The 243,793-nt window shown below is 41.8% G+C and overlaps 1 protein-coding gene across 4 annotated transcripts; it reads right to left on the bottom strand.

The window, feature by feature from the left end:
• Window positions 1–1,891: 1,891 nt before the first annotated feature.
• On the bottom strand, window positions 1,892–194,945 carry LOC126418623 (protein angel homolog 2-like). 4 transcript variants are annotated; one of them, XM_050085467.1, is made up of 10 exons: window positions 194,760–194,945; window positions 194,053–194,139; window positions 167,565–167,636; window positions 121,686–121,846; window positions 102,182–102,251; window positions 89,564–89,879; window positions 73,920–74,154; window positions 50,798–50,919; window positions 38,931–39,062; window positions 1,892–3,100 (listed from the first exon to the last, which is right to left on the bottom strand). In XM_050085467.1, exons 1-10 carry the CDS (start codon window positions 194,815–194,817, stop codon window positions 2,944–2,946), a joined length of 1,410 nt encoding a protein of 469 aa, XP_049941424.1. In that variant the 5' UTR covers window positions 194,818–194,945; the 3' UTR covers window positions 1,892–2,943. The 4 variants fall into 4 exon arrangements, with proteins under 4 accessions (XP_049941424.1, XP_049941425.1, XP_049941426.1 ...); XM_050085468.1 differs by lacking the exon at window positions 194,053–194,139 and having other exon boundaries at window positions 194,760–194,944; XM_050085469.1 differs by lacking the exon at window positions 121,686–121,846 and having other exon boundaries at window positions 194,760–194,913.
• Between the last annotated feature and the right edge of the window lie 48,848 nt (window positions 194,946–243,793).

Genomic DNA, 243,793 nt, shown 5'->3' with positions numbered 1-243,793 from the left:
ATGGCGGTGTGCCAGACAATAAAATAAAAAATACGTGCTTCTCGCACCACTTCTACCAGAGCTCCCCTTCTTAATCAAACATAAGAGTAACGTAATTGTGCTTTTGTTTTATCAGCGACACAGCGCTGCAGTTGTGTGCCATAGGCTTTATTTATTTGTCACTGATCATTTATTTAATTAGTATTTCGCGTTTCCGCGGAAACTCACGCTCGGCATGCAAATGTGCCTTTATAGAGAGATGCACTGAACATCGACGCTACACTCGTCTGGAGCAAACAGAAAAGTCTGCAGTGGCCGAGCATTGTCTCAGTACAGGACATTCTATGAATTACCTACATACAAAAATTCTCTCATCGGCGAGTTCGTACTGGGACAGTGTTATTAAGGAAGCAGTGGAAATACGTAGCTCGACAAATCTTGTAAACAGAGACAAGGGCTTTCAGCTTAGTTCAGCATGGGATCCAGCACTGGCCATATTGAAGTCGCTTCGAGCAGAGAGGAATACTTTTGGTCATAAGACGGACGACGATTCGCCAGCAACATAAATATTCTGTTGACAACGGGAGGATAATCAAGGCGCCTACGTAGACGCGCTGTACTGCTTGTGGCTTCCGACAGAGGTCGCTGGGGCTGCCGATGACAGCGCAGAGCAGCGGCAGCAGCCTCCGCGCGTGCACCGAAGTATTTGGTTCTTCATCCTGTAGGTAGCGTTACTGTCCTTCCAGCTATCAGTTGATATCGTCGCTATTGGCCATCGAATTTGGCGCCTCCACACATGCGCACTTCCTGCCTAAAACTGGCATAAATGGGGAGCCCTGGTCCTGCCTTAGCAGTGTGTTCGTCGCACCTGAAGATGTCGGCCAGTTGCGCTGACGAAATATTGTGGAGTTTTCACTATGACATCCGACTTCTAGCCCGAGAACCATATATACATATTCTAGGGATGTTTATGTTTACATGGTTCATTTGCAGTAACACATGCGTATGGGACAGCTACAATGTGACAGCTGCTATGTCAGTGATTAAATCAGCAGCGGAAATCAACATTTTGTAGTAACAAAGTCTGTAAATAATGTTGTCTTTGGTATTGTTATTTTGCTTCCTTTCCTGGAAGAGGAATTTTGTGGTCATTTGCCACTGTTACCGGAAAATTTGGAGTATGTTCCTAATTTTTAATGTCTTCATTTTGAATAATGACTACTTCCAACGTCCCTTATTATGTGGAAGCTATATTTGTTTTATAGACACTATTTTTGTATAGAGAAAGTAAGAGGAATGTGGACATTCATAATGATAATGTGACTTAAGGAAATTCCACATAATTTTGACTGTTACAGTTGCAGTTTGATGAATTTACTGTGCAGTTTTTGTAATGCAGATCATTTCACATCAGAGATTAATGCATGTGATACAACGGCAGTGATATTGTGTTGTCATAAGGGAAAAGGTAATTTACCAGTGTTAACACAAAATTTAATTTTCAGTGCAGTCTAACAAGGACACACTTCAAATGATCCAAGAATTTAAGTGAAATCAAAGAATTATTTCAATAATATTCATAGCTACAATGCAGCATCTGCTATGGTCAGTTCTGATACTGAAATTTCACACAGTTTTACATGAAATAAAGATACGACATTTTTTTATCACGCGCCTCATCCAATGAAATCTATTTATAGCCGTTCACCATGTTATATGCAGTTATATTTTTGTGACATCAACACAGTTGGTCAAATTTCGACCACAGGCAATACCAGTTAACTTTAATATCTCACGGGATGTGTTAACTGCATTGAGCAACAACAAACAAAATGGCTTCCTTAATATCATAAAAACTTGATTCTGTTACAGTTGGTCACCAGTCATTTATGTATCACAAGAATTACAGGAGTAACAGCATCAACAAAAAACACAAATAATTTATTTTTTATGTACATATACTACAATGGTAGAAATCGTCAACACTTACATGAAAATATACATGTTATTAGAAGGCACATACTCAGTGCACACAAGCAAATTACTTTAAATTCATAAAGAAAATGTGGGAAATAGAGAGCCACCATGGAAAAAGTACATTCACAGGAAAAAATTCCCACAAGAGAATTACGCACATAAGATACCCATGCATAAAACAAATGAGAATTACCTCCAAATGTTACACTGTGGTAATTCTCCTTGTTAATACAATTACAACATTACATCCACTCATCTAAATCTCATTAGGTAAAATCAAAGCCACAATGTCCGAATATCACTAGCTTTCGACACCAACGGTAGTGGGCAACAAATGCTGTTCGGACATTATTCTATTCCCACAAAGTCATTTAAGAAAAGTTGTCCTTTGGTGTAAATATCTTCTTTTAAACATCTGTGCAAGCTGATTAAAACTAAAGTAGTATAGAGTAACAAAAATTTAGTGTGACAATGATATTTTTTTCATGATATATGCACTAATCAAAACTCAAGATACTGATGTTTACTGGCACAGTCTGCCTCTTCCTGAGACAATAAAACAAAGAAACAATACGAAAGAGGGTGCAAAGAAGACAAATTCCACAGATTTTTTATTTTGTAAGTGCTTAACTTAGACATATCTGTAATAAAATACACAGTGTTTCTTTTACAGCTACATTCATGTTTCTTATTTCACATCTTACTGTTACTTAGAACACTCAACTTGATACATAACCATGATGTCACTCTGTTCTTTACATTAATGTTTACAAATATGCTGTACTTAATAACAAACACATGAGAGATGTATGCATGAAAGTTCTGAATTAATCTCTTCCATCAACCACATCTTCACTTTTAGATTAATAAAAATGCTGCTATAATTCCTACACAGATGTGTGTGTGTGTGTGTGTGTGTGTGTGTGTGTGTGTGTGTGTGTGTCACAAGAATTACCTTCACAGCTCTCAGGCAATATTTGATAATCATCATGGAACAAGAATGAAATGTACCATCAATGGATAATGATCGGATGGATGTTCATCATTTGGAATTGGACCAACAGTTTTTGCTTCACCACGTGTAAATAGTTTGTACCTTGCTGTCATCTTCAGATTGCCTTCAGTTTTTAAACCATGAGGAACACTGTAACACAGATATTTCATATACTTGCATAATTTCATTCATAACTGTTTAAAATTGTAATTAAATAATCTCAATCCATGTTTGAATAAAGTAAGCACCAGCACTGCACCAAACAAATTTGCTACGTAAAGAAAATTTGTATGAATAAAAACAGACAAAAAAATGGCAGCTGTAAGACAGAAAGAGTGTATGTCTGCGATACGAAAATCTATGATCACTAAATCTTGAGACAGCAAGAACAGTAGACATCTTCTCCAGAACCTGCATGCAGTGGGCATTTCATACAGAATTCATAAAGATAGTAAGAAAATTGTGCACAGTTCTTAGAGACTAAAAAAGAAGCTGACATCAAAATAGGAGATAGTAATACAGTTGTTAACACAGAAATGAAGCACAGATGCTTAATTTTTGAAAAGCAGTAAGGATGCTTGCCTTCTGACTTCTCATGTGACAGTACTATAATCTCACTTATTCATGCAGCCAACACACAATTTTCTTGAGAGGCTTGAATGTTTGATATTTCTTGTCATAATATTATTTCTAGCCCCCCCTCCCCCCTTCCCCCTGCACTCCTCCTCCCGTAAGTTACCATGAGAATGAATGACCATTAACCAAAAGCCCAGCCTGCACATTACGTTCATTTTATTTCAGCCAAATATTTTGAGGGGTAAAAATTTGTTTACAAGGTGGTATCAAAGAGAAAAACATAGTAAAACTAGCTTCCAACTCAAGACCTTTTCTCATTGGAAAATGACTGGAGAAAAGATACAATTCTGGGATGAAGCATAAAGACAGCCAGGGTCTCTGGTCAAAAAAGACACAGTAGGACTGGAATAAGAAGGAAATCAATAAACGAAATGGTTTCCAAGCTTGAAGTTCGTAATGGCAGCAAAGGCAGATAACAAGTGTATGATAAGAAACAGGGAGTCCAAAAACTGAAGGGCATGAGATAGAAGTGAGAAGAAAAAAAGGAGGCAAAAGCAAAGCAGTAACGTTCAGAAAATAAGAGACAAGGAAACCTAACAATGTAAAAGAATGATTAAAAAGAGAGACAAATAATTGTAAAATGGTGGCAGAAATAAGGAGGACAGAAGATGAGAAATGATAAACAAGTGAGGGTCAATAAGAGCTAGTTCACATGTGGGGAGTTGTGCGACCCAAGATAATTCTCTAGAATAAGCTTTCGCTTCCACAGATCTAATAAAATGAAGTTAGGAGGAAGAATCTAACTCACTCACCTTGTAAAAACATAAAAGGGCATATACATTGTATTTCAAAAGTGACATGTTATTTTATTACAATTTGCATTCATTTATCCTCATTGATAGTTTAGTGGCCCTATTATATCCAAGACCTCTTTGATGAAATATGTTTGCCGAGTTACAGGGCTGTAGCAAGCAATAAGAGGACTGCCATTACGATGAGTTTCATGATAACACAAATACAAGGCCATCACCCATGTGGCATGGAACTGGTTTGAAGTGTACAAAGAGTCTAGCTAGGATGCTGCACAGTTATAGCCAGCATGAAAAATAGCTCTGGATAGCATGAGTAGGATACTACGCAGAGTGGACTATTTTGGGGTCAGACTTGAAAGAATCTTATTCTTGGTGGAAAAGTGGCCATCTTTTAGACGCCAGTACAGTACTGTGTAGTGTTTGAAGATTGGCTTCACAGGTTTCTTAACTGTTTTTGTAAGCTCTGTTTGTGGACAACTGCAGTTGGCGAGAAATTTAAGCTGTTGGGTATGGAAAGTAAAATGTCAAAGTCAACAGTGTCAATGGCTTTGCTGAAGTCTAAGTGGCACATGACTGTCACCTCTTGTGCATCCATGGCAAGCTTCAGGTCACCTGTTAACTTCATGAAGGATACAGGGTACTTATAAATGGTGGAAAAATTAAATTTATGACTTTATTAAATTATATAGTCTTTCCTGATTACACTATATACATTATAGTTCCAAATGAAAAATGACCTATATATACCAAATTTGAAAGTTACGGTCACGTATGCCACCACGCCCCATTTATTTCTGTTACAGAAACTAGTTTTTTTTTTTTTAAAAGAATTGTGGACTTTCTGTTTCCAGCAATTATACGTATGATACGTAGTATATGTTGATAACAGTGCAGGTTTCTAGTGTCTGTAAATGATTATCTTTGCTAGTATTTACTTTTGTTTCGCTGAAGCAGTTCGTTCACGTGTTACTGAAAGTTTGTTGCCCAAGAGCTACATTTATTTGTGGAAGTACATATCCTTTAGTGTGCAATAAATACGAACTGTGCCACGCATCAAGAAATTCAATAAAAGGAAATTCCATGGTAGCCAGTTCACAAACAAAGCAACCCACACTGCTGAAAGTAACCAATGTATCAGTTAGTCAGGGAAGAAACTTATACATGGCACGCCTCCTGGTGATTCAAATCTTTGTGTTAACAATGACGCTGTTTGTAGTGCATTTGTTGTTGTTGATGTGGGCATCTTACCTTCTTTTATAAAGGAAATGGTGAAATGTAAACAACGTGATGGTGTAGGCTGTGTGGAAATAACTGAACTACAAATTAGCAGAAAGGGATTAGTGTCAAAATTAGTTGTTCTGTGTAGATCCTGCAATAAATCTACCTCAAAAATGACTTCGAACATTGTGCATAGTTCATGTGATGTGAATTTGAAGTTAGTGTGCATGCAATGTGTGCAATAGGAAAAGGAAAAAAGGCTGCTCAAACATTTTCTGGTTTGATCGACCTTCCTCCTCATCCCAGTAGGTTCAGCAAGTATATAAAAATACTTTTAGGGTGCCTCGACGGTTGTGTCTAAAGCAACTACGAAATGTGCAGTAGAAGAAACTGTAAATATTAGTGGAACCAGGGACATTGCTGTTGCACTTGATGGGACATGGCAACTTCGAGGACATCGTTCTTTGACTGGTGGTGTAAGTCTACTTCTCTGGAGAATGGGAAAGTTGTTGATGTTGAGTGCTTATCTAAGTATTGCCACACCTACCATGGCAACACTGAAGGACATATTGAACATCACTGTTCTAAGAATTATGATCATTACAGTGGAGGTATGCAGTGTGATGGAGCTCTAAAAATATTTCAGAGGTCGTTGCCTGTTTATAATGTTAGACATACGAAGTACCTAGGTGATGGGGACTCTGAAGCTTTCAATAAAATTAATGAGTTCCATGTTTATGGTGATACCTTGGTAGCAAAACTGGAGTTTTGTGGACATGTCCAAAAGAGGGTGGATGCTGGATTGAGGAAGCTACGAAGAGAAATGAAAGGAAAGTTGCTATCTGATGGAAAATCTCTGTCTGGCCGAGGCAGATTGACAGAAACTGAAATAGACCTTCAGAGTTATTATGGACTGGCCATTAGATGAAATGCACCTCTGAATGATGTTACAGCAATGAGAAAAGCTGTAAGGGTCACCTACTTTCATAAGTTGTCCACGGATGACCACCCTGTTCATGGACTTTGCCCTAGCAGATTCTTGGTGTGGTTACCAAAAAGCAAAAGAAAGTGGTCAAATATACCATCATAAGCATTCTCTTCCTGAGCCTGTTATGAATGAAATAAAACCAATTTTTAGAGACCTGAGTGACGCTGTTTTGCTTGTTAAATGTCTTCATGGGGGCACTCAGAATACAAATGGAAGTTTCAACCATTGCATATGAGAAATATTACCCAAGAATGTTTTTGTAGGACTAAATACATTAAAAGTTGGTTTACTAGATGCACTGATATGTTTCAATGATTGAGTGATAGGAAGGTTGGAAGTGCTGAGAAATTTAAGCATAAAAAGTGCTCTAATATGGAATATCAATTGCTTGTGTGTGACAGGCAACAGGTGCATGAAGCCAAAATATTCGCTCTTCAAGTTACCAAAGAAGCAAGAAGTGATAAAAGGAATGCCAAGAGGAAGATTGTAGATGAAGAAATGCTTTAGGAATGTTTTGAGGCATAGTTTAATTGGACTCATATCTTCAGTCACAATTTCCCGCAAGTTGTGTTTTTCAGAATTCAGGAACAAATATTTCCTAAAGTTTATAAAGCATTGCTCTATTTTTTTTTGTGTAACTTGCAATAGTCCATACTTACGTAGTAGACCTAAGCTTTATCGCAGAATCAACTAAAATTACAGAAAAAATAACATTTTTGTTGGGAAAAAATTATAAAATTAAAATGTAAGAGGTGATATTTTTTTAATCCCTGTACTACATATAATAGGTGGAATTAAATAGATCTAGTACCTCAGTCATCATGTCATGCATATCTGGTAAAATTTTTGGTCTCCTTCACAAGTATAACATTGGATTAAACGGTACCTCAATTTGAGAAAGCATTTTGGAAAAAAACTGCATCAATTTCTTTGTAATTTTTTAATAACCCTAAGCAGGTTCAATAATATTCAAAATACTTTTAATTTGTTTAGAAAGTGCACTGCATTACCCAATATCAACAAACATCTGTAAAACAAATACATTATAAACAGTGCCTGGAAGGAATAGGTACTGATTTTTACATAATATTGAACCAGAAAAGTACCCTGTATCCCTAGAAGTTGTGCTCTGATGTTTACGGAAATCCGATTGGTATACGTTTTGTAGGCTGTACAGTGGAGGAAGTTGTTTAGATGTGTACAGTGAAACTAATGATAATAATAATAATAATAATAATAATAATAATAATAATAATATCTGTTAGGTACTGGTCATAAAGACACAATTAATCTGATAAAAATAGTATTACATTGTGGCAGTGCACAGTTTTCTTCTCTTGTGGAAGTGACATCTTTCAACTTTATTAGCAAACAAATGAAAGAATGAATTACCTTTCTGCATTGCACATTAATGGGAAAGGACTGATTTAAATGCAATAAATCACCTCACTGGCAAAGAAGAAAGTTAGACGAGTTATGAAAAAATTTTCTTTTTGTGTGGCTGATAAAAAAACAATACATGAAAATGTACAGAAACATCAATTCATTTTTCCCCCCTTTACTTGATTGTGACTTATTACACATTGGCCTGCAGTTGAGCCAAAATATGTGAAATAATAGTCTGGTCTCACAATGTTATCGAATGTATGTAGCAATATGAGAGCCATCCAGTAAGTGAAGAACGTTCACCATATCAAGATATTCTTTACTACTACTACTACTACTACTAATAATAATAATAATAATAATACAGGAACTCAATATATAGGTTTTGGCATATACTTTGTCTACTTTTCCATATAGTCACCTTTCACATTAGGGGACTTGTAGGATGTTGGTCCCAGTTTGTGTATATCCTCACCATACCATGTGCCAGCCCGTCTATTCAACTAGGTCACGACAGCATCCTTCACATCTTCATTACTTGCAAAGTGTTTACTAACAAGGTGATTTTCAGTTTTGGAAACAAGAGAATGTCCAACAGTGTCATGTCCAGATTGTAGGGCGGATGCTCTATGAGGTCCCACTGGAATTTCTCACACAGCAAGGTTTGTGTCTGCCGGACAGTATACGGATATGTATTTTCATGGAAAAAGAACAACTCCACACGAGAGCTTGCCTCTTCGGTGATACTGGATAGCCCAATGAAGGCGTTTAAGGGTACCACAGTACGTGTCACTATTGGTTGTTGTGTTATGGCGCATGATATCGACTTGTAGGACCCCTTCATTGTCCCACAATACAGAAATCTTGCGTGGCTCCTGAGACGATTGTAGATGATCTCTCTCCATAAACAGTCAGTTCAATGTGGGGTTGTTATGAGAAACCTGTCTTTTGCCTCCTGTAACAATCTGATCAATAGATTTGTTGCCATTCCTTTTGTATCACTTCGACAATGCTAATGCCGCACCCATTCCTGCAGCTTTCTGGTGTCGGTGAACATGCATGACACTCATCATGCACAGATTTTGTTGTACCCTAAGTGCAGGGTGATAATTTCACCCACAATTGAATGAGACACTTCCTGACATTGTTCATGCATCTCACTAATTATGAATCACTCATTCTCGTGAATGATGCGATCCACATTTTGTTTCAGTGAACCTACGACCATGAGAGTCACCCTGATCTGTCTTCATTATGAACATTTGTTCTCCCAGTCTTAAATCCTGCAGAGAATGAACAACATTTAAGACTTGGTATGATTCGCAATCAGCACAGCTATGGGCACAGTGATCTCTGCACTTACCACATGACAAGGTCAGACTTACAATTGCGTGTGACAACCGTCCGCATTAACACCAAATGCCTGAACCAATGAGCAGCTGAAATAAGACGTGCACAGACCACATGCAAACAAACATTCTTTACTTTCTGGATGGCCCTCATACAAACATGGTTGCTTCAGTGAAGGAAAAGGAGGAGCCACTGAAATAACACAGCTTTATCAAAATAAGTGTTAGTACTATCATTATAAATTTTTGTTCTCTTTTCAATTTGACTGTCACTGAGTACAATGTAAGGGGGCCACTCTTTAACTCTGCAGTTGGTTGTCCTGACAATGAGATACAGAACATTAAATTTATGCATAGGCAGTCAGTTTCTCAAGGAGCTCATGAGTCGAAAAAAAAGGGAGGGAGACTGGCAGGAATTTGGTACTTAAAAGAAATGGCTGAAAATTAGGTAAGGATAAGACAGAGATGGAAAATAACCTACATGCCCGATTAAGGTATCTAACATTCCATGCTCCGATCCATAGAATACCAGTTTTATTTCTACTGATGATGACATCCTCCTGAGTAGTCCCCACCCAGAGATCTGAATGGGAGACTATTTTACCTCTGGAATATTTAAAACAAGATGACATCATCATCATTTAACTTTACAGTAGAGCTGAATGTCTTCAGGAAGAATTACCTGGTGATTCCTGAAGAGGGGCAGCAGTCTTTTAAGTAGTTGCAGGGGCAACAGTCTAGATGATTGACTGATCCAGCAGGGTAACAGCAACCAAAACAGCCTTGCTGTGCTGGCAATGCAAATGGCTGAAAGCGGGGGGAAACTACAGCCGTATTTTTTCCCAACAACATGCAGCTCTACTGTATAGCTGAAAGATGATGGCATCATCTTGGGTAAAATATTCCAGATTGATAGAAAGTGCAAAATTGCTAAGCAGGAATGACCAGATGAGAAATTAAAGGATTTAGAAGCATATTTCACAAGGGAAATATAGATACTGCCTACAAGTAAATTAAAAAAGTCTTTGGGGAAGAGAGACACAGCTGTATGAATATCACGAGCTCAGATAGTAAACCTGTCCTAAACTAAGAAGGGAAAGCTGAAAGGTGGAAGGAGTACAGAGAGGGCCTATATATGGGAGATAAACTTGGAAGAAATATTGTAGAAGGGGAAGTGGACATGATGAAGATGAGATAAGAGATACAATACTGTGAGAAGAATTTGACAAAGCTGTGAAAGACCTAAGTTGAAACAAGGCCCCAGGAGTACACAACACTCCGTTAGAACCACTGACAGAATCGGGAGAGTAAGCCAAGACACAACTCTTCCATTTGGTGCGTATTATGTAAGAGGCAGGCAGAATACCCTCAGACTTCAAGAAGAATGTGGTAATTCCAACTCCAAAGAAAGCAATTGCTGAAAGGTGTGAAAATTACTGAAATATCAGTTTAATAAGTCATGGCTGCAAGATGCTAACATGAATTCTTTACACAAGAATGGAAAAACTGGTAGAGATCATGGGCGAGATCAGTTTGGATTCTGGAGAAATGTAGGAAGACAAGAGGCAATAATGGCACTATGACTTAAATCAGAAGATAGGTTAAGGAAAGACAAAACAATGTTGCTAGCATTTGTAGACTTGAGAAAGCTTTTGACAATGTTGACTGGAATAATCTCTTTCAAATTCTGAAGGTGGCAGGGGTAAAATACAGGGAGAGAAAGGCTATTTACAACTTGTACAGAAACCAAATGGCAGTAACAAGAGTTTAAAGACCTGAAGGGGCCGCAGTGGTTGAGACGAGAGTGAGAAAGGGTTGTAGCCTATCCCCAATGTTCTTCAATCTGTATACTGAACAAGCCGTAAAGGAAACCAAAGAAAAATTTGGAGTAGGAATCATAGTTCAGGGAAAAAGAAATAAAAACTTAGAGGTTTGCTAATGACCTGGAAGAGCAGTTGAATGGAATGGACAGTGTTTTGAAAAGATGGTATGATGGACATCAACAAAAGTGAAACAAGGATAATGGAAAGTAGTCGAATTAAACTAAGTGATGCTAAGGGCATTAGAATAGGGAACGAGAGACTAGAAGTTTTATATGAGTTTTGCTATTTGTGCAGCAAAATAACTGATTACAGCTGAAGTACACATGATATAAAATGTAGACTAGCGATGGCAAGAGAAGCATTTCTGAAGAAGAGAAATTAGTTAACATCAAATATCGATTTCAGGGTTAGGTAGTCTTCTGAAGGTATTTCTCTGGAGTGCAGCCATTTATGGAAGTGAAACACGGACAAACAATTTAGATAAAAAGATAATTGAAGCTTTCACAATGTGGTGCTACAGAAGAATGCTGAAGATTAGATGGGCTGATCACATAACTAATGAGGAAGTACTGAATAAAATTGGGGAAACACGAGATTTTTGGCTCAACTTGACCAAAAGAACTGACTAATTGATAGGACTTATTCTGAGACATTACGGGATCACCAACTTAGTACCTGAGGGAAGTGTGAGAGGTACAAATCATAGAGGGAGACAAGAGATGAATACAGTAAGCAGATTCAGAAATATATAGGTTGCAGTAGGTAGCTTGGAGAGCTGCATCAAACCAGTCTTCAGACTGAAGACCTTATCAACAACACGGACCTTAACAGACATGCCTGAAATAGTGATATCCTCTGGCAGAAGCACTTTCAGTGACAGTTTTTAAGTCAGTCAAAGTAAGACAATTATGTTAGTTCGATGATATAATTGTTTTTTTGGAATAGGTTTACTGTGAGTATCTGATATCTTTGTGCTGGGTTTAGGAAATTTCTACTGTTTCAAATTTCTGTTAAGACTTCTCAAACGTATATCCCTCTGACGTCGCTAACTTTGCAGTTGTAGCAAACTCAGCACACTATTGCCAGGTTACATTCTTTTATAGATAACACATCTCAGAATATTCTTCTTTTGCTTCAGATATATTATTTTACTATGAGTGGAAACCATGGGAGTTGTGGAGCTGTAGCAAATTGTTTCACCTGTGGGGAATGTATGGAGAGAACTCTGGGCTGATCACTGGGGGGGCCCCTCTTGGAACTTAAAAATATGCAGCAGGAATAGAGTAAGAAAGGAGCAGAAAAGAAGATCTGTGCCCTTCATGCATGTTTGGAAGAAGCCAGGAGAGAGACAGTGAGGACGAAGCAAGGCGGTGGTGTTGGGGGTGGCTGAGAACTGGCGGTCTGTAGGAAGGCTAGCTGGAGGATGTGGTCTGACGGATCTGTTGTGTCAAACATAAAGGGCAATTCTCAGTGGCTATCATATTACAGCACATCAATACATTTCGCAATGCATTTCAAATGGTTACATTGACACTTGTCATCATGTCACACCAAAGCACCATCAACGTTTCTCAGGAACACAGTTTTGATGACTGATGTCATTGTCCATTGTTGATCACATGACGCCCAAGCTCATTTCTTCTCAATACACAACCATGCTCTCAGCCACAAACATTGTGCTTTTGTCAGACTTCGGCTGACATCAGTTGTTATTCTACATCTTTCTTACTTGTTAGCGATCTGCAGCATCGTCGACAGGACTGACTGCGGACCTTTGGTACAGAGCCGAGTGGAGGGTCTGAATCAGAGGCTGAGACGGTTCTGCGACCGTGTGGGCTGCAGATTCCTCGACTTGCGCCATAGGGTGGTGGGGTTTCGGGTTCCGCTGGATAGGTCAGGAGTCCACTACACGCAACAAGCGGCTACATGGGTAGCAGGGGTTGTGTGGCGTGGGCTGGGCGGTTTTTTAGGTTAGATGGCCTTGGGCAAGTACAAAAAGGGCAACAGCCTCAACGGGTGCGGGGCAAAGTCAGGACATGCGGGGACCAAGCAGCAATCGGTATTGTAATTGTCAACTGTCGAAGCTGCGTTGGTAAAGTACCGGAACTTCAAGCGCTGATAGAAAGCACCGAAGCTGAAATCGTTATAGGTACAGAAAGCTGGCTTAAGCCAGAGATAAATTCTGCCGAAATTTTTACAAAGGTACAGACGGTGTTTAGAAAGGATAGATTGCATGCAACCGGTGGTGGAGTGTTCGTCGCTGTTAGTAGTAGTTTATCCTGTAGTGAAGTAGAAGTGGATAGTTCCTGTGAATTATTATGGGTGGAGGTTACACTAAACAACCGAACTAGGTTAATAATTGGCTCCTTTTACCGACCTCCCGACTCAGCAGCATTAGTGGCAGAACAACTGAGAGAAAATTTGGAATACATTTCACATAAATTTTCTCAGCATGTTATAGTCTTAGGTGGAGATTTCAATTTACCAGATATAGACTGGGACACTCAGATGTTTAGGACGGGTGGTAGGGACAGAGCATCGAGTGACATTATACTGAGTGCACTATCCGAAAATTACCTCCAGCAATTAAACAGAGAACCGACTCGTGGAGATAACATCTTGGACCTACTGATAACAAACAGACCCGAACTTTTCGACTCTGTATGTACAGAACAGGGAATCAGTGATCATAAGGCTGTTACAGCATCCCTGAATATGGAAGTTAATAGGAATATAAAAAAAGGGAGGAAGGTTTATCTGTTTAGCAAGAGTAATAGAACGCAGATTTCAGACTACCTAACAGATCAAAACGAAAATTTCTGTTCCGACACTGACAATGTTGAGTGTTTATGGAAAAAGTTCAAGGCAATCGTAAAATGCGTTTTAGACAGGTACGTGCCGAGTAAAACTGTGAGGGACGGGAAAAACCCGCCGTGGTACAACAACAAAGTTAGGAAACTACTGCGAAAGCAAAGAGAGCTCCACTCCAAGTTTAAACGCAGCCAAAACCTCTCAGACAAACAGAAGCTAAACGATGTCAAAGTTAGCGTCAGGAGGGCTATGCGTGAAGCGTTCATTGAATTCGAAAGTAAAATTCTATGTACCGACTTGACAGAAAATCCTAGGAAGTTCTGGTCTTACGTTAAATCAGTAAGTGGCTCGAAACAGCATATCCAGACACTACGGGATGATGATGGCATTGAAACAGAGGATGACACGCGTAAAGCTGAAATACTAAACACCTTTTTCCAAAGCTGTTTCACAGAGAAAGACCGCACTGCAGTTCCTTCTCTAAATCCTCGCACAAACGAAAAAATGGATGACATCGAAATAAGTGTCCAAGGAATAGAAAAGCAACTGGAATCACTCAATAGAGGAAAGTCCACTGGACCTGACGGGATACCAATTCGATACTACACAGAGTACGCGAAAGAACTTGCCCCCCTTCTAACAGCCGTGTACCGCAAGTCTCTAGAGGAACGGAGGGTTCCAAATGATTGGAAAAGAGCACAGATAGTCCCAGTCTTCAAGAAGGGTCGTCGAGCAGATGCGCAAAACTATAGACCTATATCTCTTACGTCGATCTCTTGTAGAATTTTAGAACATGTTTTTTGCTCGCGTATCATGTCATTTCTGGAAACCCAGAATCTACTATGTAGGAATCAACATGGATTCCGGAAACAGCGATCGTGTGAGACCCAACTCGCCTTATTCGTTCATGAGACCCAGAAAATATTAGATACAGGCTCCCAGGTAGATGCTATTTTTCTTGACTTCCGGAAGGCGTTCGATACAGTTCCGCACTGTCGCCTGATAAACAAAGTAAGAGCCTACGGAATATCAGACCAGCTGTGTGGCTGGATTGAAGAGTTTTTAGCAAACAGAACACAGCATGTTGTTATCAATGGAGAGACGTCTACGGACGTTAAAGTAACCTCTGGCGTGCCACAGGGGAGTGTTATGGGACCATTGCTTTTCACAATATATATAAATGACTTAGTAGATAGTGTCGGAAGTTCCATGCGGCTTTTCGCGGATGATGCTGTAGTATACAGAGAAGTTGCTGCATTAGAAAATTGTAGCGAAATACAGGAAGATCTGCAGCGGATAGGCACTTGGTGCAGGGAGTGGCAACTGACCCTTAACATAGACAAATGTAATGTATTGCGAATACATAGAAAGAAGGATCCTTTATTGTATGATTATATGATAGCGGAACAAACACTGGTAGCAGTTACTTCTGTAAAATATCTGGGAGTATGCGTACGGAACGATTTGAAGTGGCATGATCATATAAAATTAATTTTTGGTAAGGCGGGTACCAGGTTGAGATTCATTGGGAGAGTGCTTAGAAAATGTAGTCCATCAACAAAGGAGGTGGCTTACAAAACACTCGTTCGACCTATACTTGAGTATTGCTCATCAGTGTGGGATCCGTACCAGGTCGGGTTGACGGAGGAGATAGAAAAGATCCAAAGAAGAGCGGCGCATTTCGTCACCGGGTTATTTGGTAACCGTGATAGCGTTACGGAGATGTTTAATAAACTCAAGTGGCAGACTCTGCAAGAGAGGCACTCTGCATCGCGGTGTAGCTTGCTCGCCCGGTTTCGAGAGGGTGCGTTTCTGGATGAGGTATCGAATATATTGCTTCCCCCTACTTATACCTCCCGAGGAGATCACGAATGTAAAATTAGAGAGATTAGAGTGCGCACGGAGGCTTTCAGACAGTCGTTCTTCCCGCGAACCATACGCGACTGGAACAGGAAAGAGAGGTAATGACAGTGGCACGTAAAGTGCCCTCCGCCACACACCGTTGGGTGGCTTGCGGAGTATCAATGTAGATGTAGATGTAGAATGACAGTTGCAAGTTGAGCTCATGTGACTTGAACTGAGATGACATGATGTGGTGTGGTGTGGTGTGAAGGACAGTGTAAAACAGTGATGTGACTGTGCCATGAAGTGACGGTACATAATGTGATGGAGCCATGATGGCCAGTGTGAATTGGCGTTAAAAATTTTCAGGTGCCAGAGTTGAGGGGAGAGGAACCTTGAGTAGGAAACATGCTACAGACTGTGCACACCAGTAGAAAGGCTAAGAGTAACACTAATGTCATGCAGAAGAGAGTACAGATGTCAGATAGCAGTCCTGGCAAACATGTAGACCTTAGTTACAGGAGAAGTTTGATTAGTATCACATCACCAGCATTTTTAAGCTCAGTGTTTTTCTGAATGAAGCAATTTGTGGGTTTAAGGCCTATGTGTAATGATTTCATGAAAGGTGATCAGATAGTGATGATGGGGCAGGGAACAGCTGGGGTAGGGTAAGGTGTACAGCATATGTGGTGCCCCCATGGAAGATAGCTGCCATAACTGGTAACATAAATACGAGCATGGGTGTCCTATTCCAGTGGCATGATCAGCCGTCTTTACAGTTCTGTAAGACGATTCCATTTGGAGTTGGGGATGGTACTGACTGACTGGGCGCGCATTGTGCTAGTGTCGGTGGGATTTATCAGGAGATGGGAACTAGACAAACATGGCCTGCTCCTCAACAGGACTGGAAAAGGAGATCGGTGGAGTTAATTATTAATATAGCAGCTGGGTGTGAGGCCACACAATGTCAAATACCTACTGTTATGGGTAGGAAGACTATGCATTTATTGGGATATATCATGACAAAAGGATCCCCTCCCTTAAAAGTGCAGCAACCAGTTAAGAGATTTCTAAAACGTACACATGACAGATAGAATTCACCACACTGGTGTGCACAAACACCACAGAAATTTTCTCAGCATTATCTAAGCAGTCTAATAAAAACAAAGAACGCCAGATTGAAGTTGAATTCCAATTTTTGAGCAGCATGGTGGTATGCACCCCCCCATGAACCATGGACCTTGCCGTTGGTGGGGAGGCTTGCGTGCCTCAGCGATACAGATAGCCGTACCGTAGGTACAACCACAACGGAGGGGTATCTGTTGAGAGGCCAGACAAACGTGTGGTTCCTGAAGAGTGGCAGCAGCCTTTTCAGTAGTTGCAAGGGCAACAGTCTGGATGATTGACTGATCTGGCCTTGTAACAATAACCAAAACGGCCTTGCTGTGCTGGTACTGCGAACGGCTGAAAGCAAGGGGAAACTACAGCCGTAATTTTTCCCGAGGGCATGCAGCTTTACTGTATGATTACATGATGATGGTGTCCTCTTGGGTAAAATATTCCGGAGGTAAAATAGTCCCCCATTCGGATCTCCGGGCGGGGACTACTCAAGAGGATGTCGTTATCAGGAGAAAGAAAACTGGCGTTCTACGGATCGGAGCGTGGAATGTCAGATCCCTTAATCGGGCAGGTAGGTTAGAAAATTTAAAAAGGGAAATGGATAGGTTGAAGTTAGATATAGTGGGAATTAGTGAAGTTCGGTGGCAGGAGGAACAAGACTTCTGGTCAGGTGACTACAGGGTTATAAACACAAAATCAAATAGGGGTAATGCAGGAGTAGGTTTAATAATGAATAGGAAAATAGGAATGCGGGTAAGCTACTACAAACAGCATAGTGAACGCATTATTGTGGCCAAGATAGATACAAAGCCCACACCTACTACAGTAGTACAAGTTTATATGCCAACTAGCTCTGCAGATGACGAAGAAATTGAAGAAATGTATGATGAAATAAAAGAAATCATTCAGATTGTGAAGGGAGACGAAAATTTAATAGTCATGGGTGACTGGAATTCGAGTGTAGGAAAAGGGAGAGAAGGAAACATAGTAGGTGAATATGGATTGGGGGACAGAAATGAAAGAGGAAGCCGCCTGGTAGAATTTTGCACAGAGCACAACATAATCATAACTAACACTTGGTTTAAGAATCATGAAAGAAGGTTGTATACATGGAAGAACCCTGGAGATACTAAAAGGTATCAGATAGATTATATAATGGTAAGACAGAGATTTAGGAACCAGGTTTTAAATTGTAAGACATTTCCAGGGGCAGATGTGGACTCTGACCACAATCTATTGGTTATGACCTGTAGATTAAAACTGAAGAAACTGCAAAAAGGTGGGAATTTAAGGAGATGGGACCTGGATAAACTAAAAGAACCAGAGGTTGTACAGAGATTCAGGGAGAGCATAAGGGAGCAATTGACAGGAATGGGGGAAATAAATACAGTAGAAGAAGAATGGGTAGCTTTGAGGGATGAAGTAGTGAAGGCAGCAGAGAATCAAGTAGGTAAAAAGACGAGGGCTAGTAGAAATCCTTGGGTAACAGAAGAAATATTGAATTTAATTGATGAAAGGAGGAAATATATAAATGCAGTAAGTGAAACAGGCAAAAAGGAATACAAACGTCTCAAAAATGAGATCGACAGGAAGTGCAAAATGGCTAAGCAGGGATGGCTAGAGGACAAATGTAAGGATGTAGAGGCCTATCTGACTAGGGGTAAGATAGATACCGCCTACAGGAAAATTAAAGAGACCTTTGGAGATAAGAGAATGACTTGTATGAATATCAAGAGCTCAGATGGAAACCCAGTTCTAAGCAAAGAAGGGAAAGCAGAAAGGTGGAAGGAGTATATAGAGGGTCTATACAAGGGCGATGTACTTGAGGACAATATTATGGAAATGGAAGAGGATGTAGATGAAGATGAAATGGGAGATGCGATACTGCGTGAAGAGTTTGACAGAGCACTGAAAGACCTGAGTCGAAACAAGGCCCCCGGAGTAGACAATATTCCATTGGAACTACTGACGGCCGTGGGAGAGCCAGTCCTGACAAAACTCTACCACCTGGTGAGCAAGATGTATGAAACAGGTGAAATACCCTCAGACTTCAAGAAGAATATAATAATTCCAATCCCAAAGAAAGCAGGTGTTGACAGATGTGAAAATTACCGAACTATCAGCTTAATAAGTCACAGCTGCAAAATACTAACACGAATTCTTTACAGACGAATGGAAAAACTAGTAGAAGCCAACCTCGGGGAAGATCAGTTTGGATTCCGTAGAAACACTGGAACACGTGAGGCAATACTCACCTTACGACTTATCTTAGAAGAAAGATTAAGAAAAGGCAAACCTACGTTTCTAGCATTTGTAGACTTAGAGAAAGCTTTTGACAATGTTGACTGGAATACTCTCTTTCAAATTCTAAAGGTGGCAGGGGTAAAATACAGGGAGCGAAAGGCTATTTACAATTTGTACAGAAACCAGATGGCAGTTATAAGAGTCGAGGGACATGAAAGGGAAGCAGTGGTTGGGAAGGGCGTAAGACAGGGTTGTAGCCTCTCCCCGATGTTGTTCAATCTGTATATTGAGCAAGCAGTAAAGGAAACAAAAGAAAAATTCAGAGTAGGTATTAAAATTCATGGAGAAGAAATAAAAACTTTGAGGTTCGCCGATGACATTGTAATTCTGTCAGAGACAGCAAAGGACTTGGAAGAGCAGTTGAATGGAAAGGACAGTGTCTTGAAAGGAGGATATAAGATGAACATCAACAAAAGCAAAACAAGGATAATGGAATGTAGTCTAATTAAGTCGGGTGATGCTGAGGGAATTAGATTAGGAAATGAGGCACTTAAAGTAGTAAAGGAGTTTTGCTATTTGGGGAGCAAAATAACTGATGACGGTCGAAGTAGAGAGGATATAAAATGTAGGCTGGCAATGGCAAGGAAAGCGTTTCCGAAGAAGAGAAATTTGTTAACATCCAGTATTGATTTAAGTGTCAGGAAGTCATTTCTGAAAGTATTTGTATGGAGTGTAGCCATGTATGGAAGTGAAACATGGACGATAAATAGTTTGGACAAGAAGAGAATAGAAGCTTTCGAAATGTGGTGCTACAGAAGAATGCTGAAGATTAGATGGGTAGATCACATAACTAATGAGGAAGTATTGAATAGGATTGGGGAGAAGAGAAGTTTGTGGCACAACTTGACCAGAAGAAGGGATCGGTTGGTAGGACATGTTCTGAGGCATCAAGGGATCACCAATTTAGTATTGGAGGGCAGCGTGGAGGGTAAAAATCGTAGAGGGAGACCAAGAGATGAATACACTAAGCAGATTCAGAAGGATGTAGGTTGCAGTAGGTACTGGGAGATGAAAAAGCTTGCACAGGATAGAGTAGCATGGAGAGCTGCATCAAATCAGTCTCAGGACTGAAGACCACAACAACAACAACGGTGGTATGCACTACAGTGCCTTGGTGTAGGCCTTGATAACAGGGTGTCCAGCGATTTTTTTTTTTTTAAGTACCAGGATCTGACAACAGAATTAGATGTAACATGTAATTTGAACAATAAACACAGGAAAATTACACAGTTCATGTCACCAACACATATGTTTGACATCAACCGCAATAACTATTCAGACAGACAGATCGTAGCTGCACTAGTTTTGGACGGTACACAAAGCAAGTTGGGGGCACAGAAAACAGTGCAGTCATTGTTGTAATGCAGAACTGGAGCGATTTATCTGACGTCCAGAAGGGCATGATCATTGGCTTTCGGGCCAAGAGTGGAAGCACTTCCGATATGGCTAAGTTTGTAGACTACTCCCTTGCTGCTGCCGTGGTTAAAGAATACCATGCATGGCAAAATGGCGCTGTCCAAACTGGAGTTGAGGTGACAGTGGTGCACGAAAGGCCATAGATGACATGGCTGAGTGATGGCTGTGGAAACGTGTAAGGGCGAACAGACATGCGACAGTTTAGCAACTTGACCTCTTAGATGAACCATGGGCCTACCAACAGTGTCTCCTCAACAATCACTCAGTGGATGTTGTTGTGTATGGGCCTCTGCAGCAGAACCCTATTTCATACAACTATGCATACTGCTGTTCACTGGTGACGAAGGCTGGAATTTGCATGCCATTACAGCAATTGGATGTCAACTGTGTGGTGACACACGGCCTTTTAAGATGAATCTAGTTTTATGCTCCAATGGATAGATCGCTGTTGCTGGGTACAGGGTGAGCAAGTGTTATCGAATGTCAGAATGTTTTTGTTGCTCTTCTTGGGTCATCTCATCGTTATAGAGGGCACAATGGATCAACACAAGTGTGTGTCTATTCTTGGAGACCATATTCAAGCTTTTGACAGGTGGTCCATTAATGTGACTGGACAGTGCAGAATGAGACTAGGTCACAAAGAAAATAAAACAGTTGTTGGAGCACACATATATAAAACAAAGAACACTATCTTTGTAAAAAAATTACACTGTTTACATAGAGATTTCAGAATAAAATCTGAAGACCATTTGAACAAAACTATTATGGAAGAAACAGTAATAGTTGACATCTTGGGTTGTCGGGTGTTCTGCCGGATATCAGCGTCGTACTTGCACAATATTTCGGTCACGTAGCTCGTAACCTTCATCAGGTGCGACCTGAGACTGCTCCTCAAGTGGACCTAGTCCAGTATTTATGCCTATGGCCTTCCCCCTCCACCAACGGCTGCAGGCGCTTCCTCTGTGGTCCGCGCCCATTCCCTGCGACCTGCTGGAGCGTTGCTGCTCCGTTTTCCGTCCGCTTCGGTTCTAGGTGTTCCCTCTGCGGTCCGCGCCCACCAACCCCGCTCCTGGGGGTTTCATCTACGGTCTGGGGTACCAAGCGTTCCCCCTGCGGTCCGCGCCCGCTCACTATGACCTGTTGGAGCGTTGCCGCTCCGTTTTTCGTCCACCGCGGCTCTGGATGTTCCCTCTGCGATCCGCGCCCACCAGTCCCACTTCTGGGTGTTCCATCTTCGGTCTGGTGCTCCTGGCAGTCCGTCAGGGGCTCATTTTCCATCTCCATGTCTCTGGTTCTTCTGTTTGTGCAGTGTTGCAGCTGGCCCCGTTGCTCCTTTAACAATTCCAGAGCCGGTACCCTGTGTCACGGTTCATAAGATTGTCAGCCATTTTAATTTCTATCGATTCTCTTATAACACTGTCCCAAAATCTGGGTGTTTGTGCTAGAATCCTGGTATCCTCATACTTCATGGTATGATCTAGTTCTAGACAGTGTTCAGCAATGGCTGACTTAGTCACCTGTCTTAATCTAGTGTGCCTCTGATGTTCTTTGCACCTGATCTCCACAGTTCTTGTCGTCTGGCCAATGTAGGACCTGCCACATTGACAAGGTATATTGTAAATCCCTGGTTTTCGTAACCCCAGGTCGTCTTTGACACTCCCCAGCAGTCCACCAATCTTGTTGGATGGACAGAAAACACACTTGATATTGTGTTTACGGAGGATCCTACTGATTCTGGCAGAAATAGAGCCAGCGTAGGGCAGATATGCCACCATCTTTGTTTCATCTTGGTCTTCTTCAGGAACCTGTGGTATGGTGGCTGGTTGGAGTGCCCTCTCAATTTGTCTGTCCGTGTATCCATTCTTGGAGAAAACTGTTATGAGACATTCTATCTCTATAGGTAGATTCTCTTGGTCTGACAGGGCATGTGCTCTGTGGACCAAAGTCTTCAGAACCCCATTCTTCTGTGCAGGGTGGTGACAGCTGCTGGCCTGCAGATATAAATCAGTGTGTGTTGGTTTTCGGTACACACTGTGGCCAATTGATCCATCTGCTTTCCTCTGGACTAGTACATCCAGAAATGGCAGCTGGCCCTTCTTCTCCAGTTCCATGGTGAACTTGATATTAGGGTGGCATGAGTTAAGATGTTCAAGAAACTCATTGAGCCTGTCCATCCCATGTGGCCAGATCACGAAGGTGTCATCCACATACCTAAAGAAGCATGTGGGTTTAAATGTGGCTGTCTCCAATGCCCTCTCCTCAAAACTCTCCATAAACATGTTGGCAACCACAGGGGACAGTGGGCTGCCCAAAGCTACACCTTCAGTTTGCTTGTAATATTGGTTTCGGTACAGGAAATACGGGGATGTCAGTGTATGACTGAACAGGTCCAACAGAGCACCGTCAAATTTCTCTGCAATCAGTTCTAGTGAGTCCTTCAGTGGGACCCTGGTGAACAGCGATACCACATCAGACGACAAGAACTGTGGAGATCAGGTGCAAAGAACATCAGAGGCACACTAGATTAAGACAGGTGACTAAGTCAGCCATTGCTGAACACTGTCTAGAACTAGATCATGCCATGAAGTATGAGGATACCAGGATTCTAGCACAAACACCCAGATTTTGGGACAGTGTTATAAGAGAATCGATAGAAATTAAAATGGCTGACAATCTTATGAACCGTGACACAGGGTACCAGCTAAGCAGAGCCTGGGATCCGGCTCTGGAATTGTTAAAGGAGCAACGGGGCCAGCTGCAACACTGCACAAACAGAAGAACCAGAGACATGGAGATGGAAAACGAGCCCCTGACGGACTGCCAGGAGCACCAGACCGAAGATGGAACACCCAGAAGTGGGACTGGTGGGCGCGGATCGCAGAGGGAACATCCAGAGCCGCGGTGGACGAAAAACGGAGCGGCAACGCTCCAACAGGTCATAGTGAGCGGGCGCGGACCGCAGGGGGAACGCTTGGTACCCCAGACCGTAGATGAAACCCCCAGGAGCGGGGTTGGTGGGCGTGGACCACAGAGGGAACACCTAGAACCGCAGCGGACGGAAAACAGAGCAGCAACGCTCCAGCAGGTCGCAGGGAATGTGCGCGGACCACAGAGGAAGCGCCTGCAGCCGTTGGTGGAGGGGGAAGGCCATAGGCATAAATACTGGACCAGGTCCACTCGACGAGCAGTCTCAGGTCGCACCTGATGAAGGTTACGAGCTACGTGACCGAAATATCGTGCAAGTACGACGCTGATATCCGGCAGAACACCCGACAATCCAAGATGTCATTATATTGCCGGGAAAGCCTGAAGAGTTACAGTAATAGACTTGTCTGATATGGGCATTTATTTGTTTCTCAAGTAAAGATCTGCTGTGTTTTTATATAGCACATTGTACATTGTGTGATTTTACAAGTTATATCATACAAATTCCATTTTATTACTAGTTCATTTTTTTGTTGGAATTTTTTCAAAAGGGAAACATAAAACAATAGACACACGCATATGCACAGTTTTGTTTAAACTTGTTGCTAACTTAGATAATGATAATAAATAAGATACATAATAGGCTGTGATGTATTTTAAATTAAAATTAAAAGTGTATTTGATGGAAGAAACACGAGACGGAAATTTGATTTAGATATGATGTGACAGTTCTTCTCTTTATACCTTCTGCGTGTATGGTTACGTCTGTACCATATGTTGTCTTGGTAGTGGTAATACTTAATGTATTGATTAGTTCAGTTACAATATATTTTCAAACTTAAGATAACAGTGGAGATTGAGAGTTGATTTAAAATGTCATAGTCAGCTGCATCAGGTGCGACGGCTCAGTAAAACTTTGATCTAGACACACCTGATGCAGTGAAAGAAGAAGAAATGTCAGATCTTCAGATACTGTTACATACTATGAAATGGTATAACAAACAGATACATACACAGTTTTCTTTTCAGACTGATTCAATTTAGTATTGTGGAGACTTCGCTTACTTTTGCTATGTTTGTATGTTTATCTTGTCTTCACTTCCTGTGTGTGATATAGCATACGAATTCGTGTCTGTGCTTGTGTCTGTGTTGTTTACTATGTACTGCTGATCAGTCTGACGTAGAGCCTGTCTTATTCTAGTGTACGGTTTCTCCTGTTTGTATGCCGCATGTAGTGCTCACAATACTGTATCTCCAGACATCTTGTCCAAATATATGGACATTAAGTGACATCACAAGCAGGTAGTTTTTAGTGACAGAACTACTACTTCAGCACGAGAAACCTCTCTCACAGTGCTGTATCCTGCAAAAAGTGCACGTAAGTCTGAGTTCGCCGAGTGCAGTGTCACGACACGTGTGTACTTTAATCAGCCACCCACTCTATCTGTGCGGGCCAGCTACTAGAGACCGCCTATAGGAAGCACGCACATGACATGGTCCCCGCTATTCTGTCTACTGGCAACTTGTGCCTATGTATATGTGGAGCACTCCCATGCCTCACACTCACTAAGTTCTTTTTGTTTGTACAGCTCACATCAGTTGTTCTGTGTGTCACTTATGTTGCACCTTATGTACGATTCTTTTATCTTGATACATATGGAGTCACAAGAGGCTTATTTCTATTGTTCAGAGGTTTATGAATAAAGCCATATTTGTGTTACTTGGACCAGTTTCATGTATTACTTGGTTAATACACTCAGCACTTTCCATGAGTTTGTCTTTATAGTTTGTAGTGCTCTTAGCTTTTCTCTACTCATTTTATTCTTCCTCTCAGTTTCATTTGAGGACTTCCGAGCTGTCCTATTCTCTGCTACTGTTCAATGTATCTATCATGTGCATTTCAGAAGTCGTGTGTTACCTGCTGTGTGACAGTTACAGATCAGCAGCTCCAGCGACACCAACCACATTGCCAACACCATGAACGGCTATGAGAAACACTTCAGTCAAATTTCTGACCAGACTTGAGTTGTCAGAGAAACCTCTTTCATGGTTAGCATCACCAGGGAACAGAATGCATGCAACCTTGATAAATCTCTTCTCATTTACAAGTCCAATCTCGCCACTAATGGCCATCATACAGAACTGATTTATGCAAACCCGATCTTCATCAAATTCTTTAAGGATTTCCTTCACTGACATCTCTACTATACTCTGGAGTTCATGGGCAATGGCGTCGGCCTAATGACCACCAAAGCAATTTAAGGTAGTTAGCTGTGCTGATGCTATGCCTGTCTCTTCTTATGGTCGGTGTTAATTTCCACTTCTGGGATTGAACATGGTATGCCCTTCATAAGAAAATAATCCAGGGGTGATTTACCCATAACTTTATATACCATACTCTTCAATAATGTAAGGCATTCATTCCAAAATGCCAAGATATCTTTCTTTGATATGTCACATTGACCCAGAGCTTTCTTGACTTTTACCTGATGTCCACTTTCTGAGGTTACAATTGATTTTGTTATTGTTCAGATGTAGCATGGAGAGCTGTATCAAACGAGTCTCAGCAACATTGTTCAGATATGTTTTGAAGCTGGTCTTGTGACGAAGCAAGCTGGGATAATTTTAATTCCCCTCTTGTTTTGTCATCTGCCTCCTTAAAATTCATTTCTTCATTTTGATTTAATTAACATTGACATACATGAGTATAATCTGTATTTTCATAAAAGAGAAAGATTGGTCCTCAGTTTTGAAGGATAGAATACCAGATCCAATTTTGTGTTTAGTTTTATGTATGTAATTGATTTTTCTAATTCCTTTTGACTATTCCTGGTTAGTATCGTTTGTTATAGGGTGAAATCAGTGATTGTTTCTTAACTTAAATTCTATTGTTGACGCATAAACAAGTACAAATTCTGTAATAATTGTAAACATTTGGAAGATGAAGTACTAGTAATCATAAAGTATCTATTTAGCTCTATTGAAAAACATGTTAGCAAAATCAGCCCTTCATTAATTCCAAGGTAATTGACAGTTTTGTCTAAAGTATTGTTTGTGTAACTACATTTGTTAATTTCATGATTCAAACAAATAATTCGGCCTAAACTTCATAGTAGAAGAAACTGTTAAAAAGACACAATTTTTCGATGTAATCAGTTAATTGAGTGAGTTAAGTTTTAATTGTAATTTCTGTAAATTTTACTTCGAACAATGTGTAGTTTCAGTAACGATTATTGTGATGATATATAAGGACGTGATTTTTGGTCACACGACAGTCAGTTCACGGCCGAGTTTGTGATGAGTAACCTATGCTGGTTAGAACAACAACAATGCTTCAAATTAACTGTGGAATAAGTGTTAAACAATTAGGCCATGTGTAAAAATAGTGACAGTGTCTGCTCCATTCGTACCCGATTATTCTTAAAGAACTGTGAACTTTGTGGTTATGTTTGACTGCTCACAGCTGTTCAACAGTAAACTATCATAGCAGTATGTGGAGTTTCGCCTGCTAACTGTTAATGAGGCTTATCGAAGGTTAAATAATAGTGCACTGGTCATATAACTGTGTATTATTAGTGGGTTGTGAAGGTTGTGAACAGTGAAATTAAAGTACTGTGACACACAACAGTGCACCTGTTGGCTCAATCATTTAAAGTAGTCAGTGTCGGAATCCACACAACCCATTTTTCAGCCAGTACATCGACACCAAGGTCAACAATCAACAAACGGAGAAATAAAAGCAGGTGGGACTACCACTGTCTGTTTCTACAAACTTCTGGCTGGACAATTTTTCTCACTAATTCTCTGACTATGGATTGGAGATAATTATTGAGGAATGGAGTGAAGGGAGCATCTGATTTAAATGAAGTCATAAACAACTCAATCTGAGCAGCCAGTCTCAAAAAAGGTGAGATGAACTATCAGCATCCTTCCCCTCAAGGACTTAGCCCAGGGGCAGGAAGGAATCCTGCACGTGTGTGGTGCACTTGCTCGTGTGCAGTTAACAGGTGTTCTGCGTGCACCGAGGGGCAAGCTGGCCACCCACTTCTCTCCCCTACCCACCATTCCGTCTCTCTGCTCCATCCTCCGAAATGCGTTTTGTTTCCTAGCTTGCTTTATTGAATGAAGGAATAAGGTTAGTAGGAGTGCTTGAAAGAAATTGTGGTTTGAAGAGTACCTATTACCTATGATACGTTTTATTTAATAATCATAGGTAGAGTTTACAATTTGTTTAATGTCTGGAACAAAATTTTTGTATACAGACAAACGCAAACAGTTACGTAAATTTTCATCACTGATGTTCGCTCTTAACCGAGACTTATTAATTTTCATAACAGAAAAAATCTCTCACAAACGTATGTCGAGCCAAACATTGACTATATCTTCGCGGCTTCATAATGGAGACGAGAAAACTCTTGCTGTGGAAAGTCATGATAAAAGTCTATTACATGTCTTGCCAAAAGGAACTTGTCTCTCAGATGAGAATTACACTATAGATCTATTAATTCCATTTGCAAACTGGGATGAATATCATCTACAGATCTACAGAAACAGCAAATGGTCTCGAGAACCATTCAAAAGCTTGGGATAAATATGATATATCCCCAAATCGCTTGAGAAATTCCTCTTTTATTGCACTAAGTACAGAAACATATTCTTTGCAATTCTGTTCTCGCACCATAGACAGAGTAGGGAAATGCACTGCATTCTCTGACGAGAGCTTTAGTTCCCTCAGCTCAAGCTTGCTAGTGAAAGCTTGCACCTTTTCAGCCATTTCAAAAATTAGCTGATTTTCTCTTTGCAAACTTGTGTTCAATGCATTGTGTCCGGTAATGTCCACTAAAAATGCAAGGTCGGCAACCCACTCTGGATCTTCTAACTTGGGATTGTACCTTCCTCTGTCCTTTAAAAACTGATTTATTGGTATTCTCAGCTCAAAAAATCTTTTGAGTACGTTACCGCAGCTAAGCCAGCGGCCTTCGCTGTGGTATGGTATGTCATCGTACTCTTCCCCAATTTCAGCTAAATATGTGTGAAACTGTCTATGTGTAAGCCCGTGGTATCTCAAATAATTAACTGCCCGAATAACCACTTGCACGACGTCCCCCAGTTTTGCTGCTTTTACACAGAGTACTTCTTGGTGCAAAATGCAGTGGATGCAGTACAATGATTCTTCTGTATGCTGTAGCTTTTTTCTTAGTAATCCAACAAATCCCATTTGTTTCCCTTTCATTGCAGGTGTTCTGTCTGTTGTCACTGACACCAAACGTTCCCAGTTTAAGCCGGCTGAATCTACAGCTTCTTCAACGGCTTTTAGTATGTGGCGGTCGTGCCTTTTAAAGATATCATATCTAAAAAATCCTCTGTTATGTGCAGAGCAGTGTCCACGCCTTGGACATAAACCACTAACTGCGCGGTGTCTGAAATATCTGTGGACTCATGAAGTGCGATGGAAAATTCAATAAACTCCTGCACCGCACTCCTTAATTGACGGTGAACATCACCTGTCATGGCACTTATACAACGGCTTACAGTCCGCGGAGAAAGAGTGATAGCTCGAAACTGATTTGCATTCAGTGGGCAAAGTAAATCAGCAGCGTTGTTGATGCACTCCTTTATAAACTCATCTTCAGCAAATGGTTTTCCAGCTCTTGCTATATTAATCGCAATCTTATAACTTGCATATACTGCTGGGCTATCATTGTTGTCGTCCTGAAAAATTGAAAACAGTGCTCCATAAAATGTTAAATCAGTTAGATGAGAGACATGACAAAAGAAAGCCACAGATCTCTCATGACAACAGCAACTTACATCAGATTCATCTCGTATCGTCAGATCGCTTTTCTTAAGCTCAGTCAATTTCCCCACCAGCTCAGAATCCGACAATAAATTGTACTCGCCCTTGTAAAATTTATTATAATGGCGTTCAATACTAAACTTCCGCTGACCAGTGAGAATACTGCTACATATTAAACATTTTGAATTTTCCTTTTTAAAAGATAGCAAATCTCCACGTCTCTGTTTCCTTGATTCACTCTGCATTTTCCAGTTCTTGAAATACAACGTTCACTATGTAGAGGTCGCTTTGCATCAACATCCACAGCGTAGCCTGGTATTACACTGCCGCAACCTGCCAGCTGTCGCCACTGCCCCAGTCGACGATTGCACGGGATCAGCACACATGCAGTGCTGTGCGCTCATGAGCCGCGTGCAACGTTTGCTCACCCCTGACTTAGCCTATACAATCCAGTAGCTATGGCTCATAGTAATTCCAGCAGTGCCTTCGATTTTGCTTTTACCTACTTCGGTTCCTTCTTTACTCTTTCTACTTCCTTTAAACAATTTTAAACACTCATTAATATGTGCTGAATTCAAACTGATACCATTTCATTTTACAACCACCAAACAGCTCAAAACTTCTGTGGGAAAACAGAGGAGCTAGTAATTTTGCTGAAATCAGCTTGTCACGAGGAAATATTTTAAATCAGATTATAAGGCTTTTAGTAGCTCAACAATATTCTGACCAACTTCGGTACAACCTGTCTTAAAGTCACCAAATGTCTGAAAGTACAAAACCATGGGACCATAAGGATTATCCTCAACATTGAGCTGGCTTTCCAGCTCTCTTAGGAACACCTTATTAACATTAGGGCCATCCATGGGCACATGAATAGCCTGCCTTTTCAAGATTTTCTCACAGTGGATGCACCTGCCTCAAATTCATCAACCATATCTTTTGCAGCACTTTAAATCAAAATAAGTGAAATGTGGTACCTGTCCAAAACATGGCCCAACAAACTATTCTCAAAATGTACAAACAGATCAAACTCGATCACGACCATGAAATACACTGAGTGAGGTGGCGCACTGGACTCCCATTCGGGAGGACGATGGTTGAAACCTGCATCTGGCCAACCTGATTCAGGTTTTCAATGATTTCCCTAAATAGCTTGAGGCAAATGCCGAGATGGTTCCTTTGAAAGGGCACAGTCAACTTCCTTCCCCATCCTTTCCTAATCAGAATCAGATGACCTCACTGTTTGGTCCCCTACCCCAAATCAACCATGTAATTACCGTAGCACAGCAGCAACAATTTCCTGTAGGTGTTTAGTGAAAAATGGCTCCAGTCTGAACATAATTTTCTGTTTACTTTTGAAGCTGCATTTTGGAGTCAATATTACTGTCTGGGAACACATCTGGAAAGCTGCAAATGTCCTGAGAAGATTGGTCTCTCACAGCAGCCAACAGATCAAATGGATCTCTACCTTCACCATGGCATCCCTCTGCACATAATGTAACATCGTCAGATCTCATCCAGAAGATTTTATAGTAGGTGCTTCATGCAATTGCCTCAGGGTAACACCTGGTTGCTGTGACACACCACAACTCCCTGCCTGTGCTGCAGTAAACTAAAAATACACTGAAACTAGTAAGTACTACTTTTCTTCACAGAAAATGATAGTTTTTGTCGAATCAAAGGCACTGTCAAGATTGTCCTTTCCATTGTTGGAACTGACGATCAGCTGAGTGTAACTAGAGATGGCAGGCAGCACCACAGGGGCTAGGTCTGGTGCAGCAGCATTGGAGCCTGGCTATTTGCTTTGATTAACTTAGATAAAGATGATGTGACCTTCTTAGTTATCTCAAGCCCAGCATGCTTCTTTTCCTTGCATATCTGGACAAGGTCTGCTTGCTTATATGGCTAAGTGACAAATTGGTTTTACAGCACGTATGTCCCCATGAATAGCATGGTTTTAGAAAGCATTGTTCATGCGAAACTCAGCTTGCCCTTTTCTCATGTGATATATTGTGAACAATGGGTGAAGGCCAACACGCAGAGTCCGTATTTATAGATTTCCAGAAAGCATTTGACATGGTGCCCCATTGCAGGATGTTAATGAAGGTACAAGCATATGGAATAAGTTCACAGATATATAAGTGACCCAAAGGTTTCTTAAATAATAGAACCCAGTACGTTGACCTCAATGGTGAGTTTTCATCAGAGACAAGTGTATCATCAGGAGAGCCCCAGGGAAGTGAGGTAGGACCGCCGCTGTTCTCTATATACACAGTTGATTTGGTGGACAGGGTGGATGCAATCTGTGGTTGTTTGCTGATGATGCTGTGACGTATGGTAAGGTGTCATAGTTGAGTGACTGTAGGAAGATACAAGACAACTTTGACAAAATTTCCAGTTGGTGTGAATGGCAGCTAGCCCTAAACGTGGAAAAATGTAAGTTAATGCAGATGGTTAGAAAGATCAAACCTGTAATGTTTGGATATAGTATTACTTAAGTCCTGCTTGACACAGTCAAGTTGTTTAAATGTCTGGCCATAATGTTGCAAAACAATATGAAGGAGAACGAGCATGTGAGAACTGTGGTAGGGAAGGCGAATGGTCGACTTCGGTTTATTGGGAGAATTTTAGGAAAGAGTGGTTCACCTGTAAAGCAGACCTCATATAGGACGCTGGTGTGACCTATTCTTGACTACTGCTCAGACTGAAGGGAGACATCGAAGCAATTCATAGGCGGGCTGCTACATTTGTTACCGGCAGGTTTGAACAACACAAGTGTTACGGACATGCTTTGGAAACTCAAATTGGAATCCCTGGAGAGATGGCGATGTTTTTCAAGAAACACTGTTGAGAAAATTTAGAGAAATGGCATTAAAAGCTGACTCTCAAATGATTCTACTGCTGTCAACATACATTGCACGTAAGGACCACAAGGATAAGAAACAAAATATTATCGCTCATGTGGAGGCATATGGACAGTTGTTTCTCCCTCGTTCTGTTTGCGAGTGGAACAGGAAAGGAAATGTCAAGTAGTGGTGCAGGGTACACTCCAACATGCTCCATATGGTGACTTGCAGAGTATCTATGCAGATGTAGATGTAGCACGAACCAAACACTGAGTTTTTAAGACACGTGTTCTGCAATACACCAAAATTTCAGGATCCTCAGTCTACCATCCGTCCCACTCTCAGCCCAGCCTCTTCCTCATCCCCACCAGGTTGCCTCTCCCATCATGTACTGCTGTTCATAGTCTGGCTTCAGTTGTCAGAAGAGACTGTGGTCGTGTGTGTGTGTGTGTGTGTGTGTGTGTGTGTGTGTGTGTGTGTGTGTGTGTTGTGGGGGTATTTTTGGCCAAGGCCTTGTTGGCCGAACACTTCTTGTGTGACGGCCTTTTGTTGTGCCTATCTGCGACTCAGTATCTCCGCTATATGGTAACTGGCAGCTACTCTTTTCATAATATTGTTACATTCCCTCTTGGATTTTCCATTGTTTAATGTATATTTTGAGCTATTTATTTTCTTTGTATTATGATGACACCTCCTACATCATTGTGAGAAGATCCCTGGATGAATGAATCAAAGCTGGACAATGGTGTGTTCTCAGGATCAAGTACTGTCTAATAATGGATGAAGTCTCAGGAATTACTGTTTTTCAGCCATTGTCATGGCAACATGCTATGTAGACAGGCTTCAAGGACAACAAGACTTCGAACAAGTGAACATATTAGAGAGAGAGAGAGGGAGGGGGAGAGAGAGAGAGAGAGAGAGAGAGAGAGAGAGAGAGAGAGAGAGAGAGAGAGAGAGAGCACTTCTGTCATTACCAAAAAGAAACTGGTTGTTCACAGATTCCCAAATCAGATATCCCTCTTAGCTCTCCTCGTGCTACCAGTATTTCCCCTTTCCTAAAGTTTTTACCTCATACCCATATGATTTCTCATAGTATCCTAAAATTTATGCTTTATAGCCTCAATTTAAGACTAAGTCTTTCTGCAGTCTGTTCATTCAGTCACATTACTTTTCAAACTATCTTTCACCAAACATTTCTGACATTAACACTGTAAAAGGAACACACTATTTTCAATAGTTTTCTTAAAATGAGAGGAAAACTTCTTCACATCTGGATGCACAGATGATTAAGGTCTTATTAAAGAGCTTAATTTATCATAGTCTAAAACTGTGAGTCCCAATCACAACAGATAATTTCTACTATGATTTCAAGTGACATACTGTTACATACAAAAGTTCAATTCATTGATTCAGAATATATACCCTGCTCAAAAGAATTAGGAGAACATGACTTTGGGGTCTACCATACTCCACTGGGCAATAATTGAGCACCGCGTATTTCATCAACTTTCTCCCGGGTGAAAATACACTTTTTCCATGTTAAGTGATAGTATACCTTTCCTCAGAAGTGTAAAACTTGTCAATCCTGTGCAGCAATAGGTACATTGCATATCTTCGTATTACAAAAGTATAAATTCAAATTCCACCAAACACTGCATGATACTTTCCGAAACATTAAAATCGAGATGGCGATGTACTATTGTAAGTCAGTCATCGCTCATGTCACATGATCTCACCAGCTGAGGACGGCGGATATTCAGACCATAGGACAAGTGATGTAGTCAGCCAATAGCAATATCACTGCTAAGTAGCGCAAACACACAGATAGGAAAAGTAATGGTTTAAATTAATATACATAGTGTTGCTACAAGAAAAGGAAAGCTTACACATATAATATTGGTCTCTAAGCTTAATAAGCTGCAAGAGATGCTAAGCTTTTACATATAATGTTTATCGTTTTTGCATGAGTTAAATTTTAAGATACATCACACAAATGTGCCAGTAAAATTTGTAATAACGGCTAAGATGTCTGATCTGGGCTCAAAATTCTTCTAAATGGTTGTCCTCAAAGAGTTGATTTTTTAATGACAGCAAAATGCTCTGTGATTTAAGAAATTCATCGTACATTCTTGCACATAGTTCAACTTGTGTAAAAGGAAATTTACTTTGAAAGTAATGCTTTTCAAACAACCATTCGCAATATTTTCCTGTGACCTGTTAGAAACAGGTTTGTTTCAGCAGTTGCCAGAGAGTGCCCTGTAACACGTGGCAATGCACTTGCGCAGTTATGATGACGCAGGAAGCCCATATAAATATCTTACATAATGTCACAAAAGAAGCAAGACATCAGACATTACTCCAAGAGCATCAGAATTTTGTGAACAATACTAAAATGCATAATTCGGCTTAAAGTGCACATTTGTATGTCCAAATTTGGATGTAAACTTTCTTGGAGTACCAGTACTGTATTATCCCATGTTTGGTTCTTTATTATGGCTTAATGCCACACGTGCTAGAAGATGAAAATGTTCACTTGAAATGCAACGAACAGTTGAAACTAGCCATTAGTGGGGAATTAAACACTTCGTTTCAAGTAAACTGACTGCCTTAGCAGCATAGATTAATAAAAGCCAAATTTCTTACGCAAACCAACAAAAATAACTTCATTGTTCTGCAAGGCGATTAATGCTCGACTGTCAGAAAGGTGGAAATAAAATAAAATCTGAAACTAAAAACATATTCTGACTTCCGTAATTATGTGAATGTATTTTAATTCACTTGATTGCTCCCAGCCACAGAAATCCGTTTTGTTTTCATTTGATGTGAGAGCAGTAAACAAAGAGGAAACAGGAAAAATCACTAAATGTAAACACTGGTCACATGGAGACTACCCACCTCCCTACTACAACTCAGACTGCTCTCTGCATCAGCTCCGGATCAACGATATTGTCGAACTGTGGCAATACTAGATAGTGGCAGCCCCACCACCTTCCATCGAGCGTTTGAGGTAGTAGGGGAAAAAAAAAAAAGGCAATACTAGATAGTGGCAGCCCCACCACCTTCCCCTCGAGCGTTTGAGGTAGTAGGGAAAAAACAAAAAGCTAATAATAATAATAATTGACTTTTCGAAAATATGTCAATTTTGTAGTGAATATCTTTCTGAAGAGTCTGGTACATAAAACATGTGCGTTCGATGAAATTTCAGACATGTTACTTTGTCTTAAGCGTGCCAAAGTGCAGTGCCACGCCTCTTCACACAGCATTCTTCTACCGCACGTCACTGTATTTCGCTCTGTGGAATTCAAACGTGTAATATTTTGTAATGGCTGCCATCAAACTACGTTTAGGACAGTGGAAATTAAAATGTCCTGTAGTGCTTCTCCTGCTTCCAGTTGGCTGGTCTGACATCCTGCCCCCCCCCCCCTCTTTTTTTAAAAAAGAAAAGCACTCACAATTACTGGATGGGATTATTTGTAACTGGGAGAACAAGAACGCTTCAGAAAATTTGCACTTTTTATTAGCTAATAACATATGTTTTGTATGACATAAAATTAAATATAGGATACATAAAACCAGTAAAGACAAGAGACAAGCAAGCAGTACACATTTCTTCAATCCTCAAGACCTAGAATTTTCTCTCTCTAATTTTGCTTCAGCTTTACATGGCATGCTTTTCTTTCTGGGGAAGAATCTATTACCTGATCAAAGTTCGTCAAACGTTTTGCTGCATGAAAAAAAGGAAATGTCCTTGTCCAATACCGAAAAAGCTTTTAATACAAATAGTACCCCAGACTGGTTTGGTTTCTCGATCTGATTACATATAATTTGTCACCCTGCTAGAAAACTAAATTAGCCTGTCTAATATTGTGGCAACTGTAACACACACCAAATAAATGAGACTGTTTTGGCACAAATGGTCATTTTTATAACACCACAGAATATAATTCACAAAGTACCAATGTCAAGTGCCTATTAGGCCTACTACAAGCAAAAAGCTTTATGTTAGGAAGCAGTTTCACAATTCATTCATATGCTCCAGATTCTCAAGCATGAGATTGAAAAGTAGTAGTACGAAATTTTTATATGAATTTGGAATCGTCATACTCTTCTATAATTTGTGTGATGTCCCTGTTTCGCTCATTCTATCAATCAATCTTGTCATCACTAATTCTGTAACTATACCTGACAGTGTGAAAACTTATTCTTTGATTAACTTTACTAACCCTGCCACAGTCACCTGTTTAGTTATCCCGTGTTTATTCTCTGGTTAGGCGTTATTACAAGTTCGTACAATGAGTTTTCCATGCTACTCCCAGAATAGAACTTAGGCGGCTGCTAGCCAGGGACTGTACAACTGGTCTTTACTAGTGTAGCAGTCTGGCAGGAAATTTTCTGTCATTTTGTTCGATATACCGAAAAGATAATATGTAATCTTTTTAACCTGTTATTCCTGTTAGTTGTTTATTTCCACTCTGGTAGTCTAAATCCATGGATTTTGCTAGTAATTATAACAACACTGATCATCCGCAAATCCAGAAAACCAAATAAACAAACAGCGATTGGCATTCACCCGTTCGGCTTTATTCCACTCAGGTCATATGGCCTTGTCCCCTTTTGTCTGCAGGAAAGTTTATTTCTAGATGCAACATGGATTCCCCTGGCATAGACATAACGTATACTACGCATGCATTAAAAAATGTTCAAAAACCAACAGGGACGCGTTTCAAAATAAAATGAATAATCGATAACCAACGTACGCTTGTTGCTAGGCGCTTTGTGAAATAATGTTTTTTTCCCTCAAAAATATGAATTTGGCACCCCTACCCCCACCACCTCCTACACCAGGGCCTATTGCACATGCATGAATCTGGCAGCTTGCGCGCGCCAGTAAAGTTTTTCCAGGCAGCATCTGGCTGCTTGCTGCTACTGCTTATTCAGCTAACAGCAACACTTCTGTGGCCAAAAGCAGGAGAAGGTACTACTCATAAGCAACTCAGCTGCACATGTGCAAGGGCCCACCTGCAACTGCTCAAATGAATCTAATGTAAACAATTGTGTCGTCACACTCATCGGAGGCAATTTGGTGTTCTGAAGCATTGCACTGTCTTTATAAAGCCTTTGACACATTTTGTTGTTGTCAGACACTTATATGAACGCTGTGTTTTATTGCTGTATATGGCGCATTTCCTTGTCAACTTGAGTTTTATTTTTGTTTTTTTTTTTTTCTCTCTCGTTCATGTTTTATTGCTGCAGTATTATTCTGCAGTAGCGGACTACAGTAATAACCTCTGTTAGAGTATTGGTTCTTACCAGGCAAAATTACAAAAATTTAACTGAAAACTAAAACAATGAAAAATTCTTGGACTTCTAAAAAATTCGCGGGTTTTTCCCGGTTTTCTCCCGGATGAAAAAATTTCCGGGTTTTTCCCGGATCTCCTGGTTCGTATACACCCTGTCATTACATCCTTGATCATTTACATAAAAAGAACTCAAATGTCCACAGGTGTCTAAAACGAAGTGGAAATAATCATTCATACCGTCTTCCGTACACTTTTCATTGGACTTTGAGAGCTTCAGTAACATGTATAACATTTGTCAGAGTGTATCACTGTCTGAAACATAAGTGGCATGTTCTGTATAAATCTACAAATGTCACCCTCTGGTATCCATTTTAATTCTTCAATGAGGTCCATGAGAATTCTTGGAGAGTCTGTGGTGGGACAAGATGACCACGAACATGTCTGTTCGGGGTCACCATTGTAGGCAGCAGCCATCACATGGTCCAACAGGATCTGTTTAACATACTGCCTAGTTGTAAGCCAACCATGAACAATGACAAGATCGGCATGACTGTCAACACTGAAGCCTCCCCACAACATCACAGAACGTGGAAATTTGTTGATTTCTTGGACGACATTTGGCAGGTAATGCTCACCATGCGGTTTCTGTACACTAACATGGCCATCACCTTGCATCAGAGGATATCTAAACTTGCCTGTGGATAACACGTTTTGTCAGTGATGAAGTTGCCAGTTGACATGGGAATCGCAGAACTGAAGGTGAACTGTGAGATGATGATGTGTCAAGTAGTATAATCTTGCAGGACATTTGGATCGCAAAGTCCTTTCTTGTAATCTTTTCATCACAGTCTGATCAGACTCATTGGCTCCAGTGGCCTTTTGAAACTTTCTTCTGGAATTTTCTTCCAGTGTTCTGATGGTATCTGTACGATGCCGAAAAGCAGACACAGTCAGGTATCAGTCTTCACATGGGGTTTTAATGCGCTAGAAACCTTGTCCAACTTGTCTTGCATATTGACCTTTCTCCCTGTAGCGTTTCCACAACCTATGGATGATACATGGTTAGGCGTTGGCCTTTGCAGTAACATGACCAAAGGTCCATCCTTTTTGGATCAAACAGACCACCCTTGCAACCTGTACTGCATTAAGATGTTGCATTGCATGTGCTTGGTTGAATACAATGTCCACAAGTGACAACTGTCATCAGTGTACCTCACTAGAAAACACTGAGACATGAGTAATTGCTTCATTCTTTTGGGTCACCTACCACTGTAATGCATAACACAGCCAATATACACTGTTGGCCACACTGAAAGCAGAGATCTCAAGTCATTCAATAAGACCACAGGTAGCACCTGTATAAAAATAGATTTGACTTACTGGGTGTTGATAAAAGTGTTTCCCTAATTCTTTTGAACAGCTTATTTGGCATTAAGGAGGAGGAAATTTGAGAAAATGTATTACCAACCTGTAAAATATATAGTCCACAGAGCACCAACCATTTTGATATGTTGTTGCCTCTGCCATATCAGAGTTGAGTTTCCCATGTGAATATACTGAGCGTAGCTTGAAAGGATGAGAGAGAGTTCCTGTTCCAAATCTGTGAATGGAATACAAAGAACAAAAGTAAAGAAATAATTTTACTGTAATGGACATATGTTAAACTGTTTCAAAAACAGCACACACACTGCTGCAGAATAAAAGATCCATTCTGAAAGTATGTGAACTTATGAACTACTTTGTTTGGCTCAATCCATATCCGTCCAGTTTTTGCCTACAGTTTTACTTCCTTCATGTGCACGACTGCTTATCATGAATCAAATATTTGCAAAGAAACAACTACTGATTGATTTTTCCATCTCTTCTTGGTAGCCAAAGAAAAACAAAAAAATCTAGCGGGCATGACTGATGAAGCTTTTAGTTTTTAATATCTAATAATGGAACTGACAGTGTCTTGTTCATGACAAGCGTCATAGTAATGTTTCTGGCAACAGATTCCATCTACATTAACATTTTTTTTTTAATTAGGTGTTTCAGACATTCAACAGTGGAAAAATACTGATATTGGAGCACAAAAATGATGACTATGTTACTATTTAAAAGACTCTGACAAAACTGGGAAACCAGCTTCCACAATGCTCATTCAACCTTCCTCACCAAATTTTTGGCATGTGAACATATTGGCATTCTTTCAACATAGAAATAGAACATTCTAAATCCTTTTACCCAGTCCTTCTGCACAGTTCATACTAAGCAACCCACTCTCACTGCCACTGTCTATATGTCCCCCCCCCCCCCCCCCAAATGCCTCCTTTTTCTCCCACTGATTTACAGTATAACCCTATGCCATCACCTCCTCTCTCACTTACACTGTCTCCTTTTGTCTTTATTCCCCACTGCCACTGTCTCTACCGCACATCAACAGCTGAAAAATTCTGGGAGAGTCCACATGTGTTTTTTCCCCATATACCAGGGGTGGCCCTGAATTCAGCTCATAGGCCATGCCCCAGCACGAGTGCCAAAGCGCTCAACATGGCCAGCAGACACCCCCCCCCCCCCCCCCCCCCGCCGCCAGGTCAAACCACACTGTCTGAGCGTGAGGAGTGGGAAAAAGAGAAACTGTGAACACACCATATTTAAATGGCACTGCAATAGCACTGCAATAAAACTTAAAAACTTTGTTTTATATTTCGCAACAACATAGATCACGAACAAACAAAAATTATCAGTATTATTTAGTTATCTTCGGTGCGATGAAGACATAATATAATCTAATATTTATCTGATACAAACTGTCAGCATACCAACAGACACAATCAGTTTCACGAATGTTCAAATATGGGTTGCCAGTTTATCGTGACTTATTTAGTTTCATAACAGAAAAAAAAAAACATCTTTCACATATATATGTTGGTTGAAATATTCTTTTGCAGCCTCCAGCCTCATCATGGAAACTTTACCTGGACGCCCTGGACACTTTTAGTGTTAAAAGGATTCGTCCTTAAAATGAGAATTACCTTGATCAATCGGTTAAATCTGCACAAGCATAGGGGTGCTTTGAATTGAAATGGCAAACAGTCTCAAAAAAAAAAAAAAAAAAATTGACAGTGCCCTCAAAATGTTTAGGAAACTATCCCTTTAATTCTGTCAAGGTTCCAATGAATCCTTCAAATCTCACACCAATCAGTGTACAGAACCGGAATGTGTCCCTTTGACTACGCAATTTTCTACTAAATGCTACCCTATCAAATCAGAAAGAAGTTGTTTCTCACTGTGCAATGTCCTACTGTACGCAGTGAAGTCCACCAAAAATGAGAGGTTTGCAATCTATTCCAGATATTCTAATTTTCATTTCTACACTTTTTTCCTCTCCATAACTTCAACTCTGCAGTAATATATAAAATTTTCATATTGTTCATTCAGTTCCATCAAAAACTGTTGCAACTGACAGTGGAATCATATGTATGACTACAGAAGTTTTACTTTTTTCTGTGCTGTCACTATTTGACTGTAATTATATTTGTTTTTTTGTTATAGAATCCACATTTCAGCCTTAGGCCATTTTCAAGTACAAAACTGCAATAAATGACGGAAGTATACATCAAAAACAAAGCAAACATGAAAAATATTGTATAAATACCATGATTCTTTACCTTATTATATGTCAAAAGACATCAGACAAATGTGAAATACAAGCCATGCTCAGGAAAGCTTATGTGGTCATAAAGGCCAGATATGTCATTAGTAAAAGTGAGAACATCTCTAAAATCACTAAATATGTTGCAGACTTTCATTTCTGAAGCCTACAGCACAGCTATTATATGGAACTGCTACCCAACAAATAGGTATGCGTCACATTATTGTGTCTGAACAACAACTGACATGGATATAGATGAAACAATCTTCCAAAGCTCACCTCAGAGACATCACAGTCCGCACAATGCAATCTGTGGTGTGTTAGGGAACAAGGTAGCTGAACTGTTTATTTTGAGTGATAAATAGATTATCTTTGCATACATTGGCACATACAGTGTTCATAGAATATGTCATAGAGGCCCACTATTAAAATTCACATGTAAACATTGTGAAGTTTCTTCTTGTACTATATTTGCAACAAATAATTGAGTTTTTACCTTGTAGTACAGCTAATTATGTAAAACATGGTGCACTACATAGGCAAGTAGTAATACGTAATGTTACAAATAGCAACAGCAGTATGGAAATGTTCCCAGAAGTCCCTCACACCAGCAAAATCAACCAAGAAAGCCACAATGCAATGGCTACGAAATGGTGGGGAGGGGGAAGGAATATGGACACAGCTGTGGTGTCAACAGAACATCAGACATTATTCAGACTGGATGGGGGTTGCAGTGGTATGGGTGGCAAGGAAGGGGAGAAACTGAGGGAGAGGGGTTAGTCTGAAGAAGTGGGAGCCCAAATGGGTGAGGGGACCAAAATTCATTAGGTTACTGGACTCACATCCACACTACTGACAATTATAAATAAACCATCTCTGGAGTCCATGTTATAAAACTTATTGAGGTACTAATAAAATATGTATACCCTCTTTCTTTTGGCATATATGTAAGGTAAAGATTCATGGTACCTGTACACTATTTTCTATGGCCGCCCTTTTCTTGCTTTTGTGAGATATACTCCTGTTGTTTATTCCACTTTTTGTATTTGAAAATGGCCTTAGGGTGAAATGTGGATCTTATAAGAATAAAACAAAACTTATTACAGTCAAATAGTGGCAGTATCATTCAAAAAATTTACTGTGACTATGGCTCTGGCTTAAATAAAAACTGTCAAGAAATTTTACTATTCATTACCATTTTCTTCACACGCTCCATATCTGTAAATCTAGCACAAAGTGCTTCTTGATGTCTGTTGATTGTGTAATTTTTTGCTCTTTCATTATCAACTAAATCTTTAAATTCTTTCTGCATGATACTGTAATATCTTTTAACAGCACCTTTGCAGTACACATTGCTTATGCGATTGCATAATATATACTGGGAATTCTCATCTCTCTCTTCTGTTGTTCCCATTCATTTTTAAAGTCTTCTGACAGTAGATCACTAGAATGTCTCTTTATTTTGCAGACATACACTGGACCTGTGAACATCCTTCATACCATGAACAAATAGTGAATGATTCTGCCAAACTGGTCAGTTATGTCGACCAAAAAATGCCACACCACAAAACTCAATGAAACGTCATGCTTCCCAGTTCTTCTGAGAAGGACTGGCAAAGCCATGGCTGGCCAGGTATTGGCTCACATACCTCGGACATATGAAGTTTGGCACGTCATGGCTGGCCCTGCTCTATATGTACAGTCTCCACTGATCTGTATTTTTCATTTCCACTGTCTTCTCTCTCTTTCACTCCCATGGCTTCTGTCTCCATCCCTCTCTCTTTCTCTTTTACTGCCAGTATTTCTCACTCACCAACACTACCTCCTCTCTCTTTGACTCCCACTGATACTGTCCTATCTCTCTCTCTCTCTCTCTCTCTCTCTCTCTCTCTCTCTCTCTCTCTCTCCACCCCCCCCCCCCCTCCCAGCCACCTTGCCCCCGCTCTCCCCCCCCCCCCCCCCTCACGCACTCACTTTTTCACTGCCCCTTTTTTCCTCCCACCATCACTGTATCCCTCCACTTTCTCTCCCATTGGCTTCCTTTCAGCACAAAAAAAGCATGAATATGTTTGTTCGCCAACATTTTCAGTGAGGAAGGTGGGATGAGGATTGACGCAGCTAATTCACCACTTCTCTGTCAGACTCTTTTAAAGAATAACATATTCACCTTATTTGTGCTCTGGCAGGAGCATTTTTCTGCTGTTTCCCTTCTTTTCCCAGCTTCAGCAGGGTAAGCTGCTTATATAGACCAAATTCTATAGCTCAATAAAGTTTCAACAGTTTATTTATCTACTTCAACACATTTATACAGGGTGAGTCATGATGGGAGGTATTCCTTAGGTTATTTGGAACAAAAAACGTAAATAAAGTAATGGGATCAGATCTGTAATTAAGGAGCTACAGTAATTGAAAAACTCAGGAAAATGGCAGAAAAAAACTTTTATTGTAGGATTTCACTATCAAAAATGCACGTAATAATTACTTTAAACAATTTTGTAGCAGTCTCTTGCATTCAGAGTGGATTTAAAGCAGGTGTTCAAAATTTTGTCCCTGGATTTGAAGACAAAGATTCGCATGGGAATAAACCGCTCATTCCTTATTGACTTTGTGGCATCGAAAATGCATTGTATCAATTATTCTCGTGTTTCCACGCTAACTTGGTACTTGATGTCTTTCATCCACCCCCAGATGCAGTAATCTAGGGGTGTTAAATCTGTGGATCTGGCACGCCAGTTGATAGGGCCCCCACGACCTATCCAGCGACGTGGGAATCGCTGATTAAGATAAGCTGTTACCACAAGGTGGAAGTGTGCAGGTGCCCCATCATGTTGGATGTACATGTGGCATCTTGTTTCCAGAGGAACATCTTCAAGAAGCTGCGGTAAGTCTTCTCGTAAAATATTACCGTACATCTGACCATTTAAATTTCCCATGAGAATAAACGGCCCCAGTAATTGGTCATACACAACACCACACTAGACATTGATACTGAATCTGCATTGAAATCGAGATACTAATGTGGCATGGAGATTTTCGTCTGCCCAGACATGCATGTCATGCATGCTGTTGATGCAATCTATTGTAGAGGTTGCCTCATCACTGAACATTATGAAGTGATAGCACTGCCGATTTCTTTTTAACCAGTTACAAAAGTGCAAACGGTTGGCACAATCAAATGTGGCTCTAAATGGAGAACATTCTGCACATGAAAAGGATACAGTCCTTTCTCATGAAGAATCCTACATACCTTAGATTGTGAAAAGTTCAATCGGGTAGCTAGGAGTCTTGTACTTTAACGAGGACTGCACTCTACTGAATTAAGAATGTTTTCCTCTTCTTGAGTGTCATAATGTATTTTGGAGAGAATACGAATACTGGGAAGAGTACCATTTTCTAGCAATGTTTTGGCACTTGAAATTCTACAATCAGGATTACCGTCACAGAAGCTGGTACTGCGAACGGCTGAAAGCAAGGGGAAACTACAGCCGTAATTTTTCCCGAGGGCATGCAGCTTTACTGTATGATTACATGATGATGGCGTCCTCTTGGGTAAAATATTCCGGAGGTAAAATAGTCCCCCATTCGGATCTCCGGGCGGGGACTACTCAAGAGGATGTCGTTATCAGGAGAAAGAAAACTGGCGTTCTACGGATCGGAGCATGGAATGTCAGATCCCTTAATCGGGCAGGTAGGTTAGAAAATTTAAAAAGGGAAATGGATAGGTTGAAGTTAGATATAGTGGGAATTAGTGAAGTTCGGTGGCAGGAGGAACAAGACTTCTGGTCAGGTGACTACAGGGTTATAAACAAAAAATCAAATAGGGGGAATGCAGGAGTAGGTTTAATAATGAATAGGAAAATAGGAATGCGGGTAAGCTACTACAAACAGCATAGTGAACGCATTATTGTGGCCAAGATAGATATGAAGCCCACACCTACTACAGTAGTACAAGTTTATATGCCAACTAGCTCTGCAGATGACAAAGAAATTGAAGAAATGTATGATGAAATAAAAGAAATTATTCAGATTGTGAAGGGAGACGAAAATTTAATAGTCATGGGTGACTGGAATTCGAGTGTAGGAAAAGGGAGAGGAGGAAACATAGTAGGTGAATATGGATTGGGGGACAGAAATGAAAGAGGAAGCCGCCTGGTAGAATTTTGCACAGAGCACAACATAATCATAACTAACACTTGGTTTAAGAATCATGAAAGAAGGTTGTATACATGGAAGAACCCTGGAGATACTAAAAGGTATCAGATAGATTATATAATGGTAAGACAGAGATTTAGGAACCAGGTTTTAAATTGTAAGACATTTCCAGGGGCAGATGTGGACTCTGACCACAATCTATAGGTTATGACCTGTAGATTAAAACTGAAGAAACTGCAAAGAGGTGGGAATTTAAGGAGATGGGACCTGGATAAACTGAAAGAACCAGAGGTTGTACAGAGATTCAGGGAGAGCATAAGGGAGCAATTGATAGGAATGGGGGAAATAAATACAGTAGAAGAAGAATGGGTAGCTTTGAGGGATGAAGTAGTGAAGGCAGCAGAGGATCAAGTAGGTAAAAAGACGAGGGCTAGTAGAAATCCTTGGGTAACAGAAGAAATATTGAATTTAATTGATGAAAGGAGAAAATATAAAAATGCAGTAAGTGAAACAGGCAAAAAGGAATACAAACGTCTCAAAAATGAGATCGACAGGAAGTGCAAAATGGCTAAGCAGGGATGGCTAGAGGACAAATGTAAGGATGTAGAGGCCTATCTGACTAGGGGTAAGATAGATACCGCCTACAGGAAAATTAAAGAGACCTTTGGAGATAAGAGAACGACTAGTATGAATATCAAGAGCTCAGATGGAAACCCAGTTCTAAGCAAAGAAGGGAAAGCAGAAAGGTGGAAGGAGTATATAGAGGGTCTATACAAGGGCGATGTACTTGAGGACAATGTTATGGAAATGGAAAAGGATGTAGATGAAGATGAAATTGGAGATACGATACTGCGTGAAGAGTTTGACAGAGCACTGAAAGACCTGAGTCGAAAAAGGCCCCCGGAGTAGACAATATTCCATTGGAACTACTGACGGCCGTGGGAGAGCCAGTCCTGACAAAACTCTACCATCTGGTGAGCAAGATGTATGAAACAGGCGAAATACCCTCAGACTTCAAGAAGAATATAATAATTCCAATCCCAAAGAAAGCAGGTGTTGACAGATGTGAAAATTACCGAACTATCAGCTCAATAAGTCACAGCTGCAAAATACTAACACGAATTCTTTACAGACGAATGGAAAAACTAGTAGAAGCCAACCTCGGGGAAGATCAGTTTGGATTCCGTAGAAACACTGGAACACGTGAGGCAATACTCACCTTACGACTTATCTTAGAAGAAAGATTAAGGAAAGGCAAACCTACGTTTCTAGCATTTGTAGACTTAGAGAAAGCTTTTGACAATGTTGACTGGAATACTCTCTTTCAAATTCTGAAGGTGGCAGGGGTAAAATACAGGGAGCGAAAGGCTATTTACAATTTGTACAGAAACCAGATGGCAGTTATAAGAGTCGAGGGACATGAAAGGGAAGCAGTGGTTGGGAAGGGAGTAAGACAGGGTTGTAGCCTCTCCCCGATGTTGTTCAATCTGTATATTGAGCAAGAAGTAAAGGAAACAAAAGAAAAATTCGGGGTAGGTATTAAAATTCATGGAGAAGAAATAAAAACTTTGAGGTTCGCCGATGACATTGTAATTCTGTCAGAGACAGCAAAGGACTTGGAAGAGCAGTTGAATGGAAAGGACAGTGTCTTGAAAGGAGGATATAAGATGAACATCAACAAAAGCAAAACAAGGATAATGGAATGTAGTCTAATTAAGTCGGGTGATGCTGAGGGAATTAGATTAGGAAATGAGGCACTTAAAGTAGTAAAGGAGTTTTGCTATTTGGGGAGCAAAATAACTGATGATGGTCGAAGTAGAGAGGATATAAAATGTAGACTGGCAATGGCAAGGAAAGTGTTTCTGAAGAAGAGAAATTTGTCAACATCGAGTTTAGATTTAAGTGTCAGGAAGTCGTTTCTGAAAGTATTTGTATGGAATGTAGCCACGTATGGAAGTGAAACATGGACAATAAATAGTTTGGACAAGAAGAGAATAGAAGCTTTCGAAATGTGGTGCTACAGAAGAATGCTGAAGATTAGATGGGTAGATCACATAACTAATGAGGAAGTATTGAATAGGATTGGGGAGAAGAGAAGTTTGTGGCACAACTTGACCAGAAGAAGGGATCGGTTGGTAGGACATGTTCTGAGGCATCAAGGGATCACCAATTTAGTATTGGAGGGCAGTGTGGAGGGTAAAAATCGTAGAGGGAGACCAAGAGATGAATACACTAAGCAGATTCAGAAGGATGTAGGTTGCAGTAGGTACTGGGAGATGAAAAAGCTTGCACAGGATAGAGTGGCATGGAGAGCTGCATCAAACCAGTCTCAGGACTGAAGACCACAACAACAACAACAACAACAACAAGCCCAAAATGTACACCATCTCTCCATACTCCTGTGATGAAAACTTGTACGGCATTGCAAAGTGTACTGTACACAAGAGACAATAACAGTAAACAGTGACTGCAGTATCAGCAAAGTGGTTGTTATGCAAATGTACCACTCACTGCACATGTCGACCTAAGACTGATCGTGTGTCCTGTGAACACAAGTGTAGCGCTCCATACACCGTGACATGTTTCAGAACTCTGTTGTAGCTCCTTAATTATGAACCTGATCACATTACCCTAGTTACATTTTTTGTTCCAAATAACCTTAGGAATAACCTCCAGCAACTGAGGGAAAACCTCGTGACTCACCCTGTATAGTTTGAAACATTTGAACAACAAGTGAGTACACATAATATAAGATCAACACAAAATTGTTTGCTTTACATTTTTTCCAGGTACTTTGCTCATTGATTACAATAATTCACGGAAAATGCCTGGCTTATGATTGTTATCTCGAAAGAGTAAAAATGGTTTCTTGAGATTTCTCAGGAGTTAGGCAGAAAAAATGGTACTTTTATACACAGCCTATGAGTTTTCACTGCCAAAGACCACACCTAATGCAAAAGAAGCAACCAATTTGCTCAATTTGCTTGGGCTGGAGGAAGTGTATAAGGTTTAAAATTTTGACACTACACTTAGGGTAGCTACAGTAAGCCTGTTCTTCCAATAGGTATGCTAATGGTCGCAAGATCAATAGCTATCCAAAACACTTGACTCTTTACCTCTGTGATCAATAGAAACTGAGATATGACGCCTGAAAAATCTCACTTTCATGCATGGCTTATTGGAATATGGTTCTACAAGTGTCACATGTGTTACTCTTGCTGTTTCTGATTATGTTATCCACTGATAATGGCCACAAGCACCGGCAAAACATTGTGAGATACTGCAAGTGTTGGCCTAAACATGTGAAAAGTCCTCATAGTTAATAAGTTAATCTTCTTTATAAATATTCAAGCTTAGTTTGATTACCTTTCTTAAGGGGAGATTGTGGCAGAAATCATAAAAAATATGAAAAACTTTTTTATTTGCTCATTTGAAAAGTAAATGTAACTGAGATTATTATCCCAAATTTTTTGTTTGGAATTCAAACCACAAATGGTATAAAAAAAAATTAAAACCATAAGCAGTGTAATGCTTTTCACGGTACCCAGTAGAGGAAAAATTTCCTTGCTCAGTTTTGCCTGTGAATATGGAAAATATAGCTTTAGAAGGGTGTAATTTTTGTATACAACATAGCAGTGTTGTATAGAAAGCTGTGGAGCCACTTTGTGGTTCAAGCAGTGTGGTATAGTAGGCTGTGGAGCTCTGTAAACAAGTTTTGTGCTGTTTAGTGGGATCTGAGTGAAGTTGGATTTATTGTGTCATTCTTTGTGCTTGGTTGAATATATTGATCGTTTTTACATGCCTATGCCCAGTAAAGTATTTAAAAACTATGGCCAGTCCCATATTTCCAATATAAAGTGTAAAACTGATGTTGAGTTTAGAGGCGGACCTGCAGATGCAAACATCAGCTTGTCTCCAAGTTCATCTGTTCCAGTGATGGGACGGAAGGTCTTTGCGGAAGTATGGAGTAAGATAAACACAGATGGAGACTCAAGTGCTTTCAAGAATGTAATTGAGAGTCAGCCCTATGGAGAAGACTGCACTATTGAAAAACTGGAGTGCTTAGGCTCCATTCAGAAGAGGATGGGTGGACAACTCAGAAGACTTGTTAAAGACAATAAAGGCAAGCTACTAGAGGATGGGAAACCACTTGGCGTGGGGGTGATGGAGGGGGGGGGGACAGACTAACAAAGAAGCGAACTGACAGCCTGCAAGTCTACTATGGTGCCGCAATTAGAAATAACCTCACAGATTTGGATAGTATGAGGAAGGCAGTATGGGCCATTTGGTTTCATTACTTGTCAGCAGACACTAAACATCAATATGGAATACATTCTAACAAATGGTGCAAATTTCTGAAAAGCAACGAACATGCAAATGGTTACAGCCATAAAAATAACCTTCCTTAAGGGGTTGCAAAAGCCATTAAACCAACTTTTCAAGCACTGGCTTCACCAGAACAAAACATGTCTGCATGGCAAAAAGTAGAACCCAAATGAAAGTTTCAATGCTCTTTTTTTTTTTTTTTTTTTTTTTTTTTTTTTTTTTTTTTTTTTTTTTTTGGAAGAGATCAAAGACTGTGTTTGTTTCCAGTTTGGCAGTGAGAATTTCTGCTTTGGAAGCTGCAGCAGTGTTTAATGATAGGAATGTGGCAATAACTCACAGCCTTCGCAAGTTGGGCTTTATACCTGATGTCTTCACTGAGCAGATACTGTGGATCATCAATGAGCCACGAATCGTGAAGGTGGAGACCTCAGTACAGAACATAGAAAAAATGGCTACGCAAAGGAGCAGAGGAGCTAAAAGAGATGCAGAGAATGATGAGGAAGAACTGGAATATTGTTATGGCCAAAGGTATGATTAAGAAATTTTTGAAACATTTCATCCAAACTTTAAAATGATTTTTCTGCAACTTAAGATTTTCTCCTTTCAGGAAAAGATATATCAGAAACTACTGGAACGATTTTGATTAAATTTGGCACACCTATTCTTTTACACAGAAGCAATATCTGAGTGGAACAAAATTTTAATCTAGACATTACAAACAGTTTTATGGTTGATAACATATGGAAAATTTGTCCGTAAAAAATGTTCAAATCCAAGATATCATAGAAAATGATACAAATAATTTACGAAAAAGTTACTGCACTTAATTGTATATTTATTAGTGTAGATATGTGATATGTTTACTTTACCATAGAAAAAATGGTCAAATTTGTCTGTAAATAATGAAAAAGAGTACCTTAAAATAACAATGTAACAAAAAATTCGAAATTCTCTCACAGCATTAACATTTTATTAAAAGTTCTGTAAAAATTATTTGAAGTTTATTGCATCCGTAAACGTAAGTATGCTCAATTTCAGTGAGATTGAACAGAAAATGAGAGAGAGAGAGATTTACAAGGATATCAGTGCAAGACTGCCACCATCTCTCCTTAAACACTCATGTCAACCTGCATACCAAAATGAGCATTGTTGAATATTGGTCAAATGATAGGAACAAAACGTCAGTTATATACTAACAAGAGTATAATGGTGATACTAACTTGAGATCTGCGAAGCAATGATGTTTTGCCACAGCAGGTTGCTTAGAGATGATGTTCTGCAGTGTAGTGTCTAGAGTTGGTGCCAAACATTCTTGCACTGGAGCTCCAGCCTCCACTTCAAGCTGTAGAGACAAACATGTGAATGGATTAAAGTGATCTAAAAAAATATTACAGCAAAAATTATACTTTCAGTTTAAACAGAGTATGGAAAATACCCCAATAGCAACATTCATGTTGAGAGTGTCTTCATTTGGAGAACAGCCTCCATTCAAGCAGCACAAAATGAAATTTTTGTTCCTATAGGTTTAATGAATACATTTATCCATGACTTAATATAGCAAAATAAAATAAATGCAATTTAAAAATGGAATGATATAAAAACAACAGGTTGGACAGCAATGTCTATCCAAGCAAAGGAACAATAATCGTGCAGAGAACATGGCTTTTAATTTCACACATTATCATTAGAAGTTGTGGCCACTGGAACTGTTGACAGACAATACACAGTTTATTCTGCTGATTCTATATTCTCTTGAATGAGATGATCCTAGGTGTTAATGGGCTCAGTCAGAGTCTTTCTTTGCAATTATTTTTGTTTCAAAATTTTAAACATGGCTGAAGCAGCAACTGTTAAATCTTCACGGTAAATGATAACAGCCAAACAGTTGCAGGATAAAGATTTATTGAAATTCTTGACCACGGTTTCTGTATATCTAAATATACCTTCATCAGAAGGTCTGTCTGCAACTCAATGCCTCCTGATGTGTACCAATCTATCCATTCCATATTGTGAAACAATGAAAAATTCACGATGGAATGTAACAATATTATGAAAAAGAAGTTGCTACTCACCATATAGCAGAGATGCTAAGTCACAGATAGGCACAACAAAAAGACTGTCACAAATAAATAAAGCTTTCGGCCATTAAGGCCTTAATCAACAATACACACACACACACACACACACACACACACACACACACACACACACACACACACAACTGCAGTCTCAGGCAACTGAAAAAATACTGAGCAGCAACACCAGTGCATCATAGGAGTGGCGACTGGGTGGGGGTAAGGAGGAGGCTGGGGAGGGGAGGGGGAGGGATAGTATTGTGGGATGGTGGACAGTGAAGTGCTGCAGGTTAGGCGGAGGGCTGTGGAGGAGTGATGAGTGGGGAGGGGGGGGGGGGGGGGGAACTAGTGGAAAAAGAGAGAAGTAAAAAGACTGGGTGTGATTGTGGAATGACGGCTGTGTAGTGCTGGAATGAGAACAGGAAAGTATAACTAGTGGATATTTTGTGATATTGTTCAATAATACACTGTATGTAATTATTTTGTATGGAGATTTTTGTATGGTCAGTTCACCTAAGTATAAATTTGAAGAGGGGGGAAAATGTGTACTGCAGTTTTAATAAGTTTTTTTTTTTTGCCTGTGTATATTTTACACCCAATTTCTGGTGTCACTTGTGGTCATTGAATTGCCTCATTTAGCTATTTCTAATATCCATATGGTCAATACAACGAGAGGGTGATGTGACAAAGCAAGCTGGGATAATTTTTACTTCCTTCTTGCTTTGCCATCTGCCTCCTTAAATTCGTTTTTTTCACTTGTAACTAATTACAATTAGCACACGAGTATAATCTGCATTTTCATAAAAGAGAAAGGTTGGCCCTACGTTTTAAGGAATATAACACCAGATCTAATGTTGTGCTTAGTTTTATGTACGTAATTGATTTTCTAATTTATTTTGACTATTCCTAGTTAATACTTTCATTATAGGGTGATATCAGTAATTGTTTCATAACTTAAACTCTATTGTTGACATTGTTGTTGTTGTTGTGGTCTTCAGTCCAGAGACTGGTTTGATTCAGCTCTTCAAGCTACTCTATCCTGTGCTAGCTTCTTTATCTCCCAGTACCTACTGCAACCTACATCCTTCTGAATCTGCTTAGTGTATTCATCTCTTGGTCTCTCTCTACTATTTTTACCCTCCACACTGCCCTCCAATACTAAATTGGTGATTTCTTGATGCCTCAGAACATGTCCTACAAACTGACCCCTTCTTCTGGTCAAGTTGTGCCACAAGTTTCTCTCCTCCCCAATTCTATTCAGTACCTCCTCATTACTTATGTGATCTATCCATCTAATCTTCAGCATTCTTCTGTAGCACCACATTTTGAAAGCATCTATTCTCTTCTTGTCTAAACTATTTATCGTCCATATTTCACTTCCATACATGGCTACACTCCACACAAATACTTTCGGAAATGATTTCCTGACACTTAAATCTCTACTCGATGTTAACAAATTTCTCTTCTTTAGAAACGCTTTCCTTGCCATTGCCAGTCTACATTTTATATCCTCTCTACTTTGACAATCATCAGTTACTTTGCTCTCCAAATACCAAAACCAGTCTACTACTTTAAGTGTCTCATTTCCTAATCTAATTTCCTCAACATCACCCGATTTAATTCTACTACATTCCACTATCCTCATTTCGCTTTTGTTGATATTCATCTGTATATCTTCCTTTCAAGACACTGTCCATTCCGTTCAACTGCTCTTCCGATGTACAACAAATATAAATTCTGTATTAATTGTAAACATTTGGACGAACAACTAACAGTATTCTTAAAGGATCTATTTGGCTCTATTCAAAAACATGTTAGCAAAACCGGCTCTCAATTAATTCCCAAGCAATTTTCAGTTTTGTCAAAAGTGTTGGAGACATGGCTTCATCACATCAGTCAAAAAATTTTACCTAAGGCTGTTTTAAGTTTCATAGATTTTGATGAAGTACTGATGACTTTCCTATATTTTGCTGTGTATTCATCCATTGTTTCTTGAATGATCGGTCCAAAAGAGCCAGTAGTCTCTTGCAAGCATACATACACTGTTGGCAACAACTTTCCAGAAAGGGTTATAGTGCTCTGCACTGTGTACGAGTGGATTACTTTGTTCATATTCTGTTGTTTCACAAGAACTGCTTTTTCCTCTAAGTGGTCCAGTGTTTTATCAGTGTTTATGACAAAATCCTTGTCATAACTTGTGATAAGAGCTGAACCAGGACTCAGAACTTGTCTGCTGCAGCAAGTGTTTCTTTAGTAGTGGCAGTTTCACTGTATGATATAAATTTTGTAATTTTCATCTGACAAAAACTTACACTTTCATTTGAACACTCTAACCTACATTTCCAAGGCTTTGAATTCCAAATTTGGCATTTGACTCATAGTAGCAAGAGGCCACTGTTGTAAGTTCCTTGTGGCTACTTGTTGGTTGTAACTCAGCACTTCTATGAAGAAATCATATGTCAAGATATTAATTGTGTTATATTTTCCCTTTCTGGATACCATTGTTTTCGATGAGTTGTTTTCAAATTTCTTTACATCTTATTTCATCTTCAATTAGCGTGCTCCTTTTGTTTGCAGACTCTTCAAACTCTACTTTGGACCTGTTTTTTCAGAATTAACCTTCAGTACCATGTAATCGAGTGGAACAAAATCTGGATCTTGTTTCATTTGCTTTCAAATGGTTTGTAGCCATGACCTGATGAAGAGTCACCCTTCACTTCTTCATATCGAATCAACTCCTCATCACACCCAAAAGTGTTCTCAGATAAAACTTCCGCTACTTTCTTGTGTATTTAGCTTCCAGTGTGAATGTATTCTTTGGTTATTACTGCACAACTTCCTGACGTGATTAGATTATTTTTGGCCAAAAGATTTAAGTTAAGCTGTTTCCAGTCATTGCTTCTGTGCTTTGCTGTGGATGCTAGCATCATGTAGCTTCTGTTCTTCTACCAGTGTTCCTGGGACTTTAATATTTTCACTTATACTATCTGACAATTTTGGTCAGTTCAATATTTTTCACAGTATTCTCACAGCATTCTCAAAAAAATTGATGTCACTTGGTTGAGAGCTAACAGGTGAATGAATGGGCTCTGTAGCCATAGCTAGCATTGTCCCCAATGGCTGATGGGCCAGTTTTACCTGCACTGAGAACCTATTTCTTGCATGGAGCCACAGAATCTGCTCAAAAGTCAAAATTAAGCTAACAGAATACAGAGACAAGTGCACCTTAATTATGATCCCTTCTAGGAAAGTGTTTTCAATCCCAAATTTTCCTTCACCTTTCCTCTTCACATCTTTCATGAAAATATTAATAAATACAATATATTGAGCATTATTTCAGTTTATTTTGGTGTAAGTAATATTAAAGTTGAAAGTAAAGAAAAAAGATAAAAATATCCGCATAGGGACTCGACCCCACAACCCTCAGATTACAGTTCTGTACTCTTTCTGTTGCACTAACCATAGCATGGAAACTACACTAACATAAATTGCTCATGCTCATCCATCCCATGTGAAATTGCGTTTTCTAAACTCTTGGCCATCTGCAGCTTCCACTTCTGTTATTTCCATTTCTGGTCACGCCCTTCATATATCATAAGTCTGGACAAAATCGGTGATAACAAGTAGGTGTAGTCCCCTTATAAGTTATAAACAGTTCCCGGAAGTGTACACATTATAAATCAGTAAAATAGGCAGGCAAAAGACATTGTAAATAGATAAAAAAGAGGCAATAGAGGCCAAGAAGGAAAACTTTAAAGTGTGCTTATTTATTTACTGCTCTGCACTGTTTAGACAATCACACAATCGTATTGTGTATGTTAACATCTTGTAACTTCACAGTTTCAAACAAAATAGTAATTGTACTTGACAAACAATGAAAAGTTTCTTGAAAGCCTGTGTGTTACAACCATCCCTGTAGTATCCATTTGCTGCACACATGTATCACAGCCCTAACAATGTGTCCAGTGTGAATCAAAACCTCATATGAAAGCCCCAATTGCTAAAGACCAGTACTTCTGCTACCTAAATACTCACTGACATGCTAATGTCCTTAGTAGCAATAAAGTGAATTTGTGTAGTAGCTTTCACATTGATTTTGTCAGGTGTTTCAACTAAGCTCGCTGTTAAAGACTGCTGATCAAGCAATTGAAGGTGTAGTTGTGCCTATATGTGCATTGCCTTTCCACTGTCTTAATCGCTTGTCCTGGTACACTGTGCTAACCAATTAAGATTTATTTGAGTGACTCTTACTGGCTGTTGTAATTTTTATGAACACTTGGATATGTGAAACAACAATATGGAAAGAATATTATGAAAAGGAAAGTTGCTACTCACCTTATAGCGGAGATGCTAAGTTGCAGATAGGCACAACAAAAAGACTGTAACAAATAAATAAAGCTTTTGGCCATTAAGACCTTCATCAACAATACACACACACACACACACACACACACACACACACACACACACACACACACCAGTGCGCGGGACCAGTCTCAGGCTACTGAAACCACACTGCGAGCAGCAGCACCAGTGCATTATGGGAATGGCGAGTGGGTGGGGATAAGGAGAAGGCTGGGGTGGGGAAGGGGGGTGGTATGGTGGGGGTGGCAGACAGTGAAGTGCTCCAGGTTAGATAGAGGGCTGGGGAGATGTGGGAGGGGGGGGGGGGGAGTAGCAGAAAAGGAGAGAAGTAAAAAGACTGAGTGTGATGGTGGAATGATGGCTGTGTTGTGCTGGAATGGGACCGGGAAGGGGTTGGATGGGTGAGGACAGTGACTAACGAATGTTGAGGCCAGGAGGGTTACGGGAACGTAGGATGTATTGCAGGGAGAGTTCCCACTTCTGCAGTTCGGAAAAGCTGGTGTTGGTGGGAAGGCTCCATATGGCACAGGCTGTGAAGCAGCCATTGAAGTGAAGAATGTCGTGTTTTTTCCAGCGTGTTCAGAAACAGGGTTGCCCACTTGTTTCTTGGCCTCAGTTTGTTGGTGGCCATTCAAGTGGACAGACAGCTTGTTGGTTGTCAAGATCACATAGAATGCAGCACAGTGGTTGCAGCTTAGCTTCTAGATACATTCCATTGTACATCATCAACTATCCTTGCCAATACTTGGTGAAATGACGCGTCACACTTGATTTACTGTCAATCTGTGCAATGAGAGAATCTTTTATGAATGTAAACCAAGTGCATTGTCCTGTAGGAACTTTAAAACAACCATGAGATCACAAAAATGTGGCATTTGTAATGTGTGCAGGATGTTGATAAAATTACTGCTTTGTCTTTATGATTAATATCACCCCAGCGTGTGTAAATCACCAACTGTAAAATAAAGAAAGTATATAGTCAATCAACCACTTGTGGCAATGAGTATACTACAGCGCCCTTTGATATTATTCCTGTACTAGTTGTTTCTGTTTACATGTTAGCACCAAAATTGCATGTATTCAGAGTGTTGTCTGTCACACAGCTTGGTGTCCATATCTAAAGTGCTAAGGATGATATAAATTGATATCAATGGGACACTGCAAAAAGGAAGGGGCTGTCACTATCAATTTGTTGTGTCTTCACAAGATACAGAACACTGTATGTTGCCTAGTCCACTACTGTCTGTTTACAGTGTGGTTGAGAGAGACCATTCTTACAAACAGTAAGGGTATGGTAACATTAAGGAACTAGCTATGATAGCAAGTTCATAAATAGCTAAAACAAAATTTATAGTGTATGTTCTAGACAAAGGCCATATGTTAAATTCTTCACGCAGCTAAGAACTGAAAGAATACGTAAAAGAGACTTCTCAAAACATCAACATTTTTTTGATCAAGGAAATATATACATACATAAACACGAACAATATTTAGAAGGCAGTACATAATGACGTTTTACTGCATCTTTTAAATCCCGTTTTTCTTCCAAGTGCCAAATAGCACACCAGACTATTTTTCTCCTTAAATACAGCTGACTTTACTGTTGATACAATTTTCACTAAAAATCACACAATCTAAATAATCTTTCTGCTAAAAGGTATTTACCTTCCCCAATGAACCATGGACCTTGCCGTTGGTGGGGAGGCTTGCGTGCCTCAACGATACAGATAGCCGTACCGTAGGTGCAACCACAACGGAGGGGTATCTGTTGAGAGGGCAAACAAACGTGTGGTTCCTGAAGAGGGGCAGCAGCCTTTTCAGTAGTTGCAGGAGCAACAGTCTGAACAGCTGAAAGCAACGGGAAACTACAGGCGCAATTTTTCCCAAGGGCATGCAGCTTTACTGTATGGTTAAATGATGATGGCGTCCTCTTGGGTAAAATATTCCGGAGTTTAAATAGTCCCCCATTCGGATCTTCGGGTGGAGAGTACTCAAGAGGACGTCGTTATCAGGAGAAAGAAAACCGGCTTTCTACGGATCGGAGCGTGGAATGTCAGATCCCTTAATCGGGCAGGTAGGTTAGAAAATTTAAAAAGGGAAATGGATAGGTTAAAGTTAGATATAGTGGGAATTAGTGAAGTTCGGTGGCAGGAGGAACAAGACTTCTGGTCAGGTGAATACAGGGTTGTTGTTGTTGTTGTTGTTGTGGTCTTCAGTCCTGAGACTGGTTTGATGCAGCTCTCCATGCTACTCTATCCTGTGCAAGCTTTTTCATCTCCCAGTACCTACTGCAACCTACATCCTTCTGAATCTGCTTAGTGTATTCATCTCTTGGTCTCCCTCTGCGATTTTTACCCTCCACACTGCCCTCCAATACTAAATTGGTGATCCCTTGATGCCTCAGAACATGTTCTACCAACCGATCCCTTCTTCTGGTCAAGTTGTGCCACAAACTTCTCTTCTCCCCAATCCTATTCAATACTTCCTCATTAGTTATGTGATCTACCCATCTAATCTTCAGCATTCTTCTGTAGCACCACATTTCGAAAGCTTCTATTCTCTTCTTGTCCAAACTATTTATCGTCCATGTTTCACTTCCATACATGGCTACACTCCATACAAATACTTTCAGAAATGACTTCCTGACACTTAAATCAATACTGGATGTTAACAAATTTCTCTTCTTCAGAAACGCTTTCCTTGCCATTGCCAGCCTACATTTTATATCCTCTCTACTTCGACCGTCATCAGTCATTTTGCTCCCCAAATAGCAAAACTCCTTTACTACTTTAAGTGCCTCATTTCCTAATCTAATTCCCTCAGCATCACCCGACTTAATTAGACTACATTCCATTATCCTTGTTTTGCTTTTGTTGATGTTCATCTTATATCCTCCTTTCAAGGTTATAAATACAAAATCAAATAGGGGTAATGCAGGAGTAGGTTTAATAATGAATAAAAAAAAATAGGAGTGCGGGTAAGCTACTACAAACAGCATAGTGAACGTATTATTGTGGCCAAGATAGACACGAAGCCCAAGCCTACTACAGTAGTACAAGTTTATATGCCAACTAACTCTGCAGATGATGAAGAAATTGAAGAAATGTATGATGATATAAAAGAAATTATCCAGGTAGTGAAGGGAGACAAAAATTTAATAGTCATGGGTGACTGGAATTCGACAGTAGGAAAAGGGAGAGAAGGAAATGTAGTAGGTGAATATGGATTGGGGCTAAGAAATGAAAGAGGAAGCCATCTGTTAGAATTTTGCACAGAGCATAACTTAATCATAGCTAACACTTGGTTCAAGAATCATAAAAGAAGGTTGTATACATGGAAGAATCCTGGAGATACTAAAAGGTATCAGATAGATTATATAATGGTAAGACAGAGATTTAGGAACCAGGTTTTAAATTGTAGGACATTTCCAGGGGCAGATGTGGACTCTGACCACAATCTATTGGTTATTAACTGTAGATTAAAACTGAAGAAATTGCAAAAAGGTGGGAATTTAAGGAGATGGGACCTGGATAAACTGACTAAACCAGAGATTGTACAGAGTTTCAGGGAGAGCAAAAGGGAACAATTGACAGGAATGGGGGAAAGAAATACAGTAGAAGACGAATGGGTAGCTTTGAGGGATGAAGTAGTGAAGGCAGCAGAGGATCAAGTAGGTAAAAAGACGAGGGCTAGTAGAAATCCTTGGGTAAAAAGAAGAAATATTGAATTTAATTGATGAAAGGAGAAAATATAAAAATGCAGTAAATGAAGCAGGCAAAAAGGAATACAAACGTCTCAAAAATGAGATCGACAGGAAGTGCAAAATGCCTAAGCAGGCATGGCTAGAGGACATATGCAAGGATGTGGAGGCTTATCTCACTAGGGGTAAGACAAATACAGCCTACAGGAAAAATAAAGAGACCTTTGGAGAGAAGAGAGCCACTTGAATGAATCTCAAGAGCTCAGATGGAAACCCGGTTCTAAGCAAAGAGGAAAAAGCAGAAAGGTGGAAGGAGTATATAGAGGGTCTATACAAGGGCGATGTACTTGAGGACAATATTATGGAAATGGAAGAGGATGTAGATGAAAATGAAATGGGAGATACGATACTGCGTGAAGAGTTTGACAGAGCACTGAAAGACCCGAGTCGAAACAAGGCCCCAGGAGTAGACAACATTCCATTAGAACTACTGACGGCCTTGGGAGAGCTAGTCCTGACAAAACTCTTCCATCTGGTGAGCAAGATGTACAAGACAGGCGAAATATCCTCAGACGTCAAGAAGAATATAATAATTCCAATCCCAAAGAAAGCAGGTGTTTACAGATGTGAAAATTACTGAACTATCAGATTAATAAGTCACAGCTGCAAAATAGTAACACGAATTCTTTACAGACGAATGGAAAAGCTGATAGCAGCTGACCTCGGGGAAGATCAGTTTGGATTTCATAGAAATGTTGGAACACGCGAGGCAATACTGACCTTACGACTTATCTTAGAAGAAAGATTAAGGAAAGGCAAACCTACGTTTCTAGCATTTGTAGACTTAGAGAAAGCTTTTGACAATGTTGACTGGAATACTCTCTTTCAAATTCTAAAGGTGGCAGGGGTAAAATACAGGGAGTGAAAGGCTATTTACAATTTGTACAGAAACCAGATGGCAGTTATAAGAGTCGAGGGGCATGAAAGGGAAGCAGTGGTTGGGAAGGGAGTGAGACAGGGTTGTAGCCTCTCCCTGATGTTATTCAATCTGTATATTGAGCAAGTAGTAAAGGAAACAAAAGAAAAATTCAGAGTAGGTATTAAAATTCAGGGAGAAGAAATAAAAACTTTGAGGTTCGCCGATAACATTGTAATTGGAGGATATAAGATGAACATCAACAAAAGCAAAACAAGAATAATGGAATGTAGTCTAATTAAGTCGGGTGATGCTGAGGGAATTAGATTAGGAAATGAGACACTTAAAGTAGTAAAGGAGTTCTGCTATTTGGGGAGCAAAATAACTGATGATGGTCAAAGTAGAGAGGATATAAAATGTAGACTGGCAATGGCAAGGAAAGTGTTTCTGAAGAAGAGAAATTTGTCAACATCGAGTTTAGATTTAAGTGTCAGGAAGTCGTTTCTGAAAGTATTTGTATGGAGTGTAGCCACGTATGGAAGTGAAACATGGACAATAAATAGTTTGGACAAGAAGAGAATAGAAGCTTTCGAAATGTGGTGCTACAGAACAATGTTGAAGATTAGGTGGGTAGATCACGTAACTAATGAGGAGGTATTGAATAGGATTGGAGAGAAGAGAAGTTTGTGGCACAACTTGACTAGAAGAAGGGATCAGCTGGTAGGACATGTCCTGAGGCATCAAGGGATCACAAATTTAGCATTGGAGGGCAGCGTGGAGGGTAAAAATTGTAGAGGGAGACCAAGAGATGAATACACTAAGCAGATTCAGAAGGATGTAGGTTGCAGTAGGTACTGGGAGATGATGAAGCTTGCACAGGATAGATTACCATGGAGAGCTGCATCCAACCAGTCTCAGGACTGAAGACAACAACAACAACAACAACAACAACAACAACAACAACAAAAGGTATTTGGTCTCTCGTGTGAGAACACTAATACAAAAAAATATAAAGCCCTCATGCAAGCTTCACAATGTGTAACAGAAACAAAGCAATCTATAAAATGAAGATTAAGGAATATAAAACCTGTTACAGTAGCACATTTGGGCAGAATAACAATTGGTTAACAACGCCACGATCTCCCATTTCTGCACAAGAACGGTCTTCAGCACCCAGGATTTCAGGATTCTGCAATCAGCACAATCAATTGGTCACTGAGATTGTTGACCCAACTGTAATGTGGTCGGTGATTGATTCGCACACCAGTATGTGACACGCAACCACCATGAACAGTCAAGATGGTCTTTATCTGTTAGGAATGATCACATAAAAACATGATGATGATGATGATGATGATGAAGACAGAATTTCGATTCAAGCAACTGACAGATAATGCTGAGTCTGCTGGTAGCATTACATGATGTTTTAATATTTTAAAAAATTACCAGATGCCGCTTTTCTAGGAATACGTCCTTTATCCTCTAATCCCACAATGAAAGTGACTTATGGAAGATCCGAACTATAAAATCTAAACAAGATTGGAGATCGTCATCTGCTCTAGCATATTTTCTACACAATTGGCAATAAAAACTAGGGACTAGCATGGTCCTCCCGTGGCTTAAGAAGTGGAGTCATTATTAATTCCACCCTAGGTCAGAATATTGAACCTTTCTGTAGTTAATTAAAGAGAAACAGAAGGGGGATTACTTTGGAGTTTTTGGTTGCAGCATGTCATACTGGCTAAACACTACCTCAACAGCAGCATGGTGAGCTACAATTATCATGGTAAGGTGATTATAGACTTCTTCAGTCTTGGAATGAGTATTAATTCTCCTGCATTCTTTATAGGTCTGAAGTGTACAACAAAACTCATGGATTATTTGTTGGGTTGTTTGTGGGATGAGACCAAACTGTGAGGTCATCGGTCTCGTCGGATCAGGGAAGGAAGTCGGCCGTGCCCTTTCAAAGAAACCATCCCAGCATCTGCCTGGAGCGATTTAGGGAAATCGCAGAAAACCTAAATCAGGATGACTGGACATGGGATTGAACCGTCGTCCTCCTGAATGCGAGTCCAGTGTGCTAACCACTGCACCACCTCGCTCGGTGGATTATTTGTCATGGAATTATAACACCATAGTGTGCATTATTTCATTTGGTGTGACTGAGAATCCTGTTGTTCCAAACGACAGCTAATGAATGTTGTGTATTATTTATCAACAGCTTGTAAGGTGGCAGATTGAATGAATGTCAATTTCGCACCTTACATGAGAGATTTTTTGTGTCGTAATAAGTAGAGGAATATATCACCTGACATACTTCGGTGATAATGAGCAGATTTGCTTATCAAAATGTACAGTATGTAACGCAAAGGGATGATACTCAATTTGACAGTATTAACACACTGAACCGAAATCCTGCTTGTCAATGAGCAAAAGGTGAAAAAAGCTGCTGGAGAAAACGTTTTAGTTAGGGGGCAGACGAGAGTTGGGCCGTCACGGCCCGAGTACGACGGCATGGTTCTAAAAGGGGGTTGGTGAACCGTGGCGAGAGGGACAACGAATGCACCAGGTGATACATTGAGGAGAAGAAGTAGCGGGCCGGCACTGCTTGCGATGGAGAAATTCTTTAGAAAAACGCGTTGGGGAATTTCCAGATGGGTTCAAACAGACCAGTGAAGCTGAACATGTGAAATGCTCGTGGTACACTCGTGATGTATGAGTGTACCTTAGGTGTCAGGAGCAGGCACAAAGTGTCCGATTGGCTGAAATAAACTCTGAAGGAGTAGAAAGGGGCGATATTTCGACGTAGTTTAAAGGTAGGCCCTTTGCGATTGGCAGAGGTAGTTTCCACAAGATGAAAGGAACGATCCCATTGGTTTGAAAAAGCTGTGACGTGAAGCATGAAAGGACACAGGTGGGGGACAGTTTGCTACGAAAGACACAAGACCGAAAACTTCGAGGACTCTCCTATGAACCAGCACCAAGTGTAAAACAGGGTGCATCACATTCTGTATGACGCCAAAAGAGGAATTTTATGTGAACACTGCATTCATTTTGGCTGACATTTAGCTAGAAATTAGCTTAAGACTCGTTGAGCTCCGATAATGGAGAAACGAAACAGCCACGTAGTTAATTGTTCTTACGAGAACTGAGAGGGCATTGAAGTACACACACTACACAATCTATGCACATGTATATCATTATATTTTCCAAACTAGGGATGAGAGCATGTTTTCTCGCCTAATGAGAAATATAGGACAGTCACAGCTGATAAATTCAGCAAAGATTTTGATAGCTTTTTATAGGATTTTCAGAGGGTGAGAGCAGCCATGCAGCCGACAGCACATCGCAGCTAGAAGGTAATTGCCACTGGCAGAGGCTTAAACTTGTTGGTTCACCAGCTTGTATCTACTGTGAACTCGAACAACCTTGAGTAATCTTTTGCTCATCTTGCCACAAAAACTAACCATCATCCGTAGACTTGATTGTCTTCCTACATAGTAGCAAATTTAGAACTGGATTTGTTGTAATATTGGCCAAATTCAGAGTAGTAGTAACAGTAGTAGTAGTAGTAGTAGTAGTAAGAATAATCTTGTAGACAACCCTCTATTTAAATTTGATATTGTTGTGTTCAGGGTTATTTCTGCTAAACAGGACGTGATGTGTTACCTTGACAACTGTCCTGACATTGTCATGTTGCAATCTAATCTATGCAAATTCGTGTACTTCTTTGAAAATAATTCTGAAATTAAATTGTGTACAGCTAAACACCAATGTGCTCTGTCCTAGAATAAGGGTCCACTCCTCACCCCAGTCACTGGTTCTAGCGACACTAACGCACCCACAGGGTGTTTTTGCTGATGTCTGACAAATGTGACAAGGAGTGGAGTGTCAGAAGCTTTCTTGCCAATTCAAATACTATAACACTAGATACTGGACAACTGATAAAAGCCAGAAATTATCATTTCTTACTCTAATGTTTGATCAAGGTTTTTGTCATATAAAGTCCAAAAGTTGCAAATTTTCTGCAGGTGGCTGCTCTGAAATTTTCTTAGCACCACGCATTTGTTTCTTATACCTGAGTCACACTGTATGTTTCACTGAAAAGACAAGCAGTGTTATTGGTGACCTGAAGATATCAGTATGGATCCATTAGTAGTGGTGTGCATAGCTATATGTTCTCTCCATGCTCTAATACACTTAACTGGTTACACAATGGCCCATTTGCATCCGTTTTAGCAGTTTCCATCATGGTTCTATATTTTGCATAAAATAAAAAAATAATAGAAATTGTCCACTGAAACGAAGGTCTACTTCCATTTCTCACCAAGCAAAATCAGTGAGTTCAGTGATGGAGGTTGACCTTGTTGCAGTGTTCCTGTATTAAGGAGGCACATTTAGTGAGTAGATGCTACCGTCAACTGCTCAACCCATGCTCAAGTGAATCAACAGACATGCAGAGCACTAAATGAATTGGAAGGCCCCTAAAAATTGTGTGGAGCTGGTAGATCAACGCTGAGAATGCTTCATTGACCAGTGGCTTTTATGACAGCAAATAACTAGAGACTACTGTTACCTGGAATGGTCTAGTGGTTCTTATTATAGCAAATAACTGGACAATACCTGTACCTGGAATTACATGTGGACTGACATGGAGAGGACCCATAGAATGGGATGAGGTTTTTTAAACTATCTATACTGTGATGTAAGTTAGGGTCCCAGGTATTACACTCTGCAGCCATTCGCCGCGGAGGGGAGTGGGGGGAGGGGGGGGGGGAGGGGCGGGAGGGGGACACAGAGGGGGGTGCCTTCGTTTGCGAGTAATCGACAATTTCAGAATTTTGTGTTATGTTCTAGAGCCTTAAAACTGACAACAGTTCATATAACAACACTGCTCCATAGTGGTTGGGATAAGGGCCTTATTGCTGAAGGTTGCAAGTTCAAATATCTTCAGGTGCTTCGAAGTTGCTTTCATTTTTAAATAGTTGCCAAAATGACTCCGATCATTATTTTTATTCAATTAATTGGTTTAAAAGAATTTTTTTTGAAAATGTTAATCCTTTATCATCATTTTAATCACAACATTAAATTTTACATTTACACTTTTTTTTTCCTGTCATTTTTTTTAATCTGGGATCTTTGTGCATGTGATTTTAAATATCTTTTTGTATTGATTTAGATATAATTTCTTTCCTTTGATCATCTTATATTTCTGACCACTTTACTGCATTCATTATTTGTATCCCTCATTTTGAGCATTTATTTATACTCCCTTCTTTCGTTTGAATCTTCATTTGTGTTATTTATCCATAGTGCAAAGCAATTTACATTTTAAATGTCTGTATGAGGATTACCATCCAAAAATTTGCATCTTGTCAACCAATATAAACATATTATTTTGCCATTTGTTTTTTAACCAACAGATCAGCACTCTTCAAACATTTAAATATAGTGATAGATACATAAAAACAATTAAAATCACTTGCATGATTCCAAATCAGATAAGAATGATAGGAAGAAGAAATAAAATCAAATGACAAAGTTAACATAAGGTGATTGAATAGATAAAAAATTTACTCACCAAGTGGAGGCAGGGAAACAACGATATAAAGGTATTACAGTTTACTAGCTTTCAGAGCCAGTGGCCCCATCATCTGCCAAAAGAGTCGATGAGGAAGGTAGAGGAGTGAAGGAAGGGAAAGGACTGGTGTGGTTTACGAGACTTTGATAGGATGAGACAGAAAAACTGATCATCCTTTCCTTCTCATCCTGTTTAGTAAGTCCGCCCTGACACAGGGTTCTGGGTGACATTTCCAAACTCTACCGCTTTTCCTAAACCTCACCAATCCTTTTCCTTCACCCCTCTTTCTTCCCCTTCGAACCTTCTGTCAGAATAAGGAGCCACTGGCTCCAAAAGCTAGTAAACTGTAATACCTTTATGTGTGTTCTCCTGCTGCCAGTGGTGAGTAGTTTTTTTATTTATCCAATTACTTATATTTTAAATGATTTAAATTGAATATAATGATTAAACTGATATGACAAAGGATTAGAAATTTAAAAAAAAAATACATTTAATCTAAATAATTGGACAAAATGATTAAAGTCACTTTGGTTACTAAATAACAACAATAACAATAATAATTAATATTACTATTATTTAAGCACCTAATGAGATTCGAATCCACTGTGAAACAATGCCATTAGATGCAATAATGTCAATTTCAAGACTAATTTATGAAATTTTTTTTCCATCACTTACACAGAAATGAGGATCCACCTGGGTAAATGGCTGCAGGGTGGGATACCTGGGACACTAACCTACATCACTGTACAGATTGTTTCCAGAAGTTGATCCCATCCCTGGGGACATCTCCTTCTGAGAGGGGAAAATAGCATGTAATGTGGTGGTAAAGGCGACAAGATGAACTGATGTGTGTCACTGAATAACATCTACATACATCACAGCTAAGACCCACAGCACAAGGGTTTCAAAACCTGTCTCTCGGAGATGGACAAAGATCTTCCTTGAGCTAGGAGTTTCAGCTTCTCCAAATGAGCTCTGAACCCTTTAAGTTCTACATTACATCTACATGCATAGACCGCAAGCTACCATATGGTGTGTCACAGAGGGGTACCTTGTACCAACACTAGTCATTTCCTTTCCTGTTCCACTTAACTGCAGCAAGGAAAAAAATGACTGTCTACATGTCTCTGTATGAGCCGTTGTGATAGTTTATCACAAAAATTTAAAGATAGGTAGAAGAATTTGTTAATTACTAGTGTTTGTAAGTGTGGACTATGAGCAGAAGCCACAGTGATATACAATGAAAGTGCATCCTTTGTGATGGTTATGCAAAACGTATGCAGGTGGCAGTAGAACTGTTCAGTAGTCAGCTTCAAATGCCGTTTCTCTAAATTTTCTAAATGGTGTTCCTTGAATAGAAGTTTGCCTTTCCTCCAGGGATTCCCACTTGAGTTCCTGAAGCATTTATGTAACACTTGCATGTTGTTTGAACCTACTGGTATCAAATCTAGCAGCCCGCCTTTGAACTGCTTTAATACCTTCCCTTGATTCAAAGTGGTACCGATCCCAGACACTCGAGCAGTACTCGAGAATATTTTGCAATAGTGTCCTGTATGTGTTTCCCTTTAGAGCTGAACCACACTCTCCAAAAATTTCCCCAAGGAACCAAAGTCTATGTGACTACGTCAAGCAGGACACTACTAATGCTGTATCTGAACATTATGGGTTAGTTTTTCCTACTCATCCACATTAACTTACATTTTTCGACATTTAGAGCGAGCTGCATCATCTTGTATCCTCCTACAGTCACTCAACTCCCGACACATTACTGAACACCATAATATCATGAGCAAACATTGAGACTGCTGCCCACTCTGCCTGCCAGGTCCTTTATGTATATAGTGAATAATAGCAGTCCTATCACACTTCCTGGGGCACTCCTGACAATACCCTTGTCTCTGATGAACAGTCACCGTTGAGGACAACACACTAGGTTCTATTACTTAAGAAGTCTGAGTCACTCGTATATCTGGGAACCTATTCCATATGCTCGTACTTCTGTTAGCAGTCTGCAATGTTGCACGATGTCAAATGCTTTCTGGAAATCTAGAAATAAGGAACCTGTCAGTTGCCCTACATTCCATAGTTTGCAGCATACCATAAGAGAAAAGAGCAAGCTGAGTTTCGCACAAGCCACGCTTTCTAAAAACAGGCCGATTCATGGACATAGGTTACTTGGTCTTAAGAAAATTTATTGTGTCTGTAATGAGAATATGTTCAAGGATCCTGCAGCAAAGCAATGTTAGGTGTATTGATCTGTAATTTTTGTTCTTCTTACAACTACAAACAGGAGTCACCTGCAGTTTTCTGCAATCACTTTGGACTTTGCACTGGGCGAGAGCTTTTTGACAAATGCAAGCTAGGTATGGGCCAATACCGAAGAGTACTCTCTGTAAAAACAAACTGGAATTCCATCTGGACCTGGTGACTTATTTGTTTTCAGCTCTTTCAGTTGTTTCTCTACACCAAGAATGTTTATTACTATGTCGTCCATACAGGAGGCTGTTTGTTGGCCAAGTGACAGTATGTCTGTATGGTTTTCCTGAATGAACGATTTCTTAAATGTGATATTTAAAACTTTGGCTTTTGTTTTACTAACTTCTACTATCACAGCAGATTGGTCAACAAGTGATTGGATGGAAGCCTCTGGCACACTTATCAATTTTACACAGGTCCTGAATTTTCTCGGCCTCTCAGCTGGCTCCTCTGTTAAGATATGATGGTGGTGGTAGTTGTATGCTTCACGCACAGGTATTTTCACTTCTATTAACCTTAATTTGTCACTTGTGCGTCCTCTTCTGAACCGAGGGTGCAACAGCTTCTGCTTCCTCAGCATTTTCCAAATTTCATTGTTAAGCCATGCTGGGTCTTTTCTGTCCTTAACCAATTAACCAGGTGCATAATTCTCCAGCTCATGATTTACAATCTCTAACTTTGGCTGTAATTCCTCTACATCCATCTTACTGGAACAAAGTGATGTCAGTTCACTCTCTCATGTGAGGTGCTAACAACTGCTTATCTGCTCTTTCTAGCAGAAACACTCTCCTAAGCTTCTATACTGATTTATTAACTTTTGTAACCAAAAGTTGCTATAATGACATCACGATCACTAATCCCTGTTTCTACACTAACGTTGTCGATAAGGTCCAGCTATTTGTTCACCTTTGCTTTGCAACTCGGTGATATCTCCAGAGTCACTGGAGGCATGCGAAATTAACTTGGTGGCTTTTTTTAGGTTGATGGCTTCCATTTCCAAGCCTTCAGTTTCGACATTTAAGTTTTAGTCTCCGACACATTCCCTTATGATTTCTGGCCTTTTATTCTGTTCTTTCCCTTTTTGTGGAGATGCAGATAAGTTTAAAAAACAAACCAATGCTACAGAGGTTTTTGTTTATCTGGGACAGGCATCACAATATTAAACTTAGAAGCTGTCCTGATGATTTCACTGACAACTGTATGCTAATTGGAGTGTGCCACTTGGTACATACAATTGTAAGAGCAAGTGTTAGTTTATGCATTTGCTGCACTCATCTGTGTTGATATACTAACATTGGATGGTTGGTTGGTTAGTTTGGGGGGAGGTGAACCAAACAGAGAGGTCGTCGGTCCCACTGGATTAGGAAAGGAGTGGGAAGGAAATCGGCTGTGCCCTTTAACAGGAACCATTCCAGCATTTGCCTGGAGCAATTTAGGGAAATCACAGAAATCCTAAATCAGGATGGGTGTCCTCCCAAAAGCGAGTCCAGTTTAGTAACCACTGCGCCACCTCACTCTGAACACTAACATTAAATACCTCACAAATACAAGAGGCTTTACATAATTTTTTTTGCCTCCATCAAAAGTACACATTTTTCTCGATTTTTCTTAGCATAGATGCGACAATCTTGGTCCCATGGTGGTTGTTTCCTTAGAGACTTTAGTCCATTTATAAAATATACTTTAACTCACCATGTTAACATGCTACAGTTACAAGTGCATTAGGTGTTAGATTGTGTACTTCTAAAAACTGTATATTTAAGAGAAACTTTCATAAATACACTGACTTCATAATGAACATTATTTATCTAATAAGTATGTGATGCATGAGCAGGAATCAGATCACAAAGCAAAAATTATAATGGATGGTGTGTCTTGTAACAGCCTTCATGTCACTATGTGGCATCTTTCACCAATTAAGTAAGTGGCCTCTGTAAATATAAATGAAGCAGGAACAACATATGTTTCAGTTGCTGATATGATGGAAACAGTATTACATGTATTTCTGTGGAGAAGAAAGCTATACAAGTCTGCATATTAAGCTGTCACAGATATCAGCAATGCATGCACTGTCTCCAGGACATTGTGCATTGAAGTCAATATAGGCACTGCCTGGGGAGGAGCGTGGGTCAAAAGGAGGTGGAGGTGGAAGGAAGTGTATGAGAGAGAAGTAGAGAGAGAGGAGGACTGTGTAGGTGTGCTGGCAGACTAGAAGTGTCGAGTTTGGTACTGGAGTGGGAGCAGTGAAGGGGATAAGCAGGTGGGGGACACTGTCTAGTGAAGGTTGAGTCCAGGAAGCTTACAGGAATGGAGGATATGTTTTAGGGAGAGTTCCCACTGGCAAAATTCAAAAAAGCTTGTGCTGATAGGAAGAAATCCAGGTGGCACAGGCTGTGAAGCAGTCATTAAAGTGAAGCACACTGTGTTTTGCAGCATTTTTAGTAACTGGGTGGTTCAGCTGTCTCTTGGCCACAGTCTGGAAATGCCCGTTCATGTGGATAGACAGCTAGTTAGTTGTCATGCCTTTGTAGAATGCGGCACAGTGGTTGCAGCTAGGTTTGTAGAATGCATGGCTGCTATCAAAGGTGATCCTGCCTTTGATGGGGTAGTAGATGCCTGAGACTGGACTGGAGTACATGGTAATGGGAGGATATATGGGACAGGTTTTGCAGCTAGGTCTGTTGCCAGGATATGACCCACAAGGCATAGGGTTGAAGGCAAGGTTGAGTAGGGACCGACAAGGATATTGCATAGGTTAGGTATTTGGCTGAATACCATTGTGGGAGGGTTGGGGAGGATATGTATCATTTCAGGACATGATGAGAGGTAGTCTACACTCTGGTGGAAAATGTGATTCAGTTGCTCCAGTCCTGGGAGGTGCTGAGTCACAAGAGGAGTGCTATGAGGGGGATGGTCGGTGACTGGTGAGACAAGGCACTGGGATCTGTTTCTGGATAAGGCTGGGAGTGTAAATTAGGTCTGTGAAGACCTGATTGAGACATTTCGCATATTTTGAGAGGGACTGCTCACTGTTACACATGTGATGACCATGGGAGGCTTGTATGGAAGGGACTTTTTGGTGTGGAGTGGTTGGCAGTTGTCAAAGAGGAGGCACTGTAGATGATTGGTACATTTGACATGGATGTAGGTACTGAGGAAGCCATCCTTGAAGTTGAGGTCAACAGCGAGGAATGGCTGAGGAGGACCAGGTGAAGCAAATGGGGGGAAAGGTGTTATGGTTCTGAAGGAATATGGGCAGAATATCCACATCCTCAGTCCAGATCATGAAGATGTCATTGATTTATCTGAACAAGATGAGTTTGGGATTCTTGTTGGTTAGAAAGATTTCCATTAGAATGCCCATGAATAGGTACACATAAGATAGTGCCATGTGGGTGCCCATTGCCATATCACAGATTTTTTTGTGAGTGATACCTTCAGAGGAGACATAGCAATGGGTGACGATGTAATTGGTCACGGTGAGCAGGATGGAGGTGTTTTGTCTGGAGTAGGTCGAGGACTCGGAAAATGTAGTGTCCAACAGTGGCAGACCATTGGCATTGAGGATGTTAATGTAGATAACTATGGCATTGACAGTGACAAGCTGTGCACTGGGTGGAGAAGGAACAGGAACTGTGAAGGGTCGGTGGAGGGAATATTGGTGTTCCGCCTGGAGGCAGGTTATGGGTAATAAGCTGAAGGTGTTGTTGGTCCACAATTCTCTCTCTCTCTCTCTCTCTCTCTCTCTCTCTCTCTCTCTCTCTCTCTCTGTGTGTGTGTGTGTGTGTGTGTGTGTGTGTGTGTGTGTGTGTGTGTGTGTTTGAACAGTAACCATCCACAATGAGGCATCCTGGGTGGTGGGGAATGGTGGGGTTGAGGAGAGAGAGAGAGATACTCTGGGGAGATGTTCTGGGTTGTACTTCCAGTTTTGAGGATGGACTGCTCGACATACTGGATTTCTGGAATGGGGTCACTATGGCAGGTTTTGTAAGTGGCCATATCGGACAGCTGGCAGAGTCCTTCAGCCATGTAATCCCTGCAGTTCATAGACACATCACTAGAGTCTGTTGTCAGGTAGGATTATAAGACTGAAATCAGTTTTTAGGTGGTGTACTGCAGTTCTTCCTGCAAAGGTGAGATTTTTTACATGTTGAGGGAGTTGGAGAATGACAGTGAGGCAAGGTTTAAGCTTAAGAAATTCTGGAAAGCTAACATGGGGTAATTTGGGAGCAGTGAGGATGGATCACAATTGGCTGGAGGAGTCAGGTAGAATTTTGGATTGAGTCTGATTGGTAGGGTTAGTGGTGCATAAGTATTTCCACTGTAGGGATTAGGAGAAGAAGAGACGGGCTTTAACAAGATCAGCATGATTGAATTTGGGAGAGTGGGAGAAAGGTAAGGCCTATGGAAAGGACTGACACTTCTGCGGGACTGAGGGTTTTGAAGGACAGATTTATGACTGTTACTGGTCTGAGTCCTTTAGGGTGGTGGCAGGGAATTTCTGTGTGTGTGTGTGTGTGTGTGTGTGTGTGTGTGTGTGTGTGTGTGGAGGAGGGGGGCAGTTTCAATAAGGGAGATGATTTCTGTGTGTGTGTGTGTGTGTGTGTGTGTGTGGAGGAGGGGGGCAGTTTCAATAAGGGAGATGGTGTTCTCTATCTGCAGGTCTGCACAAACAGTGGTCAAGAGACAGCTGGACCATCCAGTAGCTGAATACACTGCCAACATAATGTGCTTCACTTTAATGAGTGCTTCACCACCTGTACTATCTGGATTCTTCCAACCGACACTATGTTTTCTGAAATGAGCAAGCGGCAAGTCTCCCTACAATATATCCTTCATTCCTGCAACACCCCTCCCAGTCTAAATCTTCACTAGTCCTACTACACACATTTTCTATCTTGCCGATGCACCAACACAGATCGATCCCCCCCCCCCCCCCCCCCCCCCCGCACTTGGCAGCCCCATCCTCTTCCCAACACTACCCTGCTGCTCCCACAGGTAGCACTGTCCTCTCATCACCCCCACTCTCTTACTCTGCAATCCCTCCCCCTTCCCAAACACACATCCATTCTTTAGCTGCATTACCCACCCCCAACCAGACTGATGCTCACTTCTGATGCCGACGCAGTCAGGCTGTGTGCGTGTGCGTGTAGGATGTGCTTGTGCGAATGTGTGCGGGTGTCCACTTCGGAAGAAGTCCATCCAAAAGCTGAACTATTTCTAGCATTCTTTTTCATTTTGACTGTCTGCAACTTGTTATGTGGTGAGTAGCCCTCTATCATTTTCATACTGTAGTTGTTCTGACATTCTTGTTCAGTACACATGTGGGCTCAACATGTCATTTTCACGTTTGCTTCAATGTATTTCAGTTCTGACAAGTAGTGGTGTATTAACAAAAGTTTCCTAGAGAAGACCTACAAAACTGTCAATGATAAGTTCAACCTACCCTGTTTAGGATGTCATAGACATACTGACAATTGTCAGTTATGTTACGTTCTGGAGAGATTAACTTCTTTCCAAGTCTTTTCCCATCTTCTCCTGGAGGCATCAGTGTCAAAGTCTTGGCACATAAGCCTTCATACTCCAGTCTCCCTTTTGTGAGCAATTTATACACTCCTGAATATGGGAGTAGATTAAAGTCTCCTGTGATTATCAATGGCCAATACTGTGGACCACCAAATCTGGAACACAAAAGAACTAGATGATGTCAAGGGAAACTCCTGTTTACTTACCTGCTTCTCTTAGGAGTTGACACTTTTGTTTCAGAGGCTGATACTGACCCTCTAACTAGCGACTGAATATTATATTCAAGCTTGAAGTTTCAAGCCTGAAACACAAACAACACTTGTTAGACTATTTCAGTTCTAGTGAACTACTGAGCAAAAATAATGACCGCAACCACATAAAACACTAACTTACAAATGAAGAATTTGAGAAGCTTAATGCAAGATGAAAATTTAATACTGCAAAAAATTACATATTTTTCATTATATTTTATTTACTTGTGATATCTTTTCATCACAAATATTTATTCAAGAACTGCTGGCATAGCACTGATTCAATATCTTGTTTATCAACAACTGCTAGCACAGATTTTGCCAAAAATGAGTCAAAAACGTTCTTAATGTCTACGAATTTCAGACAATGTAGTAACTCGTAGACTATGATTTTGTTCACATCAAGCCGAGCTATACCAACCTTTACAGTCAACTTTTCACCTCACTCTAATTCAAATCTAATGTTTTTCCCTATACAGTTAGGGAAAAACATTACAGAGAGAAGGCTGACATGTCTCAAGTTTGTTCTCTTTAGGTATAACAACAGCACTGGCTCAGTATTGAGTAGAACATTGTGTTGCACAATTTGCAAATTTCGAGATAGCAGAGATAGAGGAGCAACGCTTCTGGATTAAGTTTTGCATGAAACTCAAGAAAAGCTTTACGTACACACACTGAATGATGCAGATAACCTACACTGACAAGTGCTTAAGCCATGCTAGGTGTTATGAATGGTTTACACAGTTTAAAAATAGCCACACGGTAGTTAACAATGACCCTTATTCAGGAAGCCCATTGACGCCTATCGACAACGCCCATGTCAGGGATGTCAACAAATCTGTGCCTGCCAATCGAAGATTGACTGTTCAAAGGATTGCAAAAGAATGTAACATTTCAGCTGGATCATGTCATGAAATCCTGACACAGCATCTTGGAATTCATATGTTGCCACCAGTTTGTCCAAAGCCTCATGAGTCAGGACCAGAAATTCCTTTGCCTTACAATCTGTGAAGAGCTTTTGGATCACACAAATGAGAACGAGACGTTCCTTGAGAGAATAACAACTGGTGAGATGTGGTTCGGTTATGACGTTCAAGCCAAGGTTCAATCTCCAAAATGAGCCAGGAAAGGTTCTCAAAGACCAAAAAAAGTTTGTCAGCTCAGCACAAATGTCAAAGCCATGCTGATAGTTTTCACCGACTTTGAAAGAGAGTATTTCGAAGGAGACTATGCACAATAAGTAAAAGATAAACATAGAAAAATTTTGTGGACAAAGTTCCAGAATTTTCTGAACAGACCTCATATTTCACAGAGTACTGTTTAAATAATTTTGTAACTACCTTTTGTATTACTCCTGGGTTTAATTCTTATCGCTTCTTCTAGTAGCACCTCACTGGCCTCACAAAGCAGAGCATATTCTGTCCCAAATCCTGCGATTAGCGACAAATGTGAAAGGGCTACCAGAAATTTAACTTGGACCTTTCGCCTCAGTAGCCAACAATGTTACCCAACAGACCACAGGAGCAGCCTACAAATTAACAAAATTCACATTATTGATTGTATAATGATTATTTATTATGTCAAATTACCCTTACAATTAGTGTTCACATTATCAGTCTTGGCCAACCATTTCCATCTCCATATGTGATTAATCCACTAACAGCTTCGACACGCCATATGCACTCAAATGATGCACTCTGAACATCATGAAGTGATACAAAATATGTCAGTGATTATACCTGATGTCGTTACATTGTAAAAAAAAGATTGAAATTAAAATACTGCTGTGTACTATTTGTAAAGGGCTTATGGAAGAAAGGACTACAGGAAATGGAGGGAGGGACAAAAACCATGCCCACAGGTTTGTTTGATATACGCAATTTTTAAAGGCAGTGCCTTAAAAACACATGCAAGAGTAGAAATAATGAAAGTTATAAGAAGATATAAAAATTTTAAAAATAAATATTCATATCTCAAAAAAATATGCATGCACCAGTGGCTGTCGTATCTTAAGCTCATAAAACATACAGACTTTTGTGTTTAAGCTAACAATAAAATTTAAATTCTATGTGGTCTACCACACAAACAAGATATACATGCTCATATTAAACACACTTATATGAAAGTAAATAATAAAGGAGACCACTCACCAAAAAACAGAAGCACCGAGTTGTCAAACGACATTCACATAAAGAAAGAAAACTTGCTAGCTTTCACAGTAATCCTTTTTCGAGTTAGGGTACGCGTGTGCCTGCCTGCACATGCAAGCACAAGCATGCACACACTTATGACCCAACATGTTTTAATGTTACGTTGGACACACAAAGTCTATACGTTTTGTTAGCTTGAGATATGACAATCATCAGCATACACTTAGTTTTTTGAGATTACTTTATCTCAATATTTTTTAAATTTTGAAGTAAATCTTACGACTTTAATTATTTTTACTTTTAAAAATTGCATACAGTAAACATAAGGGGATATAGTGTGCCCTGTTACCCAACTTGCTCTGCCTATGGCCTTAGTTTTGCCGGCTCCCTTATTTCCCCTTTCTCTTTTCTTCCATAAACATTATGTAAATAGTAAATGCACACAGCAATATTTTAATTTCAGTCTCTTATTATGTGACAGCATCATGTTATTCTCAACATGTTTTGTACTTCTTCATAATGTTCAGAGTGCTTAACTTGATTGTATATAGGGTGGTCAGAAACAGTCCGAAAAGCTTGCAAGATGTTGCAGGGGAGGTTGTGCTGAGAAATAATTGCTAAGAAAAAAAATTCACCACTATGTTGACTTAAAGTTATTTAGCATTGAAGTTAGCCAATCAGATTGTTGCACACACAAAATCAAGCACTTGCACACACTAAAATGCGGTAATGTGTGTCCATGAGTAACAACTTGTTGAAATGCTCATTACCAGGTAAAATGTGCCATTTTCAGAGGCGAAAGTTTTACGCTAGGTGAGCAAAAGCTACAATTATTCAATTTGAGGAAACCAAAAGAAGAAAACAATTGATGACCCCTCGTGTGATGATGTGATTGGCTAACTTCAATGCTAAACATCTTAGAAACGGTGCAACATGTAATTTTTTTTCCTTAACAATTATTTTTCAGCAACCCCCCCCCCCCCCCCCTCCTCCCCTTAGAAGCTTTTCAGACTGTTTCTGCCTACCCTGTACAGCATGACGAAAGTGTTAGTGGATTAATCATTTCTGAAGATGGCAGTAAATTGCTGAGACCAGTAATGTGAACACTGTAATTGTACGGTGTTCTTGGCATAATAAACAATTTTCTATGTTGCATTGTATGCATGACAACCAACAAGCTGTCTGTCCACATGAATGGCCACTGACAAACTGTGGCTAAGAAACAACTTGACCACAATGTTGTTGAGCAATCTGCCCAACATGACATTCTTCACTTCAATGACTGCTTCACAACCTGTGCCATATGGATCCTTACCACCAACACCAGCTTTTCTGAAATGCACAGGTGGAACTCTCCATACAATATGTCCTACATTCTTGTAACACTCCTGCCCTCACCCATCTAGCCTCTCCCCTGTTCCAATTTGAGCACTACACAGCCCTCTGTTGCACCAATGCACCCAGTCTTTTTACTTCTCTCCTTTTCTGCTAACACCCCCGCGCCAATTTTCCCCCGCCCTGCATCTAACTACCCTACCCTCTCTCCACCTCGTCCCTGCATGCTCTCCAGCAGCACTTAACTGTCTCCCACCCCTACCTTGCTATTCCTCCCCCTCCACACAACAGCCTCCTCCTTACCCCCACTCAGTTGCCTATCCCATCATGCAGTGCTGCTGCTGCTCATAGTGTGTGTGTGTGTGTGTGTCAGTCATCTATTTCTGACAAAGGCCTTGTTGGCCGAAAACTTATTTTGTGACAATCCTTCTGTTGTGCGCATTTGTGACTCAGCATCTCTGCTGTATGGTGAGAAGCTACTATCACTTTCATAATATTGTTACATTTCATCCCGGATTTTCCATTGTTTGTTTAATTGTCATGTAAACATTTAGTAGGTTACATAAGTCTGTCAATGTTAAAAAGAAAAAAACAATGTTACTGCTAGTGTTTCAGAAAATTCTGATTTCTTCCCTGTAAGAGCTATGGGAGAGAACATAATAATAATTAGTTTAATGTGAAGCAATTGTTTGATTTCATTATACTATAAATTAAAACCTCTTTTTCATACTTATTGGTTTCTCTAGTCAGGAAAACCTCTCTAACTTAATCTGTAATATGGAGGAAAAAAGCATGAACAATCTTAACTGAAGCTAGGTGGTGAGAAAATAAGAGAATGGGGTCAGAGAGACGTAGGGAGAGAGACAGTTGGAGACAGTGGTTTCGAAAATGTATGGACTGTGCTTCATGTATGTAAACTGCAGAGTTTCATTTGCTGGCAGAAGCATGGAGCAAATGCTAATATTTGGGGACACTTAAACAGTAACGGTGACTGCCTCAAAGTTAGCATGTAGGGAGATGACTCAGCTGTAATGACGAAACTTGGCAAATGCAGCCATTCTACTTCCGCAGAGGGGATGGTCTTAGCAGAGAACTACAAAATGTTTTGAAATGGAGCTCCTGAGATATTAATACTGAGGCCCTTGCTGTACCAGAACTTGTAGCTCTTCAAAGTACATCTTGAATCCCTTCCAAGTTCCACTGAAGTAAGGGAGCCATTACTGATGATAATTTTTCATCTCTGTGACTTGTCTTAGGTAATGTAATTTTTTTTCTCTTTTTTGGTAGATAGGATATGCATAGTGAACATATTAATGTGGCCAAGACAGACACGAAGCCCATGCCTACTACAGTAGTACAAGTTTATATGCCAACTAGCTCTGCAGATGATGAAAAGACTGATGAAATGAATGATGAGATAAAAGAAATTATTCAGATAGTGAAGGGAGAAGAAAATTTAATAGTCATGGGTGACTGGAATTCGATAGTAGGAAAAGGAAGAGAAGGAAACTTAGTAGGTGAATATGGAATGCGGGAAAGGAATGAAAGAGGACACTGCCTGGTAGAATTATGCACAAAGCATAACTTAATCATAGCTAACACTTGGTTCAAGAATCATGAAAGAAGGTGGCATACATGGAAGAGGCCTGGAGATACTGGAAGGTTTCAGATAGATTATGTAATGGTAACACAGAGATTTAGGAAACAGGTTTTAAATTGTAAGACATTTCCAGGGGCAGATGCAGACTCTGACCATGATCTATTGGTTATGAACTGTAGATTAAAACTGAAGGAACTGCAAAAAAAAAAAAAACGTAGGAATTTGAAGATATGGGACCTGGATAAACTGACAGAACCAGAGGTTGTAGAGAGTTTCAGGGAGACCATTAGGGAACGATTGACAGGAACAGGGAAAAGAAATACAGTAGAAGAAGAATGGGTAGCTTTGAGAGATGAAATAGTGATGGCAGCAGAGGATCAAGTAGGTAAGGAAATGAGTGTTAGTAGTAATCATTGTGTACCAGAAGAAATATAGAATGTAATTGATGAAAGGAGAAAATATATAAATGCAGTAACTGAAGCAGGCAAAGATGAATACAAACATCTCAAAAATGAGATCAACAGGAAGTGCAAAATGGCTAAGCAGGAATGGCTAGAGGACAAATGTAAGGATGTAGAGGCATATATCACTAGGGGTAAGATAGATACTGCCTAAAGGAAAATTAAAGAGGTCTTTGGAGAAAAAAGAACCACTTGTATGAATACCAAGAACTCAGATGGAAACCCAATTCTAAGCAAAGAAGGGAAAGCATAAAAGTGGAAGGAGTATACAGAGGTTCTATATAAGGGCAATGTACTTGAGGGCAGTATTACGGAAATGGAAGAGCATGTAGATGAAGATGAAATGGGAGATACGACACTGCGTGAAGAGTCTGACAGAGCACTGAAAGACCTGAGTCGAAACAAGGCCCCGGGAGTAGACAACATTCCATTAGAACTACTGACGGCCTTGGGAGAGCCAGTACTGATAAAACTCTACCATCTGGTGAGCAAGATGTACGAGACAGGCGAAATACCCTCAGACTTCAAGAAGAATATAATAATTCCAATCCCAAAGAAAGCAGGTGTTGACAGATGTGAAAATTACCGAACTATCAGTTTAATAAGTCATGGCTGAAAAATACTAACACGAATACTTTACAGACAAATGAGAAAACTGATAGAAGCCGACCTCTGGGACGATCAGTTTGGATTCTGTAGAAATGTTGGGACACGCGAGGCAATACTGGCCCTACGATATATCTTAGACGACAGATTAAGGAAAGGCAAACCTACGTTTCTAGCATTTGTAGACTTAGAGAAAGCTATTGACAATGTTGACTGGAATAATCTCCTTCAAATTGTGAAGGTGGCAGGTTAAAATTACAGGGAGCGAAAGGCTATATACAATTTGTACAGAAACCAGATGGCAGTCATAACAGTCAAGGGGAATGAAAGGGAAGCCTTGGGTGGGAAGGGAGTGATATAGGGTTGTAGCCTCTCCCTGATGTTATTCAATCTGTATATTGAGCAAGCAGTGAAGGAAACAAAAGAAAAGTTCAGAGTCGGTATTAAAATCCATGGAGAAGAAATAAGAACTTTGGGGTTCGCCAGTGACAATTTAATTCTGTCAGAGGCAGCAAAGGACCTGGAATAATAGTTGAATGCAATGGACAGTGTCTTGAAAGGAGGATATAAGATGAACATCAACAAAAGCAAAACAAGGATAATGGAATGTAGTCAAATCAGGTGATGCTGAGGGAGTAGATTAGGAAATGAGACACTTAAAGTAGTAAATGAGTTTTGATATTTGGGGAGCAAAATAACTGATGATGGTCGAAGTAGAGGGGATATATAAAATGTAGACTGGCAATGGCAAGGAAAGTGTTTCTGAAGAAGAGAAATTTGTTAACATCAAGTATAGATTTAAATGTCAGGAAGTTATTTCTGAAAGGATTTGTGTGGAGTGTAGCCATGTATGGAATTGAAACATGGACAATAAACAGTTTAGACAAGAAGAGAACAGAAGCTTTCGAAATTTGGTGCTACAGAAGAATGCTGAAGATTAGATGTGTAGACCACATAACTAATGATGAGGTATTGAATAGAATTGGGCTGAAGAAAAATTTGTGGCAGAACTTGACTAAAAGAAGGGATCAGTTGATATGACAAGTTCTGAGGCATCAAGGGATCACCAATTTAGTAATGGGGGGCAGTGTGGAGGGTAAAAATCTTAGAGGGAGACCAAGAGGTGAATACTCTAAGCAGATTCAGAAGGATGTAGGTTGTAGTACGTACTGTGACATGAAGAAGCTTGCTCAGGATAGAGTAGCATGGAGAGCTGCATCAAATCAGTCTTTGCATTGAAGACCACAACAACACAACAACAGGATGTGGATGGATACAAATGTGAACATTATATTCCCTTCATCAGATAATACTGAGAGCGTGTGATCTAATGTGTTTCTTTGCACTCTTTTCTTATATGCCTGAGCTGAACAGATGAATATTTCTTTTGGTTTTGCAAACTATAGAATTATTTGATTATTTTTTAAATGTTATCACTACTCTTTAAGGAGCACCACTTTTTGTAGCCAGTACAGGTGTGGTTTACATTAGTATCTGCAAGAGCACATGTTCTTAGAAGCATCCATTATTGGTGTCCATGAGAAACCACTAATTTTACTATTAGTTTTTCAAGGCTGACACAAATGTCATAATGAACACGGGGAGGTGAACAGACTTTAACTGTTTCTTAACTCTCTATACAATACATGGTCCGTCTCTCTGATTTCTTGGATTTTCTTCTTCGTCTCATAAACATGACAATCTCTGCTCCCAAGATGGATGCTGTCCTGACAAATTAACATATTCTGAAACCCTTCATGTCTGTTTAGTGTGCTTGCCAGCCACATTTCCCTCAAGTATCATATTTCTGCACAAGTGTAGTGTGACTATTTCTGGCATGTTGAATAGTTTTGTATGTGTGGGTCGATATAGCTTGAAACAAATTATCTCTGTCTTTGTACCATCAGGCAGAACGGAGGAGGCAAATGTTAAAATACAGGGACATTTACGTGGATTCCATTTACTCTTTCCAAATATATTTTGCCTGGGTTATACCATAATCAGTTGAGTTTTACTGTAAGTTGACAGATCCATGTGTGTTCCCTCTCTCAAGGTGTTACTTCATGGCCAGAATAATCATCTACAGTGCAGCAGTAATTTGAGCTAGTCGGGTGCCATTTCATAATCTCTGTCCACATGAGACTGTGGAGAAGCAAGTAAGGCTTTCTCCCAGCTGCCACCAGTTTTAGACACAAAACCGACTGCTCTGCCAGCCACCTGCACTGACAGTGCCACAGTAATGCCACAGCCTGTTGTGCACTCATTTTAGACTAACATATGTTTTGAAAAGTTTGTCCAAAATTAAACATATACTTTTGGAGATATTAGTGTTTTTTGGTGTTTCAGGCCACTAGAAAATGGTGTTAAGAGACCTGTAATTCAACAGTACTGTGCACTTACTATACAGCAAGAACTCACAGAGCCCATTTATAAATATCTTTCAATTTGATTCAGATATTCTGAAATAAATGATTTCACTAAATACAGCAAAACTTGTTTGGATTAACTAATCTTCATTCTAAGCCTTTAGTATCAATATTTTGATAAGTTGTAGGTTATAGAAATTTGTAGGAATATGGGGTTTTGGAGCATTGTTAAGTTATTACTCCATCTGAAATGAAGTGTTTTATAAAATCGTTTAGCGCCTACAGCTGACTGAGCCATGTTGTTAATCTGTGCCTTTATTTTGCAGACTAGGGTGAGACTTTTCTCTGAGCTCCACACACAAAAACATCCCCAAATGTTAAGCAGTTATAAAGCCATAGCAGAAATGCAAATAGGAAAGCTACAAGTGATTTAGTTGGTCAGATGTATCTTATTTCACTTGGGGCGAAAGCAGTCACTAGTGAGTTGAGAGGGATGTTCCATCTCCCATCCTCTTCCACCCGACGAAAACTGTACCTTTGTTAGCGAGAACTGAGTGGTGGTGGGACAAGGGAACCACCACTGTGCTAGTCTGCCCTCTGCCTCGAAAAGAGTGTCAACTTAGAACATTTTTCATCAGGCTAGATTTTGGTCTTACAAAAGGGTCTACTCACTTGATTTCTAGTTGCTGGAGCACATTAAATGTTATAAACTGTTCTTGTGTAATGTCAATGTGGCAAGTGGATTCTTTCCACATTACGGAACTGTAAATTGAAATCTATATTTACAAGATTCTACCGTATGTCAAGGTATTACATGAGGTTTTCTGACATACAAGCAACTTCTCTTTAAGTCTACACAGCTATGGCAACATGGGCTCTGAATGTCATCTGTGAGGACATAAACAACTGCTGTGAAGGACTTGATAAAGATACTTGTTTTTGAAAAGTTTGTTCCAAAATATATACAGGATGGTCCACTGATAGTGACCAGGCCAAATATCTCACAAAATTAGCATCAAATGAAAAAGTAAGAAGAACAAATCTGTTCGAGCGTGATGGGGTAAAACAGATGGTGCTATGGATGGCCCACTAGATGGTGCTGCTGCAGGTCAAATTGACAGAAACTGCACTTTTTAAAAATAGGTACCCCCATTTCTTGTTACATATTTGTATAGTACATAAATAAATAGGAATGTTTGATTTGGAACATTTGCTTCACTGTGTGATGGATGGCGCTATAGTATTCTCACAAATATAGCAACGCACCCCATAGCATTGTGTGCAATTCGTTACTTAAATTAGGTATGATAATACGTTTATCCAGTCATAATAATTACGCGGAAGACATAATCTTGTTAAAATGGAATGGTTAACAGTCACAGAAAAGGTAGATATGGTGTTTATTTATGACTATTTTGACCAAAATGCCCAACAAGCTTGTGCTGTGTATTGTTATCCTGATAGACAGCGTCCAAGTGTCCAGACCTTTCTTGGATAGTTAATGTATTTAGAGAAACCAGAAAGTTCAGCCAAAGAAGACACAACCAAGAACTGTAACAAATGGAAGATGCCCAAATAAGTGTTTTAGCTGCAGTTGAGGCTAATCTACACATCAGTAACAGACAAATTAAGCAGGAATCAGATATTCCAAAAACATCAGTTTTGTGAATTCTACATCCTTACCATATTTCTATGCACCAGGAATTGCATGGCGATGATTTTGAACGCTGTGTAAATTTTTGCCACTGCGCACCAGATAAATTACGAGACGATAACAGGCTTTTTTTCAAGAGTTTTATTTTGTGACGAAGCATCATTCACAAACAGAGGTAACATAAACCAGCACAGTATGCACTGCTGGGCAACGGTAAATCCATGATGGCTGTGGCAAGTGGAACACTAGTGACCCTGGCAGGTTAATGTATGGTGTGGAATTATGGGAGGACATCTAACTGGACCTTATTTTATCGATGCAATGTATGCTGATTTCTTAATTAATATTTTACCGATTCTAGTAAAAGATGTTTCACTTAGTGACAGAACGGTGATGTACTTTCAATATAATGGATGCCTGGCACATAGCATGTGTGCAATTGAAGTGGTATTAAATAGAATATGTTATGACAAGTGGACTTGTCGTAGAAGCACCATACCAAGGCTTGCATGTTCACCACACCTTACACCTCCGACTTCTTTCTTTGGTAAAATTGAAAGATATTTGTTATTGTGATCCACCAACAATGCCTGAAAACATGTGTAAGCGCATTGTCAATGCATGTGCGATCTACTCGCTGTTGAGAGGAATTTTGTTACGTGTATTGCCAAATGCACTGAAGCTGAAGGACATAATTTTGAGCATTTATTACACTAATGATTTTATTACAGTTGCTACTTTTTGTGTTTTAATTTACAAAACCACACTGTTACCAACTGTTCATCTAAATGGGTGGGGCGTATTACACGTGTTGGAATTTTACAGCGCCATCTACCACAAAACAAAACAAATGTTCCAAATCAAACATTCATATTTGTTTACGTACTAAACGAATAATAAAATTTGGGGGTAGTAATTTTAAAAAAATGCAGTTTCTATCAATTTGACTTAAGGCAGCGTCATCTAGTGGGCCATCCATAGTGCCATCTGCTTCCCACCCCCCCAATCACGCTCGAACAGATCTGTTGTACTTATTTTTTCTTTTGATGCTAATCTCATGAGATATCTGGCCCAGTCACAGTGTATTTCTCTTCTATGTAGACAGCTGCCACCACATTAAATCTATTTCCCAAAAGCAATCGATGGATAGTTTTTCAGGGTAAACACCGAGATGAGGCTCCAGGTAGAGCTATTTTCCCAGTAATTTTCATGTGTCAGTATCATCCACCTGCAAACAACAGAGAAAGAATCTCAGCATCCCTGGGAGATAACTCGCTATCCCATTCAAAGCTTTTTGGGTATATAAGGGGGACAACTTCTCTTAGCCATCCACCCCCCCCCCCCCCCCCTTTCTTCATCATATCAAATACATTTCTGACACAACTATGTCATGTTACTTACAATCATTCTGTCTTTGATAGAGGAGGACTGTCTTTTCAATCTCATTTGATTTGATGAGTGTTAATTTTTGCCAGCAGTACACTCTTTTTACTGAAAATGTTTTTGAAGAAAAGTTTCATATTTGATCCCACAAGCCCCTGAAGAAAGGAATGCCCATCCAAAAAGAGCACCATCTGTCTTGATGTGCCTAACATGATTGTGGTGTGGCAGATGCTCCAGACAATGCACACTATCAATTATTTTGCCTCAACAAGCAACCCACCCTCCTCCTCTCTCTCTGAAGGGATTGTAACATCATTGTGACCCATGTAAGTAATCAAGGATTTCTGCTCTCTAACAAATATAAAATTTTAGTCAACTTTATCAGGGCTTGCTGGGTTATGTCCAAAGTTTATGTGACAGAAATCTGGCAGCACTGGCCAGCAACCAGCTTTGGTCTTTCAGGTTTTCTATTTACTTGTCGGGCCTTTGGGGGTCACAGTTCACAAGGAAAGGGATAGTCAAAGACAACGAAAATGGATTAAATTTTATTTCCTTGTATGATGTGACATCATAAAAGTTTTAAAATGATTCTGAAAGTATGTAATGTTTCTGTGTGTTTGCAGTAACTGCTTTATCTGTGGTGTGGAGCAATTTACATAAACTAAGCAGCCTTTAATAAAAACTAGAATGAAAAATTACACACATTCAGTGACACTTCTTACTACATCAAGTTAGTAGGCAGCCAATATAAAAAGAGGCAAATATTTCTTTCAAAAGTTATTTTTCCTGGATAATTTTCTGAGAACCTAATGTAAATGTAGTCATTTTCATGATGCGATGACAGGTCACTGCTTAAAATTTTCTTAATTCATCTACAGTTAGTCTTTGCAAATTATGAAATCGCTTACTGCAACTTACATTGGATTTGGTTTAACTAGTTTTATATTGCAGTAGCAAGTAATGACAAATTTGGAATTATTCTAGTAACCATATACATTTTTGAGTCTTACTTCTCAAAGACACTCTTAGTACACATACACTGACAAGTCAAAACTTTATGTCACTGCATGTGACACGGTAAGTAAAGTATGTAAGTGGAGCAGACACAGACAGGGAGCACCCTAGAGAAGATACGGGCTGCAAATCCACTGAGATAAGCGACTCTGACTAAGGGCAGATTATTATTATGCAGAGCCTGTGAACGAGTACCTTGAAAACAGCGAAGTTGATCGAATTTTCACATGCTACTGTTGTCAGCATCTACGGACAGAGGTAGGGGGTCAGTGAAACTACCACTAAGTGCCAAATGGTTGGACTCTTTACAGAATGTGAGGTTCAGAGGCTTGTGTGGTCTGTGAAATTTGATGATGATTTGTGGCATCTATGCTGAAAGAGCACAATGCTGGTGTAAGCACAAGTGTTTTGGAACACACCATTCATCTTACACTGTTGAACATGGAGCTCTGCAGCAGACCATCTCTACTTGTCCACATGCTGACCCAACGACATCATCAATGATGACTGCAGTGAGCAAAGGACCAAAAGGCTTCGACCATTGATCAATGGATACGTGTCGGCCCTTCGGTGAATCACATTTTTGCTACACAGGGTTGATGGTGACCTCGACAAACACCATCATCGAGGTGAATAGCGGCTCAAAACGTGCAGTGTGCCATGAAGCAGTATTATGCTATGGATTCTCCTCCACTTCCATGGGACCTGTGGTAGTAAACCGGGACACACTGACAGCTGCAAACCACCTGAATTGTTTCATCCTTGGTGTCTTCCTTAATGGTGATGTCATCTTTCAACAGTATAACTGTCCATGTCTCGGAGTCAAAACTGTGCTCCAGTGGTTTGAGGAGCATTATGGTGAACTCATGTTGATGTCTTGGTGAGCAAAATTCGCCTGATGTACATCCTATGGAAACCCATGTGGCTCACCATCAAGCACCATTACCCTGCATACAAATCAGCAACCCATTATTTACATGAATTACGTGGCCTGTCCACAGACATCTAATCCCACGTACCTCCACAAGCCTACCAACAATTTGTCGGATTCCCGATATGCAGAATCAGTGAAGTATTTTATTCCAAAGATGGATAAACAAGCTAGTAAGTAGGTGTCATAATGTTTTGGCCCATCAGTGTATGCGAGTGTTGCATATTGTACGAGGTGGAATCCAAAATTTTCGGGACTGGTGCTGCCATCTGGAGAGTGGGAGTAGTAGATCTTTGCACTGCTAGGTGACGAGAGCTCCATATCTGATGAGTCAGTGTGAGGACTGGCATTCAGCTGGGAGAATGTGTTGCGTATCCACAGTGATTTCTGTAATACTCTGTGTTTGGTGTGTGGCAATTTTACGAAGGATCCGCGAACAGAACAGTGCATGTGTATCAAATTCTGTGCACATCTGGGGAAAAGTGCTACGGACACCCTTGCAATGATTCAAGTGTTTGGGGGACAGAGCATGAGCCGTATGCGTGTGTTTGAGTGGAAGAGCCCGGGCTCTCCAATACCCAAAAAAGTGAGACAGGTGAAGAGAAAAGTGAAGAGCATGATCATGGTTTTCTTTGATACCAAGGGAATTGTGCACAAAGAACTTGTCCCACCCAACCAAACAGTGAATTCCGCATACTACTGTGACGTTTTGCGACAGCTCCGTGAAAACGTGCGGCGGCGACGGCCCAAACTTTGGCGTCAAGGAAACTGACTGCTACATCATGACAAACCCTGTCACGCGTCCTAGCTCACCAGGAACTTTTCGGGAAAAAACAACATGTCGGTTGTACCCCACCCACCGTACTCGCCAGGTTTGGCACCTTGCGACTTTGTGTTATTCGAAAAACTGTAACTCAAGTTGAAAGGTCGTCGTTCGACATTCTAGAGAGGATTCAAGAAGCATCGCTGGCAGTGATAAAACACCCTCAAAGAACAGCACTTCCAGAAAACGTTTGGCCAGTGGCAGAAGTGCTGGGATCAGTGTGTACGTGCGGATGGGAACTACTTCGAGGATGATGGTGAGCGTTAGTCCAAAGATAAGGTTTTCAACAAATGGCAGCAACAGTCCCAAAAATTTTGGATAGCACCTGGTATCTTGCATTTATTTCCTACTTCCACTGATATCAATTGTATAGTGTTTCCACTGCCAAAGAGACCTGCGATGCTGTTTGCACAATTTAAAAACCTTCCCCTATTCTCTGCCTGGTAGGGTTCTTGCGAGTTCATACGTTCATAAATGAGCACCTTAGGACAACATATGTTTCAAGTATCTTTAGTAACATTAAAATGTCTGTTGGCATAAATGATTCATATGCCCGTTCACTGATGCAAGTTAAGCAGCCCTCCTATGCACCATACATCTTTTTTATTCACCTCAATAACTGTGCAGTGTAGATATTGATTACTTTTAGCAATAATCCCAGCATTTTGAACCTTTAGCAGCAAAGGAGAAAGGAACCTACAATTTACATACAAAAAAGGAATTCTGTATTATGACAATGGGGAAAATGTTTATGACATGGCTTCTCAAATGATCGGAATGAGAAGTAAGTACTGGACATGAGATAATGAAATATTAAAATACGAACTTATAGCAGTTCAGAGCTGCATGTATTTTTTACCCCAAACTGCTTCAATTATATTTGTACAGCAATATTGGTTTGCTAGGAACAGATCTGTCTCATAACCTACAGACTAAATTACAAAAGCTGCAAAGAACTCTAGAGAGAAACCAATACCCACAGCCTCTCACCTGGCGGCATCTGAGCGATACGCCAGCGACTCACACTCTGTTAACAGCAACTGGGTCTGAGCCAGTTTTATGTCATGGCGGCGAGTGTTGTACAGCAAGTGAGTGGTGGCTACTACGACTGCCAAATGCTGCCAACCAGGTATCGTAGGAACCAATCTGGCTACTATAGCAACATTGTCACGATCCAGGTAAGGTTCCCCGGGAATGTTGAACTCAACAGCACTCCAAATGTCCACACGAAAAAGCGATGAGCGGTACCACAGGGCAACACCATCCACTCGGGCCCCTGTTCGTTTCTTGTACAGACCCTTATAACCTGGTAATGGAAATTATTACTTTGCTAGTGCCACTATTGCAACTTTCTGAAAGGCTGTGAAAGTGGATTACAAGTTAATTCAGTAGCCAGCATGAATTCTATGAGCAAATTTATTGTTTCTTAGGAGAAGTATACCCCATGAAAAGCTGTAATTTGCCTTTACAATGCACCGAGATATTATTAAGACAGTTTGCAATTCAGAAAACAAAATTTCATTTCCCACAGTATAGTTACTTTCCATCTACATTTCCTATTATACAGTGTCTTCCATTTATCTGATGGCCGCCTGTGTGGCACAGTAGATGCCGGGCAGTGAGCGCTCCATTGCCCGCCGATCAGATGCCGTGTCACCCATCTACTGCTGCGGTACGACATGACCACATAAAACGTAAGCAAATAAATTTTGTACTCAGCTGTGTCACGGAAGGTGATGCTGGAACCGCCTTCCATTATTTTCCCCGCATTTCTGACATCTACTCAAGAAATTATTAATCACATGATGCAGTTCTCTACGAGATATTGAATTAATTGATTCACGGATCTTATCCTTGATTTCCTCTATCATGTGAGTATATGTGGTGTGCACTTCGTCCTTAAGAGAACCTCACAAATAAAAATCACAGGGAGGTAAATCAGGACTTCTAGTGGGCCACATATTGTTACTAATCACTCTTTCATCGGCCACATCATGAACTGCCTGCAAAGAAACAATGGCCATATGAGCCCTTGCCGAATCCTGTTAAAAAAATGTGAAACTTCGTTTTCTTTCACTCAGTTCATTAAAAAATAGTCACAAAATGTTTTGCACCTGTGTCATTAAAAAAAAGACTATTATTCTATCACCACTAACTGCGCAACATACCCCTATCTTCTGATCATGAATAAGTTCCTCATGAAGCACGTCAGGTCTCTCCGCTCTCCTGTGTCGATAGTTTTGTGATACTTTACAGGGCCTTGGCCCAAGGAGCTTAGGACCTCTTTGTACAGAAGTGAACGATATTTGTGTTTGTTGTGAAAGACAGCTAAGAGACTTTTTAGGGGAATTTTATAGTTGGTAAGCAATGTCTTCGAGACGAGCTTCTGTGAGCACTGTACATCGTCATTTACGGTTCTTGTTTGAACACTTCTCATTTCATGAAATTTATCTGCATCAAGACTCTGAACATGAACACCTGGAAACTTCTGTTCAAACAACCTCTGAGCAGTACGAGCGGACTCTGTAAGCACATACGAATTGTAAATAAACACTCGTTGTGGAATTGAATAATTCGCTCGTCACTGTTGCGCTTACAAACTTCACTATTACACTTGTGATGCCTGTTTCACTGCTCGGATGACACTTGCCAGCAAGGTGCGTATGTCTGTGCAGCCTTCAGGCTATATAAAAAAGGGCGGGGGCATAGTGTGGTCTCGTGAGACCCATTCGGCTGGCAGGCATTGCTTTTGTGGCCGGCCTGCAACACCCTGGGCAGGAGGTCATCAGATAAATGGAACACGCTGTACTTGTCATTTATGTAACTGAAAGACTGTGGAAGGTTTCCATAAAATGTGCTAATTATGTTCTCTCTGCACACACAAAACATTTGGTCTATACTACATTTCACGAAACTAAAGAATTTCTGCAAAACTTAATCTATGACCTCCCTAAGACAAGCAAATCAATAATAATAATAATAATAATAATAATAATAATAATAATAATAAATAATAATAATAATAAATAAATAATAATAATAATAAATAATAATAATTACAACAGATATAAGCAAAGGCATGGAAATGGGTTATACATGCGAGCTACTTACAAAACGCTATGGTTTAATCAAGTATATAACAAGAAAGTAAAAAATTATCAGGCATGATCCAGTCAAAACATGTGGAATCCCTTTCACAAGGTGAGTTTTCTTCCCTGAAAAATTAATTTTCTATTTAATGTTAACCACTACAGATGTGAGGTTATGGTTGTTATATTTTTACGGTAATAACTGGGGCATTCACTCAAATTTCTGTTCTACATACAGCTCAACAACGCATTTTGAAAGAGAATGTTCTCAGAAACTTAACTCCTGAAATTAACACAAAAAGTCTACCAACACAACAGTGGTGTTCAGTAAACAAAATAAAAATACTTTGACTGTGAGTCCTCATCTTACATTACAAGTATTGTCTTCTGTCAGCAGCCATTCCATCCCAAACTGCATATATTGCCAGGACACGTTCTGCTGATCTGCTATGAGCTCCAAGAGTGTCAATTTGACACTTCTGCAGACATCCAGGAGTGGCTGTGTACTGAGACGTCCAAGGTATTTCTGCACAAGTGCATCTGTTGTGTTCTATTGGTCGTCTACTTCTCATTTCGTAAGTCTATGATCATCAACTTCTAGATATTTCATCAAACAGGTATCGCACATTTATAATTAAAATACTTCTACCTGTTGTCTTTCACTTGCAATTTCAGCGTATAGTGATGGTTCTCTTCATGAATAGCAATCTAGTTCTTCCAGTGAGTCTTGCTTCACCCCTTTCTTTTCTACATTCAAGATTTCAATGTCGTGTTCTACTCCCTTAAGGGAGCAGCCTGTTTTGTTTACATGATTTGCAAAAGCTGATTTGTCATAATTACTTAACATGAATGCATCTTTATGTTCCTTGTATCTAGCCAAAAATGTTCTTCCTGTCTGTCCTGTATACACGGTGGTTACAGTCAAACTTTTGCTACTGGAGAGGGGATCCGCGACAAATGAATGACCATGGGAGAATAAAACTTGGTGAAAACATTTATAAGACATGCAGAAGAGAAATAGCAAATAAACCACTGAAAGGAAAACCATTTTAATTTTCTCATGAGAGGGTAACATTTGTTAATTGCTTACCATGTTTATATTCCAAGCTACAAACGCTGCTCAATGTAACGAATATGTGCATTCGCAACAGCCTGGAACTGTACTAGAGTGTGCCCAAAGCACTTTCTAAATGGTGGTAAATGGAATTATTCAGCTGTTGTGACACAGCTTATGCACTGCTTGAAGACCGTACATCACATTCAGTATTATCAGCTACGGCAACAATAATTTCTTAAAGAACGTTTGGACCAACCTGTCCACCTTTCCCAGGCCCAATTCCTAAATCACCTTGCGATTAACACTTCTCAATCACTTTCTTCAACCCTCATACGGAAGGAGGACCTCTCTCTATTGCTTTAATGCATCGATACTTGTGAAGAGCAGCAACACTCTTGCTGTTGTCTTGATTAAACAGCTTTATAAGTAAAGTCCTGCTCTCCTCGTCGAGACCAATGTTGACTGACTGCAACTGTAATGCATGCTGATGCCTGTATTTAAACCCTATGTCAGTGTACCAGTATTGGCATCTAACAGCAAGTCACAACACTAACACTACTAACAATGCTTTCATATAAATTTGGGTACTCATATGGTAAATAGTTTCCCGTCTACAATGTCTCGAGTACCAAAAGTTTAATGATAACCATCCTGTACTTTGCATCACAGGATGCAAGTCTAATTTTAAGAACTCTCAACCTTTGAACTTCTCTATCTTTTCACCTACAAGAAGTAATTAAGAAGTTTCAAGACTGATTCATTTCTGAGTAGGGGAGCGTGCGGACTGGTTCCACCGAGTGGGGGAAGTAGTGGGGGGTCTCAGGGAATGAGCTGATGCTGCGGCAGTTACCTCTGGAACTCTGGAGAGTACGCATCGCTCGCAGCGTGAGTGCGTGTCATTGACGTCGGTCAAAAAGTGGGAGAGGCGAAAATGGAGCAGCGATTAAGTTTTGCATGCGACTGAACCAAACTGCCACAGAGACTCTCAGTATGATTCAAGAGGCCTTTAAGGAAGAAGCCATGTCCCTTGCAATAGTTTTCATGTGGCACAATCGTTTCAAAGATGGCCGCGGGAATGTTGAAGGCGATGACCACTCTGGGAGGCAATCATCAAGCTGAACGGATCAAAATGTGGAGAGACTGTCGCAGGTGACTTTTACACTGGAGTGCTCCGCTGCTTGAGGAATTGAGTTCGCTGCGTCTGCCTGGCGATCAAGGGCAATTGGGTTCTCCGCCGAAGTTTTGGTCAAGTTCAATGTGACAACACTGCCACAGCCACCCTAAAGCCTCGGCTTGGATCCAAGTGATTTTTTCCTCTTCCCCTGAATCAAAACAGGCCTAAAAGGGAAGCGATTCAACTACATTGACGCCATCCAGCAGGCTTCGAAGAGAGCCATCGACAGCATGACGCCCGAGGCCTTCCAGAAGGACTACAAACAGTGGAAGATGCGCTGGCAGCACTGTGTTGATGCTGAAGGATCATATTTTGAAGAATTTTAGCCCGCTGTACTTAAATATCCAATAAATTTCTAGTTCTGAGTTAAGTATTGAAACTTTTGACTCACACCCTGTACATCATGCTTTCGGTTATACATCACTAAATTATTTGTTTGCAACAATATTTTAGTACCATGCGGTTGGAAAAGGTTTACGATCTGTTCCAAACTCTTGCATAATATTTCTTCTTCATTAAGCTGATTCATTCTGTAATTATTATCTCTGCATAGCAACTTATTAGCAATATTTATTTTACACCCACTTTTAATCACACTCTTGCGATAATTAGTTCTGTCTCTCTATTCTTCCTGCTAATCGGCATATTGACTGCTCTGTGCACTAATCAGCAGAACGCTGCTCCTTCATAATCCTGTGGACGGCATGAATCCTTAGGAATCACAGCGTTAGTTGTTGTTGGTTTTGTATAAATAGTAAATGTGTGCTTATTGCCTACCTTTTAATGTTCGAATTGAGGAACTAAAAACTGCTGTTAATTTCATGCTCCACAGTAAACTCATACTATACGCATGTTGAACATTTTTATTAACTCTTCAATATCTTTCTCAGAACTGTCAAAGGCAACAAGGTATTGGCTATGTAATGTTTATAATGGCCAATTTTATCTATAATGGCACAGTTGGACTTTAAAACTTCTTGATCATTCATGAAAATGTGTCCACACTTCCTGAAATGCTGGACTCTATGGCTAAATCATTGTTTTGAACATAAAAACTTATGACTAAAAGTGAAATAGTTGAAACTTGTAATCAGCTGTAAATGTTCAATGAATTTGATGGTTTCTTGTCTTGAAATTTTACTATATTTTGGAAATTTCTTCCAATTATATCAATATTTTCTTTAACAAAAATGTTACAAAATAGATTCTTAACACTCTGCCGTCCAGCGACACCACAGTGGTATCGTGTGTGAAATAGCGGTCAATGGCCAGCGACACTACAGTGGTGTGCATAGTATCGTGCAGCGGCAGGCGACAGCACTTTAGTATCTTTTGCGTTCTGTGGGTGTTTGGTTTAGGTTACAATAAGTTACACAGGTCACCATGATTTTTGGTTTTACTAATACTTGTGCCCTTTCATTGTTACAGATGAAAGAGACAATATGATTATTTACGACGAATGCGCGGAGAAAAACTTGGAAGTTGACACTACATTGCGTACGTCTCATGATCCGGTTGACAGACTTTCCAGTCACTTAAAGCAACACCAACTAATAGGCCTACGTATTTCCAAAATGATAAACGAAACTGAAGAAACTGCCATGTATGCAAAAAAACCACACAAACTTAATGTGCAAGCCTTGTGGAGTTGCGTTACATCTTGGAGACTGTTTTGCTGCATATCATATGAAAGAGAAATACTAAGTACGAAACCCAATGCAAATAAACAAATATATGAAACAAATTTTGTATTTGTTTACGTATGTATATCTTCGAAATTTCATGGAAGTAGGGGAACAGAGTTGAGAACTTATGAGAACTAAGGATGACATTAGTAAATCGTAAAAATTTATAATCTCTTTATAATGTCAAGAACGGCCGGCGACAAGCTAAGTAATCCGAATTAGCGCTACCGGTGCCAAGTGAATAAATTTGTACGAGACGTGTGGACGGCAAAGTGTCAATATTCAGTGAAATCAAATGGCAAAAATGACTGACTGGTTTCTCCTCAATTTTGTTAACAAAGCCATACTACTATGCACTGAATAGTGTATTTTAAGACTGTTGTTGAGCAAGATAGTTATGTTATAGGCTGGGCTGTTTCTACAGTTCACTACTGCACGAGTTGGACGGTGAGCCTAACGTATTTTTGTGGTGTCACCGCCAGACACCACACTTGCTAGGTGGTAGCTTAAATCGGCCGCGGTCCATGTAGTACATGTCGGACCCGCGTGTCGCCACTGTGATCGCAGACCTAGCGCCACCACCAAGGCGGGTCTCGTGATACGAGAGTGGACTCGCCCCAGTTGTACGAGAACCTAGCTACCGCCCAGTTGTACGAGAACCTAGCTACCGCCCAGTTGTACGAGAACCTAGCTACCGACCAGATGTACGAAGCCTTTCTCTCTCATTAGCCGAGAGACAGAATAGCCATCAGCTAAGTTAAGGGCTACGAACTAGCAAGGCGCCATTTGTATCAGTGCCTATAGCTTACGAGTATTCAAGAGAGATGTATTCCAAGGACTAATAAAAAGATAAGTAATAAGCATCTACATACTTTTCTTCTTATTCATTTATAAGTTCTCATGTTCCAGACTTCACGCCCGTCTGCTTTAGCCGTGCGTGCCCTATCGGCTACAGCGTTAGTCTAGAGTTCATTTTCAGCCATCTCCACTTCACGGTGTCGGCCCAGCTACCGACACAACATTTATTGGCGACGAGCAAAAGAGTTTGTATTAATTCGTTTGCAACATTGGCGACGATTTAAAGTGTTCTGATTGCTTACATTTAATTGTGTCATGGCTTCGCCACATTCTCCAGATGTACTGTCCGAATTTTATCGCTTGCAGAATCAGCAGACGCAGGCGTTACTGGATGCCCTTGGACAGCTCGTCCAGGGTCAACGTACCATTCAAACCGATGCGGCCGCCGCCGCTTCTTCGCTACCGCTGCCACTAAACGCTGTTGCACCTCCCTTTCGACCATACGTGGCAGCCGATGAGACGTGGCAAGAGTGGTCTCGCCAGTTCAACTTCCACCTCGCTGCCTACAGAATTCAAGGTAATGAGCGGCAGCCGTTTTTGCTTTCTTGTGTCGGTGTGTCCACATACCGTGTGATAGTGAAATTGTTTCCCCGACGAGACGTAGCAACTCTGTCCTACGAGGAAATTTTGTCTGCATTAGATGCCTATTTCAAAGAAACAGTTAATGTGGTTGCAAAACGGTATACGTTCTTTCGTACACAACGTACGGCCGGTCAAACTAATAGGGAGTGGGTAGCAACATTGCAAGGACTTACTAGGGACTGTGCCTTTGAATGTGACTGTGGTCTTTCTTATTCAGATACAATGGTGCGTGATGCAATTGCACAGAACGTTTCTGATGTTCGCATACGGGAGCAAATTTTGAAACTAGTTAATCCCTCCCTTCAACAAGTGATAGACATATTGGATAGACAGGACACACTTGACTGTGCTCAGGAATCTTTTGAAACTTCGCCAGCCGTGTGTAACATTAACCGGCCCGCTGGACGCGCTGCGCGGCCCGGTAACCGGGCCTTGCGCACGTCGACACAGCGACTGCCGCGTGCTAAGCCACGTGTGCCGCGCCAGCACACAAATGCAGTGAAATCATGCCCGCAGTGTGCTACTAGACATTCGCGTGAACATTGCCCGTCACGCCAAGCTATTTGCTTTTTCTGCAATAAGAAAGGACATGTTCAAAGTGTTTGCCAGACAAAGCTCAGATCCGACAATCACAATCATTCCAGGCCCTTTGCTTCGCGCCGGAATCGAACCAAGGACACTCAGGCTCGTGGACCTTCGCCTATGGACATTCATGTCGTTAATTCCGCTTCGTCCAGTGACACTTTCTCTAACAGTGACTGTGATCGTCCCACAAAAACTGTGCGTCGACGTCGCCGGAAATCACGTCAATTCGCACGTGATTCTGTACCAGTGTCTGTTCCAATTGCACAAAACAGTCGCTATTGTCGTCAGCAGAACAACAAACTTTTTGTGGACTTAGACTTTGAAGGCAAAGTGATACCATTCCAGCTCGATACCGGAGCTGCAGTTTCATTGCTCAATCACGACACGTACAAACAACTGGGCAAACCTCCGTTGCATTCCGCAAATGTTAAGCTCACTACATATTCCGGACAGACAATTCCTGTGTTAGGACAGTGCAGCCTTCTTGCAACATACAAGGGACAAACAAAACTTGTGTCATTTTACGTTCTTCGTTCTTCTTCTGCAGTGAATTTGTTTGGTCTAGATTTGTTTCAGTTGTTTAACATGTCTATTGTAAATCAGGTCCTATCAGTGAATCAGACTGTGCCTACAGACAGTGTTTCTCGGCTGTGTGACGAATTTGCAGACATTTTTGCACCGGGCTTAGGTTGCGCTAAAAACTATGAAGCACATTTAGAACTGAAGGTAAACGCGCAACCGAAATTTTTCCGAGCGCGCCATGTTCCCCACGCATTGCGTCAGGAGGTCGCAAGAACATTGCACAATGTAGAATCACAAGGTGTGAGTGAATGTGCGCAATGCCTCTTCTCTTTCAGCTCCGCTTCATCGCTTAGGCCGCGCGATGTATTGGGTTTTGGGGGCCTCTGGTGAGGTGCGTCGGCATCTCAATCAGCTGCGCCTCTGTCGTCGCTCGGGTTCTGCCGCTCCCCGTCTGCTTTCAGCGACGGTGCCGTCCGGTCAGCGCCCTGGGGACCCATCTACTGGCTCGCCTCATCCCCAGGTGTTACCGACGATGCCTTCCATTTTGCCCCATGGCGACGCGCCGCCGCCGCCGCCGCTTGTTCTCCCGCCGGCGCCGCCCGCATTCGACGCTTCGTTGCAGCCGCCAAGCGCCTCCCAGGGTCACGCGCCGCCGATCGCTTCCCGTGACCAGCTGTCCTCCGCCATGGAACTCCCGCCCGCTCCGGACCACGTGACGTCATCGCGCGTCGGCTACCCCGACGCAATGGAGGTTGATCCTTCGGTCACTCCTGTCTCTTTACGGGCGCATACACCGCATGTTGACGTGCACCCTGGACTAGTTTTTCAGGCGTTTCCTAGCTCCCCTCGGACCGTATGGCCGGGTGCGGGTGGCACAGCCTCGCCTGTTGTTAGGCTCCCCACCTCATCGCATACGTCAACATGTGGTCCTCCCCACGGCGGGCGGGCGGAAGCCTTATCACACGACCGTTCGCCGATTTGCGGGGGAGGAATGTGGTGTCACCGCCAGACACCACACTTGCTAGGTGGTAGCTTAAATCGGCCGCGGTCCATGTAGTACATGTCGGACCCGCGTGTCGCCACTGTGATCGCAGACCTAGCGCCACCACCAAGGCGGGTCTCGTGATACGAGAGTGGACTCGCCCCAGTTGTACGAGAACCTAGCTACCGCCCAGTTGTACGAGAACCTAGCTACCGCCCAGTTGTACGAGAACCTAGCTACCGCCCAGTTGTACGAGAACCTAGCTACCGACCAGATGTACGAAGCCTTTCTCTCTCATTAGCCGAGAGACAGAATAGCCATCAGCTAAGTTAAGGGCTACGAACTAGCAAGGCGCCATTTGTATCAGTGCCTATAGCTTACGAGTATTCAAGAGAGATGTATTCCAAGGACTAATAAAAAGATAAGTAATAAGCATCTACATACTTTTCTTCTTATTCATTTATAAGTTCTCATGTTCCAGACTTCACGCCCGTCTGCTTTAGCCGTGCGTGCCCTATCGGCTACAGCGTTAGTCTAGAGTTCATTTTCAGCCATCTCCACTTCACGGTGTCGGCCCAGCTACCGACACAACAATTTTCAGTTGTGTTCTTAATTTAGGCACAGTTGGGTTTATAACTAAGCATCCTTTTTTCAGCATCTGTTAGAGGAAATTAATATGTTTATTTTTTTCTTCAGAAAATGCATTTTAATTTTAGAAAATTCATGTTAACTTTGCATTTTCTAAAATATATTCATGCTGTAAATTATTGCCTAAACAAAAGAAGTTTGAATATTTTTTAGTTTGGGTTAAGTCTGCTGTTAAATGCTTTGGGATTTCAAAAATGTTTTCACAATGTACTCCTCCACCTTTAATATTACGAATGGATCCCTCTTATCTGCTATACGTTTTTTATTTATGGATTTTATGATTATCAGGCTGGCTTTAGCCTTATGCTTGTCATTGGTTCACTTATCCCTTTTAGCAACTTATGGCTGACAGGATCGATTTCATTATAATTTACTTTAGCAACTTCAGTCGTCATTTTAGTGAGCGCAATCATTTCCTTCACAATTTCTTTGTTAAATGGTCAGCTTGATATTAATTATTCATACCATCCATTGCCTTCTGCAGTTTGGTGCACCAGGCAGCCAATATGCCAATGAGCGCGAAGGAAGGGAGACAGAATAACATTAAAAACAAATAGCCTAGTGAGTTACAGCCCGAAGCATGATGTCTATGACAGTTTGAACAGGAGTTCATAAAACTCAATGCACATCCTGTGATGCAAAGATAGACAGGAAGAATATTTTCAGTCAGAAACAAGGAACACAAAGATGCATTCTGATTAAGTTACTATGACAGATCAGCTGCTGTGAATCATGCATATGAAACAGGCCATCCTCTTAAGGGAATAGAGGATGACTGGAAATCTTGACACAGAAAAGAAAAGGAGGAAACTCTACTTGCTGGAAGATCTGGTGAGTGCTAGTCATGAATTGAACCACTGCAATATTCTAAAGTCACATATGAAAGACAAAAGAATGAGACTTCTTAATGGGTTCGTAGAATTTTTTTATTATAAATCTGCAACGTATATTTCACGACACGGCTAGAGGCTGATGATCACAAAACTTAGGAAACGAGGAAAAGTAGGCGACCAATCGAACAGCATTGTGGTTCAGAAAACAGCTGCACTTATGTGGTAATAGCGTGGAAATATCTGTACACAACCACCCCTATACTTCTGCAGAAGTGTCCACTTGACACACTAGGAGCCCATAGTAGATCAGCGGGACATTGCCTGGTGTAGTGTGCAACGTGAGATGGGATGGCTACTGAGAGAAGTCAACAATTTTAATGTATGACAAGGACCCGCACTCCAATGTGTTTTAATTCCATTTTATTTTATGAAGGCCACAATTGTGTTTGTAAGCTTCTTAGTGTTTTAACATCATGAGTTAAGTTTTTACAACCTGACGATGACAGCATTGTTTCCCGAAATACGTTGCTGAGATATGTCGTTGTTGTTGTTGTTGTTGTTGTTGTTATGGTCTTCAGTCCTGAGACTGGTTTGATGCAGCTCTCCACGCTACTCTATCCTGTGCAAGCTTCTTCATCTCCCAGTACCCGAGATCGGCTTCTACTAGTTTTTCCATTCGTCTGTACAGAATTCGCGTTAGTATTTTGCAGCCGTGACTTATTAAACTGATAGTTCGGTAATTTTCGCATTTGTCAACACCCGCTTTCTTTGGGATTGGAATTATTATATTCTTCTTGAAGTCTGAGGGTATTTCGCCTGTCTCATACATCTTGCGCACCAGATGGTAGAGTTTTGTCAGGACTGGCTCTCCCAAGGCTGTCCGTAGTTCTAATGGAATGTTGTCTACTCCTGGAGCTTTGTTTCGACTCACGTCTTTCAGTGCTCCATCAAACTCTTCACGCAGTATTATCATATCTCCCATTTCATCTTCATCTACACCCTCTTCCATTTCCATAATATTGTCCTCAAGTACATCACCCTTGTATAGACCCTCTATATACTCCTTCCACCTTTCTGCTTTTCCTTCTTTGCTTAGAACTGGGTTTCCATCTGAGCTCCTGATATTCATACGAGTGGTTCTCTTTTCTCCAAAGGTCTCTCTAATTTTCCTGTAGGCAGTATCTATCTTACCCCTAGTGAGATAAGCCTCTACATCCTTACATTTGTCCTCTAGCCACCTCTGCTTAGCCATTTTGCACTTCCTGTCGATCTCATTTTTGAGACGTTTGTATTCCTTTTTGCCTGCTTCATTTACTGCATTTTTATATTTTCTCCTTTCATCAATTAAATTCAATATTTCTTCTGTTACCCAAAGATTTCTACTAGCCTTTGCTGAGATATGTAGGACAGAAATACAGGTGAATGCTATCAATTATTACTGTACTACTACTGTGATTTTCTATTATTTAGAGATTGTGACAACCTCATAAAAGCTTCACCTGCTTGTAAATAATGCTCACTACCACTTATTATTATTCCTGAACTATGAAAACTAAATAGAAAGAGTAGTAATAATGGAAAGCGTGTTTATACCTAGTTTTGAGAGTTCATTTACATAAAATGGATCCCAGTGATCCTCCTGAACTTCCTGAAGACAAATTACCTGAAAGAAGAATAACGTTATTAGCTGAAAGTAGAATAGAAGTAAGATGACACAGTTAATACAAGGAGGAGAAAAAAATCACATCTAAAATTAAAGGGAGCACAGAGAAAAGCAAAACAATAGTGATGACAGAGTGGAAGGAGAAAGGAAGGGATGGTACGAAACTGAATGGAAAATTTTTGGAAGTGGTCAAAAGTATAAGTTCTTCGGACGAGTGGTCACAAATGATGGCAAGATGGCTGAAGAAAATGAGAAAGTAATACAACAAGTAAAGATCTTATACCAAAGGGTAAGGGGGTATATTTCAAAATTAAGCAAAAACGTTCTATATTCAACTTACTATGAACCCTTTGTACCACATGCCGCTGGTGTATGAACCAAAACGAAAAGGAAGAGATCAGAATGCAAGTAAAAGTGAAAGTTAAGAAATATCAAAGCCAAAGGAGTGAATGACAAAATAATACACAATGTGGAAAGTAAAAGTAAAGTAGTTTGGGATGTCATACACATTGCATCCTGCTACTAGGGTGTGTGGCGCATGTGTGTGTGTGTGAATTAGCCACCAGCTGTATCAGTGCAGGCTGGCTGCTGGAGACCATCTGTGGGAGCTGTGTGCATGGTGCAGTCTCCACTGCGCTGTCTGTTGGTGACACACACACACACACACACACACACACACACACACACACACACACACACACACATATATGCGTGAGGCACCACTGACTAACTCACTCTGTGTTCATCAAGTTGACCATTCACACCAGTTGTTCTGTCTGTGGATTCACAAGAGGATTATTTCTGCTATTGTTCAGATGTTTCTGAAGAAAGCCATATTTGTGTTACTTGGATTGGTTTTGTATATTACTTGGTTACTATATGATTGGCGATGAGTAGGAATGGTTTGCTCAAGTGCAGTCTCCAAGTGTGATTTCATCAAGTTAATCATTATGGACACCCTGTTACCAGCCCTGACTGAACAGCTTACTTTGGCACTGACTACTTTGCCATTTTCTTCTAACAGATATGGTACCATTCCCTCAGTCCAATACCCCACTTTCCCTCCTATGATGAATAAGCTGAGGATTGGGAGGCTTACGAAAAAGAAAGACTAGGACAGCAATTTTTGGATTTCAGTGTGACAGACTCAAATTTGTGCAAAGCTTTCTTCCTCTTGCGGATTCTTCCTAAAATACGTCAATTACTGTGTGAGCTTGCCCCTTTAAAGGACCGGCAGCTCTTACTTTTGATCACATATGTAGTTTATTGTCCTACTACCATCACAAATGAATGCATGTAATCGTGGCGCGAGTTGAATTCTACCAATGCCACAAGAAACCAAACTAGTCATTCAGGGCAGGGGCAGCTGAACTTCACAGCCTTAGCTGTAAGTGTCAATTCGTTACTGATGCCTATAACAAACTCTTACGCAGACTCTTTGTTTCACGACTAAATTATCTTTTTTGCTGTGGATAAGTAAGTGCGCCAGACGGCTTTACTCTGCACAAAAAAGATGATGAAGAAGAAGAAGAAAGAAAGAAAGAAAGAAAGAAAGAAAGAAAGAAATGTCCCATTCACAGAAGTTTTTGCAAACAGCACAATCTTCTGAAGTTTCTTGGGCAGCAAGTGATCAAACTGAAGCACGGGGCAATGTGGTAGCGGTGACACAAGACGTGCGCACTACGACGACAGATAGCTTGCATGAGGAAGTGACAGTGGTGGCGGTAAACATGTGGGCCCAGCTCTGAGCAGACCAAGGCTGGCCCAAGCAGCTGCAACTGTCACAGCATCAGCATTAGCATTCTGTTTCCATCTAGTCCTTTCTGTTTTGTCTAATGAGAACATCTGGCATGTCGTAAGTGCTGAGCTACTTGTACTGCCTGCCAGAAGAAAGGCCACATCACCCTCATGTGTTGTTTGCCTTAGTTTGCTCAGGATATGGACATAAAAAGTGACTCCAACACCTGTGACTTCTTCCAAGCTGATTATTGAGTTAAGTGTTTTTCAACACGTGCTCCAGCTACAGGTCGACACTGGAGCTGCAAGGACACTACCAAATTCTGAAACCTATGGGAGTTTAGGCTCACCACTGTTGACACCTGTCATGTGGAAGTTGGTCATTTATAACAAACAGAACATTGTACTGTTGGGAAAATTTATGGCATCAGCCTCTTACAAGTCTGTGGTTTGTTCCATTACATTTTTGGTGGCTGCTGATGCCAGCATTCAGAACTAGTTTCAGATTAATGCATTTCAGGCATTTGGATTTTCTATAACCGACACATTTCACCTTGCATCCGATCACATACTGTATTCTCAACTGCATACACTGTCTGAGGTGATTTCAGAAGATGAGTAAAAATTTTTTCTGCTCATATTTCTTTTAAATCCATAGCTCAGCCTCATTTTTGTCGTGCACATCCTATTCCTGTTGCCAAGAAGATCAAGTGAAAGCAGAATTGGGCTGACTTCAATCTCAAGGGGTGGTGCAACCTGTTATAACTAGTGACTAGTCGTCTCCACTGGTTATGGTTTGGATGCCTTCTGCGAAACTTCAGTAACATTGTCAATGCGGAGTCGATTGTGGATACATGTCCTCTCTCATGTCAGGAGGAACTGTTGGCGAAAATATCAGGTTCTCTCGAGTGCAGCTGCAGGTTGTTGTGGGCAACGAGTCTCAGCGAGTTATGATTTTGAATACTCCACATTTGTACCTTCCTTTTGGTGAGACAAGTGCCCCTGTTATTTTCCAATGATTTTTAGAGCATCTGACTACGCCTGTCCCAGGTTGCATAAATTATCTGGATGATACTGTTGTCACGGCCTCCTCTATGGCCAATCACTTGAAAAATTTGTGTTCAAGGTCTCATGGCATGGTGTTTGCCCTCTGCCAGACCTCATCTCCACAGTTACATCTGTGCCTTGCCCCCTCTTCCAGTCTCCTACCATATATTCCTGCCGGGGTTGGCCACATTGGCCCACCCCTGATTGTGAACGTACTTTTCAGATGTTGAAATAAACTACTCTCGCCACTTTGTTTAGCTACATTCTCTCCAGACCAGCACAGTTTTGGTGACTGATGCCTCATGGTACGACCTCTGTGGGGTCCTTGCACACCGATATACCAATGATTCTGAATGACCTGTTGCCTTTTTTTATGAGGCCAAGTTTCTCCTTCTTACTGAACATAAGCCCTTTGTTTTCGTGTTTAAAACTTGCACATCATTGTCTGACAAAGCAGCACACCACATACAATGCTGAGCACTGTTCTGGTCTATAATTATGAAACCCATTTTCAACCTACCTCTGAACATGCCAGTGTGGATGCCTTATCTTGCCTTAATGTAGGTCTTGATTCCGGCTGATTGTGAAGAATTGCTGTTCTTCCATCTCGATACTGAAGCGGAGGCCACTGTCGACTGTTTCCCAACTACAAGATCGCACATAGCAGCTGCCTTTGCCACTGACCCGTTTATCTGCCCGGTGGTTCAGTTTGTTTAACAGGCCTGGCCAGATAAACCTCCAAGTCATGCTTCAGACCCCCTGCACAACTATTTTTTCTTATGGTATCACCTCTCTCTTTCTGACTGTGTTTTGATGTTGTCCACAGAAGACCTCCCTCCCAGAGTAGACATTCTAGCCAAATTACAATGTGTGATTCTGGGTCTTCTCCACCAGCACCATTGGAGAGTTTTATGCACTAAACGGTTAGCTAGGTGACATGTTTTTTGGCCAAGAACTGATGGCAAAATATCCTTTTTGTCACAGCTTTTGAGCATTGTGCCCAACAACAGGCAGCTCCCAGAGTGTCCTTGTCCCCCGTTCCTCCACCTTCTGTGTCCTGCGCCGCACCTGCTGTGCTTGAGTTCGTCCAGCCACTTCACAATGGGATCAATGGAGTGGGCAGAAGGGTTTGGTTGCTGGCCTAAAGTGGATACTTGCCACTGTTGTCCATCACCGCAGATGCCATCTTTGTGGTGTCTGTACAGCTGTTGGGGTGGTGGTGCACAACTTTGATCAGCTGTGCCCCTGCTCACTGCCGGAAGCTAGCAGTTCACAGATGCAACCCCCATCGCTGTAGCTCGCCTCTCTGCCTTGAGCCCACCATCAACTGCTGCGGAGGCGCCCCTCGTCCCACTAACTGCCTCCACCACATGTGGCGCCCTGGAGTTCAAACTTCCCAGTGCCGGGCTCTGGTCCATCTCCAGCCTCGGGTCCATTGCCGCAATCTGCTGTTCCAGTCAATTCCTTCCACCTGCCTTCTCACCATAACTGCCTCACCCAATGTCGTCGGTGGGTCCAGCTTCATTTCCTTTGGGACCTGCCTGCTGATGACGACACAGATGGCGATGCCATCCTCCTCTCCGGTACTGTCATTGTATGGGCCCACCGCCCTCGGACATGCCCACGATCATGCACGTTCTGCCCCTAAGCTCCGGTGCCTGCCCGGCACATCATCTTGCTCCCTCTGCCGGCACTGGCTGCCACCTCTCTCAAGCCAATAGTTATGTCTCTCGTTGGACCACCTGCATCTCCCCACTGCCAGGGTGCCCACTTCGCACAAGGGAGAGGTATGCTGCAACCAGCTATTAGTGCATGTGAGGGTGAGTTCATCAAGTGTGGTGTCACTGTGCTTTGTGTTTGGATCGGCTGCCAGCTGTATCAGCGTGTGCTGGCCAAGGGAGGCCGTATGTGGCGTAGGCTCCACCTCACCAACTGTTGGTGACTCGGATATATATATGCGTGCAGAGCAGCACTGACTGACACACTCTACGTTCATCTAGCTATACCATTCACACCAAACGACCCATGCCTCTTAATGTGTGGATTCACGATAGGCTTATTTCTGTTATTTCTCTGAGGTTTATGAATAAAGCCATATTTGTGATACTTGGATCGGTTTTGTGTGTTTTATTTCGTTGCTACAACATAACATGAAACTAGAAAAGGCAGATAAGTATAACAACATACAAATCAAAGATGGGGATAGATACAAAGTCCTCCTGAATTAGCAAATTTTGTGAATTACTATTTATCTGGGATTGCGGACAATCTGTAGCAAAATCCTCCTGAAACACATGTAGCACCCAAAATGACTTACACAGCAAGCAAAATGATGCTTGCCCACTACCGAGCCTTAAGTCAAGAAGACAATACAACAATTTAAAAAAATAATGTCAGCAGGCATAATGAAGTTCCTGCCTCTGGCCTAAAGGCATGCATAGATAGCTTACAAGCCCCATTAACAAACATAATAAATGAGTCCTTTAGTTACGTATTTTTTCAGATTACTAGAAGAAACGCATGACTTGTGTATTTACTAAAGAAAGGTAATGCAGCAAACACTGAAAACTACAGTGCAGCTTCACTACTGTCTTCATTCTTAAAAATAATTGAATTAATCATGAAAGAGAGACCACCGAGTTATATGAATAAATACAACCTTCGTAAAGTCACATTAAGCCTATATATATCTACACAATTACTCAGCAATTCACAATGACATGCCTGGAAGAGGGTTTATCGAACCACCTTCACACTATTTCTCTACTGTTTCAGTCTCAAACACTGTATGGGAAAAACGAGCAGTAAACTCCTTCTGTGCGAGCACTGATTTATCCTATTTTGTCATGATCACTTCTCCCTATGTAGGTTGGTGTCAACAGAATATTTCACCAATCAAAGGAGAAAGCTGGTGATTGAAATTTCATGAGAAGATCCTGCCACAATGAGAAATGACTGTTTTAATGATTGCCACCCCCAATTCACAAATCATGTCTGTGGCACTCTACCCCCTATTTCATGATAATACTAAATGAGCTGGCCTTCTTTGAACTTTCTCGATTTGCTCTGTCAGTCCCACCTGATGCACATCCCACACCACATAGTCTATACTCCAGAAGAGAGCAGACAAATTTGCTGTAAGTAGTCTCTTCAGTTGTCCTGTTGCACTTTCTTAGTGTTTTGCCAACAAATCTCAGTATTTGGTTTGCTTTACCCACGACATTATCTGAGTGATCATTCAAATTTATGCCATTCGTAACTGTAATCCCATGAACCATAGAGCTTGCCGTTGGTGGGGAGGCTTGCGTGCCTCAGCGACACAGATAGCTGTACCGTAGGTGCAACCACAACGGAGGGGTATCTGTTGAGAGGCCAGACAAACGTATGGTTCCTGAAGAGGGGCAGCAGCCTTTTCAGTAGTCGCAAGGGCAACAGTCTGGATGACTGACAGATCTGGCCTTGTAACATTAACCAAAACAGCCTTGCTGTGCTGGTACTGCGAACGGCTGAAAGCAAGGGGAAACTACGGCTGTAATTTTTCCCAAGGGCATGCAGCTTTACTGTATGGATGAATGATGATGACTTCCTCTTGGGTAAAATATTCCGGAGGTAAAATAGTCCCCCTTTTGGATCTCCGGGTGGTGACTACTCAAGAGAACGTCGCTATCAGGAGAAAGAAAACTGGCGTTCTACGGATCGGAGTGTGGAATGTCAGATCCCTTAATCAGGCAGGTACATTACAAAATTTAAAAAGGGAAATGGATAGGTTAAAGTTAGATATAGTGGGAATTAGAGAAGTTCGGTGGCAGGAGAAACAAGACTTTTGGTAAGGTGAATACAGGGTTATAAATACAAAATCAAATAGGGGTAATGCAGGAGTAGGTTTAATAATGAATAAAAAAATAGGAGTTCGGGTAAGCTACTACAAACAACATAGTGAACGCATTATTGTGGCCAAGATAGACACGAAGCCCACGCCTACAACAGTAGTACAAGTTTATATGCCAACTAGCTCTGCAGATGACGAAGAAATTGATGAAATGTATGATGAGATAAAAGAAATTATTCAGGTAGTGAAGGGAAACAAAAATTTAATAGTGATGGGTGATTGGAATTCAAGAGTAGGAAAAGGGAGAGAAGGAAACATAGTAGGTGAATATGGATTGGGGCTAGGAAACAAAAGAGAAAGCCGCCTGGTAGAATTTTGCGCAGAGCATAACTTAATCATAGCTAACACTTGGTTCAGGAATCATGAAAGAAGGTTGTATACATGGAAGAACCCTGGAGATAGTAGAAGATATCACATAGATTATATAATGGTAAGACAGAGATTTAGGAACTAGGTTTTAAATTGTAAGACATTTCCAGGGGCAGATGTGGACTCTGACCACAATCTACTGGTTATGAACTGCAAAAAGGTGGGAATTTGAGGAGATGGGACGTGGATAAACTGAAAGAACAAGAGGTTGTAGAGAGTTTCAGGAAGAGCATAAAGGAACAATTGACAAGAATGGGGGAAAGAAATACAGTAGAAGAAGAATGGATAGCTTTGAGGGATGAAGTGGTGAAGGCAGCAGAGGATCAAGTAGGTAAAAAGACGAGGGCTAATAGAAATCCTTGGGTGACAGAAGAAATAGTGAATTTAATTGATGAAAGGAGAAAATATAAAAACGCAGTAAATGAAGCAGGCAAAAAGGAATACAAACATCTCAAAAATGAGATCAACAGGAAGTGCAAAATGGCTAAGCAGGCATGGCTAGAGGACAAATTTAAGGATGTAGAGGCTTACCTCACTAGGGGTAAGATAGATACTGCCTACAGGAAAATTAGAGAGACATTTGGAGAAAAGAGAACCACTTGTATGAATATCAAGGGCTCAGATGGAAACCCAGTTCTAAGCAAAGAAGAGAAAGCAGAAAGGTGGAAGGAGTATATAGAGGGACTATACAAGGGCGATGTTCTTAAGGACAATATTATGGAAATGGCAGAGGGTGTAGTTGAAGATGAAATGGTAGATATGATACTGTGTGAAGAATTAGATAGAGCACTGAAAGACCTAAGTCAAAACAAGGCCCCGGGAGTAGACAACATTCCATTAGAACTACTGACAGCCTTGGGAGAGCCAGTCCTGACAAAACTCTACCATCTGGTGAGCAAAATGTATGAGACAGGCGAAATACCCTCAGACTTCAAGAAGAATATAATAATTCCAATCCCAAAGAAAGCAGGCGTTGACAGATGTGAAAATTACCGAACTGTCAGTTTAATAAGTCACGGCTGCAAAATACTAACGCGAATTCTGGACAGACGAATGGAAAAACTGGTAGAAGCCGACCTCGGGGAAGATCAGTTTGGATTCCGTAGAAATATGGGAACACGTGAGACAATACTGATCCTATGACTTATCTTAGAAGCTAGATTAAGAAAAGGCAAACCTACGTTTCTAGCATTTGTAGACTTGGAGAAAGCTTTTGACAATGTTGACTGGAATAATCTCTTTCAAATTCTGAAGGGGCAGGGGTAAAATACAGGGAGTGAAAGGCTATTTACAATTTGTACAGAAACCAGATGGCAGTTATAAGAGTCGAGGGACATGAAAGGGAAGCAGTGGTTGGGAAGGGAGTGAGACAGGGTTGTAGCCTGTCCCCGATGTTATTCAATCTGTACATTGAGCAATTGTAATTCTGTCAGAGGCAGCAAAGGACTTGGAAGAGCACTTGAACGGAATGGACAGTGTCTCGAAGGGAGGATATAAGATGAACATCAACAAAAGCAAAACAAGGATAATGGAATGTAGTCGAATTAAGTCGAGTGATGCTGAGGGAATTGGATTAGGAAATGAGACACTTAAGTAGTAAAGGAGTTTTGCTATTTGGGGAGCTAAGTAACATGATGGTCAAAGTAGAGAGGATATAAAATGTAGACTGGCAATGGCAAGGAAAGCATTTCTGAAGAAGAGAAATTTGTTAACATCGAGTATAGATTTAAATGTCAGGAAGTCGTTTCTGAAAGTATTTGTATGCAGTTGTAAGTAGGCTGTTTAGGTTTTTTATTGGTAACGCCACCTGTGTGCAGTCTGTGGCTAGTTTGCATTGTTGTCTGCCATTGTAGTGTTGGGCAGCGGAAGCTGGCTGTTAACAGCGCGTAGCGTTGCGCAGTTGGAGGTGAGCCGCCAGCAGTGGTGGATGTTGGGAGAGAGATGGCGGAGTTTTGTAATTTGTCATGAACTGCTATATATATTATGACTATTAAGCTGGCAGTAGTGGCGCTTGCTGTATTGCAGTAGTTCGAGTAAGCAAGATTTTTGTGAGGTAAGTGATTTGTGAAACGTATAGTTTAATGTTAGTCAGGGCCATTCATTTGTAGGGTTTTTGAAAGTCAGATTGCGTTGCGCTAAAAATATTGTGTATCTGTTTAAGGACAGTCGTGTACAATTGTTCTAAGGGGACGTTTCACAGTGTAACCATGTATGGAAGTGAAACATGGACGATAAATAGTTTGGACAAGAAGAGAATAGAAGCCTTTGAAATGTGGTGCTACAGAAGAATGCTGAAGATTAGGTGGGTAGATCACATAACTAATGAGGAAGTATTGAATAGGATTGGGGAGAAGAGGAGTTTTGGGCACAACTTGACAAGAAGAAGGGATCGGTTGGTAGGACATGTTCTGAGGCATCAAGGGATCACCAGTTTAGTATTGGAAGGCAGCGTGGAGGGTAAAAATCGTAAAGGGAGACCAAGAGATGAATACACTAAGCAGATTTAGAAGGATGTAGGTTGCAGTAGGTACTGTGAGATGAAGAAGCTTGCATAGGATAGAGTTGCATGGAGAGCTGCATCAAACCAGTCTCAAGACTGAAGACCACAACAACAACAAGTGGTTAGTTTAATTTAAAGCCTCTAGATTAACGTGATTTATCTTGTAACAGAAAGCTAGTGACTTTATTTAGGTATTCATGTGGATTCTTCACACTTTTCATTATTTAGAGTCAATTGCCACTTTCCACACCACACAGATATCTTGTCTAAACCATATTGATGGTTCAAATGGGTCTGAGCACTATGGGACTTAACACCTGCGGTCATCAGCCCCTAGAACTTAGAACTACTTAAAACTAACTAACCTAAGAACATCACACACATCCATGCCCGAGGCAGGATTTGAACCTGCGACCATAGTGGTCGCGCAGTTCCAGACTGAAGCGCCTAGAACCGCTCAACCACACCTGCCGGCTAAACCATTTTGAATTTGGTCTGATCATCTGATGACTTTACAAGGCAGTAAATGACTGCAATGTCTGTAAACACTATGAGGGCTGCTCATATTTTCTCCTCCATCATCTATGTAGATCAGGATGAGCAGAGGGCCTTTAACACTTCCTTGGGAAACGCCAGATACTACTTCTGCTTTACTCGACGACTTTCTGTCAATTACCTTGAACTATGATCTTTCTCACAGGAAACCTTGAACCTAGTCACAGAACTGAGGCAATACACCATAAGCACGCAATATGATTACAAGACGCTTGTGAGGTATAATGTCAAAAGCCTTCTGAAAATACGGAATCAATTAGACATCCTCTGTTGATAGCACTTACTACTTTGTGAGAATAAAGAATTAGTTGTGTTTCGCAAGAAGATATTTTCTGAATACGTGCTGACTATCTGTCAACAAATTGTTTTCTTCGAGATAATTCAAAATGTTCGAACACAATATAAGTTCCAAAATGCTACTGCAAATCAACTTTAGTGATATGGGTTTGTAATTCAGCAGATTACTCCTACTTCCTCTCCTGGATATTAGTGTAACTTGCGCAACTTCCCAGTTTTTATGTACGGATCTTTCAGAGTGCAAGCAGTTGTGTATGATTGCTAAGTATGGAGCTATTGTATCAGCATACTCTGGAAGGATTCTGACGAGTATACAATCTAGACTTAAGGCCTTGCCTTAATTAAGCTATTTCAACTACGAGGATATCTACTTCTAAGTTACACATGTTGGTAGTTGTTCTTGATTTGAGTTCTGGAACATTCATTTCATCTTCTTTAGAGATGGAGTCTCAAAAAACTGTGTTTAGTAACTCTGCTTTAGTGGCACTGTCATCAGTGACACCACTATAGTTATAGTGCTCTGAAGGTATTGACTGCACCTTACCAATGGTGTACATTACATGCAATCAGAATCTCTTTGAGTTTTGTGACAGATTTCGAGACAGAGTTTAATTGTGGGAACTACTTAAAGCATCTCACATTGAAATGCGCACTAAATTTCGAGCTTCTGTAATACTTTGCCAATTTTGGAGATTTTGCTGCTTCTAAATTTGGCATGCTTTTGTTGTTGCTCCTGCAACAGCGTTCTGGCCCATTTTGTATACCATGGTTGGGATCAGTACCATCTCTTCTTAATTTATGTGGTATGTATCTCTCAAGTGCAGTTTAAACTATTTCTCTGAATTCAAACCACAGCTGGTCTGTGCTTACAGAGTCAGGGGGAAGAAGTGAAAACTGTCCGTTAGCCAGGTGCCAAGGAAATTTTTATCTGATTTTTTGAAAAGATTTGCTTTGCATTTATTTTCAGTGGGTTTGGATGTCATGGTATACAGGCTTGCTACAGCTGCCTTGTGGTCACTAATCCCTGTATCTGTCATGATGCCCCCTAGTTTTCAGGATTATTTGTTGCTAAGAGGTCAAGTATCTTTTCGCAACCATTTATATGAAGTGTTCAAAACGTTTCTCCACAGTGCCGTATGATTGTCAGACGCGCGTGCCATATGCCACGGTGAATATACCGAAATGAAACTTAGTGCAATAAGAGTTATTAATTTATTGAATACACAAATAAGAAAAGTTAATGGCTTAAATTAATATACATAGCATTCACATATAATATTGGTCTCAAAAATTAATAAGTTGGAAGAGAAGCTAAGCTTCCACATATAATGTTGATCTTTTTGCGCGTGTTGCACTTTAAGATACAGACACAAATGTGCCAGTAAAATTTTTAACGCAAATGTCTCATCTTCTGGGCTCGAAATTCTTCTAAATGGTCGTCCTCAAAGAGCTGATTTTTAAATGAGAGTCAAACGCTTTGTGATTTAAGGAATTCATTGTACATTCTCGCACATAATTCATCTTGTGTAAAAGGAAATCTGCTTTGAATGTAACGCTTTTCCAACCACCATTCGCAATATTTTCCCGCGACCTGTTAGAAATAGGTCCGTTTCAGCAGTTACAAGAAAACGCCAGATAACTGGCGTCACCGCCCTTGTGCAGCTACGATGATGTAGGAAGCCCATATGTTCATACGTGTAAAACATTAAAAGATCTTACATTATGTCATAAAAGCAACAAGACACGAAAGGATACTTCAAGAGCGTCGGGATTTCGCGAACCATACTAAAGTGCATGCTTCGGCTTAAAATGGACATCAGTATGTAAATTTTCTTTGAGTACCAGTACTCATGTTTGGTTCTGTATTATAGCTTAATGCCATACGTGCACTTGAAATGCAGCGAACAGTTGAAACTAGCCAATAGTGTGAAATTAAACACTTCGTTTCTAATAAATTGACTGCCTCAGTAGAAAGCATTAATAAAAGCCAAATCTCTTTAGCAAACCAGCAAAAATAACTTCATAGTTCTGTAAGGCGATTAATGCTTGACTGTCAAAGGCGGAAATAAAATCTGAAACTATTAACATATTTTATCCTGCTGTAATTATGCGAACGTATTTTAATTCATTTGATAGCTCCCGGCCATAAAAATCCGTTTTGTTATCATTTAATGTGAGAGCAATACACGAAGAGGAAACAACAAAATCACTGAACGTAAACACAGGTCACGTGGAGATGACCCACCTCCCCACCACAACTCGGACTGCTCTGTGCATCAATCCCGGATCTACGATATTTCCGAACTGGGGCAATTTTAAGTAGTGGCGCCCAGCCACACTTCCATAACAAGAAGTGGGAGAAGGTACTACCCATATGTGACTCAACTGCGCATGTGCAAGAGCCCGCCCGCAACTGCTCAAACGAATCTAATTTAAACAGTTGTCACGTCACGCTCATCGGAGGCAATTTGTTGTTATAAAGCATTGCATAGTGTTCCTAATGCCTTTGACACACTTTACTGTTGGCAGACGCTTGTATGAGCACCGTTTTGTTGTTGTATACGGCGCGTTTCCTTTGCAACGTAAGTTTTATTTTCGTTTTCTTTTCTTCTGTTCATGTTTTGTTGCTGCAGTATCATTCTGCAGTAGTGGGATACAATAATATCCTTTGTCAGAGTGTTGGTTCTTACCAGTCAAAATCACAAATTTAACTGAAAACTAAAACAATGAAAAATTCCAGGAATTCTAAACAATTCTCGGGTTTTTCCCGGTTTTCTACTGGATGGAAAAATTCCCGGGTTTTTCCCAGATCTCCCGGTTGTCCCGGGTCGTATACACCCTGTCATTGTAATGAGCTATTTAAAAAATTGGGCATCCTTACTGCACCAAGTGAGTACATTTACCGATCTGTGGTGCATATTGGAAAAACATTACCAAGTGTATTGTGCACAGGGATAATGTCACTGGACACAGCATGGCAAGAAAATGGTTCTGTAATTTCAAAAGGATTGTTTTGAGATTAGCGACTCTCCACGTTCAAGAAGACCTTCGGGGTTTGATGAAGATCATTTAAATGCATCAATCCACAATGATCCACATCAGTGTACCCAGAACTGGTAAATATGATGAACTGCGATCATTTCATAATTGGGTAACACTTACATGCAATAGGGAAGGTTCACAAATCAGGTGTATGGTACGACATGCTCCAAGCCAAAAAGCAAAAAAAATCAGCGTCAGGCCATATGTTGCATCTCTACTTTCTTGGTATTAAGTGGCTAATGAAAACACCGACCACTCCCATCCTGTATCATTACTGGTGACAAGACATGGTGTCATTATGCTAACATAAGGAAGAGAAAGGGATGGTTGAGATCAAACAAAGCAGCAATTCCCCTTACAAAAACCTGTGTGCATCCACAAAAGAAAATGCTATGCATCTGACGGAACAGCAACAGTGTGGTGTGCTACAAATTGCTTTCCCAAGATGTAACCATCACTGCTGACATGTACTGTCAACAACAGAGCAACTGAGATGTCTTCCAAGATGCTGTCCATGAACAACGAACAGGAAGACTGCGTGAAGTGATGCTACTCCATGATAACAAATGCTACACTGACAAAAAATACTGGACAGGAGTTGGGCTGGGAAATCATTCTGCACCCACCATATTCATCTGCACCCACAGATTTTCGCCTTTTCTGCTATATGCTGAGAATAGCCTTCAAGAAACTTTCTTTTCGGATGAAAATGCACTCCGAACATGGCTTGACAAGTTTCTCATCTCAAACCCGCGATTTCTAGTGCTGAGTAATCAAAAAGTTACCCCAACATTGACAGACTGTTGTACATAGTGAAGGAGAATTATTATTTATGACTAAAGTCCCTGTTAGGTGTATCTGTTGTATTTATTTTTAAACTTATGGAAAACTGTTATGAACTTACGCACCAACTGAATGCAGCTAAAACGGTCTACAAAAGTCATGTATGCTACAGAATTAAAGATCACTAAGATCACTCAGAGGGCTAATAGCAGTGGGTAGTGATCAAAGAGCATAACTTATAACACCCTTTCACATTTCAATTTGTGATCACAGTTTACCGCTTGCACAAGGATATCTTAAGTCAAGATGAAAATGCATGATAGTGATGTCTTGTCATTCTCCTGAGTTCAACATCTTACTCATCATGAATAGATGCTTACTCAGTTTCTTCATGGGGACTGGAGGGTATAGACAAGTATGTGTGGGCATCTGCTTTCTGAACGGACTGGAGTTGGTGCAAGGAACAGAGTAACATCTTCACAGTCCAGGGTCTCCAAAGGATGTCCTTAATGTGTCCAGCAATGAAGAAAGGTATTGGGTATTATATTATTAGTTATCTTAAACACATTATGTATAGGTCAAGGAACAATGTACAATAGGGACCAGCCGATTGGAGCATTGCAGCTGTTAAGTTACTAGCCTCATATTCGGTGGGATGAAGTTGTTCTGTCTGGCCATCCTGATCTACATTTTTCGTGGTCTTCCTAAATCACTAAGGCAACTGCTGGGATGGTTCCTTAATCAAAGCTATGGCTGACCAAAAGCCCTATCCTCAAAAAGCATGTTATGTATTCTATGTGTTGTATATTTTGAACTATTCATTTGTGTTGTATTACCTTGACAGTTCCTGTATCATTGAGAGGTGATCCTTGGATGAATAAAGATGATGATAAAACCTAGTCCACAAACAGAACTACCACTTCATACCTACTTCTGCCCATATTTCCCAGCTATCTTCATAAGAGCATCCTTTTGTACCCAGCATCATCCCATACTGGAAGAACTTACACACATCCTCTGCCAGGGCTTTGACTACCAATCATTGCACCCATAAATTAGGAACATCCCATCCACAATCCTTCACACATCTTCCAAAGTAGTATTTCGCTGGCCACTCAGATACCCTGGAGCAACTTTATGCCAAGACTACCCACAACCCCATGCCATATGATCATACCCCTGCGAAGACCCAGGTGCAACACCAACAGCACACAATTACTCTGTACACACTATTCGAGTCCTGATTCTACTGAAGGTTGGACCATCTGCAAAACCAGTGATGCCACCTCTGCAGTAACCTAAGAAACCAGTCACATCATGTCTGCAGTAACTTCTCAGTAGCAGACCCCTACAAGCCAATGACAGAAGATATTCAGAGAAAAGGACACATGATGCAATAAGCCAGTTTAGCATGTGTTACTGTTTAAGATACATCAAACACAAATGCATAAATAAAATTTTAAATAATGGCGTAAATGGGTGGTCTTCTGGGCTGAAATTTTTCTAAGTGGCTGATCCTTGAAGTGTTAAGTTTTGAATGAGAGTCAAAATCCGTGTGATTTAAGAAAGTCATTGCACATTCTCAAATTTAACATAATTCATCTTGCATAAAAGAAATTTACTTTGAAAGTAATGCTTCTCAAACTACCATTCACAATACTTTCCTGCGACCCATTAGAAATAAAAACTGTTGTAACATCAAGTTCATCGAAAACAATTTGTTGTTGCAAAGTATTGTACAGTCTTTATCCTAAAGCCTTTGACACATTTTGCTGTGGGCAGACACTTGTGGGTCCATTGTGTTTTGTTGTTGTAAATGGGAGGATTTTCTTTGGAACTAAAGTTTCATTTTGGTGTTATTCTTTCGTTATGCTTCATCGTTGCAGTATTATTCTGCACTAGTGGGCTAAAGAAAAATTCTTTGTCAGAGTATCAGTTCTTACATGTCAAAACAACGAAAAATTTCCAGAGTTCTAAAAAATTTCCGGATTTTTCTCAGATGAAAAAATTCCTGAATTTTTCCCCAATTTCCTAGCCATTCTAGATGTATATACATCGTATATCTATGCTGGATGTATCACAATGAAGTGTGTGGCAGAGGGTACTTTTTTACTGGACACACATTTTACAGAGGGGCAGTCAAAGTTTTAATCATCACCTTGAAAAAAATGAAGTTAGGTAACTAATTTCTTACTTTATAACAACCAAAAACAACCAATTTTTGACAAAATAATTTAATTATATAGATAAAAAATCTACTCACCAAGTGGTGGCAGAACACACACATAAAAAGGGATAGATTATGTGAAAGTCACTCAGAACCATGGGTCAGGGGAGACTAACTGCATGGGATGAGAACTGACCCACAGTTCTGGGTGACTTTCCCCGAAATCTACCACTTTTCCTAGACCTCTCCAGTCTTTTTCCTTCACCCCTCTTCCTTCTCCTTCAACCCTTCTGCCTGAAGGAAGAGCCAGACTCCTAAAGCTTGTCTAATTACAACCTTATTTTATGTGTGTGCACCGTCACCACTTGGTAATTTCTTACTTTGTATTTTTTATATTTTACAACACACATCCCCATTAGCTTTCCACAATGGCACAACTGGTTACAGCACTGTGGAATGCTCATGCGACTGAGTTGTAAAAATATTATGAAAATGATAGTTGCTACTCACCACACAGCAGATATGTTGAGTTGTAGATAGGCACAACAAAAAGACTGTCATACAAAGTTTCAGATAAACAGGCTTTTTTTATAATACACAAAACACGCACACAACCACAGTTTCTGGCTGCCAAGGCCAGACTGCAAGCAAAAGCACATGATGGGATAAGCAAACTGGGTGGATCGCGGGGGGAGGGGGGGGGGGGGGTAAGGAGGAGGCTGGGGCAGGGAGGGGGACAAATAATATGGCAGGGGTGGCAGACGGTAAACTGCTGCTTGTGGGAGCATACAGGAATGAGTTGAGAAGTGTATAGGGCAGCTTCGTGCAGTCGGTAGGTTAGACAAAGGATAGGAAGAGAGTGTGGGCAATGGAAAAGAAAAGAAATAGAAAGACTATGGGTGTGTTGGTGGATCAGAGGGCTGTGTAGTGCCGGAATGGGAACAGGGAAGGGGATAGGTGGGTAAACAATGACTTACGAAAGATGAGGTTAGGAGGGTTACGCACACATAGAATATATTGTAGGGAGAGTTCCTACCTGTGCAATTCAGGAAACCTGATGGCGTTGGGAAGGATCCCGATGGCACAGGCTGTGAAGCAGTCACTGAAATGAAGCATGTCATGTAGGGCAGCAGGCTCAGCAACTGGGTGGACCAGCTGTTTCTTGGCCACAGCTTGTCAGTGGCCATTCATGCAGACAGAGAGCTTGTAAGTTGTCATACCACGTAGAATACAGCACAGTGGTAGCAGCTTAGCTTGTAGATCATATGACTGGTTTCACAAGTAGCTTTGCCTTTGATGGGATAAGTGATGCTTCTTATCAGCCTGGAGTACGTGGTGGTGAGAGGATGTATGGGACAGGTCTCGCATCAAGATCTATTACAGGGATATGAGCCATGAAGCAAGGGGGTTGGGGGGGGGGGGAGTGTAATGTAGGGATGGAGAAGGATATTGTATACGTTCAGTGGGTGGTGGAGTACCACTGTGGGAGGGGTAGGAAGGATAGTGAGTATGACATTCCTTATTTTGGGGCATGAGAGGTAGTCGAAACCCTGGTGGATGGAGTGATTGCGGTGGTACTGTGTCAAGGGGGGAATGCTTCTTTGTGGCTGGACGGTGGTTGACTGGAGAGACAGGACATGGGAGATTTGTTTTTGTACAAGGTTGGGAAGGTAATTACAATCTGTGAAGGCCTCAGTGAGACCACTGGTATATTTTGAGAGGGACTGCTCGTCACTAAAAATGCGACACTCATGGATGGCTAGGCTATACGCGAGGGACTTCTTGGTACAGAGCTTTCTGTCTGCATGAATGGCCATCGACAAACAGTGGCCACGAAACAGCTGAACCACCCAGCTGTTGATGCTACCCAACACAACAACATTCTTCATTTCCATTACTCCTTCACAGCTTGTGCCATCTGGATTCTTTCCATCAACACCTGCTTTTCTGAAATGTGCAGGTGGGAACTCTCTCTGCCTCTGCCCATGCCCCTCCCCCACCTCTCTGCCTAACCTCCCAACTGCACCTCGTTGCCCTATCCTCTCCATACCTCGTTCCTGGATGTTCCCACAAGCAGCACTTTACCGTCCCACACCTGTACCCTACTATCCATCCCCCTCCCCACCCCAGCTTCCTCCTTACCCTCACCACCCACTTTGCTTCCCCCATCACGAACTGCTGCTCGCAGCCTGGCCTTGGCAGCCAGAGGCTGTGGTCACATGTGGCGAAAGCTTTGTTTGACAGTCGTTTTGTTGTGTCTCTCTGTGATTTGGTATCTCTGCCATATGATGAGTAGCAACTATCCTTCTCATAATATTATTGTTATTCCACCCTGGATTTTCCAATGTTTGACTGTGTTGTAAAAATTTTAGAAGTAAAAGTGTAACATATCACTTAATCTCAAAGAGAAATTTCTTTCTTGTTTGCAGGTTCATGTCTGCAGTCCTAGTAGACAGAGATGGGTTGCACATTATGTTTTGGCTCCTGTAATAGCATGCTGCAGAACTGTAGTGTGGGGATTTCTTTGTGTACAAACATCGGAAACATGTATCTCCAAACAAACAAAAAACAATGACATAACTCGATTTTTTGGAGGTGATAATTAAAGATGTCTGGCTACAACCTGTATTAATATTTCTTCCGGTTCCATTTACTGAAGGAGTATGAGACAAATGACAACTTTAACACCTCTGTGCTTGTTTTAAGTTGCCTTACCTTATCTGTCATGCTTTGTCAGTGTACTCAGAAATTGAGCTTTCATATAAAAGCTGTATCTATCTTTGAGTGTTTATGTCTGTAGCACATCTGAGTTTTATGATGCCTTCATCCTCCAAAAATAAAGTTTTTATTTAAGCGCACACACACACTAATATTTGGCTGACAAGAGGTTTGCAAGGAATTCATGGGATTGCAACTTCAATTGTACCCCTGTGTGAAGAGTGCCTCAACAAATGACAAACACAGTGACAATACTTGCACTATAAAGAAGATTATAGTTAGTTTTTGAGTGTGAAAGGCTTCATAAAACATAAATTTTAAAATTTTTACATCAGGCTCTGCAGAAGTAATCTCTTCCAAGATGCGCTTCCAACGTTTCTCCCAAACCAGATCCTCCTCTTTACATTCGGCGTATAAGTATCTGTGGCTCTCCAGGAGATCTTGAGCCAGCACATTATATGACACCAATCTCAAGGGTAACTTCCGTTGATCTGTTGAATATTAAAATCAGTTTATGAGAATTTCAGAAACGGCTGAGAACACAATCCTGCCACTATCACAATTATTAAATGCAATAACACATTTGAACAGATAATTTTCATAAAAATTACAGTAATCTATTAATTTGCCCTTGCAAAAATAAAAACAAATTTATTGACATAATCTCTGATGAGATGAATGTCTTTAGTCCACAGATATTTCATTTTTCTTTCTTTTCTTAATAAATAGAAGAATCATAGTTACAGACTCTGTATGGTATTTATAGTAAATTTTAATGGCCCCAATCACAATATAATCTAATAAAACATAGATAATAGGTTTCTGTTGGTTAGCAACCATCCTCAGATCAACACACATGAACAGAAAAATTGCATTTTACTTAATGTGGAAGGCTGTTAACAATGTCAAAAAAAAAAAAAAAAAAAAAAAAAAAAAAAAAAAAAAAAAAAAAAAAAAATACATATTTTAAGAAGGTATTAAAAAGTAATGGAAAAATGACCCATCTTACACTGCAATTGAATCTAAATACTGTGTTGACCACCACAGCTTCATTATTAAGCATATCTTATCAATATCTAAAGCAAGGCTTCACAGTCACCATAATACAACCCCCCCACCCCCCCCCACCCCCCACCCCCAATGTCGCAGGGTAGAAAATGAGGAGCCAAGTAAAGACTTAAGAGAGGATGATGCTGATACCATGTATTTCTTTCATTTTCAAACAAGAAACAGATAACGGACTTTAAATAAGGTTTCACTGCTATAAATTAGCCAAATAAACAAAAAATGTAATTCTTGCAACAAAATTTGACTACTAAGTAGATACGTGTATCTTATTTTATTTAATCTTACACTAAATGTGTAACGATTTTTAATTAACTCTCTTTTACAGGAGCATCTATTTGACGAAAACATTCATGTGCATTGTAGATGTAGCTTGCAGTTTAAGTTACAGTCTTACAATTTCTCATATGCCTTTTATAGTTCTACATTGTTGGAAAAACCTGTTAACAGATTTATGTACAACCAAACAGTGATACAATGCCTGCAGCCGTCTTGGGTAAATGACAAAATCAAACCTGAGGGAAATCGTTGGACACATCTGCAATGCTTCCCTTTAAATTTGTCTTTATGTTCCTTTTTGCACTCTATTGGTAAATTAGAGGGCCTCAGGGAACCACAGAAAGGACGTCCATCTAAAAGGGGCAAATAAAACACAGTTAGTTGTAGAAACGATCGGCATTGTAGTTGTAAATTGTCATACCTGTGTTGGGAAAGAACCAGAGCTCCAAGCCCTAATAGAAAGCACTGAAGCTCAAATAGTTATAGATACAGAAAGCTGGCTAAAGCTGGAAATAAGTCCAGCAGAAATTTTTTCAAACTATCTAACAGTGTTCAGAAAGGATAGATTAAATACAATTGGTGGTGGAGTACATTTATTGTTGTCAGAAATACTTTGCCTTGTAGTGAAATTGAAATAGATAGTTATTGCAAAATAGTATGGGTAGAGGTTATACTTGACAATCGGACTAAACTATTAATTGGGTCGTTTTACTGACCCCCGACTCAGAATATATAGTTACTGAACAGTTCAAAGAAAACTTGAGTCTCTTTTCAAATAGGTACTCCACTCACACAGTTATAGTCGGTGGCGACTTCAATCTACCCTTGATATGCTGCAAAAATTATACATTTAAGCCAGTGGCAGACATAAAACGTCATTTGAAATTGTACTGAATGCTTTCTCAGAACATTATTTTGAACAATTAGTTAATGAGCCCACTCGAAGCATAAATGGTTACGAAAGCATACTTGACCTCTTAGCAACAAATACTCCTGGACAAATAGTGAGTATCATGATGAATACAGAGATTAGCGAGCACAAGGTAGTAGCTGCTAGGTTGAATACCGTAACTCCCACGACCATCAAAAAGAAACGTAAAGTATGTCTGTTTAAAAAAGCTGATAAAAATGCTCTTAACGCAGTTTTAAGAGACAGTCTGCTATCCTTCTGATCTGATCATGTAAGCGTAGAAAAGTTGTGGAATGATTTCAAAAAGATAGTATCGACAGCAATTGAGAGATATATATACCACATAAATTAATAAGTGATGGTACTGGTCCCCCATGGTACACAAAATGGGTCAGATCACTGTTGCAGAAGCAGCGAAAAAGCATGCCAAATTTAAAAGAATGCAAAATCCCCAAGACTGGCAAAGTTTTGCAGAAGTTCGAAATATAGCGCGTACTTCAATGCGAGATGCTTTCAATAACTTCCACAATGCAACTCTGTCTCAAAATCTGGCAGAAAACCCAAAGAGATTCTGGTCATACATAAAGCACACCAGTGGCAAGATGCAATCAGTACCTTCACTGCACGATACGAACAGTGAAGTCACTGATGACAGTGCCACTAAAGCAGAGTTATTAAACATGATTTTCCAAAACTCCTTCATCAAAGAAGATGAAGTAAATATTTCTGAACTCTAATCAACAACAACTGCCAAGATGAGAAACATAGAAATAGATATACTCGGTGTCGCAAAGCAGCTTAAATCACTTAATAAAAGCAAGGCTTCTGGTCCAGATTGTATACCAGTCAGGTTTCTCTCAGAGTATGCTGATACAATAGCTCCATATTTAGCAATTATATACAACTGCTCACTAACAGAAAGATCCATACCTAAAGATTGGAAAACTGCTCAAGTCACACCAATAGCCAAAAAGGGAAATAGGAGTAATCTGTTGAATTACAGGCCCATATCACTAATGCCGATTTGCAGTAGGGTTTTGGAACATATACTGTATTCAATCATTACGAAGTACCTCAAAGGAAACTATTTATTGACGCGTAGTCACCACGGATTCAGAAAATATCGTTCTTGCGAAACACAATCAGCCCTTTATACTCATGAAGTAATGAGTGCTATCGATAGGGGATGTCAAATTGATCCGATATTTTTAGATTTCCAGAAGGCTTTCAACACCGTTCCTCACAAGCATCTTCTAACCAAACTGCATGCCTATAGAATATCGCCTCAGTTGTGCAACTGGATTTGTGTTTTCCTGTCAGAAAGGTCACAGTTCATAGTAATAGATGGAAAGTCATCGAGTAAAACAGAAATAATATCCAGCGTTCCTCAAGGAAGTGTTATAGGCTCTCTATTGTTCCTGATCTATATTGACAGCATAGGAGACAATCTGAGTAGCCATCTTAGATTGTCTGCAGATGATGCTGTCATTTACTGTCTTGTAAAGTCATCAGATCACCAAACGAATTGCAAAATGATTTAGATAAGATATCTGCATGGTGCAAAATGTGTGAAGTTATTCACATGAGTACTAATAGAAATCCGTTAAATTTCGATTAAGCGATAAGTCACACAAATCTGAAGGCTGTAAATTCAACCAAATACTTAGGGATTACAATTACAAATACCCTAAATTGGAACAATCACATTAATAATTTTGTGGGTAGAGCCAACAAAAGACTATGATTCACTGGCAGAAAACTTGGGTGCAACAGGTCTACTAATGAGACTACTTACACCACCACCTATTCTGGAGTATTGCTGTACGGCGTGGGATCTGCTTCAGGTGGGACTGACTGATAACACTGAAAAGTACAGAAAAAGTACAAGGAAGGGCAGCTCATTTTGTATTGTCGTAAAATAGGGAAGATAGTGCCACAGACACGATATGTGAATTGGAGTGGTAAAATAAAAAGGGGGGGGGGGGGGCATTTTTCGTTGCGCAGGATCTTCTCAGGAAATTTCAATCACCAGTTTTCTCCTCCGATTGCGAAGACATTCTGTTGGCACTCACCTACATAGGGAGAAATTATCATCGTGATAAAATAAGAGAAATCAGGGATCACACAGAAAAAGTTAAGTGCTCGTTTTGCCCGCACGCCGTTCGAGAGTGAACTGGTAGAGAGACAGCTTGAAGGTGGTTCATTGAACCCTCTGCCAAGCACTTTATTGTGAATACCAGAGTAATCACATAAATGTAGGTGAGACTTCAGTCTGAAGATCAATGTGAATGTCATCAACATTCACTGAATTTAGAGCTGAAAAACATGCTCTGGTGCTGTCACATACTTAAATCAAAACTGGAATTCTTCCTTAAAATTATGCAGAATAGGTGGATAACATCTGAAGTCTATGTTAATACCAGAGTCCTTCAATGAAGATTATTTTGGAAACTGAACTGCACTTCCTTTGGCCGATCGATTCTCCCAAAGTACGAATTTCACTTTTAATGCTTGTATATGTTCAATGAAATGTGTTTTCAGCAGATCCTTACCCTTAAGTGGAGTGTTGAAGTAATTCAGATGGTTGGTTGTATTGACAACGAATGCAAGGTCACTATTCCTTGAAGTGCAGTTTCATTTCAGGAAAACACACCTTTCTCATTTCCATAAACATATTTCTCTCACCAAATTAAAAGAAAAGATGGAGAGTCAGGTACCAATTAACACATTTATTCAGTCTGACAACTGACACAGTCTCATGAACATACAGTAACTTTATAACAACAGAAACTTGGCTGAAGGCCAATGGAGAGTTGCGGAAATGAATTACACAACATAAGGTTTCTTCTTGACTTAATCTTAACTGAAAGAAACTCTTCTGAAATTTAACTTTTAAATTTCATTCTGCAATTCAGCAGCATTACTCCCTATGGAATATGGAATTAAGTCCTGCTGAGCAAGCAGTAAAATATTACCAAGTCTGAAATGGAGTTTTACAGCCTGCACAAAGCATGGAACAGTCACTAATTACCACTCCTCTGGGAGCTGATCAGAATGTAATCACAGAACCACACGGTGAGGCAATTACCGGATCTGCAAAGTCCCGAGTGATGTCAGTGGTGATCCTCGGTAGTAGGGGGTGATGATTCTGCTTTCCAGGGCTGCTGCACTGAACTAAATAAGCCAGTGTAGAGCTTCAAGTTTTTGACTGGCTGCTCTTGCAGAAGAAGACAGTTCCCCATTGTTCACCAACGAATGTCCCAGATGGCCCAGAGCTGCCGCCCTCTGTTGGTTCTGCTGTGAGGTTTTTTAAACTGAAACCTTCATCCCCACTTATTAGGTTTCCCAACATTTTTATTTCAATAGACTCCTTAATTATGTTGACGTGAAAAACTTAGCATTTGCACCACAATATTGGTCTCATCCTATATTTTTCCACGATTACGCTCATGGTGGTGCTTGTGGACAGCCGAATCACTTGGTTGTTTCAATCGTGTGCGTTGCTAATGTTTCTTGCATTTCTCCTCGACTGCTGTAATAGTCAGTCCCACATTAGCAAGAAATGTGGTACACATGCAGGTTTTGGAGAAACGGATCATCTTTAACCATACATGTGGACTACAATAAATTGATTTCAATATTTTGAATGATGTTGCCTATAGACAGGCAGATGTTGATCCGATGAATAAAACCGAGAGGAAGATGATGACTCTTCTCAATGAGCCAGGCTTGCCACATAATGTTATTAGTGGTCTTCGAACATGAGCAGCTGTTCCACCACAGCCATATGGCCTCCCTAAATACACAAGGAAAACATTCCTTTAATACTCACAATAAGTAGTACTGGTGCATCTACATACTAACAGGCAAAAACATATTTTCAGTGAACAGGTGGGAAAGTGTGAACACCACCTCCTGGACACAGATTTTATGGTCAGTTCGTTGTAGTCTTCCAGACTCCCTCGCTTTGTGAATCCTTGGAACTAAAGTAAGACACCAGTTTCACTAAACTTTTATGGCACATTCTCATGTCAACTTATTTCCTGTTGGACAGAAAATATTATGAACAAACTGATGGCACGGTGATGGGTAGACCATTATTGCCTGTTGTGGCGATCCTATACCTGGAGCACTTTGAAGCAAAGGCACTACAATCCTCCTAGTTCAAACCAAAATGTTTCTATCAATGCATGGATTACATTTGCAGTGTAGACACATGGAAGAGCTTCAAGAATCCCTAGAACATTTAAACACTATCCATTGTAATATATTCATAAAATTAGCAATAGAGATTGAAAAAGAGTGCCAGCCAATTTTCCTTGATGCATTAGATAAGAGAAGATCAGGTAGATCCACAGGTCAAAGTGTATATAGAAGACCCATGCACAATGACTCCCATCTCCACTCCTTGGACCATTACCATCCACCACAAGGAAATTTGGTGCTAAGGACTGGGAATGAATGGGTATTCAGATCATCAAATGATGTAAGCATTGTAGTCAGACACTAAAACTGCCTGAGAAAGCAGCTGAGATAGGGAGAAAGATAAGCTAAGAATAACTTTTTTACCTTATGCTAACCCAATAACCAGAAATGCACGATCATCCAGCAGAACTAAGAAATACAGAAAATGTGCACTTCAAAGTATATCAACGCAGGCTCTGAAAAACAGAAGAGCGTCAAAGGGATGTTGTGTATGTCGAGAGTCCACACAACGAGGACTCATTACAGTACAACTTTCAGCAACTGCAGAAGACAACTGGGTTGATTACAAAAATATTGTACATAAAATAGTAGCAACAACTCAGCTGAACACCCATCAGCACACCATTAATCCATTCACATCAAATGACTAGTTGTACTCGCATGAAGTTGCTATGGCATTTAAATCGAACTCAGCTTGCAGATGCTTGCTTCACTAAATGAATGTGTGGATTTCAATTTCTAGATAATGGATGGCTCTTAAATATACACTAAAATGAAGCACAGGCTGTATGTGTGAGACACTGTAGCTGATATTAGCAACAAGCAACATGGCAAAGGCTTGAGAAGCTTCCTGACATTGCATTCAACAGTGATAATGAAGTTAGTGATTTGTCTTTCAGAGGATTTTTTCATACTACAATGTAGACTAAACAAAGTGAATGGGACTGAGAAAAAAAAAAGTAATAGATATGAAACAATCATAATGTGTGAATGCATTAAATCTGATTTCACAGCAACAAGCTGGGAATTTAAATATGTTCTCAATGGGTTAACCAGAGATGAGAGGATTATATTTTTGTTCTCAGACAGATGGTTTTTCAAAGTTGCAAAGGGAGCTGAAGTGCGTTGCCAGTAGTGCACATTTCTTTGTATCGGAGAGTGATAAGTCTTCATTTTAATTTCAAAAGCAATGGCTTGGGGGACCAATATTTCTGTAGTGTCATTTCAGTTGCTCCTTGTTGAATTCCCTCTTGGCATTTCTTAATGCTTTGGCTGTTGATTTCTTGAAAGTGTTCGTATTTTTCGCGGGCTTTATCAGCATACCACTTTTTTCTAATTTTTGCATTCTTTTATCCTGAGCTTTCTCATAGGCTGTGTTATTCCATCTGTATTTTTTCTTCTTAGAGGAGCTATTCCTTCTGCCGTTTGTTTGTGTTGTTTTAGGGCACAAAAACAGCTAAGGTCATACATGTCCATGCCCGAACCATAGAACACGAAGACGAAAAAGGAGTTAAGAGCAACTACACACTAAGCCCAAATGACAGAAAGAAAGACAGTTAAAAACAGGGACTTGGAGAAAGGTCCATAAAATACACCATAGACACAATGGAGGTCCTGAACTGAAGACGAAATGTCCTTCAATATATTGCTACGATGGATAAAAAGTAAAATATGGTCGACAAAATGTATGCTGTCTGCTGAAACGGTCGATAACTCAGACAGCAAACATAAATTAGAATGTAAGTGGTTAAAATAAAGGCCTTTCATTAGGAAACGGCTAACCCAAAGGTTGAGGACAATGAGCACAAAGTGGTGGGGGATCACCGGAAGGACAGTGCCCAATACACAACCCAGCTAAACTGATCTCCTTGTGGCGAGACGGCAGATAGGAGTTCAGCCAAGCCACTAGGAGAGTTTTCATTCCTCGGAGCTTGTTCCCATGAAGTGAAGACCAGTGGTGATGCCAAAGTGACACCACCTCTGACAGCCGGCAACACAGAGAACATCAGAGAGGATGGAAGAACTAGCGGGCCAAGATAGAAAGACGGCAGCCTTGGCAGCAGTATCAGCGGTCTCGTTTCCTGTCAGGCTGATATGACGCAGGACCCGTATAAACAATACAGTGGCTCCATCAAGAACAAGCAAGTGATAGCTTCCCTGGACCCGTTGCACTAAGGGATGGTGTACAGCACATAGAGGCTCTGAAGGGCACTAAGAGAGTTGGAGCAAATGACAATTGAAAATTCTATGTAGCTGGATGTACTGCATGGTCTGATACAGGGCGAAGAGCTCCGCTGTAAATATTGAGCAGTGTTCCGAAAGCTGATACCTGTACCGAAACTGCATGGGGCGAAGAGCTCCACTATAAATATTGAGCAGTGTTCCAAAAGCTGATACCGAAAATTGTTGGTGCCAAAGATGAAGGCACACCAGACATCACAATCAGTCTGAGAGCCATCAGTGTAAACAAAGGTACTATCGTGAAGTTCCATGCAATGGTCAAAAAACTTATGGCAATAGTGTGAGTCTGGAGCAGTGTCCTTAGGAAGCAAATGAAGGCCAAGGTGAACACAGGCTGCCGCATGAAGCCAAGGTGTGAAGGGTTTACACCCATCATCAGGAAAGTGGCAGGTTGTGGGTTTTTTAAGCTGCCGGAGCAATAGTTGAAAGCGAACTCCAGGACGTAACAGAGAAGAGGGACGCGCCCAGTACTGGCGGTCAAAAGAGTCATCGAAGAAGGGGGCATAGGACAGGTGGCCAGGCATGGCAGACAAATGGCACGCGTATCCAATGAGGAGAACATCACATCGGTATGACAACGGTAGTTCAGCACAGCTCCTGCATACAGACTCTCAACTGGGCTAGTGTAAAAATGCCAGTGGCCAAACAGATGCCACAATGGTGGAGTGTATTGAGACAGTGTACGAAGGATGGACATGCAGAAGCTTAAACGGAACAGCCATAGTCTAGTTTCGAACACGTAAGATAATTGGTAGAAACAGGAGAGCGTTATTTGATCCGTTCCCCATTAAGTGCTGCTGAGGACACGTAGGACACTGAGGGACTGGGTACATCGTGCAGCCAGATAAGGCACATGGGAGGACCAATAAAGTGTCCTATTGAGCATGAGCCCCAGGAATTTTGTAGTTTTAACAAACAGAAGAGCAACAGGCCTAACATGTAAAGATGGTGGAAGAAACCCAAAGTGGTGCAAACGGTTTTGTCTGTGGAAAAGCAAAACCCACTGTCAATGTTCCACGAGTAAAAATGATCGAGGCAATGTTGAAGACAGCGCTCAAGGAGACAAGTCTGTGGAGAACTTTAATAGGTCGAAAAATCTTCAACAAAAACGGAGCCGGAGATGCCTGGCAAGAGACAGGCCATAACAGGGTTAGTGGCGATAGCGTAGAGGATGATGCTCAGAACGGAACCCTGAGGCACACTGTTTTCCTGGATAAAGGTGTCTGACAAGGCAGAACCCAAACTTACCTTGAAAACTCTGTCTTTTAAACATTCCTGAAGGAAAGAGGGCCTGTTGCCTTGGAAGTTCAACGAGTATAGAGTACACGTTTGTGGACTTTCTCCAAATCAAAAAACACTGTCTGATATTTTCACAGAAAACTGTCAGGCCGGAAATCTGGGAATGGACCTTGGTCCCAGAGAGCCGACGGAGGTTGGCCCACATGACAGAAGAGGGAGTGGAACTGTTAAAAGAACTAGTGAATGAAATCCAGCTAGCTTTCTTGCAATCCTAAAAAACACGACGACACTGCACATGCACGACGACACATAACAAATAGAGTTCGCCATTGTAGGTCGATGGTTAAAAAACACTGAGAGCACATCTCCACAGGCGAAATGCGCCGTGGCATGCCTCAGTCCACTGCGCTGTGGCATCACTCAGTGCAGTAAGGGACTGGGACAAGGTACAGTAAAGATGAAGTACAAGGAATGGAATGTTCTGTGGCAGTAAGGATAATGTTCGTAAGGTATTCTACCCGACATTAAAACTGGGGAAATGTTGTTCATCAAAGGTCGCCAAGGAGGAGTAAAACCTCCAGTTGGTCTTAGAAAGCTGCCATTTGGTGTGCACTTAGATGGGGTAGGAGTCAGCAAACGGATAGCACATGGGAAACGGTCACTTGAGTACATGTCAGATAGAACGGACCACTCGAGACAACGGGCAGCTGGGCAGCACAGAAGGAGAGGTCCAAATGGGAATAGGTGTGTGTGGAATCTGAAAGGAATTTGGGTGCTCCCGTGTTAATACAAATGAGGTTACATTGACTGAGAAGGTCAGCCCAGAAGGCACGTATCAGGCAGGTTCTGCGAGAGCCCCAAGTGGATGGTGTGCATTAAAGTCCATGAGCAGGAGATAGGAGTGAGGGAGTTACCCAATGAACTGGAGGAAGTCTGCCCTGGTGAAAACGAATGACAGAGGCATGTAAATGGTACAAAGGGAAAAGGTGAAGTGAGGATAGAAAACACAGACTGTAACAGCTTGAAGCTGGGTGGTCAGGGAGATGGTTTGACTATGAAAGTCATTCCACATGAGCAGCATAAATCTCCCTTGAGATGGAATGCCATCCTCTGGGGGAAGGTGAAAGCAGACCGGAAAGAAATGTGAGAGGTCAAAGCGGTCATGAGAATGCAGGGACCAAGTGGATGCTGCCATTCCAAGAGCAGCTATAATTCCTCCTTGTTGGATCTAATGCCATGAACATTCTATTGGAGGAGAGTCACGATAAGGAAAGTGGAGGAGGAGAAAAATGAAGGGATGTCATCTCGGCGGCTGCCAAATGCCAGCCTTCAAAAACTGACTGCCGCAAAATGCAGAGGCTGGAGGATCCCACTCTGTGAGACCTACAGAGGCATCGGGATTCTCCCTGTCGGTCTGTGGAGTCCAGGGCAGATAAATGGTTGGTGGTGTGCATCAGCAACATGGAGGTTGGGCGGGTGACAGTATCATGTGGCGACACAGTTGAAGAGCATCTCCGAGTTGGTGAAGAAGAAGACAGCCTTTGTTTGATTTCTTGGAGCCTTTGCGGCTGACAGACAACAATTAAGATGTTTGTTGGCTGGAGGGAGGTCTTTGCAGGAGTATTCCTTCTCGCCTTTCCGGCTTCCCGGTTGTGTAGCGGGTGACTTCACCCCGCAAGGTGAAAGTTTGGTGGCTTGTTGCACAGCTGGAGGAGGATGAGGAGATGGGCACGCTACCATGAAACTGGGTGATTTTTCAACTGCATTGCTGCATATGAGGTCACATGGCTTGGAGCGAGATGTAGCAAGAACAGTACTGTAAGTGCCGGATAGTAAAATGCAGTGTTTCTGACTAGCCAACCATTTCAGAGCAACAGGTAAGGCACTTTTTCCTTCACCTGGATCTCCTGGACAGCACGCTCATATTGGGCAATCTCAGGAGGATGCTGCGTGGTCACCATTGCAATTGACACAGCACAGAGGAGGAAGCAGAGAATCGCCCTCATGAGTATCTCTATCACAGGTTACACATTTGGCCTTAATGCAACAGGTCCAGGGAAGCTTTCACTTGCTCATTCTTGATGGAGCCACTGTATTGTTTATGTGGGTCCCGGGTCATGTCAGCCTGACAGGAAACGAGGTCGCTGACACTACTGCTAAGGCTGCCGTCTTTCTATCTCAGCCTGCTCATTCTTCCATTCTCTCTGACGTTCTCTGTGTTGCCGCCTGTCAGAGGTGGTGTCACTTTGGCATCACCACTGGTCTTCCCCTCATGGGAACAAGCTCCAAGGAATGAAACCTTTCCTAATGGCTTGGCCGACCTCCTCTCAGCTGTCTCGCCACAAGGAGATTAGTTTCGCTACGTTGTATATTGGGCACTGTCCTTCTAGCCATTGCCGTTTGTTAAGTGGTGATCCCCCACCACTTTATGCTCATTGTCCTCAACCTTTGACAGTTAGACATTTCCGGATGGAATGCCCGTTTTTAACCACTTACATTCTAATTTATGTTTGCTGTCTGAGTTATCGACCGTTTCAGCACACAGCGTATTTTACTTTTTATCCATTGTAGCAATATAGTCAAGGACATTAGAGTGTGGTTGTAACAGTAACACTGGTAGCAGCACATCGGGTTCAGAATGTATGGCTGGACTGTGATAACTTAATAGCCTGATTGAAGCACTACTCTATCAAACATGAGAAAAGGAGTGTGTGGGGCACTAAGGATGCAACTATCTTTTTCATCACTCGATGGGTCGCAATTTGTTTTGTGTTGTTTTGTTTTGCTTTTGTTTTTATAGTGGAAAAAAAGAAAAAAAAGGAGAAAAAAGGGAAAAAGAAAAAAAGGAGAAAAAAGGGAAAAAGAAAAAATAAACAAACTGGGGTCAAACTCGCCCAAGTCAAAACTACACAACTCTATGACAGAGATGAGTTAAAAAACGACTATATGTCAATCCCATCTGACATAATAGAAGACAGCTAAAAACAAGCATGTGGAAAAAAGGGCTAAAAAAAGACACCATACAGAAATAGAGGACCAAAACTACAAATTAAATGGCCTTCGCCATATTGCTTTGGCAGATAAAAATTAAAATGTGGTCAACAGCCCGTGTGTCATTTGCTAAAACAGCCGACAACTCAGATGGCAAACTCAAACAGGAACGTAAAAGGTCAAAAAATGGACATTCCATCAGGAAGTGGCGGACAGTTAAAACTTGTGCGCAATGTGTAGAAAGTGGTGGGGTAGTGCCACTTAGCAAATGACTACGGCTAAAAAGGCAGTGCCCAATACACAGCCGAGTTAAAATAATCTCCTCCTGGCGGGAAGATAAAGAGGAAGTTGGTTGGCTGGTTTAAATCAGGGCGGAAGGGACCCAGCTATGAGGTCATCAGTCCGTTGTTCCTAATAAAACAATGCAACAAGTGTGAGAATAAGACACACGAGACATATAACACAAAAACGGGAATAAAGGAAAAACCACAAGAACGAAGGAAAGGCAACAAACAGTAAAAGGAACAAAAGAGGACAAGAAAACAACAGAGAGACCATAGAAACAGGACAGGGTAAAACAAGAAAGCAGATTACAATGGCTGGCCGACCACGAGAATAAAATGGAAAAGCCAGTCACTCTGCAACACAATAAAACCTCCACCCTAAAAACACTAGGGTGGAGGACGCAGAGGGACAAAGGACACTTGCTAAAACTTAGATCAAATGATAAAAGACACCCTCACGAATAAAATGTAAAACTAACGCAGACAAAAAGTTGTTGTCAGATAAAATTAGCGGCAATGAGTTTGGTAACCCAAGATTTTGTCGCTGGGCAGTCAAAGTGGGACAGTGCACCAGAATATGGGCCACTGTCAAACAGGCGCCACACCAACACTGAGGCAGGTCTTCACGGTGCAAGAGGTAACCATGGGTCACCCAAGCATGGCCAATCCCTATGAGAGGACCGAATGGAAAACTTCCACACATTCATAGTCTCCTTAATGACACGTTGTTTGTTGTGTGTATTGTTATGCCATTCCGTCTCCCAAAGACAAAAAAACCTGCAGCGTAAGTCAGTACGCAGGTCAGGTTCATCTCTAGAAGCGGTTTCCGATTAGCCTGTTTGGCCAGCCAGTCGGCAAGTTCATTGCCTGCGATTCCGACATGTCCTGGTGTCCACACAACCACCACTGAACGACAGGACCGGTCCAGGACATAGATGGACTCCTGGATGGACACCACCAAAGGATGGCGGGGTAGCACTGGTCGATAGCTTGTAGGCTGCTGAAGGAGTCAGTGCACAGAAGAAACAATTCCTCAGGGCATTAACGGATGTACTGAAGGGCATGAGATTTGGCCACCAGCTCTACAGTGAATACACTGCAGCCATTGGGCAAGGAAAACTGTTCAATATGGCCTCTGTGGACAAAGGCGAAGCCAACATTACCATCAGCCATCAAGCCATCGGTGTAAACCACTTCAGAGCCCTGGAGCACTTCAAGAATCGAGAGGAAGTGACAGTGGAGAGCCACAGGGTTAACGGAGTCCTAAGGGCTCGCGAAAGGTCCAGGTGAAGCTTTGGCCTACAGCTACACCACAGAGGCAAACGTGAATGGACCTCGAGGAGAGGTGGTGAAGGGAAGGACTCCAGTTCAGACAGAAGCAATTGCACACAAACTGCAATCGTTAGCCCTGACCTGGGCCACCTATGCGGGAGGTGAACCACTGTGGTTGGGAAAAGAAGACAGTAATTAGGATGTTTAGGAGAGCTATGATGTGTGTAACGTAACAGGCGAGCAGTAGTGCACATCTGATCCTCAATGGTGGGACTCCAGCTTCCACCAGTACAATTGTCACCAGACTCGTCCTAAAAGCTCCCCTCTGGGGGACACTACCCTGATGAAGCACTGTCCGTGCGGGTGGAGAGACTTGCGTATCCGTGGAAAGCTGAGGGCTATGCCGAAGGTAGAGGACCTAATGCTGGAAAGGCCTCGGCCAATGGATCAGACTGAGTGCCCCACAACGTCACACCTTCCCTATCCACTCCTACTCCTACCCTATTCCCTGACCCAACCCAAGGTGTGATGCGATCCGTGCCGGGATGTGGGTGGAATGTGGGAAGATGTGTCGCAAAAGGAGCCTCAGGGATACCAGGCGACCTCCCTGAGTTCAATGGTTCAAATGGCTCTGAGCACTATGGGACTTAACATCTTAGGTCATCAGTCCCCTAGAACTTAGAACTACTTAAACCTAACTAACCTAAGGACATCACACAACACCCAGCCATCACGAGGCAGAGAAAATCCCTGGCCCCGCCGGGAATCGAACCCGGGCGTGGGAAGCGAGACCGCTACCGCACGACCACGAGATGCGGGCCCTCCCTGAGTAATTAGCCTTACACCACGTGGGGTATTCATGGTGTGGACCTTCTAGATCCCCATATCTCGTGGGACCAATATGGACACGATTACAGAAAATAAAGAAAAACAAACTGAGAGGCAAATTGAGACCTCAGATACCCAAACATCAGGGACAGAACCGATGGAAGGCATTCCCACTACTGAATCAGGGTCTAGACCTGAGCCAGAAGTGGGAACTGTAACTGAGAAACTAGACCAGATTAAGACCAAAGGCTTGTCTGGGGCCCAGAAGAGGAAGCTAATCAGGGAATAGCAGAAAAAGGAAGGAAAAGAATGCCTCCCTAGAGACAAGTGGAGGGAATTAAAGGGACTAGAACCTAAGACTGCCAGGAAGAAACTGTCTCAGGTTGAAGGGGACACGCAGACCCCCACGATGTCAAAGACAGGTAGTAAGCGGATAAGGGAGGAATCAAAGACTCCCTCCTCACTGGATAAGCAAGTCCAGAAAAAATCGAGGCAAGAAATAGGGAAACAGGCCTATAGTACTGCAGTCTCAGTTTTTAGGATGGTAGTTATCCAGGAAGGTTATCCACTGGTGGCCTTTACCGCACAGCAGGAGGAACTGGTACGGATGGCCCTCTTTGAAAATATTGGGGGGACGCTGGCCCAGGACCCAACTTCAGGAGGGTCTATCTACACTCATGCTCATAAATTAAGGATAACTGCAGAATATGGCGCCACACAACATGGCACTACACAAAACTGGTGCCAATAGCATAGGCACATATGGAACGCACACGACACAGATCTGTAAGTCCATGGTATTGGTGATAAGTTGAGAAAACCGAAACGAAACCCATGTGCTACAAAAAGCCACTGTTTCCTGCGCATGTACTCCGACATCAATATGGGAAATGATCACAATGCACATATACACAGGCCGCACAATGGGTTGGCATACTCTGGATCAGGTGGTCAAGCAGCTGCTGGGGTATAGCCTCCCAGTCATGCACCAGTGCCTGTCGGAGCTCCTGAAGTGTCCTAGCGGTTTGAAGACGTGCAGCAATACGTCGGCCGAGAGCATCCCAGACGTGCTCCATGGGGGTTTAGGTCTGGAGAACAAGTAGGCCACTCCATTCGCCTGATATCTTCTGCTTCAAGGTACTTCTCCACGACAGCAGCTCGGTGGGACTGTGGTGCATTATCATCCATCAGGAGGAAGGTGGGACCCACTGCACCCCTCAAAAGGTGGTCAAACTGGTGCAAAATAACATCCCGATACACCTGAGCTGTTATAGTTCATCTGTCAAAGACTTGCAGGAGTGTACGTGCACCAATCATAATCCCACCCCACACCATCGAACTATGACCTCAATACAGGTCCCTTTCAAGGACATTAAGTGGTTGATATCTGGTTCATGGTTCACGCCAGATGAAAACCTGGCGAGAATCACTGTTCAGACTATACCTGGACTCATCCGTGAACATAACCTGGGACCACTGTTCCAATAACCATGTACTGTGTTCTTGACACCAGGGGTCAGTGGAATGCACCTTGCAGGTCTCCAGGCGAATAAACCATGTCTGTTCAGTTGTCTGTAGACTGTGTGTCTGGAGACAACTGTTCCAGTGGCTGCGCTAAGGTCCCGAGCAAGGCTACCTGCAGTACTCCGTGCCCGGCTGCGGGCACTGATGGTGAGATATCGGTCTTCTTGTGGTGTTGTACACTGTGGACGTCCCATACTGTAGCACCTGGACACGTTTCCTGTCTGCTGGAATTGTTGCCATAACCTTGAGATCACACTTTGTGGCACACGTAGGGCCCGTGCTACGACCTGCTGTGTTTGACCAACCTCCAGTCGCCCTAGTATTCTATCCCTCATAACGTCATCAATGTGTGTCCTTTGAGCCATTTTTAACACACAGTCACCATTAGGCTGTCTGAAAACGTCTGCACACTTACTTGCTGCACCATACTCTGACACGAACCAACACACCTCTGTGTATGGGGACTGCTGCCAGTGCCACTGTGTGACGACCGCAGGTCAAATGCACCGCATGGTCATACGCGAGGTGATTTAAACCCACAAACCGCCCACCAGAGCATTGTTTCACCTTGTATCGGCATTACCCTTAATTTATGAGCATGAGTGTAGATCGTGTTGCACTCATTTTTGTCTGTGAGGGGGTGCACACGGTAGAATGGCTCAAGGACAAGGTGCCCATGATATCCCCCTGAGAAGATGTGAAGCTGCTGATTAAGACAGCAGCGGAGCCTCTTAAGACTGCAATGATATCATTATGGGTAGCTAAGATACTTAAGGAAGTCTCTCCCAAGACCTTGTTTGGGAAAATAGGGGCCCAGAACCAAAAAGTCCCAACAGAAGACTGGAGAGTGAGTAACCAGAAGGTTGTTCCGGAAGGACGAACCCTGGAGGTGGAGGTCGGTGAGAAGTTCCTGAAAGCGATGCGGGAGCAGGGCCTGAAACTGTTTTTAGGGTTCTCGCAGGTCACCGTCAGGGTTCTCAAAGACCTCAAAGATGGCAGCTAGATGGAGCCTGGAGGTGCTGCAGATTAATCTGCAGCACAATAAGGGGGCCTCTGCTGCCCTGAGCAGCTGCCTGGGGAGACAGAAAGTGGACGTGGCCCTGATACAAGGACCCTATTTATACAAAGGGGTAAGAAACTCCAGAACATGCATATATGTAAGAAATGGCATTTCTTTCATGCCAATGATGGATTTCTGCTCTAGGAACTTAATGGCCATTAAAATGCAGCAATGTGAGGAAGGTATCATGAGGGAAATTATTTTGGCTTCACCTTACGAAGACAGGTCTCCTCCTCCCTTGGAGGTGAGGAGACTGGTAGAGACTTGCCATCGGCAAGGTGATCAACTGCTGTTGGGATGTGACAGCAATGCCCACAACCTAGTGTGGGGCAGCAAGGACACCAACAGTAGAGATGAGTACTTTCTTTAATTTCTTTTACCTAACAATTTAAGAGTTCCTGAATAGGGGCAATGAACATACATTCAGGAATAGCATAAGGGAATAAGTAATTAACATACCCATTGGTTCCATGACAATGGGTAGCTATGTCAAACAATGGCATGTGGTGTTGGAGCCATCCTCATCAGACCACATGTACATCAAACTCAAGGTTGAAATGGGAATCAGACAGACCGTGACCTACAGAAATCCCAGGAAAACAGACTGGGAGACATATAGGAGGAACCTTGACTTAGGCTTATCAAGAATTAAAACTTCGACAAGGAATCCAGTAGAATTTGAGGAAGTAGCAGAGGCTGTTACCTCGGCCATAGTGATCTCTTATCAGGACAAATGCACAATCACCAGGAAGTGCACAAATAAACTGGAAATGCAAAGAAAACAGGTATGGAGACTGTTTAATGTTGCGAGACGTAAAGGGCAATCGGCTAAATATCATGAAGCCCTTGTCAATTACAATCTTGCAATCAGACAAGCAAGGAAGGCATCCTGGAAGGCATTCTATGAGGAAGTGGAGGGCACGGCTGCACAAGCCAGACATCACAAGATTCTCACTAGAGTACCAACCAATGCAGGAGGTACGCTGAGGAAGGAGGATAGGGAATATACAAAGACAGCACATGAGATGCTGGAATTGCTCTTCAAAACTCACTTTCCTCTATATGCTCTGCCGGACAACACAGACCAGTATGTGACCCCACAGAGACAACGGTTCTCAGGCACTCAAAGAGAGGACTGGGAATTAGCCAAGGAGTGTGTGAACTTCAACAAAATCCAGTGGGCGGTGGGAACATTCCAACTGTTCAAGTCACCTGGCCCAGATGGAATTTTTCCAGCTCTCCTGCAACAGGCAGGAGGAAAGCTCATAAGAGTCCTATGTAGGCTATTCATGGTTAGCCTAGCAGTAGGAATCATTCACAATGCTTGGAGGGCAGTGAAGGTTGTCTTCATTCCAAAGCCAGGGAGAATTGATCATACCAATGCCAAGGATATGAGACCAGTCTGTCCTCCTCCATTCTCAAAACATTGGAAAAACGGGTTAATGTATATGTTGGGGAGAGGAGGCTAAGTAGGGTCCCTCTACACCCGAACTAGCATGCATACCAACCAGGTAAATTGTGTGAGACAACTCTCCACCAACTCGTTGGGAAGGTGGAAAAAGCACTTCATTTCCAAGAAATAGCCCTCTGCATCATACCGAGGAGGCCTTCAGTAACACGACCTTTGACTCCATGGTAAGGGCTGCAGAGGTGCTTGACCTGGGGACCAGGGCCATGCCTAGTGGAAGGAAGGTAGAGGCTACCATGATGAATGAAAAGATGGTAATTAAGACCACTAGAGGCTGCCCACAAGGAGGAGTTTTGTCTCTTCTATTGTGGAATCTAGTGGTAAACGAACTTATTGAGGAACTAAGTTCTAGACAATGCTTCTGCCAAGGATACGCAGATGACCTTGTCATAGTAATACTTGGTAAATTCACTGACACAGTCAGGAATATAGCACAAGGGGGATTGGGCATTGTGCAAAAATGGTGCATTAAACAGAATCTGAGAGTTAATCCTAAGAAGACTGTTGTGCTGCCATTTACAAAGAGACATATTCAACACGCAAGTTGGAATCTAAAGCTCTTCGATGGAACTCTACCTGTGAAGGGGGATTGAAACACCCGCTGGGCAGAACAGGTGATTAGGACTGTGGAAAGGGCCAAATAAGTTTGAGGTCAGTTTCAGCTTAAAATTGTGATTTATTGCAATTTAATAACACATTTACAACCAATGCGGCACATAGTCAAACTTTTACAACTACGAGTATCCAAAATGTAATTCTTTCACGGGTGAAGGCGTCAAAACAAGAAATTTTAAAAATCAACAAGATAAAAATGCAGTTAAAATAGCAAATAAAATAATTAAAATATATTTTTATTACATCTAAGCTGAAAGCCTCGACGCAAAAGTGGATAGACAAACATAAACAAGCTGCAATACAAATGGCCGAAGGCCCACAATAAAATTTTGGTGATTTTAAAATAAATTAGCATAACCTTTCAGAGGCAGAAGGCCGCAATTTTTTGCTTACAGGGTAATTTTAAAAATAAGGTTCCAAGCTGCAATGTTTAAGCTTGAAATGTAATTTTAAGAATAAGGTTCCAAGGCTGAAGGCCCACAATTAATTTTCCACAATTTTAAAAAAATACAACCATAAGCCTTAAGTTTTAAGTGGCTGAAACCGGACTAAAAGAAAAGACAACGCAACGGCAATAACCTTTCAGCAAATATCCACCTGCCGGAATTCAAAACTAACTTACATAAAACACAGTAAAACCAAGAAATTATTTTTTTTTTTTCATTTATTTATTTAATTTTTTTTCCATTGGCTATGATAGATTATAAACAGACCACTAAAGACAGTAAGGACAACAGCACTCAGAAGACTCCAGGGGTTCGGTCTGCCCTCGTTCACTTAGGTGAGACAGGTGGTGGGCCCAACTACACTTGATCCGTAGGAACCCAACCAAGGGACAGCCATGGACAGACCGACAAACGACTTGCTTGCCACCAATCAGTAAATGAGAATTCAAACACAAAATGTTACGGTCATGATTATCCACAATCAAATATGTATATGTATTAAGCTGTGAAAACTACACACCATGTTGGACAGTGACAACAAGTGAGGAAAGGACACTGCCTGAAATTACGCTAGTAGCTAGAGCAGGTAACCGGAACACTAATGGCCACAAGGCAGAAAATTCCACTGGTGCACTTGAATTGTAGGCAACCAATATAGTTAATTCCACCGCATGGCGGCTACATATCAGCAACACAAACACTCTGTGTTGCTCACAGGAAAACTTCCCAAACATTGAAAAAAACCACACAACGTGAATGGATGTGGCTTGGGTACTTGAAACCACTATTCAACTTTGGTACTTGAAACCACTATTCAACTTTGATGTCCTGGTTCGGTGAACCATGAAGTGCATAGCGATCGGAAGGCTCTACACACTCTTCGACACTTGCCCAGGGACTGCCAGCGGACCCCGCCGACTGCACTGCATGGAGATAAGTTCTCTGGTCCACAGCAACTGACCGACTGCCTGCTGGTCCACCCGTGACTGCTGCTCCGTCGCGACTGCACTGCTGGTACATCTCCCACTCACTTCCAGACACCTGATGGAGGAAATACTGGCTAGGATCCAACCATGCAAAGGAAACACGCCCACTGGCTACCCAACATCCCTGCCCTGGGAAGAGACCGAGCCAAGTTCCACAAGATGGTAATTGAAGGGGCCCAGGAGTGCTCAGAGAACCAGTTACACGTCGCCCGATGAGACGACCGACCTCTCAGAGCCAATACGCCGATGACATTTAAAATAACTTGCCAATCAAAACCACACAAACTACACACACAACCTGGCAAACACTTGCACGAAAACCTGAACGATGACAAATTGGGAGTCGATGCGCGCGCGCGCGCGCGCGGCCCAGTTCAAGTGATGCGTGGCGGCAATGGTTGGGTGAGCCATGTCGACACAGACCTCACAGCTCCAACCTGACTGCACTAGTGCCGCATTAGAACTCCCTGACTGGCAGGTCCGCACTGCGCTCCGGATGCGTTCCAACTGACTGGCAGCCCGAACTCACAACCCGATCTCGCTTACGACAGACGACGACTGGGAAGTAATAGCAGTCGAGCAAAGATACTACGAGAGGGGATATATCTACACGCGCCGCTAGTGCCAGTCACGGTCAGGCAAAGCAGCAATTCAGTGACACCAGTAATTTAAATTAAAGTAGTGAGGTGGAAGTATGTTAAAAACAAGGTGTAAAATACATGATGGTGGGAACATGAGCTACACACAGCTCAGGGATAGTGAAATATCTAGGGGTAACCTTGGATGAGAAGCTGACTTGGATCCCTTACATTAAGAGCATCTACTCCAAGGCAAAAAGTACTATAGCAAGTACTAGGAGGCCTTGTGGCAAGAACTGGGGCCTAAGCCCCAGGGGTATGCACTGGATATACACTACAGTGGTTAGACATAGGATTTCCTGAGGGGTTGTAGTGTGGTGGAAGAAAGTAGAACAGCGGGTTGCTGCTAAGGTGCAGAGATTGGCCTGCTTAGCCATAAAGGCTGGAATTAGCAGCACACTAACCACTGGAATGGAAGCCATGCTGGCTGTGCCTCCACTTCACCTTTGGGTCAAGATGGAGGCAGCAGCTGGGGCACAGAGTTTTAAAACTGGCAAAAACTGGGTCTCATTCGGGTATCCAGAATCACACACTAACATAGTAAGTGAGGTAAATATAGGAATGGCTGGGCAAATGCCTGCCGACTATATAACAACTTCCAACTGCTTCGACAAGCCTTACAACGTGACAATGGGAGGTAGGGAGCAGTGGGAAAAAAACAGTTCGACACCATATGCAGACATCATTTGGTTCACCAATGGGTCAAAAACAGACCAAGGCGTTTGGGGATCAGTGTACGGGGTTCAGCCAAGACTGGAGAGCATCATCTCTCTAGGGAAACTGGCCTCTGTATTCCAAGCTGAAATTACTGCAGTCAGGGCATGTGTGGAGGAGAACATGCGTTGGTGCTACAATGGCCGTAGCATCTACATCTATTCAGTCAGGCACCCCTGAAATCATTGGCAGCTCCTGCAACAAGATCTAAGATTGTTGCAGATTGTCACAGGACTCTGGTGGAGCTAGGGGGAAGCAATAGGGTAAACCTAGTGTGGGTCCCTGGCCACTCAGAGATCTGTGGCAATTAACAAGCCGACAGATTGGCTAGGATGGGGGCAACAACTCCATTTACTGGACCGGAACCTGTCCTGACAATCACCAAGGCTATGATCAAATTAAAACTACAGAACTGGCTTAGGAAATAGCATGTAGGATATTGGAACAAGGTCCACGAACAAAAACATGGTAAGGTACTGATGCCCAAGCCATGTTTTAAAAGAAGCTCTGTAATCCTGGGATTGAAGAGGAAAGAGATCAAACTCATGACTGACTGATGACCGGCCATGGGAATTTCAAAAAACACCTAAACATAATGGGTATAACGGAAGAGGACTCTAAATGTAGGATCTGTGATAAGCCTGAAGAAACTGCATCACACCTAATCTTCAAATGCATGGCACTGGAGAGTAAAACATACAGAATCTTCGGGACAACTAGACCTGAAGAAATTGTGTCTTACAAAACACTGGTAGAGGGACTCCTTGCACTATTTAAGGACACTGGTTGGCTTTACTAGATACACAGGGAGCGATACCGCACAATAAACCTAGTTTCGGTGCGCGCAGTGGTGGGTCAGACCTAAGCTGTTTTAGCTTCCCTGTTAAAATCAATCAATCGTCCTAAAAGCTCCTGTCGCTAGATGAACTCCACAATGGTGCAATGGGTCGAGCAAACACAATACCGAGTGCACTGCCGAACCATAAATCACACTCCCATGGTCAAGGCGGGATTGAACAAGGGCTCTGTACAGCTGCAGCAGTGTATAGCGATCTGCACCCCAGTTGGTGTTGCTCAGGCAGTCGAGGGCACTGAGGTGCAGCCAACACTTCCGTTTCAGCTGACAAAGATGAGGAAGCCAAGTCAAACGAGCGTCAAAAACCAGACCTAAGAATCAATATGTCTCCACTGCAGTGAGTGGACCGTCATTAAGGTAAAGTGCTGGTTCCGGATGAACGGTACGACACTGACAGAAATGCATGACACACGTCTTCATGGCAGAAAACTGGAAGCCATGGGCTAGAGCCCATGATTGCACCTTGTGGATGGCTCCCAGTAGGCGACACTCAGCAACACCAGTACTGGAGCAGCAGTACGAAATACAGAAGTCGTCTGCATACAGAGAAGGTGAGACAGAGGGCCTGCAGCTGCTGCTAGACTGTTAATGGCCACTAAAAATAGACACACTCAATACAGAGCCTTGCGGAACTCCATTCTCCTGGATATGGATGGAACTATGGGAGGCACCAACTTGGACACTGAAAGTGCGGAGCGACAGGAAGTTTTGGATAAAAATGGGGAGCGGGACCTGGAGTCCCCACTCATACAATGTGGCAAGGATATGATGTCGCCAGTTTATGTCGTATGCTTTATGTAAGTCAAAAAAGACGGCAACCACGTGGTGGCGTCTGGAAAAGGCCGTTCGGATAGCAGACTCGAGGGACACAAGATTATCAGTGGCAGAGCGATCCTGGCGGAAGCCACGCTGACATGGAGCCAGTAGGGCACGTGACTCCAGGACCCGACTCAACTGCCAAGATACCATACGTTCCAGCAGCTTACAAATAACATTGGTGAGGATGATGAGCCGATAGCTATCCACATCAAGCGAGTTCTTACCTGGTTTGAGCACCGGAATGATGGTGCTCTCCTGCCATTGTGATGGAAAGACACCATCACACCAGATTAGGTAGAAGATGACGAGGACATGTCGCTTGCAGTCAGATGAGAGATGTTTAATCATCTGGCTGTGGATCCGATCAGGCCCAGGAGCTGCGTTGGGGCAATGTGTAAGGGCACTGAGGAGCTCCCACTCTGTAAATGGGATGTTACTTTCCCTTCCAGTCACCGCTTGAGAGTGGGGGGTAATTCTCCGATGCACAGGCTCAAGCAAAGTGCTCGGCAATTGCGTTTGCATCGGTAGATAACACGCCATTTATGGTAACACCGGGAACACCTGTTGGCATCTGGTACCCGAAAAGATGTTTGATCTTTACCCAGACTTTGGAAGGTGACGTCTGGCATCCAATGGTCAGACGTATCTCTGCCAACACTCCTGCTTCCGTCATTTGATAAGTTGGCGAACACGGTCATGGAGCCGTTTAAAGGCTATGAGTTGCTCCATTGAAGGGTGCCACTTGTGCCGCTGTAGAGCTCGCCAATGGTCCTTAATTGCTTCAGTGACTTCCGGTGACCACAAAGGGACTGCCTTACGCCGGGGGCACCCTAAAGAGCGAGGGATCGTGTCTTCTACTGCAGAAACAATTGTTATAGTGACCTTCTCAACAATCACATCGATGTTACCATGTGGGGGAGATTCAATGATGACAGCAAAGGTGAAAGTTTCCCAGTCCGCCTTGTTTAAAGCCCATCTGGGAAGGCGTCCATGGGCCTGATGTTAGGGCAGTGACAGGAAGATGGGGAAGTGGTCACTACCACACAGGTCATCAAGTGCTCTCCAGTGGATAGATGGGGGAAGTCCTGGGCTGCAAATTGATAAATCAGTGGCCGAGTAACTACTATGAATCATGAAATTTGTGGTGGCCTCAGTATTTAAGAGGCAGAGGTCGAACTGAGAGACAGTACAGTTTACGCCTCAGAGTCACCTACTGCCACCGATTTATTGCCTGAGCAGTCTACATCAATTGCGTCTGAGGGTCTGGCAACATCTAGGTCCTCAGTGGATGCTAAGTCCTCAGTGGATGCCAGAATCTCCACCCCATCCTCAGACGGAGAGCTTGTAGGTAGCAGTGGTGTGGGTGCCAGTGGCAACCTGATTATCCCTTGGATCCCGGCGGACACACCAGATGAAAGGTACAGTTCGCTGCTCTAAATTGGCACGCAGCTCATTGTCAGACTGCAAAAGAAGGTCCCCATGAAATATGATACCCTGGACCATATTTAAGCTCTTATGGGGCATGATGGTTACAGAAACATCCCCCAGCTTGTCACAAGTGAGTAACTCCCATGACTGGGCAGAGGATGCTGTTTTGATCAAGACTGACCCAGATCTCATTTTGGACAGGCCCTCCACCTCCCCAAACTTTGTCCTCTAAATGCTAAGCAAAAAAATGAAGCTGCATCGTCATGAAGGATTCCCCATCAGCTCTTGAACATACAAGGTACAGGTGCGAATAAGATCCACTGCCATCCTTAGCCTAACATTCCTCCCATGGTGTGGCCAGGGAGGGGAACGATTTGGGGTCATACTTCCGTGCGTTGAATTGAGCTCCTGAATGCTTAGAGACTGCTGGTGTTTCACCACCAGCAATAGATGATGGACTACACTTCATCATGTGTCATCTGCCCTGATGCCACCCACTCCGACCAGGGGCCCTCCCCATGGCCGCCACAAGCAAAGGCCACCTGGTAGGATGGCCATTGCTGGGAGTCCTGATGCCCCAGGGGGATGGGCATCTACCCCTTGGCATACGTGGGGAGTTAAGGGCGCAGGCATCAGCAGAGTGATCCCTGTGTGGTCAGGGGGCTACAACCAACACGGTACATGGAGCCCCCACCACAATGGACTGGCTAACCATGCTGGATATCAGGTGCAAAGAAGTCTACGGTCATCGTTGACGCAGAAAGCAACACTGCTTAGTGCATGGTGGAAAATGCACCCAGGAAGGTGTCCTCACCTAAGAGATGGAGAATGGGCGGGACTGAAATGCGACGACGAGAAAGTGGGCTAAGGATCTCAATGCACCATGGACACGATGCACCATGTAAGGCACTGTTCCCCAATTGGCTCACACTTCGGGAAAATTTTGAAAAATGGTGGTCAAACCCTACAGGGGACCATCACGAGAGACTCCTTTTAGTTGCCCCTGAGGGAATATACGTACTCGTGGGCTGAGGTACTAGGACCGCAGCTTTGGCAGCAGCCTCGTTTCATAGCAGACCGACAAGACCAGGAACCCACAGAAACATCACACTAGCTCCACCAGATGACAGTTTTCCTGGACCCGCTGCATGTGGACTGTGAAGGGCACTGAATGAGTCTGAGCAGAGGACACAATTGAAAAGACTGTGTCGCTGGATGTACTGTGTGGCCTGATATAAGGTGAAGAGCTCGACTGTAAATACAGAGGAGTGTGCCGGAAGCTGATATCTAAAGACACGGATGCCAATGATAAAGCAACACCCAACCCCACAGTCAGTCCGAGACCCATCAGTGTATACAAAGGTACTATCACGTAGTTCCATGCAAAGGTTGTGAAATTGAAGGTGATAGACCGACGCTGGAGTAGTGTCCTTAGGAAGCGAATGAAGGCCAAGGTTAACATGGGCTGCTTCACGAAGCCAAGGTAATGAAGGGTTCACACCCACCAGGAAAGGTGCAGGTAGGGCGAAGTTAAGCTGCTGTAGCAAGTGCCAAAAGAGGACTCCAAGAGGTAACAGAAGAAGGATGAGCCCCACACTGACGATCAAAGGAATCATCAAAGGAGACGGTATAGGATGGTTGGCCACACATGGCAGACAAACGGCATGCATACCTGCTGAGCAGAAAGTCACGGCAGTAGGACAGTAATAGTTCAGCAGCTACAGCATACAGACTCTCAACTGGACTAATGTAAAAGGCGCCCTTCGCCAAACAGATGCCACAATGGTGGATAGCGTTGAGACGGCAGAAGAGCGATGGGCATGCAGACACATAAACAAAGCACCCATAGTCGAGTTTTGAACAGACAAGGAACCGGTACAAACGGAGGAGGGTGGTTCGATTGGCACTCCTTGAAGTGCCATTGAGGACACATAGGACACTGAGGAACCGCGTACAGCGGGCTGCCAGGTAAGAGACATGGGAGGACCAAGAGTGTTTCCTATCTAGCATGAGCCCCAGGAATTTTGTAGTTTCAACGAACAGAAGTTCAACAGGCCCAAGATGTAAAGATGTTAGGAGAACCATTTGTGGCACCAGAAATTCAAATAGAAGGTTTTGTCAGGGGAAAGGCAAAAGCCACTGTCAATGCTCCAGGAGTAAACAAGATCAAGACGCCACTCAGTGAGATGGGTCCATGGAGAACTGCAATTAATGGCAAAATCGTCAACAAAAAAGGGAGACACAGATGCTCGTTGGGAATCAGGCCATGAGAGGGTCAATGGCGATAGCAAAGAGGACGACACTCAGGATGAACACTGAGGCACATCGTTTTCCTGAATAAAGGTGTCCGACAAGGCAGAACACCCACGCACCGTGAAAACTCTATCCTTTAAAAATGCCTGAAGGAAACAGGGCAGGCGGCCACAGAAACCACGTGTGAAGACTACGAAGGATACCAGTTGTCAAGCAAGTGTCACAGGCCTTCTCCAAATCGAAAAACACAGCCAGCCTGGGATTTCTGCAGAAAATCATTCATGATATGGGTGGACAAAGTAGCAAGATGGTCAACAGCAGAATGCCGCGCTCTACATCCACACTGTGCATTTGTTAGTAAATTGCGGGATTCAAGCCACCATACCAGCCAGGCATGAATCATGCGTTCCACTACCTTGCAAGCGCAGCTGGTAAGAGAGATGAGGCAGTAGCTAGAGGAAGGTTTTTGTCCTTACTGCGCTTAGGTATGGGTATGACAGTGCGTTCATGCCAGTGTCCGGGAAATGTGCCCTCTGCCCAGATGCGGTTGTACGTGTTAAGCAGAAATCGCTTGTGCGCAAGAGAAGGGTGCTGCAACATCTGAATGAGGATGGCATCTGGGCCTAAGGCAGAGGATCGGGATGAACTGAGAGCATGATCGAGCTCCCTCACAGTAAATGCGACATTTTAGCTCTCACAATTCGGAGAAGAGAAGGGTATCGTCCAAGCCTCCTCCTTTCGTTTCCGATGGAGGAAGGCAGGGTGATAGTGGGAAGAGCTCAAAACATCCACAAAATGATGGCCCAAGGTGTTGGAGATAGCAATAGTGTCCACGATAACATCATCTGCTACTGTGAGGCCAGGAATGAGGGAATGGATCTTGGTCCCAGAGAGCCATCGGAGGTTGGCCCACATGACAGAGGAAGGGGTGGCACTGTTAAAAGAAGTAGTGAATGAAATCCATCTAGCTCGTTTGCTATCTCGAAGAATGTGACGACACTTTGCACACATCTGTTTATAATGAATACAGTCTGCCACTGTAGGATGATGGTTAAAAATGCGGAGAGCATGTTTCCATGTGCGAAGGCATCATGGCATGCCTCGGTCCACCAAGGGACAGGGACACAACGTGGTAAAGAGGAAGTCTGAGGAATGGAACGTTCTGCAGCAGTAAGGACAAAGTTGGTGAGACAGTCCACCTGGACTTCACAACTGGGGAAATCTTGTTCTTTGAAGGTAACCAGGGAGGAGTAAAGCTGCCAGTCAGTCTTAGTAAGCTGCCATTTGGGGATGCATGCGGACGAGGTAGGAGAGCACATGGGAAATGGTCGCTCAAGTAGGTGTCGGAGAGAACAGACCACTCAAGACTATGGGCAAGCTGGGCAATGCAGAAGGATAGGTCCAAATGGGAATAGGCGTGCGAGGACTTGGAAAGGAAAGTGGGTGTGCCAGTGTTAAGGCAGAAGAGGTTAAGTTGGTTAAGAAGGTCAGCCAAGAGGGCACCTCTCTGACAGGTCTTGGGAGAACCCCAAAGGGTATAATGCACATTCAGGGTGTATATGTGGACTAGGAAAAACAATTCCCGGATTTTTCCCAGATTTCCCGGTTAAAAATACACTTTCTCCAGGGTGAAAATACGCTTTTTCTGTGTTAAGTGACAGTATACTCTTCCTTGGCACTGTAAAAGTCATCAATTCTTTGAATGTTTATGGTTTTATATACCGACATAGAATTTCCCGGCACTTTAGAAAAAGAAACTCAGGGGGAAAAACACGTATTGAAAGACCTTTGATGTGCAGCAACACGTACGCTGCATATTTTCGTATTACGAAGGTATCAATTTGAATTCCACCAAACAACGCATGTCACTTTCCGAAGCATTGAAATTGAGACTGCGATGCGCTTTTGTAAGCGTCATAGCTCATTCACGTGATGTAGTCAGCCAATAGCAAGATCACTCTTAAGTAGCGCGAATACACAAATAAGAAAAGTTAATGGCTTAAATTAATATACATAGCATTCACATATAATATTGGTCTCAAAGATTAATAAGTTGGAAGAGAAGCTAAGCTTCCACATATAATGTTGATATTTGTTGCGCGTGTTGCACTTTAAGAAACACACACAAATGTGCCAGTAAAATTTTTAACGCAAATGTCTCATCTTCTGGGCTCGAAATTCTTCTAAATGGTCGTCCTCAAAGAGTTGATTTTTAAATGAGAGTCAAACGCTTTGTGATTTAAGAAATTCATCGTACATTCTCGCACATAATTCATCTTGTGTAAAAGGAAATCTGCTTTGAATGTAACGCTTTTCCAACCACCATTCGAAATATTTTCCCGCGACCTGTTAGAAATAGGTTTGTTTCAGCAGTTACAAGAAAACGCCAGATAATTGACGTCACCGCTCTTGTGCAGCTACGATGACGCAGGAAACCCATATCTTCATACGTGTGAAACATTAAAAGATCTTACATTATGTCATAAAAGAAACAAGACATCAAAGGATACTTCAAGAGCGTCGGGATTTCGCTAACCATACTAAAGTGCATAATTCGGCTTAACATGCACATCCGTATGTAAATTTTCTTGGAGGACCAGTACTCATGTTTGGTTCTTTATTATAGCTTAATGCCATACGTGCACTTGAAACACAGTGAACAGTTGAAACTAGCCAACAGTGTGAAATTAAGCACTTCGTTTCCAATAAACTGACTGCCTCAGTAGAAAGCATTAATAAAAGCCAAATCTCTTTAGCAAACCAGCAAAAATAATTTCATTGTTCTGTAAGGCGATTAATGCTTGACTGTCAAACGTGGAAATAAAATCTGAAACTATTAACATATTTTAGCCTGCCATAATTATTTGAATTTATTTGATAGCTCCCGACCACAAAAATCTGTTTTGTTATCACTTAATGTGAGAGCAATAAACGAAGAGGAAACAACAAAATCACCTAATGTAAACACAGGTCACATGGAGACGACCCACCTCCCCACCACAACTCGGACTGCTCTGCGCATCAGCCCCAGATCTACGATATTACCGAACCAGGGCAATATTAAGTAGTGGCGCCCAGCCACACTTCCATAACAAGAAGTGGGAGAAGGTACTACTCATACACGACTCAACTGCGCATGCGCAAGAGCTCGCCCACAACTGTTCAAACGAATCTAATTTAAACAGTTGTCACGTCACGCTCATCTAAGGCAATTTGTTGTTATAAAGCATTGCATAGTGTTCCTAAAGCCTTTGACACACTTTACTGTTGGCAGACGCTTGTATGAGCACCGTTTTGTTGTTGTAATCGGCGCATTTCCTTTGAAACTTAAGTTGTTTTTTTTTTTTTTTTTTTTTTTTTTTTCTGTTCATGTTTTGTTGCTGCAGTATCATTCTGCAGTAGCGGGATAAAATAATATCCTTTGTTAGAGTATTGGTTCTTACCTGTCAAAATTACAAAAATTTAACTGAAAACTAAAACAATGAAAAATTCCCAGAATTCTAAACAAGTCCCAGGATTTTCCCAGTTTTCTCCTGGATGGAAAAATTCCTGGGTTTTTCCTTGATCTCCCGGGTCGTATACACCCTGATATTAAAGTCACTGAGTAGCAAAAATAGGGGAAGTAGCTACCCAATAAGCTGAAGGAAGTCTGCCCTGGTGACATCGAATGATTGAGGGCCATACATGGTACAGATGGAAAAAGTCAGGTGGGGAAGGAAAAGGTGAAATGCAACAGCTTGAGGATGGGTGGTCAGGGAGATGGGTTGGCGACGGATGTCATCCCGTATGAGCAGCACGACATCCCCATGAGATGGAATGCCGACCTCATGGGGAAGGTCAAAACGTATCAGGAAGTAATATGAAAGCTCAAAGCGGTTGTGAGGGCGCAATTTCGTTTCCTGAAGGCAAAGTACAAGGGGATGCTGCGATGCTAGAAGCAGCCACCAACGTTCAATTGGAGGACAGTCATGATGAGGAAGAGATGCAGGGGTGTTAACTCAGCAGTCACCAAGTGACAGCCAGTATAAGTCACTACTACAGGGCACAGAAGCAGGACGATCCTGCTCCATGGGGTCCACAGAAGCATCAGTGTGCTTGTCCGGTCAGTCTGTGGAGTCTTATGCTGGAAAACAGTTGTAGGTGTGCTTCGGCGATACATAGGCCGGCCGGGCTTGGGTACCATAAGGTGACACCATCAAAGAGGATCTTCAAGTTGTCGAAGGGGAAGAATGTTTGCCTTTAGTGGACTTCTTCGAGCCCTTCCGATTAGAGGAAGACTCGGGTGTTGTTTGGCTGCAAGGACGGAGGAAGTCTTCACTGGAGTACTCCTTCTGTTCTTTCCGGCCTACCGGTTGTGGAGCTGGTGGCAACGCCCCTTTAGGTGAGAGTTTGATGGCTCATTGCACAGCTGGATGAGGGGATGGCGATGCTACCTTGACACTGGACGATTTCATGACCTCAGAGCTGAATTTTAGGTGACATGTCTGCATGGCCATGTCCTTCATGGAGCAAGGGCTAACAAGAACAGACCTATAGGTACCAGATGAGAGAACCCAAGGTTTGCGACTAGCCAGTAACTTGCGAGTGACTGGGTAAGGCACCTTTTACTTTACCCAGATCTCTTGAACAGCCAGCTCATCAAGATACGTGGAACAATTCCGAGAGGCGGCGGCATAGCCGCCATTGCAGTTGATACAGCAGGGAGAAGGAGGTGGACAATAGCCCTCATGCACATCCCTACCACAGGTGACACATTTGGCTGGGTGTCGACAAGACGTTCTTGTGTGGTTGAAACAATGACAGTGGTAGCAGTGCATCAGGATCGGAATGTACGGCCAGACTGTGATAACTTCATAACCTGCTTTGAGGTTGGACAGAAGCACCACTCTATCAAAAGTAAGAAAGAGAGTGCGAGTGGGCACTAAGGAGGAATCAACCTTTTTCATTACACAAGGGACAGCAATGACACCTTGATCAGAGAGGTAAGGCTGGATTTTGGCCTCGGTTAGACCATTGAGCAGCCTGGTGTAAATTACACCTCGGGAAGAATTCAAAGTTCTATGGGCCTCGACACGAAAAGTGTAACTGTGGAGAAGCGAGATAGTAAGCAGCGGTTGCGTTCCAGCATCAGAAGTGGTCTCCAAAAGCAAAGTGCCATTCTATAAACTAGAGCAGGATTTACAGGGCCAGCAATTGCATCAACACCTTTCTGAATAATAAACCGATTTACCGTGGCGAATGACTGACCATCTTCAGTACGTGAGACCATGAGGAGCTGCGGTGTAGCGGGAAAGGGCTTTGAATTATGTTTGCATTTTGTAGACGTTAAGTGGGAAGATGATTGATTCGTGGTGAGGAAATCCCCATGATTGCCAGTGTCTCCGATGGCGTGTTCCTTTCAACTGGCGGCCCCCACCACAAGTGGGTGCACCCGCCTTAGGTGATTGTTCACACCTCGGGTCACAACTCCCTAACACCTGACAGAGGAACCACTCAGCAATTTGGGAAGGTTACAGCTCAGGCAATCACCCCTCCCTTGGCCTGACCTGTACCAGGGTATACATGCGAATCCTATCTGTCAACCCAGGGCTGGGAATTACGCGTAACCCAGTCACTTGGCACAGAGAGGAAGAAGAAAAAAGAGGATCCCCCAACACTGACGCGGAGGAGTGAGAGGAGAAGGGAAACAAAGAAAGGAAAAAGGAGCAAAAAACAAATAACAAAGGAGAGACTGTTCGTATGTCAGCGACAGAATGCAGAACATTCCCAATAATACAATACCCCAAGCATGTTCCCCAGGGGAGAGGAAAAAGAATAGCAAGTGGATAGACAAGCAGCACCTAAGGGGAAAAAAAAGGCAGCAAAGGCTGTGGCCCCGTGGTGGCCTAGCACGAACCCACCAAAGATGGCGAGCCCCCTGGTAGGATGGACTCCAATGATGACCTGATCATAGAGGTACATTTGGATTTCTGCCTTGGTCAGACCATCAAGCAGCCTATCGTAAATAACTCTATGCGAAGAAGTCTGCATTTGATGGGCCTCAACACGAAAAGGATAGCCATGGAGTTGTTGTGACTGAGTATCAGAAGTAGTATCGAAAAGTAAATTGCCATTGCGTACACAAGAGCAGGAACTCAAAGGGCCTTTTTGAATAATAAACGGAGTTACCGTACCAAAGGACTGACCGTCTAACCTCATTCTGTTTATGTTTAGCATACGCAGACTGTGGAGATGATGATTGGCTCACTGCAAGAAAAGTCCCCCATGAAACTTCCTCGCAGATTAAAACTGTGTGCCGGACCAAGACTCGAACTCGGGACGTTTGCATTTCGCGGGCAAGTGCTCTGCAAGGTATGCAGGAGAGCTTCTGCGAAGTTTGGAAGGTAGGAGATGAGATACTGGTGGAATTAAAGCTGTGAGGACGGGGCGTGAGTCGTGTTTGGGTAGCTCAGTTGATAGAGCACTTGTCGGCGAAAGGCGAAGGTCCCGAGTTAGAGTCTCGGTCCGGCACACAGTTTTAATCTGCCAGGAAGTTTCATATCAGTGCACACTCCGCTGCAGAGCGAAAATTTCATTCTGGGAAGTCCCCCATGATTGCAGGTGTCTCCAGTGGTGCACTCCTTCCAACTGAGGCCCTCCTCAGAGGGGGGCACATCTGCCTTAGGTGACTGTTCAAACCTCAAGTCACATCTCCTGAACACCTGACAGTGATACCTACTGGCATTTTGGGAAGGTAACAACTCAGGCAATCACCCCTCCCTGGGTCTGGCTTGTACCGGGGGTACGTGCAAACCCTACCTGTCGACCCAGGGCTGGGAATTACGCATTACAGTACAGTCTTTTGTGGCGGTGTTCGTAGCGACAAGCAATTCGCTGTAGAAACGGCTTACGAAGTCACCGCCACACTTTTAATAGCGGGCCGACCGGTCCGCTGGAACAGTGAACAGAAAGAGGAAAACCCAAACACTCTGATTAAATAAAAGTCGGTACTTATCTTTATTAACGAAGATACAGCAACACAGTAGTGAACTCCGTGTCAACAGAAATCTGTCTAGTTCGAGTCGGAGCGGCTAGGTCAGCGTCGGCTGACGACAAACAACAACTCTGCTGCGATGAACACACGACTGACTAGCAAGTACACAATTCGGTGGCGAGTATACAACTGAGCGGCGAATACAGAACTGTCCTAGCGCTCGCGATTCCAGCGCTTAAGAAGCCAGAAGCCAGCGGTGGCGCGCGCAGACTTGCGGCGATTTCCTGTATCGCTGGCGCTGCTTATGCAGACGGCGTCCGGACTTTGATGCTGCCAACCTTTTGGCAGCGGGCTCGGTTGGCATTACTGGCTAGGATATAACACAGTCACCTGTTACGCTTCAGATGCCTGCTCCCTCAGGAGCGCACAGGGAGGAGGAGGAGGAGGAGGAGGAGGAAGAAGAAGAAGAAGAAGAAGAAGAAGAAGAAGAACTTCATGATTTCCTTCAATGTTTGAGAGAATTTAGAGTATTTTTCTTGGATCTTTGTGCCACCCAGATTTCTGATGCTTGGGAATTCCTTTTTAACATTTCTTTGGGGCTAATTAATTTTTTTCATAAATAGTGATCTGTTCCAGTGCTGATTCTCTTCTTGATTCTTACATTTATAATTTCATTCTTGTTCTGTCTAGATATTTCCAAGTGATCTATTTCAAACAATGGAAAATCCAGGATGCAATGTAACAATATTATGACAAGGAAAGCTGATACTCACTATATACCTGAGATTGTGAGTCACGGATAGGCACAACAAAATGACTGTCACAAATAAAGATTTCAGCCAGTAAGGCCTTCATCAAAAATACCCGACAAACACTCACACACTCTTATGCAAACGCAACTCACAAACATGACTGCAGTCACAGGCAAATGAAGCCACACTGCGAGCAGCAGCATCAGTGCATGCCGGGAGTGGCGATTGGTTGGGGGTAAGGAGGAGGCTGGGGTAGGGAGGGGGAAAGATAGTAGGGTAAGGGTGGCAGACAGTTAACTTCTGCTGGGGAGAGTGCAGGTATGAGGTGCAGAGTAGGTAGGGCAGCTATGTGCAGTCAGGAGATTAGACCCGGTTCAGATTCACTGACATCTTTGCGATCTGGATTGAGGGTGAGGATATCCTATCCATATTCCTTCAGAAACATAACAACTTCTCCCCTGTTTGCTTCACCTGATCCTACTCAACCCAACAAGCCATCTTCCTAGATGTTGACCTCCACCTCAAAGAGGGCTACATCAGTGCCTCTATCCATATCAAACCTACTAACCACCAGCGATACCTCCCTTTGACAGCTGCCACCTCTTCCATACCAAAAGTCCCTTCCATACAGCCTAGCCACCCGTGGTCATGGCACCTGCAGTGATGAGCAGTTCCTCTCGAAATATACCAAGGGTCTCACTGAAACCTTCACAGACCATAATCATCCTCCCAACTTTGTACAAAAACAAATCTCCCATGCCTTATCTTTCCAGTCTTCCACAACCTTCCAAAGTCCCACTGGTCACCCACAGAGGAGCATTCCTCTCTTAACTCAGTACTACCCACGACTGGAGCAACTGAATAACATTCTCTGCCAGGGTTTTGACCACTTCTCGTCTTGTTCTGAAATGAGAAATGTCCTGCCCACTATCCTTCCCACACCTCCCACAGTAGTATTCCACCGTCCACTGAACCTACACCATATACTCTTGTCCATCACAACCCCTTCTCCCAACCCCTTACCTCATACCCCTGCAACAGACCTGGATGCAAGACTTGTCCCATACATTCTCTCGCCGCCACCTACTCCAGTCCGGTCACACGCATCACTTATCTCATCAAAGGCAGGGCTATCTGTGAAACCAGTCATGTGATTTACAAGCTAAGCTGCAACCACTGTCCTGCATTCTATGTGGGCTTGACAACCGGCAAGTTGTCTGTCCGCATGAATGACCACTGACAAACTGTGGCCAAGAAACAAGTGGACCATCCTGTTGCTGAGCACGCTGTCAAACAAGACATCCTTAATTTAAATGACTGCTCCACAGCCTGTGCTATATGGATCCTTCCCACCACCACCACCACCACCACCACCACCTTTTCTGAATTGGGCAGTTGGGAACTTTCCCTGCAATATATCCTACATTCTCGTAACCCTTCCAGGCCTGAACCTTCATTTGTCATTGTCCTCACCAATCCAGCCCCTTCCTTGATCCCATTCCAGCACTACTCAGCCCTCATCCCACCATTGCACCCAGTCTTTTTACTTCTCTCCTTTTCCATCAACCCCCCCCCCCCCACCACCACCACCACCACCACCACCACCACCACTATCCTGCCCTCCGTCTGATCTCCTGACTGCACACAGCTGCCCTACCCTCTCTCCACATCATTCCTGTGCTCTCCCCAGCAGCACTTCACTGTCCGCCACCCCTACCCTACTATTCCTCCTCCTCCCCGTCCCAGCCTTCCCCTTACCCCCAACCAGTCACCAGTCACCACTCCCATCATGCACTGGTGCTACTGCTTGCAGTGTGGCTTCAGTTGCCTGAGACTGCAGTTTGTGTGTGTGTGTGTGTGTGTGTGTGTGTGTGTGTGTGTGTGTGTGTGTGTGTGTGTGTGTGGTCTATTTTTGACTAAGGCCTTACTGACTGAAAGCTTTATTTGTGACAGTCTTTTTGTTGTGCCTATCAGACTCAGCATCTGCACCCAGTGATCTATTTGAAATTTGTGAATTCTGGGTTTGGGGATCCCCCAAGTCTTTTGTTTCTGGGGACATTTTCTGGAGCATGTAGACATTAATTTCTAATTTAGTTTGGCATGAGTCTAGCTCATTTATTATTTATTCTTTTGCGCATGAAATAGTATCAAAGGATTTTGCAGAATAGTTTCTTCTTTCCTATTTGTACTCTGAAGTTCCCCAGACAAATTTTTTTAGCTATTAATTTTTAGATTCCAAACTTCAATTCTGCATTTAAAAATGTGGTAAAAAGATCTTAGTTTATTTAACACGTAATGTTAATTGGTTTAAATTCAAATTTAATGTAAGACTTGATTTGGTTGTAGGAGGGTCACAGCAATTAAATTTATGTTCTCCTGTATTTTGACACCTGCTTTGGGGATTTTATTCATTTCATCTTTCAACTGCTACAACTGTTCAAACTTTCCAGATTTTCCCTTTTGTTATGATTCATTTATTGGAACAAGACAGTGATTAAAGTATATTTGTTTGGACTTTTGAAAGCAAAAAGTAGCTGTCTCTTACAAGGGGACGCCATGACGTTTGGATCACTTCAAACTATGTACAGTTTTAGTAGTCCATCAGGACACCATAATGTGTAAGTAGTAAGGCATACTACTTAGACAGTTTTGAGAAAATTGCAAGAGAAGTTATACGTGTTGCATATGTACTGGCACGTTGCTACTGAGCCCGAAATGGCAGTAGTCAAGTGGTTAGCATTCAAGTGCCGTAACTGGTGGCTCACGATATATCCCCACACAACTTTTTTTTAATGCATAATTTTTTTTTTAAGCCTTGTCATGTTATTTCACATATATGACATTTGAAAACTAAAAGAATGAAAAATCACATCTATTTGCATGAACCTTGTAGAGTCTGTACTTGCAAGGTTGCATGTTCTTTTGTCAACTTCATACTTTTATTTGTGTTTCCAGCAGAATATATCCGGCTTTTGCCTTCTTTACAGCCAGCTCATTATCCTCCTTATCAGAGAAACCTTAAACTTTGTGGAATGGAACCCCTTCATCTACTTCCTCAGAAAGAATGAGGTTCTGATCAGTACTAAGTATGTTTTGTGCTAACATGTCAATAGTAGACCGACAAAGTTTTTCTCCAATCGCCATTGTATCTGCAGAAGTCACTGTTTATGATTCTGTATCAGTAAGGTCCGCTTCTTGAAGAAGACTATCCCAGTGTACGAACACAACTTTTAACTGACATTTTGCGAATTGTATTATAAATTGAATCTTTATGACATACATCATCCGCAGCAGTCAAAGTATCTGGAGTCACCTCCATTTTTGCATTAAAAATGTCAATTTTGTAATTTTTAAAAAATTCACACATACATAATTTGTTCTTGCTACATTAGCAATGTCTCACCATTATGCCAGTTAATTGCCGTATAGAGCTGCTATCTGTGTCCGCAGGTCGAAGTATCCAGGTGCAAAGCAGTTCCGAATACTTTACTCAGTTGTAGATATTGATTTCACAAACCATGACATGTATGCATTTTCAGGAACACTTTATCCAGCCATCCACCGGTTAAGGAACTCAAATGCTAATCACTAGACTGCTGCCATGTCGTGCTCATACTCGCTACATACCAGTGCATCATTGACTTCTCTTACAGTTATCTCGAATGTGCCTAAGCAAGACACCTCAACTACTTGCACAGGCCCAGAATTTGATAGCTCTAAGGTAGGGACAGCTAAGGATTTGGCATGCAAGCAATGCTTAGCCGTGAGTGTCATAGCTCTTTCACCTGGCTGCACCCTTCCTTCACCACTACACACTTTGGAATAAATCTGATCAGATGAGGAATGAAGTTGACTGAGAGTTTAATACAGTTCTATTTTGTGTGGAATTCAGTTCCAAGATGAGTTATATTTTTCTTGATCCTTTTGCCTAGATTTCCTTTGAAGAACACACAGTTTTCCGCACCTGTTGTAAGCTCACCATACAAAACAGTCACCCGCTTGAAACAGCACACTGATTGCTTTGAAGTGCTGCAGATGATGCAGAACTAGCACCAGGCAATCATGTGACCATCTACCACTAACTGCCATGTTAGTGAAGTGTCAGTCAATTACATGGAATCGATGCATTAGCTTGGGTTGACACGGCAGTTTCACAATGAGGATATCTTGTGATCACCCATGACCACATTATGAATGAAACTGCCTTGTTTTTTAGGGTATCAATGGGGACTGTTCAACACATTCACACGGAATGGTGTACCATTCACAGAGTGTAACACAGTTGTCATAATAGGATCCTAAAAGACAGGAAATGGTCGCAAGTGTTACACCTAGTCAATGCTGTCACTGAATTATGAAGATCTCAACAAGTTTCTGAACCGACATAGTACAGGGAACTGCAATTAACGGACATCTTAAGTCTGTTATCTAGCAAAAGACCATTGCTCGCAGCTGCATGTCTTCGGCAGACCATACAACAAATAAATTTAACAGTAGCCAACTGCAGGTGTGTAGTGTGGTTCCACAAGTTGTGATTTTTGCCTATGTTCAAATGGTGTAAAGTGTCAAGTGCACTGACACCCAATAACTCCTTGTTTCTTCTACATCCTGTGTAAGCTATGGACACACCTTTCTATCAAGATTACAACATGCACATTCACAATGCACACATTCCTTGTTTGATAAACACACTGGCACCTTGACTACTCCTGCTAAACCACCTGATCTCAATCCCACAGAAAATATCTGACTATTTAGAAGAGCATGTGAGATGTAGTAATACCAACATGCTCACAATTTGACAGTTCTAAAGCAGGGACAGCCAAGGATTTGGCATGCAAGTGACGCTTTGGCATGAGTGTCTTAGCTCTCTCACCTGGCTGCACTCTTCTTTCACTGCTACAGCACGCTACCCGAGTTTGAACAGAGAGAAAATGGGGGAAACTGTAAACGTGTCGCATTTAAATGGCAATGCAGTTGCACTGCATACAACCTGACTTTATATTTCATAATTCTCAACAACTTAGGTCACGAACAAAATGTATTTTGTTTTGTTTTCGGAATTCTTTAAACATAATTTTTATCTGGTACAAACTATCGATCCAAGGACAGACAGAAAATTTCAGATTTTCGCACTAAGGTTGCCATGTAATTGAGGGCTTATTTAGTTTCATAACTGCAAAAAGCCTTTCACACATGTATGTTGATCAAAATACACTCCTGGAAATTGAAATAAGAACACCGTGAATTCATTGTCCCAGGAAGGGGAAACTTTATTGACACATTCCTGGGGTCAGATACATCACATGATCACACTGACAGACCCACAGGCACATAGACACAGGCAACAGAGCATGCACAATGTCGGCACTAGTACAGTGTATATCCACCTTTCCCAGCAATGCAGGCTGCTATTCTCCCATGGAGACGATCGTAGAGATGCTGGATGTAGTCCTGTGGAACGGCTTGCCATGCCATTTCCACCTGGCGCCTCAGTTGGACCAGCGTTCGTACTGGACGTGCAGACCGCGTGAGACGACGCTTCATCCAGTCCCAAACATGCTCAATGGGGGACAGATCCGGAGATCTTGCTGGCCAGGGTAGTTGACTTACACCTTCTAGAGCACGTTGGGTGGCACGGGATACATGCGGACGTGCATTGTCCTGTTGGAACAGCAAGTTCCCTTGCCGGTCTAGGAATGGTAGAACGATGGGTTCGATGACGGTTTGGATGTACCGTGCACTATTCAGTGTCCCCTCGACGATCACCAGTGGTGTACGGCCAGTGTAGGAGATCGCTCCCCACACCATGATGCCGGGTGTTGGCCCTGTGTGCCTCGGTCGTATGCAGTCCTGATTGTGGCGCTCACCTGCACGGCGCCAAACACGCATACGACCATCATTGGCACCAAGGCAGAAGCGACTCTCATCGCTGAAGACGACACGTCTCCATTCGTCCCTCCATTCACGCCTGTCGCGACACCACTGGAGGTGGGCTGCACGATGTTGGGGCGTGAGCGGAAGACGGCCTAACGGTGTGCGGGACCGTAGCCCAGCTTCATGGAGACGGTTGCGAATGGTCCTCGCCGATACCCCAGGAGCAACAGTGTCCCTAATTTGCTGGGAAGTGGCGGTGCGGTCCCCTACGGCACTGCGTAGGATCCTACGGTCTTGGCGTGCATCCGTGAGTCGCTGTGGTCCGGTCCCAGGTCGACGGGCACGTGCACCTTCCGCCGACCACTGGCGACAACATCGATGTACTGTGGAGACCTCACGCCCCACGTGTTGAGCAATTCGGCGGTACGTCCACCTGGCCTCCCGCATGCCCACTATACGCCCTCGCTCAAAGTCCGTCAACTGCACATACGGTTCACGTCCACGCTGTCGCGGCATGCTACCAGTGTTAAAGACTGTGATGGAGCTCCGTATGCCACGGCAAACTGGCTGACACTGACGGCGGCGGTGCACAAATGCTGCGCAGCTAGCGCCATTCGACAGCCAACACCGCGGTTCCTGGTGTGTCCGCTGTGCCGTGTGTGTGATCATTGCTTGTACAGCCCTCTCGCAGTGTCCGGAGCAAGTATGGTGGGTCTGACACACCGGTGTCAATGTGTTCTTTTTTCCATTTCCAGGAGTGTATTTTGTCACGTCTGCAACCTCACGATGGAGATACAGACACACTTCCCAAAGAAAACAATGGAGAGCTCCCAGACAGTTTTATGGTAAAATAATTTATGTTTTAAATGTGAGTTGCACTGGAGATGAATCAGCTCCATCTGCACACGCACATGGGTCTTTTCGACTGGAACAGCAAACAATCTCAAAAAACAAATGCAAGACTGGCAGTGCCCATAAAATGTTTAGAAAACTATTCTTTTAATTCTTTGACCCAACAAGTTTCTTCAAACCTCACATTTTCTTTAACACCAGTGAGTTTATGGAAATGCATGGCATCTCTCGTCGGAATTTGTCCCTTTCACAAGGTGATTTTCTTTTTAAAAACATTTTAATGAAATTAGAAATATATTGTTTCTCATACTGCAGTCTTTTACTGTGGGCAGTGTGCAGTAATGTCCACTTAAAATGTGAGGTCTGCAACGCATTCCAGATGTTCTTATCTTCGTTCCTGCACTCCTTTCTCCTTCACAAATTCAAGAATAGTAGGTTCTAAGTCGAAAAATCTTTCCAGACATGCCCCTCGACTTAACCAAGGTGTAAAGTCTTCATGCTCTGCATTCAATTCCATCGAAACCTGTTGCAACTGAAATGGGATGACATGTGTGACTTCAGAAAATTGACTATTCGTACCACAAATTTCATCATGTGATCCGTATCTCCAAATTTAGCACCAAGTGCTTCTTGATGCACAGAATAATAAGTCCTATCTGTTGATTATTATAATTTTTTGCACTTTCATATTCAACTGAATCATTTAAATTCTTTATGCTTGATCTTGTAGTATTATTCCAAAGCAATTTTGCGATACCTGTTGATTATGTAACTGTACGACACATAACAGGCATTGAAAATTATTCTACTTTTCTCCTGTCATTCCCATTCATTTTCAAGTCATGAGATTAGATTGCCAATTGCCTCCTTTTGTGCAAACAGCCAGTGGACCTGTAAACTTCCTTTACACCACCAACAAATAGCAGATGGTAAATGGTGCTGACACCATGATTCTACCAAACTGAAGGAAGTCATGCCTACTGAAAAATGCCATGTCGCAATGCTAAATGAAATTTCGTGTTGTATCAAGTACTTCCAATTAGTACCTAACAGACCTGAGCTTAAGCCAACACATCATGTTCGTGTGCAGTTTGGCACGCCATGGCCAACCCTGCTCTATTGGGTATATGTAATGTAGTTTCTGATCTACAAATAAGTCAATACCTCTTATACTATTTACTTATGTTGTTCTTACAAACCTATTCTCTATATACACTGGAGAGCCAAAGAAATTGGTACACCTACATAATATCAAGTAGGGCCCCAGCGAGCACGCAGAAGTGCTGCAACACAACGTGGCATTTACTCAAGTATTGTCTGAAGAAGTGCTGGATTGACTTGACACCATGAATCTGCAGGGCTGTCCATAAACCTTAAGAGTAAGAGGGGGTGGAGATCTCTTCTGAATAGCATGTTACAAGGCATCCCAGATGCGCTCAATAATGTTCGTGTCTGGGGAGTTTGGTGGGCAGCAGAAGTGTTTAAACTCAGAAGAGTCTTCCTGGAGCCACTCTGTAGCAATTCTGGATGTGTGGGGGTCACATTGTCCTGCTGGAATTGCCCCAGTCCGTTGGAATGCACAATAGACATGAATCGATGCAGGTGATCAGACAGGATGCTTATGTATGTGCCACCTGTCAGAGTCATATCTAGACATATCAGGGGTCCTATATTACTCCACCTGCACATGCCCCACACCATTACAGAGCCTCCACCAGATTGGACAGTCCCTGCTGAAATGCAGGGTCCATGGATTCATAAGGTTGTCTCCACACCAGTACATTTCCATCTGCTCGATACAATTGGAAATGAGACTTGTCTGACTAGGCAACATGTTTCCAGTCATCAAGAATCCAATGTCGGCGTTGACGGGCCCAGGTGAGGTGTAAAGCTTTGTGTCATACAGTCACGAAGGGTACACAAGTGGGCCTTCGGCTCCAAAAGCCCGTATCAATGATGTTCCGATGAACGTTCGCATGTTGACACTTGTTGATGGTCCAGCATTGAAATCTGCAGCAATCTGCGGAAGGGTTGCACTCCTGTCACATTGAACAATTCTCTTCGGTCATCATTGGTCCCATTCTTGCAGGATCTTTTTCTGGCTGCAGTGATGTCAGGGATTTGATGTTTTAACAGTTTCCCGATATTCATAGTACACTTGTGAAACGGTGGTATGGAAAAATCCCCACTTCATTGCTACCTCGGAGATGCTGTGTCCTATTGCTCATGTGCAGATGTAACACCACCTTCAAACTTACTTAAATCTTGGTAACCTGCCATTTTAGCAGCAGTAACCAAGCTAACAACTGCACCAGACACTTGTCTTATATAAGCGTTGCCGACCACAGCACTGTATTCTGCCTGTTTACGTATCTCAGTATTTGAATACACATGCCTATACCAGTTTTTTTGGCGCTTCAGTGTATAACGAACAACATAAATCAATACGTAAACGTTCATTTGCTCAAAAATCTCAAGTCTCTGAAAGTTCTTCACTAATTGCTTTGAAATTTTAGAACAACTTTGCATTTGAATATGTGTATCTTATACCTACTGGAGCGGCGCATGTAATACTTAGAGGGAAATGTTACAAAAATCTCAAAGTCTGACTGATTTACTTCAAATTTATTAACTAATAAACATCCAGATGGACACGCTACATACTGTTTTAAATGACAATGTTGTATTTATGGCTTATAGGCATATGATTATAATATTGAGTCTGAACCACCCAAAACTTTGTTCCATTAGCAGTTTAAATTATAAGAAATGCTGTAACTGAAGTTCCTATCCTCATAGATCCAGCAGCTGGAGAGGCCTCTCTCATGCCCTGTGTACCAATGGTCTCGACCGATTTACCCAATCACTTTAATCAGCTCCAGTTCACAATCAAGTTTTTGTTTCAATAACAACAAACAAGGCTCAAGCTCAGAAAAAGTGATAAGATGCTAGAGAAGGGTGCAGGAAACAGGATAGAGGGGGGAGGGGGGGGGGGGGAGGAGATTATGCACAGAGAGAAGGAACAGGAAAAGGAGATGGACAAAGAGAGGAGAGGAGGAGATGAAAAAAGGGAGAGGGAAGAGAGGAGATGGACAAAGAGGGGGGTGAGTGGGAAAGAAGGAGTTATGAGATATACCCAGTACCCATAAATATTGAGCAACTGTGAAGCATTGCCCAGTTTCAGAAAATCACCCCAACATCTGCTGCTAATATGCCAGCAAACAAGTCAGCACTATGAGAAATTAAACATGTTCTTCTCTTTCATTCCCATTTAACCAGAATGAGTCACTGCAATGTGTGGCTGAGTCCAGCTACTTATTTTTATTTATGTAACTGTTCATTTTCCAATCCACTTCACTAACCCCTACCAAGTTTAACTTTCAGTCATTATCGCAAATCACTACATTTAAGTGTCTGTATTATAAGATGTGTTGTTTTTTATCCCAAAGAGTGTGTGTGTGTGTGTGTGTGTGTGTGTGTGACTTTTTGAAGCATCTGTCAAAAACTACTTTGTTGTCCATAATGTAAGACTACTTTCCAAATGATGTTAATGAACTAGTGCATTTCCCCATCTAGCTGAAATAAGATATTTCACATGGAAAAAAGTTTTGAAAAAAAAAAAAGAGTAATCACCTGAGTAATACATATTTGATCCGTTGGGTGTAAACTCCCAATTTCGGGATATTTTATTGTTGCATTCTGCACCTGTAACCCAGAAATGGCAAAATATTAAACAATAAAATAGTAGTGTATCTACTTCAAAATGTGTGGAACTTATGGAAATGAGTTTTTGCAGCAAATAAATAAAAAACAAAACTTTACATAAAATACTAAGCTGCAAAATGAAGGTCTTAATTAAGTAAGAATGAGAGATAAAGGTCCATTTCTTTCATTATATGTCCTGTGTGAGAATGTCGTCCTCCTCATGCACATTCATTGTTACATGACTGCAGAAAAATATTTTTCTCATTATTCACTGCACAAATAATTATAGGTTGCAATAAAAATTATGTTTTAAAGGAAACTAGTTGTGGCATACATAAATAAAGAACATACTATATTGAGTGAAATTGAAGGTATGGATGCAACACAACCCAGAAAGCTTTGAATCAAGCAACAGATTCTTATGGGACACTTTATGGTGTTTTTTCTTCTGATAATCTGACATGAAGCTCTATAGTATCTTTCATAATATGAACATTCCATTTATACGAAAGACATTTTCATATGTGAACCAATACTTTCATTGAATATTTATGAGTTGCAAGACATGATGCACTAAATATGTGTATTCAAAATTCCATATTAGTATCACATAGCAGATGCAATAAAGTGAGAAATTATAATTTAACTGGATAGATAAAAAAAAAAATCTACTCACCAAGTGTCGGCAGAACACACACATAAAAGAAGGTTGTAATTAGGTAAGTTCCAGAGCCAGTGGCTTATTCTTCAGGTAGAACAGTTGAAGGGAAAGGAACAGGGGTGAAGGAATAGGACTGTAGAGGACTAGGAAAAGGGGTTGATTTTGGGAAAGTCACCCAGAACTGCAGGTCAGGGGAGACTTACCACATGGGATGAGAAGAAAAGACTCATTGTTGGGGACTGCATCAGACAAGATTTGAAAACTTGAGAGTTTAAAGGTGGAAGACAAGGTAATATATAAAACAGAGATTACTGCTTAACATCATGCACAAGTTAATAAGAGTGAAAAGCTAAGTGCACTGTACATAACAGAGGTGGGAAGGGGTCAGACAACACAATGAAAGGTGTAGAGAAAAATGGCAACAAGCAATATCCTGTTGCGGAGCATACGCTACAATATGACAATCGTGACCTCAGGGCCTGTTTCATCACATGCGCCATCTGGATTCTTCCCCCAGACATCAGAGTCTCAGAACTCCAGAGGTGGAAACTAGTGCTACAACTTGACCTTGGTTCTCACCACCCACCTGGTCTTAATTTACATAAATTTCTTCAGTCTCAACGTTTTTTCACTGTAGCTACTCTTCCCTTCACTCTGTTTTAGTTTTATAAATCTTTCATTGTCCTACACACCTATTTTTAACAGCCTGGTAGGGATCCCAAACACCTGAGCAGTACTCAAGAATAGGTTGCAAAAGTGTTCTATACAGAGTCTCCTTTAGAAATGAACCACATTTCTCTAAAATTCTCCCAAGGAACCAAAGTCGACTATTCACTTTCCCTACTACTGTCCTTAAGTGTTTGTTCTAATTCATATAGCTTTACAACATTACGCCTAAATATTTAATCGATGTGACTGTGTAAAGCAGCATACTAGTAACTGTGTATTCGAACATTATGGGATTGTTTTCCCAACTTATCTGTGTTAACTTCCAGTTTTCTACATTTAGGGCAAGCTGTTCTTCTTCACACCAACTAAAAATCTTATCCAAATCATCTGGTATCCTCCTAAAGTCACTCTACGGTGACACCATTGCATCATCAGCAAACAATCACAAACTGCTGCTCTTTATTAAGAACTACAGACGCGTGGAACTGCACAACTGTATTACACACATATAAACAATTCTTTTATAATGACAGTAGGCAAAAAGTCCATTATGTATCTTTTGGAAACCCAATGATTCGTCTGTAACAATCCTTGTGCATTCTAAAAGTTGCTACAGAAACACTTTAATACAATTCTGCACTATAACCAATGAAATCACTTCTTGCCAACTACATATCACATATGTTATGTGACTGGAATGAGGACTTCCTAGTACACAGAAAGCAATACGTCATACCTATAGGCAGGAATGATAGCAGAATATATTAATGTCACACACGAATATGACTGAACTATCACTATTTACAATTTTTGTAAATGAATAGTCTACATTGTGTGAATTAAGAGAATGTTTCTGTAACCCTGTTACCATAGCACGAACTGTGATTTCCAAAAAAGAATAACAAATTGAGTAGAAATTGTACATGTAAGAAGATTTAGAGCTGTTTTCCTGATCCAACAACTTCAAATAGGGTATTCTGAATTAATCAAGGTGGTGATTCCTACTGGTACACCATGGCTGACAACTCCTATTCTTGAAGAGAATTAATTAGTCATTTAGGCACAAATAACAGCACAATGGCATGGTACTAACTAACTACCTTCCCCACTTGTTTGTGATTATTACACTCAATAAAATGAATTAAATTTTTTGCTGTATGTTTACTAAATGTATTATTATTATTGTTATTTTCATGCTATCATCATTTTGGAATGTTACAACTGATTTTTTTACATTTGTGAATCTTTTATTTGAAATTTTAAAATATTTAAAGATGTGTTCCATGACACTTAAGTAAAGTCTGCTTATAAAAAAGGAAAACTACGAATAACATGTGGATGTAACAGAAAGAAACTTTTTTTAAGAATAAAATACCAAATTTAGAAGGCTTTCAAAGTAAAATAAATAAGAAATCGGTAACCATATAGACAGAAGAAAGGAAGTAACAATGTAGGAGATGGAGTACTGTACAATAGGAAACAAACAAACAAAAAAAGGAGGAAGTTATTACCTAATTCTCTCTGGAAGCCATCTACAACAGACAATTTGTACGCCCACTCATTATGAGAATATATTACATCTCATGTCAACAAACAGACCTGACCTTTTCTGAGTATACCCACACAGAAACTAGTATCAGGGAGCGTGAGGCAGTTGTACAAACAATGGCTACCAAAGTGCGAAGAGCAACTAAACAAAGAAGAGAGATTTACATGTTCAGCAAACTAGATAAAGAAGCAAGTAGGGTCTTAAATACAAGCTCAAGACATTTACTTCTGGATGCGCAGAAGAGCTGTGGGTCATGTTTAAAAGAATAATTGACCACGCACTAGATAAGCATGTACTTACAGACCAGTTCATGATCGAAAAGACCCTCCACAGCAAACACGTCACTCTAAAGGAACTCCTGAAGAAACAGCTACTTCTGCATAATAGGTATAAAACAAGTATTGGGCCATGGTAATGAGATGCGGAGTGAAACACACTTGGCTACCAAGAGGGCAATGACTACCAAAGCAGAATCTTATCAACAGGTTTCACACAAAAACAAGATATTTTGGTCATATGTAAAGAAACATATGAATGCCCCAGCTTACTTCTCACACCACTGCAGATATGAATAATATATTGTCAGTGGCATTGAGAAATATTTAAAATCCCTATGTTAAAAATTCTGTCAGAGACGGCAAAGGACTTGGAAGAGCAGCTGAACGGAATGGACAGTCTTGAAAGGAGGATATAAGATGAACATCAACAAAAGCCAAATGAGGATCATGGAATGTAGGTGAATTAAGTCGGGTGATGCTGAGGGAATTAGATTAGGAAATGAGACACACAGTAGTAAAGGAGTTTTGCTATTTGGGGAGCAAAATAACTGATGATGGTCGACGTAGAGAGGACATAAAATGTAGACTGGCAATGGCAAGGAAAGGGTTTCTGAAGAAGAGAAATTTGTTAACGTCGAGTAGGCCTATAGATTTAAGTGTCACGAAGTCATTTCTGAAAGTATTTGTATGGAGTGTAGCCATGTATGGAAGTGAAACATGGATGATAAATAGTTTGGACAAGAAGAGAGTAGAAGCTTTCGAAATGTGGTGCTACAGAAGAATGCTGAAGATGAGATGTGTAGATCACATAACTAATGAGGAGGTATTGAATAGAATAGGGGAGAAGAGGAGTTTGTGGCACAACTTGACAAGAAGAAGGGACCTGTTGGTAGGGCATGTTCTGAGGCATCAAGGGATCACAAATTTAGCATTGGAGGGCAGCGTAGAGGGTAAAAATCGTAGAGGGAGACCAAGAGGTGAATACATTAAGCAGATTCAGAAAGATGTAGGTTGCAGTAAGTACTGGGAGATGAAGAAGCTTGCACAGGATAGAGTAACATGGAGAGCTGCATCAAACCAGTCTCAGGACTGAAGACCACGACCACAAAAACAACAACAACAACACGTTAAAAATTCTCACGGGATCAACAGATTCCTTGTCACATATGCTGACAAGTTAACTCCCTAGGAAATTTGTGGTAAGGTCTTATGGGACCAAACTGCTGAGGTCATCGGTCCCTAAGTTTACGCACTGCTTAATCTAACTTAAACTAACACTAAGGACAACACACACACCCATGCCCGAGGGAGGATTTGAACCTCCAACAGCGGGAGCCGCGTGGACCGTGACAAGACGCCTTAGACCGCGCGGCTGTTAACTCCCTTCTGAACCACAATATATGCTAGAACATTTGAAGGAAAATACTGTATCCAGTGACTCGAAGAAAGCACACGTCACACCCACCTACAGCAAAGGTAGAAGAACCGATCTACAAAACTACCATTCAATTGCACTGATGTACATCTGTTGCAGAATCCTAGAGCATAGCAAACACAAAGCAGTATCTAGACCAGAAGGACCTCCATACTAATCAGTACGGATTCTGTGAACCCAGATAGTGTGCAATGGAACTTAGTCTTTTCTCATGTGACATCCTGAAAACCACAGCCCAAGGCAATCAGGTATACACATTATTTTTTTACTTCTCAAAAGCATTTGAGTCAGTACAACAGAAATATTGTTTAACAGAAGAATAATTATACGGGGCAGCAAACCAAATTTGTGATTGGACTGATGATTTCTTGGTAGGGAGGATGCAACAGGTTATCAATGATGGAAAGTCATTGACAGTTCTACAAGTAATGCCAGGGAAGTCTGTTGGGACCGTTGTTGCTCACGCTGTATGCTAATAACCAGGCGGACAATATTAATAGCACCCTCAGAATTTTTGCGAATAAAGCAGTTACCTATAATCAAACTGCAGGAATATTCAGTCAGATTCTGATGAAATTTCAAAATGGTCCTAAGACTGGCCACCTGTTATAAACGTTCAGAAATGTAAAACTGTGCACTCCAACAAATACATAAAGTATCATATGCCTACAATATGAATGAACTGCATTTGGAATTAATCAACTCACACAACCAGGGTGTAGATATTATACATTGCCTTTTTTAAAAAAAAAGATACACCTGGAAAGACGGAAGTTTTGATCCAAAGATGACATGTGCTAGCTGGGGATAGTAGATGGATTGGCAACAGTTCCAGCATTGTCCGCCAACAGTTAGCGTAGGAGCATAGCTACCAGATCGCCATCTGTGTCTAGTCTTTAACAAGGAATGCTCACAGGCAGTGGTGCAAACGTGTGAAGCAAATAGGCAACCGTACCATGGAGACACACTCTTGCTTCCTACGACCAACTGAGCGAGTTTGAACTGAGTCAAACCGTGTCCTTCTGTGTGGCAGGAAGGTCTTTTCTGGGGAATTGCCACACAGGCTGGATGTGCTGTGTTGGTTGCGCAGTGTTGCTGATATCAGTGATACATGAATGTTCTCACACACGCAGACAAGCTTCTGAACATCCATGAAGTACAGACGCCACCAGTATCACTGTATTGTTAGGGCAGTCGTGGTAGATTGTACAGCTACTATAGCACAAATAGGAGGGCTTGTGAGCCCAGACATGTCAAAATGAACTGTTGTGAACCAGTTATTAGCAGTGGCACTACAGGCATGTGCACCTCTAGCCCGTCTTCCACTTACGCCACAGCGTCAACGCGTACTACTCGACTGGTGCTGTGAGAGAATCACTTGCAAGTGCAACAGCACACCATGGTCTTCAGTGACAAAAGGAGATTCCGCCTATAAGCAAGTGATGGTAGTTATATAACACAGTGCAGCTGAGTGCTATCTTGTAGAGTGCATTAGTCCAAGACATGCTGGCCACAACCCAGGCTGTTTGGTCTGGAGTGTGACTGTTCCACTTTGGTATTTCTGAAAGGGACACTAACCAGTGCTCGGTACATGCAAAATGTTGTTAGACCCATGCTTTTGCCATTCTTGCAACAGGAAGGTGATGTGTTGTTCTAAAGGCTAATGCTTGTCCCACCACTGCTTCTGAAACTCAATGAGCTCTGCAAGACATGCAGCAACTTTCATGGCCAGCACAGTTTCCGGGCTTGTCTCCAATCGAGCATATGTGGGATATGATGGGATGAGAAGTGACTCGTCCAACTCGTCAACCTAACACTCTTCAGAAGTATGTGAAAAGGTTGAGTGGATGTGGCATAACGTACCACAGGACAGTATTCGCCATCTGTGTGATCAACTGCATGCCAGTCAGTGCCTGCATTGCCACCTGTGGAGGCTACACAGTGTAGTATTATGGGTGTTCCAGCATGGTTCAATACCTGTTACCTCACAACCGCTTGAACTGTTGATCTTTAAATGTAATTATTTCATGTATTCTGTATGCACTGTTGCAAAAACAAATCTTGAGTGAGTTAGAAGCATCTAGAAGGGTACTTTTTTTTCTGGCAATATACGTAATGATCATATGGGCTCGGTCATAGGTAAGGCTGGTGGAAGACTTCAATTCATTGGCAACATATAGGGAAAATGCAGTCAGTCTACACAGGAGACTGCTTACATACACTGTGTGATCAAAAGTATCTGAACACCCCCAAAAACACATGTTTCTCATATTAGCTGCATTGTGCTGCCACCTACTGCCAGGTACTCCACACCAGCGACATCAGTAGTCATTAGATATTGTGAGAGAGCAGAATGGGACACTCCACGGAACTCACAAACTTTGAATGAGGTCAGGTGATTGAGTGTCACTTGTGTCATACGTCTGTACACAAGATTTCCACACTCCTAAACATCCCTAGGCCCACTGTTTCTGATGTGATAGTGAAGTGAAAACGTGAAGGGACACACACAAACACAAAAGTGTACAGGCCGACCTCGTCTGTTGACTGACAGAGGATGCCGACAGTTGAAGAGGGTCGTAATGTGTAATAGGTAGACATCTATCCTGACCATCACACAGGAATTCCAAACTGAATCAGGATCCACTGCAAGTACAATGACATTTAGGCGGGAGGTGAGAAAACTTGGATTTCATGGTCGAGCGGCTGCTCATAAGCCATACATCACACCGGTAAATGTCAAATGGCGCCTCGCTTGGTATAATGAGTGTAAGCATTGGACGATCGAACAGCAGAAAAACATGTGGAGTGGCAAATCATGGTACACAATGTGGCGATCCGAAGGCAGGGTGCGGGTATGGTATGACGAATGTCCGGTGAACGTCATCTGCCAGCGTGTGTAGTGTGAACAGTAAAATTCAGAAGTGGTGGTGTTATGGTGTGGTCATGTTTTTCATGAAGGGGGCTTGCACCCCCTTGTTGTTTTGTGTGGCACTATTAAAGCACAGGCCTACATTGTTGGTTTAAGCACCTTCTTGCTTCCCACTGTTGAAGAGCAATTCAGGGATGGCGACTGCATCTTTCAACACGATTGAGCACATTATCATAATCTACAGCCTGTGGCGGAGGGGTTACACGACAATAACATCCCTGCAATGGACTGGCCTGTACAGAGTCCTGACCTTCATCCAACAGAACGCCTATGGGATGCTTTGGAATGCCAATTTCGTGCTCGGACTCACCGACCGACATCGATACCTCTCCTCTGTGCAGAACTGAGTGAAGAATGGGCTGCAATTCCCCAAGAAACCTAAGAAACTTTCCAGTACCTGATTGTACGTATGCCTGTAAGAGTGGGCAAACATGATATTGAATTCCAGCATCACCGATGGAGGGCACCACGAACTGTTAAGTCATTTTCAGCCGTGTGTCTAGATACTTTTGATCACACAGCGTATCAACTGTGTGTCCCGTCTTACAATACCGCTAAAGTTTTGGGGGCCCCGCCACACAGGACTAACAGGAGGATATCTAAGCTATAAAAAGAAGTGTGGAGGTCCCAGATTTGTTTGACTCACTTAAACAGTGGCATGAAAATGTTGATAAACTTCAATTGGCAGACACTTGAAGACGGGCAGTATTCTCCTGCAAAAACACACTTAAAAAGTTTTAAGAACTGACATTATGTATAAAGAATCTGAAGATATCCTTCAGTACAGTATGTACTGCTCCTGTGAGGAGTGTGAAGACAAGAGCACACAAACTGAAGCAGCAAGAATGATTACTTAAATGCCTGTGTGTGTGTGTGTGCGTGTGTGTGTGTGTGCCCCCCCCCCCCCCCCCCAACCCACAAACACACATTGCGTAAATAATCCCCTGTGATGTGGGCAAGCCATTTCTCCACACTATCCTGTGTGTGTGTGTGTGTGTGTGTGTGTGTGTGTGTGCGCCCCCCACCCACCCACCCACACACACACACACACACACACACACACACACACACACACAGAGGATAGTGTGGAGAAATGGTTTGCCCACATCACAGGGGATTATTTACGCAATGAATCTTTCATTCTTCATTGGAGTGTACATATTTTTGAAATTTCATGCCAGGTTAAAACTGGTTACACCATTTCTCTGCAGTATCCTATTTTCCAGGGATACCGGTGCAGCAGTGTATGCAGGAGAGTATTGCACATGTTTTTCTACTGACAAAGCAATGGATTGAGAGCAGCGGTGGAATGGGGTCAGATAAGTAATACTGCATAGTTTAGTGATTGGCAGAATACCTCTATGAGAGGAGTAAGGGGGATAGTGGGAAGGATCTTATTTTACAGCACAACGAAAGGTATTCAAAATCCTGGTGGAGAATCTTTGCTACTCCAGAGGAGGGAGGTTACATACTGTACCAGTATCTTTTGTTGTATGTGGAGAATGTATATACAGGGCTATTACAAATGATTGAAGCGATTTCATAAATTCACTGTAGCTCCATTCATTGACATATGGTCACGAGACACTACAGATACGTAGAAAAACTCATAAAGTTTTGTTCGGCTGAAGCCGCACTTCAGGTTTCTGCCACCAGAGCGCTCGAGAGCGCAGTGAGACAAAATGGCGACAGGAGCCGAGAAAGCGTATGTCGTGCTTGAAATGCACTCACATCAGTCAGTCATAACAGTGCAACGACACTTCAGGACGAAGTTCAACAAAGATCCACCAACTGCTAACTCCATTCGGCGGTGGTATGCGCAGTTTAAAGCTTCTGGATGCCTCTGTAAGGGGAAATCAACGGGTCGGCCTGCAGTGAGCGAAGAAACGGTTGAAAGCGTGCGGGCAAGTTTCACGCGTAGCCCGTGGAAGTCGACGAATAAAGCAAGCAGGGAGCTAAACGTACCACAGCCGACGGTTTGGAAAATCTTACGGAAAAGGCTAAAGCAGAAGCCTTACCTTCCATGCTGCCAGCACAACTGCACAGTCCTTTCCACATCCCTACTTCTGTCCTCTCCACTTTGCAACCCTCTCACCGACCCCCCCCCCCCTCACACACACACACACACACACACACACACACACACACACACACACACACACACACACACACACACCCCTTGACAATGATGCACCTAGAAGTCCTCTATCCTGTCCCATAGCATCCCTGCACACTCCCACAAGCAGGACTAGCATCTGGAGCCCCAACCAAGCAAATAACACTGCTCAACCAGGTGCACGGGCGTTAACACCCAGAAATGACAATGGCCGTGTGTGTGTGTGTGTGTGTGTGTGTGTGTGTGTGTGTGTGTCTCCAATAGCTAACAATATCTTGCAATTTTTTTTCATGTGCCTTTCTCAAATTGTTGTTATTCCATCTCTTAAAGCCAACAAGCCCCAATATATGGTAGATCACTTCAGATATTACATGTAATATGTAACTGATACCCATAACTGCTCTGAGATAGGGTAGCCTGGGGGTAATTTTCAGAGAATAATGTAACTTTTGATATAATTCTGATGCTCATTGCTTTTTTTTCCTAAGTATGCATTTTTTGTAAGTGATCTTCTCACATGACTAACTCTTACCTGGAGAAAATTCCATATTATTTCACATAAGACATTAAATTTCAAAAAAGGTTCCAATCACCCTTATGGAATACACATTCTAGCTAGGAGAAATTTTCTGATAGCCGCTTCCTGGATTAATGGTTGGCTGGATGATTGATTTGGGGCGAGGGGACCAAACAGTGAGGTCATCAGTCTCATCAGATTAGGGAAGGATGGGGAATGAAGTCTGCCGTGGCCTTATAAAGGAATCATCCCAGAATTTTCCCGAAACGATTTACAGAAATCACGAAAAACCTAAAACAGGATGACCGGACGTGGGTTTAAACCGCTGTCCTCCCGAATGTGAGTCCAGTGTGTCAACCACTGCGCCGCCTCGCTCAGTCCTGGATTATTTGAAGGACTCTTATTAGTACTAAATGTGATAACTGCAGGACTGAATGTTATTTGCCAAAACAATCTGCTGTAGAATTTATTACATAGTTATGAAACAATGTGCATTATTTGGGCAGAAACTAGTCTTATCAAGACAGTTAACACATTTCAGATCATCTTTTATACCCAGTCGCTCCATTAAGTCCTTCACCTAATCATATAATATATAAATCATGACTGGATTATTTGCAACATCTCTTCTGGTGAGGAGTAAGGGCTCTGCTTTCTTCACTGTCAAAATCACTGTGTTTTAACTTTTGGAAGCAGACTTTCCTGGCCTGTTATTGGTAAAAGAAGTATGAATGTTGTGCTCAGCCACACACATTTTTATAGCATCTTTCACTTCCTTTTATTAGTCCAGATCCCTCTTTGGCACACATTTCAGTGAGTCTGCTAGTTCCGCTTCTTCATCTTCTGGAATAAATGGCTTCTTTCCAGTTGTGCTACTTCCTAGTCCTTTGAGATGTGAAAATAACAAGTCCTTTTTTAGTCCATATTTCTTGACATAATTACAATGAGATTCTCAGCAATTTTTGACAACTTTTCTCTTGAGAAATATATATATATATATATACATAAAGGACATGAATGACCACAACCACAAGGAACCCTTTTTTTTTAGGGGGGAGGGGGGGGGGTACCAGTTTTGGTCTGTTTTAGACCATCTTCAGACCTACCACTATGACGGTAGGTGTCAGTAAAAGCAGGTGCTCTGATGCCACAAATGCTTTTTTTGGGGGGGTTCCAGTTTTGGTCTGTTTTAGACCATCTTCAGACCTACCACCATGACAGTAGACAGTGTCAGTAAAAGCAGGTGCTCTGACGCCATGAATGGTAACTGCTCACTGTTGTGGAGTCATAGTGCCTGCTCGTTTACCGCCACCATCCATCATCATTGTGGCAGGTCTGACGATGGTCATTAAAAAAAGAAGTTTCTTGTGATTGCGACTGTTCATGTCCACTTTTAAGTAAAACTGAGATTTTCTTTCTATTCTGCAGTTGCTCTTAGTAGATGGACCAATGGGTAGGGTATAGGCTACCTTTCTTGATGTACATTAAATCATTTTTTTACAATAATTGACACTTTTTTTAAAAAATGAATCAAACTTTATCTTGTGTGACCACTCACTATGCGCCACCTGAAAATTATCTCAAAGCATATGAAAAAATCTCTAGTTTATTTTTTCCAGAAATTTCCTCCTCTGCGCCACTAATATCTATGAAATTTAAATCTTACTTAGTTAGCTGTTACTGTAATACAATGGAAAATTAAAATTGGAAGTTGATGAAATTTTATATCAATTTCTTGCTACATTTTCTACACCAATACTGCTGGAAACATATTAGGGAACTAATTCCATTCACAACATATACAACTGCATGAGAAAGACTGTTGTCAAAGAAAAGTAATTTGATAAAAATTCAGATTTCTGTAGGAGTGATGAGGCTTCCCCTTAAATTACCTCAAGCTACCCTACCACTGATAACAGAAAATCACCCCTATGCACAATGATTTTCACTGTTCGATAATAATAAACTGGCCCTCTTCTAGCTAATGTTGCAGAATCCTAACATATTCTGATTTCTGCATCTACACCTATTCTCCACAGGCCACCTTAAGAGTATCGTGTCACTTCCCCATTTTCCTATATCAGTCGCGAATGATTCATGGGAAGAACAATTGTGATGAGCCTCTGTATACGCTCAAATCTCTCAATTTTATCTTGATGGTCTTTTCGCGATGTATACATAGGAGGAAGCAAAATATTGGCCGACTCTTCTAGGAACATCCTTTCTATGAATTTTAACAGTAAACCTTTCCATAATGCAGAATGCCTTTCTCGTAGTATCTGTCACTGAGCTGGCTGAGCATCCTCAGGATATTTTACCAAATGAATCTATAAAGAAAAGTGTTGCACTTCTTTGGGTCTTGTCTATTTCCTCTGTCACTCTTATTTGGGATGGATTCCAGACTGTTGTTGTTGTTGTGGTCTTCAGTCCTGAGACTGGTTTGATGCAGCTCTCCATGCTACTCTATCCTGTGCAAGCTTTTTCATCTCCCAGTACCTACTGCAACCTACATCCTCCTGAATCTCTCTCTCTCTCTCTCTCTCTCTCTCTCTCTCTCTCTCTCTCTCTCTCTCTCTCTCTCTCTTTTTTTTTTTTTTTTTTTTTTTTTTTTTTTTTAGGGCGCAAAACTTCTATGGTCATTAGCGCCCAGCCCGTGACGTAGGAAACAGGAAAAAAACGAAATTTAAAACCAGCAGCAATGGGAGCAAAGTCATAAAATTTGAGAAACTAAAGGCAGAAGGAATGCTTAAAAATCCACTATAGAAAGGGGTTTCTCGTCCCCCCAAAAAAAAAAATTTCAAATGACTGATGTCATTTCACTGTCACTAATAAACTGGAGAACGCGGTCGGCTGAGCGCGTGTCATCTGCTAAAATCGACGATAGATCAGGCGATAGCTGTAGACGGGAGCGTAACGGCTAAAAAGACAGTGCCCTATCCGGAGTCTAGCTAAAATTACCTCCTCCCGACGACGCGTTCGGGAGGAAGAGGTCCAAGCGCAAGGAAGGGCTTTCACTTCCCGCAATTTATTATGGGGAAGTGTTGACCAATGCGCATGCCATAAATGAGCAACTTGGCGACATAAACCGCTCCGTAGATCGGTAATGGGAAGCGACTGAATAGCTGGCCGAGGAAGAGAGACTGCAGCCTTGGCCGCTATATCGGCCGCCTCATTTCCACAGATACCAGCGTGTCCCGGGAGCCAGAGGAACGCCACCGAGACGCCCCCCAGGTGGAGCAAGCGCAGACAGTCCTGAATCCGGTGGACCAGAGGGTGCACAGGGTAAAGAGCTTGGAGACTTAGGAGAGAGCTGAGAGAATCTGAGCAGATTACGTACTGTATCCGCTGATGGCGGCGGATGTAGCGGACAGCCTGGAGAACAGCGTAAAGCTCCGCAGTATAAACCTAACACTGGTCGGGAAGCCGAAAGTGATTTGGGGTGTCGCCAACAATATAGGCACTCCCTACACCTAACGATGTTTTCGAGCCGTCGGTGTAAATAAATGTGGCGTCCGTCATTTGTGCACATAGAGCAGCAAATGCCTGACGGTAAACAAGTGTAGGGGTACCATCCTTGGGAAATTGACATAGGTCTCAGAGCAAGTTGATCCGGGGACGGAGCCAAGGCGGTGCTGTACCCCAAGTTGTCAAGAAGGTTTTAGGAAAGCGGAAGGAAAGAGAATGGAGCAGTTGACGGAAGCGGACTCCCGGGGGTAGTAGGGAGGAGGAGCGGCCTGCATACCCTACATCAAAGGAGGCGTCGAAAAAAAGGTCATGGGCTGGATTAGCAGGCATGGAAGACAGATGGCTAGCATAACGACTCAGAAGGACTGCCCGCCGATTGGACAGCGGAGGTTCAGCAGTCTCAGCATAAAGGCTTTCCACAGGGCTGGTGTAAAAAGCTCCAGACACTAAACGTAATCCACGGTGGTGGATAGAGTCGAGACGCCGAAGAATAGACGGCCAGGCAGAGGAGTAGACTATGCTTCCATAATCCAATTTCGAGCGCACTAAGGCGCGATAGAGGCGGAGAAGGACCACTCGGTCCGCTCTCCAGGAGGTACCATTCAGGACACGGAGGGTGATAAGGGAACGCAGACAGCGAGCCGAAAGATAGGAAACGCGGGAGGACCAGCACAGTTTTCTGTCAAACATAAGACCCAAGAATTTAGCGACGTCGGAAAACGGAAGGTTGACAGGACCTAGATGTAAGGAGGGCGGAAGAAACTCCTTACGTCGCCAAAAATTAACACAAACGGTCTTACTGGGTGAGAAACGGAAGCCGGTTTCGATGCTCCACGAGTGGAGGCGATCGAGACATCCTTGAAGACGTCTTTCAAGAAGGCTGGTCCGTTGAGAGCTGTAGTAGATCGCAAAATCGTCCACAAAGAGGGAGCCCGAGACATCAGGAAGGAGACAATCCATAATTGGATTAATGGCGATGGCAAACAGTACAACACTCAGCACGGAGCCCTGGGGTACCCCGTTTTCTTGGGAGAAAGTACGGGAGAGAGTAGTGTTCACCCGCACCCTAAATGTGCGCTCTGCCATAAATTCGCAAAGAAAAAGGGGCAGCCGGCCCCAAAAGCCCCAAGAGAACAATGTGCGGAGGATGCCTGTCCTCCAACAGGTATCGTATGCTCTCTCCAGATCAAAAAATATTGCTACCGTTTGGCGTTTCCGGAGAAAATTGTTCATGATATAAGTGGAGAGAGCAACAAGATGGTCAACTGCAGAACGATGCTTTCAGAATCCGCATTGGGCTGGTGTTAAAAGACTGCGGGATTCCAGCCACCAAGCTAAACGGTGATTCACCATACGCTCCAAAACCTTACAGACACTACTCGTGAGAGAAATGGGGTGATAACTAGAGGGGAGATGTTTGTCCTTTCCAGGTTTCGGAACGGGAACGACAATAGCTTCCCGCCATCGCCTGGGAAAGGTACTGTCGGTCCAAATTCGATTATAAAGGCGAAGGAGGTAACGCAGACTATGGGTTGATAAATGCAGCAACATTTGGACATGGATACCATCCGGTCCTGGGGTGGAGGAGCGAGAAGAAGAGAGGGCATGTTGGAGTTCCCGCATGGAGAAAACAGTATTGTAGCTTTTGTGATTTTGAGAGGAGAAAGCAAGCTGTCGCACTTCCGCTGCACGTTTCTTCGGGAGAAACGCTGGCGGGTAATTTGAAGAACTCGAAATCTCAGCAAAGTGCTGACCCAACGAGTTAGAAATTGCGACGGGGTCCACTAAGGTATCATGCGCGACAGTGAGCCCAGAGACCGGGGAGAAACTAGGCACGCCTGAGAACCGTCGAAGCCGACTCCAAACTTCCGAGGAGGGAGTGAAGGTGTTAAATGAGCTAATAAAGAATTTCCAGCTTGCCTTCTTGCTATCGCGGATGACGCGACGGCATCGCGCACGGAGCTGCTTATATCGGATACAGTTGGCCAAAGTTGGATGGTGACGGAAAATGCGAAGAGCACGTCGCCGCTCACGTATTGCGTCACGGCATTCCTCGTTCCACCAAGGAACTGGGGGGCGCCGGGGCAATTCGGAGGTGCGTGGTATTGAACGTTCCGCAGCTGTGAGAATAACGTCGGTAACATGTGTGACCTCATCGTCGACGCTGGGAAAGCGACGGTCATCGAATGTCGCTAGAGACGAAAAAAGTGTCCAATCGGCTTGGGCAAACTTCCAGCGTCGCGAGCGCATATATGGCAGTTGAGGCTGCAGTCTAAGAACACATGGAAAGTGGTCACTCGAGTGTGTATCATCAAGGGCGAATCATTCGAAGCGCCGAGCTAGCGGAACAGTACCGACCGCAAGGTCCAAATGAGATAAATTTGTCATGGAGGCAGACAAAAATGTGGGGACCCCAGTGTTGAGGCAGACTAGATCCGCTTGGTGGAAGACGTCTAGCAATAGTGAGCCACGTGGACAAGGATGCGGAGATCCCCAAAGCGGGTGGTGGGCATTGAAGTCCCCAACCAGCAAATAGGGGGGTGGAAGCTGATCAAGAAGATGAAGGAGATCAGCTCGTGCCATTGGTGTGGACGATGGAATGTATACCGTACAAAGAGAGAACGTGTATCCAGAAAGGGAAAGACGGACGGCGACAGCTTGGAAGGAACTGTTTAAGGGGAGTGGGTGATAATGGAGAGTATCATGGAGCAGAATCATGAGTCCTCCATGGGCTGGAGTGCCTTCAATAGAGGGGAGGTCATATCGGACGGACTGAAAATGAGGGAGAACAAAGCGGTCATGGGGACGCAGCTTTGTTTCCTGAAGACAGAAGATGACTGGCGAGTAGGATCGTAAGAGGATCGACAATTCATCCCGATTGGCTCGAATGCCGCGGATATTCCAGTGGATAATGGACATAGGGTGAACAGGAAATGGAGGAACGTGACCAAGGGTGCTGTCAACTCAACGACTGCTCAGAGCTTGCGACCGACAGCATGGAATGGCATTCAGTCGAAGGCAGAAGATCCTGATCCATAGGTTGGTCAGGAGCAGCTCCTGCCACCAGCGATCGGCCGGTTGACCGGCCACCAGCAGTGCGCCTCGGCGACACAGAAGACGGCCGAGGGCGATTTCCGCCAGGTGGTGCTGTAGATGGGACATGCCTTGGCGGAGAAGGAGAGGAACTGTGTTTCTTCGTAGCCTTTTTGGAAGTATGATGTTTAGATGAAGGAGGAACCGATGGTTGTGAAGTTGCGGTACGTAAAAACTCTTCACGAGAATGCTCTTTTTTCGAAGACTTGGTGTCTGACTTTTGGGCTCGAGATTTAGCAGAACCCGACGAAGGGTGAGCCATTGAGTGGGCAGGCGAAAGTGGTGAGGTTGAACGGGCGATCTTTGCGCTGGCCGATCTGACGACCGTGGTACTAAAGGTGAGGTCGCAAGTCTGCGTGGCCGCCTCCTTTGTTGGCCGAGGAGAAGCAAGGACAGTGCTGTATTTTCCTTTCTGAGGCACGGTGGGCTGTCGACTGGCGAATAATTTTCGAGCAGCAAAGGTCGACACCTTTTCCTTCACTCTTATTTCCTGGATGAGCTTTTCGTCCTTAAAAACGGGGCAATCTCGAGAGGAAGCAGCGTGGTCACCCATACAGTTGATGCAGCGAGGGGATGGAGGTGGACAAGCACCCTCATGGGCATCCTTGCCACACGTAACACATTTGGCCGGATTTGAACAGGACTGGCTGGTGTGATTGAACCGCTGACATCGATAGCAACGCGTAGGGTTTGGGACATAAGGGCGAACGGAAATTATCTCATAGCCTGCTTTGATTTTTGATGGGAGTTGAACTTTGTCAAATGTCAAGAAGACAGTGCGGGTTGGAATGATGTTCGAGTCAACCCTTTTCATAACCCGATGAACAGCCGTGACGCCCTGGTCAGACAGGTAGTGCTGAATTTCTTCGTCAGACAATCCATCGAGGGAGCGTGTATAAACGACTCCACGCGAGGAATTGAAGGTACGGTGCGGTTCCACCCGGACAGGGAAGGTGTGGAGCAGAGAAGTACGCAGCAATTTTTGAGCCTGGAGGACACTGTGTGTTTCTAACAACAGGGTGCTATTCCGTAATCTGGAACAAGACTTTACAGGACCCGCAATTGCGTCGACACCTTTCTGAATAATGAAAGGGTTGACCGTGGAAAAGTCGTGACCTTCGTCAGACCAAGAAACAACAAGGAACTGTGGCAACGATGGAAGAACCGTCTGTGACTGAGACTCAGTGAACTTACGTTTGTGAGCAGACATAGTGGAAGGTGAGGAAACCATTGCGGAAGAATCCCCCATGATTACCGGCGTCTCCGATGGCGCGCTCCTCCCTTGTGGGGGCCCTCACCTCAGGTCACACCTCCCGACCAACGGACGGAGGGACCAATCGGCACTTTCGGAAGGTATCAGCTCGGGTAATCACCCCTCCCTGGGCCTGGCCGTTACCAGGGGGTACGTACGTGTCCTACCTGTCTACCCGGAGCGGGGAATTACGCGTTACCCCGTCACCGGCTACGCATGGAAGTGCGTGGGTCGGCCTTCAGACACGCACAGGGAGGAAAAAAGAGAAAGGGAAAGGAAAGAAGAGGGGGTCTCAAACGCCGCCGCGGAGAAAAGGGCAAGGAGAAGAGGGAAGGAAAAGAGAAGGACAGAGGAAGGACGAGGACTTGTAAGTGTAGGAAGCAAGTAATTTTGAAAAGTTTCGATCGTCCGTCTCCGGACGTAGGCACAAACCATACTCCCAGAGGGGGAGAAAGGGAAGGAAAGAGCCAGAGGTGAGGGGGGGGGGGGGGCGAAGATGGGGGACGGGGAGGGAGGCGGAAAGGGAAGGGAAGGTATGCAGCCCGGAAAGGAAGGAGGGCCACATTAGCTCGGGGTCCCGTGCTCGCTACGCACGTGTCCACAAAAGAGTTGTGGACCCCCTGGTGGGACCCTCCTGAATCTGCTTAGTGTATTCATCTCTTGGTCTCCCTCTACGATTTTTACCCTCCACGCTGCCCTCCAATACTAAATTGGTGATTCCTTGATGCCTCAGAACATGTCCTACCAACCGATCCCTTCTTCTGGTCAAGTTGTGCCACAAACTTCTCTTCGCCCCAATCCTATTCAATACTTCCTCATTAGTTATGTGATCTACCCATCTAATCTTCAGCATTCTTCTGTAGCACCACATTTCGAAAGCTTCTATTCTCTTCTTGTCCAAACTATTTATCGTCCCTGTTTCACTTCCATACATGGCTACACTCCATACGAATACTTTCAGAAATGACTTCCTGACACTTAAATCAATAATGGATGTTAACAAATTTTTCTTCTTCAGAAACGCTTTCCTTGCCATTGTCAGCCTACATTTTATATCCTCTCTACTTCCAGACTGATGAGCAATATTCATGTTTTGTAAGCTACTTCCTTTGTTGGCAGACTACATTTTCTGAGGATTCTTCCAATGAAAATCAATCGGGCATCTGCCTTACCACGATTAATTTTGGGTCGACAGAAGCACCCGATCCCACGCGTCAGCTTTGACCCGTGACGTACGGGTGTTGCCGTGTGTGACATCATGACGGCGCGGAGTTTGGTTTGTGAGTGTGGCGTGTTTGTAGATGTCGTCGTGTTGTGGTATGTTCAGGGTTTTCGTTTGTGAAGTGTAATGGGCTCAGTTTGCTTTTGCTCATTATCCAGAATTGTTAGTGTTGGCTGTGTTTGTAGTGGAATTCGTTTCAGTGAGTTAACGATTTTGTGTGAAGGTTAATTTAGTGTTGTTCGCTGTACATCGTGTGGTAATTTTAGTAAAATTAATCAGTTGTTGTTTTTGTTCATGAATGGATATGACGGATAAAATTAACAGAGTGCAGGTCAAGGGAAGTGTTCGATCCCAATATGTGGCTGTGTATGTTGATATTGGTATCGGGAGATGTTTTTGAGCTATATAGGTGAAGGGGAGTGTTTGATCCTAATTTATGGGATCGGGAGCTGCTGTTGAGCTATATAGGTCAAGGGAAGTGTCCGATTCCAGATGATATTGTGTTTAGTGGCATATGGGGAGTTTAGTGATGTCGGTTTTTTCCGTCATTTTGTGTGGTTTTGTATGGGGGTGGGTGTCTAAATTTGTTTATATTTAGTTTGCCCCCACCCAAAAACACCCCATTTCCCGCGCTTGTCCCGTTAGTGTCATTAGACTTTTTGTGGAAAGTGTGTGTGTTTGATTCTCGATTTATTTTTGTCATAATGTGTACGTACCGGCTTTATATGCGCCATATTGGAATCGTGGTTTATGGTCATTTCCGCCATATTTGTGACGTCATGGGTCAAAGCAGATGGGCGGGATCAGACGCTTCCGTATATCTTTAATTTTATGTGGTAATTCCATTTTAAATCACTCTGTATATATAAGCCTACATATTTCAAAGTAGTAACTGCTTCCAGTGATCGTTCTGCAATTGTTAATCATACAATTGGTCTCTCTATCTGTGTATTCACAATATGTTTACTGCCACTCCCTGCACCGAGCACAGATTCTCTGCAGGTCTTCCGCCATTCTGCTGCACTTTTCTAGGGTTGCGAAAGCATTAGTCATGAAAAGCCTCATGGAACTTCTGACATTATCCACTAGGTCATTCACATATAGGCCTATTGTGAAAAGTAATGGTCCAATAATACTCCCCTGGGGCATGCCCTAAGTTAACTTTTACGTCTTGAGACTTCTCTCTGTTCAGAACGACATGATGCATTCTGTCTGTTAGAAACTCTTTAATCCAATTACACGTGTGATATGATAATCAGCACACTCATTATGTTCATTGAGTGGCAGTGCAGAACTGTATCAAATGCCTTCCAGAAGTCCAGGAACACAGCATCTATCTGGATGCCTGTATATACTGCTTTCCGGGTCTCGTGGATAAACAGAGCTAGCAGGGTTTCCTACAATCATTGTTTTTGGAACCCTTGTCAATTCCTATGGAGGAGATTTTCAGTCTCCAGAAATATCATTATATTCATGTGGTTTGCTTAGTGGAGCAAACAGCTTTGTTTGTGGAATGAGAATTCTACATTATGTAATTGACAGCTGTTAATTGTTTACCATGCATATTCTACATCAGTTATTAGATATGGGGTAATGTTTCAGCTAGTTATAAAAGCAAACCACCTCAGAGGGCACAACCTACAGGAAATATTACACTGGGCAACAACCAAAAAAACGTCATGGGTTTCTCAGCTGATTTAGACTAATTTTGGTGTTCTGAGTCCGAATATCACATTGATTTTGCTCTATCAGGTCAACTTTTTGAGATACAGCCATAGGCCTACATGACCATTTTTCCCTGAAATGTAAGCCTTTTTATAGGCTTCAATATGCTAATATTAGGGGTTTTAAGGGGATTATTCAGGACATATGAAAACAAAAGAAGCCTTTAAGATTGTAACAGTTAATCATTCCAATAGATGCCTTTTTTTCTTACTATAGTATAAAATTTATTCTAATTTTTATCGTCTGACAGTCAACTGCATATTTCTATTACTATTTCAGATTGATATGGCTTCTGCGCGACGTTCATGCATGAATAATCCAGATGTTTTCTGCTACATCTGCGGAGAATACACACTTTCAGTGGACAGGAAGAACATCACGGGATTTGTGAAGAACGCCTACCAGGCTTACTTTCATGTCAAGCTGGGTGACCAAGATAAGCCCTGGGCACCGCACACGGTCTGCAAGAAGTGCGTGGAATACCTCCGGCGGTGGACGAAGGGCACGAAAACTTCACTGAAGTTTGGGATTCCGATGGTTTGGAGGGAGCCCTTTGACCATGCATCGGATTGTTACTTCTGCGCCATCAATACTACTGGCATCAACCGGAAGAATCGGCACAGCCTCCAGTACCCCGACCTTCCATCTGCCCGCCGTCCAGTTGCTCGCTGCGAAGAAATTCCTGTACCAGCGTTCACAGAGCTTCCTAACATCGACGACGAGGCCACCACTGCAGACGAGGGAGGATATATAGCAGATGAGGAGTATGAAGCACAAGATGGTCGGCAGCTCTTTTCACAATGTGAGCTTAATGATCTTGTTCGGGATCTCAGCTTGTCGAAGACTTCATCCGAGCTGTTGGCCTCCAGACTCAAAGAGAAAAATCTACTTGGCGAGGACGCGCGTATCACTTTCTTTCGTAGAAGGCATGAGGACTACATGGGTTACTTCTGCCAGGAGGAAGACCTAGTGTACTGCCGAGATGTCGCCGGTCTTCTTGTTAAACTCGGGGCTCCTACATACGATCCGAGAGATTGGCGACTCTTTATTGACAGCTGCAAGCGCTCTTTGAAGTGTGTGCTCCTCCACAACGGGAACGAGTTCGCCTCAATCCCTCTTGCTCACTCCACAACTCTCGTAGAGAAATATGAAGCAGTGAAGTACGTGCTCGACAAAATCCAATATGAGCAGCACCAATGGATCATCTGCGTCGACTTCAAGATGGTGAACTTTCTACTTGGTCAGCAGTCCGCGTTCACGAAATACCCATGCTTTATATGTATGTGGGACAGTCGAGACAGAGCCCAGCACTATGTAAAGAAAGTGTGGCCGCCACGAGAGCAGTTAGTACCTGGTGCGAGAAACATCATAAACGAACCTCTTGTTGACCGGGAGAAGATATTGATCCCACCGCTACACATGAAGCTTGGGTTAATGAAACAGTTCACACATGCTCTGGACAAGGATGGGAGGTGCTTCCACTACCTGTGCCGAGCCTTTCCGCGACTGACCATTGAGAAGCTGAAGGCCGGCATTTTCGATGGGCCACAGATACGGCAGCTCATAAAGGACACAGAGTTCGAAAACTCCATGAACACGTTAGAGTGCGCCGCGTGGAAATCGTTTGTGCAGGTGGTGAACAACTTCCTGGGGAACACGAAGGCAGCAAACCACGCCAGACTCATCAGCAGCATGATAGAGGCCTTTCAAAAGCTCGGGTGTTTGATGAGTATAAAGATGCACTTCCTGTACTCACACATGGAGAAGTTTCCTGAAAACCTTGGGGCGATGAGAGACGAGCAGGGAGAAAGGTTCCATCAGGACATGCGCCAAATGGAGGATAGGTACCAGGGGAGGTGGGACGCAGTCATGATGGCAGACTACTGCTGGATGCTGAAGAGAGACAACCCAGCAGCCGCTCACAAACGGGAATCGAAGAAACGCCGATTCATGCCGTGAACTCTGAACTTTTGTGTCACGTAACGCTCATTGTTATACTAATATTATGATAAATATGCTTATTTAATTTGATGGAGTAAATAAAAACTTAATGAATTTGCATACGTTGACTTTTATTTCTTGAGGAAAACGGAAAAAATCTTCCGGGGTTTCTCAGCAGATGATACAAAGAAATTTGTTTTTTTACGAAAAATCGATTTTTAAAAATTTCTGTAGCAAAAAATCCTGACCTGATAGAACAAAACCAAGGTCATTTTCGGACTCAGGGCATCAAAATTAGTCTAATTCAGCGGGAAAACCCTAGACTTTTTAAAAAAAAATCTTTTTTTGTTGCCCAGTGTTATCAGACCTATGGTGGGAACAAACAACAGGCAATGATGCAAAACATTATTCAAAAGAACTCCTTTTATGTTTTAGCAGGAAATACTTCTCTTTGAGCTAAAATACCAACTTTTCGAAGGAAATTCTTTTACACATGCTTATGGACCAAGGCACAGGTCATACAATATGCTGCCTTGCTAGACTTAGACTGTTTGAAAATACCCTGCATTACATAGCTTTGAAGCTTAGTAAGAAAATACGGTCCAATTTCAAGGATTGTGAGCTAAAAACTAGAGAAGCGAACACTGAACAGTATGTAAAAAGCTCTCTCTCTCTGAGTGTGTGCAGGATGCAGGTGATCAGACAGGATGTGTATGTATGTGTCACCTGTCAGAGTCTATCTAGACTTATCAGGGTTCCCATATCTCTCCTCTTGCACACGTTCCATACCGTTTCAGAGCCTCCACCAGCTTCAGCAGTCCCCTGCTGAAACGTGGGATCCATGGATTCATGAGGTTGTCTCTATACCGATACACATCCATCCACTCCATACAATTTGAAACGAGACACTTCTGACTAGGCAACATGTTTCCAGTCATCAACAGTCCAATGTTGGTGTTGACAGGCCCAGGCAAGGCATAAAGCTTTGTGTCATGCAGTCATCAAGGGTACACGAGTGAGTCTTTGGTTTCGAAAGCCCATATCGATGATGGTTACCATAACTACATCCTCGCCAGTCGTGACCGAACAGAATGCATCAATTACAAAGCTAAGACTACACAAGCATCAGTACACAACAACAAATTACCAAAAGTATAGTACAATACCTTACATATCATTAAGTAATTTTTTTCCAACTATGGGCTCACTAAACAGTAACTGATATCATAAAGAAGTGTACTGTTTAGACATTCAAATTTGCTGTTTCAGTGTCAAAGAATTCATTCAAACAGAATAGAGGTTGATGCAATTTTGTCATATGATGACATGTTGGAGACCGTGGCTGTTTTTGAAGACAAATGTTGATCGTGTTAGGACAGCAACCAGCCACAAATTTACTTTGAGTTCCTTTATTCAAAGGAAACCGTTACCAGTTTCGAATCGTTGCGATTCATCATCAGACGGTTTACACGCTTTCTTTTTACATTTGGTGCGTTTTTTACAGATTAATTGTCCTAAAATATAAATAAAACACAATTACAAACACGCCACACACAGATGGTTGCGTTGCAGATTTTCGTTGCATGTGTCTTACGTGAAACGTCGGTTTCGAGTGATTGTTTCTATAACGTTCATCCAATCGATGTAAATGCATTCCCACTCCATCCTCGTTGTTGCACACGTAATAGTTCTCACTGTACACTTTAGATTTGTCACTGAGTTCATTCCAACCACGCACCACATGTTTTGGTACATACAAAGAGCTTACAAACATATGGGTGTCACAGATGCTATGATATATCATAACATTTGACGATGATGTCCTATGTTTGGAAAGGATCATATATTCTTTTACAAAACTGTAATGTTTTTTACATTAGTGTAGAGAGATTGAATAGAGGTTTTTGGTGTAGGTTGTGCGACACTTTTCCCCAAAATTTCACCAATTCCAAGGACTGCATTGCAGTTTGTAGATGACTGCAGGTTTTCATAGCAGCCTACGCACTGCTGGAAAAGTGTCAAGATTTCTCTTCACATACTAAGACATTTGAAGACATATTGACTGAAAATTATCACTCTTGTATGAGCGAAGATGTGTTTGCAGTTGCCCAGTTTCCTGTTTTACCACTTTCTTTAGTGTAACAGTGCATTCTTGGAGACTGCAGGGTGACACTATAGCAACAGACCATAGCAGATATGACAGTGAATAATACAGGGCTACCATTAACAGATACTGACCATTTATCAAATGTTTCAGTTTTCTCACTTGGGATGTGACTGGTGAAAATTTCTTACACACATGTGCAGTGTGTTCATGCCATGTGAAATAGCAACAAAAGCCAGAATATCACAGCTTCAGTACAGTACAGGTAGCCTTTGTCATTGAGGCTAAAAACCATTTTTTTCACTGATTTTCATTTTGTTAATAACAAATCATTTTTACATCACATCATCAAACATAAGTTCTACTTCCCCTTCAACGTTGCAAGCAGTGATGCAGTCCCAGTACAATGTTGCTTCATCTTCAAATTGCAAGAATTGTCCACAAGAGCTTAAATCAAGTACAAAAGCTAGCAACAGGAGGGGGGCCACGACTGGTCTTCTGTTCACACGATATTGCCTTTCCCACAGCAATCTTTTGCATGGTAACCTGCATATGTGTTTGAGATGGGATAAATACACAGCCTAACCATGCAAATGAAAAACTGTATTAGCCTACTATTTTTCAACAGATGTGCGTTTTTTATTCACAACAAAACCTGCTGAAAAACTACGTTTATACGGATTACCCAGAAAGACTATACTGAAGTGAGTTGAAAGTAGGTCTAAGCAACTAACACACAAATATTTCAAAATGACTGAGCACAGCAATCTGTCGTGCTTTCCTTTCAGACTTTATTAAAGCAAATCTAGTTTTCGGCTAGTGCTGTGTATTATACATTAGTCTTGAATGAACTGTGATAGAAGCCCAAATAACAGGCCTGGGACATGTATTGAAACTATGAAATAGTGCACTGACAATGGCTGGGCACTAGCCGAAATCTAGATTTTCTACAATAAAGCCTGAGAGAAAAGGGCGACTGATTGCTGTGCCCCACTGAGTGCATTTAACATTCCTCATGGAAGGTAAGTTGACTCATGTGCCATACAACACATACAAATAAAAGTTCTGGCGTGCATTTTAGTAAATATAGAAGATAAATCCATCCAATAACTACAGCTAACATTTTATGATGTCATGAAATTCAAAGGCCGTAGAAATTCAGGAATCAGTTAAGTAATGGTAAGCTGTAACTCTTTAAGTCGACACTCGGATGAAAGAGAAAAAAACAATGAACTGCTTGTGAAATGAATTTGTTGGGCCAACCTGAACTTGCCGAAACATATGGGATCTGTAACTATCGATCATATTAAGTTTCGGGGACTGTATAATGATAAAATTAAACCATAATTTAAGCAGGCTATTCACGAGGCGAAGGCTCTCTCACACACCAAGAATAACAAAATCTGTACCGTACAACAAACAAATCAACAATGCACAGTACGAAAAGCGTATCTTACCTCTGCAGATGATACGTCGCTTTTTCTTTTTGCGCGTGTTGCACCTGGGCGTTGTATATGAATTGTAGGCACACGCCCGTACATACGCTGTCAAAAAGGCACTTTTTTGTATACGGTAGTTTACTGACGCTATTGTTCTACACAGATTCAATGCAAGGACCATGGATGTACCAACTAACACAAAATTATTCACTGTCAACGTGATTTTTAAAACATAGCAAACTTTTGATGTGGGGTGTTGACTGTTGTCACGTACTGCTTTAATTGTTCATATTCCCAAGCAATAATAGATATATCACGTAAGAGTCGGCGTCACTAATATCGTAACTGTCCAAAAATAGTTACATACGCGTAAAACTTAGCTAATAAAATTTTAGAGTCTTATTTTATGAATTAAAGTGGATAACGTTTTTGATGAATAACGAGTCAGCTACAAACTCCCATCCAAATCGCTAGTGATTGTCCGTGGAAGCACTAAGTTATACACAGAATCACAGGACGGTAAACGAAGTCCATATTCAAGCCAAAAATGAAATAAAACAGGAGAGTCCGATCTCTCAAGTACTGACTGACAGTGTGCTCGTAACTACTCGCCGTTCAATCCTCTAAAATAAACTGTCATCGATACCGATTTACTTGGAAACTAGTCAAAGACGTTGCAAAACCGTAGAACTAAATATGTAAAGTTTGAACTGCATTAAACCAACCTGACTGCAGAAACGCGGCAATATAAAAAGGTAAATATGGGTGAACAGTCCATTCCATACTGTACAACTAGAATTTAACGAAGAACAAAAAATTTAACACATTGTTTACAAACATCTTTTCAGAGACTCATCCCAACATATATGGTCAAAGACTGCATCATGTAGTTAATACTGTAGTTATAGGCAGTTTGGATAGACGCCACGAAAGGCGCAGATGAAAAGCGTTGAGTCGATTCGTGACAGAAGAACTCTGCGAAATCCAGGCAGCTGTATTAGATACTTGGTATTGGCACGATAGAAAACTTTAAGATTTTAGTTGCTAATTATCAAGATGTCAATAAATGTCTCAGAATATATAAAGAGAAATCTGCAGAAGAAACATGTTCTAAAACAATACACTGAAGGTAGGCACTGAGCGTAAAGGGACCTGACAGTCTGACAAAATCGAAATGGATAGTGCAGTATTGTAGACAAATTTTCCTTGTAAGTGAGTCACCATCGGTAAGATTTGTTTAATTTATTTCTTTATGATTCTTGAAGCATCCGACCCAAAGCTTCTTCGCTATGGGACAAGTCACAACATATAATTTAAGAGTTGAAGAAATAGTCGAAAACGAGATATGTTCGATAATAAATTTTTATAAACAATACAGATAAGCAAAGTTTTTGAACTGTTTGACTGTCTGATTATTTTCTACTTTTCCATCTTAGATTATATTTTGCAAATTATGCCTACTTAAAAAACAGTTACACTCATATCTTTATGTAGCCTACGAATTATATAATTTTAAATAAATAAATATGTCTCCGCTATATCCTTTCTTTCAGGAGTGCTAGTTCTGCAAGGTTTGCAGGAGAGCTTCTGTAAAGTATGGAAGGTAGGAGACGAGATACTGGCAGAAGTAAAGCTGTGAGTACCGGGCGTGAGTCGTGCTTCGGTAGCTCAGATGGCAGGGCACTTGCCCGCGAAAGGCAAAGGTCCCGAGTTCGAGTCTCGGTCGGGCACACAGTTTTAATCTGTCAGGAAGTTTCATATCAGCGCACACTCCGCTGCAGAATGAAAATCTCATTCTGGAAATAAATATCCTCATTACACCAAACCTAGAAGTTTTCATGTAGCGTTACTGTTGTAAACAAATGCAGCTACAAGCATATTTAGACGTTTTTTAAAGAAATATAAACACATAAGACACAGCAGACCATTCCATTAGTTATATAATCATCAACATATATATCGATTAATTGACTGATTTATTGATCCATCTTTAAGCACCCCTCTTGGGTTGATGTCCTTTTACACACATTGCAGCTCTAAGCACTATGGGACTTAACATCTGAGGTCATCAGTCCCCATAGACATTGCGTAGCATCATGGTAAGTCATAGATTTCTAACATTTTAAAGGAATGTACATTCATACTAGACACATGTAATAATCATTAGATTTAGATGGGTCATCCAGAATGAAAAAAGGAGAGACAGTATGTGTGACGCAATAGACATGCTGACAAAACATTTCAACAAACGTAGATGAGATATGCTTGACACACGTTAATCATTCAGTATAAATGCATTATGAAAATAAAAGATAACAGTATGATATAGTAAACATTTTAAGAAAAGTTCAAATAATATAAAGGTCAGATCATGAGGCCATTTCAATGGAATAGATGCTTTTTATAACATATTTGAAATTCTTCTATTGTATAGAAGACTCTTTGTTCAATTCACCCTTTTGTAATGTTTCTGAAGACATTCAGTGATACACTGCATGCTGTAGTTGGTAACATATTAAATAATTTTATATCTGTGTGTATGTAATTATTCTGGTTTTTCTAAGCCTAGTAACTGGAATGTCAATCAATTGTCTTTGTCATGTGTCATACTTATGTATGGAATCTTGCAGTTCGTGGCTATATTGGTTTTCATTTATGTACACCAAGAAGCTGAGAATAAACAGGGATGCAGTTGTCAGCATTTTGAACTAAGTCCTCCCTACATGGTATGTGGTGTCTTAGCCCAGCAATGCCAGATAAAAATTCTTTCTGCTCCAGAGTAACTGCCCCTTAGCAGCACTACATACATGAGGTGGCTGTGAAAAAAAGGAAAAAATGCATAACAAGAGTTCAGTAGTAGCTTGTCAGCTACACAAGTCCAAAGTTTACTTAGCAGGTAGGTGACTTTGCGTAACTTTGTGCATATGTAATTTGTGTAAGTTTCTCAACTTAATTTTGGGTCAAGGGAACGCCAAGAAGTTTAACCAAGGCACAGCAGTTGTCATTGTTACATCTGAAACGAGTATTCATAGTTTAGAGTGGTTAATTTGTAATTCATTTATTCTGAATCATATACTAGATATTCTGAGTTGTTCTGCACTTTTCTGCTTTAGCGTATCTGAGGCCCTACCACCTGTAACAAAGGTGGTGTCGACTGCATATAATATTGACTTACATGGCATCATATTGGGAAAATCATACTGTGAAAGGCAAAGGTCCAAGCACAAAACCTTATGGGACACCTTGTGTGTCAACCACAATGTCTGATTGATTTTTGTCAAAATGTGCAGTACTCTAACCAATGTGAAGTGAATGAGAGAGAGTAAACTCCTCAGTATCAAACATCTAGATGCTGTAAATCACTGTGAAGAGCACTGCAGAGGTTATGTCCCATGTTACCAGTTATTAGGCCTTCCTCCCATTCCATTCATGTACAGGTCGAGAAAGAATGGTTGCTTAAATACCTCTCTTCAAGCTATAATTAGTCTAATCTTGACTTGATGACCCCTATGAGAATGATACATAGGGGGTCGTAATATATTCCAAGATACATCACTTAAAGTTCGTTCTAAAAACTTTTCACGTAACAGTTTGTATCTATCTTCAAGTGCCTGCCAGTTCAGTTCTTTCAGCACCTCTGTGACACTCTCCCACAGGCTGACCACACCTGTTACCATTTGTCCTGACCTTCTTTGTATCCATTCAATATCCACTGTTAGACCTGTTTTGTATCAGACCCACACACTTGATCAATATTTTAAGATGGGTCACACTAGTGTTTTGTTTGGAGTCTCCATTGTAGATTGATTGCATTTCCCTAAGATTCTATCAATGAAAGGCAGACTGCTACCTGCTTTACCTACAACTGAGACTATATGATCTTTTGTATCCCTACATTTTGTTATATACAGGTACATGTATGAGTTGACCTATCACAACCATATTTCATGAATATTATAGTCACAGTTTACTAAGTTTTTTCATTTTGTAATATGGACAGTTTTACATTGCCCAACTTTTACATCTTATGAACAACTGACTCAATGCCTACACAGTTTCCTTCAGATAGTACTTCATTATATATAAGTGCATTGTCTGTGAAAAGTCTGCAGCTACTATTAATATTGTCCAGAGCGTCATTGATGTATGTGAACAGAAGGGTTCCACCTCTCTACTCTGAGGCACATCTGAAATTACTTTTACAGCTGTCAATAACTCCCCATCCAAGATAATTTGCTACATCCTCCGTAGCAACAAATCCTCAATCTAGTCAAAAATTTGCATTGATACTCTGTATGGTCATACTATAGGTAATAACGGTAAATGTGGTACTGAGGCAATTGCTTTTCAGAAATCGAGGAACACTGCATCTACTTGACTGCCTTGATCCATGTCTTTCAGTATGTCATATGAGAAAAGTATGAACTGGGTTTCGCACGAGCTAAACACTAGAGAAGCATCCATTCATATATGTAGCGGCACCACCGTTTGGGGTAGGGAAAGTTAGTTTTGTGCAATATTCTGAGCACAAGTTAGAGCCAGGTGCGGGCTGGATTGCAGTGAGTTATGTATACCAGCAGTTGCGAAGGCAAATAGAGGCCACAGGGGTGTAGAACTGCCGGAGAGGGCACACACAGCAGTTTCCATGGCGCAAGTCACACGCAGAAAGGGGCCACTGGCCAACCTGAGTGACGCGAAGTGGTGTGCTTGGCAAAACAGAGGCGCACAACTGAGTATAAATAGGTGCCATTTTCGAATGAGATTCATTCAAGTGTGGTAGCTCTCCTGGACGGCGAGGTGTGTCACACCACCAGCTTCACACAGCAGCAGATGGAGCGCCAGCGTTCCAGTTCACAGTGGGTCGTTGGTTCAACCCCCTGAGGCCGACGAAGCGTCCGTAGCCAGCCACTCCACGGCTCGCTACCGCAGGCAGTCGTCTTGACTTCCAAAACATGCCGGAGGCATTCCAAGGCGAGGGCCACAGATTCTGATGCTGGATCACGGGCGCTTGTTGGCACTGCGACTCGGGCTTTGCTGGCGAGGGCACGCAGTGCGGGCATCTTGCAGTTATCAGCTGGCTGTGTGGCAGCTCCCGGCGAGCAGTGCTGAGGCGACGGGGGTGGAGGCTGCTGAGTCAGCAGCTGGCGATTCCTGACGTAATCGGAACTCTGCTGGCATACAAGGCCGGCTTGACACAGCTGCTGGGGTGCTTCCTCAGTGTTGCAGGGCCCAGTAACGCAGACCAAGAGGAACGAGGGCACTGCAGCTAAAAAACAATAAATCATTTGGAAAGTTCTCACCGAGTTTTAATATGGCTCCTCCTGGCAACACCCACTACAATATCCTTTATTGGCTTTTCTGTGTATGTACTTTATTTTCAGGTTTCTGGCTATGTTTCATGGATTCTGTTCCATCTATGATTGGTTACCAGTGTTGTAATATCAGAATCGAAAATTTGGATGGGCTATATTCATTACACCGTGTGGTTGGAAATACTCTGAAAAGCTTGTAATAGTATTGCAGAGGAGGTTGTGCTGAAAAATAATTATTTAAAAAAATCTTGATATGTTGCACGATTTCTGAGTCATTTAACATTGAAGTTAAGCAGTCAGGTCATTGCATGTGCAAATTCTAGCAGCGTACCTGAGCTGGTGTTGCCAAACGTTTCCTCAAACTGAACAAAAGAGCAATACAAAAATTAAAGAATTGACATAGCACGGATTGAGCCCAAGTCAACAGTTCAAGAGTCTCCCTTGCTAACATCTGCACTATGAGAACAACTGGCATTGCTGGTGTCAACTAGTGTGTCAGCTTGGAGATGAGGGAAACCTATTTGTGTACTAGCTGCAGAAAGAGCAAGATCTGACAGAATGACAATGAACCCAAGGAATCCGATTGTTGCAGACGTGACAGTGCTCGTGTTTGGTTTAGCATTGTCATGCTGAAGAAGGTGCGCCATGTGGGGATGAACACTTTGAATTTGAAACTCGATTAAGGTAGATTGTTTCTCATGCACCGACTTTTTTGTATTACACACTGCCAGATACTACACATGCAGAATGTACACTGCTACAATTTGGAGCTTATAATGGTGGGGTGTTGCAAATGTGTAGACATGAAGAATAAAGACGTTTGTTTTACTTAAAATTTTGGAGGCATTACTTTTCAGAATGCTCTCATACATTTGCTGCGTCTTTGACACAAGTTATGTTTCCTGTTGATTGACACAATGCAGTTGTAAACTGGAAATTTGTGGTAAGTCATATGGGACCAAACTGCTGAGATCATTGGTCTCTAAGCTTACACACGAGTTAATCTAACTTAAACTAACTTACACTAAAGACAACACACACGCACACACACACACACACACACACACACACACACACACACACAAACACCCAAGCCCAAGGAAGGACTCGAAGCTCTGATGGGAGCAGCTGCACGTACCGTGACAAGGTGCCTCAGACTGCTTGGCTACCCTGTGCAGTGGACACAATGCAACTGGGCATATACGAACTTGTAAAAATAGTTTTAGCAAAACAAAGCTGCTCATTCTGGCCCAGATGTACCAATTGGTACTGACCAGCCACCATATCACTCTCTGCCAACTGTGTCATTCAGATGGAGTATGGAGGGACATTGGGTCAGCACACCTCTCTCCCAGCAGTTGTCGTCTTTATTGACCTTCGAGGCACTGTTTATCACTCACGTAGCTCCTCAGTTGGTATCATGAGGCTGAATGCATTCAAGTCAAGTCCTCTCAGCAAGGAAAAATCTCTGAGAGTACCAGGAACTGAACCTGGGGCCTTCACATAGCAGCCATACAAGCTGCTCATTGAGCTATGGAAGTGAAGTTTACCAGGTAAAGTATTGGTGAAATGTCATGGCTGAAGACATTTACCTTTCAAGTGCCCAGCGGACTGACAGGGTAAGCCTTGCAAAGAAATAGTAAAGAAGTTGAATAAGTGAAATTGTACAAATCAAGTCAGTCAAATGAGTGAAGGTCCAGTGTCTGCAAGACCAAAAGAAAATCGACAAGATTTGTCTAAAGGCAAATAACTTTGGATCTTTGTCTAGGGTCAGCAATGATTCACCACAAGAGAGAAATTCCAAGTGTTAACATCATTTATTATATAGACTTTGCACAAAAGCTGGTCAGAAAACTGAACAGAACCCAACACCATTTGCTCAATGCACTCGCCTGTTCATCATTAAAGTCGCAAACGACAAGCTGTACAGATGAAGTGCCGGCTGTTGTGACCGAGCGGTTATAGGCGCATGAGTCTGGAACTGCGCTGCTGCTACGGTCGCAGGTACGAATCCTGCCTCGGGTATGGATGTGTGTGATGTCCTTAGGTTAGTTAGGTTTAGGTAGTTCTAAGTCTAGGGGACTGATGGCCATAGTGCTTAGAGCCATTAGAACCATTACAGTTGAAATTGGGAAGTGTTACTTCAGTCCAGGCACTAGTCCACCAGACTTTTTAAACAAGTTTATACACTGATGAGCCAAAACATTGTGACCACCTTCTTAATAGCTGGTTGATCCACCTTTGGACGCAACAAAGCAGTGATTCTTCGTGTCATGGATTCAACAAGTTCTTGGTAGATTTCCAGAGGTACTTATCACTAGGTGTCTACGCACAGGTCGTGAAATTCCAGTAAATTACAGGCTGGTAGGCTGTGCATGTGGTGATGGCGCCCAATAGCGACCAATACATGATCCATTATGTTCTGAGCAGACGAATTTGTTGGACAGTTAATCAATGCGAGTACACTGATGGAAGTGACACTTCTGGAGTATTCCATAGCCATCAAGGAAGGCTTGAAGCATGATGGTATGCAGTTGGTCCACAATTGTCATAGTGCCTTGGATTACTCCAACATGTCCCATGGAATCCCAGGTAACTGCATGCCATAACACAATATTGTTCCCACCAGTCTGCATCTGTGGCGTGGCGCTTATTTCTAGCAGCCATTCGAATGGATGGTGGACTATCCAGACAGAGCCAACGATCTGTTGGAGGCCTTGCACCGAATAACGTGTTTGGTGGGTGCGCAGTCTGCCTGGTAAGTGGGAGAGCGCAGTGGTCGGGATTACTGGGGCCGTCAATGCCCTGCAGAGGAAATGCAAAGTGCAGGAATGGAAGTGCCGTTCTAAACTGAAGCCTACGCTTCTACGAGGGCTATCCACAAAGTACATTACGTTTTGGAATAAAAAATAAATAAAACATTGCAAATTCTTTTTATTATATACAGATGAAAGCCACATTTAAATACTACTTTTTTACATAGTTGCCATTTAAATTAAGGCACTTATCGTAGCAATGGACGAGCTTGGAAATTCCTTCGTCGTAAAATTCGGCCGCCTGCGCCTTCAGCCACGTGGTTACTTCTTCTTGAAGCTGTGTGTCGTCATCAAAATGCTGCATAGCCAATCACTTCTTCATTGCTGGGAATAAGTGGAAGTCGCTCGGTGCCAGGTCGGGACTGTACGGCAGATGAGGAAACAACTCCCACTTAAAAGATTCGAGAACTTCACGAGTGGCATTTGCGTGTGGACCAGGGCGTTGTCGTGAATCAGCAAGATCGTTGAGCCCAACTTTCCCCTGCGCTTGTTTTGTATTGCTCTTCTGAGGTTGTGCAGAGTTTGGCAATACCTTTGAGAGTTTATTGTAGTGCCTCTTTCCAGGAAATCCTCAAAAATCACACCTTTTCTGTCCCAAAAGACAGTCGCCATCACCTTCCTTGCCGACATTGTCTGCATGCATTTCTTAGTTTTTTGGGGGGATTTTGTGTGCCCCCACTGCATTGACTGCAATTTTGTCTAGCAGTTCACATGCTTAACCCATGTTTCGTCACCAGTAACGATGCGATCGAGTAATGAGTCGCCATCTTTCTTGTAAGCGTCCAAAAACGTTAACGCTGCAGCCATTCGCTGATTTTTGTGAATCTCTGTCAAGATTTTTGGTATTCATCTTGCACAACACTAATGGTAACCAAGCTTTTCGGTAATGATTTCGTCCAACAAACTTCGTGAAATTTGTGGAAAACTCATAAAGAGTTCCGTTATTGTGAAATTACCGTTTTCACGGACCGCGGCATCGACTTTTTCGACAAGTTCGGCAGTCACTATGCTGGGTCTTCCATTTCGCTCTTCATCGTGAAGGTTAGTTCGACCATTTCTAAATTTTATGACCCATTGACGCACTCCACCTTCAGTGATTATGTTGTCCCCATACACTTCACAAAGCTGCCGATAGATTTCTATCGGTGTACAGTTTTTTTGCAGTCAGAAACCTTATTACAGCACGCATTTCACACTTCGCGGCATTTTCAATTAACGCTGACATTTCAAACTGTCACAGTAACTCAACGGAGTACAGCACGAACCTCTCACTAGCACGGCAGGATGTTGACTTAGCGGTGGAATGCCATGACACCAAGATGGCCGCGCTAGCCCCGCCCCTAATGGACACAAACGAAAACGTAATATACTTTGTGGATAGCCCTCGTATTTTCTGTAAATATTAAGGCTAGCCGCTTCATGTGACCATCCTAATGGATCTACTGTTACCTCTGCTTTGGCTAGTATCTGAAAAGAAATCCGGTGAAAATGCAACAAGGGCAGCAATTTATTTTCGCCTAACTTGTTAACCACAAGTAACTTTCGGAGAAGCGTCATTTTTCTTGCTGCCATGCCAAAATTTGCTTATTTTGCCAAAATACAGTGGAATGTAACTTCACTAACAGGCTGTGTAGATATAATTGCCACAGAATCCTGAAACAATGGTTTATTAAGTGGTGAAATGATGAGAAATAAGGTCAATAGCTTATGCGAAAGCATTTCCTCAGTACATAAATGAACATGTAATGTCTTCACTTACATTGCTCCAAACCCACGGCAGTTCTCGTTTCACTAACTGCCGATGGCTCTTAAAAGTTGCACTGCTTCACCAATAAAGTCTGTAGTTAGTTGAATAAGATGATAGGTAATGAAGTTTTACATATTAACTACAAGGAAAAATACTCTCCTCTTTGCATTCTGTCATTTGGCAAAATGTCATTTCGATATCTCAAAACGTTCATGAGATCTGAGGAATGACACAGACTCCTCATTCTGACTTTATCACTGGCGCACGCCATCGATAATGTGTGTTACATAAATCAATTTTCTTGACAATGGTGACGCATAGAAACCTCCACACAAGTCTAAAGAAAAATTCGATACGTTAGCTAAATTGCTTATGCAGCAACATATGGTGTAATAGGCACCAAATGCAAAATCATAGCAACCCCTATTTTTCATTGCAAACTTTTTCTAATAGTTAAATGCAAATATCACAATAATTATACACAATAACGAAATGAAGAGCACTTCTTCATGAAGCTGACATTTAAAGCCTTAACTAAGGCAAAAATGATTTTTTTAATCGAATAGTTTCTGTAAAATCGTTAGAGAAAAATTGCAGGACGTGAGACTCGATTCCGTCAGCGCAGACCGTCGACAGCCGGCCGCAAGCAGGCAAAAAATTGCAGCCCCCCCTTCCGAACAAACGATTGAACTAAATCCAGCGCTTCAGACGAAAATTCGTCACTGGGTACCAGTCACCCTACCCTGTGAGGACATTAACAACAAACGTGATTCATCCGACCAGGCGACTTAGTTCCATTGATCCATAGTACAATCTCGGTGATCCCATCCACTGCAATTACAACTGACGATGTCGTCGTGTCAACACACGAATACATTGGGGGTCATCTGCTGCGAATTCTTATATCCAACATGCATGCTGGAACGCTTCCAAATGTTTATAATTAGTACAGAATTTATACTTGTTTATAAGCCAGCAATAGAATCCAAGCCACGAAACAATTAATGTTTTCACCCTATAACAAAATATATTAACTAGGAATAGTCGAAATAAATTAGGAAGCTGATTACATACCCAAAACTAAGCACAAAATTAGATCTGGCACTACCTTTCTTAAGACTGACGGACAACCTTTCTCTTTTATGAAAATGCAGATTACACTCATATATGTTTATGGTAATTAGTCAAAGACAGAAACAATGAATTTGAGGAGTTGTTGTTGTTGTGGTCTTCAGTCCTGAGACTGGTTTGATGCAGCTCTCCATGCTACTCTATCCTGTGCAGGCTTCTTCATCTCCCAGTACCTACAGCAACCTACATCCTTCTGAATCTGCTTAGTGTATTCATCTCTTGGTCTCCCTCTACGATTTTTACCCTCCACGCTGCCCTCCAATGCTAAATTTGTGATCCCTTGATGCCTCAAAACATGTCCTACGAACTGATCCCTTCTTCTAGTCAAGTTGTGCCACAAACTTCTCTTCTCCCCAATCCTATTCAATACCTCCTCATTAGTTACGTGATCTACCCACCTTATCTTCAGCGTTCTTCTGTAGCACCACATTTCGAAAGCTTCTATTCTCTTCTTGTCCAAACTATTTATCGTCCATGTTTCACTTCCATACATGGCTACACTCCATACAAATACTTCAATAAACGACTTTCTGACACTTAAATCAATACTCAATCTTCAGAAACGCTTTCCTTACCATTGCCAGTCTACATTTTATGTCCTCCCTACTTCGACCATCATCAGTTATTTTACTCCACAAATAGCAAAACTGCTTTACTACTTTAAATGTCTCATTTCCTAATCTAACTCCCTCACCATCACCCGACTTAATTCGACTACATTCAATTATCCTCGTTTTCCTTTTGTTGGTGTTCATCTTATATCCTCCTTTCAGAACACTCTCCATTCTGTTCAACTGCTCTTCCAAGTCCGTTGCTGTCTCTGACAGAATTACAATGTCGTCGGTGAACCTCAAAGTTTTTATTTCTTCTCCATGAATTTTAATACCTACTCCGAATTTTTCATTGTTTGCTTTACTGCTTGCTGAAAATAAAGATTGAATAACATCAGGGAGAGGCTACAACCCTGCCTCACTCCCTTCCCAAAAGCTGCTTCCCTTTCATGCCCCTCGACTCTTATAACTGCCATCCGGTTTCTGTACAAATTGTAAATAGCTTTTCGCTTCCTTTATTTTACTCCTGCTGCCTTCAGAATTTGAAAGAGCGTATTCCAGTCAACATTGTCAAAAGCTTTCTCTAAGTCAGCAAATGCTAGAAACGTCGGTTTGCCTTTCCTTAATCTATTTTCTAAAATAAGTCCTGGGTGTCAGTATTGCCTCATGTGTTCCAGTCGGCTTCTACCAGTTTTTCCATTCATCTGTAAAGAATTCGCGTTAGCGTTTTGGAGCTGTGACTTATTAAACTGATAGTTCGGTAATTTTCACATCTGTCAACAACATGTCTCTGAGCACTATGGGACTTAACATCTATGGTCATCAGTCCCCTGAAACTTAGAACTACTTAAACCTAACTAACCTAAGGACGTCACACAACACCCAGTTATCAAAAGGCAGAGAAAATCCCTGATCCCGCCGGGAATCGAACCCGGGATTGGTACTATTATATTCTTCTTGAAGTCTGAGGGTATTTCGTCTGTCTCATACATCTTGCTCACCAGATTGTAGAGTTTTGTCAGGACTGGGTCTCCCAAGGCTGTCAGTAGTTCTAATGGAATGTTGTCTACTCCCGGGGCCTTGTTTCGACATAGGCATTTCAGTGTTCTGTCAAACTCTTCACGCAGTATCATATCTCCCATTTCATCTTCATCTACATCCTCTTCCATTTCCATAATATTGTCCTCAACTACATCGCCCTTGTATAGACCCTCTATATACTCCTTCCACCTTTCTGCTTTCCCTTCTTTGCTTAGAACTGGATTCCATCTGAGCTCTTGAGCTTTTCTTCAAAGGTCTCTTTAATTTTCCTGTAGGCAGGATCTATCTTACCCCTAGCGAGATAAGCCTCTACATCCTTACATTTGTCCTCTAGCCATGCCTGCTTAGCCATTTTGCACTTCCTGTCAATCTCATTTTTGAGACGTTTGTATTCCTTTTTGCCTGCTTCATTTACTGCATTTTTATATTTTCTCCTTTCATCAATTAAATTCAATATTTCTTCTGTTACCCAAGGATTTCTACTAGTCCTCGTCTTTTTACCTACTTGATCCTCTGCTGCCTTCAATACTTCATCCCTCATAGTTACCTACTCTTGTTCTACTGCATTTCTTTCCCCAATTCCTGTCTATTGTTCCCTTATGCTCTCCCTGAAACTCTGTACAACCTCTGGTTTAGCGAGTTTATCCAGGTCCCATCTCCTTAAATTCCCACCAGTAGAAACTGTATGTTAGATTTATGGATAAGTGGTCACTCAAAAAATGAAAATGTAACACCAAACTGGTAACTGAGCACTACTCACTTACGTCTAGGTAACAAAAGTACTGGGGTAGCGATATGCACATACACAGATGGCGGCAGTATCGCGTTCACAAGGTATAAAAGGGCAGTGCATTGGCAGAGCTTCATTTGTACTTTTGTGATTATTGCTGCACGATTGGTGTTAACATACTTTGAACACGGAATAGTATTTGGAGCTAGATTCATGACAATTCAATAATCGTCGATACATAGTGCCAAGATTGTGCTGAAAATAACGCACTTCAGGTATTACCTCTCACCATGGACAACGCAGTGGCCGATGGCTTTCACTTAACGGCCGAGAGCAGCAGCGTTTGTGTATAGTTGTCAGAGCTAAAAGAAGCAACACTGTGTGAAATAGCTGCAGAAATCAATGGGAGACGTACGACGAACGCATCCGTTCGGATGGTGTGGCGAACTTTGTCGGTAATGAGCTATGGCAGGAGACAACCAATGGAGTGCCTTAGTTAACGACGCGGCGTCACCTTCAGCGCCTCTCCTAAGCTCGTGAGCATATCGGTCAGACTCTAGATTACTGGAAAACCATGACTTGGTCATATAAATCCCGATTTCTGTTGGTAAGAGCTGACAGTGTGGTTCGAGTGTGACACAGATCCTATGAAGCCATGGATCCAAGTTGTCAACATTTAATATTCCTCCTTTTACCTTGTGTGTGTTATTTACTATCCTGATATGTAAAACCAGCTCCAGTACTTGCGTGTATTTTGTATTCTCTAACTTGATTTACAAAACATACTGTCAGGCAAAGCCAACTGTAATATTCTGATACTATACTGTTAATAATAATCAATGTAGCAAACAAATATACAGTTACCTATCCGGACAGCAAAACAACAAAAACAGGTGTAATAACTGTGTGTGTTAACCTAAGGAATAAGCATCAGACTTTAACTCGTTTCTTCAAATAAGTCATTAGTTTAGAGGTATGGCAAATAACAATAGTTAGACTACTATTCTGCATCGATAACAATATATGTGGTTAGTGGTACACTATTATTCGCCAGCCTAATTAGGCACACGTAATGAAGCTGAGTAGGCCAGCAGAAAAGATTGCAGCTCCCTACTTACCTAACAGACTTCATTTTGGATTTAGATAAAAAATGGCCCAGCAGTAGCAGAAAAGTTTAGCCGCTCGAAACAAAACTACAGCAGCCAATTGCTTAATCAAACAGACTGATTTCATGAAAACAAAAGTAAATTTGGACAGGGGGGTTTCTACATCAACATATTTGATACTCAACATTTCATTGATTCATTATAAACTGTTTAACGTCACTATTTATCACCATTAATCATCAACTTAGTATTTTCTTTCATTAATATGTAATGTGAAAGCAGCAAACAATTTATCTAAAGTGGTCTCTGAATCTGGCATAACCTTATGTAATCATTTTAACACAGAATATAATAGCAATGTTAATTATGAAATTCTTAGTTATTCTTTCTATCAATTATTTCACTGATGAATCACTGATTTGCCAACAATATATTAAAGATTTCACAGTCTTGGCTGAATACAGGTCACTCGGAATTTTCGTTTACCAGGTTAGGATCCTGCTTGGTTTATGAGCGGGATAAATTATCAGATGGACACAATTGTTGATTTGGATGATGGTTATTATTCTTAAAGCACATTTCAACTTCCTGGCACACACTATAATACATAGCTAAAATGGCGTGCCCTGTAAGCTGTGATCAGCGACGGTGGCGTTGGTGGCAACAACTTCATTAATATCAGAACGGCCAAGAGCAGTTATCCATGTCGGACTTATTTCCTCTTCATAGCGATGATCCATCTTATGATTAATAGCCAGTTTTTGTCCCCATACCAGGCCGTGATAAACTGCAGTTTCCATCCGAGGCAAGATGCAACAATATGGCGCACTCCACACTATGCTGGCACTGTACGTGCTACTTCTAAGATCACTGGCCACTGACTGACTTTGTTCGCGCCCGCCAAAGCGCGCCAAACGTTTCTGCTCCCCCACCTTTTCCTACGCTAACACAGCTTTCCGTTCCTGGCGAAACTACTCCATCTTTTATACTACACATATCTCATACAGCCCTAAGTGAGTACCAGTAACTATTACATACATAATTACATTATAGCACCTTTTTACATTTAATAATTATAACAAACAGATATCTTTACAATATTCAAAAGTAAATATTAAACCCTTTTTCGTAATATGTACATTCATTTTAATTTTATCAAAGACTTCCAGTATCGACTTCGCTTCAAACAAGATGTATCTACTTCTGATTTAACAGTTTCAATATAATATTTACAAAAAAATTTAAAAAAAATATGAACAATAATGTCACAAACAAGGCACTATGAAAGCTGGTGGTAGATACATGATGGTGAAGAACACCTACAATACATCAGACCACAACACAGAAACCAAGATGGCGGCCATCTTAGGCCAAGTATTTCAGTGCTACTCTAATACGAATAATTTACAAACTTCATAAATGGAAAGTAGTTTCTAAATTGCGTAAGAAATGTACTGTTATGTATTTTTCTATCTTCAAACTTAAATAAAAACTTCTCACTAAAGCCACAAATTACGTAATAAGAACTATGACGAAGTAAAATTATGAGATGCAACTCAAAATCAAATCCAAAAAACTACTACAAAACACATGTAAATGGCATATTTGGACACTAATAATAATTTGCACAATAGAAGCTACATAGCAATAACAAATGAAGTGTGTAACTAAAGCTCAAAATTGTATTAAACAATATGCAGTTAATTCTAGTCACTGTCATTACATAATACGTTAGAAGTGTTTGATTTTGAGTACCTGTTGGATTTATTTACTGCTCAGCTTGGCCACTTTGCATTTTGTTATTTTTGCTGCAATGTCTTCATGAGTTCCTCTTTTTTGTTTGACTAGTGTTCGAGCAATTTCCTTTGAAACACACTTTTCATTCAACAGTTTTGAGTAATTATTAATAAAAATATTTGAAAGCACTTGAATACTTTTCTTGATTATTGTCTTCAGAGGAATGCCATATTTGCACACATCACTGAGGTTACTAATGGCATTTTCACACAATTCAGTTCCTAAGGCCGGTATTACACTATCAAATTTCTTTGTCCAATATCTTTGTCCAATATCTTTGACAAAGATTTTTGATAGTGTAATAGGGATCTTTGACAAATGTCGTCCAATATTTGATCAAATCTAGGCCGAGGCCGTATATTTGATCAAAGAAATCGCTTGTCTTCTGTTCACTGCAATGCGATATGTTACCACGCGGAGCGCTAGCATCGCTGCAGCGTTCTGTCGTCTGTAGTGTTTTTATAACCATTGCCGGTAAATACAATTGGTGTGTGCCGACATTTTCAGAATTAATAGAGATGTCTGAAGCTGATGAGGCGCTTTACAACGTGAGGCACCCTGAATACAAAAATAGATTAAGAAGATTGGAGACCTAACCTGACCCAACCTAACCTAACATAACCCTCTCCTGTAGCAAGGAATCGGAGTGTTATAGTGAGCCTGTCTTCTGAAGATGTAGCAGTTCTTAAGTGAAAATTGTGCTTTGTGATATGAGGATACACTTCATTGAGCACATACAGAAATGTATGCTCATCCATTCTTAAGTAATTGATGTACGACTTGACGTCTTCTACTGTAAGCTCACGTAACAAGTTTTGTTGAATGCTTTTATCGTGTCGTCGTAAAACCCACGGCTTCACCCAGATTAGATTAGTTTTTCGTTCCATAGATTAGTGCTGAGGAGATCCTCGTGGATGTGGAACATGTCGATTTTTTTAAGCTAAAATAAAAATACTAATAGTATGAATAAATACAATACATCATTTGTTTCTATTAAAAATTTCGCCAATGGAGTAGGAGTTGGCCAGTAGTAAGTCTTTCAGGCTCCTTTTAAACTGATCTTTATTTCTAACTAAATTTTTTATGTTTCCTGGCGAATTATTGAAGATGAGTGTTCCTGAGTAGTGGACCCCTTTTTGAACTAAAGTGCAGTCCTTGTGCAGATCATTTTTGTTCCTGGTATTGTATGTATGAACTGAGTTGTTTGTTGGAAAAAGAGATATATTATTTACGATAAATTTCATTAAGAAGTAAATATACTGAGAGGCAGTAGTTAGTATACCCTGTTCTTTGAAGAGGTTTCTGCAGGAGGTCCGTGAATTTACTCCACAAATAATACGTATTACACGCTTTTGGACCTTGAAAACTTTTGTTTGACTTCAAGATTTACCCCAAAATATTATCCCATATGACATTATGGAATGAAAGTACGCAAGCTTTTTCATTTTTATGTTGCCTATGTCTGCTAACACTCGAATTGCAAATACAGATTTGTTAAGGCCTTTCTGCAGTTCTGTGGCGTGCTCCTCCCAACTGAATTTATTATCAAGTTGTAATCCCAGGACTTTTAAGACTGTCAACCTCGTATGTATGGTTCCATTTTCCCCCCCACTTCTTTTCCGCATGTGCACACAATGCAATTGGAGTATGTAGAACTGCTGCGGTTAATAACAAGTTGTTGTCAGCCATCTTGAACTTTGACGAAAAATTTGATGACAGTGTAATACCCCTTGTAGCGCTACGTCAAAGATCTTTGTCAAATATATTGGACGGAATATTGGATCACATCTTTGATCAAATCTTTGACAAAGAAATTTGATAGTGTAATACCGGCCTAAGGCAAGTACTGCATCTCTCTGATTTTCAAGTTTTAGGAATTCTGGTTCATATGTGCTGCTAATCAGAACTTGAAAAAGTTTATATATATTATAACACAAGGAAATCATTATAGAAGAAGGACACCAATGCCCCACGATTCAGTTGGTTGAAATAGGAAAGGAGTTCTTTGGTTTCACACTGCAACAAAATTTCATCCTGTGTCTGCAACATTTCTTCACAGCCTGAACATTTCCCACTTTTTTGCAGCTTCTCAAGCACTGTTTTGCTGGTGTAGCTAGCAATACAAACCACGACTTTCAAGTCTTCATCCATCATGGGAATGTTTGCTAGTTCCTCTGGAGCAGGTTCAAATTTGTCTAAATTTTCGTATGTTTGGTGTTTTATGCTGTAATTTACTTCACAATAATTTACTTTTGCTGCAAAATCATTTAATGTAAATTCACCATGTTTAGTAGATCTGAGCTTTAGTAGACTTATTACTTTCAGTTTCCTCTCAGATTCCAAGATTTGCTGAACAGAAACATTATATGTGCAGCCACTTAGTCTTCTGTAAGCTCCAAATCTTGCTTCCAAAGCATCAGTTTGTTATTTTGCTGTAAGAATATAGGACCACTTGTAAGTGTTAAAAATGTATCTGCATAACTGAATTGTTGTTGCAAGTGTGTGAGAGAAAGCAGTATATGTTTTATTGGTTAATTTTCCATGAGTAGGCAATGAATGCCAGATATCAAGAAATGTTTTCAAATTTTCAAGAAACACAAGTTTGGAGTCAGTAGGTCCAGTGATTGGGCTAGAATTATCATCTGATGTGTAGTTGCCTTTCTTAGGATGCTGTACATTAGAAACTGTCCACCATTTAATGATTAATTTCAAAAACTGAATAGTGCCATCAGAAATCTCAATCCTATGACTTTTCGAAATTTCTAGTGCTGCCACATTTTTAGAATCAAAAACGCTGAGAGCAAGGGTAACATTCTGTCACCCAATAGAAGTTGGATATACTGCCTTTCTCACTAGCTTTGGGGCAAGTTTCAACAGTTTATTTTTCTCAGAATGAAACAGGTTCCTCAAATCTGAAAACTTTGCTTCACTGACAGTATATTCACATGCAGCATTCCCTTCATCACTGTGTAGAAAGGTATTGATGAAAGAAAATGTATCCTCAATATTTGGCATTATGAAGGATTCATTTTTTCCATTCAACCAGTTACTTCTGCACATTGTCAAACACAAGAAAGAGAAATTTGGATGGAGCGACTGGATTTGTAATACATGCCTGTAAAGTGCCACCACATATAAGCTGATACATTTTTCTATTAGTGCTATGGTTATCTGTTACCAGGCATATAACATCATACTGAAGCTCATGCATTAACTTTAATACATCAATTGTCACTTTCAGTAGAGTATCAGAATTAACATTTTTTACAGGAAAGAGAGCTATCACTTCTTTACAATCAGAATGTAAAGATGATGCCATGAAAACCTGAATTGTACCTTCTGTTGTAGTATCTGAAGTATTCTCAGCAACACCAACTATCTTTCCTGCCTTATAATTGAATTTTGAATTAAGATAAACTTCATCTAGCATCACTGAAATTACCTTGTCACTTCCCTGAAGAAATTAATTTTTTCCCTCAAAAAAGCTACCTGTGATGGACCAATACAAGGTTTATTTGGACCCATTTTGCATAGAAACTGCCTTAAATAGACAGGATGAGGTAATGTTAACACATTTGTTTTTCTCAAGTGATGGTAGGCACCAGGAAATGAAAAGCAAGTGGTTGCTGCCCATATCAAAAGCTCAGAAGAATATCTACTTTGCTTTGTTACTGCGAGTTATAATTTCTCCAAAACCAATTCTATTTTAGGTGCTATTTCAGTGTCAAAATCACTACCAGCTTTTAGTGCTTGAGAAAATTGACTAAAATTATAATCTTGTCAATGGTGCCAGTAGAGTTATCTGTGAAACCATTTAGGTGACTCACCAGATTATCAAATTTCGTCCACTTGTCACATTTCAAGTTCCCTTCCTCCCCAGACTGAAGTATCCATTTCAAGGTTTCTGTAGGCAAACACACATTTTTGTGAAACACTTTTACTTCCAAGGAACTTGATATTTTGAAGCACACTGAAACTAATGGCACATCACTGACTGAATCATCCTTTAATTTAATGAAAGATACGTAGTCATCGTTTACTTAAATTGTAAATCGACAAACATTCCTTTTCTGCACTTCGCTTTTAAAATGCTGAAAGTCAGGTATATTGTCATTTTCGCACCACTTACTGAAACTACATTCATCACGTTCCAGTAGCCGTTGAACACGATCTTCAGGATTATTCCTTTGCTTAGGAACTGGTACTGTGTGATAAGAAGGTTGATTAGGGAAGATGGTTGGAATTGCATCATTTGTTAGTTTTGGTATTTTTCGTGGCCCACGATTGGTTCACTATTTTCCACAGGAAAAATGTCTTCCCTAACCACAAACTTAGGTTCAAAATGCTTAATGCATACCACAGCTTTATCTTTCACTTTCAAAATTATTTCTATGAATTAGTTTAATTCATTTGTTCCTCAATGCTGTTTCCTTGGGAAACTTAAATGTTGAGGTATCGTATGTTTTGCTGTAATTGGATTTACATCCTGGTACACAACAGCTACGAGCCATCGCAAGAACAGTTTACACTTTAAATTATACCAAACTTACTACAGAATCTAGAAAATAAATACTAGCGTAGCACTTTTGACGACATTCACAGCATGTAGCATAAATAACAGCTAGTAATAAATGCTTTCGCTTCTCTTGAACGTCACTTATACAATGTTACACACACGCGTTATGGAAACACAGCACGCTGGTTTGTTTCCCCCCCGATTGCCGCCATATTGTCAACTATCGATATCTGCCTTAAGGTCTGATTTATTGTAGGTGGTCTTGTGATGGTATTCAATGTGTTTTCATAGAATGGACTGGGTCCTCTGGTCCAACTAAACCGGTCATTGACAGGAAATGGTTGTGTTCGGCTGCTTGGAGACCATTTGCAGCCACTCATAGATTTCTTGTTCCCAAACAACGACAGAACTTTTATGGATGACAATGCACCATGTCACTGGGCCACAGTTGTTAGCAATTGGTTTGAAGAACCTTTTGGACAGTTCGAGCAAATGATTTAGCCATGCGGATCGCCCAATATGAATCCCATCGAAACCTATGGGACTTAGTCGAGAGGCCAGTTTGTGCACAAAACTCTGCACCGGTAATACTTTCGCAGTTATGGAGAGCTATAAAGGCAACAGTGCTCAGTATTTCTGCACGGGACTTCCAGTGACTCGTTGAGTGCATGCAATGCCGAGATGCCGCACCACACCAGGCAATACGGGGTCCGACACAATGTTACGTGGTATCCTGGACTGTTGTCACCTCTTGTAAAGCGTAAAAGAACTAAGGCGTCCTCCACCCTATGTTATCCATGGAAAGAAAGTTCTGTGTTCAACTTTATAAAATGGGGAACCTTAGAAGTTACCAATAACGAAAAAATCCCTTAGAAAACCATTATCCGCAGACAAGTCTGTCTACTTGACATGAGATAAGACTGTCAATATCTAAGACGAATTATGTCAGGTGTTCGTAAAATATCACTGGGTAATATCGATGTTGTTCAGCTTCAAACGAAAGTGGGGTGCCTTTAACTAATCTGTTGTACCACCTAATTAATAACCGAACCGGTAGATGACTAATGGGACAGATAAGCAGCTGATGGTTAAAACCATTACTTAGATCTCGACATGACAGGCATACAAAAATTTTTGGAAGAAGATGAAGGGAACATTAGGGTTTAACGTCCTGTCAATGACGCTGTCATTGGAGACGGAACTGAAACTTGGATTGAGGAAGGATGGGCAGGAATGTAGATCTTGCGCTACCCAGTATTTCATTTGAGCAATTTGGGGCAACGAAACTAAATCGTTATGGTTGGGCGCGGATTCGAACCGCTGTCCTCATGAACGAAGTGTTGAAAATAACATAATGTTCACTGGAGGGGTCCCTGCTGCATTCCAGTGATTTTAGCTAACAAACCGTTCGAATGATGATTGATCACGATTCTTTGGACTTGTTTTGACATGTTTTTTCGTAACAATAGATGAAACATGTTTTATCATTACACATTAGAGAGCAAAGAGAGAGCGAAAGTGTTGGTCTCAGAAGGCGACAACGTACCAAAGGAAACAAAAATGGTTCCACTTTGTGACATGTTCTTTCAATAATGAATGTCTAGTTCATCAGATATCCACTGCACGGATGTTCGTCTTTTCGAGTGGAATGGAAAGGCCTGCTCACTATGTTAAAATTAGAATTTTGTTACTTGGCTGATTATTCTTCAGTATATGACCTTTTGCACGAGTTTTACCTGTACGAAGCAATGAACTATTTCCACTCGGAGATTATTGTAAGTACAAAAAATAAACGCACCTCACTCCAACTGTGTATTTTGAAACCACTCGTTAACAGATAAGCACATCATATCTCTTCATTAAAACGCATTCGACAAGAATTTTCTTCTTTTACCACGTCTAAAACATTACTTCTTCGTACAACAATCAACACACGACTGTATTTGTCCTTCCCGCCTCTCGTTAGGAGTCAGTATAGAGATAGTAGCATGAATGTAGATCAAAGAGTTTAATGACTTCCAGAGATATTCAAATCATGGAGATATAATAAGGGGAGTTGTCATGAAGTCACAAACTTGGAGACAACGTCCGCCATGTTAGTTGTCTTCTGACGGAAGTATTTTATGAAAATACCTGGTTGCGTCATTTACAGGTGTACTAATCGTTCTGATTACAGTGTAAAGTGTAAAGCGATGACATATCATTCGTAAGTGAAATTGTTCAAGCGATATTTTCTGTTATAAACACGAATTTTAGTTGCACCGTTTACTTTTAATACTGTGGTTTTATTTCTGTCATTTGGTTGATTTTCAATCAGCCCAATTCGAGAAACTCTCTGGATGAACGTTGTGAGGTGGAAAGATTGTAAACTGACCAAACCTTGCAAACTACTCGTGTGTTCTTACAAGGGAACCTCCCCATCGCACCCCCCTCAGATTTAGTTATAAGTTGGCACAGTGGATAGGCCTTGAAAAACTGAACACAGATCAATCGAGAAAACAGGAAGAAGTTGTGTGGAACTGTGAAAAAATAAGCAAAATATACAACATCAGTTATTTTACTCCCTAAATAGCAAAATTCCTTTACTACTTTAAGTGTCTCATTTCCTAATCTAATTCCCTCAGCATCACCCGATTTAATTTGACTACATTCCATTATCCTCGTTTTGCTTTTGTTGATGTTCATCTTATATCCTCCTTTCAAGACACTGTCCATTCCGTTCAACTGCTCTTCCAAGTCCTTTGCTGTCTCTGACAGAATTACAATGTCATCGGCGAACCTCAAAGTTTTTATTTCTTCTCCATGGATTTTAATACCTACTCCAAATTTTTCTTTTGTTTCCTTTACTGCTTGCTCAATATACAGATTGAATAACATCGGGGACAGGCTACAACCCTGTCTCACTCCTTTCCCAACCACTGCTTCCCTTTCATGCCCCTCGACTCTTATAACTGCCATCTGGTTTCTGTACAAATTGTAAATAGCCTTTCGCTCCCTGTATTTTACCCCTGCCACCTTCAGAATTTGAAAGAGAGTATTCCAGTTAACATTGTCAAAGGCTCTCTCTAAGTCTACAAATGCTAGAAACGTAGGTTTGCTTTTTCTTAATCTTTCTTCTAAGATAAGTCGTAAGGTTAGTATTGCCTCACGTGTTCCAATATTTCTACGGAATCCAAACTGATCTTCCCCGAGGTCCGTTTCTACCAGTTTTTACATTACAGGGTTATAAATACAAAATCAAATAAGGGTAATGCAGGAGTAGGTTTAATAATGAATAAAAAAAATAGGAGTGTGGGTTAGCTACTACAAACAGCATAGTGAACGCATTATTGTGGCCAAGACAGACACAAAGCCCATGCCTACTACAGAAGTACAAGTTTATATGCCAACTAGCTCTGCAGATGATGAAGAAATTGATGAAATGTATGACGAGATAAAAGAAATTATTCAGGTAGTGAAGGGAGACGAAAATTTAATAGTCATGGGTGACTGGAATTCGTCAGTAGGAAAAGGGAGAGAAGGAAACATAGTAAGTGAATATGGATTGGGGGCAATAAATGAAGGAGGAAGCCGCCTTGTAGAATTTTGCACAGAGCATAACTTAATCATAGCTAACACTTGGTTCAAGAATCATGAAAGAAGTTTGTATACCTGGAAGAAGAGATTTAGGAACTAGGTTTTAAATTGTAAGACATTTCCAGGGGCAGATGTGGATTCTGATCACAATCTATTGGTTATGAACTGCAGATTGAAACTGAAGAAACAGCAAAAAGGCGGGAATTTAAGGAGATGGGACTTGGATAAACTGAAAGAACCAGAGGTTGTAGAGAGTTTCAGGGAGAGCATAAGGGAACAATTGACAGGAACGGGGGAAAGAAATATAGTTGAAGTAGAATGGGTAGCTCTGAGGGATGAAGTAGTGAAGGCAGCAGAGGATCAAGTAGGTAAAAAGACGAGGGCTAATAGAAATCCTTGGGTAACAGAAGAAATATTGAATTTAATTGATGAAAGGAGAAAATATAAAAATGCAGTAAATGAAGCAGGCAAAAAGGAATACAAACGTCTCAAAAATGAGATCGACAGGAAGTGCAAAATGGCTAAGGAGGGATGGCTAGAGTACAAATGTAAGGATGTAGAGGCTTGTCTCACTAGGGGTAAGATAGATACTGCCTACAGGAAAATTAAAGAGGCCTTTGGAGTGAAGAGAACCACTTGTATGAATATCAAGAGCTCAGATGGCAACCAAGTCCTAAGCAAAGAAAGGAAGGCACAAAGGTGGAAGGAGTATATAGAGGGTTTATACAAGGGCGATGTACTTGAGGACAATATTATGGAAATGGAAGAGGATGTAGATGAAGATGAAATGGGAGATAAGATACTGCGTGAAGAGTTTGACAGAGCACTGAAAGACCTGAGTCGAAACAAGGCCCCGGGAGTAGACAACATTCCATTAGAACTACTGATGGCCTTGGGAGAGCCAGTCATGACAAAACTCTACCATCTAGTGAGCAAGATGTATGAGACAGGCGAAATACCCACAGACTTCAAGAAGAATATAATAATTCCAATCCCAAAGAAAGCAGGTGTTGACAGATGCGAAAATTACAGAACTATCAGTTTAATAAGTCACAGCTGCAAAATACTAACGCGAATTCTTTACAGACGAATGGAAAAACTGGTAGAAGCGGACCTCGGGGAAGATCAGTTTGGATTCCGTAGAAATGTTGGAACACGTGAGGCAATACTAACCTTACGACTTATCTTAGAAGAAAGATTAAGAAAAGGCAAACCTACGTTTCTAGCATTTGTAGACTTAGAGAAAGCTTTTGACAACGTTAACTGGAATACTCTCTTTCAAATTCTGAAGGTGGCAGGGGTAAAATACAGGGAGCGAAAGGCTATTTACAATTTGTACAGAAACCAGATGGCAGTTATAAGAGTCGAGGGGCATGAAAGGGAAGCAGTGGTTGGGAAAGGAGTGAGACAGGGTTGTAGCCTGTCCCCGATGTTATTCAATCTGTATATTGAGCAAGCAGTAAAGGAAACAAAAGAAAAATTCGGAGTAGGTATTAAAATTCATGGAGAAGAAGTAAAAACTTTGAGGTTTGCCGATGACATTGTAATTCTGTCAGAGACAGCAAAGGACTTGGAAGAGCAGTTGAACGAAATGGACAGTGTCTTGAAAGGAGGATATAAGATGAACATCAACAAAAGCAAAACGAGGATAATGGAATGTAGTCAAATTAAATCGGGTGATGCTGAGGGGATTAGATTAGGAAATGAGACACTTTAAGTAGTAAAGGAGTTTTGCTATTTAGGGAGTAAAATAACTGATGATGGTCGAAGTAGAGAGGATATAAAATGTAGACTGGCAATGGCAAGGAAATCGTTTCTGAAGAAGAGAAATTTGTTAACATCGAGTATAGATTTAAGTGTCAGGAAGTCGTTTCTGAAAGTATTTGTATGGAGTGTAGCCATGTATGGAAGTGAAACATGGACGATAACCAGTTTGGACAAGAAGAGAATAGAAGCTTTCGAAATGTGGTGCTACAGAAGAATGCTGAAGATAAGGTGGGTAGAGCACGTAACTAATGAGGAGGTATTGAATAGGATTGGGGAGAAGAGAAGTCTGTGGCACAACTTGAGTAGAAGAAGGGATCGGTTGGTGGGACATGTTTTGAGGCATCAAGGGATCACAAATTTAGCATTGGAGGCAGCGTGGAGGGTAAAAATCGTAGAGAGAGACCAAGAGATCAATACACTAAGCAGATTCAGAGGGATGTAGGTTGCAGTAAGTACTGGGAGATGAAGAAGCTTGCACAGGATAGAGTAGCATGGAGAGCTGCATCAAACCAGTCTCAGGACTGAAGACCACAACAACAACAACAACAACTATCAAAATGTTTGATCTTGAGAAAAATAAATGTGTGGCATTTTGTCGAGACAACACCAACACAAACTTTGGTGGTTTAAAAAGACAAGGCAAATGCAACGTATTTACCAAATTAAAGCCAACATTGCATGAAAACATTGAAGGCATAGGGTGCCCTGCACATGCTTTACACAATAGCGTGCAGACATCTGCTGACAGTTTAAGCTGTGATGTTAAAACTATCGTCATGAAGCTATACTCACAATTTTACATATACAGGGTGTTACAAAAAGTTACGGTCAAACTTTCAGGAAACATTCCTCACACACAAAGAAAGAAAATATGTTATGTGGACATGTGTACGGAGACGCTTACTTTCCATGTCAGAGCTCATTTTATTACTTCTCTTCAAATCACATTAATCATGGAATGGAAACCCAGCAACAGAACGTACCAGCGTGACTTCAAACACTTTGTTACAGGAAATGTTCAAAATGTCCTCCGTTAGAAAGGATACATGCATCCACCCCCCGTCGCATGGAATCCCTGATGCGCTGATGCAGCCCTGGAGAATGGCGTATTGTATCACAGCCGTCCACAATACGAGCACGAAGAGTCTCTACATTTGGTACCGGGATTGCGTAGACAAGAGCTTTCAAATGCCCCCATAAATGAAAGTCAAGAGGGTTGAGGTCAGGAGAGCGTGGAGGCCATGGAATTTGTCCGCCTCTACCAATCCATCGGTCGCCGAATCTGTTGTTGAGAAGCGTACGAAGACTTCGACTAAAATGTGCAGGAGCTCCATCTTGCATGAACCACATGTTGTGTCGTACTTGTAAAGGCACATGTTCTAGCAGCACAGGTAGAGTATCCCGTATGAAATCATGATAACGTGTTCCATTGAGCGTAGGTGGAAGAACATGGGGCCCAATCAAGACATCACCAACAATGCCTGCCCAAACGTTCACAGAAAATCTGTGTTGATGACGTGATTGCACAATTGCGTGCGGATTCTCGTCAGCCCACACATGTTGATCGTGAAAATTTACAATTTGATCATGTTGGAATGAAGCCTCATCCGTAAAGAGAACATTTGCATTGAAATGAGGATTGACACATTGTTGGATGAACCATTCGCAGAAGTGTACCCGTGGAGGCCAATCAGCTGCTGATAGTGCCTGCACACGCTGTACATGGTACGGAAACAGCTTGTTCTCCCATAGCACTCTCCATACAGTGACATGGTCAACGTTACCTTGTACAGCAGCAACTTCTCTGACGCTGACATTAGGGTTATCGTCAACTGCACGAAGAATTGCCTCGTCCATTGCAGGTGTCCTCTTCGTTCTAGGTCTTCCCCAGTCGCGAGTCATAGGTTGGAATGTTCCGTGCTCCCTAAGACGCCGATCAATTGCTTCGTACGTCTTCCTGTCGGGACACCTTCGTTCTGGAAATCTGTCTCGATACAAACGTACCGCGCCACGGCTATTGCCCCGTGCTGATACATACATCAAATGGGCATGTGCCAGCTCCGCATTTGTAAACATTGCACTGACTGCAAAACCACGTTCGTGATGAACACTAACCTGTTGATGCTACGTACTGTAGAGCAATGAGTCGCATGTCAACACAAGCACCGAAGTCAACATTACATTCCTTCAATTGGGCCAACTGGCGGTGAATCGATGAAGTACAGTACATACTGACGAAACTTAAATGAGCTCTAACATGGAAATTAAGCGTTTACGGACACATGTCCACATAACATCTTTTCTTTATTTGTGTGTGAGGAATGTTTCCTGAAAGTTTGGCCGTACCTTTTTGTAACACCCTGTATCCTGTTAGAACAGAGAGGCTTAAGGAGTTCTGTGATTATGTGGGAACTGAATATATGAATGTAATGTGTCACTCGGAAACTCGCTGGTTATCACTGTTTCCAGCAGTTGAAAGAGTAATTCGCATGTTTGAACCGTTAAAAGATTTCTTCCTAAATGAACACAAAGCCCCCAATATATTGGTTCAGTTTTTCAGTAACCCTTTAAGTGAAGCCTACTTATGGTTCATTCACAGTCAGCTTAGCACTTTGCAGCATGGGATAAAGGAAATTGAGGGAAGCACGAAAAGTCTAATAGAGGTAAATGATGTTTTGAAAAATACTCTGGAAACTGTTACTAAGAGGAGAGAACAGCAGTTCATTTCTTTTAATGTTAAATCTGTCCTTAAAAGAGCAGAAGTATCAGAAGCAGCGGAAAGGAGTTTTAGAGAAGAAGTTAACAAGTTTTATGTCACTTGTGTAGAATATCTCAGCAAGTGGAGCGCCTCATATTTACCCTCATCGCCGGTGTTTGATTGGATGTTACTGAAGAGAGTGCCAAAATGGGAAAGTGCTGAAGAGACAGTTTCTTATTTGAAGAGTAAAGAGATTGAAATCGATGATTCCATTGTCTTTGATCAGTTCGCCATACTGACAAATTTTGTTGAAGAAAGTCTTCACGAGTGGAATGATGAAAAAACAAAAACACCACTGGAATGTCATGAGAAATGGGTGAGTCTTTTTAAAAGCTGTGACTGTCTTCAGCATTACTCTGAGTTGGTAATAATTGCAAGGTATTTATTTGCAATCCCAGCCCATTATGCCAATGTGTAAAGAATATTTTCGTTCATGAATATCCAGTGGACTGATGAAAGAAACAGAATGGAGGTGGACTCTCTTGAAGCAATCCTGCAGGTCCTGTACAACTACAAAATGGATTGTGCCGAGTTTTATCACTGTGTCTCAAGGAATAAAGACATGATCAAGAATGCTGGAGGCAGTGAAAAATACCCTTTTCTCCAAGGACAGTCAATTCCATCTACAAGTACTCAGTAATATTAAAGCTCATGTTAGTATTAATTGATTAAAAGTTGCATGGCTGTAAAACTTTGTAAAATCGTAATACATTTCTTTATTGCTATATACGTTTATTAATTATACAGATAATCTAGATTATATCAATCTTTTGTATCCTCTTATTAGATATAATAATCGGATTAACAAAATGTATCAACAAAACATTAACATTTAAAATTAAGAAACCTGGGTACATGTGGAATGAGGTGTCCATTGGCACCCAGGTGAATGTGTCCCGGTTTTCACCGAAAATACACTCCTGGAAATGGAAAAAAGAACACATTGACACCGGTGTGTCAGACCCACTATACTTGCTCCGGACACTGCGAGAGGGCTGTACAAGCAATGATCACACGCACGGCACAGCGGACACACCAGGAACCGCGGTGTTGGCCGTCGAATGGTGCTAGCTGCGCAGCATTTGTGCACCGCCGCCGTCTGTGTCAGCCAGTTTGCCGTGGCATACGGAGCTCCATCGCAGTCTTTAACACTGGTAGCATGCCGCGACAGCGTGGACGTGAACCGTATGTGCAGTTGACGGACTTTGAGCGAGGGCGTATAGTGGGCATGCGGGAGGCCGGGTGGACGTACCGCCGAATTGCTCAACACGTGGGGCGTGAGGTCTCCACAGTACATCGATGTTGTCGCCAGTGGTCGGCGGAAGGTGCACGTGCCCGTCGACCTGGGACCGGACCGCAGCGACGCACGGATGCACGCCAAGACCGTAGGATCCTATGCAGTGCCGTAGGGGACCGCACCGCCACTTCCCAGCAAATTAGGGACACTGTTGCTCCTGGGGTATCGGCGAGGACCATTCGCAACCGTCTCCATGAAGCTGGGCTACGGTCCCGCACACCGTTAGGCCGTCTTCCGCTCACGCCCCAACATCGTGCAGCCCGCCTCCAGTGGTGTCGCGACAGGCGTGAATGGAGGGACGAAAGGAGGCGTGTCGTCTTCAGCGATGAGAGTCGCTTCTGCCTTGGTGCCAATGATGGTCGTATGCGTGTTTGGCGCCGTGCAGGTGAGCGCCACAATAAGGACTGCATACGACCGAGGCACACAGGGCCAACACCCGGCATCATGGTGTGGGGAGCGATCTCCTACACTGGCCGTACACCACTGGTGATCGTCGAGGGGACACTGAATAGTGCACGGTACATCCAAACCGTCATCGAACCCATCGTTCTACCATTCCTAGACCGGCAAGGGAACTTGCTGTTCCAACAGGACAATGCACGTCCACATGTATCCCGTGCCACCCAACGTGCTCTAGAAGGTGTACGTCAACTACCCTGGCCAGCAAGATCTCCGGATCTGTCCCCCATTGAGCATGTTTGGGACTGGATGAAGCGTCGTCTCACGCGGTCTGCACGTCCAGCACGAACGCTGGTCCAACTGAGGCGCCAGGTGGAAATGGCATGGCAAGCCGTTCCACAGGACTACATCCAGCATCTCTACGATCGTCTCCATGGGAGAATAGCAGCCTGCATTGCTGCGAAAGGTGGATATACACTGTACTAGTGCCGACATTGTGCATGCTCTGTTGCCTGTGTCTATGTGCCTGTGGTTCTGTCAGTGTGATCATGTGATGTATCTGACCCCAGGAATGTGTCAATAAAGTTTCCCCTTCCTGGGACAATGAATTCACGGTGTTCTTATTTCAATTTCCAGGAGTGTAATTTGGTCACCCTACTGTAAATGGATGAGTTCGGCTGCTTGTAGACCATTTTATGGAATTTTTATGGATGACAATGTTCCATGTCACCAGGCCACAGTCGTTTGGGTTTTGTTTGAAGGACATTATGGACAATTCGAGCGAATGATTTGGCCACCCAGATCGCCCGACATGAATCTCGGCGGTCAGTTCGTGCACAAAATCCTGCAACGGTAACATTTTCACTATAATGTACGGCTGTAGAGACAGCGTGACTCATTGTTTCTGCAGGGAATTTCCAACGAACTGTTGAATCCATGCCACGTCGAATTGCTGCACTTCGCCACTAACAGTGAGGTGCGGCACGGTATAAGGAGCTATCCCATGACTTTTGGCCTCTCAGTATATTACACAGTCGGGCAAATCTTGTGTTGCTGAAGGTGTTAAAAAGTTGGGGAAATCTCAAGTTGAACAATCGGGTTTCTGCCGGTTATTCGCGTCTTTCTTGCGCGATATTTCACATGCATAACTCGCTGTATCAGACAACACCTGAAGAAGATTTCCAATCCCACAGTTAAAATGTCGTGCACGAAAGATGCGCATAACTGGCGGAAACCCGATTGTTCAACATGGCAACGCCTCATCGGGAATGCCTGAAGAATTACAGTTGGGAAGCTCTTGAACTTAAATGTACTGACTTACAAGGGAACCTCCCCATCGCACCCCCCTCAGATTTAGTTATAAGTTGGCACAATGGATAGGCCTTGAAAAACTGAACACAGATCAATCGAGAAAACAGGAAGAAGTTGTGTGGAACCATGAAAAAAAAAATAAGCAAAATACACAAACTGAGTTGTCCATGCGCTAGATAGGAGAGTGTGAGCTCAGGTGCCCCGTGGTCCCGTGGTTAGCGTGAGCAGCTGCCGAACGAAAGGTCCTTGCTTCACGTCTACCCTCGAGTGAAAAGTTTAATTTTTTATTTTCAGACAATTATCAAAGTTCAGGCATTCACACATAATCAACTTAGCTCTCCAAAATTCCAGGACATGTTCAGATTTGCTTTGACATATGCAGGATTTGACGGTCTACACACGGAAAAATTTGAAAACGTTAAAAACATGTTTTGACAGAGCACAGGGAAAACTGTGCGACTGTGAAACTGTTGCATTCATTTGTTGCAGTTTATGTGACAAACTCTTATGTTTTCATCTCTTTTTTGGGAGTGATTATCACGTCCACAAGAAAACCTAAATCGGGCAAGATAGAAGAATTTTTTTACCCTTTCGCCAAGTGTACAAGTTAGGTGGGTCGACAACATATTCCTGTCATGTGACGCACATGCCGTCACCAATGTCGTATAGAATATATCAGACGTGTTTTCCTGTGGAGGAATCGGTTGACCTATGATCTTGCGATCAAATGTTTTCGGTTCCCGTTGGAGAGGCACGTCCTTTCGTCTACTAATCGCACGGTTTTGCGCTGCGGTCGCTAAACACAGACACTAAACTTATTAAAGTGAATAGAGACGCCAATGAACGAACGGACGGATCACAAATTTGGGAAAATAAAGGGAGTATGCATTTCACTCGAGGGAAGACTTGAACCAAGGACCTCTCGTTCCGCAGCTTCTCACGCTAACAACGGGACCACGGCGCTCCTGAGCTCACACTATCCTTGATGTTGCCTATATTGCACATGGACTACTCAGTTTGTATATTTTGCTTATTTTTTTCATAGTCCCACACAATTTCTTCCTGTTTTCCGGTTGATCTGTGTTCAGTTTTTCAAGGCCTATCCACTGTGCCAACTTATAACTAAATCTGAGGGTGGTGCGATGGGGAGGTTCCCTTGTTAGAACGTGTCGTACGAGTAGTTGAAAACAGAAAACCGTTATCTTTTAATTTGAAAGTTTTATTTGGCCGCCTGAGAACGCTTCCGACGTTCCTCGTACTTTGACTATAATGCTAGAGAGTCAGCATTTTCACTCAGATAAGCCGAAGTCATTGTCCTCGTTTCCCCTATGTCTTGCCCTCCTCACGTCTCTGGCATTCACGCACGCCAACTCCGCGGCACCGCGCCCGCCATCCGCACAGAGACGCCTGCCGCAGGAAATGACGTCATAACTCTGCTGCGGACGTTTCCGGCTGCGAACTGCGACTCGGCGGAGCTCGGTGAAGAACGCATCCATCACGACGCTATCTGGCGCCAGTTGGAGGCAGTAGCCAGCAGACGGCGACAGCGGGCGGCCCGTTCTCTTTGGAGTTGGGGGATCCCCCGCTCATTTCTCAGGGGCGGGCGCTGAGTGCCGGTAATTGAGATGAAGTGCGCCGGATTAAGGCCGCTCTTCTGGCCGGGAAGAAGTCCTCCAGTGAAATGCTGCTCTCGGCCCTAGTGGACAGTGTCCAGCACCCTCACAAGTCACCGGCCAGCGGGGCACGTCTACTTGTCGTGCTAGGTCTATACTGTCGAGTCATATTCTGGTACCAAATTGTAGTAGTTACAGTGTGCCATACGATTATAAGAAGACAAACGTAAACAATGCAGAGCGGTGAATAGAAAAAAATTGCCCTCGACGGCGAGTGTTCATCAGAGACAAGGATATAATCAGGAGTGCTCCACGTAAGTGTGATGAACCGCAGTTATTTTCTGTAGTACATAAACGATCTGGCGGACGGTAAGCAGTAGTTTGCGGCTGTTTGCTGATAATGCTGTGGTGTGTGGGAGGGCGTCGTCGTTGAGTGACTGTAGGAGAACACAAGATTGTAACTTCCCAACAGAAAACTTCCGTAACCTACCAATAATACAATTATCAAAGACAAAGATTGTTGAGACTAATCTCTCAATAAAATTGTGGCTCACTTATAAACTTTCAATAACTGACTGTGAATTTAAACTGGTAAATTTTGGACGTCAGCAGTGCTGCGTCATGGCCCGGAAAGATAATTCTCAATAAAAAGTGAAAATTCTTTCCTCAATAAAGTCGCCGGATAACGCGTATATATCTGCTCCTATAAGAAATTTTTCTGGCGCAGCCCAGTGCAAAGCTGGCCGATAGATTTGTCATGTATAAAAAGAAAGAACTGATTTTTCTTTACAATAATCGGGATGACCATGGATTGGAGAAATTAGTAAATTCTTTAAATTGAGATGAATGATTGTCAAAAGTTACTTTTTATGAGAAAGATTACTATGAGATTTTTTTAAAAACATTTACATGGGACTTGATATAACAATACTACATATGCGCGAGGCTGCTTTGAGCTTATACTACAATGCTCAGGCACTGCGATCGCTTCACACGGCCGGCCCAGCCAACTCCATACACCAGACTGCTAGCTACTACTACTACAACTGCTACACGGTTCCTACTGCTGACAACATTGCTCTCTGGTCTGAGATTCTCTTATAACTTACATATCGCAGGCAGCGCATGAGCAATCCATTACATCTGCTCGAGTGCGCTAGCAACAAATTCCTTAATCATGGACCTCTTACAAGATGATTTAGACAAAATTTGTAGTTGGTGTGATGAATGGCAGCTAGCTCTAAAACTAGAAAAATTTAAGTTAATGCTGATGAGTAGGAAAAACAAACCCCCAGTGTTCGAATACATTATTAGTAGTGTGCTGCCTGGCACAGTCACATCCATTAAATATCTACTCTTGAGTACTGGTCGAGTGTTTGGGATCCGCAACAGGTCGTATTAAAGGAAGACATCGCAACAATTCAGAAGCGAGCTGCTAGATTTGTTACCGGTAGGTTCGAACAACCCACAGATATTACGGAGAAGCTTCGTGAAGTCTTTTCGAGGAGCACTATTGACGAAACTTAGAGAACCGGCATTTGAAGTTGACTGCAGAACGATTCTGCTGCCACCAACGTACGTTTCGTCTAAGCGCCTTGAGGATGAGATTAGGGAGATTAGGGTTCGTATTGGAGCATATAGATAGTCGTTTTTCGCTCGCTCTGTTTGCTAGTGGAACGGAAATAACTACGTAGTTGCGTGCCAGGGTATCCTCTGGTATGTACCACATGGTGGCTTGCCGAGTATGTATGTAGATACAGATGGAAGATATTTGATGAGGCAAGGACGGATAAGGAAATCAGCTGTGTCCTTTTCAAAGGAATCCATCTCTGCATCTGCCTCAAGCGATTTTGGGAAACCAAGAAAAACCTAAAGCTGTATGCTAAGAAGAGATCTGAACTGCTGTCGCTTGCCCGTTAGTTGCAGGCAGCGCTTGTGCGACAATTGCTTGTGGGCTGGCTCCTTTGTAACATCATAGGAAGTGAGAATAAAGACCTTCCTCGCTTACCTAAGAAAGGTGAGGGGAACAGAGAGGGTTGTTATCAGACTAGGAAGTCTTTTGAATTTCAGACAGGTAATGCTTAAATAGTTCAACAATTTAGTTCTCATATACAGGGTGTCCCACAAGGAATGCTCATATTCAGTAATATGACAGGAATGATCATTCGATGCAAAAAAGAGCAGTAAACTTGGGCTCCAGAATCAATACCTTAAGAGTTATGAGCACTTATTCATCTTCGATACTGTGAAACAATCACAGGCTCTAAAATGCATACCTTAATAGCTATCAGCACTTGTTTAGCAGAAAAAATGTTTCACAGTAACGAAGATAAACAAATGCTCGTAGCTCTTCATATATGCCGTTTAAACCCCATGCTTACCAGACAATTTTTTCTTGTTTTGGTTCAAGCTACCACATCTCAAAATATGTAAAGCAAAGATCTTGCAGCAGAGGAGATGTGGTCCACAGTAGCGCAGATGAAGTGCTGGTAGTTCTTAAGGTATGGATTTTAGAGCCCATGTCTTTCTTTTTTGCTGCGAATTGTCATTCCAGTCATACCCGTGAATAATGACTATTCATCCTGGACGCCCTGTATGTACCACCTTACTGGAGAGATGTCTTTACCCTTACGGATCTCTAACCAAACTCCTTCAAGAGACAGTTGCGTTCTAGCAGACTGTTCTGATTACTTTAACAGTACTGCTTCCTAGCTACTGCAGACGAATGTTGTTACCTGACTCGTTCTCCTTACTTTTAGGGAATACATACGAGGTATGATCAGAAAGTAATGTAAAATTTTAATTTCACTTGCTTTATAAACCGGATTTTAAAAATTTTTCCTCTTATTGGCACACGTGTTCCTGATGTATATTTGCATTTTCAGGTGCTTCGAAAAGTTAGTTTATTGTGGATAGTCGAAGACGTTATAAGCGAGCTCGGCGAATTTTTGTTTTCAAATAAGAAAGCTCAAATAATTTGTATTAAATTTTGCTTTAAGTATGGAATAAACTACAGCACCGCAATCGAAATGTTAACTGTGGCTAATTAGCGAATCTACTATGAGTAAGAAAACAGTTTACGAGTGGTATAAACGTTTCAAAGAGGATCGAGAAGACGTTGAAGACGACGATCGACCTGGGCGCCCTAGCACATCGATTTCTGACGACCAGGTGGAAGAAGTAAAGAAAATGGTTCTAGAAAATCGCCGAATCACCATCAGAGAGATTGCTGATAATTTCGGCATATCCTTTGGCTCTTGCCAAGCAGTTTTTTTTCCGGATGTTTTAGGCATGAAAAGTGTAGCAGCAAAGTTTGTTCCGAAACTGTTGAATTTCGAAGAAAAACGACGTCACGTAGACATCGCTCAAGAATTGCTGAATGAAGTCAACAACGATTCATAACTTCTAAAGAAGTTATGAAAGGTCTCTGTTGGATTCCTTTCATGTTAATTTCTTAAATCTGTTGCTCTTCTAAATTTACTGTGGTGTTTCTGACTCTATCTGGGAGGAGACTGAGTAGTGGAACATGTTACTTTTACACAGAAACAAGAACGACCTGTCACGCTACTACACTTTAAAACATAGTTTATATGTGATTCATGTCACACAGTCTCATATCGAACCTACATCCGCTTTTTTAATATAGTGTATATGATAAGATACTTTCATCCCCCTTCCCATCTGTGTGAAAGGACGAATGAGCAAATGTATTTCTAGTTGCATGCTTGATGGTAGCAGACAAGCCTGTCTGCTGGAGGACAGTAGTACCAACGTCGGAACAGGTAGCTACGCTTTCTAATAGCAGTGAGGTTTCTATTCTTAGTATGGTCCTGTCCGTCCCTTGTCATGTTGGTATAGGAAGCTGCCTCTCTGGTCACTTCCATTTGTATCTGTGAAGCACCCTCGGTAGGGGCCCACGCCAGTCTGTCCGCGGCGAGCGTCTGAAGTGGTAAGATCTCCAGCTAAGTGCGTCTCTGCTAAGTCCGTAGGACAATGGATTTCTTAAGTTCAGCCTAAATGAAAATTTAATCACCTTTATTTCAGGTTTAGATCTAAAATATCTTATGTTATCTTAAATTGCAACACAGTGTAATTCGAGTGTGAAGTTTAGAATATCTTCCAGTAGTTGCTTTGTCACTACTTTGTGAGTAAAGTGGAACCACGTGTTGATGATCCATAACTCTAACTAAGATCATCAATCTTAAATGCGAATGTGCGTGAGATTATAACATCTCGTCTTGACAATATTTTTCAATATAGCAACTTTTCTTTATGTTCAACCCATGTGGGGTGTAATTTGTGAGACCAGTACCACGTGCTTATACAATTGCTTGACCCATCAGGTTAATAGTAAGACGATAGTAACCAGTTCGAGGTTTTTCTTTTGTAAATTGCGTTTCGATGTAATTTATTTCAATTATCAAAATTATTGTGCAGTTACATTCTTTGTGTAAACCAAGTTGACCACATGAAGCATGTCATGTAATCATCAAAGTAGCCCTCAGCTATTCTTTCCGAGAAGATTTTGCAGACAGTTAGTATGAATTTAGTATACCAGTGTATGGTAATTTCATGAAGGACAGGATTGCGCTACGAATGTAACTTCTTTGGGTAAAAATTGAATCAGTTGGTTGTGGTTAATTTCCTCTTGATTATGTTTCAACGTTCTTCGTGTGTTATTTTATGAATGCAGTGTTGAATGCAGTCTCCCAATCTTGGCTACATATTTGATGTGTTCCATAAGATTACAAACTCACATTTTCACAATCGTAAATAAGGCACCAGTTTAGTTATGAATCAGGTTTAATATGCTGAAATTTTAATGGAACAATGATCAATGTTAAAATAAATGTCCAAAAATAAACTGATTTATTTCTTTTTATTTGAATTGTCTTTATATATATATATATATATATATATATATATATATATATAAAAAGACAATTCAAATAAAAAGAAATATATATATATATATATATATATAAAGACAATTCAAATAAAAAGAAATAAATATATATATATATATATATATATATATATATATATATATATATATATATATATATAATATATATATATATATATTTATATATAATTAATATTATAATATATTTATATATAATAAATATATATATATATATATATATAAAGACAATTCAAATAAAAAGAAATAAATCAGTTTATTTTTGGACATTTATTTTAACATTGATCATTGTTCCATTAAAATTTCAGCATATTAAACCTGATTCATAACTAAACTATATATATATATAAACTATATATATATAACTATATAAACTATATAACTATATAAACTATATATATATATATATATATATATATATATATATATATATCACCAGTTGTCATAAGATGACTACTAAAAGATTGTAATGAATGTTAGTCTGGTTGGGAATTTGGTAAACTAGACTGGACTGGATACCTGGTGAAACAGTTGCTCAGTAATGCAAAGTTAACTTCCCCAGACAGCTCACAGCTATTAACCCGCTTTTACCAGCTTGAATATCAGCACCGCTTTCAGAACTTAATGCATCAACATTACAGTTATAACAGGTGACGACATGTGGATATGCGGGTCTGACATCGAATCATCTCAATGGAAACTGCCAATGTATGAAGGTTCTTCCCATTTTTTTCTTCGGTTTGCAATGTGATAGTGCATCATGAGTCCCTGCCTTATGTTCTACGGTCAATAAGGAACACTACACGGAAGCTATGCATGGGTAGCGTAAAGTTATCCGAAGAAAACGACCAGAATTTTCACAAAACCACTCGTGGAAATTGTATCACGATAATAATCCCGTTCACGCCTCAGTGCTTGTTCGAGATTTTTTGGCCAAAAACAAAAACGTGATGCTGGTTCAGCCACCATATCCACGGGAGCCGCACGGAGTAGCTGCGCGGCATAGGGGGCTTGCTACGGTTCGCGCGGGTCACCCCGTCGGTTCGGGTCCTCCCTCGAGCATGGCCGTGTGTGCTGTCCTTAGCGTAAATTAGTTTAAGGGGAGACGGTGGCAGAAATAATGAAAAATTTACAAATTATTTTTATTTGCTTATTTGATAGTAAATATAATTGAGATTATTATCCCAAATTTTTTCCTTGAAATTCGAACTACAAATGGCATAAAAAAATTAAAACCCTAAGCAGTGTAATGCGCCAAGCCCACTTTTCAATGTACCAAATGGAGGAAAAATTTTATTGCAGAATTTGGCCTGTGAACCTAGAAAATATAACTTTAGAAGGCTGAGATTTTTTTGCATACATAACAGCAGTGTTGTAAAGAATGCTGTGGAGCCTTTTTCTAATTCAATCAGTATGTTATAGAAGGCTGTGGAGTGTTGTAAACAAGTTTTGTGCTGTTCAGTGGAATTCCAGTGATGCTTGATTTATTCTGCCATTCTTTGTGCAAGGTTGAATCTGTGGATCCCTTTTTACAATGCAAGGCCTGGTAAAGTATTTAAAAATATAGTATGTCCCATATTTCCAATATAAAGCGAAAAACTGACATCGAGGTTAGGGTCGGGCCTGCAGAGGCAAACATTAGGTTGTCTCCAAGTGCATCTAAAATAAAACTTGGGACAGAGATTGTGTCAGAAGAAGCAAATCATGACAGAAATACAGGTTTCAAAACTGTGGATCTGGAAATGGTGGCACAAGCATTTAGAAAAGCCTGCAAGTGCTCTTTTTGTGGAGGAAATGTGGATTTGGTTGATGATGGAAAGAGAGAAGGTTTGGTTTGCACATTGCACATTTTGTGTCAAAACTATGGTGCTGATAGACCATTCAAGACATCAAAGGTCAGTAATAGAATCTATGAAGCCAATATGAGATTTGCTATTGGACTAAGATGTATAGGGATTGGAAGAGTTGGTGGAAATCTTTTATGTGGTATTATGAACATGTCAGGTCCTCCCTAAAATTTTCTGCAATGAATACTGCTCTCCTCAATGCAGTTGCAGAAGTAAGTGAAGAGAGCATGAAAATGGCAGTCCTGGAGGCAATTCAAGAAAATTGTGAAGCAACTAATAGCAACGATATTGCAGTTTCCTGTGACTGGATGAAGAGGGGCATACTTCACTGCATGGAGTTTCAACAATCATTAGTGTCGACACTGGAAAAGTATTAGACTTAGAGGTGATGTCTAAATATTGTTCTGCATGTTCCTTGCACAAGAAATATATTGATGCAGGTAAAGAAACAGAATGGCAAGAAGCCCATAAAGCTGTTTATAGCAGAAATTATGCAGGCTCCAGTGGTGGGATGGAAGCTGCAGGTACGAAATTCATTTTCCATAGATCTTTGCAAAAGTATAGAATAAGATACGTATAGTATTTAGGAGATGGAGACTCTAGTGCTTTCAAGAATGTAGTTGAAAAACAGCCCTATGGAAAAGATTGCACTATTGAGAAACTGGAGTTCTTAGGCTATATTCATAAGAGGATGGGTGGACGACTCCAAAGACTTGTTGCAGACAATAAAGGCAAGCTACTAGAGGATGGGAAGCCACTGGGAGGTAAAAGCAGACTAACAAAGAAGAGAATTGAGAGCCTACAAGTCTATTATGGTGCTGCCAGTAGAAGTGACCTCACAAGCTTGGACAGTATGAGGAAAGCAGTATGGGCCATTTGGTTTCATTACTTGTCGACAGATACTACACCTCAACATGGCCTCTGTTCTAATGAACAGTGCAAATTTTTAAAAAGTAAGGATAATGGGGAAGCTTATACCCATGAAAAACCTTCCTTATGAGGTTTACATGGCCATTAAACCAACTTTTAGAGCGCTGGCTTCACCAGAACTGCTAGAAAATGTCTGCATGGGTAAACACAGAACCCAAATGAAAGTTTCAATGCTCTTATTTGGAAAAGATGTCCAAAGACTGTGTTTGATTCCAATTTGGTGGTGAAGATTTCTGCTTTGGAAGCTGCAGCAGTGTTTAATGATGGGAATGTGGCAAGACTTCACATCCTCAACAAGTTGGGCTTTACACCTGGAGTCTTCACTGAGCAGATACTGCAGATCATCGATATGCAAAGAATCACGAAGGCGGAGACTTCAGTCCAGAACATACAAAAAATAGCTAGGCAAAGGAGCAGAGAAGCTAAAAGAGCTGTGGAAGATGATGAGGAAGAAGTGGAATATGGATATGGGCAGTTTTAGCTAAGGTATGATAGAGTTTGTTTTACATTTCATCCAAACTTTAAAATGATTCCTCTGCAACTTAAGGTTTTCTGCTTTCAGGAACACATATATCAGAAACAACTGGAATGATTGCAATGGAATTTGGCACACCTATTCTTTTACTTTGAAGCAATATTTAAGTGGAACACAATTTTAATCGTGATATCATACATAGTTTTGTGGTTGATAATATATTGAAAAGTTTGCTTGTAAAAAATGTTCGAATCCAAAATATCACAGAGAATAATAGCATTAATTTACCAAAAAATTACTGCACTTAATTGTACACCTATTAGTGTAGATTACTTTACCATTAAAAAAATTGCCAAATTTGCCTCGAAATTATGAAAAAGTGTACCTTAAAATAATAATGCAATAAAAAATTCAAAATTATCTCGCTGCATTAGATTGTTATTAAAAAATATGATTTTTTTAAAAAAAATCATATTATATCTCTATACATAAGTGTGCAAAATTTCAATGAGATTGAACCAAAGATGAAAAAGATATGGATTTACAAAAATATCAGTGCAAGACTGCCACCATCTCCACTTAAGTTAGATTAAGTAGTGTGTAAGCCTAGGGACCGATGACCTCAGTAGTTTGGTCCCATAGCAACTTACCACAATTTTCCAATTTGTCCACGGAAGATGACCCTTGCGACTACTTTCTATTACCAGGGCTGAGGAGAACAAGGAAAAGACGTCGTTTTGCCACCTTTGAAATAAAAACAGAACCGCTGAAGGAGCTAAACACCATAACGAAAAGTTAGTTCCAGAAATGCTTCCAAGATTGGAAACAGCGCTGGAGCAAGTGTATTGTATCTGAAGGAGTTACTTTGAAGGGGATAAAATAACTTTTTGATCGTATCTCACATATCTCACTCTGTTCCCTTAATGACTTAGCTTTGTGAGAGACAGGTACTACGATTTGTTTTAACTCGTTACAGAACCGTCTGTGTTAGCTCACTAACAAAGACACTTGCAGCCTACTTTTGTTTTTCTTTTATCTGACACGCAGACAATGACACCCAATATCCTGGTACTATTTATCTAAGTCAGTTGCTCACAGAAATGGAATACAAACTTCTTTGTATAACGCTTTGTCCTGCATGGCAGTCAGCTGTGTGACGTCTAGGCTGTGCTGGAGCACTCCAAGGGCCTCTGTACGCCTCCTGTCTTCGGCTTTACTGCAGTGTCTGCTCACGGACAAACTGCTCCTTATTCTCTACGACGCCTTATTTAAAGTTCTGCCTTCTACTTTCCCTTACTGTCTTTCATAATTTCTGGAACCTTCCACTATCGATTGGAAAGATTCTCAAATGTGAGTGGCTTCACCGTCAGTTCCGTGTTCTCTCGGTTGCGTCGCTATTGTGGCATACGTTTTGTAAGATAGCTGGCTGCAAGTGAACTCCTTCCCCCTGTGAGGTACCTTTTGCATTTCTTGCTTCTACGTTTTCGTTTTCTTCAAAGGCAAAGCGAAAAGTTGAAGCGGTAGCCCAGCGTAGAGCATGCGCCTGCCGTCACATATTTTTTATTTTCAAGTGTTAAAAAACATAAGATGTTTTTCCTGTTCCTCGGTAAGAGGATGGACTCGATCTCTGTTAATGAACGAAGGCAGATGCACGTTATTTTAGACCGAAATCGTAGATAGCCATTTTGGTTGCGAGAATAAGCAAAAAGTCTGTGTTTCTCGTGTGCATAGAAGAAATAATACAGCAGTATTTTACGAGTGAAAAACTGAGTTATTATTCCAAGTAGTACAGTAATATATAAAAATCCTAGAAGCCCACCTGTGTACTTCGGAGTTATTAGGGAGATCCGAATACAAACGGAATGATGGACACGGTCAAGATTTTGTAGGTCGATACTGCGATAGGACGTAGTATTACAAGGTGTACAACTTTGCTTCCGCTGTTTGCCGATAGGTGGCGACAACGGTAAGTAGCGGTCGAAAGAAACAGATCGCAGACGTCAGGCAGTTAGCTTGCACCTCGGTCAACATAACCTCATTCAAACATTACTCGATTTGTGCCTGCATCAGAAAGTTATTATTCATTGAAAATGTCAGTTTACGAGCCTAATTCTCGTCATTTGTGGGAGGTGTTACTGTTTTTTTTCAGTATGAAGAAAACAGCGGCTGAGTCTCATCGAATGCTCTCAAGTACGTATGATATGGACGCTATTAGTGAAAGAACGTGTCGTGAGTGGTTTGAACGCTTGAAGAACGGTGATTTTAATGTCGTAGATCGGCATAGTGCTGGAAGAGAGAATGTTTTCGAAGATGCAGAATTGGAGACATTGCTGAGTGAAGACTCGCGTCAAACTCAAGAAGAATTGGACGATTAGTGGGAGTGACACAGCAAGCCATTTCAAAACATCTCAAGGCTATGGACACGATTCAGAAAGAAGGAACTTGGGTTCCGTGTGAGCTGAAACCAAGAAACACTGAACGGCGTTTGTGTGTTTGTGAACAGTTGCTTCAGAGGCAAAGACGGAAGAGATTTCTGCATCGTATTGTGACCGGGGACGAAAAATGGTTTCATTACGATAACCCTAAACGCAAAAAATCATGGGAATATCCCGGCCATGCTCCCAAGTCGACGGCCAAACCGAATATTCACGGCTCCAAGATCATGCTCAGCTTTTGTGTGGACCAGCTCGGCGTCGTGTACTATGTGGTGTTAAAACCAAGTGAAACAATCACAGGTGCTCGTTATCGAACGCAATTAATGCGTCTGAGCAGAGCATTAAAAGACAAACGACCGCAATACAGCGAGAGGAACAATAAAGTGATTTTGCAGCATGACAACGCTCGACCCCACGTTGCAAAATGGGAAGTCCTACCCCACCCGCCGTATTCTCCAGACATTGCTCCCTCTGACTATGACCTGTGTAGATCAATGGCGCATGGCCTGGCTGACCAACACTTCCGATCTCATGAAGAAGCCACAAATTGGATCGATTCGTGAATCGCTTCAAAAGATGAACAATTTTTTCGACGCTGGATTCGTACACTACCCGAAATATGGGACAAAGTAGTGGCCAGCGATGGAAAATACTTTGAATGATACATGTGTGATCAATTTGTTTCATGAAAGCCTAAAATGTTGGGAAAAAACGGCGGAAGGAAAGTTGTACACCTTATATTAACTGGTAAGCATAAATCTACAACAAGAGAAAGACTATTTCGCTTATGTAGAACTAAGATTCGTTACCCATTTAGATGCATAGCTCAGCTTATTGTGCTTGTCCGACCGCCGAAAAATTAATCTCATTATTTCCATATTATTATTATTTTACTATATTATACTCCCACCTCCTCCTCCGCGTGTTGACCACTCCAGATCATCTTCCCTTACTTCCTAACACTCACGCGTAATCGCGAGCTTTCGCTCGCATTTATAAAACTGACCAGCCATCACATTTAGTACATTAACAAAACTGGGCAGCCGAGACACTGCTGTGGCCATAGATGCAGGTCCACTCTGCTAACCTCTGTTGTGCGTCGCTCTGTTGGAAATGAGCGTAGACCGTAATGGAGATTTGAGTTTAGCCCTAAATTACAAGCGAACCAACAGACCTGTTGCAAAATGTTACACTAATACTTTTATTGATTTACTGTGCGTTAGGCTAAGTGGAGAAATTTCAATTTAAAGTTCAAGATATGTTTTTCATTTTAGATTGTAGTAAGGACTGTCCAGTTTTGGGTGCCTTCGCTACGAACTGTTCACTTTAAAACTACACCGGGTGTACCACCAAACACTTGCTCCTCAAATATAGCGATTTTCGCAGAATGGGTTGGTAGTTAAGGGTTCGTATTGTTAGCCAATCAACAAATTGTAATAACACTTAGAAAATGTACTTTTTGTGCAAACGTGCACTTTCTAAATGGAGCAGTGCCTATTGACATTAACAAACTGAAAGGGGTAAATTAGAATGTCAGTGGTGTTTGTTGCAGGATTCTAGTGAGAGTTGTTTACGAGATATCAAATTTTGAAAAGATTCCACACCTAAGCTTGTTTGTGCCTTTCAGCCTGTGTAGTTGGTACGTACGATGTTGTGTTTGCTTACAGTGTGCTTGTGTGTTCCTTGAGTTCATTGCGACTTGCTAGTCAGTTGGTGTGTGACAGTCTAAGCAGTAAGTTATGAGTAGATGATGCGATTTACCAATGCAGAAAAAGCCATCATGCACATGTGTATGGAGAGTGCAGGAAGAATGCAGTTCGTTCTTGTTCTGTGTATGCGGCAAGATATCCCTGTAGACGTGAACCACCTCGGCAGTTATTTTTCAGCCCCTTCAACCAGTTACGTGAAAATAGTAGTGCAACACCCAGACAACGTAACAGAAGGAAACAAGCGACGACAGAAGAGGGAGAAATTGATCCGCGCCTTAGCTCCCGCGCAACCGCACGAGGAAGTGGCATGAGTGAGGCAAGTGTCCTACACATCTCCATCGACATAGGTTCCATCACTGGAACATCTCTCTCCATCAAGTGCTGCAAGGAAACGATTATGAGAATCGAGTTAACTTCTGTACATGGGAATTAAGGCGGTATAATCAAGATATGTCATGTATCTTGTTTAGTGATGAAGCCACAGTTACCAATTACGACGAGGTAAGCCGCCAAAACGTGCACTGTTGACAATCTTCGTCGCGTGGAACGTCAGCATCCATTGACTGTAAACATGTGTTGCGGGATGGTGAACGATCAGCTCATAGGCACGGTTTTCGTAGACGTAACACTGAACGCGCACACGTATCGGAGCCTCCTAGCAGACCATCTTCCAGGGACGTTAGGAGACATTCCTCTGCAGATGAGGAGGAACCTGTGGCACCAACATGATGACTGTCCAGCCAATAGTGCACTAAGAACTAGAACATGTCTTCACGAATTGAGTACTCTACTGCATTGGCTCCTTACTTAGCTTGCATTTATCGCGAATCTCTTGCCCAACGTAAAGTTCCGAGAGACTGGAAAAAAGCGCAGGTGACGCCTGTATATAAGAAGGGTACAAGAACGGATTCTCAAAATTACAGACCAATATCCTTAACATCGGTTTGTTGCAGGATTCTCGAACATATTCTCAGTTCGAATATAATGAATTTCCTTGAGACAAAGAAGTTGCTTTCCATGCATCAGTACGGCTTTAGAAAGCATCGCTCCTGCGAAACGCAACTCGCCTTTTTTCACATGATATCTTGCGAACCATGGATGAAGGGTATCAGACGGATGCCATATTCCTTGACTTCCGGAAAGCGTTTGACTCGGTGCCTCACTGCAAACTCCTAACTAAGGTACGAGCATATGGGATTGGTTCCCAAGTATGTGAGTGGCTCGAAGACTTCTTAAGCAAAAGAACCCAGTACGTTGTCCTCGATGGTGAGTGTTCATCGGAGGTGAGGGTATCATCTGGAGTGCCCCAGGGAAGTGTGGTAGGTCAGCTGTTGTTTTATACCTACATAAATGATCTTTTGGATAGGGTGGATAGCAATGTCCGGCTGTTTGCTGATGATGCTGTAGTGTACGGGAAAGTGTCGTCGTTGAGTGACTGTAGGAGGATACAAGATGACTTCGACAGGATTTGTGATTGGTGTAAATAATGGCAGCTAACTAAATATAGATATATGTAAATTAATGCAGATGAATAGGAAAAAGAATCCTGTAATGTTTGAATACTCCATTAGTAGTGTAGCGCTTGACACAGCCACGTCGATTAAATATTTGGGCGTAACATTGCAGACCGATATGAAGTGGGACAAGCATGTAATGGCAGTTGTGGGGAAGGCGGATAGTCGTCTTCGGTTCATTGGTAGAAATATGGGAAGATGTGGTTCATCTGTAAAGGAGACCGCTTATAAAACACTAATACGACCTATTCTTGAGTACTGCTCGAACGTTTGGGATCCCTATCTGGTCGGATTGAGGGAGGACATAGAAGCAATTCAGAGGCGGTCTGCTAGATTTGTTACTGGTAGGTTTGATCATCACGCGAGTGTTACGGAAATGCTTCAGGAACTCGGGTGGGAGTCTCTAGGGGAAAGGAGGCGTTCTTTTCGTGAATCGCTACTGAGGAAATTTAGAGAACCAGCATTTGAGGCTGACTGCAGTACAATTTTACTGCCGCCAACTTACATTTCACGGAAAGACCACAAAGATAGGATAAGAGAGATTAGGGATCGTACAGAGGCATATAGTCGGTCGGTTTTCCCTCGTTCTGTTTGGGAATGGAACAGGGAGAGAAGATGCTAGTTGTGGTACGAGGTACCCTCCGCCACGCACCGTATGGAGGATTGCAGAGTATGTATGTAGATGTAGAATTGTTTCCAAATCGTTGGACTGGAGGCAGAGGACCTGTACCTTGGCCGACCTGTCCCCCGTATTTGACGCCTTTGGAAAAGGCTGGGGTCATATGGGAAGATTTCAGTTAGACTACATCATGGTCAGACAGCGATTCCGAAACCAGATACTGGATTGTAAGGCGTACTCAGGAGCAGATATAGACTCAGATTACAATATAGTAGTGATGAAGAGTAGGCTGAAGTTTAAGACATTAGTCAGGAACAGTTAGTACCTAAAGTAGAAGTACTAAGGAATGACGAAATACGCTTGAAGCTATAGATACAGCAATAAGGAATAGCTCAGTAGGCAGTACAGTTAAAGAGAAATGGACATCTCTAAAAAGGGCCAGCACAGAAGGTGGAAAGAAAAACATAGTAAAAAGAAGGTAACTGCGAAGAAACCATGGGTAACAGAAGAAATACATCAATTGATCGATGAATGGAGGAAGTATAGAAATGTTATGGGAAACTCAGGAATACAGAAATAGAAGCCTCTGAGGAATGAAATAAATAGGAATTGCATGAAAGCTAAGACGAAATGGCTGCATGAAAAATGTGAAGGAATCGAAAAAGAAATGACTGTCGGAAGGACAGACTCAATACACAGGAAAGTCACAACAACCTTCGGTGACATTAAAAGCAGGGGTGGTAACATTAAGAGTGCAACGGGAAATCGACTACTAAACGCAGAGGAGGGAGCGGATAGGTAGAAAGAATACATTGAAAACCTCTGTCAGGGGGAAGATTTGTATGATGTGATAGAAGAGGAAACATGAGTCGATTAAGAAGAGATAGGGGATCCAGTATTAGAATCAGAATTTGAAAGAGCTTCGGAGAAGATCAAATAACGCAGAAGGGATATGTAACATACCATCAGAATTTTTAAAATCGGTAGGGTAAGTGGCAACAAAACGACTATTCACTTTGGTGTGTAGAATGTATGAGTTTGGCGACATACCATCTGACTTTCGGAAAAATATCATACACACAATTCCGAAGACTGCAAGAGCTGACAAGTGCGAGAATTATTGCACAATGAGCTTAACAACTCTTGCATCCAAGTTGCTGAAATGAATAATATACAGAAGAATGGAAAAGAAAATTGAGGATGTGCTAGATGACGATCAGTCTGGCTTTAGGAAAGGTAAAGGCACAAGAGAGGCAATTCTGACATTACGGCTAATAATGGAAGCAAGACTAAAGAAAAATCAAGACACGCTCATAAGATTTGTCGACCTGGAAAAAGCCTTAGACAAAGTAAAATGATCCAAGATGTTCAAAATTCTGAGAAAAATAGGAGTGAGCTGTAGGGAGGGATGGGTAATATACAATATGTACAAGAGCCAAGAGGGAATAATAAGAGTGGACGATCGAGAACGAAGTGCTCGGGTTAAAAAGGGTATAAAACAAGGATGTAGTCTTTTCCCCTACTGTTCAATTTGTGTATCGAAGAAGCGATAATGGAACTAAAAGAAAGGTTCAGGAGAGGAATTCAACTTCAAGTTGAAAGGATAACAATGATACGATTAGCTGATGACATTGCTATCCTGAATGAAAGTGATGAAGAATTACATGATCTGCTGAACGGAATGGACGGTCTAATGAGTATAGAATACGGATTGAGACGAAATCGAAGAAAGACGAAAGTAATGAGCAGTAGCAGAAATGAGAACAGCGAGAAACTTAACATAAGGATTGATGGTCATGAAGTAGATGAAGTTAAGGAATACAGCTACCAAGGCAGTA

Source organism: Schistocerca serialis, chromosome 9, assembly GCF_023864345.2.
Source record: "Schistocerca serialis cubense isolate TAMUIC-IGC-003099 chromosome 9, iqSchSeri2.2, whole genome shotgun sequence".
Classification (NCBI taxonomy): Eukaryota; Metazoa; Arthropoda; class Insecta; order Orthoptera; family Acrididae; genus Schistocerca; species Schistocerca serialis.
Note: the sequence above shows the minus strand (reverse complement) of the source record. Positions and strands in the feature narration are given on the sequence as shown.

Excerpts from the sequence above, each read along its gene's own strand:
- LOC126418623 (XM_050085466.1), bottom strand. The coding sequence starts at position 194,215 with ATGGTCCTTGCATTGAATCTGTGTAGAACAATAGCGTCAGTAAACTAC. Across the intron at positions 102,252-121,685 it reads TTACTTCTGCAGAGCCTGAT|GTAATTTGTCTTCAGGAAGT; the intron begins GTAAAAATTTTA and ends TTCTTCTTTCAG. Across the intron at positions 3,101-38,930 it reads GTGGACTATATATTTTACAG|TGTTCCTCATGGTTTAAAAA; the intron begins GTTGGTAATACA and ends TCTGTGTTACAG.